Below are 288,358 nucleotides of genomic sequence, written 5' to 3'. Positions count from 1 at the left end.
AGGGGTGGGGGGAGCCCAGGCCCACCCTCTACTCTGGGCTGCAGCCCAGGGACCCTAAAATTAGCAGCTATGGTTGTTGACTTTTTGGAAATAGGACATGTACAATTCCCTGGGCCACTTCCCCACAGCAGTCCCCACTCAATATCTCCTTCACAATTACCTCAGGGCCTCCTTCCTTGCACCTGACATAGATTTGTACTACTTCATTCCTCCAACAGCACAGCTCCCCCCTATAGCTCCTGACACCCACACCTCACTGACTGACTGAGAGGCTTTTAACTAGTTCCAGCCAGCCTTTGATTGGCTTCAGCTGTCCCAATCAATCTGGCTATCTCCACTGCCATCTAGAAGGACCTTAATTGGCCTCAGGTGTCTTGATTAACCTGGAGAAACTACCATTTGATTACCATAGTACCAGGGATTTGTTTAGCCTGGGGCTAACATACCTGTTCCTCACTACTTTACTGTAGCCATCTGGCCTTGCCCCATCACAGTATATATCCCAACACATTAATAATTACATCACGTTCTCTAGGCATCTCTGTAAAAATCCCCACCAGTCCAGGGAATAATCTCCAAGTCACAGCCATGTAAGAACTTTAACAAAATGCTATGGGAAGTAATGTCATTGTTAATAGCTGCATGGATGCAGAACATACTTAACTGAATCTGCTCCCTGATACTACACATAATATCAAGCAAACTCAAGAGAAATTGCAGGGAAAAGTTTGGGGAGATATGGCAAAGTTCAGGTTTTATCATAGCATAGTGGGAAATAGCTCCAAAGGTGAGTCTAATGACCCTCCTACTCTGAGTAGGATCTGGATTTTTTTTATTGTGATCAGGGAGAATGATGTTCATAGAATATCAGGGTTGGAAGGGACCTCAGAAGGTCATCTAGTCCAACCGCTGCTCAAGGTGGGACCAATCCCCAGACAGATTTTTGCCCCAGATCCCTAAATGGCCCCCTCAAGGATTGAGCTTACAACCCTGGGTTTAGCAGGCCAATGCTCAAACCACTGAGCTATCCCTCCCTCTAGATGTAGACAATCTGTCTCAAAAGCAAATGTTTCATCCATCCACTCTACAATAGATTTTAGCAGTAGGAGAGAAAAGCACAGTCCTGCACTAAACATATTTCATTTATTTTCTGTGTGGAAAAACAATGGGCCTGATCCTGGACTCCACTACAGCCTTTCTGTACTGATTCAGTACCACCAAGGAGCCACACAGATGGCAGTAGCAAATCCTCAGGTGGTGTACCAGGCCATAGCTTGCTTGACATCTCCTCAGTCCCCAGCACAGATGGCATGATCAGGGAAAAGGAGAAGTTTTGTTGTGCTCCAGCCCATTGCTTCTTGTCCTGTCCTCAGAGATTAAGAAGAACAATTTTTCTCTCTCCTCCTTGTAACTACCTTTTTATGTATTTGAAAACTGTTATGTCCCCTCTCAATCTTCTCTTCTCCAGACTAAACAAACCCAATTTTTTCAATCTTCCCCCATAGGTCATGTTTTCTAGACCTTTAATCTTGTTTGTTACTCTTCTCTGGACTTTCTCCAAGTTGTCCACATCTTTCCTGAAATGTGGTGGCCAGAACTGGACACAATACCCTAGTTGAGGCCTAATCAATGTGGAGTAGAGCGGAAGAATTACACCGCTACCTCGATATAACGCCACCTGATATAACACAAATTTGTATATAACGTGGTAAAGCAGTGCTCTGGGGGGCGGGGTTGCGCACTTCAGTGGATCAAAGCAAGTTCAATATAACACAGTTTCACCTATAACGCGGTAAGATTTTTTGGCTCCCAAGGACAGCATTATATCGAGGTAGAGGTGTACTTCTAGTGTCTTGCTTCCAATACTCCTGCTTATACATCCCAGAATGATGTTTGCTTTTTTGCTACAGCATTTTACACTGTTGACTCATATTTAGCTTGTGATCCACTATGACCCCCAGATCCCATTCTGCAGTACTCCTTCCTAGGCAGTCATTTCCCATTTTGTATATGTGCAACTGATTGTTCTTTCCTAAGTAGAGTACTTTGCATTTGTGTTTATTGAATTTCATCCTCTTTATTTCAGACCATTTCTCCAGTTTGTCCAGATCATTTTGAATTTTAATCCTATCCTCCAAAGCACTTACAATCTCTCCCAGCTTGGTATCATCCGCAAACTTTGTAAGTGTACTCTCTATGCCATTATCTAAATCATTGATGAAGATACTGAACATAGTAATGTTAGAACCAATTTATTTGGTTATTTTTAGTTTAATTATATATTAAAATGAATGTCTGGGATGAAGGCTGGGGTGGGAGTGAACAGAAATTATCTCTTATTGCTTGTTATTCAGATTAAGGCCTCTGGGAGCACACTGAAGTTCCTCATTAATTACAAGCAAAGGGCTAGACAAAATACAATTCCTAAACCTTGAATTTCAGTCTCCCAAAATATATGGAAGTAAGAATAATTCGTTGCAGTTGCACTTGGCAGGAAAGCTTGGGCTGCCACTGCCACTGTTGGACCAGTTCTGTGCATAGATGAAAGCCATCTACACAGTTATTAATCAAGTGCCTACACATACAAGAAAAATAGAGAGCATGAATGAAAAATAACACAGAAAGTAAGAGTTTAAGATTTAAAGCAAATAATAATGTTTTCCTAATTAGATGATCCAATTGTCCCTTCTAAACTTAAAAATCTATTAATCTAGAACTGAAAGTGAAGTTTGAGCTCCATCTGCATCAGAAATAAAGTCTATTATTTACAGCTCAAGGGGGGTTAATTATTCCTATACAATATCTGTTACTTTTTAATCCCTTTACATTGGAAGGTATCTTAATATGCAACTGCAACCAATTATTCATACTTTCCAATATTTTGGGATCAAGGTTAAGGAATTGGACTCCTTGTCTAGCCATTTGCTTGTAATTAATGGGGTAATGTTGTGTGCTTCCAGAAGCTAAATCCTCCCACGCCTAGCAGGAATAGATTACTGCAATATGAAAAAAGGCAATGGGCAAAACCTATCATATTGTGTAGGGCATGAACTGCTATGGAATCATTAAGGCTTTTCTGTTGCGATTAAAATTTGAAACAGCTTGAGTCTATGGCCAACCCGAGTTCTGATTTATAGACAATGCAATCCGATGGAAGTTAGCAGAAACAGCAGAAATATACTGAAGAAAATTCCCATTGAAATTGCTTCATTTCTTATCTGAGAGTTCCTTAAGGAGACTTTATGCTGATTGCAAGACTTCACTGGAGGTACACGTGACACTTCCACCACCTATAAATCATTGGCAAGAAAATAGGCTGAATATAGTGATGTTTATAATAAATATAATTGTCCCTTTGGGATCCATTCAAGTCTATTCTATTATGGCATATTTAATCAACACTTAATCTGTAAATGACTGATCTGACAGGCTGTAATTGCTCATGCATTTATTTTAGGGAGTATGTAATGTGTGGGTAATCAATAGAATATAATGCATCATGTTAACATGTATTATAGAGTCCTGACATAATTGTCACAATACACCATTAAACAGCTAATCAGGTCTTTCATTTTAATGCATAGTCAAGGAGCCTTTGATACACAGACTACTGACACTATTTTATAATGGCTCCAAAGGAGAGGGAAAATCTGTCAAGCCAATGGCTTCTTTGGTTTTTTTATTAATTCATTCATATGGCCCTTGTATTCTTGACTTTTCCATTACATACAACTTCAGTGGAAATAAATATTCGCTTCTGCCCACTGAAATCTTATGGCATTTTAGAAATAGTTATTGTCAGTCCTAATGAGTTTCCTTAAAACATCTGCTGTACTGATAAGGGGATACGTTCAATAAAAGGAGCAATAGTTCAACAGCAGACCTGCATAATTCACAATGTAATATCTTTTGGCTAGTGTTTACAGCAGGAGAAATTGGGAATCAGGACTCTATCACTGAATCACCATACGACACTTTGGCCACACTTAGCTATACAGGAATTGCTACATTGCAGGAAGCCAGTGGTCCATCTACTGCAGTATCCTGTCTTTGTCCATGACTAACATCAGCTGCTTCAGAGAAAGGTGTGATTCTGGAATAACCTGCCTGGAGGGAGGTTTTCCTCTTAACTCTCCATCAGTTAGTGATTGGTTCATTCCATGAAGCATGTGGATTTATATTCCTTTATAACTTTTCAGCCTGACTAATTTTTCAGTGAATGTTTTCATTATCAAAATACATGACTAGAGCTTTTTTGAATCCTGGTAAGTTTTTTGTCCTCAATAATATCTTGTATCAATGAGTTCCACAGGTTTAAGTGAGCTGTTTGAGTACATATTTAGTAACTTTTCAGTGGTGCTGAACATACCCAACTTCCACTGGAGTCAATAAGAGCTGAAAGTGCTTGGCATCTTTGAGAATCATACCACTTTTATTTAGGCATCTAAGTACAAATTCAGGTCCCTAACTATCTGTGTCCAATATTGGTGTCAGCCCCACTGTGCCTCACCGTCTAGTTGCAGAATGATTGGTGTTCACCTATAGTACTTCATTAAGTGCTCAGATGGTATAAATGGGCATAACTCCACTGGCTTCTATGGATTTACACCAACTAAGGGTCTGATCAATAAAGTGCTTTGACATCCACGTAAGTCTATACACATGAAGGACCTGAATTTCCACTTCCCGGACCTTGGGTGGTCATTTACACCTAACCAAATTGAATACAAAGGGTTAGATCCTCATAGGGACTTAGGTGCCTAAGGCTATGTCTACACCAGAGACCTTACAGCTGCACCGCTGTAAGATCTCTCATGTAGATGCCCTATGTCAACAGGAGAAAGCTCTCCTGTCAACATAATTTAACTACCACCAATGAGTAGTGGTAATTATGTCAGTCAGTGGGAGAAGCAGTGTACGCACTGCCACTAATGCTGGCAAAACGATGTCGCTCCAAGGTGTGTTTTTTTTTCACACCCCTGCGTGACATACGTTTTGCCACCATAAGTGGTAGCGTAGACGTGGTCCAACATTTAGGTGCCACTAAGATCCTCAACACTCCCTTCAGCTGTTGTCTTATCCTGGAGGTGCCTAAATTCCCTAGGAACCTAAGTTTTAGCTGGTGGATGTGTGAAAAACTGCTTAAGTACTGATGCCACCCAGCTGCTCAGCCTACTAGTTCATGCCTCAACCCTAGCAGGATTCTCAAACTTGGCATTCCCCTGCCACCTATCTCATCCACAGGATCAGGCCCTGCCCAAAAGACAGCAGAGTCAATCAGAGAGGGGGAACTTGTTTTGGTGAGGGGGAAGGTGCGGATTACCCAATTGTTCTTTGCATTGTACAGTCGATCCCAATACCACCAGATGCTCAGCTATAGTTTGTTGACATGATTATTTCTTGTGCTCTTGTTGAAGTCTAACATCTTGCTTGCCTCACACCAAAGATTAACCAGAATCCAGACCGCTAGCAGCATGCTCGAGGCAAGACTTTGTTAGTGCCAGCCATAGCTAACATGTGGGCTAGCTGTTTTTCTAGTTGAGCAGTTTGTGTGTAAATGTAGGGTTAAATGCCAAGCAGCTGAATTTGAATGAGGAGGCTGCTTCCAGTTCCTTAGAGTGGGAAGTCTGGGGATGGAAGGGCTGGGAGAAACAGGCCTGTGGAATAGTGTTAGCAGACTCTCCAGATAGGAGTGAGCCTGGGCTTGAACCCATGTCATAGTAGGACTTGGGCTTGGACCTATATCCCTGGGTGGGTCCCTAGTTCCGAGTCCTGAGGGATTTGTGGCCCAAATCAAAAAGATTTATGTGTGGACTTGGGAGGCTGGGTGGTCTTAAATCTGAGAGTCTGACCACTAGGTCACTAATGCGGTGCCAATATACCCTAACTCTCCCCATATGATGCAGGGGGAGCCTGGGAGACTAACTCAGAGCTGTGAATTCCAATGGGCGGCAGGGTCTGGTGCTGTAACACGCAAGTCCCCTTTGTTGATCTGATGCAAAATGTAAAATGCTAACAATCAGAAGGGTAAGACTTTACAACAGCTTTGCACATTCCTAGACAAGGTGCAAGGCAGTTGAATCAGACCCGTAATATATTATTTAAAAATGATTTTAAAATAGCTGTGATACTATTTTAGCAAAAAATCCTTGAAAATGCCCCATTTTTTAGCTGGAACTTACCCTTTCTTGTCACCCACCATCAGCTTGCTACCCTTCCACACAGCTCAGCAGTGAGCTCAAGGGAACAAATACACTTCTTAAAGTATGAGAGATTTCTGCTCTTGATCTGGCCACATTTAGTTTTCACACTGAGCTTGCCTGAATTGATCAGGGTCACTATTAATAGCATTGAAAAAGGAAACACTGAGATCTGAGCCAGCATATTCCGTATATTTTTGCAAGTGCAAGAACCTTTGCGAGCAGTTAAATTGAAATTCTGTGCTTAGAAATGGCTCACTGCATCAAGCACTCATTGCAAATGTGTCTGTAGCAGAGGAAGGAGGCAGAATGAAAGGTGGGTAATGAGGCAAACACAAGGCCAGACTAGAGAGATGCAAAGAGAGGAGGGTCCATTGTGAACTGCAAAAAAGGGTGCACAGTGATGTTCCTTCTGCCTTCTAAAAATGCTGGAGAGGCAGAGAGTGGCAAAAAAGGAGAGACAGGCGGTATGGACGGGGCCCCACTACAACACTGGGAATGGCTGGACGAGGAGAGTGGGAATTGGTGGAGGGGGAGAGAGAGACAGACTGTGATGGGGAGTCTGGAGGGGTGAGACAAGGATCCTCTGGGCAAAGAGACTGGGCCTGGGATGAGAAGCCTGAGGAATGGAGACTGGGACTGGTTAGATGAGGAGAACAGGACTAGAAGAGACAGGACTAGGCCAGACACAGGTTGGAGGAGATGAGGCAGAAAGAGTCAAACTGGGGGTAAGCCAGCCCCTTACTTCCCTATGCCAGTTAACCATACCACAGGGAGCAGCCTCTGTGGGGCCATTATGTGTCTCTATATATGTGGGAGAGAAGTGGTGGGGAAAGGGCAGAGCTGTGACTCCAGTCCCCAACCCACCAGCCAGTACCAGGTATAGGGCTGTCACAGGGTACATCCCCCCTCCGCCCTTGGGGCACGAGAAACCAGAAGGCAGGTTGATGCTCTGTGTCTGCTCCTGGGACACACCTTATTATCTGCAGCAAAACCTTACTTGGCCCCTGTAGATGCATTGTGCTTTCTCACACAGAATCTCAGCTGGGTAAAGGGCTCATGCCCCAAAATAAACAAACTCCAGAAGGTGTTAATCTGAGCTGTTACCCTACAGTACAAAATTTGAACACTACCGTACAAATCAGATTTCTTATTACACATAGTTATGCCCCTAGAAGTTCTTTTAGTGCCAAGTCCCTCTCCCAGAGACGCTTAAGACACAGATTCTACCCCTGAATTCAGTGGAACTTCACACAGATTAAGGCACTACTCAAGGGTGAGTAAGAGTAACAAAATCTGGCCAAAACATGTAGCAAAGGCTTTGAAATAACAGTCTCACGCTCTCCTTGAAAGAACTTTGGTCAATTGATTAAAGAGGATTTTAACTTTTAAATGATCTGCCATTGGGGGATTAAATGACAGAGAGGCCACAGCTAGAACCTCCAATCCAAACCCCTTTGAATTTTGACAGGTGGAGTTCAGATTCAAGTCTCTGGATGGGAATCCACCACTTGTTTTGGTTCTGGGCTGGATACAGGATCAGAAGGGATCTGTTCTCCAGTTCTGGTTCAGAAGGAGCAAACATCTTTCAAGAATAGCTTGCAAGATTTTGGCAGCAAGGAACCCAAATCCTGGCCCTGATTTGGAACTGAACCCCAAACGCTTGCCTAAATCAAATCCGGATTTGACTGCTGCCTCCTCAGCCCATATGTAGATATATGGAGAGCTGAGGAAGATCTGTGGGGCTTGTCTGTAGCCAGATTGATTTTGGTGTTGGAGCAGAGTATTGCCAAAAGTAAACTGAAGAGTGACCTGGTCCCTGCCGGATTTAGTGCAACATGTATACTTTTTTTTTTGTTAACTTTTTCACATTTGCTTTCACTTTATAGCCACATGCACAGCGTTTATTGATATCAATGGGAGTTCTGGGAGTTCCATATTATGCAGTACAGATCAGTAATGCACAGAAGAGATCCACATTGTGATTCAGAGAGGAGAATCATGCCCATAATGGGCGATATATTCAGAAGTGCTGAGCACTTACAACTGAATACTCTGAAAAAGCACCTCTGAAAAACAGGCCCTACATCGCTGAATACAACTTCATTTTTCATAACAATATTACATGCACATTTTCTAATCAACAGTCTATTTGTAGTATTAACCTTGTATTGTAAATATTACTGTGCTAGCTGGATATGAGAAAGGGAAGTGTGCTGCATCTGGCAGTGGGCTGACACAGCATATTCTCTTCACCGCTCCTCACAGAGCGTAACACTGTCCCTGGAGGAACTGTGTCATGAGGCTGTCTCTGAGTCACAAACCTTCCCACAGATGCTGCTATTGGAGTGTAGCTATGTGCCACCCAATCCATTGGAATCAGAGTAAATTCTCAGTGTAGCTCTGAGTTGTGTGTTTTAAGTAATTTTATACCTGTAATTCTAACTTTGAAATATGCCATTTACTGAGAACTTGTGTTTCTTTTAACTTTCTGTAAAACCTCTGAGGGTGGTCAAATTTTTCTCTACTGATTCTTGAATCAAAAATTCTGTGGGCCACGTTTATAGACAGTGAAATCTCTAAATTTGCCTTAAACTGCAGCGTCAATTGTCAGTGCTTTTTAACAAATATTTATTATTTCATCTTAAAGTGGGTTGTTTGGTCTCTACATTAGTAACATTTCAGATCCTTTATTGTGTGGTGTGTTTTGACTATACTTGATTAAAAACAAGCATTTCAAGTTTTTGAAAACTGGCCAGATCAAATCCTGGAGCCCATACATAGGCAAAACTATTGACAGAAATGGAATGAATCCTCCTCTCTCTGACACTGATTTTACACTGAGTCAATTATATTGACTTCCATGGTGCTTCTACTGATTCACACCACTGGGTAAGGAGATTCAGATCCAATGGGAGTTTTGCCTCTGAATAAAAACCACAGAAGGACTTTGGGATTTGACCTACAATTTTGAAAAGTGCTGACAAAAGTAGGTAGAATTTAACTCAATCATCATCATTTTTACATATTCTAGGCTACTGAGATTAATTATTTATGGTCCAGATTCTGCTCTCATTTATACCACTGTAAATCTGGAGTAACTCCAAAATCTTCAACTAACTTACTCCAGACTAAATGAGAGCAAGATGTGACCCACAGTAACACCACAGGTGTATTGTGCAAACTCTTGCCTGTAGTAAAGCAGGAAAGTACATCAGCATTCTAAGTGCTATAATGATGATTGTTCAACCAATGCTAGGTCAGCTGGGTCATAGTCACTGAACTCATGATTGTTGCTTTTCTTGGTAGGGGCATGTGGCAAACACTAGTCTCAAATTATTTCACTAACCTGCCGGCTCAAATCCAGGCTGGCAAGAAAGGGAGGCTCTGCTGAAATTAACCAACCCCAGCCATGCTGGGCTGCAGTTTACAGAGCTGAGCTCAGCGCTGCAGGGAGCTAAGAAAGTAGATTTAAAAACAAAAACCCCTTTCCAATGTCCTCCCTCCCTGCCCCCCCACTTCCAGCATTTGATTTCTGAAATCAAACGGGCAGCTAACCCCAGGCCAAGCCAGGGGAAGGAGTAAAGGGGAGCTGAAATCAAGCTATCTCCACCTTTGATCCTGTAGTAAGGGCTTCATCCCTGGAGGCACGGTGCCTCCTGCTCCATTGGGGCACATGGCCCTGTCTCATCCCACCCCACCTTTCATCCATGCGGTTCTCCTCGCTGGCTAACCTGCCTTTCCTGCCCTGCTCACTTCATTAGCTATCTTTCCCTGCATCACAGGCTGTGCTAAGAAAGAACACATTTGGGTAGAAACAAGCCCTGGTTAATGTGCTGCTCTCACCAAAGTGCGCCTGGCTTTAGCAAAATATTTAATTAGCCTCCACAAACTTCTTTTCTTCACCTACAGATTATAATAATCTAAGCCCAAGAAGCCCTGGAATGTGATTCCTTCCAAGGATATGCTCAGTTGAGACGTAATGACATTGACTTGGTGTGCAAAAGAATAGTAAAAACAACATAATCAGGCCCCAGGTCTATATGATTAATCCAGCCCGATGGCAGATAAAACCTAGTGATAGATCTTCAGCCAGAACACCATCTTCATCTGTGGTCTTCTTGCCTCAGAGATACTACAGAAACAGAAGAGGTCCAGAGACAGACAAAAATTTGAAACTGATGAAAAGAAATGCTATTTGATTTACGTCATTCACCTGTGGTACTTGTTGCCACAATATAACCTTGAGGCCAAGAGTTTAGTAGGATTACAAAAGAGATTGGATGTTTATTTGAATAGTAAATATGAAAAGATGCATCACATAGCATTTAAAACAAAATGATAGGGATAGAAACCCTCATGCTTCAGGGCATACGCCAACCACTAACTGTCAGGTGTAGGAAGAGATGTCTTCCATGGGCAGGCTATTTCATAACTGACTACTACAGGGTTTCTTGCACCTTTCTCTGTAGCATCTGGAAGTGGTTACTGTTGGAGACAAACTTGTGGATTAGGTGGATTACTGGTCTGATCCAGTCTGGCATTTCCTGTATTGCATTGAAGAGACTGAGAACAGCTAATCTAATATAATAAGAATTGCCAGGTATGGATTGATGTCTGCCTTCTGTCTGGAGTAAGCATTGAGCAGGATGTAAATGGCTTGCCCAAGGGGGGGCAGTTTGGAGAGGATAGCTCCTTCCAGATAGGAAGGTTCCATTTCTCTGCATGAAATAGGAGTTATATTAGCTCCTCATTCCCTGTGGTTTGAACCATGTAACTGTAGCTAGAGACAGTCAGAGATGTGCTGGTGTCCTACAAAAATCAGCAGTTTGGGGTAAGTGCAATTTGATGAATTCTTCTAGTGCTGAACTCTAGTTGATGAACTCTTTCCCTGCTATCTGATAGCTTTTGTGCTTCAATCACAAATCTTCTTGTTCAAAGACTGAAAACTGACATGCCTTGCAGAGCCTGACCTGTAATAGCTGGGTGCAAGTGTAATCCCCCTTTCCTCCCTGGGTTACTCGGGAGCAGGCAACACTCAGCTGTGTGCCTGGGTGCCTGATGTTGACATTAAAAAAGATCCTGATTATCCCCGTGGTGCTGTTGGATAGGTGGGAATCCTCTATTCACCCCTCTGCTGCAGTCCCTTTACTCCTAAAGGACTTTAAAATTGCTGGCACCTCCACCTGGCTGGCCCCTGTACACACTCAATGGCGTGCCTTGGGAACCTCCAGGAATAATCTATGCTAATAATAAATAATAATATAATCTGTGGCATGGGTGTAACTCAAAAATATCAATTATAAATAATATACATCCAATATACTTAAATTAGAGTTAACACACCTTTGCTTAACTTAAAAAAAAGGGTATAACATTCTAAGGTATGTCACTACTAATTTAAATCCACAGGGGCCAGCTGAAAAAAATCAATTAACAATATAATATATAGTAATAAATGAATCTTATATAACTGGCATTTGCTCTGCCACCATTTACCCCACCCCGCAGTGGACATGCCTCTGGATTTCAGAGTCCTAGACATGCATGGGAGCGCTTGGAGATCTGCAGCTGGCAACAGCGCTCTGTTAGTTCTGTGTGTCAGTCCAGCCAAGGCAACAAGCTGCACAACCCCTCAGATGAGTGGAGCTGGCTCCACACATGTCTGCAGCTCTGGGTCCTGGTTCGATGGGAAGATCACTCTGCCTCTCCTCAGACTCAGACTCTCTGCTGAGCCCCTTCCCAAGCAAATACTTTCCCAAACCGGAGTGAGGGTTACTCACGCTGCCTTCACTGCAGGGCCACCTCAGTCAGCTCCAGGCACAGCAACAGTCTCTGCCTTGGCTCCAGTGAAGCCACCAACCTACCTCTGAGGCTCCCTGCTCAATCAAAGCCCCAGCAGGCTCTCAGCAGCAGCTTTTGGCTTCCTAGCAGCATCTCCTGGTATGGACAGAGCTCCACACCAGAAACCTCACTCCTTTTCCCAAAATGGAGCCCACTGCCTGCTCTCCCTGCAGGAGGAAGTCACTACCTCTTTCCCCGAGGCATCATGGGAATTGTAGTCTCTGAGGCTAGAGTGCAGCACACCGGCTTTTCCCCTGGAACACTCCCAATAAAGTTCAGAGGCCCCTCTAGTAAAGGCTGCCTACACAAGGTTGCCTAGTTTATTACCCTAGGCATTTCAGTTCACATGGAATTCTAAGAATCCCTCCCCCAGCACTTTTTAAATCATCCTGGGGGCAAAACCTGCATAGGAGTGTCACACCAATACTTCTGATGTTTCTGCCCACTCCTGCTCCTAGTAGTAGAGTGAAACTTGTGTGATAGTTGCCAGTTGCAGAAGTGCCAACTCTTACCTAAAGCATGAAGAAACAGTGGTGTAACAGCTCATCCAGTGACCTGTTGATGAAGAGGTAGCGAGATAGCAGGGGCGGCTCTAGGCACCAGCGCGCCAAGCGGGCGCTTGGGGCGGCCGTTTCCCGGGGGGGCGGCATTTGGCTCCGGTGGAGCTCCCGCCGGCATGCCTGCGGCAGGTCCACCGGAGCCCGGGACGAGCGGACCTGCCGCAGGCATGACTGCGGCGGGTCCCGTCTTCCCGCGGCTCCGGTTGAGCTCCCGCAGGCATGACTGCGGCAGGTCCGCTCGTCCCGGGCTCCGGTGGACCTGCCGCAGGCATGCCGGCAGGAGCTCAACCGGAGCCGCGGGAAGAGGGGACCCACCGCGGGACCGGGGAAGGGCGGCGCAGCGCTCCGCGCTGCTTGGGGCAGCCCAATTTCTAGAGCCGCCCCTTAGAGATAGCGCTCTGTTTTGGACCCTGCTGTGCTCTTTTCTCTCCTGGTACCAAGTGTCTCATGTAATTCATTAAAGCAAAGGAGAGAGAGGCTCAGTGCAGAAAGCAAGAAATGTGGGCTTCTTGTGGCTTCTGACACGATGACAGGGTCCAGCCTGGTGGTTTGTGTTTCTATATAATAGCCCCACCCCTGTCTCTGCAAATTCCGTGCCTTCCTATTCCTGCAGGGTGCTTAACAATGTCCTTTTAATTATTGGACCCAAAGCCTTTGGGAGCTGATTGATATCAGTCATTTCAAAACAGTCTAATGTCTTCAGTCCAGCCTGATGTATTTGTGTTGGGGCTCACTTGTGATAGTGGTGGGAGTCAAGAAACATTGGATTCCACTCTACAGAAATTCTCTCTCTGACTTGCTTTGTGACTTGGGGCAAATAATTCAATCTCTCCACTTCCTTCACTTTAATAAAACAATAATGATATTTAACCTCCTTAGCAAGGCGTGCTGAGATCCCCTGGTGACAGGCACCTTGCTTAAAAGACCTTCAGCTAGGGACTGAAACCATGGAAGTCTTTCCATTGGCTTTGTTTGGACTTTGGCTCAAGCCTGTTGAGAACTCTTCATCTCTACTTCCCTAAAGTAATATTTCCCAGTAGCTCCTTTTCCTGCACTCCCCACACCCACAGACCAGTCACTGAATTGTACAATGTTGATAAACATATTTTCGTGGGGCAGGCATGTTCAGCAGAGTATATGTTTTCAAATGATAGCTCACAAGACATACTTTGTCCAAAATAGATCATCACCTTATAAAAGTGGTGAACATGGGGGACAGGGTGTCACACGTCCCCACTTCCAGAACTACACATGTGTCAGCCAGTGGCAGATGCAAAGGCCAGTGTGTTTGAGGCCCTTTTGAGTTTTGACAGCATAACTCCCAAGTGTTGCTAAAGTGTATGCTTTTGCAAAGTTCTGTGGACCAGGTAACACTTTGTGAACCAGTCTCGTGGTCTCATGAGTTAGCAAGTGGATTGTCAGAAAACATCTGTGTGTGTCTTGGTAACCCTGATAACACTTTTGCCCTTTCAACTGATGTTAGTTCACTGTAGATATCAATGCTTTCTAGTGTGGAGTTATCTTGGCATTCAGTCATCAAATCAATGAGGTGGCATATCTCAGTTTCCCCTTCTACACAGAAGATCATTTTTACTATACCTTATCTGCTGTGATCCTTTCACGTCTGTCTACATGTATTAGCAGTGAAACAGCTTTTCCATGAGGCTTCTCTACATATGTGCCTTTGTTTACCACTTCTATCATTTCAAAGGGTCCTTCCAAAGAATTTGGCATTTTGTACCTTTCCACAGGGGTTAACATTAACATCAATTCACTCATTACAAAAGAGCATTCACAGATATTTATGTCATCCTACGCCTTTTGTTTAGATCCTCTATCTCTGAGGTTGGTTTGGACAATCCCCATTGTGACTTTTAACGCCTTCCTGAACCTTTATCTGTATTCAGTGATTGGCTTTTCCTTTCCCTCAGGGTTCCCTTCAGCACGGATCCTTCATCCAGTCAGAATCTTGGGGCTGCGGTGTCCCAGAGTCTGGTGAGGTGAGGATGCAGGGTGCTTTTACACATTGGAAGGCCCTGTCTGGAGCTGTCTCCCAACCCCAGGGCTGCGCATATGCAAGAAGCCCATCTTCCCTCTTGGGGTCAACCTGAGGTCCTCACCCCCAGGACTGAGTCCTTCCACAGCCCCCTTTCCTGGAGGGTTGGGACATGGGCTCTGTGGGTTAAGGGAATCCTCCCTCTGTCCAGGCGTCCCTTATACCAGCAGCATTCTTTCCTCTGCTTCCTTTGTGCTACCAGCCAAGGGGAAGACGCCCCCCCACCCCCAGCCATCCGGGTCATTTCCATGTTCACAGACACCTGCATGTTCAGCCTGAAGGCTTCTTGGATTCATCCTTGGCTGTTACAGAGGTAGGGGCTGAATTCTGTCTTAAAGAGATACTGTCATTTTCCACAAGTATGTCAAAACAGATGTCCTAGTGAATCCCAACTCCTGCTCCCACTGGGGATCAGATATGCCTGTGCCCAGCAGGGTACAACAGGACATATGCACTAGGGCCGGGACTGGGAGCCCGTCTGCCACCACTCCGTGTCCCCGAGGGGTTGGCTGTGGGATTGCTTTCCTCCGAAAGATCAGCTACACAGATCGCTTTCTGAGTCTGAGTTCCTGGCTGCTTGCCTGGGCGGGGGGCAGAGGCTGAGTCAGCCTCTCTGTGCAGGGCAGCCATCCCCAAGTGATCAGCATGAGGATGCTCCTGTGCTAAAAACATTACTTCCCCATGGTGCTGGCTGGGCACACCCAACTGCTGAGAGGGTTGGTCAGGGCTTTGGTTCTCTCCCACAGGAGCTCCCCTAGACAATTTTGCAGCTTCTTCAAAAGGCCTTTCCCTGTTTTCCTTTCCTGGGGCCCTCTCTAAGACACCATCTCTGGTGCTCTCTAGAGCAAGATCTCTCTTTGCTGATGGAGACACACTGCTTCTCTCTGCTGCAGGGGTGTCAAACAGACTTTCTCTGTGTCTCTTGGTAGCTCAGGGGTTTCCCCCCCCTTCCCTCTGGGATCTCAGCACAAAGATGCCTTTTGCTGCGGGTTACCACATCCACAGTCTAAGCCACATAAACAAATAATTCCCAATAAGCATGTCAGTGGGGATGTTGTCCAGCACCCCCACTTGTAAATCACTTTGTAAACCATCATCTTCTCTATGCACCACGGCTCAAGGTACAAAACTCCTAGATTGTCCTCTTAACACAAGCTCTGCCATTTGGCCAGGCAACAGGTCAGATTTTGGAATCACACTCGATTTAAATGGAGAATTTTGTGTCCCTGTATCTTTCCATCCTGTGCATACTCTGTCATTGATTTACCAGCTGTAATAGGCTTCATATTTAGCACTGCAGAGCCAATCCTCACAAACCTCTCAGGTAAACTTCAGTGGTTTCTGTGCTGAGGACAGCTGAGTTAAGGTGAACTGGCTGAGGCTTGTTTTCTCTCAGCTCAGGGCCCTGATTTCTCTGGTGCTCAGGGTAGTTCCACTGATAACATTTCCTCGGGCTCTTCCTTCACAGGAGGTTTGTAATGGGAATTAATAGGAGAGGAATGATTCATGGGAGGTCAGTCTCTTGTCTCCCAACCCTCTTCCTTTGTCCTGGGGGTAAACAGGATCTCCCCTTCCCACCAGGTTAAAACCCCTTTTTCTCTGGCTTACGCTCACTAGATGACTGGGCTTACTGAGACACATCTGCCAGAGCAGCCATTTCTGTCACAGACTTTCAGATCTATCCCACAGATATTGCTTTACATGACCTCCTGAGGTCCCTTCCAACCCTGAGATTCTATGATTCTATGATCCTTAAATATTCTCAAGAAATGTTCCTGACTAATGAGATCAAGCAGTTGTTCAAAATTTTCAGCACCTTTTCCCTTAACCCATTTCCTTACCCGGAAATATATTCACGCTTACTCATAGCAACACTCCTAATATTTCTGAATTTCACCATGTCCACCTCAGGAGTAATTTGGAACCTTTTCAGAACAGTTTATTTAAACTTAGAATATACCAGGGCTTCCTCAATTGGCATTTCATGAAATACATTTCAAGCCTGCTCAGACAATTTTGCGGTCAGGGTGGAGACTCTCTGGGCTTTGTGGCCCGAGGGCAAGAGTCAATATAGCTGCCTCTCTCTCTGGGGTGTGTGGCCTGATGGCTAGAGTTAATATGTGCCCCAGGGATCGGTCCCTCAGCAAGTTTGTGGATGACACTAAGCTGGTGGGAGAGGTAGATATGCTGGAGAGTAGGGATAGGGTCCAGAGTGACCTAAACAAATTGGAGGATTTGGCCAAAAGAAATCTGATGAGGTTCATCAAGGACAAGTGCAGAGTTCTGCACTGAGGAAGGTAGAATCCCATGCACTGCTACAGACTAGGGACCGACTGGTTAAGCAGCAGTTCTGCAGAAAAGGACCTGGGGATTACAGTGAATGAGAAGCTGGATATGAGTCAGCGGTGTGCCATTGTTGCCAAGAAGGCTAATGGCATATTGGGTTGCATTAGTAGGAGCATTGCCAGCAGATTGAGGGAAGTGATTATTCCCCTCTATTTGGCACTGGTAAGGCCACATCTGGAGTATTGTGTCCAGTTTTGGGCCCACTACAGAAAGCATGTGGACAAATTGGAGAGAGTCCAGCAGAAGGCAACAAAAATGATTAGGGGGCTGGGGCACATAACTTATGAGGAGAGGCTGAGGAAACTGGACTTGTTTAGTCAGCAGAAGAGAAGAGTGAGGGTGGATTTGATAGCAGCCTTCAACTACCTGAAGGGGGGTTCCAAAGAGGATGGAGCTAGGCTGTTCTCAGTGGTGGCAGATGACAGAACAAGAAGCAATGGTCTTAAGTTGCAGTGAGGGAGGTCTAGATTGGATATTAGGAAACACTGTTTCACTAGGAAGGTGGTGAAGCACTGGAATGGGTTACCTAGGGAGGTGGTGGAATCTCCATCCTAAGAGGTTTTTAAGGTCTGTCTTGACAAAGCCTTGGCTGGGATGATTTAGTTGATGTTGGGCCTGCTAAGAGCAGGGGGTTGGACTAGATGACCTCCTGAGGTCTCTCCCAAACCTAATCTTCTATGATTCTAATATGGCTGCCCTCTCCCTCTGGGGTGTATGGCCTGAGGGCTATAGTCAATATAGTTGCCCTCTGCCTCAGGGCTGTGTGGCCTGATGGCCAGAGTCAGGATGGGCTGGTGTCTCCCTCAGCACTGTGTGGTCAAATGGCCAGAGTCAATATAGCTCCCCTTCCTTGCAAAGCTGTTTAGCTCAGTGTTCAGAGTTAATATGGTTGCCCCTCCTCTTGGGGCTTTGCAGCCTAGTGGCACATTGGGGAGGTGGGCTGGCGCCCAGGGATGGATGGCGACCAGGGCAGGGGTCCCTGGCTCTTTCTACTGCACTGGGTCCTAGCCCAGGGTCTTTGGTGAGTGTGTTTGTCACTGAGTCAGGGGGCTCCAACCAAAACATGCTGATGTCACTCAGGACAATGGCTAATCACCCCCAGGCTACTTTTTACGAGATGTCTTGAGACCATGGGTGGGGGACTCTGGGCTCCCAGGCTTGGTAACTCCCAAAGACTCCAATCTCCCTTGCACATCTGCAGGCGCCTGGGGCTGCACCTGGGTCTCAGCACCTCAGGGCTCTGCAGTCAGGGGCTTCAGCAGCTTCTGGGCTGGATCCTGCAACATGCATCCTCCATTTTCGGTGGTCTGACTAGACTGAGCTGAGCTGCTCCTTTTTACACTGGTGCTCCAGTTGTAGCATGTCCAGCAGGGCTGGGGAGGGGCTTGGCTTCCTCTGTCTAGACTATGGGGTTAACTCCTCCTGGTCCAATGCACCGTCACATACTGCTCTGCCTCTTCTTTCTCCTCCTTCCCTATGCAACAGCTGCTTTGCCTTCTCACAAGAAATGTGATTAGTGATGAGCTCAATTGGCTCCTGTTAGCCTCTAGAAGTCTGTAAGAGGGAGAAAGGGCAGGAACACAAATTAGAAGAACAAAACCTTCAAGGCTGAAAATCTGGAGCAGGGTAGTTTTCCATGGCACACCACTCCACTTTGCTAATGCTCATCTGCAACTTCCCTGAGAGCTGGCATTTCTTAAAGAGAGCACCCAACCCCCAACCTCTGCTACCTGTGGGCTGGCAATGGTTAAAAGGAGTCTAGGAGAATTTCTCCTCGCGCCTCATGGCACTGATTGAGGGAATCACATGAGAGAAGCTATGTGAATGTAGGGCTCTATGCAGTGGGGGTGGGATGTCAAACATTGAGCCCAAAGGTGGGGTTGTCGTTAATCTGTGGTAACTTCATTATAGGGAGGGAGATTTCAGAGCTCAGCTCCAGTGTCCTGCACTGTAACAGCGTGTGGGAGTGGGGCAGAAGTAGGGAAAAGATGCACTCATGAAAGGAGCCACAGCTGGGAGTCCTCGTTCAATGAGCCAAGAGTGGGCACTTCTTGTGAGAGCTGGTTTGCATCGTGACTGAGCGACTGAGGGGGCTGCCTGAAGCTGGCTTGTGGGGGCAGACACTGTATGGGATGGACTAGGGAGTGTGTGCTCAGGTCGTTTTCGCTTGTAACCTGCTGCTAGTCAAGACCTGAGCTTATAGTCAGGTTCCAAGCAGATATGCTCCTGCTTCTGCATTTCACTGTGCCTCTGTCCCCCACTGTTTTTACAACCACATAGGACAGGGGTGTTTTGGAAATATGTGGCACTCAAAAACTTCCTTGGCCTAATGTAAAATTACAATGTTGCAAAACAAAAATGCCATCACTGACAGCCCTGAGCCAGGCCCCTCTCCACACGCAGCTCAGGGCCATGGCTGGTGGAGGGGTGTCTGGCAAAGTGTGGCTGGTCCCCAGCTGCTAGCGGTTGTTCCAACATAAAGCTCTTGGCCCCGGGGTGGTGGAGGCACTAAGTCACTTTTGCTCACCCCCCGCACTCATGCAGTGAGCGCAGCTTGTCCAGACACAATGGGCAGGGCCATTGTATGAACAGTTTTCCTCTGCTCCAGCTGCAGGGAGAGCGAGTGGCCCCAAGTGAATCATAGACGCTGCTTCACTCCTGTCACCTCTCACTGTCACTTTATCACCCACGTTAAACCTGGCTCCCTCTTGGGAAATGCCTGTGGAGTGTCTGTAACCAACCAGCACCTGCCCAAGTGCTCCCCTGCCGTGACTCTAGAGCCTGGCACAATATTGGCAGTCTTGTTCCCCAGTCCTTTCCCTGGCCCTTTTATCAACATGAGTCTTAGCTCCCCTCCAGCCCTCAGGCCCTTCTCCAGTTCCTGGGAGGTGCACAAACTCCTCATTTGACTTCATCTGCCATCTCTCCAATGATTCTGTGGTGCAGACTAGTTGAGCCTAGAGACTCCTCTGGAGTTAGCTGCTCAATTTGTACCATCTGCTTGAGTTGCACACCTAAGTGAGTAAGTCCATGGGTATCACAGCCCCTCCTCCTGTGCACTGTGGAATCCAAGCGGCCTCATGAAGAGAAAAGCACGACACTGTATTATGGCCATGTCAAGCTGGCCACAGTAGTGCTCTGTTTCCTCAGAAGTGATTGTGAATCTGTCATCCAGCGCTGAGGTGCTGAGTCATCCCTGAACTGCAGCCTGATGAAGCCACATGCTCAGAGGGGTTTTCTTGTGTTAGGCTCCAGCCAATGCATAAGCCAGGAGCTGGTCTGGTAGCTCCCAGAGCAGGTATAAGCGCCTCCAGGGGCGGATCTAGGAATCCCGCCGCCCCAAGCAGGGCGGTGCGCCACGGAGCGCGCTCTGGTGGTGCCGGTCCCGCGGCTCCGGGGGACCTCTGGCAGACGTGCCTGCGGAGGGGGCGCTGGTCCCGCGGCTCCAGTGGAGCTTCCGCAGGCATGTGTGCGGGAGGTCCACCGGAGCTGCGGGACCAGCGAACCCTCTGCAGTCATGCCTGCGGGAGGTCCCCCGAAGCCGCGGCTCCGGTGGACCTCCCGCAGGCATGACTGCGGAAGGTCCACCGGAGCCGGCTGCCGCCCTGCCGGCAAAATGCCGCCCCAAGCGTGCGCTTGGCGCGCTGGGGTCTGGAGCCGGCCCTGAGCGCCTCAGAGGAGAACCAGCAATTCAGTCTGCTCGGTGTTGTTTCATGGCTTGGAGCTCTCTGTCTGATAGTGGTGACAGCCTGCTCCAGCTCCTCTCTTGTCCTATTACAGCCCTGCTCTGGCTCCAGCCTAGCTCTCAGCCCTACTCCTAGCCTGTTCCAATCCTGATCCTGACTCCTGACTCCGGCTCCAACCCTTGGCTCTCCTAGGCTCAACTGCCACCACTCTGACCACTAAGCCCCACCACCACTGCTCCAGCCACTGGGCCCAACCATCCTTGCTTTGATTTCTGGCACCAGCGATGTGTAGGTGTAGTTCACATTACTGCTTTCCATGTGTATGACCCTGCATTTGTCAGTACTGGCTTCATCTGCCATTGTGCTGCCCAGTCACATGGCTTTATTAGGTCCCTTTCAACTGCTTCAAAGTCTTCTCTAGGTTCAACTAAGCTACATAATTTTGTGTCATCTGCAAATATCCACCTGGTATGTCTGTTGTACGTACCATAGCAGGACAAAGAGGTCTTTTGTGTTGGTCCCGGTTCCCTAGTCGAATGCATAACCCGACGCAAAATTTCCAAGCTTCTGTAAGCATTTGTAATGTATATTGAGGATGTACCACATGGTTCTGTCAGATTTCAAACGCACTGCCTGAAAAGCTGAAACAAAGAGGAAACAGGTTGAAAACCCCATGGTCCTGATGTAACTGGTGCCTAGGAAATCTCCACGCCAGATGGCCTTCGCCACATGCCATTATTTACCTAAGATGCTGGGGGGCATAACAACTCTGCTACTCCCAATATAGCCCTGGACAGAGAGGAGACCCCATTCTGTGCGTAACTTCCCCCTCCCCCAGCATACACATATACACACACACAGGCAATTGGAGCAATTATTCTTTGGATGTAACAAGAAAGTGACAACAGCAGAGGTGTTAAACCATCAAACATTTAGGCCCACATCTGCAAAGGGATTTAGGCTCCTAACTTCTGCTGAAATCCTTTGTGGATTAATTTCTTCAGAGATCACAGGGAAAGGTGTTTCCAATGTGCGCTCACTGGATTGCCTATGAGCTGATAACCAATCTCTGGGTGAAGTTCCCTGGCCTACAGTCACTCCATTACAGGGAAGGCAGGTGATGAATCTTTTCCTACGAAGGGTAATAATAGTAACAGCCCTTTTCATTTCTGTCAGGCCTTCCTTTAGAGACTTTCTGACCTTTATGAAGACAGTCACACACCTCTAAGGCTAGGAATACACTAGGAGCTAGGAATGGAAGTCCCCTGCCCCCATACACATATTGTGGTAGCTTGATGAAAGCTTGCATGGGTATAAGTAGTAGTGTAGCTGCGGTGGCATGGGTAGCGCTGAATATGTACCCTCCTGAAACTGGTGGGTGGGTGTGTATTTGGCATGGCTCAGCCATTCCTCCACTGCTGCTGCCCATGCAATTCTGACACATACACACACACCCCCCCCATTTTAGGATTCTGGTGCTGTCAACAGAAGAGCATCAGTTTACATCTCTGCAAGAGGTGAGACCAAGAGGGGTCTCATTGAGAGAGGGATAGTCTGGGGGACATCTAACCTTCACCTGTCCATTGTTCTCCTTCTTTTCCTGCTAGTGGAGATTCCTATAAGTTGTTCTACACAGGACTGTGCTCAGGAGATGAAACTAAGAATTGGCTGGAGAGAGCCATGAAGTATCTCCACAGCTCAGTCCTTCTGCACAAAGAGACTGCATGAGAGAGCTTTCAGATTCCAAAGCGTCTGAACAAAGGAGACCTCAGATCAGGCTTCCCTCCACCTCCTAGCTGGCCCAATGAAAGAAGGCAATGTCTGGTGAATGTTGGGAGGCTCAGGAGCTCCAGGGAAGAAGTCAGGGCAGCTGCACACTTTCCAGAAGGCTGTATGGAGAGACCAGCCTAGAAGTGGCTGCAGTTGCTGTGGGCAGATATCAGCTCCCTGAACCAAAGGGGAACTTGCAGATCTATGCACCCTTTTATTTTGCGGCCTCTTGTTGTGAAACTTTGGATGCAGCAGCCCAAAGGCCTGAGACCTGTCTTTGCAATAGAGAGTCAGGACTCTTTCCCAGAAGGCTTTTCTTCCGACTTGTGATGTGTGATGTGAGAATAAATGTGGCACTGGGCTCCAGAATGGAGGGAAGCAAGGAGAAGATGACTCTGGTTGGGGAAGGTGCTCTGGAGATTAATGGACTGGGGTCCCAGGGGATTCCAGCTCTTTGCTCTTAGGGAAATAATGACTATGGCACTTACCAGGATCACTCTGTCATCCCGGTCTCCAAGGTGGAGCAGCAGCGGGAGCAAGCAGTTGATGATTTCCTGCTGCATGATGGGTTTGTCTGGGTCCTTCACCCCCCTCAACACATTCCCAAGCAGTAAAATGGCAGCTGAGCAGACACTGCCCCTCTCCCACAGGGAGTGGGGAAGCCCAGCTAAAGCCAGGCAATATCACAGTGTAACACAACTGACAGTCATAATCCGCACACTGCTCCAGTTCCCCATGTGTTAATTGACTTGGCTAACAGGAGCAGTGGGGCCACCAGGCCGGCGCCATAGACATCTTGTGCAGAACAGGGCCTGAGATACTGTGCAAGACACTGCGGCCCCATGATGTCCTAGGCGCAATTTCTGTCTGGAGAGCATCCTGCATCCAATTTCACCCCAGCTGACTAGAGTCTAGAGAGGAGGCAAATCTCTCCATGTTCTTCTCCCACCCCCATCAGCACAGCCTTGGAGAGAAACCCAACCCAATCCTGTGTAGTGCCAGGGAGGGAGAGTCACTAACCGTGGGAGGGTCAGGAGTGAAGAGGGGTGTAACGGACAAGTTACAGGGAGCCTCCCTCCCAGGGGCAGCTCTAGAAAGTAGGCTGCCCCAAGCAGCGCGGAGCGCTGCGCCGCCCTTCCCCGGTCCCGCGGCGGGTCCCCTCTTCCCGCGGCTCCGGTTGAGCTCCTGCCGGCATGCCTGCGGCAGGTCCACCGGAGCCCGGGACCAGCGGACCTGCCGCAGTCATGCCTGCGGGAGCTCAACCGGAGCCAAATGCCGCCCCCCCGGGAAACGGCCGCCCCAAGCGCCTGCTTGGCGCGCTGGGGTCTAGAGCCGCCCCTGCTCCCTCCTTACCCAATTCCTGCTGCGTACCTCCTTTCTCAGTCTCTGTTTACCCATGTATCTCCACTCCTCCACTCCATTGCCCTTTTCCTTCTGCTTTCCCCACCATTCCTCTGGCTCTTCCTTCCCCAGCCAAGGCTTGGGGTGATGGCTGAGTGATGACCCAGGTCACTGGCTGCTGCAGATGCTTCTCCGGGCTCCCCTCCCATGGGCAGTGGGGCCTGGTGCTCACTTCTGCTCCCTCAGTGATCAGTAGCAGGAAATGGGGGAGGAGCTGCTGCCATGAGGCATGGTGGGAGGTGCTGGGGAAAGGAGAGGGGGGAAGGAGGGAAGACTGCTGGAAACTGGTCTGTAGAAGGGGAGAAGCAGCTGCTGAAGCCTTGCAGGGACTTGCTGCTACAAAACACAGCAGTTCTTTTGTTCTTCAGTGCCCCCGAGAGCCGGGCCATTCCCGACCCACCTCATTCCTGCTGGGAATCTCCACCTCTTTTGGGGACTCTGGTCTCCAGACAACTGGTCATCTGCCCAGTGCAGGCCCTCAGCCCAGGCTGCAGCAGGGGCTGGGAGCATGGCACTGAGGTTTGCTGAGAAGGGCTCTGTCAGGGAGGTGGCTGAGCAGAAGCTTCCTCACCCATGGCAGGGACACTCCTTTGAGGCTCTATTGAAGGCCTGAGGTGTGGGAGGTAAGGAGATGGGGAGAAAGATATGAGGGCATCAGAGATAGGCGGAAAGGGGGAATGTGCTTATCCTGCGGTTCCAAGCCTTACATCATCAATGAAGGGGCAAAGGCTGACTGATTTCTCATGTAATCAAATTTCTCATGTAATCTCCTGTAATTGGTTGAAAAAATTAAAAACAAAGAGAAAGATAGAATTCCTATGGGTAGAGCTCCCAGCCCAAGGGTTAGGGTTCTTGTGGGTGGGCCACCTGGAGGTAGAATTAGGGTTCCTATGGTTTTGCTTTGTTTCAAATTTTCACGAACCCATCTCTTCCAAAATATGAGGACAGAATCCTAACTGCTGTAATATGAAGATTCCATGAGAAATTGGTCCCCAGCTACAGTGAGTTAAGAGTTTTGCTTTGTTATTAATTTTCACAGACTGATGTCTTCCAAATGATCAGGATAGAATCCTAATGGCATTAAGATGAAAATTCCATGAAAATTTGGCACAGGCACTGGTCAGAAATGACTCTCTCTTTATAATTTATATAGTGTAAGTGTTTTTATAGGTAGAACACTTCGAGATAGGGTTAGGGTTCCTATGGATTGGCCACTTGGAGTTAGGGTTATGGTTTCTAAGAGTATGCAACTTGGAGATAGGGTTACGTTTCCTGTGGGTAGGGCTCCCCACCCTAGGGTAAGGGTTCGTATGGGTAGCACTCCTCGCCCTAGGTTTAGGGTTCCAAGGGCCTACCCATAGAAACCCTAATCCTAGGGTGGTGAGTCCTACCTATACGAACCCTAACCCTAGGTCTGAGAGCACTGCTCATAAGAACCCTGACACTAACTCCATGTGGCCTGCACATAATAATCCTAACCCCAAAACCATGTGGTTTACCTGAAGGAAGCCTAACCTAAGGCATAGTGCCCTCCCGATAGGAACCCAAACCCTAGAGTGGTGATTCCTACCCATAGGAACCCTAATACCTAACGCTTAGTGGCCCACCCATAGGAACCCTAACCCTAATGCTTAGTGGCCCAACTACCTAATCCTTCTGTGCCGAGCCCTACACACTGGAACTTTAACCATAGGGGGGGAGCCCTGCCCATAGGAACCCGTAACGCTAACTCCATGTGGCCTACCCATTGGAACCCTAAAGGAGGGAACCCACCCATACAAACCATAACCCTAGGTTCGGGAGCCATACCATAGGAACTCTACCCCTAACTCCAAGTGGCCTATCAGAGGAACCCTAACTCTAGGGGAGCCCTACACATAGGCACTCTAAACCTAACTGTAACTAGCATAACCAAAGGAACACTACCCTAATGCCAAGTGGCCTATGTATAGGAAACTTTACCCTGATTCCAAGTGGTCTACCCATAGGAACCCTAACCCTAGGGTGGAGAGCCCTGCCAGTGGAACCCTAACTCTAAGTGGCCTATCCATGGGAACCCTAACACACGAGTGGGGAGTCTTACCCATATGAATCCTAACTCTAGGTCTGGGAGCTCTACCCATAGGAAACTTAATGCCATGTGGCATAGTCACAGGAACCTTACCCCAAACTCTAAGTGGCCTACCCATAGGAACCCTAACCCCCAAACCATGTGGCTTACCCGAAGGAAGCCTAACCCTAGGGGGAGCCCTACAGTGCCCTCCCAATAGGAACCCAACCCCTAGGGCCGAGATTCACACCCAAAGCAATCCTAAGTCCAAGTGTCCCACCCATGGACCAGGACCCCAAATGACATTAAAAAAACCCTCAACTGGTTCTGCCAGTAGAATCCCTTCTACTTTTCTGTGATCAGTGTGCATGAGGGTTTTCTGCAGCTTATTTTGAGGAGTAAATATTAATATTGCCATTTCTGAAGGTTTTTTGAGATAGGTATTCAGTTTCTTTCCGGAATAGACATGTAGCAGAATATATCTACATAAACACTGCACCCTACAGTTGATTATCAGTACAGCATGGAGTATGCTTTCATGTTTTTACATCAGCATTAGTATTATAATCAAATATTATACTTGAAATAGAGGCCTGATGACATTATAAAATAAAGTAACTATTATTTTAATCCCATTAATTCATTCCGATCCTTTGCCCTTAAAGTATTTCTTCTGGGCTTTCCTCTGCCCTCCCATACATGAAGTGTAACTCAAATTTACACTTAATATAGATGATTGACATATTTATATAGTTCTATTGTAGAAAGAACCTGGAACTCAGTAAAAGAAAAGCAATAATGTCCAAAAGGAACAATCTGAATGCATTCAATGCTTTCAGAATGCTTTCAAAATTGCACAACTGAAAGAAAAATGTAGTTAATATTTTTATTATTTTATTTAGATATTTGTATGTATTTTATTGGAAAAAAGAATATTTTGCACTTCTAAAGCACCGTTCCTTAAAGGATTGTGGAGCAATTTTCAAATGCTATGTAAGCCCCACAACAGCCTATGTAGACTAAAGTCTGTAGCTATTAAGCATCACTGCAGTCTTCACTAAAATGAAGCCACCTCTGCCATGGAACTCCATGACATTAAAGACAAACTAATACACAGGTTTTATTAGTATATAAAAACTAGGCACAGGTGGAGAGAGGCCAAGAGATCCAGCTTCTCCTCCACTATAAAGTCTGTAAAATCCTTGTGACTGGGGTCCCAGAAGGGGGCCACACTGAGGTTGCTCAATTAGGGCAAACTTCAAATAATGGGGCAGACAATCCCCAAAGATGGCAGATATTCCAATACTTAGATTTATCAAGCCAGCACAAAACCTTGCTGGTTACACAAAACACAGTTCCCTTAAAAGCAACCCAGCCTTTGGTCTGCCTCCCAGACAACCAAGTCAAATATGAAAGTTCTACCAGTCCCAAAGGCTCGGACACTTTACCTCCCAGGTTAATGAACATTTCTTACTCAACTACATGCTTATAGCCAATTCTTATTAACTAAAATAAAATTTATTAAGAAAGAAAAGAAAGAGTGTATTGGTTAAAAGATCATTATACATACAGACATAAGTACAGATCTGAGATCAGTTTCACAGTAGAGATTGAGAGCTTTGGAGCTGCAAAGAGTTCTTAGAATTAGTCCATAGTTTCAGTCCAATCTTCCATACCAGGGTGATCCGAATTAAATTGGAGACCTCAATCTTGCAGCTCAATGCTTTCCCTGATAAAGCATAAGCAAATATGAGTTGAAAAGATTAGGTCCCAAAAGTCTTTTATACCATTCCTGAACAGGACAGAATTCTTAGATGAACAATAGGTAAGGCTACGTTTTAGTCACCGGTATTTTTAGTAAAAGTAATGGACAAGTCACGGTCAGTAAACAAAAATTCATGGCCTGTGACCTGTCCATGACTTTTACTATATACCCCTGACTAAATCTTGGGAAGGAAGGTGGCCCAGAGGCACCATAGGTGCTGGGCTGGCAGGCTCCCTACCTGGCTCCACTGCCTCCTCCCTGAGCACTGGATCCTCAGCTCCCATTGGCCAGCTTCAGCCTCAGGCAGGGGGCCCACAACCTGAGCTCTGCTGCACAGGGCTGAAGCCTTTGGGCTTTGGCTCCAACCGGTCGGGCTCAGGCTTTGGTTTTGGCCCCAGGCTCCAGCAAGTGTAAGTCAGCCCTGGTGACCCTGTTAAAATGGGGTCCTGACCCACTTTGGGGTCCTGACCCAAAGTTTGAGAACCCCTGATATCGAATCATAGAAATGTAGGTCTGGAAGAAACCTCAAAAGGTCATCATGTCCAGTCCAGCTCCCTTTTCTGAGGCAAGACCAAGTAAACCTAGCCTAGACCATCCCTGGGCCTACTTGCTTTGCTAGATGTATAAATACAATCCAAGTCTGACACTTGAGAGACTAGTAGGTCTGACCAGAGGTGGTGAGCCATTGGCCATTTCCTAGTCTGACCATCATCTCCTTTAGTCAGAAGCCAAAGACTGAAAGACATCATGATAGTTCCCCAAGACCCACTCAGCTGCCAGAACACCCTGATTCACATATTCCAAGGCCAGAAGGGACAGTTGTGATCATCTAGTCTAACCTCCTGTATAACACAGGCAATACAATTTACCACAAATAATTCCTAGAGCATGTCTTTTAGAAAAACAACCAGTCTTGATTTAAAAATGGTCAGAGATGGGGAATCCACTTTGACCGTTGAACAGTTAATTTCTCTCACCATTAAAAATTTGCACCTTATTTCCAGTGTGAATTTGTCTAGCTTCAAATTCCAGCCACTGGAATGTGTTATACCTTTCTCTGCTAGATTGATGAGCCTATTATTAAATTTTTGTTCTTCATGTAGATACTTATCAACTAATCAAGTAACCCCTTAATCTTCTCTTTGTTAAGCTAAATAGATTTAGCTACTTGAGTATATCACTATGAGACATGTTTTCTCATCCTTTAATCATTGTCATGGCTCTTCTCTGAACCCTCTCCCATTTATCTACATCCTTCTTGAAATTGTGGGCACCCAAACTGGACACAGAATTCCAGCAGCAGTTACACCAGTGCCACACATAGAGGTAAAATAACCCTTCTATTCCTACTCAAGATTCCTGTTTATGTATCCCAGTTTCACATTAGCTCTTTTGGTCAGTGTCACAGAGCATCCTGTTCAACTGATTATCCACCACAACCCCCAAATCTTTTTCAGAGTCACTGCATCCCAGGATAGAGTCCCCCATCATGTAAGTATGGCCTACATTCTTTGTTCCTAGATGTATTAAAATGCATTTTGTTTGCTTGCACCCAGCTTACCAAGTGATACAGATAACTGTATAGCAGTGACCTCTCCTCTTCATTATTTATCACGCCTCCAATTTTTGTGTCATCAGCAAACTTTATCAGGTCATTGATAAATATGTTAAATAGCATAGGGCCAAGAACTGATCTCTGTGGGATTCCACTGGAAACACATCTGCTCAGTGAGGAGTCTCCATTTACAATTACATTTTGAGACCTATCAGCTAGTATTTAATCCATTTCATGTGTGGCCATGTTAAATTTTATAGTCTTTTAGTTTTTTAATCAAAATGTCACGTGGTACCAAGGCAAATGCGTTACAGAAGTCTAACACTATAACCTTTATCAACCAAAATTGTGTTTAAAAAAAAAAATTAGTTTGACAGAATCCATTTTCCATAAATCCATGTTGGTTTACGTTACCCTCCCTAAATTTTTTATGAATTGAGTTCCACATCAGCAGCTCTATTATCTTGCCTGAGATTGATGTCAGGCTGACAAGACTATAATTATTGACGTAGACTGCTCTCCTGCTGTGGATTGTGCCCTGGTAAGACAATATAACTCATTGCTTACTATACTTTCAAATTCTCCAACTTTGGGCACAAGGTAACCCTCAGTAGAATAAAATAGGGACCATCAGTAGAAGAACAGCTTTTTCTCCCCAACAGTTCTTTGATTTGCAGATGACTTATTATGGTTAAACTTAGTAACTGACTGTGTTATCCAATCCCACATCCGAGACTATCTTTCGGTCATCATTTCATGGATGTCCAGACATCAATTTAAACTCCACCTGACCAAAACAGAGTTCCGATTCTGTCCCACAAAGCCTTTTCCTCCCTCATCATTTTCAGTCTCTGTGGACAACTTCACCATCGGCCCAGTCACTCAGGTCTGTAACATGGGCACCATCTTTGACTCAGCCTTCCCTCTATACTCACATTCAGGCTGTGTTTAAATATTGCCACATAATCCTACATAACATTGAAATGGCCATGCTAGATTTTAATAAAGCACCAGAACTATCACATCCAGTGTCTCACTAGCTTGTGTCTTGTTGACTACAAGCTTGACTATTCAAAACATTACTGCTGAGATAATCTTCTTGGCTTTTTTTTTTTTTTTTTAACTTTTTTTACACTATGAAGGGATGGAGGGAGTGGCTGGGTCTTTGAAGGGAAGAACCCTTCCATGGCATGTCCACAAAAAAGATACCAGTATTATATTTCCTTTGTAATCTCTGTGGGACCAGAGAGAAGATAATGTGCATTACCCTTGGCTTTCTTATCCAGTCCTCATTCAACCCTGCATAGATCCCCAGATCAGTGGAGGGCCCATGGTCTTGGGCCATAGGAGGTATTGTTGTAGAAGTGGCTGACTTCCATGCCGAAGGGAGAAAACGCGTATGTGAAGGAGGTGGAGCACAATTCTCCACATTTTCAATAATGAGCAAGAGCAGCACCTTTGTGTTCCCAGTTTTCTTGTCCTCTGACTCTCCTCATTAGGGTTACCATATATCCATATTTTCCTGGACATGTCCGACTTTTTAGTTCTTAAATCGCCATCTGGGAGGTACAGGTAAAATGTAAAATAAGAATTGATTTTGAACCATTTTTTGACATTTCATTCGCTTTTACTTTTTTAAAATGTAATTTCCTTCTATTACTCTTCTGTGTTAAATAGTTGCTTTAAAACAAAATATATTATTGACATGAATAATCATATTACATATTTCATCCATCCATCAATTTATGTATCCATAAATTGCAAGAGAACAAAATGTTATAAGACCTTGTTAGACAGTAAAAGTCTTTTTACATTTGAGACAAATAGGCAAGCCCACAAAAATGCCTGCATTTTCTTTTTGAGGTGATATTACTAAGGGTACATCTACACTACCCGCCAGACTGGTGGGTAGCGATCAATCTATCAGGGATCGATTTATTGCATGTAGTGTAGGCGCAATAAATTGATCCCTGATCGCTCTCCCATCGACTGCTGAACTCCAGCTCGGTGAGAGGCAGAAGCAAAGTCGACGGGGGAGCGGTGGCCATCGATCCTGCGCCATGAGGACGCGAAGTAAGTGATTCTAAGTCGATCTAAGATACGTTGACTTCAGCTACACTATTCTCGTAGCTGAAGTTGCATATCTTAGATCGATTTCCCCCGCCCTCCCCTTCCCCCTCCCCCCAGTGTAGACCAGGCCTATGTGTAGTGAATATGGCATAGTTGAGGACAGCACTGATAAGGGTGACCTCTGTTGGATAATGCTGGTATTCTGTGAACAAGATGAATTACTTTCTAAACTAAGCAACCAAATTATAATTGTAGTATTCATAAGACTGTACTTATGCAACTCAAATAAGCCACTGAGAATTTCTTCACCTGTAATATAAAAAGCATCAGATGATCTCAAAGAATTTTATTCTGTAAAATGTATGATTTTAATAGACATAAAATTATACTTTTCTAAGCTTAAAGAACAACCAGAGCTGTTGAAATTGTATCTTAGACTTGGTGCTCACTATAGAACCAGGCTAATTTGCATGCATAGATAGAAACCAAAGGAGGACTTACTATGAATTATAATTTGTACATAACATCTTGCATTTCCACCTTGCAGAATAAAACAGATATTTTACCACAAACACATTAGTACTAATCTTCTAACAGCTAAGATGAAGAATACACTTAAGATTCTCTGCCATTTAGGAGTGTGTAATATCCATTCCTCCTGTCTTAATCCTCTTCTTCTTGGATGCACACTGTATGCCTGCATTATGACACACTGCAGATGCGATCACATGATCCTACTGAAGCTGCACGCTTGGATGATTAGGATACTTAATGACTCAGATGTCAGGTGAACATACATGTAACTAATCAAAATTTGCTTCACTAGCACTAATTATAAGACGTCTCAAAATGCCTCCAAGCATGCACTGGGAGAACAGCTTTTGTCACAGCCTTGGACAGAGTGTGCAGTGTGTGCTCTCAGCTCCCTCCCCCTGGGAAAGCTCCTCTGCTGTTTTGAAGGGGGATAAACCTTTTCTTCGCCCATTTTGAAGAGTCAGACCTGCATTTCGCAATCGTTGGTCTTCCTGACCACAAGGACTGCGATTGGCTGCCTTGCACCTGCGTAGGGAGCAAAGTTTTCTTACTCCTTTGCCCCTCCTTTGTACAAGTGGGCAGGGATGGGCATGATCTGACCCACTCAGTAAATGCCAGACATTTATTAAAGATAAACAGTAATATACATCACACGTGCCTATTCCCATAGATTTCAAGGAGTTTTAACAATATTGACACCAGAAACAAGCCATTTGTTAACTAGAAGGACCCAAAAAATGAGACAAAAGACAAACAAACAACTTAAAAATTAATTTTAACATAAACTAATTATTGATTTACTTGAAAATCCTCCAAAAATCAGGGTCAGATTCACAGCTGCTTTATTTGGCATAGCTCCACTGAAATTATTAGAACTACAGAATGCCAAGTTGTACTACTGAGAATCTGGCCCTCACTCTTCACCCTCATGTTCTTTGTTGTCGTTTGGGGAAGATGCATTCAGGGCCGGCTCTGGCTTTTTTGCCGCCCCAAGCAAAAAAAAAAAAAAAAAAAAAACCTGCGCAGCAGCCGGAACAGCAAATTGGTGGTGGGGGGGACGACCAACCTGCTGCCTGGCTGGAGCAGCAAAGGGGGGCGGGAAACCAACCTGCCCCGGCTGGAGCAGCAAAGGGCGGGGGCGGGAAACCAACCTGCCGCCCGGCTGGAGCAGCAAAGGGGGGGTGGGGGCAGGAAACCAACCTGCCGCCCGGCCGGAGCAACAAAGGGGGGAGGGGGGGCGGGAAACCAACCTGCCGCCCAGCCGGAGCAGCAAAGGGGTGGGGGTGGGAATTCCGGGAAACCTGCCTGCTGGTCAAAGCGATGAAGGGGAGGGGGGCGTGAAACAAACCTGCCGGCCGGAGCAGTGAAGGGGGGCAGGGCACGAAACAAACCTGCCAGCCGGAACAGCAAAGGGAAGAAAAAACAAAAAGGAAAAAAAACCCTGCAGGGCTACGGGCGCGTGGGTGCAGGGGGACTCCCAGCCCTGCAGACCCCGGGCAGCGGAGTGCACACCCCAGCTAGCGGGCGAGGGGGGCTTCCTTAAGCAGGGCGCTCACCATGCGGCCCCTCCTGCCGCGCTGCCTTCTGGGAGGGCTCCACGCCGCTCCGGTGGGCAGGCAGGGAGGGATGGGGGCTGCCGTGCTGGGCTTGCTGGAGACCTGGCACCACTCCCAGCAGCTCCCCTCCTCCACCCCCTACAGGGTGGCAGGAGCAGCAAACCAAAAAGAAAAAAACCTGCAGGGGCGGCAGAAATGGCGAAGCGCAAAAAAAAAAAAAAAAATTGGACAGAAGCCGCCCCTTGGAATCTGCCGCCCCAAGCACCAGCTTGTTCGGCTGGTGCCTGGAGCCGGCCCTGGATGCATTGTATTCATACAAAATAAAAAGGCTCAATCCCTCATTTAAGTGAAAAAAACGAATCCACCTTTAACTATGGACTTGCTAATAACACCCTCATAAAACAAATGCTGACCCAAACATTAGCAGAGAAAACAGTTTGAAGGGCATATGGGGGTTTTCTTAGTAATTCAAGTGAGAGATATAAGCAATGAAAGCAAATGCAAATCAACATAAGGAATTAAAAAAATATTGCTTGCCCTGATCCAGACATCACAGAAGAAATGAAGTACAATATACGGATTCACCTATCTATGGCTTTGTGACTGCAAATTAGTTTCTAATTCTCAGGTATAGTGGCTGTAGAAGATAATTGCTTTTTGTACACAGGATTTAAAGATACAGCATTGCTGGTTAGTTTGGTTCAAAACATATTAAGTGGACAGTGAAAAGTAAGGCCCCAGTCCTGCAAAAATGCACATGCTTAACTATAAATATGTGATTAGTCTCACTGAAGTCAATGGGGACTAACCTTGTGTTTCAAGTGAAGCAGGTGCATAAGTATTTGCAGGAACAGGGTCTAATATAGGTTAAAAAAAGTGGACATTCTCGAACAGAATGTTTTCTGGACCATGGTGGCTACCTGTTTAAATGAAATAGAACACAATTTTAAAAGGACACCAACTTGAAATCTAGTCCATTAATTTAAACAATTCAATATTTATTACTCCCTCTTGTCTGCTTTGTGTTAATTGTGATGGCATCATGTAAAATTACCAACCTCCTGTGGTCGCTGTATTGGCTAGGTATTGCAGGTAGCTCACAAAGCTGCGTGTAGCATCAATCTCTCCCCTATCAACAAACTCTCTTACTCTTGGTGGGATAACTCACATGACTGGAGTACTGTCATGGATGGATATAAACTGTTCAGGAAGGACAGGCAGGGCAGAAAAGGTGGGGGAGTTGCGTTGTATGTAAGGGAGCAGTATGACTGCTCAGAGCTCCGGTATGAAACTGCAGAAAAACCTGAGAGTCTCTGGATTAAATTTAGAAGTATGAACAACAAGGGTGATGTCGTGGTGGGAGTCTGCTACAGACCACCAGACCAGGGGGATGAGGTGGACGAGGCTTTCTTCCAGCAACTAACGGAAGTTGCTAGATCACAAGCCCTGGTTCTCATGGGTGACTTTAATCACCCTGATATCTGCTGGGAGAGCAATACAGCAGTGCACAGACAATCCAGGAAGTTTCTGGAAAATGTAGGGGACAATTTCCTGGTGCAAGTGCTGGAGGAACCAACTAGGGGAAAAGCTCTTCTTGACCTGCTGCTCACAAACAGGGAAGAAATAGTAGAGGAAGCAATAGTGGATGGGAACCTGGGAGGCAGTGACCATGAGATGGTCGAGTTCAGGATCCTGACACAAGGAAAAAAGGAAAGCAGTAGAACAGAGACCCTGGACTTCAGAAAAGCAGACTTCGACTCCCTCAGGGAACTGTTGGGCAAGGTCTCCTGGGAGAATAACATGATGGGGAAAGGAGTCGAGGAAAGCTGGCTGTATTTTAAAGAAACCTTATTGAGGTTGCAGGAACAAACCATCCCGATGTGTAGGAAGAAAAGTAAATATGGCAGGCGACCAGCTTGGCTTAACAGTGAAATCCTTGCTCGTCTTAAACACAAAAAAACCGCTTACAAGAAGTGGAAGATTGGACAAATAACCAGGGAGGAATATAAAAGTATTGCTCAGGCATGCAGGTGTGAAATTAGGAAGGCCAAATCACACTTGGAGTTGCAGCTAGCAGGAGATGTTAGGAGTAACAAGAAGGGTTTCTTCAGGTATGTTAGCAACAAGAAGAAAGTCAAGGAAAGTGTGGGCCCCTTGCTGAATGAGGGAGGGAACCTAGTGACGGAGGATGTGGAGAAAGCTAATGTACTCAATGCTTTTTTTGCCTCCGTCTTCACAGACAAGGTCAGCTCCCAGACAGCTGCACTCTGCAGCATGGTATGGGGAGGAGGTGACCAGCTCTCTGTGGAGAAAGTAGTAGTTCGGGACTATTTAGGAAAGCTGGACGAGCACAAGTCCATGGGGCCGGATGCGCTGCATCCGAGGGTGCTAAAGGAGTTGGCCGATGAGATTGTAGAGCCATTGGCCATTATCTTTGAAAAATCATGGCGATCGGGGGAGGTCCCGGACGACTGGAAAAAAGCTAATGTAGTGCCCATCTTTAAAAAAGGGAAGAAGGAAGATCCAGGGAACTACAGGCCAGTCAGTCTCACCTCAGTCCCTGGAAAAATCATGGAACAGGTCCTCAAGGAATCAATCCTGAACCACTTAAAGGAGGGGAAAGTGATCAGGAACAGTCAGCATGGATTCACCAAGGGCAAGTCATGCCAGACTAACCTAATTGCCTTCTATGATGAGATAACCGGCTCTGTGGATGAGGGGAAAGCAGTGGATGTGCTATTTCTGGACTTTAGCAAAGCTTTTGATACAGTCTCCCACAGTATTCTTGCCAGCAAGTTAAAGAAGTATGGGCTGGATGAATGAACGGTAAGGTGGATAGAAAACTGGCTAGATGGTCGGGCTCAACGGGTAGTGATCAATGGTTCCATGTCTAGTTGGCAGCCGGTATCAAGTGGAGTGCCCCAAGGGTTGGTGCTGGGGCCGGTTTTATTCAATATCTTCATTAACGATCTGGAGGATGGTGTGGACTGCACCCTTAGCAAGTTTGCAGATGACACTAAACTGGGAGGAGTGGTTGATACGCTGGAGGGTAGGGATAGGATACAGAGGGACCTAGACAAATTAGAGGATTGGGCCAAAAGAAATATGATGAGGTTCAACAAGGACAAGTGCAGAGTCCTGCACTTAGGACGGAAGAATCCCATGCACTGCTACAGACTAGGGACCGAATGGCTGGGCAGCAGTTCTGCAGAAAAGGACCTAGGGGTTACGGTGGACGAAAAGCTGAATGAGTCAACAGTGTGCCCTTGTTGCCAAGAAGGCTAATGGCATTTTGGGTTGTATAAGTAGGGGCTTTTCCAGCAGATCGAGGGATGTGATCATTCCCCTCTACTCAGCACTGGTGAGGCCTCATTTGGAGTACTGTGTCCAGTTTTGGGCCCCACACTACAAGAAGGATGTGGATAAATTGGAGAAAGTCCAGCGGAGGGCAACAAAAATGATTAGGGGGCTGGAGCACATGACTTATGAGGAGAGGCTGAGGGGATTGTTTAGTCTGCAGAAGAGAAGAATGAGGGGGGATTTGATAGCTGCTTTCAACTACCTGAAAGGGGGTTCCAAAGAGGATGGATCTAGACTGTTCTCAGTGGTAGAAGATGACAGAACAAGGAGTAATGATCTCAAGTTGCAGAGGGGGAGGTTTAGGTTGGACATTAGGAAAAACTTTTTCACTAGTAGGGTGGTGAAGAACTGGAATGGGTTACCTAGGGAGGTGGTGGAATCTCCTTCCTTAGAGGTTTTTAAGGTCAGGCTTGACAAAGCCCTGGCTGGGATGATTTAGTTGGGTTTGGTCCTGCTTTGAACAGGGGGTTGGACTAGATGACTTCCTGAGGTCCCTTCCAACCCTGAGATTCTATGATTCTATGATATGCTTAATGCATAGATGGCTTACTGCATAGCTGTCTAATAATGAAGACTCCTTTTAATTCTAGTAGCTTTAGTGTATTGAAATAAGTGTGAAAATACACCAGAGAGCAAATGACCTTCAGTGTTGGCTGAATGTGCTGAGATGCTCCCTGTGGATGTCTCTCCTTTAATTTCAATTAGGCTCCATGTGGGGCTAGGCATCCACTAGCATTGAGCTGTATGCAGGAGTGGGGCCTGTAGGTCCAGGCATGCGACCATTGACGTAAATGGGGGGTGGGGCAGTGGCCAATGACACTGCAGTTCTGTCAATGGGAGCATCATCAGGCCCTAGCAATGAAATTGTTGAAGATTTTCAAAGATAGCGAAATGTCCTGTGGCAGCTTTGTAAGTGTCCATTTCTTAGGCCTATCAAAATGAATAATGAAATAAATGGCCAGGTTATACTATCAATAGTTATGTAAGAAAGGTTTGTTAGCACTGCCTGTCCCATAGTTCAAGTTACATGAAGGCAGAAAAACTACCAGAATTTGACATCTTTTGTTTACAGGTAGGAACACAGGTGTGGTACCTATAGATTTATATGGATATTTAAACGGGAGAACAGTTCATCTTACTTACAAGAATAACATTGTCCCAGAATCAATGGACTGATCCCATATCTCTTGTACCTACAGCCATTGACTTCCATTAAAAATAATTGGAAATCAACTTTTCTGTTTGTCTGCCTAAAAATTTTGTACCTGCTCTTGTTACAAACAACACCTAAGATTACTGTCACTGACAATCTAAAAAAGATATTTTCTGTTATTTTTCCAATTTACTTACTCACTGCATTAGCTTCTCTTCTGTATAGTCAATTAGGTCTTCAACTGCAAATACTTAAACACATGCATAATTTTATTCATGTGAGCTGTCTCAGTGAAGTGAATGAGACTACACACATGAATACAGCTACACATTTGATTGTTTGCAAGATCGGGAACTTCAAGATTGGAGCATTTCAGTGGCACTACTCATGCAAGTAAAGTTGTGAGTAAGTGCCTGAAGGATCGAGGTCTTTGTTTCTCCCTTGCTGAACAGACCCTTATGAATATTAACAGGGGATATATATATGTATACTTCAGGACATAATATTGAAGATTCACCAGAAACTGGCATTTTTAAATATTAGAAATTTTTAAAAAATGAAGTTGGCAGGGTCCCGGTAAAACATTTAAATTTAAATGAGCAACAGTGTCAACATTTCATTCAATCTAAGTCTCAATATTACAGTAAATATGCAAACACTCTTCGCAGTTTTAAACATGAACAAATTTCAAAACAAGTTTTAAGCCACCATATGGTTCAGATTTGCAACAGAAGTGATTATTTACATTGAAGAGCACAGAATATTTTTCTATTTTTTTACTATTACTTGGCAAATAAACATGAAAACCCAAAGTTTAGATAAATGTTAGAGTTTTCTGAAGAGCTTTTAATGATTTCAAATCACTTCTCAAATTGTTTTGAGAACTCTGCTCCTACTTTACCCATTGTCTCTGAAGAGCACTGGCAGGGAATTCCCGTGGGGGGGATGGGCAGCTGCAGCACACCTGGGGAGATGTGACTCACATTTGTTATTGCGAGGGTCACTAACAATTATGTTGTTTACCTTAGTTGTCTTATTAAAAAGGTAGTTTTCACCAGCCTTTTTTCTCTCCTTGGTGGAGGTTAAAATTGCTTTGTTAAAGGCAATGAGGGGACAGCACCAAAGATGATAAAAAAAGGACTAGTGCATATTAACTACTAAAAGAATGTAAAACAGTATAATTTGAGTACTATATTCTTTCACTTTCCTTTTGGGAAATCTCTGATAGAGACAATGGACCAGATTCTGTACAGTGCCTCACACCTTTATGCCACCTTTGTACTTCTCAAATTCTTGGGACCAATATGGCCCTATGGCAGCTTTAAAAGACAGTTATCTTTTCCATAACTGGTGTTCTTAGAGATGTGTTGCTCACGTCTATTCCACAATAGGTGTGCGTGCTCACCACGTGCACCAGTGCCGGAAGTTTTCCCCATAGCAGTACCCGTAGGGGGAGCGCCCCAGTGACCCCTGGAGTGGCGCCTGTCTGGCGCAGTATAAGGGGAGCTGCATGCTCCCCCCACCCTCAGTTCCTTCTTGCCAGACAACTCCGACAGAGGGGAAGGAGCGTGGGATGTGGAATACACCTGAGCAATACATCTCGAAGAACACCAGTTATGGAAAAGGTAACTGTGTCTTTTCTTCTTGGAGTGATTGCTCATGTGTATTCCACAATAGGTGATTCCAAGCTATATCTGTTGGAAGTGGGTAGTAGCTCACAAGTTCCCAGGATGGAGGACAGTCCTGCCGAACCCCTCATCATCCCTGCTTTGGGGGACGATTGCATAGTGTGAGGTGAATGTGTAAACCAAAGACCATGTGGCGGCCCTACAAATGTCCTGGATGGGGACGTGGGCCATGAAGGCAGCCAACAAGGCCTGCACCCGAGTCAAGCGTGCCCTCAGAATGGGCGGCAGGGGAACACCCACCAGTTCATAACAGGAATTGGAGGCACGAAGTGATCCAATTGGACAGCCTCTGAGTGGAAATCGGCTGGCCCCTTGCGTGCTCAGCCAAGGCAACAAACAGTTGCAAGGACTTTCTGAACGGCTTAGTCTGCTCGAGGTAGGAATCCAGAGCCCGCCGCACATTGAGCATGTGGAGACGGTGCTCCTCACTGGACACGTGAGGCTCGGGGCAGAGGACCAGTAGAAAAATGTCCTGACCCATGTGGTAGGTGGAGACCACCTTCGGGAGGAATGCAGGGTGTCGGAGGAGCTGGACCTTGTCCTTACGAAAGACCGTGTATGGTGGTTCAGAGATCAGAGCCCTGAGCTCCGAGACTCGCCTGGCTGATGTGATTGCAACCAGGAAGGTCACCTTCCACGAGAGGTGAGACCAGGAGAATGTGGCCAGTGGTTCAAACGGGGGCCCCGTGAGATGAGGCAACACCAGGTTTAGGTCCCACTGTGGGACCGGGGGTCTAGAATATGGAAAAAGACGGTCCAAACCCTTGAGGAATTGACCAGTCATAGCATGGGAGAATACCGTGTGCCCTTGCACCGGCAGATGGAAGGCCGATATGGCTGCCAGGTGCACCCTAACCGACGAGGGTGCCAGGCCCTGGGTCTTCAGATGGAGGAGGTAATCAAGGATAAGATGGATCGGGACGGTTACCGGGGAGACGCCCTGGTCTGCCACCCACCTAGAAAATTGAGACCACTTCGCCAAATAAACATGGCGAGGGGAGGGCCGTCTATTTTCGAGGAGGATGCGCTGAACCTGGTCCAAGCACATCCTTTCCTCTCCGTCTAACCATTGAGTATCCACGCCATGAGGTGAAGAGCTGCTAGGTTGGGGTGGAGGAGGCGGCCCGAGTCCTGAGAGAGCAGGTCCGGGCAGAGCGGCAATGGCCACGGGGGAGCCACCATCAGGCCCATGAAGGTCTCATACCAATGCTGCCTGTGCCATGCTGGGGCAATTAGGAGGACCCGGGCCTTGTCCAACTTTATCTTCTCCAGGACCCTGCTGACTAGGGAGAACAGGGGAAAGGCATAGAGAAGCCAGCCTGACCAGGACAGTAGAAAGGCATCGCAGATAGCGCCCCTCCCCAGACCCCCCTGGAGCAGAACTGGGGGCATCGCTGGTTCTGCTGAGTTGCAAATAGGCCCACCTGGGGAGTTCCCCACCTTCGGAAGAGCTGGTGGGCCACTTCCGGGTGGAGGGACCACTCGTGTTGTGAGGAAAAGTCCCTGCTCAAGCAATCTGCCCTCTCATTCCAGGTGCCCAGTAGGTGGAAGGCCTTCAGATGGATGTCGTGGGCTATACAGAAGTCCCACAGCCTGAGGGCTTTGCAGCAGAGGGCAAAGGATCAGGCCCCACCTTGCCTGTTGATATAGAACATCGAGGCTGTGTTGTCTGTGAGGACTCTGACTACCTTGCCCTCCAGGTGCGAGCGGAAGGCCATACATGCCAGTCACACCACCCTGAGCTCCTTGATATTTATATGTAGGGTCAGGTCTTGAGCCGACCACAGGCCTTGGGTCTGAAAGTTCCCCACATGGGGCCCCTAACCCAGGTCCGACACATCGGACACCAGCTCCAATGACAAGGTTCTGTCCTTGAATGGGACCTCTTGAAGCATGTTGTTTGGGGTGGACCACCACCACAGGGAGGTGATCACAGAGTCCGGCACAGTGAGAACCTTGTCCATCCTGTCCGTGGTCTGGGAGAAATTCAAGGCCAACCAGAGCTGGAGGGGCCTCATCCTGAGTCTGGCGTGACAGACCACGTATGAGCATGATGACATGTGACCCTAGAGTTGCAGGCAAACCCTGGCTGTTGTCACCGTGAACATTGTGACTGAGTCGATGAGACCTTTCAGGGTCTTGAACCTGTCTGGCGGGAGAGAGGCCCTGTCCGACTCTGCGTCCATGAGTGCCCTGATAAGCTCTATGCATTGGACCAGGACTAACGTGGACTTGGTGTTGTTTACCAACAGGCCCGAGGCAGTGCATGTGGACAGGAGTGCCACGTGATCCCTCACCTGCAATCAGGAGGTGCCCTTGACAAGCCAATTGTCCAGATAGGGGAATAGCTGGACCCCACGCCGTCTGAGGTAGGCTGCTACCACCAACATGCATTTTGTAAACACCCTGGGGGCAGTGGACAGACCAAACGGGAGGACAGTGAATGGTAATGATTCTGTCCCACCACAAAATGGAGGAAGTGTCTGTGACCCTCGAATATGCGGGGCAAAGAGGCCGGTGCGGTGCTCTGGGTGTCTGCCAGCACCAGAGAGTCCACCACTTGGTCAGACTCAGTGGGACGTCCGTCCTCGGCACCGTGCCCAGACTCCTTTGTAGGGGGTCTGGAGAGGGAGGCCAATGGTGCTTCTGAAGCTCCAGCCACCAAGCGAGTTCCCATGGGGGCTGCGCCAGAGGCCACAGTGCCTACTAGTACCATTCGGCTGGCCACGATGCTCGGTGCCACTGCACCTGCTGTAGCACCAATGGGGCCGGCTGTCCGAGTTGGCTGCCCTGGCCCATCGAAGGAGACCGGGCTGGCGTAAGATCCATTTCTGTCTCTGGACCGGGAGGAGTGGTGATGCCAGGATCTACAATGGCCATGGGACTGCAATCTTGACGTGGAGGACTGGTACCGACGGTAATAGCTGCTCCGCTAACAGCCTTGACAGGTGGACCCATGACAGTGAGATGCTGGCAATCGACACCCGGGGCTGTGGTGTCTTGGTGGAGACTTGGAGCAGGAGTCTGAGCGGGAACGGCATTAATGACCGTGACATGACCGACTGCGGTACCCTCTCTGAGACGAGGACCTACAGCGACACCCACCACAGTCCCATTGATATTCGCTCCTTGAGGTCGAGCAGTGCCGCGAGTCCCGGCCAGCAGGAACCAGTCTGGTCAATGTTGAGGGCAATCCACCTGGACTCTGCCCCGAGCAGTTGCTGGGTGGTGATCGGTGTCGGGAACGTTCCCTTGACCGAGACCGGTACCGAGCCAGAGGCGATTGCAAAGATCCCAGCGGCGACTTGCCTCTGGAGCACGGGGCTGACATCGGCGGTGCTCCGGGCACTGGCATGGACACGACCTCCCGGGCTGCCTGGAGGGCTTCAGGCGTGGAAGGCAGCCGAACATCCGGAAAGGCCTGTTCTGAAGGGGCCAGGATACTTCGCTCAACTTGAGTCAGAGGCCTTGGGCCCGGTGGGGATCAAGGACTGCCCAACATGGGCCTAGCCTCTGTCCCAGATTTCCCTTGGTGCTGCTGTGAAGAGGGAGTCTTCTTGGCCCTCTTGGCATGCCCCGTGGATGGGGAACGGTGCGACTGGTCAATGGTACCGGAGGGTTGCTGCGTACTGATGCCACGGTGCCAGGTACTGGTTCAGAGCAGCGTGCCGGGGTCGGGGTCAGTGCCAACTCCATCAGGATGGCTCGGAATCTAATGCCCCTTTCTCTTTTGGTTCGAGACTTAAATAACTGGAAAATCTTACACCTTTCACTGATATGGGTTTCTCCCAAGCAGCGCAGTCTGTGCGGGTCGCTCCTTGGCATAGAACGCCTGCAAGAGCTGCACGACTTAAATTCTGGGGTGCAGGGCATGCCCCAGCCCGGGCTCACTGACTGACTAAACAGCTAACTAACTACAGGTACTAACGCTGAACGAACACAGTTCTGGGGACAAGCTACAGTAAAGGTGGAGCAGAGCAGTTCTGAAGCACCTTCACTGGTGGCAAGAAAGAACTGAGGGTGGGGGGAGCACGCAGCTCCCCTTATAGTGTGCCAGGCAGGCGCCACTCCAGGGGTCACCGGGGGTGCTCCTCCCTACAGTACTGCTAGGGGAAAAACTTCTGGTGCCAGTGCAGGTGACGAGCACGCACACCTATTGTGGAATACACATGAGCAATCACTCAAAGAACTTATGGTAGCTTATCCACAGCTGCCAATAGGCTGCCCTGCAGCCCAGTTCTGTGCTCTGGTCACTTCCCCTTCTGCCAGAAGCTGGGAATGGGCGACAGGGGATGGATCACTTGATGATGACCTGTTCTGTTCATTCCCTCTGGGCCACTGTCAGAAGACAGGATACTGGGCTAGATGGATCTTTGGTCTGACCTAGTATGGCTGTTCTTATGCCCTTGGCATGTCCCTTTCCACTCCGCCAGCATCTCTCTATAGTGGGGCCGGCACGGGGATGGTGTAGAGATGCTGCCCCTGCTCTCTTGGGTTTTTCTTTGTAGCCCAATGGTCACCAATATGTGTTGTTAACAGTCACAGTTAATTTTGTAACAACACAACTTCCAAATAAAACAACTGGGGTGGAGTGGGGGGGGGGGGGAAGGAAGCATCCAACAAGCTGATAAAAGCACCATCAGAAGTAGGCTTCAAGTAACTGTTGGTGAGCAGTGGTTAAGAGGGACATTATCAGGACTCAACCAGATCCACTCATGTTACTAACGTTAATGAAAAATCACAGCCACAGTCAAAATCGGCAAGAGCTGACAAGGTCAGTGGAGTCTGAAAACCTCACATAAGTATGGAAAAAAAAAAGATCACTCTAAATAGGAATACAGATTTCAACATCGGCAATGAATGGCAACTTAGTGTGAAAACTACAATGACTCCGCTTCAGCTGTCAGATGTTAGGATCTTCAGCCTGGCTTCCATAAGTGCAAGTCAAACAAACACCAGCTTTAATCCTTAAATGAATTATTACACTGCAAAAGGCTGCACTTCCATTATTCATGTACATAAGTTGTCTCTCATGGATATCACAACCTTTCTGCACCTACATTTTTACTGCTGACTTTACCCTTGGAGCCTAAAATCCATTTGGGTTGCCCCTGGACCAATGCAGAGCACCAGTGAAGATGCCGGGACTGTGTGTGGAGACAGAGGTCTTCCCACATGGAGTTCATTGAAGGATCAGGGCATTAGACTGACTGAGCCAAATTCTGATTTCAGCAACACCTGTGCAGCCACACTGAAACCAAAGAAGTTATATGAGTCTAGCTGTGGTCAGAACTTGGCCCCAGATGTTAATGTTGTGCTGGATTAAGGATAATTTCTTACCTGACAATCAGGCTTTTCTTGGTCCTATAGATCACCCAGGACAGATTGTATTATATTATAAATGGAGACAGGATACCAAACTAAACCAAACCTGGTGATGCTACCCACCTCTGCTGAGTACACCACTTCATTCCAGTCTCCAGTAAGGACAGTTCAATTCAGTAGACAGGCCATCAGAATGGGAGTCAGGAGATCTGAGTTCATATTCTGCTTTCTCAGTGATTCAGTTTGACTTTGAGCAAGTCACTTACAGTGATTTTCAGAGGTGCTGAACACGCACAGCTCCCTTTGGAATTCATGCCAATTAAAATCTGTTCCAATCCCAAGTAATTTAAGTTTCTATTTATACCCAACCGCCACCTTGTTACCCAAGCTTGAAAACTAAAAGTTCCATAAACAAAAGACAGCTTGAAATGATGCATGCAAACAGTTTATTACAAAAAGTATATTAAAGGGCCTTCCACACTTCAAGAATATTATCAGCAAAGTCATCAAATGTAAATACATGCTTGAAAGGGAACACAAGAAAACTTACTAGAACAATGTGATGCAAGAATATTAGCCATAAGCATAATATATTTCTCTGAATGTATCATAAATCCTGCTTCTCCACATTGAGCAGAGATGCATTGGATTTGAAAGATTTTTTGTATCAGTCTGAAAGGTAGTCCCACCCATGGGATCATTAATCCCAATAGTTAAAGCACATTTTCTCACTGTTCTTAATCCAAAATTCATCAGAAAGTAGCAGATCCACTCAAGGCCCCATTTCCTTTATATTCTTGAACTAGGTTTGGGGCTCCCATCTGGAGGAAAGATTGATCCAAACTGTTCTTTGAATAGCAGAAAGAATCTCACTCTTCTTCCTAACAGCTACAATATTTTAGCTTAAAAGTTTTTGGTTTTTAAATCATTGTCTTTCCGAAGTTAAAGGAGGGAAGTGTTACTTTTAAAAGTGTCTTAGGAGACATAAATAGCATAAAGACAGGATATGTTACAGTCTACTAACACAGGAATACAGAATAAAATAAATACAGTGTTAAGAAACCACAAATAATACCCTAAATTCTTCAACATAGGTAGCCAGAAGTGACAAGGCACTGAGGGTTTGGACTGATTACATCAGTATAATTCCAAAGTTACCCCCACTAAAGTCAAACCACACACCCCATTACAAACCCACAAACCACACCAGCATCACACACAACATGCACCCCCACAACAGTGTTGAGTTCCTGGCAGTCATTGCTTGAATAAAGAAGTGACAAATGTGATAGTCATAAACATTCTGGTATGTTTTAATCAACCAAGAATAATATTTCATATTTTATTCTGACACAGTAAACCTTTGCTTTTTTGTATTCGGTTATACATATACACGGCTGCTGGTGTTAGCTCCTATCCACGTGTCACTAATTTCAAACTGAAACAGTGCAATATTATACCAGTACGAACTCGTGAGCATAAGTCTCAAAATTTAATGTAATGCAGAAATTAAAAAACTAAAGAAAAATAGATGAACATGATACACTAGTTTTCAATGAAAAGGATTAAGACATTGACATTATATTACCTGCATGTTAAGGAGATTTAGGTTTGAAAACACCTTGTGGATGTTTTACACTAAATCTGTTTACTGTCTAAAATTACATTCAAAATGCATTTTATTTAAAAATTGAGTCCTTGTTTTTCACTGAGCTCTTAAAAATTGTCCCCTCATATCTGCTGGGATTAGCTGGCTGCTCTGAATGGCCTCCAACTTCATGAATATCCTTAATTACTCAGGAGGTATCAGCCTCTCTCACCAGAAAAGAAGACTGAGAAAGCTAATGCCACATTGTATATATAAATGATAAATCCATAGAAATATCTAGCTTTGGATCCAGATGTCAATTGCATTAGAAGCATAACATCAATATTTTACACATTAAAATAGACCATTTTTTTGTTTTATGTACTGTGTTGAACACAGAGCCTTGAAAGAACTTGTAAATTTAATTATGACTTTATCTCAAGAGAATCTGTATTTAGAAAAAGGTTTGACATTAAGGAATATGAAATTAAATGGAATGGATCTAATAATAAATTATAGTAGCTAAATTACAGCCTGTTTTACTAAACATAGTCACATTGATTCTGAAGGATCTACTTTAATAAACGAAACAAATTGTCCAATATTTTGTAAGAGGGCTATTCCTTATGCTTCCCCTCCTCTGCACCTTTCCCCTTGATCTCCCTTGAGCTCTTTGTTGTTGTTGTTTGTTGTACTTCCATGAGAATTATTCTATATGGAATTTCACACACACAACAGAAATAAAATATTTATTTTAAAAAGCCCATTACTGTCACTACAAAGGAAAAGTGTCATTTTGAATTACTTTTACTTTTGCTCATATCTCAGAATTACTATTTGACAGGCTCTGAAACGAAATAAAAAACTACCAAGATGTTTAGTTTTAAAAGCATTTAATGACATAGCATATATTTAACAGATAGAGTAAAAGTCTTAGAGGTACAGTTCCATACAACTGAAAGCCAGTTCCAGTACTACTCTGACTACAGGCCCAGTCATTGAAAGTTCATTCCTATTTAATGTAATTTTTGATTGTGCAGTAAGATGAATTTTTTTCATTACAATAGTTACAGTGACAGAGAAATGCACACTATGTATCAAATAGCAAGGTAATGTAGCAAAATTATAACACTCAGTGCTGTAGCTGACAAGCAAGTAACCATTTGAGTAACATTACTTTTTTTTTTCCAGTAAATGCTTCAGTTTCACTTTTACACTTATCAATGATTTTAAAGGGTTTATTATACATCTAGTCTTATTATACTTTGTACTAGAATTATCTGAAGCATACAATATAATGTATTTCAGCAAAAAAAAATTGAAATTTCAGATTATTTAAAACTGTATCAGTATGCTAAATCCTTCTTGTATACCAACATCCTTAACTGTTGTACTTGATGCAGAAAAGCTTCACATTGTGTTAATAACTGATGCCAGGATACAAATGGTTTGTCCGTAAGTTAATGCGTATCTGCACTCTGTTACAGCAAAGATAATACACTATTTTAATAAAGTTAGACTTGTAATGGGAGGCTCTATTAGTCAAGACTCAGCATAACAATCTTAAATGGAAGTGAACATGGTTGAAAATTTGTACATTTGTCTTTGATGTGCACAGTAAATTTGTAAGCACCGCTGCCTTGCATACCAATAGCACAGGATGTGGGTTCTTTTCCAAGACAGCCTCACAAAATTGAGGAACAGTTTAAATATTAAGATCTAATCTACATTAATTCCATTAAAAAAACAAAAACAAAACCTGGTCCTCCCTCTCATACAGAAGCTGCCCAATGCACCTCATACATTTGTAATGGGTTTTTTTAATGCTCTATAAATAATAAAAATTAAATCATATTGAGGAACATTAGGCACAGAGAGTAATGTATTGGTTCTGAGCTTGCATGCTGGAATTCCACTGAAAAGATCAGAAGTGCAGTGTGTGGAGACGGAATTCACTTCTTTTTGCCAAAAAGGCTGAATCTCTTTTCCTTGTCTTTCTCTTTGTCTTTCTCCCGCTTGCCAGGACTGGATTCGCTGGTTATTGTAACGCTGGCTGGCAGGGTTTGGGCACGACTAGAAGCTGGAGTGCTTTGTGTGCTTGGAGTCACTTCGATTTTGTCAGAGGAGATAGCTGATGTGATGGCCTGAATCCATGTGTTCATTTCCTCCTTCAACAAACATCAAAGTTAAAATGCAGGAATCAACACCTCAGCTCATACTGTTTTCTATCATTCAAACAACATTTCAAAAAGGTAATTGAGACAGAAGTAGAAAATTAAAAAGCACATGATCCCAAGTCATAATTTAGCATCAATTTTTCAACCAGGCCTTTACTCAGCTGTCACTCATGTACCATGCACTTGCACTTTGCTGATGCAAAAAACTGCGTGTGCGCTTTAAAAACAAACAAACAAAAACCTAACCCCTGCATGGATACAAGTCTTAGAACTTGCACCTTGAAAGTCCCTCTGTCTTGATGGGTTTTGAAGGAGCAAATTCCAACATCATTGCGGACCTGCAAGTACATGGACATGCATGCAAGATGGAGGCTGAGAACGTACCCCTTAATATCTAAACCATTTCTCTTTTCTTAGTGTATGTCAGAATACCAGAATATGACAGCAATACCATTAAAACCAGCAAACAAACAAACTGAAAGAAACTTACATCATCTTTGGCTTGGAAGAGGTACTCATTGCCATCAGTTAATCTGCAATTAAAAACAACCACCACATATATTAGCCTAATAATACATGGGTCCAAATCCTGTTTCATTTTCTCAAGCAGGCAATCCCATTGAGGTAAATGGGACTACATGACAGACTGATAAATAACACAACCGTGGGATAAGCTATATTTTCCATGCACCTGTAATCACCTGGCCTGCACTCCGCCCACTAATCCATGTTCCTTGGGATCATTACCAACATTTTTAATTCTGGGAAGCTGTCATTTAAAAACAAAAACAACCTGCCCTGAAGTGCAGGATGGGCCATATTCAAACCTGGGCTAGTGACAGGTTTAAGGCTCAATCTCATGATCTCCTGGGGATATAAATGGGCACTCTATACCAAGAGATATTGAACTTTGTTTTATTTTACATATAAAAAACCTATCCTAAGTATAGTTTAGAGGTTTAAACATGTAATATTTTTATTTATCTGTACAGAAATGTTTCTACAGTTGGGACTAATGGGAACTAAAGGGATATCAAGAACAGTCCCAAAAGAATTTTATAAAACTCAAGAACATTTCTAAGGTATTTTTCTGTACAGAATATGTGAAACTGTCCTGTTATATAAAGGTTCTACACGCAGACATTTGTGATGACCTGCATGACTGTTTGCAGTTTTATAATGCGCAAGAATAAATAAAAATAAATACATAATGCGGCCATCTCAGACAGCTACACCTTGTGATGTAGTCTCTGCCTCTCAGCTGGTGTTAATTGGCTGCAGCTGTTTTCAAAGGGCTGAGACATTTTGCAGGCAATGAAGACTCAAATGCATAAACTGTTTATTATAGTTTTCTGCAACTTAGCATCTCCCACAATTCTGATATGTATAGGTTATTCCCTTCCTGGAGGCATTTCAAAGGTAACGCACAGCCTATGCTAGCCATGTCCCCTTCTGGTTTCATGGATAGGAACCACCCATGGACAAAGTCCCATATCAAGTGCCTCTAGGCCTCTCTCCTGAATAAATGGAGCCATTCACCACAACGCATCCAAGATCCAGTCCTGGTTCCAAACCAGGTGCTCAACAATCCCACAGAATGTCTGTAAGGGTCTTATTTGTCTAACAGATCCGCAGGTACTCACAACTGATGTCAACCTGGTGTGATGGGGAGTGCATCGGGGCACAGAACAGTGCAAGGTGCCAAGAACCTCAGGGAAAGGAACCAGAGCATCAACCTATTGGAGCTCAGAGCTGTCAAGCTAGTCCCACTGAGGTTCCAGAACTACCTAGAGGATGAACGTGTTCTGGTCTAGTCAGACAACATGACCACTGTGGTGTACATTAACAATCAAGAGTATAACCGTACATGCAGAAGCAATGGAGACAATGGAATGAGCAGAGAGAATTCTCCGTTCCATAAAAGCAATACATATAAAAAGAGAGATGAACCAAAAGACAGAATGACCCAGCAGATACACAGTCAACAACTCAGAATGGTGTCAAATCAGAATGCCTTCACTCTGATTTTGCACAAGTTTGGCCTTCTGGCAGTTGACCTGTTCGCCAGTCACAAAACCAAAATGAGACTGAAGTATTTCACCAGGGAAGCAGACCCAAATGGGGATGGATGCTCCTTCACAAGGCCTGATACATGCATTTGTGCCCTTTCCACTTCTAGGAAAGGTCATTTAGAAGATAAGGTCAGAAGAAGCAAAGGTGATAGTCCTCACTCTGCACTGGTTAAGCAGACCATGGTTCTCCAATCTGATAGAACTGAAATTGGCACCACCCAGCTACCAGTAGGCCCAGACATCCTTTACTAAAGCCGATCGCCTCGTTAATGAGAGGGAAACATTAACTGAGCTACGACTATCCTTCAAAATGACTGGAACTCTATAATTCTCCGGGTTAGCTTTAATATGGAAGGTCTACTCCTCCATCTGGATTAGGTTTAGCTTGTGGTGACAAGAGCACAACAAAAATCCCAAGGATCCTGCTATCCCAGTTATCCTGGATTTTCTTCAGGAAGGCACAGACAAGAGATTCATCCCAGCACTGTAGCACACCAGCTATAAGTAGTATCCTAGTCACAAGATTCTCTGGTTCCTTGACAAAAACAATGTATCCAGATTTGTCAGAACAGTTAGACTGGCTAAACTTGTGATCAGGCCAATCATTCCTAAGTAGGACTTACCACTGGTATTAAAAGCCCTAACCACCCACTCTTTTGAGCCACTGACATCAATATCTTCATTCTATTTGTCCATCAAAACCTGTTTTCTGGTTGCCATAATGTCTGCTAAATGAATTTCTGAACTGGCAGCTTTATCCATGCAGGAACCCCACTGTGTGTTCCTTGATGACAAGACAGTGCTAAGAATCCAAGAATCATTCTTGCTTAAAGTGATTTAATCTTTCCATGCCTCACAGAAAATCATCCTCCCTTCATTCTGTCCAAACCCACAGCACCCAACAGAAAAGTTGTCACACACTTTAGATGTTCGAAGAGCACTGAAGATCTATATCAAGCACACCGAATCAAAAGAAGATCGGGCTCCTTGTTTGTCTACCTTCAACTGAAGCGCCAAGGGCTCAGGGTACTCAAGCTATCACTAACTAGACGGATCAAGCTATGCATCGTAGAGGCATACATGGTATCAGGTTCTCCTGCTCCAGACGTCATCATGGAACCGCCATGAGATCTATGGTGACATCATGGACGGAAAGAGCTTGTGCTTCCACTACAGAGATCTGCAGGGCAGCAACGTGGTCATTAGTTAACACCTTTATTAAATGCTATAAAGTGGACACCTGCTTAAAGTTGGGCACATGCTAAAATACCTTGATGAGACTGTGCCTACGTAAGAAAGTGGCTTGCACTGTCATAGTTCCGTTTAACTTAAATAAAGAGGTGCCCAGTTATTCTACATTGGGTGACACTGACTCACGTGAGTAGAACTTTAGTGAATGCTCATATGAGTAAGGGTGGCAGAATCTCACCCAAAATAACGAACTAAACTATCAGTGAAGCTGAACTTAGCTTCTCTGCCTATTAATGAACTAAAAAAAATAAATCTTGTTCTACATGTTAAAGGGCCAGTTTCCAGACTGTGGGTTGGCGGCTGAGTGCCTTCAAATCCCTTCGTCTCTAACGGAAGATGAGGGCAGTCAGCACCTTGTAGGACTGGGAACTGTTTGTCAGGGAGAGAACGTGCTCTGCAATAAAACCTTTCCTTTCCCAGAATGGTGCTCCAACAATCATACCTTAGCTTGAACACGTGTTTCTTCTTTTTATAATCAACCGCTATTTCACAGACTGCTTCTTTCAAGCTGATGGGGATCTCACTGTGGTAGGGAATGCCAGAAGCAGCAGCCTTGGAATCTTTGTAGAAGCCCATCTCTTGGTTGTTTATAACACAGTACATGTTGTGCCAGGATCTTCAAGAAAGAGAAAGTAATCAAAGCATGTGTAAGTCTAATTCTCTTCAATGAGCCATGAATCTGACTGAATCAAGTACAATCATCTTTATACAATTGTAAAATGAACACCAACTCAGTCTGGGGAGGTAGCAAAACACATATCGCCCTCATAACTGCAGGCTGAGAATTTTCTCGTGCAAGTGCTGTTTCAAGACAAAAGTATTGATCTTGTGCCAAATGGAACAGAGATTTCTAGAGCTCTTGCATATACCACATTAGCATACCCTAAGAGTGGGAGTATTGTTTGGAAGATAGGCAGTTTACATACTTGAGAGAGAAACTGCTTGACTTTTTAATGAGTACTTGTTCTTGTAGAGGGATTTTTCACTGTGTTATAAGATTATGGATGAATTGTACATACAATTCTTGACTTTTGTATACACTCTGTAGCAGTAATTATTACCTCCTTCTGTAACATGGTTGTAAAAAGAAGCAGGTCTCCTTGAATATTAATACCCCTGACCTAACTATCTACATCAAGTTTTATAGTTTGACACATTCCTGTAGAATCTCAACTCTGTGGAAAAACTTTTTCCTCAAAAGTAGTCACAGCACAAATATCATTTTCCCATGTGACGTGGGACTCTAGGCAAGAGGACAAAGAGCCATTTTACTGTAATTCAAATCTTTGCTCCCTTGGCTACAACCCAACAGTTCACTCCATTAGTAGTAGGGAGTGATGAGCTAGAGCAGGATTCAGATAACACTTTATTTTCCAGGCAAATTATAGTTATGGCTTTCCCAGTGCTTCCCTTCAATGGACATATAGGACCAGACTCTGCTTCCTCACAAAGATAAAACTTTCAATGGGAGTGTTCCTTGTAGGGGACTGCAGAGTAAGGCCCTTAGAAATTAAATCAACCAGTACGTACAAATCTTACTTCAACCCATACTTTGAGCAGATTGTAATTAACACCTTCCATCTACACTGCAAACAACTAAAAATGTGGATGCTTCTAGTACCACACTTGAACATTTTTCTTTTCCTGTGGGCTTGTAATTGAGGTACTACACTGGGACTCAGGAGATCTGGATTCAATTCCCAGCTCTGCCACAGGCTTATTGTGTAACCTTGGGCACATCACTTAATTTCCCTGTACCTCAATTCCCCATCTGTAAGAGAACACAATAAAATTCCTTTCTCCATCCTTTGTCTTCTCTGTCTATTTAGCCGGTAAGCTCTTACAAGGAGGAACTATCTTTTACCATGTGTTTGTGCATCACCTAGCACAATGGGGCCTTAATGTTGACTGAGGTTTCTAGGGGCTATGTAGTACAAATAAAGATGTTTAGTAGTCTTAATGTATATTTGGATGTAAAACTTATTTGCATTAAATGCTGGCTACTTTACCGGTTTGAGGCTTTCTTGTTATGTGTCTCCCACTCATGTTTACGATGCAAAAAGCCCTCCATCTGAGCTGAAGGAGTCTCTTGTGTTTTGGCTGGTAGGGTAGCCGCAGTCTGAGCCTGAATGGCAGTCTTGGCTTTGCGGTCTGCAGTTGGGGAAGGAACAGGACTAGACTCTTTTGAACTTGTCCTCTGTTCTGCAGCTCCATTGACCATTTCATTTGTTTCCACAGTTTCCGCCATCTAGGAACAGTGAAAAAAACATTCAGCTAGAGGCTACACAAAGCTACAACATCTTAGAGTTAATTTTCTATCTTGCACAATGTGGCTGAGTGTACACTTTGTCTATAGAGTAAGACAGTCCAGTAAAATCACTTTCACACCCCCCATGGAGACACAGAAGGCCCAGGAAATTAGACTTATGAATGGATTAGTACCCATTTTACAGATGAAAAAAACAACCAGGAAAAATAAGAGGAGCTAAACATCAGTGTGAGTTTTACTGCACTTTGTTCTGTTAATCAATCCATATTATTTTATATATTGTCAATCCTAAAATGAGAGCATTTCATCCCATTGCTAAGTACTCAAAGACTTGCAACAGTAACAGTCACACTTCTGTAAACATTAGAGGAATAATTAAAGTTATAGACATCAGCCACCTTACATATATTTATAATTTTACTGTTTTAAGTTTAATATAAATTATAAACATCTATTAAATTACAAGTAAACAGAAAATACAGTCAGAACTGTCCAGGAGCATTCACAAAAACACAACTTTAATGTATGTTGCAAAATTGCTTGGTTTCTGTAAATGCTCTTTCTTCCCAGGTCCCAGATAGCACATAATCAAAACATGCAGAAATTAGGAAGATAACACCATGCATTTCATGTCCATCATCCCAGTTAGGATTTGGATCTTAAAGACAGGGAAAATGTGAGAGGTCAAATGTCAATTTATCAAAGTCTGTTACAGACTTCATTATTAGGTGGATTGGACTTATGTTAAAGGAACTGGAAATCACCACAGTCACTCAACATCACACAGCTATTTACCCCCAAACAAAGACAGAACCAAGGCCTTGCCCATCACTTGCTTTGTTGATCGCGTTGCCTGCTGCACTGTGTTCGAGATAGCCTAGAGAGCAGCCAAGTTTCCAGCAGCTCTGACTGGTCAAGCTGTCGACGTCTTCAGGAGCCATTCATCCAAAAATCAGTTAAATTGGAATCCTAATGGCTAGTGTGCTTTTGCAATGCAGCTTGGTTCCAGTTTTATTTTTTCCTGTACCATTACTTTGACGTGTAGAGCCTTTGGTAGCAGCCCACAGGTTACACAAGGAGTGTCTGGTATTGTTATTAGCAAGTTACTAAAGCTCATTGCTGCTAATGCTCTAGTAGATTACAAACATTCTGTACCATTTTTATGCAAGCATTTGCAAATGGCACAATAATTAAAGACATTCCCACTGTTGCACAGGGGCTGAACAAGTCAAAAGCAGCAGAATTATTAGGCAATGAACTACAAATTAGACCTCCCTTTGCTAGAACTTTTCATGCCTGTCAACTGTGAATTATTATATCTTAGATCATTGTACATCATATCCTGAACCCTAGAAAAATTCAAGTATAAACTTGTTAGGACTATGGGAAGGTTTGGTTAACTGCCTTTAAACAAACTACATTTTCAGAGTATATACATTATATCACTGAAACAGGGAAAGAATCACAACTCACATTACATTCCAGGCATATTCAATTAATAGGACTATGCCTCTAAAGATGTACAACCCTACAATCTAGTTCAGGGTTTCTCAAACTTTCTTGCACCGAGACCCCCTTCTGACAACTAAAATCATTACACAACCTCAGCAGAGGGGACCAAAGCCTGAGCCCAGCTGCCCTGGGTGGCTGGGCCAAAGCCAGAGCCCCACCGGCCTGGGGGTTGGAGGGGGAGAAGCTGAAGCCTCAGGGCTTCTGCCCAAGGCAGGGGGCCTGTAACCTGAGACCCACCACCCAGGGCCTTGGGCTTTGGCTTCAGCCCTGGGCGGTGGGACTCAGGCTTCAGCTTTGGTCCCAGGTGGTGGGGCTCGGGCTTTGGCCCCGGGCCCCAGCAAGTCTGAGCTAGCCCTGGCAACCCCACTAAAATGAGGTTGTGACCCACTTTGGGGTCCCGACCCACAGCTTGAGAGCCACTGATCTAGTTTATTGGAAAACAAGTGACACTTGAAAATGTCCATCCTGGATTATGGTTCTATCTATTTCCTGTCAGCATTTTACACCTTTAGGCTACGTCTACACTATGAGCTAAGGGTCCGGGTCCCAGCTCGCATACACATGCTAGCTCAATGAGAACTAGCACGAGGGTAAGTAGCAGTGCAGCCATAGTGCATGGGCAGCACGGCTAAGCTGTGCGGAACATGTACCCACCCATTTCAGACAGGTTTGTACTCAGCAGAGCTAAGCCATGTGGCTGCTGACTGTGCTACCATGGCTACATGACTGTTTCTACATTGAACTAGCACAAGTATGTGTCCACGAGCTGGGAATCACACCCCTAGTTTGTAGAGTAGACGTGGCCTTAGTAAAGCCGTGGCAGAGTTTATTCTGCAAATTGGGTGAAATTTGGGCCATTAACATCTGTCACTTTTAACTAAATATCAAAATAAAACAAAACGTGCTACAGGAAAAAAGACTGGTGGATGAGTATCCTGACGCTGCCAGCATGGTTACCAGGAAATGGATGTTATAACAAAGCAAGCTAATATCCTGGTTCATCATGTTAAAAAAAAGGGGGTGGGGGGGTGGGGGGGTAGGGGGCCCTAAGCAAAAAGCTACTTGGCTAGTGACAGCTTAATTACTGTTCTTGAAACAAATTCTTATTTCTAAATTGACAGATCTATACAGTGAGACTGTATGACGTTTAAATGAAGAACAAGAATTACTGGGCATGTGTGTAAACTGTACATTACAGTGGATGATGGCAACTTAAATACTTGCCAATAGCCTTATATAACTACGTAAAACTACCTATAATCTAACCTCAGTATTTGCCAGATTCAACTTATTTCCCATAGTAAGTATAGGAAGGATATGAGAATATCACAAATATGGAGGTACCCATATCTACTCATTGTAGGCAAAACAGAGAAGTTTTTCAGTACAGCCACTTCACATCTAGTTAGAATGTTTTTATGGAAGAGATAAGAAAATAACTCACTGCTGCAATTTGCAAACCTGTTGTTTTAAATGATAACTGCCCATTTTAATTACATAACCAGTCCCTGAACTTCTATTTCCACTTACAATTTAACTATTGATTTTAATTACTGGATTGAAATAAAAACCAAAATGCATATGCAAACTAAAACACTACAGTTATGCTAGGACTATGAAAAGCTCATTGGATGCTCTTTAATGGAAATTTTTGTAGCATAATTTTCTTTTTTATATGTTATCCACAATGAACAGAAGACAAGCAAAATAAATCTGCACGTGGACGACAAACATTTATACCAAGTATGTGCCATGAAAATAAGAGGAAAAAAAAGAGGAACTAAATAAACTTTAATGGAAACATGCTTTGAGCATGCAGAAACAACACAACAGAGGACAAACATTAATAGCAAACTGTACTGTTACAATAACAAAACAGTTAACACACACAAATACATTTTTCTTCATTGTGACTGTTTATGAGAGGTTAGTTGCAAGTACTTTAGTGGTGAGCTACTATTCATGAGGTATTTAAATCACAACTGTGACATGCAACATGACAGCTGGTGACATGATTAGAAACATCCCTTTGATTTTCAAAGTGCATGAAGCAATATTACATTCAGTTCATCAACTTGAGTCTCTGCATTACAATTCAAAGACAAATAAATTACAGCCAATAAACTGTTCTCTCAAAGATATAATTTTGAGATTTTAGTCATAATTAACAGGCAAAAATATTATACTCCCTTAGTGTCTGACATTATGATTTTAATCATTTTTCTTGACAGTAAAGCAAAATTTATCTATTTAACCCTAATGATATAAACTAAAAATTATTATCTACCTAAATAACTTATTTTTAGCCAGAATACATGTAAAGCCTTCCTGGTCTGGCAAGTCTAAAGACGCAGCTAAGCTTTATGAGTACTGTAATACTTTTAAAGGCACAGAGACCCAATACTGGTGCATGGAATCCACCAGAACATTTGTGTATATTCGTATACAGAAATTTAAAAGGGATTAAGAAGCTATATGTTGTTATCCTGACAAAAGAAAAGAAAAGACATGCATCATGAAGTGGAAAGATAAGTTATTATGAAAGTACAATTGTTGGAAAACAGTCCATCAGTCACCTTTGCTAAGATACTCTTCTGAAATCTAAATTTTGATCATCATCATCAGCTTATATCAACTCTGTTACAAATAGCAAAACTGGTGTGTGTCTGATGTATTGCAATATGTGGTTCATTAAATTATAGGCTAGAAAGCTCTCATTAAGAGATCAACATGCAGATGGTGAAGATTAATGTGTTATAAAAAGATTCCATAATAAAAAAACAAAAACAAATGAAAAGAAAAAGAAAAGAAAAGTTAAATAAGGTTATGGTAAGAACCAAGAAGATTTGCTGTATGCAAAAAATGTTGTGGTGCTACTGCAGGCTCGCTCTCAAATTCCTCATCACATTTACTTGTGGCATCACTTTTGCAAAGCCCTGGCATTTAAAACAATCTAGTTTTCATTATTCTAATATTAAAAGTGAACTGAAATGCTTTATTGGAGAAAGGAACATGGAAAAACTGACACCCCAGAATGTTTACAGAATGTTTGTGCAGAACCAAAAGCACTAGGGATAGGTATTTGGGAGGTGAACTTCTGAAATGCATTTCCTGCCAAAATCTGAGTTCAGGGTGTGACACTGCACCCCATATTCATCATAGTGATATGATTATGGCATAATGATGATGTATTTTGTACAAGATGGGTCATGTGAGGTCTCATTGGAAAAGTTATGATTTCCCAAATATGATTATCCTATTTGTGTGCATGTATCATCTTTGTATCTGAAGTTATGAATATTGACTATGTATCTGTATTTCAAATGTGCTTACTCTGGGTAACGCCCACACCTAGCCTTTCAGATACAACAATGAAGAAGCTAGACACTGCTAATGGTTCATCAACAAAGATAAAGGACAATGGAAGAGCTTAGTCTTGTTTCAGCCAGCCTATGAGTAATAGCTGTTATGGCTCAGCAAGACATGCCATGGCATGTGACCAGACCACATGACAATTGCATTTTGGTACCTGTATTTTACCAAAAACTGGGCTGGGAACTTAGCTTGGAACAAAGTGTTCCCACTTCCCACCCCATGGAAAAACTATATAAGGTGGAGAGTGACATCATCTGAGGGCCTCATTCCCCACACAAGAACACGTGGAAATACTTGAGGAACAAAGACTGAACTGGGGGAAGTGCTGGTCCCAGGCTAAAGGGATTTCTAACCTCTGTATGGAAACTTGTTGGACTGCTTGTATCATCAGCCAAGGTGAGAAATAGCTAATTCAAATCCTATCTATCTAGTATGTTAGGCTTACTTTGTGTTTTTTTGTTTATTTACTAGATAATCTGCTTTGATCTGATTCCTATCACTTATAATCACTTAAAATCTATCTTTCTGTAGTTAATAAACTTGTTTTATGTTTTATCTTAACCAAGGTGTTTTGAGTGAAGTGTCTGGGAAAATCTCAGCTCTGTAAACAAAGGCTGTTGCATATCTTTCCCACATCGAGGGGGAAGCAAATATACTAATGAGCTTGCATTGCACAGAACCCTGTGGAGCAAGATGGTATAATTCTGTGTTTATACTCCAGCAAGGGTGCAAGGCTGGGGAGCTGAGTGGCTTAGTTAAAGCACTCAGGTAGCTCAGATGGGTGTGAGGTGCCACCTGCTGTTGTGTTGGATGATAACAAGGCCTGGAGAGAGTGGCTGAATTACCAGCAGAGCAGTGTTGAGGAGGACCAGCTCAGCTGTATGGTTTGGGGGCAAAGAGGTTCCCACGGCTCCCAGACTGCATCCTGGGGGTGACAACCCGTGTCACAGGGCTTTGCATTTCCACTGCAAAAATGGTAACTCTAATAGCCCATGGACCCTCATTTAGGTTATTTAAGGTGACTGTAAGCACCACACAGGATCAGGTCCAAAGACATAACAAGGAGCAGCAGCATGCTTTACAGCACTCTTGAGTGTTAGAGCAATTCAAGTTGCAGGGGAAACAGACCCTGATTTCAGACCTTGGCAGGAATGGTATCAGAGACAAACCAATTTTCTACTATTCTGGTGTTATAAATAAATGTATTTATTGGTAATTTTTAAGTCTGCACAAATGAGGCTAACTCCTGCTTGCCTTATCCTTATGCACACTCCCACTGACTTCACTTGGACATCTCCTATTGGTAAGGATTACTCACATGAATAAAGCAAGAATGATTTAGCCTGTATTCAGTTAAAAATTCAGGGTCTGATACAATTATATGTTGTTGTTTTTTAAGAAAGCATTGCAGCTCCTTTTTCAGAGTTGGTATCTGCTCTCAGTTACAACACGATATCCAGGGTGTGTCTATTTTACTCAATGGAGTTTCTATGGTGTAAACTGAGCAGAAATCAGGGGAGAATCTGGCCCTAAATGGTTATGCGGTAAGACTAAAACTCCTTATAAGGATTGAATATCAAAAATTCCAGTTGCTAATTTTTAGCATTCTAGGTTCTCTGTTTATTTTTTATCTTCAGTTAAAAAGTTCATTCTGCATGGAATGTTACACACCTAACCTTTAGGCTTTTATTTTTGGTAGTTATAACTCTTTTCTCCCCCCACAGCCTGTATTGTCAAGCTCATTTGCATAGATTATCTTCAGCCTTGTAAATAACTCACTTGCTAATGCAGCTAATTTAATAATGTTGCCGCGCTGAAACCTGTTAGTATAACTGAATGTGTCATACCTGTCAGATTTTAGTTTTCTTCTTCATTATGATGTAATCTCATTACATCTCAATTACTCATCTAAAGGATGATTTAGCTGTAAAATCTTAATGCTATTAATGACATGAAAAACTCACAATAAGTAACAGGAAATAAAAGTGTCACTTTAACTTAACTGAGTGTCAGTGAAGAGATTCAAATAAACAAGGATTAAAGTGAATCAAATATATATCCAAGAGGGCTACTAATTAAATAAAAGTCAACTGGATGGGAGAAAAGAAAAGCAGCAGGGGATTTTAAGCCAAAAGATTAAAACCAATAAAATACTGAATAAAGATGGTTTTCGCTGCAATTGGTTTTGTATGTCACAGTCCAGACCATGGCCGGTCATTGGCTGTCCATCTGCTATTAAAGTTTTTGTAGTTTTGGTAGGTTTGGGAGCGGTAACTAACCCGTGGAGACTCCTGGTCTGATGGCAAACCATTTTGGGAAACCTGTTCTCCTTTTGTACCATCCCTGTTGGGAGACAGAAAACAAAATTGCATGAAAATTCTAGAAAGTCACAAAACCTTCCTCACAAAAAACAAACTTTTCTACTGAATTTTGTGCACTGTAGAAATAGAAGCAATTGTTATACAAATGCCTGAATCTCCTGCGATATACATCAGTTTTAAAAGTGTAAGTACATTGAGTTCTGTGGTTTACATCTGATATGGAATAATGTGAGGGCAGAATCAGGCCCTGAGTCTTTTATATCATAATAACCTAACTAGGATTCTGTCCTCCTCATACAGAAAATAATTGCAATTTGCGTGTGATTTAAATTGTAACTGTAGTTGGTGCACACTGAGCAACTTCCTCAAATGTGCAGACCTAGAAAGTTTTACCCACATGTCCTTACGCTGAGAATGAAATCAATCTGTCCATTGATTTCAATGCATAGGCAGCAGGTATCACAGGACGGGGGAGGCCAAGGCTTCCCAAACAGCCCTGTGTGGCCCTGCCCACGCTTAGCCTCCAGGACCCCTCCTGCTTCTCACTGGTACTTTTCCCCCATGGCTGGGACTCCGGGCTGGGATTAGGGGGGGCCAACCTGCGGCCAGGGACTCCCGGAGCTCCAGAGCTGGAGGCATTTGGTTGGCCCTGCCCTGGGGCAGGCCGCCAGCATCCTTAGGGGGATGGGGAGGGAAGGGAGGAGTGCTCTGGCAAGGGAAGGGGGCGGGCCAGGCTGGGGGCAAGCCTCCCTGAGCTGGCGGTTCACGCGCCGCCCATGCTTCAATGGGTTTGGCCCTCAGTGTGTTCACCTAAGGAGGGGAACTGGGAGCCAAGCTCCCTGCAGGCTCATGGAGATTTCCAGTGACTAATTAAATGAAACTGGGCTGTTGTCAGCATCAAATATCTTGTTTGTGGGCCTTCTTCTCTACACTCAGAATTCCCCCTCATTCTTTAGTTCTGAATCGATGATTGTTTGAGCAGGTAATTGAGGACAACTGTTTTCATTTAATCAGACAGATGGAGTTCCAACCCTCCTCTGTGCAAAATACAGACACACTGTACTAGTGCACACTTATCCCATGCCTTGCATTTGGCTTTACCGGCAACTCAAACTACAACAGAACATGAGCTCTCCCTAAACTTGGTTGTTCCTAAGCTTCTTTGCGCCTAACCCGCAGTTCCCTCTGCCTCAGAATGACAATCCTGCCCCTCTTGTATCCTGGTAACTGTTAACAAAATGCACTTTCCACTATGCCTCATTAGTAAATATCCTGTATCTTTATGCAGCGTTATAGCTCAACAGAGAAGCAGGGCTCCTTTGTGCAGGGTGCTAGCATCTACCATCCTGTCACTATGGCTTCTAATCTGGAACACAGCATTCAGTAGACACGCATGTACCACACACAGAAACATTAACCCTGGGTCCCTCACGTTAAACACATCAGCGCACCTGAGAGTTTTGTCTGAAGGTAAGTTTACTATTACTTGTGGGGCCAAGGGGGAGTAATTCATGTGCAGTTTGCCTTCTTTGGTCTGAGCTTACCATTGTTGTGAATCTGCATCTTCGGGAACCTTTGGGCTTGGCTCTGGGGAAGGAGGCTGCCTCTTTCTTTCCTCTTCCTCTTGCTGTCGACGTACTTCCAGTAATTCCAGCTAGGGAGGGAAAATATTGGAGAATGGTAACAACTCACACCTCAGTCGTTTTCAAGAAGCATTTCTAGAAGATGCCTATAACTCAGGGCTTTTGCTGATACAGCATTAAAATTAAAGTTTATTGAAACAAAACTTTTGGGCCCGATCACACTCTGTCACACTGCAATCCATGTAAGGAAGGACATGCAATATCAGGGCCCTAATTACTACCGCCTACACTAGCAACTAATGGAGCATTTCCTCAATAATTTACTGTTTGTGTTTGTATCTTCAAAACAAACACATTATATTAAATATACAGAAAACACCCTAAACTGTTAAAGCCCTGGCAAGTAATGCAATTTGTACTCCAGTGGGCAAGAGGCGCCTCTCCACTCTGGAACATGCTTTCTCTCCTCCTCTCTGGCCTCACACAGCTCCAGTTTGTTGCAAAGGCCATTCATTCACTTAGGCTCTCTCTGGAGACAGGTGGGGAAGGTATTAGCATTAGTGGGAGAGACATGTAGTGTCTGAGTGACAGGGTCAATTTGATTGAATAAACTGAAGGGAAAGTGTAAATATTACAGTGAACAAAACATGGTAAAGTAGCCAAGAAAGCAGCCCTTTGGAGACTTAAAAAGTACTCACTGTAGTCAGTCTTTCCAGTGCTGAAAATCTTTCATCCCAAGTAGCTGCAGATTTTTCAAACGCTTCATGCCGCTTAATTAACTTTTCCACTTCATCCACACTTTGACCTATCTCACGACTGGATAGGTATGGTTCCTGTCCCAGCAGCCAGGCCTCAGCCACACTAGCATCCCTTGAGAACTGGTGTACTTCCAGAACTGAGCAAAAATATAAGGCAGTCAGTGCTTAGTGACATCAAAAGTGGCACAATATAGTCAGATGCCTTTAGTTCTTGTTTTTAGAAGGGTTGGGGGGAGGGAGGGATTTAAGTGTCTTTGGCTGAATTTATCTCTGAACGAAGTCAATTGTATTGAATGGACTTATACTAGACAGTAATTCTGATGTTCTGGTTTTGCTGAGGTAGTTTGAGCAATGCTTCTATCGAGATGCAATAAGACACACAAATCAACACCTAAATCCTAACTATGGGCTTGACCCAGCTCCTGTAGAAGTAAATGAAGAGACATCTGCTGAGTTCAGTGGCAGTTGAATGGGGCTCTACTCCAGTAGCACTGTCAGGAGTGCAGCTCGTGTCTCAGGAACCAACATAGTGGTAGAACTATGCAAAGCATGTGTCTTTGGTACAAGTAATGTATTAACCATACATTAATAATAAGATCTTGGATGGCTGGCTGGGCCTTACACTGTCAATGGACGTATTTAAGATTTTATGAAATGTGACCTATGTCTGTCACTGTGTATTGGGATGTTATGATATTATTAGGGTTGTCAAGTGATTAAAAAGATTAATTGCACAATTAAAAAAATTAATCACGATTAATCTCACTGTTAAACAATAATAGAATACCTTTGATTTAAATATTTTGGATGTTTCCTACATTTTAAAATATATTGATTTCAATTACAACACAGAATACAAAGTGTACAGTTCTCACTTTATTTTTTATTACAAATATTTGCACTGTAAAAAACAAAAGAAACAGTATACTTCCATTCACCTAAAAGAAGTACTGTAGTGCAATCCTTTTATCAGGAAAGTTGAACTTACAAATGTAGAATTATGTACAAAAAATAACTGCATTCAAAAATAAAACACTGTGAAACTTTAGAACCTACAAGTCCACTCAGTCCGACTTCAGCCAATCGCTCAGACAAAGAACTTTGGTTACAATTTGCAGGAGGTAATGCTGCCCACATCTTGTTTACAATATCACCTGAAAGTGAGAACAGGCGTTCGCATGGCACTGCTGTAGCCGGCATCATAAAATATTTATGTGCCAGATGCGCTAAAGATTCATATGTCCCTTCATACTTCAACCACCATTACAGAGGGCATGCATCCATGCTGATGATGGGTTCTGCTCGACAACAATACAAAGTAGCGCAGACCAGCCCTTTTTCATTTTCATCATCTAAGTCAGATGCCACCAGCAGAAGGCTGATTTTCATTTTTAGTGGTTCGGGTTCTGTAGTTTCCGCATCAGATTGTTGCTCTTTTAAGACATCTGAAAGCATTCTCTACACCTCGTCCCTCTCAGATTTTGGAAGGCACTTCAGCTTCTTAAACCTTGGGTTGAGTGCTGTATCTATCCTTAGAAATCTCACACTGGTACCTTCTCTGCGTTTTGTCAAATCTGCTGTGAAAGTGTTCTTAAAACGAACATGCACTGGGTCATCATCCGAGACTGCTATAACATGAAATATATGGCAGAATGCAGGTAAAACAGAACAGGAGACATACAATTCTCCCCCAAGGAGTTCAGTCACAAATTTAATTAATGCATTATTTTTTGAACGAGCATTATCAGCATGGAAGCAAGTCTTTTGGAAAGGTGGACGAAGCATGAATGGACATATGATGTTTAGCATATCTGGCATGTAAATACCTTGTGATGTCAGCTACAAAAGCGAACACCTATTCTCACTTTCAGGTGACATTTTAAATAAGAAGCAGTCAGCAGTATCTCCTGTAAATGTAAACAAACTTCTTTGTCTTAGCGATTGGCTGAACAAGAAGTAGGACTGAGTAGACTTGTAGGCTCTAAAGTTTTACATTGTTTTGTTTTTGAGAGCAGTCATATAACAAAAAAAATTCCATATTTGTAAGTTACACTTTCATGGTAAAGAGATTGCACTACAGTACTTGTATGAGGTGAATTTTTACAGTGCAAATATTTGTAATAAAAAATAATAATCTAAAGTGAGTACAATACACTTTGTATTGTGTTGTAATAGAAATCAATATATTTGAAAATGTAGAAAAACATTCAAAAATATTTAATACATTTCAATAGGTACTCTATTGTTTAGCAGTTCGATTAATCATGATTTTTTTTATCGCAGTTAATTTTTTTAATTAATCACTTGAGTTAACTGTGATTAATTGACAGCCCTAGTTCTTTGTTGTACACCCAGACTGGGAGATATACTTTCTGTTAAACCAAGAGGTCTCCTTTAAACCTATTCTCACAACACTCAAAACTTAGGGCTTGTCTTCACTACTGGGGTAAGTTGACTTAAGTTACGCTACTCCAGCTATGTGAATAATGTAGCTGGAGTTGACATAGCTTAGGCTGATTTACCCCAGTCTCTTCACTGTGCTGCGTCGACAGGAGACGCTCTCCAGTCGATTTATCTTATTCTTTTCGAGGAACTGGAGTGGACCAGAGAGCACTCTGTCATCAATTTAGCGGGCCTTCACTAGACTCGCTAAATCGACACCCGCTGCATCGATTGTAGCTGTGGCAATCTCCTCGGTAGTGAAGACAAACCCTTACACTTTGTTTTTGAGGCTTATCATTCTAGAAACGTAATCGCAATTGCACATATTTCCTTAATAGTATAACACTGGGTGGTTTTTGCAGTGTTCCACATAGATAGCTTTGGAACTGAGGAAATGTGTTGATGTAAAATGAAATCAGAAACAGTGTCTAAGATGTGCCTTGCATTCAAAGCAGGAACACGTACAGCCCATGTCCTGCAGTTAAGGTCTGCTGGGCAGCCATCTTGGGTACCATAAAACGGTAAGGGGTAACAAGGAGGTTTCCACTGCAGCAAACAGTCACTTGACAACAAGACCCCTGAGTTTTGGGAGAACCTCTCTGAAGCATAGGAAATGGAAAGTGGTCTAGTCAGGTCTAGAATATCCCCACACTTCAGCATGGGCTTCAGGGAGACGCTGATCAGAAGATACTGTGTTCCTGGATCCACCCTTAATGACAGAGGTTGTAGGAAAAGGCTGGCTGACCAGAAGACAAGTTCCCTGCCTTAGAAAGTGGGAGGAAAAAGCTAAGGTGAAGGAGACAGAAAATCAGAGAAGATGGGGAGGGAAAGCTTGGGGTTACCTGCTTTGTTTACTTCGGATGAGAGGAAGAAAAGAACTTTTATCCCCATGCTAATATATTTAGTGCTGATCTTTCAAGCAGTATAATAAAAATGGTGTAAAGATCATGTTATAATTCTGCCTAAGAAACAAAATCTTACACTGCAAAAATCTACATTTATAAGTTACACTTTCACAATAGAGATATGCACTACAGTACTTGTATGAGGTGAACTGAAAAATACTATTTCTTTTGTTTATATTTTTACAGTGCAAATATTTGGAATAAAAAATAATAATGTAAAGTGAACACAGTACACTTTGTATTCTGTTTTGTAATAGAAATCAATATAATTGAAAATGTAGAAAAAAACATCCACAAATATTTAACTATTGTTTAACAGTGTGATTAGTCGCAATTAATTTTTGTAATTGCAGTTAATTTTTTTGAGTTAATCATGTGAGTTAACTCCGATTAATCGACAGCCCTAGATATTGTGGTTATCGACTATTTGTCTTTGGTATAAGAAACCTAATGGGTTTACAGGTTTAAAAATATACACTTTACGAACCAATGCACTTCCAAACATGTAGACTGTTATATCAGCTAACACAGGTATATACTACAAATACGTGTAGCATGCTTGGAATGCCCTTTCAAATGCCTTTTTGTTACTGCGGAAACCCACTAAAAGTAAACTGTAAAAAAGAAAATGAAAATAAATACATCCATAAGGTATTGTGAATCTAGCTAGTTAGAGGTCCAATTCTGCCCTCACTGAAGTCAATGGCAAAATGCCCAGTTGATCTTTGATGCTGGGGGATTGGGGCCTCATTGCAGCCTGTAGCAGGGTGGACCCCTGCTCCTGCCCTGAGGGGTTTAAAAGCGGCCTGGCAGGGCTTGAGAGCGGTGGCTCTAAAAGCTGGGCTGATTGGGGAAGTGGCTGCAGCTGGGCCACACCCCAATCAGGCCACAGCTGGCCCCTATAAAAGGCCAGGGAAGCCAGAAGCCAGACAGTCTCTCTCTGCCTTCAGAGAGAGAAGGGCCTGGCTGCAGGGAGCTTGAGACTGGATACCTGAGTGAAGCAGGGCTGGGGAAAGGCTGAGGAGCTGGGGAGCTCCAGCCTGGAAAGCCCCAGGCTGCGGCCTAGCGAAGGGATAACAGGTACTGGGGGTTGCAGAGGGCAGCCCAGGGGTAGGCCAAGGCAGCAGGTCCAAACCCTCCTTGCCAGTGATGAATAGGCTGATACTGCAGTCTGCCCCAGGACGTGGGGCTAGACAATGCCTGGCAGTAGCCATACACTGAGGCAAGGTAGGGATAGAGGGTGGGTATTCCCTTAGAGAGGAGACCCTGAGAGAAAGGAGTTACTGCCAGGGGGCAGCACCCCCATGTAAAAAGGGCACCGGGTCCAGGGAGGGACATGGAGGCCAGTAGCAGACAGGCGGATCACTGGCCTGCAGAGGGCGCTCTGTGCTGGAAACGAGCTAATTCCCCAGAGTCACCAGCAGGAGGCACCGCAGGGGTGAGTTGGCCCATCTACACAGCCATTACCCAGTTGCTGTACCACTAGCAGTAGCAAATGCTCCTGTTATTGTTCCAATGTGATCTCAACTCCAACCAGCAATAGTTAACAAGTAAGTACTTGTGTGTTCTTGCAGTAGCCAAAGATATCAATGCAGAAATAGTTACATCTCAGTCAGCTAATAAGCAATTTAAATGCATCCTTACTCAGTCTCAGCCATTCCCATCTGTCTTCCCATTTGTCAATCATTTCTTTTCTCTTCTCTGTCAACTGCAATAACTTTTCCTTGATCTGAGTTTAAGAGAATGGAGCAATGTTACATAAGCACCAAATAACTCAACACCACCAACCACACTGTATAAGCCAGGGGTGGCCAAACTTTTTGGCCTAAGGGCCACATATGGCTATGGAAATTGTATGGCGGGCCATGAATGCTCATGAAATTGGGGGTTGGGTTGCAGGAGGGCTCTGGCTGGGGGTGTGGGCTGAGGATTAGGGGTTGAGGGTTCAGGAGGGTGCTCTGGGCTGAGATGAGGGGTTTGGAGAGCAGGAGGGGGATCAGGGCTGGGGCAGGGGGTTGGGGCACGGGAAGAGGTCAGGGGAGCAGGCGCCGGGCGGCGCTTACCTCAAGCAGCTCACAAAAACAGCGGCATGTCCCCACTCCGGCTCGTACCCAGAGGTGCAGCCAGTCAGCTCTGCATGCTGCCCTGTCCGCAGGCTCCGCCCCTGCAGCTCCCATTGTCTGTGGTTCCCGGCCAATGGGAGCTGCGGGGGCAGTACCTGGGGAGGGGGCAGCGTGTGGAGCTCCCTGGCTGCCCCTATGCATAGGAGCTGTAGGGGGGACATGCTGCTGCTTCTGGGAGTCGTGCGGAGTGGAGCAAGATCCCTACCCCGCTCCCCAGCTGGAGCACCAGAGCGGGGCAAGTCTCGGACCCCACTTCCCGGCAGAAGCTCGAGGGCCGGATTAAAATGTCTGGAGGGCCGGATACAGCCCCTGGACCATAGTTTGCCCACCCCTGGTATAAGCTGTTACCACAAACAAAAGGCACTGACTTTCAGAAACAGGATACACTGTGCAAAACCATGAGTGGGGAATTTAAAATTAAACTTAATGGAAGTGGGTGCAGTTGCTTACTGTCAGCAGTAACCCTTGGTGAGGACACACTGATGTTCTGAATCCTGATTGTAAGTACAATATTGCAGTTAAAATACAGCATTTGCATGACTTGAGATAACATTTACTTTAAAACTGCAACATGTAAATTAATTAGTAAGAAATATAAACTGGACCTGGCTTATTTTTGCCAATCCAGTCTGCATTTTGTTAACTGTTACCAGGATACAAGAGGGGCAACCACTTTTTTCTAGCAGATAATCCACATTACTTAACCCATGGACATTACTACATGTTAGCAGCAGTCTATGTTGACAACAGTCAAATCCACTGACACACCTACATGAACCCACATTGTTCTCAACAAGAACATTGGTTGGAAAAGCCTCTCCAGTTGCCTACTAAATGCCTCCTTGAGGAGACTGCACTGTGTTTATCTGTAATGCTGACACAGAAATCATCGATTCCCTGGATAGACAGTAACTTTGCTATAAAATAAGCCCCCACCACCACCAAAGGTGGCAGGGAAGAAATGAGGGTTGTGCGTCTTTCCTTAGGTTTAGGGCCTCCCTAACTGGATCCCAAACTGACCAGGATAAATTAAGAATAAAATCCAGGGTTTAAGCACTAGGGAGTCAGAGATTTCTCCCTTATGACTTCAGGACAGGACACTTTTCCCCTTAACATTCCACCACCCACAAGCTAGAGATTGTTCTTGCGCAGCGAGGCACAAAACCACTCCTACTCCTTCTTCAAGTAGGCTCTGTAATACATCACTCCCCTTGGTTTTGACAACACTCAAGGCCCTTTTTGCTCATAGGTTTCATCATCCCAACAGTGCACATCCCTCCTCCACATCAGGACTGAGTGCCACTTCTGCATATTACCTGGACCAAAAGGTAAGTTTAGGTGCCAAACTGGGGACTCTAATACTGATCCCCCACATGGATATACAAAGTGGTACCGCTAAACTGACCACAGATTAGAAATACAGTAATCTCACCAATACAAGTGCAATGGACCCTAAAGTAATGCAGTCATTATAAAGGAACACCTCATTAATCAGCAGATTACACAATGAAAGCCTTCTCTAACCGAAACAAAATCCATAGTTCAGCTGCACTGCAGCTTTTGTATAGTCAGCAGGCAGAGTACCTCCTCTGATGCATAGTGTTTCCTTGCCAGAAGAGATTTGCCAAGCTCGATACACGTAGTAAAGCTGTCGTTACGGGCGTCAATTTCTGCTTTGATACCCTGGTGATTGTTCATTAGTAATTCAACTGATGAAACATCCCTAAAATGACAAATTGTGGTTTAGAAATGTACACTCCAAAATTAATGGTACCACATAGTTGTTCTTTTAAACAAATAAGCTACAACAGAAATGCACAATATAGAATTTATTAATTCCCAGTTTGTCATTATACACAACAGGCAAGATGGTACTCAGCCTCTGCGTGATGTGCATGACTGGGGACAGGATACACGGAGCGTCCCCCTTACACATCTATATCGTGGTCAGTACTAAGAGTAAGTGCTATGTGAAACTAGTGTTGCTACTAGTGCTTGCCTCTCCAAAATGGGAGAGAAGAGGCAGCCCCACTCCCTCTCTGCACTGGAACTAGACACTGCTTCCTCTCCACATGTGGCACATGGCTCCTGGAGCCTGCACTGCGGCTGTGCCTTATATGCAGGCACATAAGGGCTGTTAAATGCATCTAACAGCCCTTAAATCTAACAAGAAAGAGCCAAGAATGACCATTCAGTAGATATTCAATGAAAAGACCATACAAGAGAGTATAATTTGTCTTCTTGAAATCAACAGGCTGAAAGGCTCATTATAAAAGAGAAGGGGCATAAGGGATTGATGATGAATTGATATGGCTACACGGATTTTTTAAGCTATTCACCTATTTATTTTCTTTAAACAAAAAAGCAACAGCTGCATTAAGATGGAACAACTTTGAGCTGAAACAGACATGAAGTGAGTGAAGGGCTGTGACATTAACTCCTTAATCCTATGCTTTACTCTAGACTCTAGAGGCTGTATGAGAAAGAGCTGTAATTGTCCAGCTATGCCGGAAGGACAGGAGCTGTGTTCCCTGTAAGCTGTGCGCTTGGGCGGCTATTGGCTGCCCAGGAGAGATTCAAATGGCGCCCAGCTGATTAGTGGAGAACTCACAGGTGGTAGCATGTGTTCAGGTGCCCCTAACCCATGCTGCTCCATCCTGCAGCTGCTCCTCTCTCAGACCCTCCTGCTAGCTGTGCAGAGCGAGGATGGGGTGGGGTGGGGAAGGAGAGTGCTGATGTCAGGGTGTCCCCCTCTATCCCGCCCCTATAGCCGATCTCCGCAGAGCAGGGCAGAGGGGACACAGCCTGGCTAGGACTCTGCCATAAATGGTGAGTGACTGAGTACCTTTCTTAAAGAGACACTGCACTGTTTCTGAGATTTCCCCATCAGTCTGCTCACACAGACTCTCTCTCTCCAACCCCTTCCCCCCGCATGTACCCCATCTTCGCAGAGCAGGGGAGGGAAGACAACAGGGCTCAGGACAGAGCAGGAGAGCTTTCAGTTAGTGTCTTAAAGAGAGAGCACACAGTGTCTCTCAGAAATGTCCCCAGCAGCCAGCACACACACTGTATCTCTCTCTCTCTCACACACACACACACACAAGTCTCTGTGCCGCGCGCGCGCACACACACACACACAGACTCTCTTTCACACTCACCTCCCAACACATACTTGTATCATGGTTGTTGTTATTTCTTGGTACTTCCTGCAATGCACATATATTCTCTGTAATTTTATTCTTTCAAAGTGTTTTATTTTAGTGTTTTGACTCGTCTATGCATTTCATAATTTTTATTTCTCTTATACTTAAATTTAATTCTTTGAGCAGTGAGTTTTAAAATGACTAACCTGTCCTGGCTGGAGTAATTATCCCTATGATAACTTTTAAAAAATATATATTATATCTAAGTTTTTTGTTTCACTGGTGGCGCACATCTGCACATACCTTGGTGCACATAACAAAATTTATTCTGCACATGGATGGAAAAAATTAGAGGGAACATTGGACAGGAGACACTGAATGGGGTTTAAACAGGCCGCAACTTTATTCCTAAATGTCAGGGAGTACCTGGCAAATAAAAGTGTACAGTGCAGGTAATTCCATAAGCAGTTATTTATGGTGGGGAGTGGGAATTGCAGCTGTCAGCCCCCCGCCCCCACCTCTTTACCCACCCTGTTCTGCAGCTAACTCGCTGCTGTGACCCCACCTTCCCCCTCAAATGAGGATTAAGGGGGAGCTCGGCTCCCTTTTGTACCAGTCACAGGAGTCCTGAATCCCCCCATTTCCACTCCTTTAAAAAATACTGCCTTTGAATCCTTTGTCAATCCATTTTATCTGATCACAGTATTCCTTCCCTATGGAGTACTTGCGCTGGACATCCAGACTGTGATTACATAATAAGTTGTGACATCACAGCCTCCTCACCATTTCATGTCTGCCCAAACTAAGCCCCCAACCTACTGTGGGGAAGGCGAACCCCACTCCACTCACTTTGGCCAATCTAGCAGCGAGGAAAAAAATTCCTTTCCAGCCCCCCAAGAAAGGACTGATCAGTGTAATGCCCACAGCGGATCACGAGGAGACCAGGTATTGAACTACTCCCATGGAGGGTGGAAGTGGCTTTGCTGGGTTCGGGGAAAAGAGGGCTTTTCCTGCACCAGTGTGGACATGAGTAGCCCCCCACCTTCCAGTCATCTGGGGGATTGGCGGGGGAGAAATGGGTCTGAATCCCCATGCTGATCTGCTCTGAAGCTGCCATAGCAAGTTATTCTCTGTCCATCTAGCCCTTAACAGGGCCACTCTTCTTTTCCTACGAGCCAGACAATGGCCCATACCACTTAATATGCAGTGAGGTCACCCTTCCAGAGTTCTGAAATCTTTCTTTTTTACTAGTTCTCTCCAGCCAGCTCTGCAGCTCCTTCCATCTGTCAGTCACATAGCTGCCATTCCTAATTGTGGTATGGGTGGCCAGAATGCCACCCACTGCCTGCTTTTCCTCTGTCTATATGGACAGGTTGATTAGACAGCCATTTTATTTCACTTGGCTGGAGGGATCTAAATTATCTAGATAACCTTGGTCCCATTATCTTGGCTCAGTCCTTTAAACAGGCTGCTATATTCCTCAGCAAAAGTAGCAGCCTTACCATAATAATATTATAATATTCCATTGCAGATGTTCACATTACCTTGGCTTCTCTTGGGCTTCAATCTGCCGGATAACATCTTCCATCCAGAGCATGAGATCACGAACCATGCTGAAGAAACGAAATTTATCTCCTGTATCCACCAGTCTAACCCTGCGTCCCTCGCAGGCGTCCAGCAATGCTTTCCATGCTTCCAGGACCTCGTTCTCCCGCTTCTGGATGTCGTCAGCCTTGTCCCCAGCATAGGCAGCCTGAAGGCGTGCAGCGTCCTCTTGCAGCTGTCTCACCTAATGTGTTTGAAAAGCAAACAACAAAACTGCACCTTAGCTCGTGTATGCTTTTTAGTCAAAACAATCCACAGCGTCAGGAAATTTCAGATGCCAATTTATGTTTTGAGTTTCTCCTCAAAGTCTTTTGTAAGTTGCAAGTTTTCAGAGTTGGAACTTTGTATTGTGAAAGCCTCACTCCTGGTTTCCTGTCAGCCTTTCACTTTAGAACTTCTCAGACCTAGAGAAGTAGAGACCTCTGGTTAACAAGCCTCAGAAGAAAAACACATCAATTCACCGTTGCCCACATCTCGCGGGATCATTTACGCCAGTGCAAAATGATTCATAGACTTTAAGGCCAGAAGGGTTCATTATGATCATCAAGTCTGACCTCCTGCATAACACAGGTCATAGAATTTCATCCAATGATTCCTGCATCAAGCCCAGGGCGTCTGGCTGAAATAGAGCATATCTTCTAGAAAGACAGCCAGTCTTGATTAAAAGACTTCAAGTGATGGGGAACCCATCACATCCCTAGGTAAGTTGTTCCAATAGTTAGTTATCCTCACTTAAAAATTTGAACCTTATTTCCAGTCTGAACGTGTCTATTTTCATCTTTCAGTCACTGGATCTTGTCATGCCTTTGTATGCTGGACTAAAGAGCCTACTACTATCAAAAATCTCTTCCCCATATAGGACCTTGTAGATTGTTAAAAGGTGACTTGATCACATTCTCTTGGATAAACTAAACTGATTGACCTTCCCAAGTCTCTACTACAAAACATATTTTCCAGATGTCAAATCATTCTTGTGGCTCTGTTCTAAATCTTTTTCAATTTTTCCAACATCCTTTTGGAAGAACTACACACTGTATTCCAGTAATGGCCGCCCTAATGCAGCATATAGAGGTTACATATCTCCCTACTCCTAGTTGATACTCCCTCGCGTATGCTTCCAAGGACTATGTTAAACCTCTTAGCCACAGAATTACACTGGGCTCTCATGTTCAGTCATCCACCATGACTCAAATCATTTCAGAGACAATTCTTTCCAGGATATAATCTCCTATCCTGGATAAGTGACCTAATTTCTAGGTACAAAACATTTTCAGAACATGATGATAGTGTGTTACATCCACTTTGCACTCCCTTTGCACTAGTGTAAATGACTACTCAAGTTGCAGGGCCATTGTGAATTGGCCCAGACGCTCCAAACAATGAAGAAAAACACTACTTCATAGCAACTGAGTTCACTTGCATTTCTCCCATTTGAAATATTCATGTTAAAAACAGCTGTATGCCTTAGTGGGGATTATAATTCCTAGTATGATATATTAATAGCTATTTTCTCTTTAGCCTATTTAATATACCTGTCTTAAGAAAATACATGTTTTTAATTGTAGTTTTGACATTTCAGATTGTTTAAATGTTTAATGAATTAAACACTCTGACAGTTACTGCATTTTGAACTCTACTAATCTTGATATTGTGCACGCATAAGTACAGAACGTGGAATAAAATCAAATCGGAATGAGCTCATTGTGTCCATCATCTGGAACAGTTTCTGAATTTTAGGGGTGAAATGTTCAAAAGCACTTGGCCTTGGCCTAACTCTGCTCCCCATAGAAGTCAATGGGAGTTTTACCATTTTAAAATGTCCTAATTTACTATTTCCAGAAACTAACACAAGAAGCAATATTGGTGAAGTTATCATATCCAAATGCATAACAAAAATAGCTATTTGGTAGACTAACTGCATTTAAAGATATCTCTAAGGTCTTTATCAGCCACTACAAACAAGAATACCAAGCATGAGAAAATCTGGAGAGGATTAAGGAATTTCCTTTAATTTTTCCTTCTCCTTCTCCTGCCCGCATACAATTTGGAACATCTGTCCTTCCACTAGACAGCTTATTTTGTGCAATGTTCACAAATGGAGCAAATATGGGCACTGGGGCATAGAAAATTTCAGTGGTGACTTTTTAGTATAATTACTACTAACCTTCCCAAGACTGTGTTAAGAGCACAGAAAAAGCTAAAATCTGTGTTTATATATTAGCACTGATATACAAAAAAAAACTTGATAGATTTAATACCAGCTCAGTGCCTCACTGAAACTGCTTTAATAGGTGTTCTATTTAATGCAAATTAACCTTTTTTCTTCCTAATTTATCTTCCAACTGCATAAACCAGACAACGTAATGCTGGCACTACTATATATACACCTATCTGAAACAGGTCCTCTGGGAAGTCAGATTCAGCTACCTACCTATCCAACAATCCTCCCTTCCATCCATGTTTTTATATTGGTACGCAGCACCCCAGTATTAATGGGAAATGTATGGCTAACGCCTTTAGCTGGGGTTGAAAATCTTACCTTCATTACCTGTCATCATAAGCAATATACAAGCCCTTTGACTTTATGATTTCTTTTTTAATCAAGCGCATCAGATGACAAATTTTCAGTAAACAATTATCTGTATTTACAGAAGGCTGTGGACTTCCAGAGTGACTTCTAACACTCTAGACACTAACAGAGCTACACTATATAATTAGAGAAGCAAATTACAAATACAAGTAGTAAAATAAGCCCCGTGATGTTAGTCACATAGAAATGTTTTTGACTAGCAATCCACAATCTTGTCTCTCAGCACTTGGTGGCAGATATCTGATGTTATCCCAGATTCCTAAATCCAGACACACACTGAAAAGTTGCTTGCATAATACACACCTGGGTGCCTAAAGCCTGAATATCATGTTCAAACGTTGTGTGCATCCTCTGTAGTGCTTCCACTGTGTTTTGGTCTCTACCAAGTTCCTCGGGCAGTTTCTTGTGTTTATCTTGAATACGTCCAAAGATCTCCTTGGCATCATGGTAAAATTTGTGTAGTTCATAAGAGGCTGCTAGAATCTGTGTTCTTGTGTCAATGAGCTCCAAGAGGTCAGCCCATGCCTCATTGAGACCATCCTTCCACTCTGCAATGGTGGCTGCATCAGAGTGTCCAGAATTGATGAGCTCATCTGCCATGTGGTTAACAGTATCAACACGCTCCTGTCCAATGTTTCCAGTGTCTCGGGCAAATTCGCGGAATCGCTCTTGTAACATCTGAAATGTGAACAAAGAGCTGTAAATCAGCAGTGCCCAAGCTATATTTTTTTTACTTACATCTATCATTGGGGATTGCAAATGTGATGGGTATCACATGACTTTTTGAAATAAATTGTGTAAGATCACCAGGAATGCTATACTGGAGTGTCTTACATGCAATATAATTCACAAGCAGGAACCTGAAATAGTTTATGACAACTGTAGGAATCCCACAATATATCGCTTATGTTGTAGTGAAGAGCCAAAGAACATGCAAATGACCCAACAGCCTCAAAACTATAGTGCATATCAAATAAACAAAACCTACCATTGATTTATATTACCCAGCTAGTATGTACAATTCCCAGAAAAATCATATTTGTCTGCAGCTATAGCCAAATAACTTACTGTAACATGTTCATAATCCTGTCCCAGCTCGTGGGATCCTGCCACCACTTCCCTTTCAGCAATCCATTGCTCCAAGTCATCCACCTCACGATTGAGCTGGAATAGCCTGTGTCTCTCATCTAGTTTGCCCCTCCTCTCTTCAGCTAGATCCTTCAGGCCTGCATACAGCTTATCCACCTTGGACTGGCGCATACTGATACGCTCGCTGAAAAAAATCCCCAAGAACACTGAGTCACCACTGATTTTTTAAAAAACAAACAAAACATCAGGGGTCAAAAAATCTAAGACGAAAAATCACTGTTAGACTATTTAGCCCATAGAACACATGTCTCTGAAGTGACTAAAACTTTGCCTATAAACATTCAGACCAGATCCTTAGCTGGCCTAGCTCCATTAAAGTCATGGAGCGATGCCAGTTACACCAGACAAGGACCTGGCCCACCATGCAAATACAGACCACACCCATTGACTGTGGAAAATGTAAATGTGAACAAAGAACCCCATTTACTGAAGTTAAGATCACACAATGGACTTGTCCTAGGACTGAGAGAAAGGACCTGGACTATCTCTCCCTTGGTTCTAGCAGTCAGAATTTCCTTCAGCACTGAAAGTTAATGCTAAATTGATGGTCAACAGCACTAACAGGTTTCTTCAGTCTAAGGCTCAATAATCCAAAGGAAACTAATATCATTTCCATTTACCAGATCTCTTGGATTTATTTCCTGTGAGCTGCACAACCCCCTTTAACGTTGTCTTTCCTCTGCCAAATATACAGGTTTACTATGTTATTGCAGTACTCAATCAGCTGAGCCATAAAAACTCAAAACTGACCACTAGTGAGTGCTTTTAAATTATGCGGCACACACCCTTCCAATAGAGATGGAGACTGTCATCTCCAAGACTCTCCCAGCTCCAGCCAGACTAGGGTAGGTTAAATAAATTTGCCATAGAGCCAGCATATTGCCAATGGAGAATTCAGTCCTTGTGTCTATAACTACCATGGTAAAAGTTACCTTTTTAAGCTCTCTTAGTGATACATAGCCTGAAATCAATCTCTGGTAAAGGTTAAAACTGAATTGTTTTGTCCTATAGTATGTAACTCTGGATTTAGCTAATTTTTTTCTGATAGCGTCCCTTCCATTCTCATTCCATTGAACCATGTGATCTAATAAAGCAGACTTAGCCACTTGGAGCCGTCTTTGGAATAGCCTAAGAATCTCCTATTTCCTTCATTCCGAGGGCCATATTTCTTCATGTATTAACCTTCTGTCTTCATGAACAAGGCTTCCCTCCTTCTGAGAGGGACCAAATGTAGAGGAGTTGGAAGTCTCCTGTGCCACAGGGCCCATTACAATCACCAAGACACCAGAGTATCCCAATACTAGCTTCACGAGCATGGTGCTTTTCCATGTGTGTTAAGAGTGAAAAGCTGGATGTGTAAGCATAGATACATTGTATAGTGAGTCAACATAGGAGATGCTGGTGTGTATTTGTAGAAGGAAGCCACACCCATAAAGTGGGAGGGTCTAGCTACGGAGAGGGGATGTCTAGTACAGACAGGAGATGCACTGATTCTGTGCCACCCTCAGCGGTCTCCAAAGACAAGTCTCTGTCATCCTTAGAAAGTAAAGCTGCTCTTCCTCACTAGAAACCCCAAGGTAGGGCGGTAACACCTCCATCCAGGGGCACTTCCACTGACATTCAAAAGTGAATGGGCTTGGGTGATTCTGACTCACTGGCCCAGTGCTCCCTGCTGATGTGCAATAGGAGGGAAGAAAGAGTATCTGGATTACTCCTCTCCTATACAAGCAGCATGATTGGATTCCTTTTTTCTACAGGAATGCACATGGAGGTATTATGGTTAATGCACCAGCCCATGCAATGTCCCTAACATGCCCAGTACTAATCAGTAGTTGTGTACCCTGATCCTGACCAAAGCATCAGCAAATTGCACCTTGCAGCCTGGTGCACTGGTTCTCCCTGTGAAATTCCACCCTGACAAGGATGCACCAAGACATACCCCTGTTGTCTGGCTAGGACAGAACTTGGCCCCACTTTGGAAATGTTTTCCTGAGTTACTTACAATTTGTCTTAGTCTTTATCTTTCACGATGCATCAATTAAGTGATCTAATTGTCAAAAGCAGTTAAAAATCCAACCGTAAGGGAATACTAACCTTTCCGGATGATTGTCTGCAACCAAAGTTCTGCTAGTCTTGGAAAGCTGGTGCACTGTCTCAGCATAGTCTTCTACTGCCTGTTCCAAAATCTGGTGTTTCTTCAGCATGGACACTGCACTCTGTTCATCCTGTAACAGGGACAGAACAATACAGTCAGGTCCTCCCCTTTGGAGAAATACTCAGCAACCTCACCAGGTTGGGTGAAATACGAGCAATCAACTTGACAGCAGTGTAAAAGATTTACGAAGGATTACTCTCAAGTGCAACTTGAAGAAAAGTTGTTCTGACTATGGTATATAAATGTTAGTTAAATCTATGGTAAATGGTGTCCATACACAGTGACGAAACAAGTGAAAGGGTGAATACAATGACCACTCTGGGATCCAGAGCAAGATTAGATCAGCTGTGCATCAAACATGTTGAATTTCCTTGACTGTGAAGTGCTTTGTGCATTTATAGAACATTGGTGATGTGTAGGGCCCATGACAACAGAAAAGATTTTTAACATATCACTGGTCAGGCTTTGCAATTACACCCTTGGTCAAAGATAAGAAATTCTAAGGACCTGGAAAAGGCTCCCCAAAAATGCCTGCAGTAATTTTCATCAAAACAGTATGCAGCTAAAATTAAGTGAAATAAAGCAGGGCTGACTATGTAACTGGAAATCACCTATAAGTGTTTCTCCCTTAAACATTCTGGTGGACTGATTGTTTGTGGTTTCATTTTTAAAATTTCTTTTATTTGTTATGCTTGGGAAACAAAGTAAAGCAAAACACTTGTTAGCTGAGCACTGAATGCCCCTGGAATCTGTTACATGGGTGTGAAATGGTTATTTATTGCCCTGGATCATTAAAAAAAATAAAATAAAAAACCTATATAGCATACTCCCCTCCCTCCTCCCACCCCCAATACTGCAGAGAGGAAGGAATAGATTGTTTTCCCTTATGTGGTCTGATCCTGTTTGGATTTGACTACAATCGGAGCAGCAGCAGACCCTTAACAGAATGCCCTGGGTTCTGAAGAACTGGGCTAGATTCACCAGTACAGATTAGCTGTTTTACACTACTCCAGTGATGCAAAACACCTGGCAATTTTGGCTTATGAACATCCATTTGGCTCTGGTGACTCTGTCCCTATATCAGCAAACAGGAAAATACATCTATGGCACACACCAAATGCAAAAACAAGGTTTCTTGTAAAGCACTAGTGTTGTGTGCTAGAGGTACAGTTATTGTCTGGTAATGCTGCACTGTTAACATGACCTGGTACTGCAAGACCAGTGTTCCATAGGGAAACAGTAACTCGTGAGTAGCAGTACCCAAACAGAGATTTCTTGTGGGATCTCATGAGTGAATTCAGTTCATTTATGGCCCCACTGTATTTGTGACGTATTAAATTACAGAATCAGAGAAACGTAGGGCTGAAAGGGACCTTAAGAGGTCACCGAGTCCAGTCACCGGTGCTGTGGCAGGACCAAGTATACCTAGGCCGTCCCTGACAGGTGTTTGTCTAACCTGTTCTTAAAAACCTCTAATGACAGGACTCCACAACCTCCCTTGGAAGCCTATTCCAAGGCTTAGCTATTCTTAGAGTTAAAAAGTTTGTCTTAATATCTAAACTAAATCTCTTTTGCTGCAGATTAAGCCCATTATTTCTTGACTTACCAATTCTCCAATTTGTCAAGGCCATTTTGAATTCTAATCCTGTCGTCCAAAGTGCTTGCAAACCTGTTTCACCATAAAGCTACTCACCTTGGCTTTCTCTTCTGACATCATATAGAGTTCCTGCTCACTCATCCATGCCTCAGCCTCTGCAGCATCGAAGTAATACTGCTGTGCTTTGTGAGACTCCTCCAGGCGTTTGTGGCGTTTCTCTGTCTCCTCAATTAGGAGTTTCCACAGCTGTTGCAAGTCTGCAAGTCTCTGCTGAAGCGCTTCAGCATTAAGGCTGCTGTCTGTAATAACATTTTGGCTCCTCTCAAAAATGTCATCGATACGAGGCTGATGTCCCTGGATTTCCTTCTGAAGTGTCTACATGGGAAAGCAACATATTAATTAGAAATAGCATCTGAACAAACTCTTACAAAATGAGGATGCCAGGCAGGGCTGTCACCTAAGGCAGAAGGGTAGCAGGCACAGCAATACACACCATAACAGTTTGTGCGGACAAGCTATGACTGCCTCCTGCATGAGTACACTGCAGGAAAGGGCTCCCTGAATTCTCTCAGCCTTCAGCACATATGCACTGAAGCATCCATAATTCAGCCCTAAGCACTTACAGCAAATGGACTCATTCCAAGTAGAGCCTCCTCAAACATTTTTTCCTGGCAGATACTGGGTACCATTAATTAACAGGAACAGAAACAACTCTAACAGCAGCTACTTACCTGATTTTTCTTTATCAGTAGCTGCACAGTCTGGAGGTTATGTCCATGATCTGTAGATGTTGCTATAGGCATCCTCTCTCCAACCCACAGCTGAAAGAGAAATTTCAGAAAATCCCCATGAAACATCCGTGATATTGATGGGAGAGGAGCTGGAGGCTGCGAGAGATGCCTTGGGAAATGCAATAGTCTAATGTGCTAGTGAGAGATTAATTCAGACAAGTCCCCTTGATGGGGCTGAGCATTTTCTAGCATTTGGGGAATGTGATTTGTACTCACAATTTCATCCTCCACATCCCGGTTGAACTGGTGGACCTCTTTGGAGGCCAGCAGATTTGTCTTCCTTTCAGTCAAGGGTTCCAGAAGCTCCAAAAATTTCTTCTGTACAATAAGGCGTTTGCCATCTACTTCATCAGTACTCTTGCCCTCCTGACTCAAAGCCTGGGCCTGGCTTTGCAGCTCCTCTACCTCCTTCTTACGAACATCCATTTGGTTCTCAAGCATCTAAGTAAGGGGGAAAGTGCCAAGAGAGCTTGAAAAACTGGGCATTCGTATAGATGCAATTTGCAAGATTAAAAAAAGTATCATTAGCTTCATAATCCTGGGCAAGAACAAAGGAGGAATCACAACAACTAGGAATTCACCATATTAATAATGACTGTGACATGTTTTGCAGTGACAGCATATGAAGTAGACTGGATCCATTTCCTGAGAGGGAGCGCCAGTGCATGGAAGCAGGATTAAGACCAGATTAACGGCTGAATTGCTGGACTCAGCATCACTGAAGTCAAGGGAGTTGTGCCTGCTTCCAAAAGTAGTGCATTTGGTCCCCAGTTCTTACTCTTTTACTAGTTGCTCACAGCTTAACTCTACTCCAAAACTGTTCAGTGTAACAGCAGATGCAGAGTCACTTTGCTCACTGCTGTAATTACTGGGAATCAGGGAGCCACTCACACGTGGGGTGGGGAGGGCAGCCAATTACTGGAGGATTCCCCACAGGGAAAGAAATTATCAACAGGAGGGGAAGAACTGGGGAGGAAGAGGATAGATTGCACTGAGAGATGTGGGGATGGGGTATCTAATGGCTGCTGCTTTCCCTTAACAGAAGAAGGGACAAACAGGAAGAAAGAAGAACAAATTAAATCTTAATCTAAACTGAAAGGGTCCTTTATCTGTTTCTTGGTATGCTTACAACTAGGGTTGCCAACTGTCTAATTGCAGAAATCCAAACACCCTTGCCCCGCCCCCTTCCCCCAAACCCTGCCCTTACCTGAGGCCTGTCCCCACTCACTCCAGCCCCCCTCCCTCCGTTGCTCACTCTCCTCCACCCTCATTCACTTTCACCAGGCTGGGGCAGGGCGTTGAGGTGCGGGCCCTGGGATGGGGCCAAGGGGTTCAGCGTGTGGGAGGGGGCTCCAGGCTGAGCCTGGGGCAGGAGGTTGGAGTGTAGGAGGGGGATCGGGGTGTGGGCTCTGGGAGGGAGTTTGGGTGTGGGAGGGGGCCCAGGGCTGGGGTGAAGGAAGGGGTTTGTGGTGAGGACTCTGGGAAAGAGTTTGGGTGTGAGAGCGGGTTCCGATCTGTGGCAGGAGGTTTGGTGTGTGGGCTCCTGGAGGAAGTTTGGGTGCAGGAGTGGGCTGGGGCAGAGGTGGGGAGGGGCTTTAGGGTGCAGGCTCCAGTCGGGCAGCATTTACCTCAGGCGGCTCCCGTAAGCGGCGGCATGTCTGGCAGTGGCTCCTAGGCTCATGGGTGGCTCTGCCCCTTCCTGCAAGCACCACCCCCACAGCTCCCATTGGCTGCAGTTCCTGCTTCCCAGCAAATGGGAGCTGCAGAGTTGGTGATCGGGCAGTGCGCAGAGACTCCACTGGCCGCGCCTCCTAGGAGCCACTGGGACATGCCTGCTGCTTCTAGGAGCAGCATGGAGCCAGGGAGAGTAGGGAGCCTGCCTTAGCCCTGCTGGACTTTTAGTAGCTTAAAATCTCTCTGACTGGCTTCAGTAGCCTCCGGGAGATCGATCCCAATTCCGGGAGACTCCCGCCCAAACCAGGTGGGTTGGCAACCCTACTTACAATTGCCTTTCCTTCTATTCTATTCTAGACTCACTGCTCAGTTTGTTTACCTGTTGTTTTTTCAACAGGATGTTGACACTGGTGAGATCTTTTCCGTAGTCGTCAGACTGTATCTGACTCTCCAAGCTCTTCAGCCATTTATCCAAATCAGCACAACTCTGTGTGAAAAGCTCAGCCTTATTCGCATCAAAGAGTCGCTGAGCCTTGGTTTGGGTAGTAGATTCGAGCTCCTCCCACATTTGATGCAGGCCTGTCAGCTTTTCTTTCACTACGGTTTCAGTCTCTGGTTTCTCTGCAATGAGCTGCATCCCTTCCTGCAAAGCACATAGCAAACATAATGACATTAGGGAAGAGCATTAAAGGTCTGTCAAAATTACATCTCAGTTATTCTTTTCAAAACAAAGACTCCACAGTCCTGCCACTTCCACAAGGAGCAAGGTTCCTGTACCCAAGGTCTGGGAGGATCTGGAAGGGTGGAGAGTGCCGGCTGCATACCTTGCTCCCCTCCTTCATTTAGACCCTTTGAAAGTCCCTTCTCATTGCGGGTTCTGCGGGGATCCGGATCTGTTTTTGTGGGGCTGGGACATGCTCACCCACAAATATGTGGGACAAAGTGGAGCAAGTTATTGAAAAACAAACCTGCCGTAACTTGCGCAGGATCTTCACGATACTGTGGAACATTTGGGGAATAGGGAGACCAAGGGTAATGCTGGCAGAGGGAGTACAGTACAGTATGACTGTGCTATCAAGATACTGCGGTAGAGGATGGGTGTTGCCAGGCAACTATACCTTGCCCCCACTGGCTCCCTCCCAAAGTCACCAGCTTTACGGTGCTGAGCCCCTGGCTTCTTTTGTATGCTAGTTCTCCTTCCAATGGCAACAACAACATATAGGGAAGCAGGAGCCCTATATTTAAGGAAACCACCAACAGAGTGCTTGGACTTTAAAATATTTCTTCATTTGGAAAGATTTTCTCCAGTTTGAGAGACAGATCCTCTATTTAAAAGTATGCGTATACCCCTAGAACTGGTAATCTCTCTCAATACGGAACAAGCTTTGTAATGCTGACCTCTGTACACAACACTGCACATTTAATACAAAACAAATCCCGATAAGAATACAATGTTTTGCAATTGTGGTTCAACATACAACTTTGGTGCAGGTATTTTATCCTTTGTTGCAATCTGACTTTTCCGGGACAGAGGATAGGAACGCACTAGCATCGCTGAAAAGGTACTGCTGAGAGCAGTGTTTAAGGCTTTGGCTACACTTACACTTCAAAGCGCTGCCGCAGCAGCGCTTTGAAGCACTAAGTGTAGTCAAAGCGCCAGCGCTGGGAGAAAGCTCTCCCAGCGCTGTCCGTACTCCAACTCCCTGTGGGGAATAACGTACAGCGCTGGGAGCCACGCTCCCAGCGCTGGGGCTTTGACCACACTGGCGCTTTGCAGCGCCGCAATTTGCAGCGCTGGAGAGGGTGTGTTTTCACACCCTGCTGCAGCACTGCAAATTTGTAAGTGTAGCCAAGCCCTCAGTTACACTGATGAAAACTATTACTGTTGCAAAACACAGAAAAACCACTAATGGGATACAAAGAGTGCCAAACTGGGAAGGAAATGAGCAATTATGCTAACTTACAGTGAACAGAAACCCATTGTCAGAGCTAAAGATGAGAATTTCTTAATGTTCCAGTGTTCTTTCTTTCAAACAAGAAAGCAGAAAAAATAGTACAGCATATTAAAGCCATTAAAATCACCTGATCTAGAGCTCAATGGAGATGTTATTTGTTCACAAAACAAGCTGAGCTTTAACTTCTCACATGAGGTTTGTTTTCTGTTTAGTATTGTGATTATACTACAAAACAGTGACAGTCAGAATGGCACCACAGGTTTATATAGTTATTTTCTTTCCATGATCCATATAGTTACTGTGTACGGGTTATAAATCAAAATGATGATTTTTGTACTTTTCAACTCTGACATCTGAAAATCAACTTGTGTCTTCCTCCTTACATCATTACAAGTAAGGATGACTTGGCAATTGGACAGAATTGGCAAACTGGCTAGTGCATGCACTACAAAAACCTGGATATCTTAAACTGACAGAAAATATCAAAAAGATTAGATTGATGAGAAATAGAACAGAATGGACTGGATTACACAGAGGATGAAACAGACAGAGATAGCCACAAAGAAACTGGACAGACTTGCTTTTCATAACTGTATTTGGTCAGCAATGATAAAAACTTTTTTTGGTCTAAACTGAATAGATAATCAAAGACAATAGGGGTTTCATCTGTTGAGTAAAGAGAAGCCATTTTTACTGTCATTTCTCTGAAGACAACGATGATTTAAAAAAAGGGGAAGTTTATAAAATGTTCTTTATTTACCTTTTCAATTTTCTCCAGCCATTCTTTGTTGGATGCAAGTTCTGCCATAAATGCCTGGTGTTTTAGCCATTTACTGTGCAGATTCCTTGCTTCGTCATAAGACATATCCTGGGCTGTGAGCATCTTCTCATTGATCCAGAGTGACAGCTGAAAAAATGTGAAAAAGAATATGACTGTTTGAGATTTTTTGAACAGTCCGTAGTACGGAATCAGAGGTGGGTAGAAAGTTTGAGGGTATTCAGAAGCAGGGCTTAGGCTGGCCCATTCCAAAGATAGAGGCAAGAAGTTTGGATCAGATCTGGGAGCTGTTTGAAGCCAGGATTCTTGCCTGGGGCAATCTCTATTAAATGTAAACAACATCTACAATATACATATCACCAACATTTCTATTATATGGTATGGGCCTAATCCAAAGCCTAATGAAGAAACTGTAGAAACTCCCACTGATTCCAATGAGCTTTGGCTCTGGCCCTATGTGTTTAATACGTGCAGTAGATCAAAACACCTCTGTCTCTTTCAGACTGTACTTGATTGACACTTGGGAAAACCATCTTCCCTGCCTGTTTACATTCTCTCACCATGCCCCTATCATGAAAACTCAACATCTCTAACATTTTAACACAGGGTATTCAAAGTGACTACTCCATCCAGTGTGTTATTGGCACTACTACAGAGGCCATCCCTCGGTGCAGTGATAAAGGGCCCAACCCTATCTCCATTGAAGTCAACTACAAAGCTCCCACTGAATTCAATGGAAGCTGGGTCAGGCACAAGCATTCTAGTTATTGGTAACATCGACAGTATGTTTCCTCTATTTCTCTGTAGGCAGAAGTCTGACCCACATACCACCAACACAGTCTTAAAAGATTCTCTCAGAAATGTCCTACTTAGAACCCTGACCCTATATTAGGATACTGTAGTGTGGACCCCCGTCTGCGTGAAGTCCCACTGACATCAATGTGACTTTACACAAGTGCAGAGATCTACATTAGTAAATCTGCATTGAATCAGAAGTTCTATTCCTACATCTATATCAAAGCAGCGTTTTACAAAGAAATTTTTGTTGGAATTTCACATTATGTTTATGTCACTCTCATTATATGAATACACATGCGCACGCGCACACAATATTCATTTACACTATACTAAATTAGATCTATGTCTTTGTCTAATTTTCACTAGGTTCTTTAATACTCAAGGACTATTTTTTTCTTTTTTTTTTAAATGCTGTTTCCAAATATTGATTAAACATACTCCTGTAATTCAAACAAAACCAGAATTCCATTCCCCTTCATATAAATACAGTTCATTCCTTTTTGCTTTGATTGTCCTGAAATATATCAACAATGAAAATTTTCATATCAAAACTGAACAAACAAGTAAAATTTTAAAAATATCCTTTTGGCCAATAGCAGAGGTAGTGAGAAATAGCAAAAAGAATGCTTGCTACTAACACTAAAAAAAAAAAATCTTTCCTCTGTTGAAGCTCACATCTGAGTGGTCTCATTCATACCTGGCCGTTGTTTTTTTTTTTAAATTATGAAGAAATGCAGCACAGAACACTTACAAAAGCTTATGAGAAGATGCACATTCTGCATCTTTAAAGTCACCATCCAAGAGGAATATATGTAAGCAAAACCTAAGCTTTGCTACTAATGAGGCCAATTCTGCAATATGCACCATTCTACAAATAAAACACTGTGTGAGCTAGGGTAGTGGAACAGATCAGGAAAATTTGCCAGATCACTACTACTCATTCAGAGTTCTTGGACAACGAAGTCCATTTACAATTCATGAACATTTTTAAAAAGGTCATTAAAGAGCATGGTTAATGTTTGTAAAAATAGAAAACATAAACAGGTCAGAAAAATTACTCATCTGATCTTTTTACTGAATCTAACTAAACAACAATGCCCATCTTAACACAGCTATTATAGGTCTAAGGGGGTTACAGGGGAGGGAACATATGGACTCTGAAGGTTTAACAGTCAGAGTCCATATTAAGAAATACATTATTATATAGTTCTAAATCAGTAATTGTACACTTAACTTTCCAGAAAAGAGACAGGTGTTACACTCTAGTAATTACAGTGCTTGTCTCCTTGTCTTGTCTGTCTCTCTTTCTCTCAATATTAATATTATCCCCATCTAGGGATCTAGGGATGACAAAGGAATGGATCCTGATTTGCAGATGAGATGGGATGAAGACATCAACATCAAAGAGAAGTCAGATACAGTCAGTGTGTAGGCATAAAGTTAGATTAAACCCAGATTTTCCTTCCCCCTTCTTTCTTCTCTTCTCTGAGCCAAAAGAAAAGGGATTTTAGGCATCAGCATTAAAAGCTTGTCTTTGAAGAAAAAAACACAGACATTGGTTGCTTGCTGCAGCATTTTTTTTACTCTGTATAGACACAATGATCTTTAAGCAGCAGTTCATTCCCAGATATACTGCCTTGGAAAAAAAAGATGTATGTATTCTAGTAAGGTTAAATCTTTGTCCTACTGAGATCAATGGGAGTTTTGCCATTGGCTTCATTGGTCCTTAATGCCAAAGGGAGCTGGGTACTAGATATTCTCCCACTTATTGCAGCTCTGTCTCATAACACAGTTTCCACCATTGACTCTTGGGAAATGAAATCATTTTCCTTACTCTTCCCAGACACTGTAAATATGCAGATTGCCAAAGCTTATCTGGAAGTGCAAGGTTCATAAACGTCTAAAACTTATGACAAAACCTGCTGGCACTAAATGAACAGATGGAGCACGTCTGACATGTGGAATCCAGCCAAAACCTTCTTTAACTCTGACTTCTCAGGAGAAATCAGACCAGAAAGTGCTGGGACTTCTAAGCATTAACAGTGGAAATTCAGCTTTACAAAACTCTTCAGGGGTAGGCTACCTAGGAACAAGGATATAAAGGAAACGAAATGGCAAAATTAAGCTTTCAAGGCACAAAATTCAGGAATTCTACCATTATCTGCTAGGATTTCACTGGTGTCATACTTTAATTTCATTCATTCAGTAGATTTATTTGAGACATCCATGTTTATGAATGGTAGAGAGAGACATGAAGAATGATGCCCAGTTAGTAACAACGTAGCAGTATACCTGGCTGCTAAAAAAGAAACCCTGTTGCCCTGTCCGCTCCCTATAGGCTGAGCTGTCCCTATGAGCATTATCCTGTTTTCTTCCTGTGCTCCACTGAGTCATGGAAAGGAAGAACTGTGTGCCATGGGCTGGACTCAGCACAGTGCCACTGCTAGATTGGGTGACTAATCGTGAGACTGATAGTACTGTGAAAGGAACGGACTATTCAAAAAACTTTGTTAGGTTACTGTTGACAGTGATGAAATGGGATACATCTGTAACTGGCAGTATGCAGGGAAGATAAGGGATCAACTGGGGACATTGAAAGATAGAAGCAGATGACTGGGGATCAGATCAGGTCTCCTAACCCAGTCTTAGCCCCATGTTGGGAACAACATGGAGCAGCATCACTTCAGGGGAAGCTCCGGGAGTCAGTGTATTTCAGGAAGACATAAAGCCTCCAGGAGCACTAGAGAGCGTGGGGTGAGGGGTGTACATGCTGAACTATCCCTTCATTGTGTTCACCTCTCTGTCCCTGACAAACTCCATAGCTGCTGAAGGGAGTGCAGGGTCGGGGTGAGGAATAGCTCTGTCTCCTCTCCACCCTTCAGGACGGCTTCTGCACTAGGAGAGCTAAGACGGAATGATCATTGTGCTCCAGCACATTCTAACAGGTTGAGCTAGACCTCAGAGAGATTTTGTATGAACACTAATGTAAAATCCAAATTCCTGTTGGCCAGGTGTAGGTTTAGAATCTGGAGAGCACATCAACATTCACACAAAGGCCAAAGAACCAGATGGATCTTTGTTATTATTAATACTCTGTAGGAGGGAAGAACAAACTGCCAATACCAGCAGATTTTTTATTAATTTGTAATGTTTTTATTAATAGGGTAATACTATTTGGGCCAAAATTCATGGCTATACAAGAAAATGCCACTCAGTTGTGGGCTTGCATGAATGCAACTGCACTGCCTTCAGTAAACATCATTTGTTCAGGTTATGAATATTTTGTATGTTTCTCCTATGGAATGAGCAATTATTTCTAACTATTGTACAACACCATCTTTGTGGCTTGTGTTCTGCATTATGTGGTTGAGAAGTATGGCTGATAAACTGAAATTTAAAACAGCTATTTCCCAACCACCTCACTGAGGGTCTCAGGTTTGCACAGCTAATTTTAATGTGTGTTGTCAGCGATGCATGAAATAACCTGATAATCACTAGACTAATTCCACATGTTAAGAGAAAGATTATTTCCAATTTTAAATACTGCCTGCAGTGCAAAAGGCACATGTCCAACGATAGGAGATCTGGACAGGAATGTTTTAAGAAATGCTGTAATGCTTTCCAATAAAAAAAACAAACCATCAGATAAACACCACATTAGAAACTATCCAATTTGTTCCTACTCAGCCCATGTTTACTGCTTTGTGTTCCTTTTACTAATGCCGTGTAGAAGCCACGTGGATAAGCCATATTTCAGGACACACAACGCACAGATGAAACAATTCTTAATACAGAAACCCAGTGCTAATCCCTTCCAGATTCCATGACTAAATTTAACCATAGCTTCAAATTTGTGCTTCTTTAGGCAACCTTTTTTCCTCTTTTTAACTTAGTATAATGGAGAGGAAACTGAGACCATGATGGAGCCCCCAGTAATAACCGAGCAGAAAGCATTCGTTTCACTCTTAGGCCTGGTCTACACTGGGTGGGGGGGTCGAACTAAGGTACGCAACTTCAGCTACGTGAATAGCGTAGCTGAAGTCGAACCACCTTAGTTCGACTGACTTACCCGTCCTGACACCGCGGGATCGAACTCCGCGGCTCCCCCGTCGACTCCGCCACCACCGTTCGTGGTGGTGGAGTTCCGGAGTCGACGGGAGCGCGTCCGGAGTTCGAACTCCAAGAAGTCGAACTCTACGCATCGACCCGGCCGGTAAGTATGGACCTACCCTTAGATGTCGGGATCGTTTAATACATATCCAATGTGCATGTAAGGCCTGATCCTGTGAGCTTCTGAGAGCCCTCAGCTCCCACTGAATGCAAGTTGAGATGCTCATACTGCTGCAGGTTGAGGTTTTTAAAGCCAAGTGACACAAAACCTACCTCCTGGCAGTCCTGAAGAAACTTTTGAAGATCTCTGTTGTCTTTCAACCTCATCAGAAGCTCACTGGCTGCCTCACGATTCTTCCTATGTCTATTTAAAAAACAAAAACAACACTTACGTAGGCCCTTTTAAATAAAACTAAGATGTTATCATTTTTTGCAGCCTTTATGGAATATCTGTTATGAATGTGCGTGTGCTGGCAGCCTCACTTTATTGCCTTTCAAATGGAAGACATTATTAAGGCTGGTTACCAAATGTGCTTATTTAAGTTTCCTATGCACTTTGTGACCTACTCTGGATTAGTTTTGAGACACAAGGCCAAGTTCTGTAGTCAGTCAGATTTTATGGTTGTCACTGAGTACAGAATTTGGCCTACTAGTTTTAAGACCACAGGAAAGTTAAGACTTTGACAAAAAACCTTAAAAAGTCTTGATTAAATCACATATTACTTAACTAATTCAAAGCTTACACATGCTCTAAGGAGCTTTAATGTATTTTTCACTATGACGCAGCACCATTAGACCTGCTCCTACTGAACCATGCTGCAGTGGTTTCCACAATCCTCAAAATGCTGTGTTTAAGAACCAATTTATGTGTGGCCACACCTATATATTCTTGCAAACAGAAGCTTTATATTTCCAGAAACATTATTTATTTGAGAAAAAGGTTTAAGATCAAACTTGATTTAGAAGAAAAGAAAGTTTCTCAGGAAACTCCATTTTCCCCCTCAGAACTGCATTTGCTCACCGCAGGATTGGGTTGACTTCCTCTGGGTTGGGGTGGAGGTCTGAAAGACTTTGGTAGATGATCTGGCCATGAATACGGTTCTCAGAGAAAGACTCTATTCTCAGCCACTCACAACTGCTTGTCTGCAAATGGCCACATAAGCTTTTAAATTAATTCCCAAGGCATTTCAGACAAGATTTTGGGTCTCACAGCACTTAAGTTGGGTATGTTTTCTGAGACCTCTCTTACTTCCCCTCTCTTTTGAGAAGGAGATGGGTTAAATGGGAATATCTGTTAAATCTGACAGGCAGAAGTTGAGAGAATATGTTAGTTGTTATGTATTGCATAGCTGTTCATGTTTTACTGTATAAGCTCCTAGGGTGACAGGATAGGCACACATTTTTAAGAAGTCAAAACAAAAAGGAAGAAATCAGGAAATGAATTTGCAGGGTGATCCTGCTAGATAAAAGTGACCTGTTGCCAATAGTGAAATAAATTATAAAATTAAAAAGAGAATTTACAAAGTATTAACTTGAACCAAGTTAAATGTGCAGAGATCTTAGGGCAGGAGAATCTGGGGTTAAACAAAAGAGTGACAGAGCCACTAACGTCAGGGCCTTTGAGGGGAAAGCATATATGGATATCAAATAGATGATGGTGTAATTATTTTTCTCAGCATCATAATAAGCATAATCTTTGGAGCTCATGCTATTAGTTTAATTCCCAAAGTTCACTTGATAGTCTGAGATTATCTGGAGTGAGAAGAAAGGATTAGGGTCTTCTGAATTTTCACTTAAAAAAAAAGTACATCAGGAAGATCCAGTTTTATTCTAGGATTAAACGGTGAATGAAAGACTAATTCAGAGAAAGAAACATTAATTCTATAAATAATGGCTGTCCAATGGATAGGAGACATGGAACGCTTTGCAAGACCTTGGTGTAGTTAACAAAACCTCAAGGATGGAGTCATACCTATCGCAATAGCCGACCCCTTCCAAAACTGCAATCCTGACTCACTTCATGACAAAATGCAAAACTCTCCTCTGCCATGGCATAATGGAGTTGGAAGTGTTCCATAACAATTTATGAGTACTGTATATCGGCCTGATTACTGAGATAAATATTGCATGAAGATAGTGGGTTAACTCATTAGAAGTCGGCTCGAAAAAATAGGCAGGAGGGAGAAAGAGTGGCTCAAGACAAGCCTCCCCTAGCAAGCACTTGAGAGTTGTTAAGGGACAATGACAGAACCATTGGTTCTGAGAATTCTGGCTCAATCTCCTGCTGAGTCTTCAGGACTGGATTGGCCAGAGGACCAAAGCCTGGGAACCGAGAAGAACAAAAGAAAGACAAAGCAGGGTTTAAAAGGGACGTTCTCTCAAGAGAGGAAGGTAGCTGTTCAGGGGAACCAGAATGAGACAGGACTGCTGGGGGTGTCTGGAGAAGGTCCCCATGCTTAGATCACCATCCCAGGATGTTAGGGATTTAGGTAAGATAGATGTGTGTAAATTGTTTTTCAAATTCTTTTTTCTCTAAAAACTTTGTTCCTGCTACTTAAACAAACACTACTTTGTTTTAAGAAGTTTCTCTAATCACTATATACCAGTGGTCACAGACACACAAAGGGAAGAACCACAGGTTCCTGAACTCAGTCACCTGGAGGTAAGAATGGTTGATACATGGTACTGTGACCCCGGGTCCTAAGAGTGGGCAAACTCTGACACTGTGTGATAAGATAGGTAAATGCATGAACCCTGAGGGGGTGCACTCAGAGAGACCAGAAAGGGGACAGAGGTTCAACTAGTCCCGTAACCATAACACACAGCTTTCTAGTAACGTTAATGATGCTTGTAACAACAAGAACAACCAAAACTTTCTGCTCCACTAGGCTCAAGTCAATACATGTTTGCTACTCAGAATGGTAAAAGATCTTACTAATGAGCTAAAATCATTTTCTGAAAGGGATTCAACATTTACACATTTGAAAGAGTTTCCCCTACGGCCTTCAATTCTTTAAAACACTTGTGTATATGCCCAACAGATTTTTTCATAAATGTATTCCTATTTATGACTTGTATTGCAATAGTGCACAGAGGTCCCATCAAAAATGGGGCCCCATTGTATTAGGTATTGTACACTCATATAATGACCCCAAGAGCATAGTTTCTGTGGGAGAATTATGAAGGAGGTAATGCAACACCTCGTTCACACTGACGCTGGGAAATGTCAACTGAGGCGTAACAAGCGTTATGTGTCTCGTGAAGGTGGATTACCAGGAGCGCTCCAGCTGCAGAGTCCAGGCGCTCTAAGTGCCTTGCCAGTGTGGACGGGTCAGGAGTTAAGGTGCCTGGGACTGCTTTAATGCGCTCTAACTTGCAAGAGTAGCCAATCCCTGCGACATCATTAAAGCAAGACTGTCAAACACTTGGGGAGGCAACTGCCTGCTGAGAGATCTATTTGTTTGGCTCTACCATTCCTGTTTGTTTCAACAAAGTTTATGCTGTTCAATTTTTTTCTCATGGAGGTGCAACTCTTCCACTGAAGGAGTCAAGAAACTCTCTTCCCTGAATTGACAACAACAATCTTGGAAGAAGTTACTCACAGCGACTTTGCCTATAGGATTTTCATGAGTGTAAAACCTGGCAAAAACAGTTCCACTGTGACCTGGGTCAGTCATGCTGGTGTTTTAAAACTAGAACTTATTTTCAGAAATAAGTGGCTCATCATCCACATAACCAGATTAGATGAGGTCCTCTATCTCCTCCCAATAGAAAAAAGCCAAAGTCAAAAGTTTTGGTTTTTTTACTACAAAAACCTCAGCTTCTTATGGTTGCCAAGCACTGAGCAACGTCATGGATTTGGACTTGTTTGTTTAGGTTCTTCGTAGGGCTGTCAAGCCATTAAAAAAAAAATCACAATTAATCGTGCAAATAATCGTACTGTTAAACAATAACAGAATACCATTTATTTAAATATTTTTTGTTTAAATATTGTTTTCTACATTTTCAAATATATTGATTTCAATTACAAATACAGAATACAAAGTGTACAGTGCTCACTCGATATTTATTTTTATTACAAATATTTGCACTGTAAAAAAACCAAAAGAAATAGTGTATGTCAATTCACCTAAAACAAGTACTGTAGTGCAGTGGTCCCCAACCTTTTCCATGGGGCGGGCGCCGGACGACTAGCGGCCAAGGACCATGGCCGCAGGACAAGCAGCTGCCGAAATGCTGCCGTGAAACGGCAACATCAAGAGGTGTCACCGCTGAAACGCCACCAAAATTCGGCGGGATTTTGGCGGTAGCACTTCTTGACATCCCCACTTCTCAGCGGCATTTCAGCGGCTGCTTGTTTGGCAGCCAGTAGGCAGGCACACGTGGACCCCTGCTGTAGTGCAATCTCTATCATGAAAGTTGAACTTACAAATGTAGAATTATGTACAAAAAATAACTGCAATAAAAAATAAAACAATGTAAAACTTTAGAACCTACAAGTCCACTCAGTCCTATTTCAGCCAATTGCTCAGACCAACAAGTTTGGTTACAATTTGCATGAGATAATGCTTCCTGCTTCTTGTTTACAGTGTCACCTGAAAAAGAGAACAGATGTTCGCATTGCACTATCATAGCCGGCATTGCAAGATATTTATGTGCCAGATGTGCTAAAGATTCATATGTCCCTTCATGCTTCAACCACCATTCCAGAAGACATGCATCCATGCTGATGACGGGTTCTGCTCAATAATGATCCAAAGCAGAGTGGACTAGATGCATATTCATTTTCATCATCTAAGTCAGATGCCACCAGCAGAAGGTTGATTTTCTTTTTTGGTGGTTCTGGTTCTGTAGTTTCCACATAGGAGTGTTACTCTTTTAAGACATCTGAAAGCATTCTCCACACATTGTCCCTCCCAAATGTTGGAAAGCACTTCAGATTCTTAATCCTTGGGTTGAGTTCTGTAGCTATCCTTTGAAAGCTCACATCGGCACCTTCTTTGCGTTTTGTCAAATCTGCTGTGAAAGTGTTCTTAAAACGAACATGTAATGGGTCATCATCCGAGACTGTTATAACATGAAATATATGGCAGAATGCATGTTAAACTGAACAGGAGATATACAATTATCCCCCTAAGGAGTTCAATCACAAATTTAATTAATGCTTTTATTTTTGTTGAATGAGCATCATTACCATGGAAGCATGTCCTCTGGAATGGTGGACGAAGCATGAAGGGTCATATGAATGTTTATCATATCTGGCATGTAAATACCTTGTGATGCCGACTACAACAGTGCTATACGAAGGCCTGTTCTCACTTTCAGGTGACATTGTAAACAAGAAGCAATCAGCAGTATCTCCTGTAAAGGTAAACAAACTTGTTTGTCTTAGTGATTGGCTGAATAAGAAGTAGGACTGAGTGGACTTGTAGACTCTAAAGTTTTACATTGTTTTGTTTTTGAGTGCAGTTATGTAACCAAAAAAAATCTGCATTTGTAAGTTACACTTTCACGATAAAGAGACTGCACTACAGTATTTGTATGATGTGAATTTAAAAATACTATTTCTTTTGTTCATCATTTTTACAGTGTAAATATTTGTAATGAAAATAATATAAAGTGAGCACTGTAGAAGACTCTGTTTATAATTAGGAAAGGCAATAACAGTACTAAATATCACGCTGCTACATTTGGCACTTGGAGCATCTTTGTATTCTGTGTTGTAATAGAAATCAATATATTTGAAAATACAGAAAAACATCCATAAATATTTAATAAATTTCAATAAGTTTAACAGTGCAATTAATTTTTTTAATCGCAGTTAATTTTTTTGAGTTAATTGCGTGAGTTAACTGTGATTAATCGACAGCCCAATTTCTTCGCCGTACACCCAGATGGAGCCTGACTGGGAGATATACTTTCTGTTAAACCAAGAGGTGTCCTTTAAACACATTCTCACAACACTCAAAACTTAGGGCTTGTCTTCACTACCGGGGTAAGTTGACCTAAGTTACACTACTCCAGCTACGTGAATAATGTAGCTGGAGTCGACATAGCTTAGGCTGACTTACCCCAGTCTCTTCACTGTGCTGTGTCGACGGGAGACACTCTCCAGTTGACTTATCTTACTCTTGGGGAGCTGGAGTACCGGAGTCGACCAGAGAGCACTCTGTCATTGATTTAGTGGGTCTAGTAAATTGAAACCCGCTGCATCAATTGTAGCAGTGGCAATCTCCCCAGTTGTGAGGACAAGCCCTTACACTTTGTTTTTGAGGCTTATCGCTCCTAGAAACTTAAACCGCAATTGCACGTATTTCCTTAATAGTATAACACTGGGTGGTTTTTGTAGTGTTCCACATAAATAGCTTTGGAAATGAGGAAATGTGTTGATGTAAAATGGAATCAAAAACAGTGTCTAGGATTTGCCTTGCATTCAAAGCAGGAACACGTACAGCCCATGTCATGCAGTTAAGGTCTACAAGGCAGCCATCTAGGGTGACATAAAACAGTAAGGGGTAACAAGGAGGTTTCCACTGCAGGAAACAGTCACTTGACAACAAGACCCCTGAGTTTTGGGAGAACTTCTTTGAAGCATAGGAAATGGAAAGTGGTTTAGTCAGGCCTAGAATATCCCCACACTTCAGCTGCCTATTACCATAGCCTGGGCTTCAGGGAGAAGCTGACCAGAAGATTCTGTGTTCCTGAATCCACCCTTAATGATAGAGGTTGTAGGAAAAGGCTGGCTGATCAGAAGACAAGTTCCCTGCCTTAGCAAGTGGAATGAAAAAGCTAAGGTGAAGGAGAGAGCAAATCAGAGAAGATGGGGAGGGAAAGTTTGGGGTTACCTGCTTTGTTTACTATGGATGAGTGGGAGGAAAGAACTTCTATCCCCATGCTAATAATATATTTAGTGCTGGCCTTTCAAGCAGTATAGCAACTATGGTGTAAAGATCATGTTATATTTCTGCCTAAGAAACAAAATCTTAGCTCACAAAATCTAAGTCAGAATCAAGTCAGAAGATGCTGTCATAGGCAGGTTGGGAAGCTTGCGCAATTGCCTTATTATTAAGAGAAAAATCCCTTGTTCTTTGTTTCCAAATATTGGTTTTTATTTTCCACTTCTCTTATTGGAGGAGCCATGAATGAGAAGCAGGTATTCATGAAAACTAGTCATCACCTGAGGAGAGTTAGTGACGTTTGAGGGTTGTTGAAAGCCTGGAACTTCTAAAATTCTGTGGTAATGCCAGTGCCCAATGTTCCAGGCCATCAATACATCCTCTGCTTCTCCTCTAATATATACAGTGCCAGAAATAAACAGAGTATGGAAGCAAGATCCCTACATTGCTAGAGACTGTATAGTTGTAACTGTTCAGGCCTAGGCAGACAAAGTGAAATCAGTGCTGGTGCTGACTGGGTATACACTGTGTCCTGGTGCTGATTAAAAGATAATTTGGCAGCAGTGTGACATTTAGTACTGTTATTGCCTTTCCTAATTATAAACAGCGTCTTCTAGGAGAAGTTGAATAGTCCCTCATAGAGCAGAGACGTATATTTGTACGAGGACATGCGGGCAGGACCATTCTAGTGGCCACTGTGCTGTGTATCTCAGTTCAGGTTCTTTGCTGGAGGAGTGCGAAGCTCTGCAGAGTCAGCACACTTGGGCCCTGGAATGAAATTGAGCCTCAAGTCACTTTCAAGGGATCCCATCTTTCTGGCAATTGGAGCATCATTGCTGGGATCTAAAGGGAGCCATATCCACTCCATCCTGGTCAGACAGAGGATCACTGAAACGTGCAGGGCTAAAGGAATCCTTCTAAAGAGATCTCTGGTAATCACTGGTAACAGAAATACTCTGCCTTTCTCTGTGAGGGCATCTTGGTGGGCCATAACTGAGGCAGAATGCATACAGGCTAGAGGTATTTGTTTTACCCGGAAAGAGAAGAAAGGCAAATGACTAAATGGAATATCCTACAGTACTTCACTTAGGTTCGTCCTCGGAGAGAAGAGCAATTGGCTATTGCTGAGCTTCTCTGAAGGAGAAACTTATGTAATTAGAGTAAAATGCGTATCTGGTATAAGGATCAAAAGTATTATTTGGCATAAAGGTTCTACATAAGTTAATTATTATTATTATTATTATTATTATTATTGTGCTTTGTGATCTAAGGATAAAAGTGCATCAAAGGCATTAGGTTCATTCTCATCACAATTAAACATCCTGAATTTACAAAAGAAGAATGCTTACAACCTACAGCTGCCACGTCCCAGCAATAAGGACAAAAAAATAGCCTGTTTTAGGATTAGAGGGACATTTTTACCAATGTTTTCTAATCTGATTTCATAAAAAGGGGCAGGGAACCTCTGTTATACCTTGGGAATCGTGATCAAAGCCAAGTAGGTAGGACAGGTACAATTTCACTTGCACTCCAGAGGAGCCACCTTCCTTCTTTGGAGAAGGACAGGAATACATTAATCTAATTAAATTAGCCAGGTGATAGCAGGGAACTTTAGACTTGTGGAACCAGAGAAGGCTAGTTCTAAGGCTCCCTCAATTCATAATATAAACAGTCTATGAATGCTCTGATACAATGAAATAGCAACTGTTTCACAGCCAAATCCTACTTTTAGCTCACTATTTCAAATGTCTCCAGAAGGAGGCAAAGGTCATATTTGATTACGATTAACCCATCTCATTTTTGAAGCATTCTGGTTCCTAATGTTTTTATAAGACAAAGAAAACATACCATATTCGGATTTTCTGATACATCCCTTTGCCTTAACCATCTACAAGAAAACTGGATTAAAACATACAGCGGTTGAGTTTCAGGTCACTTAGGTCAGCTTCGCACTGGTGTAACTCTACTGAGTCCAGTAGATGTAAGAGAGAGAAGCAAACCCACTTTCCAGTATACTTCATCTTAATTCCTTGCTCCTAGGAGCTGGGGTTTTCTACATCTCAGTACTAATCCAACCGGTACCAGCGCTTCATGCTAGGAAATCTCCACAGTCCAAAGGATAAAGGCAAATTCAGAAACGAAATCAAGTTCTGGGTGAGCAGGCTGGGAAGTTTGATGCACAACAGTTACTAAAACTCTTAGCAAACTTTACCTGTCATCAATAGAGTCCACTTTCTCTTGGATCTTGTCAGAGTTAATGTTCCCATCACTAAAGAGCCTTCTGCCAGTTTCTACAACTGCATTGAGCTTTTCCTCATTGGCATCCATTGTGGTCATGAAATCCTCCTGTTTTCTAATAGCAGCTTCTGCTCCTTCCAAGGTAGTGGGCATTTCAGTATGGGCCAAAACATACTCCTTTTAAGAAAAATATATCAGACAAAAAAGCATAAGACATGTTAATTGCTATCTGCTTGACAGAGAGAGCTTCCCCATACCGTGAACGCGAGAGTGTTTTGACGCAAAAGATCATTTTTGTGAAAAGAGCTTGATCTCTTTAGCTAGGCGACTGCAATAAGTGGTGTGAATTTGCGTGAGATTAAGGAACTAAATTACTGTCCACTTACCTGGTTATTAAGAAATGCTTCAGCTTGCTTAGTGTCTCTGAGAAACAGCTGGTAGGCATGAGACTGTGAAAGGAGGTTTTGCCTATTCTCCCACATTTTGTGAAGCTCATTCCACCCAGTGTCCAAAGCCTGCAGGCGCTGGCGTAAGAACATATACTGTGCATCAGTTTGTCCTTGGGTTACCATCTCGCCCATGTCTCTCATTTTCTGGTAGTCTTCCTCATAATTGTTGATTTCGTTCTTAATATTCTCATGCTGAGTGAGCAGCTTTTCAGCCTCTGTCAGTGTGTTTGGCATATCCTCTGAGGCAATCGCAGTCTGGGTTCTGGATAGCCAGGACTGGAAGTCGTCCAGGTCACGCAAAAACTGCTGTAGTTTGCTTGCCTCTCCAAGGGACTCTTCTCGGTTCTTGAGGGTGGTTTTCATTTCTTCCCACACATCGCTGATTTCCGCAAGCCTCAACAGGATGGCCTGAGCCTGGTCAGGATGTTCAGATTCCAATTTTTCAGCCTCTTTTTGCAGGTCACTTAGCTTAGCCTCAATGGCTACCAAATCACGTTCCATACCCGTCAACTTCCTCTGAAGGGCCATTACTCCAGTCAGATCATTGCCCAGATCTTGTGTGGATTCAATTACTTTGGTCTTTTCCCTGATCCAGGATTTAGTTTCATTACACTCAAGATGGTAATTCTGGATACTTAGAGCAGAGATAAGAGCATCTTTCTTTCTGTCCACCAGTTCTCTGAACTGGCTCCATCTAAAAATGGGGAGGAGAGAAAAGCAGAGAAACTGAGGGTAATATACAATAATGGTAAAGTCTAATGTCAACATTTCTGAATGAGGAAAATGGCTGAAGTAAGCCTATTGAACTTTTAAATAACCTCTTTTTGTTTTTGTTTCCCCTCCCCCCCACAGTGAGCTACAGTGTATACTAGAAAACACCAGACAGCAACGGACTGGATCTCAACATTTTCACTTTTTGCAGGGTCAAATATTTTCTGCAGGTTACACTCTAACTCTCTGGATTTTCTGCATGGTGTGAATGCACATGAAGACTAGAACTAAGAATCTAAGACAGGTTTGTAAAATATGCTGTTCCAGTTTATTTTTACAACAAAATATTCAGTACAGTAAGTCTTCATATTATCACAGATTTATAGCTACAGTACTAAGGGCCTAATTCAGAGTCCATTGATGTCAATGGAACAAATCTGGCTTTGAATCAGGCCCTAAGAGAGAGGCAGAATTTAAAAAAAAAAAAACAGAACATCAGTTTTCACTAGGTGAAAATCAGACCCTGACAGTGTCAAAAACATACATATAAAATATACAGAAACACAAAAGAAACAATGCTACCCATCTCCTCTAATCTCAGGTTTCCACATGTCATCCGTCATTAACCCACCTTGTGTTGAGTTTGTCTTGCTGAGCCTTGATCTCCTTTTCACTTGGATGACCACTGTGCATCAGCTGTCTAGCAATTTGATTTACCACTGCAACACGGGATGCCTGATTGTTCATTTCTGGTTCTAAGCTTTCAAATCTGAAAAAAAAAATCACAAAGGCATTGGGAACCCTCAGTCACAGACAAGATAAGACTAGAGTGAGGCACACAGGTAGCTGATGTACAACAAGACCTCCTCGCAATTCTATTCTCACCTGTGTTGGATCACTTCCAGGTCTTCAAGCTTCTCTGGAATCTGCATATTGTTAAGCCACTGCTCCTTTTCATCAATCCAAAGTTCACAAGCATCTGCTTCACTGAACATCTTATACAGAGCAAGGGTATCTTGCAGAGCCTGTTTACGGAGCCGTGTCAGTTCAGCGACCTCTTTGTATCTTTCCTCTATTCCAGACAACCTGCCTTGAACATCTGGAGATTCGGCATGTTCCTGAGGCAGAGCTTTTGCTTGTTCATGCAGTGAGTCAATGGTTGGCCTATAGTTTGCAATCTCTTCAGCAACATCTTTGTGTTTCTTGACCAAGGACTGAGTAGAATACTCATCATGGCCAACATCACTACTGGAGACAATTTTGAGGATGTCCAACATCCATGCATCAATATCATCAGCGTCAGCTTGGAACTGATGAAGAAGAGAGGCTTCCTCCAGGCGTTTCTTCCTAATGGCAGACAGCTCCTCCAGGTTAGCCCATTGCTCTCGCATATCCTTTATTCTCTCTCTAATTTTTTCAGACCCAAAGTGCTCCTCAGCAATCATACCTTCACCTTCTTTTATTGCCTGCTGGAAGTTGCCACTACGGCCACTCATTTCATCTTCAAATGCCTTATGCTTGCTCAAGAGACGGACAATGCTAGTTAGGTCCTTCCCATAGTCATCAGATGACAAGATCTGCTCCTTTTCTCTGATCCAGCCCTCTTCTTCTGCCATTTCCCAGAAGAATTTCCACAGACGCCTGGATTCTTCCAAGCGAGCTTGGCGTTCAGCTGCTAACTGGCACAGCTCTTGGTAACAAAACTCCATATGAGCTACACGATCTCTGATCACTTGTGGATCACATGGTTTGTAACCTGTTCAGACAGAAATGTATTAGAGTTCAATCTCACTTATTTTTACCTGTAAAGACAGAGCACCTCGGACTCTTAATGCTTGCTTAGTAGGTCTCCATCACAGAGTAACAGAGTGCAGTAAAAGACCAGTGTTTAAGGGAATACTGGTCAAACCTCACTAAGTAATTTGTGTGTAAATCCTGAGTATTCTCTGTGAATTAAAAAAAAAATTACTTTGGATTTACTACCCTGATGAACTCAAGAGCAAAATTGCAGTATAAAAAACAGGCACATTTTACTCTAATGTAACTTAGTGAAATTCCTCTTGATTTACATTAATGTGCATGAGATCAGAGTCAGATCCAATAACTTGAATTGTAACCATTAGAAAGAGGTGTAATGGGAAATCGTAAGGCAAAAGGAACAGCTATTAGCTACTAGTGTGAAATGCCATGCAAAATGCATTGCCTTGATGAATTCTGAGAAGGAAACCGGCCAAATTCACCTCTGGCATAAGTAAATCCAACTTGAATCAATGGAGTTGGGCCCACTTATGCTGGTGAATTTAGCCCAATGCGTATTATATGGCTAATAAAGCTCAATAAATACGTAACCAAAATTATTGGCTCTTCAAACCTAATACATATGTAAAACTACAACTTACCATCTCCATCTGTGGCAAATTTCTGAGCAGATGCATTGACTCCCCGCACTCGTTCAGCCTGAATAGCAATGTCTGCCTCCACTAGTGCATGTTTCTGTAACAGGTCCTCTACCCCTAACAAATGCTTGCCATAGTCTTGAGATAGCAGAAGCACCTGCTCAAAGAAAGCAAGTTAAAAGTGTTGAGATAGTCACTGTTAAAACAATCTACTTCACGCACCTCACAGAAGCACAGAACTAGAGATTCTCACCACAGTGCAACTGGCTATATGGCAAAGGTCTCCTTTACAGTTACAAGACCCCAGGCATCAAGTAGCATTTTCATGACTGGGTTTTCATTTTTTCAAAATTCTTGATTTAGCCAATATAGCACTTTTACGCCACTTATAAGCATAGAGTGAGCAATAATTACATATGATGGGCCAAGTTCGGCTCTCAGTAGACTGGTTTAAAACTGGAGTGATACCAGTAATTTACATAGAGCCATTACAAATTTACACTGGTGACAATATATTTCAGCCAATATTTTCAAAACTCTATTACACAAAAAGGGCTTCATTGTGCCATTGAAACGGTCTTGTGTTGGGGAGGGTGCAGAGCTGTATTGCCTAGTGGAGCACTGGGAGACGGCACTGCACACAGCTACTGCAGCCCTTAGGGGGGTGCAGTGTCATTCCTCTGCACAGCCAGTCGGCTCTGCTGACTAACAGGCAAGGAAGAATGGATGGAGCCCTGGCCCTGCCCTCCTCCCCAGCCCAAAGACAGGTGGGAAGCAGTTTGCGTGTTCTCTTGAGCACAGCAGCTGCAAGTCTTCTTGGCCCTCATGGGAGCTGCACAGCTGAGGAAGAGAGGTCCTTATCCCCTTCCACCCACATGTGCACCGAGTAAAGGGTCTGGCCCAGAATGAGTACTGTAGTGAATGTAAATCTGCCTTCCCCAGACAGAGACAAACAAAAATAAAATATTACTTTGTTTAGAAGGTGAGAGACTTGGGTTTTTTTGTAGCTGTTTTAATTTTATATTTTAAAGAGTCCAGCATTGTAGATCAAGAAGTGAATTGATGTATGTAAATGGGGAGCTCCTGTTTTTGAACATTTGGTTATAGAGACATTATGTTTAAAACAAACATAATTCAAACAGATAAAGGACATGCACAATCTTTAATCAGCAGCAGTTTCCTGCCATCATCTTATCTTGGTGACATTTACCTTCATTTCATCCATCCAATCCATAATATAAAGCATTTCCTGGAATATCTTTTGCAGACCAAGGTTCATCTCCAGTCTTTGTCTACGTGCCCTGAGAAGCTCCAGCAAGTACTCCCACAGGCGTATAACATTGTCTTTTCTTGCGGTGATGCGTTTGATATCATGGTAATTCTCAGTCTCAAGTTCCTTTGCAACAGCAACTACCGCCTGGACTCGTTCTTCATATGCTGCAATGTCTGTTTCAATGGCCTCGTGCTTTTTAGTGGCAGCCTCCACGGCTGGAAGGTCAAAACCAAAGTTATCCTGTAAATGCACAGAATTCATTTTAGTAATGCCCGTGCATCAAAAATGCGATTGCTCAAACAAAGCTGTGTAATGTTACTGTTGATTATTCAAAACAAATTTGCTAACAACTGTGGCTTCAAAATACTGTGAAAATACATCCATTGATAAAAACAGTAGATATACTATTGGGAAAATCATGAATTGGCCTTGCGGCAAGGGGACCTTATAGGCATTTTCTGTCTCTAATGTCAATTAATCAAGTTCATCCCTGGTGTAATTCCACTGAATTCACTAGCCATTTACTTGGTTCTACCATTTCATGGAAATAGTGAATATTGGGGAGACATTCCTGCATGATTTTCTACTGAGTACAGACGTGCCAAATTAGTTCAGAGGGAGCCTAACACACACACAGCACAAACTGTAGGGCACCAAGCATGAAGGAGGGAACACGCATTGCGCGCAGAAACTGTATCCCATAATTACTCACGGTGATAAGTTTAGTCATACAAATAGTTCTGAAAGCACCACCTGAGAAACCAGTCGTTGATTTTCACTCAGCCAAGTTTCTCTCATAGCTGCCTTGCGATCAAATCTGCGTGCAAGTTGTTCCAGTTTCTCTTGTCTTATGAGCTCATTTCGCAGTGCCAGTTCTCTTTCATGTTCAGCTTTTTCCAGTCTTTCCCAGGCCTGAAGAGATGGAAAAAATGCATCATATTCTTTAGATTCACATTTTTAAATGACTTTGAGAAATCACATCAACTTTGCATGAAATCAATACTGTGGACCAAAATTAATCATAGAATCATAGAATCTCAGGGTTGGAAGGGACCTCAGGAGGTCATCTAGTCCAACCCCCTGCTCAAAGCAGGACCACAGTTTGAAGTAATTCCTGATGTAAATTCACTGTGGCCAAAGCAGTTACATAAGGGACAAATTTGGCCCATATTGTTTAGTGAAAGAGCACAGGACTGTCAGGCTTTATACCCAGCTCTGCCAAATGTGTGGCCAAGGCAGAACTACTTAAACTTTCAGTTCCTCAATTTACCTGTCTATGAAATGGGTATAAAACCTGCCTACCTCACAGGAGTGTTGTGAGGACCTTTATTTATTTGTTTTAAATCTGTTTTTCTTTTTTAAGCAAAACAATTGGTTTGAATTTTATGTGCAAGTATGTTTAATCTTTTCCCAAAAGAGCTAAAATGTTTCCCTTTTAGGGAGGGAAAATATGATTCACATGTTCTCTCTCCTAAATCATTCCTGGACATAGATCTTTAAGATATGACTTTTAGAAAAAGAGCAGAACACCGGGGTCTATTTCTTTTGTTGTATGACATCTTTTTTTAAAAGTAAAAAGCGGTTCAAGTACATTAAGCTATTGCCATAAAAATTACAAATTAAAATCAAGCTAATCAGCATTACAGATCCTTCTCATAAAAAAACAAAGATACCCCAGTTAATCAGACACTATCCTAGATTCCTCTAAATCCTAACAGATGTGACTTTGCCTGAAACCAAAGTATTTCAGGCCTTTACAGGCACAGGAGCATAACATAAACAGGGGAGTTGTGCAGTTTATTGCTCTCTCGGATGCAGAGCGAAACGCAGACACCAGCAACAGCTGCTCTGGGAATTCCAAGCATGATAAAAAGCAAATTAGGAAGGCTCACAGTTTGAAGTTATTTGTTATCCCCAAGAGATCTGGTCAGACCTGTTGCTGTTCAGCCAGCTGTAGCTGAGTAACAGCTAGTTGTATAAACCCTGTCTGGGAACCAACAAGATTGTTCCCAGTGGCTTCACACAAACCTTCTTCTTTCCTAACTCTCTCGCATAGTGGACATTAGGTCAGAGAAGCTTACGGGGCAAATTCAGCTCCCTGTTCTGTGGCCAAGGAAGACCCTTGATTCACTGTGGAACTCTGTTCTGCTTTAGCTGCCAGGGGGCTTTGATGGCTGGTAGAGTGCATTGGAAAATGGGGCTTAGGAGGCGCGAGGGGGGGGGGGGGAAGAAATCACTCAATGTTTTTTCTCTTTTCTGTCAGAGAGCATGCCTACACAGCAGCTGGGGGTGCTAGCCACCCAAGTACAATCCCCTGTACGCAGGTGGCTAGCCCCAAGTGCCAGGGCCACACTACTATTTTTAGCGTGCCAGCTTGAGCCAAGCTAGTGCGTATCTGTCTACCCGCACTGGGAAGCACAATCACAGCTGCTCTGTAGATATATCCAGTGAGTTCTAAGGGGCGGGACTAGCAAAAAGCAGGGCAAGGCCAGTGGATCCACAGGTACACAACACCAGTCACCATTTCCCCCAGCAGAGAGAGCGTATGCAAGTGCTGCAGATGCTGCTGCAGCCTTGAGGCTACATTATTAGTGGTTACCCAGTGTGGCCAGCAGGAAATGTCGTTCTACCCCCTCAATCCTTTAGGATCCCCTGAGTCAAGCCAAGGGTTGTGGGGTTGGTGCGGGGGACAGTTTTCTCCCTAGCAAGCTGGAAGTAAGATTAAAAGAAAAGAAACATTTGAGATGCACATAAGGAGCTGAAAAAACAGAGTTTATGCTTTCACCTTGTTAATGTCCGAGATGAGTTTGCCCTCCCGTGGCATGTACACTTTCTGATTGTTAGCCCTCATTTTGCTTTGGATGGTGAAAAGCAGTACTTCTAAGTTTCCTTTTTCTGTAAATCTAGACAGAAATTCCCAAAAGAAAATAGGGTTAAAATGAGTATTTCATCACTTCTAATGAACTGAAGTGTGCTTTCTTGAAGGACTGACGTTGTCCATAGCTCAGTAATACAATTATTATTGGTCCTTTTTTTCTGTTTCATTCTGTGTGAAAGCAGGAAGGACGGGAGTAGTGCCCACGAGAACCAACTGGTTCAAATGCCACAATGCTTGCACAAAGTCAGCCGATTTATTTTTCTATATTGAAATCCCTCGGGGAGGGGGGAGGCAGATTTTTTATTTCATGAACTGACCTAGTTAATCTACTGACACAGGAATTTAAGGCTAGATCCAAAGCTCATTGAAGTCAATGAGACTCTTTCTTTTGAATCAGACCTTTAGAACACTTCTTAGAAAATACACTTATTTTATAGGCACTATGAAACCAACCGCAACTGTTAATGCATCTGGATGGTGATTATTATTAATGAAAACTGCATTAACAGATGATACATATTTATAGGGTCTTAACATTGCATGGCAGTTTACAGAACTAGAGAGACTTAGTTTCTTGTTACATCAGCTTTTAGCATTCAAAGTTATGTTTTGTAAAACCACAGACACTTGCTCTTGATCTGGGATAAACAATGAAATCCTATTATTAGCTGTGTACTTGTATTATACAGTGCTGACATGCATAAATGCGGCATTATTGTCTGATAATGATATGCTATAGCTCCTTGTTGTACATTACTATGAGTAGTTATGAGTAGTTGTTGTGAGGCATTATCTCCTCACTTCTGAGATCTTGCAAATGGCATAGTATTTTCTTGTTCTACTGTGTGTGTGGGTGAGTGAAAGGGAATAAGCCACTCTTGAGTGATAAAGATCAGGACTAAGTAGAAGGTTTTTAAGCTATTTTCTTAAGATGAGATTAATAAAAAACAAAAGCAGAGTGATTGAGTTTACTTGGGTGGTTTCTCCACTGTGCGGTAAGTGTTGAATGCCTGTAGCTGCTGTTGCACACCAACCAGCGAGTTGGCAAATTTGCGATTGTTCAGGATGATAATAGTTTGTTCAATCCACTCAAGAAGGTCAGAAGCCAGCGATTCATATTTTTCAATCATTTTCTCTGTTTCAATAGCATTGTCAAGCACCTGTAACAAGCAGCACAAAACAACTGAGGAACAAGGCCAGACCAGTTCAGACGCATTTCAATCCTACATCTATGTAAAAGAGACTGTGCAGGGGGACAGGCTAATTCTGGAGTACAAGAGGGGATAGGATAACTGAGGAGTGGGGACCCTGGACTGCTCTGCAGTGAATTCCCATGACCCCAGGCAAATTGAGGGGCAGGATGTGGTGACTGATCGACTGAGAAAGGAGTCCCATTCAGTCTGTCTCAAGTGCAAGGATGGTGGCTGCTGTGCAAAGTGGGAGAGAAAGCACATGCGCTTTTTTAAACAAGGGACTCCTCAAGGCTGCAAAGAGGGGGAGAGAGAAACTCTTGGTGGTGGGGAGCAGTTAATGGGCAGGAGAAAGCCGCATCTACATAAAGGTAACAAGCAAAATCAAATATCAGCTAAATGGTTTTTGTTAAGATACAGATGGAAATATCAGGAAAGATTAACCACTTCCTATATTTTATAGGACTATATAGTGTTCACGTCCATGATTAAAAGCTAACATATACAATGGGCTGAAGCGCTCACTAGAAATGAGTGTTTAGTTTGCTGCATCACATATAAAATCTTAGCTTGCAAACCTTTCCAATACGTTTTCCTTCAACAGCTAATGCTTTCATCTTAGAAAAGTAGTGGTAATATGTCACCACATAGGTGATAATTGACTTTTCATCAGGATGGTCAACACTGATATCTGAAAACCAAATAAGAGTTAATTTAGTATGCTGTGGGATATGTGGTTTGAAACAATGCATACAGTGCTGACAATCCACTACATAAGACTCAGAGATGTGGGTTCAGTGGCCTTTCAGCTTTCATCTGAAGTCTAGCCTTATGTGCCTAAACTAAAATACATTTAGTGCTTCTGAGTTAGTCTCAAATTCTTTGGTAGTGGCAAGTATAGAACTCCATGGCTACTAAGTGCTGTATTTTGTGTTAGGCTTACAGAATGCAAACGGTCCTTGAAATAAAGGACAGGGAGTCATGACCTTTTGGTTCTATTCCAACCTCTGCCGTGAGAGGCTGATATTTACCTCTCTTCACAGGGATGTCGTGAGGCACAATGTTTGTCAAACGCTTAGAAGAATGATGTTATGATAGTATTACAGAGAGGAAATTCCAACATCCAGCACCACGGAGCTATAGACTGTTACCCACACTCATATTTAGAATTCACAAAGGCAAGCAAACCCAGCTGGATATTTGTTCAGGAGAATCCTTTAATGAGTGCAGAGGGAGAGTAAATTATTTCCTGTCCTTGCAGAAGTGCTGATGTATTGGAAAGTCAGCGAGAAGAAACTTGCCCAGTGACAACATGACGTTTATCTGTCCTGTGACACTAAAGCTCCCTATTCTAATGTTACCTTCACTTAAAACTATATGCTGCACATGAACACTAATACTCATTGGTTGGCTGAAAAAATGCTGCTAACAATTCTATGAAGAATGTGTCATCTATATTTTAGCTTAAAGAAAAAGTTTTACCGTACAGATGAGAGAGATGCTTCTTCACTGGGATGTTCGTATGTTTTATATACAAGGCCAGCATGGTGGTCTATTTACAGCAAAACACTGCCACATGAGAGAATGAGAGCTCAAGTCCTGGGATCCTTGACTGGGAATGAAGGGAACTGGGATTGAAGGTCCCTTGTGGAAGGGAACATCTCGAGCTTCTCTCTGATGTCCTACCTACTCCTCCTCAGGAAAATGCAGGGAGTGGTACTGATAGGAGAGAGAGCTGCATCCAGTTGCCCTTCAGCAGAAAAATCTGCCACAAAACATCACCTTGGGGCATGGAGGGTTGTAAAAAAGGAATGCCATTCCTCCACAAACAGCCAGTCAATGCTGTAAGGGTAGGAATTCTTACCCTCTGGGTCCAGAAGCTTAGTGAGACCAAGGTGTTGCTCTGCCAGGTTAAAAGCATTCTGCAGATTGTAGTGTGCATTTGATTTCTTCAGCTTGTCAAAATCAATCAGATCAGGCCTAAAAAATAAGAAAAGTCCTTGATTTCCGCAATATACATGCATGTTACTTTAAAATGAATGAATAAAAATAAATCCGAGACACCCAAAATAGCAGTGGTGACCTATGGAGCCAAATTCACCAGGGATGAATTTGGATCAGATTCTAATACCTTTACTCGTACTGTCCAATACTTTACTTCTCAAGTAGTCGTACCCCTTTCAGTGGGACACTGAAGGAGTAAGGTACCTCACAATATATGCCAGTGTGGCACAATCTGGCCCATGATAAAAATGGGGATAATTTACCAGGAATTAATGTGACTTAAGTGAATAAGAAAAAACAAATAATCTACAGCCAGGATTGTGCAGCCTTTACTCACATTCGTGAGCACCTACTTGTGCAAGTAGTCACCAATGTGAGTACAAGTGGTATAGTTTAGCTCCTAATGAACATTTAACCTAGGGCCAAATTCTGCCACTTACTAACACAGAGTATCACCATACTGCACAAGTAGCCCCCCATTGAATTCAATGGTGCTAGTCAGCATAAGTAAGGGTAGCACATGTGATACCTAAAGAGTAACTGTTTACTTAGGTACTGCATGGACATTGCAAGGAAGGTAGTCAATCACAAAAGTGATACAATCACATATGTATGATTTATACACCTGAATACAAATGTAGCCATTTTGATGTGCAACGCCAGCCACTAGCACTGGGGTGAACTGGCAGTGACATGAAGAGCTACAATAGTCTGATTATTTTGCTGCATCTTTCGCCCATGGGACTCTGCAATGTTCTTGCAACCCATCTTCAACTCCCACAGATTTAAAAATCAAACAGCAAACTACTACACTACAAAATTGTGAGTACACAGCAAAAGTTTCATCTTTCTAAATCTATAAAGAATATCCCAAGGACATACCTGTGTTTATGGATTAGTGCGTTGAAAGCCATCCCATCCCTCCAGCTAGTTGTAAAGTTGTGAATGTTGACATTGGGATAACTGACACAACAAAAACCAGAAAGAGCATAATCAATATAGCATTCCTGCTCTGGCCTTGCATATACGTCAATGGAAACTGGTTGCAGGAATGACAATTAGAACATAAGGGAGAGATGTTATCAACCAGCTACTAAAGTTTCACAATCATAATAACTATTTTCTAATCATGTCAATAGCAAGAGGCAAGAACATCTCAGTTTTCCTTGTAACACTAAAAGAAAAGATATACATTCTACGTGTGTGATAACCACCAATTTTTTTTAAAAAGCTAGAAAAGTAATTTTAATTTTTGGTGCCAAGTCTGCAGTCTGCATTGTTCCGATCTCTTCAAGTCTGAAGTCACTTCTTGACTCAACAGCTGAAAAATTATTATTTTGGAGTACTAGAAATATTAAATATCAGAGAGGGATAGGAACTGCTGGAGAAGCAGAACAGAAAGTTTAAGAGGAATGACCTTTCCCCACAAATGCTTTTAACCAAGAGCTCAAGATTATGAGTGTGATGGTCAAATTTGTGCCTAATGGATTGAGCAGATTCAAGATTCATTTTATCAGTGGTTCAGGGACTTTCAAAGTTTCTGGAAAATGTTCAAGTTGTTTGCAAACTTTGGTTCAGGTGAACTCTCTGAAAGGGAGGCCTACGTTTCACTAGAATTACTTAACTGCGCTCAATTTGCTATACATCCATTCAAGTTTCATGAAGGAAAGAAACATAGTGGATTTCTATAAATAATGGATAGCCAGTTAATAGCAAGAAGTCTACTATTTGTGAAAGGCATTTTGGAAGCACTTCTGTTTATGTAAGCCTTCTTTCTGAATGTGAAAGAAATCAAAACTTTAATTGCCTAACAAATTCAAACCTGCACTAAATAATGTGTGTGGCTACCTCAGAGGCAGCAGGACACCAAGAAGTCTGTTTCAGAGAAGCAGCAACAGTCTTCCCATTGATACTCTTTTTCCTTGCAGCCCTCAAAAGATATCATGGGGGCCAAATCCACCAAAATTTAGCATACGCTACAAGATTTAACCAAGACAAGCTACAGTCCTTTGACCTTTAAAACTCTTTCCATTACATAGGGTGAATTCCATTGCATGACACTGAATTCCTATAAAAAGCGACACACTATTTCTGCAGGTTAGATGGACTTTCAGAAGACTAGAATTGTAGTCCTCAGAACTATACCACTCTTGAGACTACAATGAACATCTTTGTTTCATTAAATCCTTTTGCCCAGCCTACGCCATCCACAAAAAAACAACCCCCAACTTCTCCGCCCCAAAATGCAACCCCACAACCACCTCACAACCAGAAAGAGGGCAAATTATATTATTCAGATGTTAGAGTCTTCTGAGAGTCTGCCTTGAAAGGAGAGCGAGATTCAAAGTTCTTTGTGTTCCAAAGATATTCTAGGAAAAGATACGGAACACCCTACTCAACAAACACACAAACTCAAAAAGACTGCATTGATTTTCAACTACCTACGCTTTGGCCTGCTCCCACTGAAATGAAAGGGAAACTGACACTGACTTTCATGGAAACAGCTCTTTGTTCTTAGTATATTTTCCAAAACAAAACATGAAGAACCAGCAGCCCAGGATTATATAACACAGAATCTTGTCAATCTCACAATAATAATCCAACGATCCATGAGCAGAACACCATTGTTTTGAATGACCCAAAATTCCACTGAAAACACAGAGAAGACTTGCAGCAAAGCTTCTGAAACAGTTAAAATGCTAGTTATTGTATACATTTATGACCTCATAAAAATTAAGGGAAAAAATCTGGTCACAAACATGCTTCAGTGTCATCACAATCTCACAACATGAAGGGGGGGATAGCTCAGTGGTTTGAGCATTGGCCTGCTAAACCCAGCATTGTGAGTTCAATCCTTGAGGGGGCCACTTAGGGATCTGGGGCAAAAATCAATACTTGGTCCTGCTAGTGAAGGCAGGGGGGTGGACTCAATGACCTTTCAAGGTCCCTTCCAGTTCTAGGAGATAAGATATCTCCAATTATTTTAAAAAAAAAAAAAAAAAAAAGGAAAGGGGGTGTTGAGCTAGTAACCTTTCCTGAATTCTCAGATTCTGATATTTAGCAAGTAGGAACACATGAAAGAAACATAAGTAAGCCAGAGTTCACTGACTTGTAAATATAAGCTTTTCATATTAATTCGTCCATTTCTGTTGATTACCTTGTCTTAGTTCAATCCACTTAAGGGAAGATATGTGTTTATACATTTAAAACAATTTCAGTGAAAACTCAGAATGCTGTAAGAAGAGTTTTTCAGATAATCTTTTAATCCACACTCACCCAGCTGTCTTCATCTGGCACCACAGGAGCAAAGCATCCTTAGCAGATTTCTTCTCTTTGTTGTCTTCAGTTTCGACACTGATATCTTGGATCTAAAAGTCACAAATCAGTTTTAATGAAATCAATTATGCACATTTCCAAATAAATAAAATAAATTTATTTTATTTTATTTTATTTTATTTTATTTTATTATTGGGGGGGGAGGGATAGCTCAGTGGTTTGAGCATTGGCCTGCTAAACCCAGGGTTGTGAGTTCAATCCTTGAGGGGGCCACCTAGGGATCTGGGGCAAAAATTGGCCCTGCTAGTGAAGGCAGGGGGCTGGACTAGATGACCTTTCAAGGTCCCTTCCAGTTCTAGGAGATTGGTATATCTCCAATTATAAATATAAAAAAAAAATTAATACCAGAGCAAAAGCAACACAGAAAACCAAGGAACAGCAACACAGAAGAGCAGCAGTGCACAAATCATTTATATTCATTCACTTTGAAGAAAAATAAGATGAACAGCTTCTTTTGCCTTTAACTTACCATAAGGTATTTTTAAAATTCCATGGACAAACAATTTAAAATTCACCAGAAACATCCGATTCAAATTGTCAAAACAAACCCTGTTTTATACAAAGCTATGGCCTAATCTTGCAAGGTTTTCTGTGCTTCCTGCAACATTCTGAGTACTCTCAACTCATTTCAGTGGGAGTTGAGGACGCTCAATGCCTACAGGCAGCACTCAGCATCTTGTGAGATGGAAACCTTAGGGACAGATCCCGGGTACTTAGAAGACAACGTAGTTTGTCAGAGTTCAGTGGAACTAGAATTTTGGCTTTAGAAGCAACACAACCGAGTATGCTGAAGTCTACAATTTTATTCACTTTTAAAGATGGTAACCTATGAGCAAGTTGACAATTTTAGCCTCATAAAGTCAAAGTAAACCAAAAATATTTTACTTCGAAAATGTCAGACTTTCTGGATATACTGCAATGTTATATTTTACACTGACTTCGTATCAGGATAGCTGTAGAACACAGAAATTTTACAATAAATCTTTTCCTTACATGTAAGGAACAAAAGGGAGTAGCACTGTGACTGCCATAAAAGTTAACTGTGTTAGCGGTTAGTTCAGACCAGTTTAAAAGTTAAAGAGACATTTACTTTTCAAAATTACATTCTACTCCACTGAGATGGGAACTTTTCTCCTGTATTTCATACATATTCAAAGAACCAAAAATACTCCCACTCATTGTTTGCATGGTTTTAAGTAAAGCCATAAATGGCAAAAATATTAAGATTTTGAACAACTTTGTGGCTGTCAAGAGTAGAAAGATAAGAGAAATAAGCTTTATACATTTACACTATGGGTTACAACTAAACTGTGGAACCTCTACAAATCACTTGCAGTGATTTTAATTGTTTACACATCATATATTGAAATACCCTGATAATGAAAATAAAATAGTTTAGTTTGTTCTCTGCGCCTTGTATTTACCTATGTTTTAGAAAATAGTATCTGAATTATAGACAGAAAACGTAGGCTGACAGTTCTCATTCGCTTTCTGCTATGGATCAGTAGCGCAACTTAGGCATCAATCATGCAAGCTGCTGTCCATTGCCGTAAGCTCCTGAGCATGTCCTGCTGAGTACTAACTACCCTCCGCTCCCCTTGAAGTCAGTCAGGGGCACTTAGCACTTCTCAGGAGGTCCCCAGTAAGGTGGAGGATCAGGCCCACTGAGAACAAACATGTAGAACTCAAAGTAATTTGTTTACCTGGAATCTCAGAATAATGGTCCAAATAAGGCCAAGAGTCAGCCTGTGATTCCCATCCACAATATCATGGGATCCCATGTTTTCTAGATGCACTCTTTGTTCTTTCAGAAACTGGAGGGCTTTATCAACATTCTCCAAACAATGGATGCGCATCCTTCCCTTGGTTGGTTTGGGCTACAAGGCAAAACACAGACAGGGAAAAAAGAGATTACTGAAACTGCAAAAATTGCTTCTCAACCACTCAGTCTAAACAGGTGCAGTCATCTACAATTTCCATTCTCTGTCTGGCAATATTATGTATTTGCTCTCCAGATGGGATTTAACGCTGATGACAAAATTAAAAACACAATTCATGATCTGTGGTCACACACCATTTTAGGGGCTAAGCCTCATCTCAGGCTTTGACCCACATGAATCCCTTTCAATCTGAGGTAAGCATTTCTTCCTTGAGAGAATAGGTTTATTTACTTCTTTCTTTAAATTGTTTTCCTTGTAAAACTCATTTTTAAAAGGATAATGTTGCTGTGTGGTCATCTCTGGCTGAAACATGTATCCAAACCAGTCAGAGGACCAGTGCATCCCCAACCAACTGATAATGTCTGCTTATGGAACCAGACAAAGTGCCACTGGTTACCACACCCAGAGATGATTGAGGATAATTTGGCCGATTTAAGGAGTGAAAGTGAACATCTTCACTGAGAACGTGATCAAGCCTCTGAAGCCGAAGTGAAGGAAATTTCATTCTACCTCCCAGTCAAAATACGCTGCCACCATCCTCCTTTCACCCTTTTCAATCCACTACCTTCATTTGCTATCTGAAAGACTAGTGATTTTGCTGGGTGTGTATAATGGTATGTTTTACTGACACACTCCTTTCTCTACCAGTCAGCCAGATTTGTTTTTAGAGTAATATTTGCTGCATTGGGAAATATATTAAATAAGCAAGCTCACCAATGCATGAACACAATAAAGAGAAATGATTAACTCCAGAGGACATCTCCTGCCAACATTTAACTCTTTTAAAGGCAGCTCAGATTTGGTCCCTAAACAAACCGATGAGGCACAATGAAAAGGAAATTTCAAAAGTTCTTTAACCCTTAAAGACAGGCAGATTTTCTCAAAATAGCAGAATACATTTATTCCAACTGATTTCTTTAAAAGAAAAAAAAAGGAAGACAGCAATGTGAAAGTAACATTTTTGATCAATGTAACCAGGCAAAACTATGAACGCAATAATATCGCTTGAAAGTCAGGTATAAAACAGAATAAAATTAAAGAAACTTTGTTCTGTAGACAAACATTGCAGGTGAATATGAAATTCGGTGCTCACTGACAAAACGCTAATCCACGCAGTTTTCTTTGTTTTATTCAGTGACTGTAATTAACTGGCCACTGAAATAGCTCAGGCAAAATCTTTTCTTCAGACTGTACTCAGGAGATAGAAGGTCTCAGCCAGATTTCTGTTATGTATCCTAGGAACAATGGCCTGAACAACCTCAGTAATAAACATGAAACGCTTTGCTAAAAAGATACGCTTAAGGACACTGAAGTGTCAGCAGTCACTGGTTTCACTTCAAATTTCTGTGACCACAAGTTCTCTTTTGGGGGCAGCGTGGCCTAAGTCAGCATTAATTCTGATCCAGGGCGTAAATTTCCAGGGACCTGATTCTCACTTACATGACGGCTACTTTACACCACCCTGGCTATGTAACAGGCCCTCAAAGTGGGCAGAAATTACATTTCCACTCTGAGGCTTCCACACACTGTCAGAGCAGGCCTTAGTGTACACAAGATCTCACATTTACAGTTTACACAAGGTGCATGCAGACCTTATTGTGAAGCTTCCACAAAAAGTATAGTGGTGCTATCTTGAAGATTTCTAACAGGTAATTAAGGACCAGATGCTATTCTCATTCAACTCAGTAGGAGTCATATCATTTACCTAAATGGGAACAGAACTGGACACTAATGTCTCAAGACAATTACAGGGAAAATGTGTCATTTGGCTAATAGTGACAGAAATTCCTAAATCAAAACAACATACTCACAGAGGTGTTTTATAGAACAAATTAGTTAATTAGTTTCTGGGACTTTGTTCTCAAACTACAGTTGAACACATATCCCAAAGATAAGAATACAGGAAATATAACCTTCAAAGAAGGCAAATTATAGGCAAGACTTTCTGACTCCTAAACACAGATTTCATGTGAAATACAAGAAGACGTAATAAATCTGAATGAGTTAGACCCAGAGGACCACTCAGATTAATAAAATGGACAAATTCCACAGTGTCTAACTGACCCCGACTGCACTTTGTGACTGGCAGGATTCAGCCCAGCATTTCACTGATGTCTGCCAGTTTAATCTCAGGCACAGAGAATCCATGGTGGAAAGTCCACCAGGAGGCAGGCTGCAGAAGAAGAAACTGTCCACTATCCCTCATTCATCAGAGGGTATTTAGCTCATTCAAACCATTCCTTATCTTGTTTCATTTTATTAAGAACTATGTCCTGATCATGAACAAAAATTAAATAAAAAAAAATAGTTCCATAGCCCATGTGAGGGGGGTTGGGTGGAGGTGTCATCTCTTCCGGAGACAAACGGAGACCCTAAGGGATTGGTCATTCCAAGGTTTTCAAAAGCTTTGGGCCAGATTCACATAGGGTAGCTCACTGTGGTGTAAAATGCATCTCCCAGAGCCAGCCTGGGCCTTTATATCAGAGAGGATGTTTTTCTCTATGTAGCAAAGGAGAGGATACCATTCTTTTCTACTGTCACAATCTGTGTGTGATGGACTTTCCAACACTGGCATAAACTGGTGTAATCACTTGATTGAAATCTGCTATGTTTCCGGTTGATAATGTATTCATATCTTACAGTGACCATAAAATCCTTTCTACTCCATCAGTAACTAGGGAGGATGTTAAAGAGCAACTATTAGAATTAAATGTTTTAAATCTGCAAGATTAGATAACTTGCACACAAAAGTATTACAAGGATCAGGTGAGGAGCTCACTGAATTATTAGTATTGATATTTTAACAACCTTGGAACAATGGGGAAGTTTCACATGACTGGAAAACAGCTATTGCCATATCAATAACTTAAAAGTGGTAAATGGGATGACTTAGGCCAGCTAGCCAGATACTGAGCACAGGCAAATTCATGGATAGGGTAATATGAAATGCAATCAGTAAAAAAGTTAAAGGATGATAGTATAATTAATGCTAATAGTAGACAATCAATTGAACATGAGCTCTCAGTGTGACACTGTAGTTAAGAAGGTGAACGCATGGCTGCATATGCAGGGGAATATCAAGTAGAAGTAGGGAGGTGATATTACCTCCATATACATCATTAGAGAGACCATCACAGGAGTACTGTGTTTTTTCTTGCACCCACAGTTCAAAAAAGATGTTGAAAATTTGAAAAGGGTTCTGAAAAAGAGTTACAAGGATGATTTGAGATTTGGTCTGTTTAAATGGCTTGACCTTTGAACTTTCAGAAATTCCAAAGTAATTATTGAGCAGTTATCTAATTAAAGAAGAAACTGAGCTAAATTCTGTTTTATGCAACATACAATACTTAGCTTTATTTCTCTATTTGGGAGAAGCTGGTTAACAGTATGTGAAACCAAAATTACCATTTTTTTTTCATCCTGACTGGATTCTTTCCCACTTTGCTCAGTGGTACTTTGGCATGCTGTCTTGTTGCTTCTAAAATCTTGGCATATTCAAGATTTTATGTAATAAGATCTAGACTGAAAACTGGACTGAAAATCACGTCTATTGAAGATTGGAGGGTAGTATACATTGTACCTATATTTTAAAAAGATACTAGGGTGATCCCAGGAATTATAGACCAGTGAGTCTGACCTTCAGGTAAACAGGATGCAATGATTATTAAAGAGTTGTCATAACTGAAGTTATTTTGGGTGCCTTAATTTTGTGGTTCCCAACCTGAGACACCTCAAAGGTTTTCAGAGATGTATAAATTTGGCACCTGAAGATTGGGGCATCCCAAATCACCACACCTTTTTTGAAAATTTAGGCCTCAGTGACTTGCTCACGGGCAAACAGGAAGTCTTTGACAAGGCAATAAACTCCGCTCTTCTGCATCCCAGGATAGTGTCCTAACCACTGGACAGTTCTTCCACTGGACTATTCTTCCATGTTGCATAATGAGGGCGAGAATTTGTAACAGGAGTGTAAGGTTGTTATATATTTTATTGAATGATTATTAATTGCATTTAAAATTTAAAAGTAACAGAGATAGATTCTGTCTCTAGTTATCCCAGTTGTCCTGACTTTCTAGGTTTGCTCTCTAGATGGTAAGCTTTTTTGAGCAGAGATTGTCTCGATATCTGGGTCTTATGGAGCACTAAACACACTGTGACAGTTAATAACAAATAAAAAATAAAGGTAATTACAAAGAGCAACAGAATTTCAGCAAGTAAGCCACTGTGCATAACTGTCTCAAAGTTTCATGAATTACCTTATCTATATCCATGTTTGCAGTGGAAGGCATGCTAGAATGTGCTGTTTAAACAAAGGTTGGTGTACTCACATTCTAAAGCTGAGATAACAGTGCTAAAATAAGAATTTGTAGTAGTGTTGCAAACCACTACTATGCTATTTTAATGGTGATGTAACCACAGATTTAACATTCTCACTAGGAAAATGCTGCTGGCTTGGCACTATTACTCCCAATATAACAGCATATGTTCTATTTCAGTGTTTCCCAAACTTGGGACGCCGCTTGTGTAAGGAAAGCCCCTGGTGGGCCAGGCCGGTTTGTTTACCTGCCGCGTCCACAGGTTCGGCCGATCGTGGCTCCCACTGGCCGCAATTCACTGCTCCAGGCCAATGGGAGATGCTGGAAGTGGTGGCCAGTATGTCCCTCGGCCCACACTGCTTCCAACAGCTCCCATTGGCCTGGAGCAGCGAACTGCGGCCAGTGGGAGCCGCAATCAGCCGGACCTGCGGATGCGGCAGGTAAACAAACCGGCCCAGCCCGCCAGTGGCTTTTCCTATACAAGCAGCATCCCAAGTTTGGGAAACACTGTTCTATTTGAATACAACATCCATTTTTCAAACCTTGGTGAGAAAAAAAAAACACCACACAGAGAAAGTTGCATGGCTGGTTTGAGTTTCCCCATAGATAAAGTAATATGTGACATCAAAATTCACTTCAGAGCAAATAATTAAACTGAAATTAAGGGATGAAACTGCGCTGAAGGGTTTGCAGACTTGATACCTGAAACAGTCTAAATTTTACAATAAAGACCAACTCTGATCTCAGCTACACCACCGCAATTGAACACAGTATCTGGAATAAGCACTGTCTGCAGTGAGTACATCCAACACCAATACCACACTAAAATAAATTATTCAGCATAAAGGAATTTATTTCGAGCAAAATATAATACACACACATACTAAGTATATTTAACTCCTATTATAGAATATTGGGACAGTGTACTTATATGCATCTCAGAGTTTATATAATAAAACAGTATTTGGAAATCCCTATATCAAGTTTTGCTGTACTAACACAGCACCGTGGGGCATATGTCCAATTTTCTATGCAGGGTCTTAACCCATATGGCTTCCATTAATAAGACCAGTTGATGACACCTGATTACACAGTTGCAACCTCATGTAGCCTTGGATCACAGCTGTAGACCTGAATTCCTTTGATAAGGTTGTTTTGAGAGCAGGTACATCATCAAATGATCTGTGTGGAAAAACTAGTACGTCACCATTCCCTAAAATAGACTTCCAATAGTCATACAGCACCACTTTTTACCACTGGAGTTTTATTACACCCAGTCCACAGGGTCAATCTTCCCTCAGATACTGACACTCATTTCCAGTTGGTGAGAATGAGAACTGCTCACATACATACCTGAGGAAAAAGTGTCACCCAGAGGATTCTAGTTCAAGTGGCATACACCCCTAATCAAAGACAGCCACAGCCTGCAAGGTGCTGAGCACCTTTCAGAGCCTTCATGGATTCCAATGGGAGTTGAGGCTGCTCAGTACCTTCCTGGTAGTGCTCAGCACCTCACATGATAGATGAGACTCTAAAGGTTCTAACTCCTACTGAAGATAATACAAAGACACTTCAATGAGAAGTGAATCAAGCCCTTACTTATGTTAAATACAATTTTTAAAAATTGATAGGAAGAGGTTTCTTAAAAATATGGGGTGAAATCCTGGCCCCATTGACATTAATGGGAATTTTGCCACTGACTTCAATGAAGCCAGGATTTCATCCATGGTTTTAATGATGTGATGACAAAAAGAATATAAAGATATAGACACTTACAAGTCTCTCTCCTGAAAGAACTTCCAGCAGTTTGATAAGCATCCGTCCATCACGAAGATCAGTGTATAAATCTGTAATTCTACATGATACACGTGCCAAATGTGAATTAACCCACTTTGTGAAAGTCTTCTTCTGAACTGCCTCTCGTTCATCTAGGCAAAGAAATAATACAGGATTATTCTAAACAAATCAAAGCTTATGCACAGATATAAGATAATGATATTCAAACCCGTGTTCCAATATATTCAAATAAAGAGGCTTGCTAGTGTCTCCAGAGGAGTTTTTTTTTAATCAGGACATTTCACAGAAAATCCAACTTTCTTATTTTATAGTATTTTCTGATGAAGTCAAGAGAACTGATTTCACTGGGAATTTTGCCTCAGCAATGTTTGAGGAGTAAATCTGGACTATGGACTTCAGGATTTGGCAGCAGAACCTGTTTCTTAAAACGCGAATAGGTGACTTGTAAAAGAATAACCTAAAGAGTGTCTGTGAATTATCCAACTGTCCTGTGCTTTGTTAATCTTGGTTATCTTGCACCTTTTAGACAACTTCTGCTCCTGATTACACTGGTGTAAATTCAGAGTAACTTCGTTGAAATCCATGGAGTTACTCAGGATTAACATTGATGTGAGAGCCGAATTTGGTCCAATGCCTCTCACTTATTTTATTCCTTCCCCCTCATAATAGCATTTATTTTAGGATTCAAAGATTTACACAAATATTTATGTAAGAGCAGGATGAATTGTTCCAAAACTACAAGAGTGAAGTTGGCCTGCATTTACATAAAACCATAGAAAACGGATTTTTTTTTAGCATACATATACCAGGCACTTTCATAACTGTTTGTACAGATAACCGTTGGCAAAAGTCATAGTTCATTTAATGTGTATGCTCACTATAGACTACGTTAATTCAGAAACTCTAAAGAAGTAGTCTGCTGAATATCAAATGACTTTTAGCCAGAAAACGCTGCATCATTTGGTCACTCAGGGTCTTAACTGACTTCAGTGGGCTTTGGATCAGGGCCTTATTTATCAGGACTTACACCATGAAAAGAACCCGAGTGATTTCACTGGATTCTGGAAGAGTGATGGGCCCAACTTTTCAAACGTAGGTGTTCGAAGTCAGGTTCCTAAATCCACATTTAGGCACCTAAATAAGAGGCCTGATTTCAAAGGCACTGGCCATCTGAAACTCTCATTGACTTCACTGGGATCTGTGGGTACTCAGTGCTTTTGGAAATCAGGCCACTATGATTTAGAAACCTAATTTTAGGCACACAAAAAAACTCTGGACACATTATTTTAGATATATGAAATGTTTTTGAAATGTAGGAGAGTTAAATTTTCATGCAGAACTGAATCTGTCTGATGTTTCCCATGCTCCCTGTCCTTTTGGAATTTCCCAGGAGAAGCAGTGTGCCTGTTTTCCTACAGACATTGAGCATTTTGTGGGGAAAAGTTACAACACAATCAGGAGTAGATAGCTCAATGGGGCAAAGATCTGCTGTCACTGAGCTGCTGCTAACGCTCTCTCTCCTTTTCAGTCCCAGCATGGGATAGGAGGAGAGAGGAGAAGAAAACTCAAGCCGAGGGGGTAAGAACACAGAAAGTAAAGAAATAAATAGCAATAGAGAGAAGGGGAGTGAGGGTGCTAAGGGAAGGAAACAGGAAGGAGGAATCTGAAAAGGAGAGAGTGTGCTATCAGCAGCTCAATGACAGTAGATATTTGTTTACTTATATATGACCCCTGTCACTACAATATCTCAGTGCCTCCCATGTATTTCTGGATTTATTCTTGCAGTATCTTGTGAGAGGGCTAATGCATTGGAACTGACCCTCAAAGGTGTTTATGTTATATTACACCAATATGTTTTCAACAGCCTGACAGCCCATGGTGCAGTTTGCAGTGGTTCTCTCTTTGTAAAGTACAGTGTTACAATGACATGGCAACACAACAGGAAGTTAGCAGTAACTGAGGCTTGCTTTCTGATACCCTGATAGTAACCAACCCTAGTTTATTACATGCTGCAGACCTTTGCCCCACTGAGCTATCTACTCCTGATTGTGTTGCAACTTTGCCCCCTCAAAAAATGCTCAATGCTTTGTGACCACATATTTCATTCCAATTATTACATCACATCAGCAATACAAAGCCAAGATATATATTGTTAATAAGCAGTGTGAACAGGATGTGGGCCACTTCATTAGAAAGCACAGACTCTGTTCTAGCAAAGCAATATTATAAAAACAAATATAGAGAGTCAAAAGACACAGCTTCCGATACCAAGCTGCTTCTCATTTCCAGCAGCATAGCAGCACAGTTTGCTCAAACTTGCACCAAAGGAAAAAAATCCCATCATATCTGGCTGGTGGAAATACTAGTCTATCCAAATAATAATTGAAATATATTCTCTAGTAACCTTAAACATATTGCCCTACGATGGACACCACAAGGAAGAAGGAGGAGAGGTAGACCATTGGGGACGTGGCGAAGGACCATTGAAGAGGAAATGAAAGGCATGGGAATGAAGTGGGATGAAATTTGCTGCCTCGCTCAAGAACGAAATGAATGGAGGAGAATGGTTGACGCCTTATGCTCCACTGGGAGTGAATAAGAGGAAGAACCACCTTAAACATGATGTTCAGAACTATTTATAGTGAATTCCTTAGAATGCTTTATCTACACAGTTGCATATCTGCTAATTCATGCTTCAAGTCAAGAGTGATTCCTTTTAACTAGCGAGTCACAGAAAACAGTTAAAGAACTAGTAACATTTTACATCTATTAAAAAATTTCCAACAATAATTACAACTTCTCCCTTCCCCATAAAGCTACATAAAAGCTCATGGTGATCCAGATGTGTCCAAAAACACTACATAATGTATATTTATCTAACTACTGTAATTTCTATATAGCAATGTAACATTAAGAGATGCCTGTTATATTTACTCTACAGATAGAGAGATTCTGGTACAGACTTATAGTTCAGATGTTCAAAGCATTATAGCTTCAAGAAAGCTGTACAATCTAGTTACTAAGTTATCTGTAATGGAACCTATTAAAATAAACACATGATTATCAGCCAGTCCTCCTTAGGGTGCAGGTAAAATGAGATGGATGGTGAAAGCAAACCAGCTGATACCATGTTGTTTTAGCAGGTGGAAATTGAGGAGTCAGACATATGGACTAATCAGAGAAAGGTAAAACAGACTAGGGATGTTACATGAAAAAATATGGTGATACATTGGGCGAGATACTCAGCTAGCATAAACCTGTGTTAACTTCAACCAAGCTATAGTAATTTACACCTGCTGATGATCTGGCCCATTGTCTGGGGAAGGAAAACAGCTGTGTGGGTCAAACAATGTATTTCAGTTAATCCATCCCCAGGAAGTCACCTCTGTTTCCTTAAGCAGTGACTCCTGTCCTTTTCACCTGGAGACACTACCACCCCTCTGACAGATCAGTGGCTGGCTACTCCCTTCCAGTCATGTCCCAATACAGTTGCTGCTCCTCTCCTTTTACCTATGCACTCTCTCTCTGTCTTGTCCTTTATGATTTCCATTATTTCCTTTGCATTGGTATGGGTTGTTTTCTGATTCTGTGTTTCTCCACCCTCCTCTGTCTTGTTTTCACCTCTCTTGCTCGGCTTCCACCCCTTTTCCTCCTACCCCTGGTGGTTCCTTCCTCCTCTCCCCACTGTGTACACTAACTTCAAGATAGAAATGGAGGCAATACAAATTCTAGTCACTGCACCTGTGATGTTTTCAGACATGAAGTCTCTTTCTCTCTAATTTCCATGCTCTAAGTCTTATGTCTCTCCAATCCCTGTACATTCCAGTTATTTGTTATAACCCATATCTGGGTTGGGGGGGGGGTTGGGGGAAGAGGGGTGGCGGGGGGATGTTTTGTCTTTCTTCCTGCCCACTGTGATTGAGTAGTATGGATGGAAAAATGAGCTTGCCATGGGGAAAGTCAAATTACTGACTGGCCAAATGCATCCACTTGCCTGCACTGAGAAAGCCCTGCTTGATAGTAAATAGCCAGGCTCCCACACAGTCTTGTGGCATGCCGCTGACTGTCAGCTTTTCAGGAGAGCCAGCAAATAGACAGTGAAAGATACCCAGGAATGCAGCTCTGAAGCCCTTTCTGGACTTCCACTTTCCTTACCCACCCGAGGGCACTCTGTCTCTCTCACTGGGTGCAGCTATGCTGGAAAAATTCAGCTCTGTAATTCTCCACTGATAGTAGCAACAGTGCAAACACCAGAGTAGACAGAGTGCAGGCGTTTTTACCACGTCATGTATACCCTCTGTAGTACAGCACCTAATATATACACTTTATACATGTTTTTATACATGTAAATGGAAAACAAGATTAAAACTGCTGATAAGTTTCTTTGAATGGGGTGTGGCATGTAGTTTTAAAACCTCTACTGACTATTTCTGCTTGGCATTTCACAATGATGGCAGATTTTTGCAACTGATTTCACCATCACCTTCAAACTGATAAACTGCAAGTACATTTTTTATTCAGGTCTTTCAAGTTAAAACATGTTATTTGCATATCTACTTTAAGCCAGGAATTGCACTGACAGTTTAGAAAATGCAACAACGCACAGAAAATAACGAATTGATGCTATATTCATGTATATACTATTACACAAAAGTAAAGTATACTAATGGTAATACACCTTAATAGCTAATGATGGGTATTTAATATCAATAGTGGGAAAGGAAACACCATTTATAGTCACTCATGACTTAAGTTTACATTAAAAATGTGACACTTCGGACAAATAGCCTTCATATCTTTAAAGAGATATTTTTAGATTTTGAAAAATCTAATTGAAACCAGAGGATATGGGTGGAGCTGCCAATGTCTTTTAGCTTGTGAAAACATTTGTTTCCCAGGGGTAAAGACAAACGAGCATCATGCAAAACATGCACAGCAGGAAAAGGGAAGTTGCTCTTAACAGCTGTATTGATAATACAGACTCCAACTTATCTTGAGGCAACATTAGGAAGGAAATTTCCTGTGGACGGAAACTCCACTGACAATATGATTAGCAGGTGGACTTGCAGCTCATGCTTAGTGCTTGTAATATACTGTGGCTGACTTGGTTTAGTTGCTTAGTAAGGAAACAGGAGTTAGGTTATAAACTTTCCTTGACAAACACTCTTCCTTTACAATTTTAGCAACATTCTGAAATATTATGGGTGGGATTTTCAAAGCTGCCAAAGGAATCTGAATGCCCAATTCTCATTAAAATTAAAGGCATTGTAGGATTCTGGATAAAAATCCAGGAACCATATTCTGCTGTCAATTACACCAGTGTCATCCTATTGAATTCAATGAACTCAGTGGGCTTGCACCAGTATAATGGAGAATTTGGCTCAGGAGATGAAGTGGGAAGTAAAAAAATCCAGCCAACAAGCACAAACATACACAGCCCTCCCCACAGTGTGCAGAATAGTGATGATAGCACTAGTGATGTAAAAGTTTAACTGGTTAACTGATTAAGGGATAAACAGTCTTATCGGTTTCGGTTAACAGTTAAACTCTGCTGCTGCACTGGGAGTGGCAGCCAGGAGGGACCCCGGGTGCGCACCTGGCAGCGGGGATCCCCAGGTGCGGGGGCCTGCAGCCGGGGCCCCACGTAAAACGTACTCCACCCCTAGCTCCCCAGCTAAATGTGTAACCAATACATTTTTAGTTGGTTACACTGTTACTTTTTTTAACCACTATTTACAGCCCTAATCAGCACCATTCCTTTAGCACAAAGGCAATCAAATGTTGTGGCTGCAAAAGCTACCTGAATTGGAAGATCGTTTCTAAACTCAGTTTAAAGATTGTTTGCCCTCTTCCACATTGACCAACGCTTGTTTTAAACAGATTGAGCCCAACCCCATTTAAAATTGGGGTTTAAATCTGTTCAGCAAGCACTGTACCCAGTCCAACACAAGCAGAAGAATTTTAGGCCCAGCTTTTTAAAGGTATTTAGATGCTGGTGCACTCAATATTGCAACACCTAACAGACTTAGGATCCTAAAGCTCATTTTCAAAAGAGATTTAGGCATTTAGAGTCAAAATCACATTGACAGTTGATGCCTAAAAGGTATAACCACCACTTAACTGGAAATAGATGCTATGCTCAATCTGATAAACTGCAAAGAGAGGGTTCTAAAATTAGCACAAATGATACAGAAAAAAAGACAAGGAAATTAAACCAGAAAAAAACCATGAAAGAAGCATTAAGTGTCTGACTAATACTAGCTGCAGGGTGTTTAACCTACAATCTGGACTAGCAGTATTATCAGAACAATGTTCAGACCCGGGGCTGAAGCTTCATTTCAAGTCTTCCCTGCTGTGCCCAGGTAATAAGCAGTGTATTTATTGTATGTTATACTCAACCAGTTATAGACCTGTGCAATACTTCAACCAGGGTGAACGCAGGACATCTTTTCCTTCCTAATTGCAAATGCAACAGCTTCTTTATATTTAAATATTTTTTACAAGCTGAATATAATTTCTGAAGCTTAAAAAAATTTTTTTTTACTGTACAGTAAAGAAATATAGATAGTATGCTCTTTCCAGCAAACTCTGCTAAATACACTGTCTTAAAGATCAAATTTAGGCTCCTGGCTTTTGCTTATAATATTCAACATCAACAGCTTCCCAGAACTCTTAGAATCGTAAGAATTCAGATCAACAGTGCAGAGAGGAAAACAGAACTTTCTTTCTCAGGCCAATGGTCACTCTATTCTCGGCTTTCCAGGATGCAGGATATTACTCTGGTCTAATGTTTTTACACAGATGCAAAGATATGGAATTCAGCTGCCAATAATAGATGATTTCACAAATTCCAACCATTCCTGAAGATCTTCCTATTAAGGAGGATGCCTGAGAAAACAATGAATGGTTATCTGGACAACTCTGTTATGATCTGTGCACATTTTATCGTGAAGAAACATGAATATATTCACTGTGACTATCTACAGCTTTCACTGCTTTTTAACTGTAAGAGCCAGTTAATAAATATAATGGGTGAAATTCTGTGCTGCATCCCAGAACCTGCAACCCAGGTGGAGGGCAGAAAATGCAGCTTTCAGCCATCTTTGCACCTCCCTATCCTGGGCTGCTCTGGGGCCCTCTGTACAACTTACACAGTTCTGGGCCTGCCTCACAACATACCATCTACAGCAGAACCTGTGAAGGGATCTTCATGGGCAGTCTTATGCCCGACTTCTAGAGTTCCTGTGTAATCCTCCTACAGCTTGACCTGGGTCTTTTATGGTGCCTTTATGAGGCAACAAGGGGGCTCGAGTGGGGGTGAGGCTCTCACCCAGTATCTAACAGTAGCAACAGGTACTGTACAATAATTCTAAGATGAAACAAAAGTGTGTCCTTTAGGGCGGGTTCTCAATCAGGGGTACATGTACCCCTGGGGTATACAGGTCTTCTAGGGGATACTCAACTCATCTAGATCACTGTTTCTCAACCTGGGGGTTGCAACTCCCAGGGTGGTGGCAAGAGCAAGGCCAGCGTTAGGGGGTGGCAAGCAGGGCAATTGCCCGTGGCCTCATGCCACAGGGGGCTCTGTGAAGCTAAGTTACATGCTTCAGCCCTGGGGGGCAGGACTTGGGTTCCAGCCCCACCACTCACAGCTCCAGCTTCAGACAAGGCTCACAAGTGAAAAACAGGCTCAAGTATCACACTGAAATGTAAGTACAATATTTCTATTCCAATCGATTTATTTTATAAGGATATGGTAAAAATGAGAAAGTAAGCAATTTTTCCATAATAGTGTGCTGTGACACTTCTGTATTTTAGTGTCTGATTTTGCAAGCCAATAGTTTTGAATTGAGGTGAAACTTGGGGTACACAAGACAAATCAGACTCCTGAAAGGGGTATTGTAGTCTGGAAAGACTGAAAGCCACGGCTTTAGGCAACCATGAGTACAGGCCTGTGCATAGCAGCCCGACAGCAGAGGGAGCTTATCTCAGGACACCCAATCCCTCATTTTGAACATGGCACAAGGGAAAGCCCACAATCCCCTAAGTGAATTTTGGCTAGATTCCAGGTGGTGGTGGCAGAGAGAACAAGGACATGGTTCAGTCTCCTTCTCTCCCCCTCTGGGGAGACAGGAGGAAGCAGATAGGTACTGCAGCAAAGAGTCCTATGGCACCTTATAGACTAACAGACGTATTGGAGCATGAGATTTCATGGGTGAATACCCACTTCGTCGGATGCATGTAGTGGAAATTTCCAGAGGCAGGTATATATATGAAAGCAAGAATCAGGCTGGAGATAACAAGGTTAGTTCAATCAGGGAGGATGAGGCCCAATGGCTAGCCAACTACAAAAGCAGTTCTCCTCCCTTGGTGTTCACACCTCAACGGCTAGAAGAGGGCCTCATCCTCCCTGATTGAACTAGCCTCGTTATCTCCAGCCTGAAACATAAAACTAACTCAAACTAAAATCAAGTCTGTTATGCTAATGAAGACTAATTTAAAATGTTTAGAATCCACCAAAAGGAAAAAAAAAAAGTCAAGTGGGAACTAAGATTACTAGACACTATTAGAAAAAGGTCACTATTATGAACGCAAAAAACAGCTTCTCCTAACGTTACTGCATTCTAAAACTGTATCCATATTTCCCTTTAAGAACAAGGCAAATAAAACTGGACAGCAAAGTTTCTTGTCTCCTAGCATTGTGCTGGTTTTCCATCTGCTGACAAGATGTTGGTACTGAAAATATGGACTGATAAAAGGATAAAGAAAGGTATTTAACCTGGAAGCCAAAATCCCCAATAAAGACACATGCGATCTACAAAATAAAAATGAAATGTGAAGAAAGTCAAAGTGAGCATTCCAAGGCTGAGAACATTATTTCATGTATGTGCCATATTTAATAATGCCATATTTAATAATGCTGGATGAACTTCTAAAATAATGGCCATCTGCTTTATTTTTACTTCAATCTCTCAGGTAGTTTAACACAGCAAAGCAGCGCCAACTGATGTTTTCAATGTAAAACTAGTGCACTCAAAAGGGTTATTTTATTACACAAAATAGACTACAGATAAATGTGTTGCATTCGATTAACACCACTGGAGAAAACGGTGTTATAACCAAGGTTTTACATACATGTGTTTGAACTTCACCCATTAAAGATTAAAAAGGTAAGAAACTATTCTGCTCACATTGTTTGGCCACTGACTTCCATTTGGAGCAGGATCATGCCTCTAGTGTCTCCTCTACTCTACCACAATGGCTTAATGTTCCAAAACTTCAAAACAATGCAGTGTATTTCACAATTCTTCCTCATTTACGGGGACGCACCAGAGGGAGTTTAAGTCCTATATCACAACACACATATTATAAACAATATATCATATATAGTTTGATTGCCTAAAATGTCTTAAAATGAGAAAAGGAAAACAGCTGCACAAGGCTATCAGCGTAAAAAACGTTCTGATATTTTCTCTTTGATGTTGCTAATCCTTGCCCAGAAGATAAAATGTTGCATAAAACCATGTTGAGTAGTCAGCCAAGTAGTACAGAGTTTGGGAGGTCAGGTATTTTCATAGTCATTATTTTTGCATAGGGTTGATAACTGTTTGGTGCTATAATATAAAAAGATGCCATCAGAAGATTGAGAAAGGCAGTGTACTACGTACTAGAATGACTATGTCCATATTGACAATCACTGGGAGGTCTCACATTCCAATAAATGTAACATAAAAGCCATCTGGGGTTAAAAGATTAAACAGAGAGAAAATCTCTGCCTATTTTTATTCTAAAGAGGACAAATCACATAGCAGATTTACAGAGAGGAATATGCTTTGACCTATTCTCACTAGACGGGTTTAAGCCAGGGGTCGGCAACCTTTCAGAAGCGGTGTGCCGAGTCTTCATTTATTCACTCTAATTTAAGGTTTTGCGTGCCGGTAATACATTTTAACGTTTTTATAAGGTCTCTTTCTATAAGTCTAAACTATTGTTGTATGTAAAGTAAACAAGTTTTTTAAAATGTTTAAGAAGCTTCATTTAAAATTAAATTAAAATGCAGATCTTATCAGTTTAGTGCAGTGATTCTTAACCTGGGGTGCACGCACCCCCTGGGGCAGGGCCGGTGCAAGGATATTTTGCGCCCTAGGCGAAACTTCCACCTTGCACATCAGTTCATTGAGGGGCAAATCCCCAACGAGCCTTTATAGACCCCAGGGGACAGCTTGCCCAGGAGCCAGCCGTGCCCAGGGGCTGCTCCCCAGACCAGGTTCCCCCCTCCCTGCCCCCTGAACTCCCCTGGAGGGTGCACAGCTCCCCCAGGAGCTCTTTCAACCCAACCCAGGTGGCCCCCGCCCCAAGTCCACTCACTGGCTTTGCTGGGCTTGGGCCGCTGCAGCAGCTCGGCAGGGAGGAGCCACCTTCCGGAGGCACCAGAGAGCCAGAGCGTCCCGCTTGTGGCAGCAGCGAGCCCCAGCCATGGAGGAGCCAGTGTGCTGCAGGGGGGCAGCAGCCCTGCAAAGGCAGCGGTGGCACTGCTAGCAGGGAGCAGCTGCCCACCCCCTCCTGCTCAGGCTGTAGCCCGGCGCCCCCCTGGGGGCTCCTGCAGGCTGCAGTGGATGTATGTAGGCGCCAGGCCCCATGCGCCACCCAGCTCCCCCCTCGCCTAGGGTTACCATATTTCAACCATCAAAAAGAGGGGAGAGCCCTGCCCTAGTCCCCATCCACTCCCTCCCACTTCCCACCCCGACTGCCCCAGTCAGAAGCGCCAATGCCCCCCGCTCCTTGTCCCCTGACTGCCCCCTCCTGGAACCCCTGCCCCTAACTGCCCCCCCAGAACCCTACCCCCTACCTAAGCCTCCCTGCTCCTTGTTCCTTGACTGCCCCCTCCTGAGACCCTCCCACCCTAACTGCCCCCCTAGGATCCTACCCCTACCTGTCCCCTGACTGCCCCAAGCCTTATGAACATCCTTGCCCCCAGACTCCCGGGGGGACTCTCACGCCCCATCCAACCACTCCCCGCCCCCTGACAGGACCCCCAGAACTCCCAACCCCCCCTGCTCCCTGACTGCCCCCCGGGATTCCCTTTACCATGCCCATGCCTGTCAGACGCTGGCTCCACGTGGAGTTTTGCCTCCACGTGGAGTGATGAGGCAGTGGGAGGGGGTGGAGCTGTGGGAGGGACAGCGGCGGTGGCTCACACTTCCGGGAGCTGCAGAGCCTGAGTGCGGTGAGGGTGGAGCCGGGGGGCGTTCCTGCCCGGGCTGTGGCCCGGTGGCCCCTCCCTGGGGGGGGGGGGCTCCTGAAGTGGATGCATGCTGGCGGTGGGCCTCATGTACCCTCCAGCTCCTCCCTCGCCGCACTCAGGCTCTGCAGCACCCGGAAGTGTGAGCTGCCGCCGCCCCTCCCGCAGCAGACTCAGGGCCCCGTGCCCCGGCGGCTCACACTCCCGGAGGCCACAGAACAAGTGTGGTGAGAGGGGAGCTGGGGGGGGAGGGGATGCCTGCCGCCGGTCTGGGGTCCTGGCCACTGGCCCCACTTCACTCAGCCGGCCGCGTGCGCTGAGTGGGGCCAGCAGCCGGGACCCCAGCTGGCAGCCGCGTGCCAGGCAAAATCGGCTCACGTGCCAAAGGTGGCACGTGTGCCGTGCTGTAGGTTGCTGACCCCTGGTTTAAACTATGCAAGTCAGATATTTAACCCTTTTTGTATAAACTGAAGAACATCCACTGAAATCCAACTGTCATAATGGAGAATTAAAACCATTTTACACCTTAGGTGACACGCCTGCAAAGCTGTACGCCTGTGTTTAGCTTTAAGCACATAAGCTGTTCCATTGACTTCAATGAGACTATGCACATGACTGAAGTTAAGCACAGGCACAAGCATTTGCAGGACTAAGGCCTAGTCACATTTTTTCCTAACTCCAGAAATGATATCCTGAAAAAAATACTACAGGGACATATCAGTGAACAGCATCGAGGCTGGAGCACCCACAGGAAAAAAAGATAGTGGGTGCTCAGCACCCACTAGCCAGCCCCTCCTCCCGCCCCCCCATCCCACACTTCCCATTGCCGATCAGCTCCTCCTCCTCTCCCCCGCCTCCCCCCCCACCCCCCGGCTATTCAGTGGCATGCAAAGGAGGCACTGGGGGAAAGGGAGAAGCAGGGGCAGGAAGAGGCAGGGGAGGGGCGGAATGGGGCTTGAAGAGGTGAGGCCGGGGTGAGGCCTTGGTGGAAGGGATGGAGTGGGGGCGGGGGCTGGGATGGAGCACAGGTCGAGCACCCCCCAGGAAATTGGCACCTATGGTGAACAGCCTAACAGAACAGACAAATAGCCTCAGCATAATAATAAAGGAGCTACTGTCCGGTGTATGGCTCAGTCAGGCTTTCATGTACTAACAGAGTAAAAATGTTAAAATACACAAATTCAGCATAACCAATTTGGTCCTGAGTGTTTAAGTCTCTTGGGGGAAAAAATGCAATCAAGTCAGAGACATCGCCTTTTTAAAAGGGAAGAACTGACTTGTCTCAAGATATTGTCTATGAAACTCCCACAAAAGAACAACGAAAATGACCAAGATCACAGCAGTGTTCTGAACTACACACAGTCTTGTGTGGCCTTTGTAGCTTCCTCCAAAAACATTCTTTACTGGCACAGTGAAGGTATGGGCCAAAAGATTTTCACAAAAATCTTTCCCCATACAACTAGATGGTTAACGGCTGATGTTAGGGGCCAGTGCTAGTTCTGTGAACAGCCTAGGCAGGCAGCTGATATGGCACGACCTTACCCGTACCTCTACTACCTGTTATTTCCCTCCTGTCTAGCAAACCAAATTCAGTGAATGTATTTTTAAAAATAAATCTACTTCTCTTTGTTGTTTGGAGAAGGGAAAATCAGAAGTTTGGGATTTTGGAGGGTATTTTTGGGGGTAGGAAGGATTATTTATGACCTCCTCTCTATGCCACTTCTTTTCCTTCAGTCTTCCCCAGTTCCCTCTCAGATGCAGTACTGTTGGTTCCGGTTCCCCACTCCCTCCTTACCTTAATGATGAACTCAGGGCTCAGACATGTTTGTGACTGGGCCTAGATGCAACTAACTGCCCATTTCTATGATTCAGCTGTGTGTACATACTGGTGCACAGGGAAACCTGGAGTGCTCCACATCCTGGAGCTCCAAGATCGTACATGTCAAGATGCTCTGGAATATGAAGTACACAACTGTCCACTGGGATTATAATTTTCAGTGCAGCCCCATGTTCAGCATTAAGGCAGGGAAGTGGGCACACACTGCCATGGTAGACAGAAGCTCACACTCAATCATGAATGCATTTAATCCTTTGGAAATATAAAATCTGGGAGTTAAGTGTATAATGATTTGTGGTTAAATTATATATTTGTACTATTAGATTAAATATTTTAAATTGACAAGCATATATTTAAATAAGCACAGTATCAACTGGGGATTAATAATATTTTCAGGGTAATAGGCTGATTTAATAACCCTGCTCATGATTTCTTCAGTTCAGTCTGCTTTCATGGTCACAGAATAATTTACCTCTGATGATTACAAGGTATACTGTACATATGGAGATATACTGTTCTGTACAGTGAGATTGCCAAATAAAAACAGTAACAAATCAGGTAATAATGCTGGATATCAGCATGTGCTATGGTTTAGAGCTAAAATGGCCCCTAAGCTCTCCCTTGATTAAAACAGAATGAATATTGGCAATAAAAATTGTCTAGGTCACAGCAAAAGTTACTTGTACTAACTGAAGAAATATATGGATAATTTATAACATAAGGCTATTTCTAAAAAGAAATTTAAAATTAATTATATTTAATGAGATTTGAAGCAGATTACTAATAAGTAGTATTAAAAGGAAAACCTGTCTTCTCCACAAGCCCAGATCTGCAAGCCTGCCATACAGAGAGCTCCCATTAGTCCCAATATTCACATAACTCAAGTCTTGCAGAACTGAGCCCTTTAATCTGTCAGTGTATTTAAGAAATGCTCCAGAAAAACCTGCATTAAAAAATTACACCCCACTGTATGTTACACCCTAATGTCAACGTTCTATCAGTCAGTCAAAATGCACACAAAAATTCAACCATAAAAAAGGATACAGCTAATCAAAACTTTATTTACAATTTCTTCATTTCGAAGACATCACCTCCTCGAATCTTCTCTAGAAACTGCTCTCTAGGGTATAATTAAGGCTGAGTTTCAACGTTCATTCTAATCTCTCACTTCAGAATTTTCCTTTTGGTGTGAAAATTTCTGTGCTTAGTTCCAGCCCAAAGACGATTTTATTTATTTATTTGGTTGGTTGGGGCCTTTAAGCAAATTCACTTCAAAATAGCCTTTTCCAGTAAGAAATGGCTTTGCTCAGATAATTACCTCCAAAATGGCTGAAGAGAGACTGAAATTTCTAGTATCCAAACTTGACTTGTTCTATAGAGCTCATTGAGATATAAAAGACAAGGCAAATTTGAAGGAAATTGGTTCAATAATTATAAAGTTCCAAAGATCTGAAATACCTGTCGGTAGGTTCATGCATCCATACTTAAACTTTTCTAATCTTTGTAAAATTAAGTGGTAAGAGGCTCTGATTAAGGATGCTGTAGTCTGGTGATGGGAGTTTATAAACTTCACAGGTTGAAAATCTCCACATCAGGGAACTCATTTATGGAAAGCAGAATTAGTGAGAATGATAGCTCCAGTTCAAATAGTCTACCAAGCTCACCAAGTCATATATACCTTCAGATTTCTTTTTTCATTCCCCTTTTCTTTAAAACAAGCAGGAAAATTAAATGCCAAAACCTAATATTAATACAATATGAAGACAATAAAGAAAACTCAAAACTCAGGAAATTCCCACAGGGAGGGTTGTTCCAACAATGCTGCCTTGGCCATATGGCATATATGTAGCATATTCCAGATCTGTTTCCAAATTCAAACCTTAGTGTATTATTTTGTTATGAATATATACCATAAGATATACAATGTAGCTTAATTAATGTTTTTGGTGCAATCATAAAAATTCAGGAAATTCCAAAAGTTGGGTGTTTGATTACTCATTATTAATGGTGCATTGGTGCTATATAACATATATAAATCATTTAATCCCCAGTTCAGCATGGTATTGTACTTAGGCACGCATCTAAATAAGTAAGTGAACAGTCCCACTGAACTCATGGGACTAAAGTCAGGAAGTACCTTGCTGAAGTGTGTGTGTGTGTGTGTGTGTGTGTGTGTGTGTGTGTGTGTGTGTGTGTGTGTGTGTGTGTGTGTGTACACACACACATATATACACACACACACAGAGTAAAAAGAAAATTCAGTCAATATAGTAGCTGAAAAATAGGCTGATAGACTTCCTAAGCTCTGAAGGAGTACTTATATGCACTTTTGAAAACATATGCTTGTGTGTGTTGTGTGTGTGCTCCATGTCTGATGCACACCCACAAAACGGGGATTTTCATGTGCACATACCTGTGAGCTCATGTAAGCCTGACTCAAGCACATATGCAGCTCAGGGGTGTGAAAAATGCTCTGTGTATACACTTTTCAAAAACTGGTCCATAGTGACTTGCAACAGCTGCTGGGAAAGTGTAGTTCAAACTTGGCAACAGCAGCTAAACCAGAAATGAGGGTTTATTTGTGTAAATCAGAGAACAAAAGCTATTTTGGTATTAAGTAATTCGTACAGAGACATACTAAAACTATGCTAACAAATGTTTAAAGTCAAGCACATCCGTGGAATTCAGAAGAGATAAGGATGAAAGGCAGCCCTTTACCCAACCCATAGTTCCTGCCATTGCAGGCATCATCCAATAGTGTTATTTTACTCACCTTGGCTCAAATTCTGCAGTGTGGAAATGGCATTTCACCACTGGTAGATTCTGGTCTTAAAGCCAGCATAGCTAGTTTGGGGAGAATCCCCAACATACTATACTCCCTCTCTGCTGGGGGACACAGCCTAGGAAAATAGGACATGGCCAAAACGTCCTTACACCCCAGTAATTGCCATGAGCCTTCTGGGGCCATTGGCTGCTGGAGTTATTTAGAGCGGAACTCAGGCAATGCAATGCACAACTGATCCTGGACAGCAGGAGTGCATAGGCCATGCTGGTGTACTGCTCTTCAGCTGGGTTTTGCACTTGTCAGCCGGAGTCAAGGATTTGCTGCCAGACGTCAGCATAAGGCAGATAAGGACAAAGTTCCACTTTTAACCAAAACTGGCCAAACCTTTTTGAATGAAAAGATTGGGGGAGGGGGGATGGCCTTTTTAAGAAAAATCTTTTTTTTAAAAAATCATGGTTTTATTCCCCCCCCCCTTTCCTCCCTAGCGTGCTCCCCCTATTTTAAAAAAAATCTGGCTCTTTTTATTGTTAAGGTATTTTCTACCTTAAAATTTGAAAGAGAAAGAGAAAAGAAAGTTATTCTTGGAAAGGCAAGAAAGGACATGTTAAGTCAAACACTTATTTAAAATGGACTTTTAAAGATTATTTTCAAAATTCATATGCTAAATCCTAGTGGCCTGATTTTCTGAAGAACTGAGAACTCGCATTTTTCATTGATAAAACAACAACTTTGCACAGGTGTAAATAACTACACAAACTACAAGACCACTGAGAATCAGGCCCCGTGAACCCAATTCTTCCCTCACACCCAGGGGCAAATCAAGTTTAATTCAACTGAAGTCAATACACTTACATCAATATAAAACATGCATAACTGAATTAGGTCCAACATGTTACTGCTGAGCCTACACGGCCAAATTCTAGCTTGATTTATACCCTGTGAATCACCACTAAAATAAAATTGCACAGATTTTGACTCAACACAATGCTGGGTTCCATATGTTATTTTTAATTACATGGCTCTTTTGAGAATATTTTCAAAAACTCTCCCAGACTGGAGCAACTTTTTATAGCCTAGTTACAAACCCCCACAGATAAGGATTTATGTAACAGAAATGCTATGAAAGTCCCATCAGGCACCACTATATATAAAAAGAGAGACTTTAGCAATACAGAAGTTACACCTGATTTAAGGGAGAAACATGCCACCATTTCCATTTCACAGTTCATGTCTCACAATGTGAACTCTTATAACAATAACCTAAGCAAAAGCTGTGGTCAACCACATCCAGATTCATCTAAAACATAATATGGTATTACTGGATTATCACCACACCTGTGAAAATGGCAAGATTCCAAAAAGATACTTGGGTAATAACTAGGGATCTGGTTGGAGGTGGTGCTACAGCTGCTCAAAGAACTTTTTTCCTTTTGTGTTAAAAGCAAAACAAACCTTTCTCTTTTGATTGAGGAAATGTGCACGGAAAGCAATTTACATCAGCCACACAAATCCTGAATAAATAAAGCACGGGATGGGAGGGGGGGCAGGTGATGGGATGAAATTCACCCCACAGCATGGAGCCCAGTCCTCATGACCACAGCTGGAATAGTAGCTACAGTCCATTCGAGTCACCTATGTGTGGTGTTAGAGTTACTGGATTCATTTCAACAATGATCCCATGGCCCTTCTCCTGGCTCATTGCCCCTCTCACCGCATTCTTCACAGGTGCTTGTGGGACTGGCATGGAGACCACCTCTTCATAGCCACTCTGCTGGTGGCTTACTCTAGTCTAGGCAGCCTCACCAGGGTACTCATGAGGGCTCATATAGAATCACAGAATCATAGAATATCAGGGTTGGAAGGGACCTCAGGAGGTCATCTAGTCCAACCCCCTGCTCAAAGCAGGACCAATTCCCAACTAAATCATCCCAGCCAGGGCTTTGTCAAGCCTGACCTTAAAAACCTCTAAGGATGGAGATTCCACCACCTCCCTAGGTAATACATTCCAGTGCTTCACCACCCTCCTAGTGAAAAAGTTTTTCCTAATATCCAACCTAAACCTCCCCCACTGCAACTTGAGACCATTGCTCCTTGTTCTGTCATCTGCTACCACTGAGAAAAAGTCTAGAATCGATGCTCAAGATGAATTTCCTTGGTTCAAAAGAACCTGAGATACTTAAAACCAGAAGTAGCCTAAGCCAACGTTATCTGTTTCTCTGATGAGTAGTTATAGTTTAAAGGTAAAAAGTTCAACATGAAACTAACATCTGGAATTCTTGAGACACCTCCCCTACTTACTCATAGACTGATTTAACTGCCATATCATAATGAGTACTACTCATGTTGAACTGCAGACAAAGGGCAGTTGCATGTAACAATGTAATCACTTTTGTTACAATGGCAGCCAATCTAAAAAGCAGAAAGATGTACAAACCCTGAAAAATAATGGCCTCCTCATTAACAGAATACTCCACCTTCCCTGGAAATTATCACTGAAAGATATTCACTTGGAGACAAAAAAACTCAGCTATTCTCCCAGCTATGAGCAGAGGTTACTGCAGGTAACAGGACTCCTATGTGTAGCCAAAAAATAAAAAAAAACTGTGGATATATGGGGGGAAGGATAGCTCAGTGGTTTGAGCATTGGCCTGCTAAACCCAGGGTTGTGAGTTCAATCCTTGAGGGGGCCATTTAGGGATCTGGGGCAAAAATCTGTCTGGGGATTGGTCCTGCTTTGAGCAGGGGGTTGGACTAGATGACCTCCTGAGGTCCCTTCCAATCCTGATATTCTATGATTCCCCTTTTTATTTTTTTCTGGAATTGAATCATGCTCAAATCATACTCAACAGCTGACAGCGTTACCAGCACAAAAGGGACACAAAGAAGCCTGCTGTACTTTAGGGGAAAAAGAATCCAACATGCAATATCAATGCCAAGAAGTTGCAACCAAAAAGAGGTAGTGGTGTGAGAAGAGTAGGCAGCTAGACCTGAATCACAGAAATAAACTGGGCCAGATCCTCAGCTCCATACATTGGTGTAGCTCCAGTAGTTTCAGAGGAGCTACCACAATTTACACAACCAGCTTCTGTATCATCTGACTCCTAACAATCTCCAAAAAGAATAGGAGTACTTGTGGCACCTTAGAGACTAACAATCTCCTTGCAATAATCTTAGGCTTTATTCTACTTAAATATCTTTCTATAACAAGGCACTTCCCTGCAAAAATCTGTGCAGCCAGGATTTCATTTTGTTAGGCCGATGATCTGCAGAGAAACTCAATGTCTGCATAACTCAGATATAATGAATTTTACATTGTGCTGTTAAACTTCTGTAGACCTAAGATTCTCCCTTGTTTATGATAAGGATGCAATTTTAAAGCAGATAACCTCTGTACCCTACTGCTACCTGCATACATTTGTACAGCATCTCATTCGTATATAATCCTCCTTGCCGCTGAACTTCTATCTATTCCTCTTCATAACTGAACCCTGAAGTGCTCATTTTCACTCTATTAAAAACCAAATTCATTAGAAACCTTTGCCCTGACATTTTTACAGGTGCATGTGACCCAGATATACCTTTCTGAGGAAGGTGTTTGGGATCTTTCTGGTTAAAGAATGATTTACACAATCCTTGTGGAATACCATAGCATTGTATTTCCAGTTAAAGGGCATATGCAGAACAGATAACTGACTGATCATGTTTAGGGACGGACACACACCCTACTACACAATCCTGCACCATTCTTTACTAAAAATATATTTTATTCAGCCAAATAACAATTACATAATAAAGTCTGTGAAATGTAAGTTAGCCTTATATTAACTGCTGTGTCTGGGTTCTATGTTGATTTCCTCCTCCTATTTTCTATTAATAGAACAAATTTCAGGGAACACTGAATTATCTGGATTTCGAGTCACATTATTTTAGGATTAAAAGGCAACTTCATTATGCCAGATCTTTCACAAGACCTTTTAAAAATAATTAATGCAGCCTCTAGAGTAGACTGTGCCATGATTACTATGTGCCTGTTTAACTGTTCTGTTCCCCTTAAAACTGAAGGGCCTTTTAGTTTTGTTTTTTTCTAAGAGAAACACAGTGGGGCATTCAGCATATCTATGGAGACTGGTTAATATTAGGTTGGCTACAGTGGTTTTCTTTTACAAAGGACGCTCTCAGCTGGGATACCCTAGTTCCAGCAGCAACTGTACAAGGTCCTTTGTGTTAATGAGAATTCTCACTGCCATCATGACCTTAGATTCTACATCAAAAGTCACAAGCATGAGTGATCATTATCCATCTTGTATTCTCTCATCAGAGAGAAACAGAAGAGTTCTGGTATGCAAGTCTTCAGCAGCCCTGAACATTGCCCTGGAATGTCATTTTTAATGACACTTAGTATGGGTTTGGGGGATTGAGGATGTAAGAAGGGGAAATAATACTCAGCACTAATGCTAACTACATTCACTATATGATCTCACATGTATTGTTAACAATACAGTCAAATTGGAGAAAATATAAGATTCCCCAAATACCTGCACTCTCATGCAAGTGGACAGAAGACAGAGGGCTCTCTATGTTTTTACATGCTATTTCACAGTTTCTTTCTTGCTGTAATGAATTTAGAACTTGTTAACAATATGGGATTAGTAGTAATGTAGAGTAATACACAGGTTTTTAATTTGGTCCATTAATGGCCTTTAACCCTGAACTTGAATAGAACTAACCAACTTCAGAGCTTTTCACCTCAGACCCATTTAATAACCTTGTCCCTTTAGAGTCAACAAGGCAGTTGGCTGGAACAAGGGATGCTCTGGAATGGATTGTTACCTGCCAGCCCCTTAGGTTAAATCCCAAACAGCATTCCTGCTCCACCTTGCTTGAAGTACAAAGCAGATTCTGAGCCACCCTCTTCAATTCTTTTCTTCCCTTGATCATCTCCCTTACAAACGCTTCTAACCTTAGAGAAGCTGATCCTACTCTTTTGTTGCATAACTTCCTTAAAGCTGCTTATTTAATACACAGGCTCCGTTCATTTTCATATGGGAAAATGTGTCAATACCGTGCACTACTGAATAACAGATATTCAGTACTTTTCAATTCAACTTAAAAAGGAACAAAACAGTTCAGAGGTGCTAGTAATTGAATAATCATGCACTGCTTTGGCTTGGACCAGCAGCAGGAAGACGGTACTGCATTTTCGCATGTTAAATTCAGTTTTGAACATCTGTAGTACATCTTATTAAACGTAATACTATGTTCTGTACTAAAATATAAGAGAAGAGCAGTTCAGTACAGGAAACATGGCTCCTGTGAATCATGCTGCAAATCTGTAATTTCTTCTTCCCCCAACACTCTCCAGATCCTTAATTTGGACAGATTTTCATTGTTTAGGGTACACGTTTAATAGTCAAGTAAGGGCTGAAGGAAAAAGGAAAGAAAGAAAGAGCATAAAATAGATTTAAGAAAGAAATCAGAAGAGAAAACGCATTATGGTTTTGCCTCTCTCTACCAATACCATCATCTGTATGTGGTTTACTTAGAGTTCACTCCTGCTTCCACTGAAGTCAGTGGCAAAAGTGTAAATTGTCTTGAGTGGGAACAGGATACAGCCCTAAGATAAAAACCTGTTTGGAACAGAAACCACCTTCCTAAATACCTTTAAAGTGGCTAGCTGACTTTTGGATTCTCCATCAAATTTAGTTACCGTAATATAAATTATCCATATAATATACAAAGGGCCAGATCCTCAGCTGCTGTAACTCAGTATAGTTCCATTGAGCTATGCAGATTGATACCAGCTAAAGATGTTGCACACACATTTTTCTCCCCTCTTCTAACCTACAGAACAGGAGGGCCTTGCCCAAACCCCTCTAAAGCAATGGAAATTCAGTTCAATGCTACTGGCTCAAACCCCCAGTGCTCAAAGGCTGGCTTATGGTTATATATGAAACAGTATGGTTTTTCAGAGCCCCATTTACTCCACAATTGCAGGACCACCAAATCTGAACCAGAATGGCCTTTCAGCAACATAATACTCCACAGCCTAAGCAACTATTTTTTTTAAAAAAAAATCGGTTTCTAGCCCTGACAGTTAATGTTGCGAATATCTGCTTTTAAGTAAATACAAACTGAAGAGAACAATCTGTCAAAACCCTGAAACGACAGCTCCAAGTGCTGTGAATTTTCCCAGTTACTTCAATCTTGTGTTGACTTTTGAATGTAAAGACAATATAATATCAGCATTTTAAACTATTCCACAGTCAAACATTTGAGCAGAAATATCCCACTTATGTGCATATTAGGGCTGTCAAGTGATTAAAAAAATTAATCGTGATTAATCGCACTGTTAAACAATACTAGAATATGATTTATTTAAATATTAGTGGATGTTTTCTACATTTTTAAATACATTGATTTCAATTACAACACAGAATACAAAGTGTACAGTGCTCACTTTATATTTATTTTTTATTACAAGTATTTGCAATGTATAAAAACAAAAGAAATAGTATTCTTCAATTCACCTAACATAAGTACTGTAATGCAATCTCTTTATCATGAAAGTTGAACTTACAGATGTAGAATTATGTGCCAAAAAACCTGCATTCAAAAATAAAACAATGTAAAATTTTAAAGCCTGAAAGTCCACTCAGTCCTAGTTCTTGTTCAGCCAATTGCTCAAACAAGTTTGTTTACATTAGCAGGAGATAACGCTGCCCGCTTCTTGTTTACAATGTCACCTGAAAGTAAGAACAGGCATTCTCGTGGCAGTGTTGTAGCTGGCATCACAAAATATTTACATGCCAGATGTGCTAAAGATTCACATGTCCCTTCATGCTCCAACCACCATTCCAGAAGACATGCATCCATGCTGACGACGGATCCTGCTTGATAACAATCTAAACCTGTGTGGACCGATTTCATTATCTGAGTCAGATGCCATCAGCAGAAGGCTGATTTTCTTTTTTGGTGGTTTGGGTTCTGTAGTTTCTGCATCTGAGTGTTGCTCTTTTAAGACATCTGAAAGCAAGCTCCACACCTCATCCCTCTCAGATTTTGGAAAGCACTTCAGATTCTTAAACCTTGGGTTAAGTGCTGTAGCTATCTTTAGAAACCTCACATTGGTACCTTCTTTGCGTTTTGTCAAATCTGCTGTGAAAGTGTTCTTAAAACAAACATGTGCTGGGTCATCATCCGAGACTGCTATAACATGAAATATATAGCAGAATGCGTGTAAAACTGAACAGGAGACATACAATTCTCCCCCCAATGCGTTCAATCACAAATTTAATTAATGCTTTTTTTTTTTTAAATGAGCATCATTAGCATGGAAGTATGTCCTCTGGAATGGTGGACGAAGCATGAAGGGGCATATGAATGTTTATCATATCTAGCATGTAAATACCTTGTGATGCAGGCTATAACAGTGCAATGAGAAGGCCTGTTCTCGCTTTCAGGAGACATTGTAAATAACATGCAATCAGCAGTATCTCCTGTAAATGTAAACACACTTGTTTGTCTTAGCAACTGGCTGAACAAGAAGTAGGCCTGAGTGGATTTGTATGCTCTAAAGTTTTACATTGTTTTGTTTTTAAGTGCAGTTATGTAACAAAAAAAAAATCTACATTTGTAAGTTACAATTTCACCATAAAGAGATTGCACTACAGTACCTGTATGATGTGAATTGAAAAATACTATTTCTTTTATCATTTTTACAGTGCAAATATTTGTAAACAAAAATAATAATATGAAGTGAGCACTGTACACTTTGTATTCTGTGTTGTAATAGAAATCAATATATTTGAAAATATAGAAAAACATCCATAAATATTTAATAAATTTCAATACATTTAACAGTGCAATTAATCGTGCTGTAGCTACCTTTAGAAATCTCACATTGGTACCTTCTTTCTGTTTTGTCAAATCTGCAGTGAAAGTGTTCTTAAAATGAACAACGTGTGCTGGGTCATCATCCAATACTGCTATAACAGGAAATAAATGGCAGAATGAGGTTAAAACAGAGCAAGGGACATATAGTTCTGCCCCAAGGAGTTCTAAGAAGAGGGCAGCATTATCTTCCTTAAATGTAAACAAACTTGTTTGTCTTAGTGATTGGCTGAACAAGAAGTAGGACTGAATGGACTTGTAGGCTCTGAAGTTTTACATTTTTTTGTTTTTGAGAGCAGTCATGTAACAACAAAAAAATCTACATTTCTAAGTTGCACTTTCACGACAAAGAGATTGCACTACAGTATTTGTATGAGGTGAATTGAAGAATACTATTTCTTTTATTTATCATTTTTACAGTGCAAATATTTGTAAGCAAAAATAATATACATTTGATTTCAATTATAACATAGAATACAATATATATGAAAATGTAGAAAAACAGCCAAAATATTTAATACACTTCAATTGGTATTCTATTATTTAGCAGTGCAATTAAAACTGCATTGAATCATGATTAATTTTTTTAATTGTGATTATTATTATTTTTTAGTTAATCGCATGAGTTAACTGTGATTAATCGACAGCCCTAGTGTATATATTACAGTCTTACTGCTTCCCACATCTTCTCAGATGCCTAAAACCACAATTATTCACCACCCAGCTCCCAAAGCCTCCAGACTTTCCTTGATGACTTCTCTAATGGAGATGCACATATCCTCTAAAAACCCCTGTGGTACATTGAAAATTAAAAATATGGGGTCAGAGTTAATTCAATTTAATATAAAATTAAATACCACAAGGAATACTGCATTGATAGTGTTCACTTTCATACTGAATTCATTAAAAACTTCCAATTCTTATTTTATATGAAGCTGCCACATTAGTTCCAGCCTGCAGCACTGGAGTGCCTCAGAATCCAGATCTCTTGCTGTAGAATTTAAGAAAGCAAATAAATACAGCCTTGTGTATGAGCTACTCTACAACTTCCATAATGTAACTGCAACTGAAGGCTTTCATTTCTGGAAACAGCCAATAATTATGAGCCACTTTGCATCATTTTAAGCTTCTCTGCGTCAGTGTTACATCACACCGTGGTACAAAACTGACAAAAGGTGGCATAAGAATGCAAGAATGGTTTAAATTTCGCCAGCTAATTTTAAGAACGGACAAGAATCCAGCACAAATCCCAGCAGGTGTTTTCCTGGGAAGTCAGCTTTAATGAAGAACTTGGATGCTCTAATTACAACCCATAGCACGTCGTTTCCTCTACATTAAATCCCCAAGTTAGATGCTCAGCTAAGTAACAGGTTTGTTTTTTAAAGCCTCTTCTTTCAACAATTGCACATACATAAATATTTCCAATGAATTTCTAAACATAGGAGACGTTCAACAATATTCTATTACCAGCTTCTGAGCCTTCTGAAACAATCACACCAGAACAAGTCTAGTGTTCACATGTTTGCAGAATTATTTTTTAATGGGAAGAATAGAATCAAGATTCTCATAGAAATAAATACTTAAACGACATCATTAGAGCAGATTAAATAAGCATTTAGGAATCAGCAAACCATCTCCATCCATCTAGCTCTACAACTTGTGTTAGCATGTCGACTGAAGACCAAGGACCAAATTGTGCCCTCACATAGACATCAGTGGGTTGCAGAGGATGGAGATATGGGCCACATTTTGCCCCCAGAGCATGAATATACTTGCAACTCAAATTGGGCCTAAATAGCTACATTAAAATTGAGTGACATTTTATTTGAAATTAAATACACCCGCCAACCCTTTTGCCTCACCTCTAGTAATAATTAGCATGACAATAATGGCTGGCAGCTAGGTTAGTCTACATGCGGTAGAGGGGTCCATTAGTAATCACTGGCTCTACCTATGCAGACCATTGCTACTGAGTTACTGTATAATGATTTAAAACTGAATACATGCAGCAGAAATGTCTCTCAATTATGGGTTGTCTAAGGTTATGTCCATACTGCAATAAAAGACCTACGACACAGCCGTGGCTGCCCTGGATCAGCTGTCTTCGGCTTGGGCTGTGGGACTATATAACTGCAGAATAAACATTCATGCTTGGGCTGGAGTCCAGGCTCAGGGTCCTGCGGGATCTCAGAACCCGGGCTCCAGCCCAAGCCTGAACATCTACACTTCAATTATATAGCCCACAGCCTGAGCCTGGCAAGACTGAGTCAGCTGACCTGGGCCAGGCATGGATCTTTTATTACAGTGCAGGCATAGGGCAGGGTTAGGTAGCCCCTTAGAGTTTCTCCCACATCTTCAGAGGGTCCTGGTTGTAGCAGATGCTATTATTGCATTGCCCAGGGGTGAGGCAGAATTTTAATAACTCATACAAGTCTTGCCTAAACATCGAGCAGTTTGCTCAGCTCCATGAGGCTTCCTGGTGTGGACATGGAGAGCGATTTGGGGATGAGGCCAGCGTATCAACCAGTACACTGATCCGTCAGCCATCTGCTCTCATATAGAGGGGCCAAGGGAGAAAGTGTATAGACCATGGAGCAGCTTTGTTGCTGTTCCATGGCCTCAATGGAATCAAATTTATTTATCTATATAATGGCCCCATCATTATATTATCTGACTGCCCTCAATTTTTTTAAATTAGAAACAATATTTCTCTCTTCCTTCCTACCAACTGTGAACCCCCCACACCATACCTGGCTATTCTGGCTTCCTACAGGTGTAAGATTCACATCAAAAGTAGTTATTATGTTGAAGGTACTGCTATCAGGATAAGGGTTGTTGCACAGAACACACATCCCAGTCAAATGATCGTCATTCACTTTTATAGTGCAATGTAGTCAAGTTTACTTTTCCAATGCAGTATATAGTAAAGAGGACTAAGCTAACCCTACCATGTTTGCTTGTACCCCTGCTCACAAAAGTATATTTTCTCACTTGGACTTTTTCCTCAGTAAAAACGATTTTTTTAAAAAGTTATAAATTTAGTCCAAGATTAAATTTCACTATATTTCTCCAAGAATGATTCTTGATCATCTTCACTATAGGAAATCACTATAGGAAATCTACTGAAAGGCTCACTATCATGTTCCATCATGACCATGATCATCTTCACTACAGGAAAACTACTGACAGGCTAACTATCATGTTCCATATTGCTATTCTGAAGGCTCCTCTGAACCTCACTTCATGACGGGCTAGTGCAGCGGTGGGCAACCTGTGGCCCGTCAGGGTAATCCGTTGGCAGGCTGCGAGACAGCTTGTTTACACTGACTGTCTGCAGGCACAGCCGCCCGTGGTTCCCAGTAGCCGTGGTTCACCATTCCCAGCCAATGGGAGCTACAGGAAGCGGCGGCCAGCACGCTGCAGGTGTACCACTGAGCTAGTGAGTGTGTCCTGCTGTGTGTCCCAGACCATGGGTGCCCACATGTGAGAATAGATTCATCAACTCCAATGCAAGAAGGAATCATTGTGATCATCTAGTCTGACCTCCTGTATAACACAGACAATAGCCTTTCTCTCCCCTCCTCCCCCACCCGCCAAATAATTTGAAGAGCATATTTTTACTTATACACTGGAATCAAGTCACCCTTTAACCTTCTCTTTGTTAAGCTAAATAGATGGAGCTCCCTGAGTCTAACACTATAAGGCAGGTTTTCTAATCCTTTACTCATTCTCTGAACCCTCTCCAGTTTATCAACATCCTTCTTGAATTTTGGGCACCAGAAATCAACACAGCATTCCAGCAGCAGTCACACCAATAACTTCACTGTGCCAACTTGAGATTCCCATTTATGCATCCAAGGATTGCATTAGCCCTTTTGGCCGCAGCGTCACACTAGGAGCTCATGTTCAGCTGATTACCCACTGTGATCCCCAATTTTTTTTTTCAGAGTCACTGCTTTCTAGGATAGAGTTTCCCACCTTGTAAGCATGGACCACATTCTTTTTCCGAGATGTATACCTTTACATCTAGTGATACTAAAATGCATGTTGTTTGCTTGCACCCAGCTTGCAGAGTGATCCAGATTGGACTGTACGGTCACCTGTCCTCATTATTTACCTCTCTCCCAATTTGTGTGTCATATGCAAACTTTATCAGTGATGATATTATGTTTTCTTCCGTTCAGAATAATGTTAAATCGCATAGGGCCAAGAACCAATCCCTATGGTATTTCACTAGAAACACATCCACTTGATGATGATTCCTCTCTTACAAGTTACATTTTGAGACCTATCAGCCAGCTTTTAATAAGAAGGGGTCTTATAACACACATCTCCTAGCAGTCTCAACATTTCATTGAAGGAAAACTTTAGAGAGTCAAGTCACTACAACTAGCTACCAAGCAGAGTTAAGGACTGACCTTAAAGTCTGAGAAAGTTGACTGGGGGGAAGGTGTCTTTCCATTTACTTCAGTGAGTGTTAGATCAGGCCTTAAATCTCTAAAAGCAAGATATTTTTTAAAGAACATGAGAAAATAATTAACAACCATAAAGAAACCTCCGTAATAATCTGATGGCGAGTGAGACAGAGAGAATTTGGCTCTCATTAAAAAGGCACAGACTTAAGTTGTTAAAAACAAAAATAACATCTACCACCAAGCATGGGACTTCATACAGATCCTTTCAAGGGTAAGCTTTCTTCTGGGGATTCATCCTCAGTACAAATCAAGCTGATTTCCTCTCCAGGGATTCTAAAACTATAATGACTGTAGGCAATTTCACACCTATGGTGCAATCTTATAGCTTGGAATGAACCTGTAATTACATTGCAGAAATTGATAAAGGCACAGTGCTATAAATTGCAGAAACTTTAATAAACGCTACTCTGTTTTGTTGATTAAATGGGAATGAATTTAAGGATGCAGTCTGGCAGTGGTTTTCAAACTGTGGGTTGCAAACCAATACTGGGTCATGGAATGTCAGGCGCTGGGTCGTGGCAGCTCTGGTCAGCACCGCCGACTGGGTCATTAAAAGTCCCATTGGCAGTGCTGCCTGGCTAAGGCAGGCTAGTCCCTACCTGTTCCAACACTGCGCTGCGCCCAGAAAGCAGCCAGCAGCAGGTCCAGCTCCTACGCACTGCCCCCGCCCTGAGCACCGGCCAATGAGAGCTGGGGGTGGGGGGGGAGGGCTGCTTCCGAGGTGCAGTGTGGTCAGCGGTGCCAGGACAGGGAGCCTGCCTTAGCATCCCACTGCGCTGCTGACCAGGAGCTGCCTGAGGTAAGCCTGTTCCCCAACCCGCACCCCAATCCCCTGCCCCAGCCCTGAGCCCCTTACCAAACGCAAAGCTCCTTCCTGCCAAACCTCTCATCCCTGCTCCCACCCCAGAGCCCGCACCCCCACCCCAGAGCCCTGACCCCCTCCCTCACCCAACCCCCCTGTCCCAGCTCTGAGGCCCCCCAAACCCAGATTCCCCTCCTGCATCCCAAACCCCTCATCCCCGGCTCCACCCCAGAGCCCCTGCTCCAGCTCCCTCACACCCTGAACCCCTCATTCTGGCCCTGCCCTGCAGCCCTCACCCCCGCACCCCAACCTGTGCCCCAGCCCTGAGCCCCTCCCACAACCGAAACCCCTCATCCCCAACTCCGATGGGTCGCGAGCATCAACAATTTTCTTCAATTGGGTCACCAGAAAAGAAGTTTGAAAACCACTACATTGTGGTGATGATGGCTGCCTCCTCTCTCATCAAGGACTGCCTTCCCACAGCACTGAAATTACTAGGGGTATGGCTACACTTGCAGCTGTACAGCACTGCCGCGGGAGCGCTCCCACGCCAGCGCTGGGGCACTGTTTACACTGGCGCTTTACAGCGCTGTAACTTGCTGCATTCAGGGGGGTGTTTTTTCACACCCCTGAGCGAGAAAGTTGCAGCACTGTAAAGCACCAGTGTAGCCACGGCCTAGGTGTTCATTGTGGATCTCAGTAGAGATGCAAGAATCTACTTTAAAATACCTCTCAGTGCCACATTAACATCTTGATGTCAGCTCTTATGTGGCCATCAAGTTTACCAGTGGGATCCAGCAGTGTTAGTGCAGTGAAGATGATACCTTAAGTTAATAATTACAGCTTATTTGTGTTTTGCTTTTCATTTAATTTCTCAACTAGATTGGATGAGCTCTCTCCAGCATTGGGCAGGTTTATGTGAAACAGGTTTTCTGTAGGCCACTTTTTGAGGACTGTCTTCATTCGCAGCCAGCTGCTCTAACCCTAAAAGAAGACCTCTACTTACTGAACAAATGGCCATAAAGAATGGACCACCTATACCTATTGGGTTTCTGGGAACTGGGCAGGTGGAAGCCCGCCCACTGCTAACGGATCCCCCCCCAGCCTAAGGGGAGGATCTACAGGACCTCAAAAACCCAACTGATTTCAGGGGACAACTAATAAAAGAACAGGGACAGGAGTGCGGTCAAAGGGTCAAAAGGAGGGAGCCTGACTGGGATACCGAGCAGAGAACCCCAGACAGCGCCCACTGCTCCTCGAAGGCGTCAAGGGAGCCAGTGGACGCCACCCAGAGGAACTCCGCCCGGATACATGAACAGACAGAGGATCGGAAACAAGCCCCACAGTCACAGGAGTCTCCATTTGCCAACCTCCTCTCCCTGGTTGCGTAGATGGCCATTTTAACCAGGGCGAGGAGGATGTTGGCCAGGAGGTCCAGCGACTTATATGTAGATTTATGACTATGGCAGTCAGTAATGCTATCCCTTACTTATCACTTAAGGACTGCGTGACCTGACCATAAAAAAATCGACTCATGTGAGGTTTATTAAAGTGAACAGAACTTGCAAAAGAATCCCCTCAGCCTCTTAACCTGCATTGACATTCTCACCCGCACAGAGACCATGACGACTACGTAACTCTAAATCTACAGCAGATGACCTAGCCGTCCTTAGGCACCAGCAGAGAGAGTTGAAGAAGAGCTCTGTGTGGCTCGAAAGCTTGTCTCTGGCCATCAGAAGTTGTCCAATAAAAGATATTATCTCACCAACCTTATGTCTCTAATGTCTTGGGACGGACCTGCATACAACTACACTGCATATGTTATGCACCTTCTTTTAATGTGTAATGCCATCTGCACCGTTAGCACCAGTTTAATACAGTTTCTCTTCTGGTTTGCCATCCTTTCACAAACAAGGGATAGGGTTGGTTGCCCTCAGCTCACTGTGGCATCACCCACTAGCCCCTGCTTGATTTTGCCTACTGGTGGAAATGGCTTGCAGGGGTGTGGTGACTAGTGTGTGAAAGTAAGAACTGAGAAACATTTGGAGGATGGGTGTTGCCACACAGACAATACCGCTGCTTTCTATATAAAAGATACTATCCCAAAGAATATAAGATTTCAAAAGACCAATGAGACATGTGGGGGGCATGTTTTAAAACTCTTCAGCCTCATCACCAAGTTTATCAGCTACATCTCTTACTACTCCTCAGAGCCACTTCTTTGCATTTGAAAGATGCAGATTATAGAGGAATGCAGTTGTCATTTGGGTTCTTAGGATGCTGTGTAGGTTCAACCTGCCTCCTGGCTCCTTTTCACTTCTCCTGTGATGTGACATTTCCAGCTCCAAGCACACTTGCCTCCTTTTTGTGAGGCAAGGTCAAAGAAAGAGCCATCCTCATCTCTAAATGTATATGCAGCTTTGTGCTGGGCCTAGATACTCCTCTATTTAATCTACACTTGAGTGTTTCCTACAGGGGAAACCTAGAATGCACTAAATTTGAACAGAGACTTGCCAGGGCCTACTGCAGAGATGCAGATCCAGGGCCAAAAACAAAAACCTTTAGGATTATGAAAAAATAGGGGGACAGGTTCAGGGTGGTAGAGAGGTCAATGAATGTTATTCCACTCTGTAATTATTATGGGATCTCTAGAGTACTATCACTTCTGTCACCAGGCCAGTGAGTCACAACTCAGAGAACAGCTATAAATGTGGGAAACCCAGAATAAAACCCAAAATAAACCAAAAGAGTAAAACTTTAATGGTGCTGTTCCATAGAGCCTGCAAGGTCATCATTATTTGCTTATGCACCCGCTGTGATGGGAAAGAATAAATGTCATGAAAGTGCAATTTACAAATACTGTACTACTTCAGCTCATCATCATTGCTGGCTGGATTAGCCCAGAAGCATGAGCATTGCCACACTAAGCAATTTCCAGTGCACAGAACCCACAATATTTTGAACTGAGTATATTATAGCCAGCTTAGAGGACAAAAGTCACTTTAGAATTTTATACAACTGCAAAATGAAGACTTTTAAACATGTTCCAAACAAAGAACCTTTAAGTCTGAGGAAAGATTGCCAGGGTCAGCAATATTAAACTGCCCCCACCCCCTTTGCAAGACACAGTATTTGGTGTTATTGTTTGGTATTTCATGGAGTATTTAAGTGCGTGATTTAAGACATTTCCTGTAGTTAAGTTCCACCCTGAACAAGATCACTGTCAGCACTGTTTTTTCAAACAAGCCCCCCCTCCCTCTGCATTGCAAATAAACAACCTTTTGTTATGGGCAGTCTGCTATGAAGCCCCTCCCTACACCTTGTGAAAAACTCCCTGGTTTTTAATTGTCCAGTCTTCAGAGAAAAATGCAGTAAAGAGATTGTTACAGTGACTTGATTTCTGAAATCAGCACAGAAATGCTCACACCATAAGCTGTCTGCTTGACTGTTTCAACGGGATGTAAACTGACATGAATTCCTGAAGTGCTGTAACTTAAAATGACAAAACCTGTTTTGTTAAGACATTTAACTTAACCAGCAAAGAGACACAAGTCCCTATATTTTTCTATCACAAATTCAGCTGGCTCTTTTTTAAAGTAACTATTGCAGTGTGTGATCTGACAGATGTGTAAGCTAAGGATTTTAATATAAGCACTCGTGTAAATTTGGCGCCTTCATTTTTTCATGCTGTGCCTAAGAAATGTCTAGTTTACCAACGTTTAAAATGTCATTTTATCTCTTTGGATCCAGTGTGCAGTCATTACTGTGAGCTAACTTACAAAATAAACAAACTACTATGAATGAACTTTTTTTCCTCTTTAAGTCAACAAATAAAAACATTCTTTGTGCTAACCTCGGTTCTTCCTCCTTCTCTGACAGGAACCACAGGCCACATTTGTGGCACAGATGAGAGTAAAATAAGAAACATGTACAGTGGAGTTAAACTTCACTGCACTTGGATTGCTCTGGGAATGTTTACTGAGTCACATGGATTTGCAAAGTGAAGAGAATTTTGGTTTCGATTATGAATTCTTTTTGATTTTCAAACTAAACTATGTGAGTTTCATTGACCCCTGAGACATGCCAGACCCAGAGGAACATCAGAACTTGTACTGCCATATTAAAAGAAGAGATGTTGGGCCTGTTTCTATTTCTTTACCCTGATGATACTCTGGATTTCCACCAAAGATCAGACCCTGCAATACTTTCTGTAGGACACAAGAATATTTCTAGAAACAAATGTCACTTTCCCATTCTCACACAGAGCAGAAATTAAAATGACATTAAAAATACCACTCCTCTCCCTCCAAAAGGACATAAGAACGGCAATACTGGGTCAGACCAAAGGTCCATCTAGCCCAGGATCCTGTCTTCAGACACAATGTCAGGTATCCCAGAGGGAATGAACAGAACAGGCAATCATCAAGTGATCCATCCCCTGTAGCCCATTCCCAGCTTCTGGCAAACAGAGGCTAGGGACACCATCCCTAGCCATCCTGGCTAATAGCCATTGATGGACCTATCCTCCCATGAACTTATCTAGGTGTTTTTTTAACTAAATTAATTACAGAGAGAATGGAATTGTTAAAATATGTGACTGTTTCCCTGTACTACAGATTCTGAAGATTCACCATTTGAGCAAACTTATGTCTGGAAGAAAAGTGACCATTCTTGATTTGAAAATGCCAGGTTACATTTTACAAAGAGGTGCTGTAAGGAATCAGAAGTAGCTCCTTCACTGCTAACTAAATTAAGATTCCATGATTAAATACCATATTCACAACTGTAACTGTAATTTGCAGAGGGGTTTTGAACAAAAAGACCACTCCCTCGCTGTTCCCCCACTTTCCTATTGTTCTAAATGACTGGATCCGAGGTAGTCCTCTTGTCACCTATAACGCTGAACATATCCCCATACTGTGTGAGACCAAGACATTCCCAGAGGAACAGAGGATTTACAGTATTTTTTAAAAGAATGCAAAGCTTTTTATTACAGCAGCACTCTTGGCCTCTGCATGTTACAGCAACATCAGAACCAGCTCATGCTAATATGTTTACAGGCATCATATCATAGCAACACTTAAGAAAAAGGCATAGGCACAGGCTTACCTTGTAACTGCTTGAATCTTCCTTCTAACTGATTATAGTTATATGGCACCTGAGCTGCATAACCCGGGGACAATGGCCCTGGCATACTGGTTGATTTTTGTAATTCCATTTACAACTCAATGATATGGCGAACTGCAGCATAAAACCCCCACAGGTTTCTCCACCATACATCCAAGCAAATCCCAGCTTCCTCCGAAGGTTGGCCCCCCTCACCAGTGAAAATGCTCAGGCTGAACTTCAAGCAAATAACAGCTTCGGTTCAAAATCCAGTAGTGCAGCTTGATGGTAAGTTGCCAGTAGCACATTCAAACTTCAACCACCATGGTTTATTTTTCTCCCTACTACATGGAACCCTCAGTGCTTCAAGATGGTTTCAGTTACAACCCTAACCCTAATGCAATTAAATTATAAAATAAAAGCAAGTTTCAGATTCAACCCAAAGTAAAAGAAGCATAGAGCTATCCACTGCCCTCCTTTCCAAAGCTTCTAGGAGCAGCAGCACACACCTCAGTCAGATCTTTCTGCTGGTTTGTAACATAATCAGTAGCCACTCACTGTGTACTTAGTGGTGATGTCACTTGATTAGCATAAAGCATTGTAGAAGGCAAGGAAGGCTGTACCAAGGGCAAGGGGGTGGGGGTGCAGAGGAAGGGCTAAAAGGATCTTGAAACATTCAGCCAGCTTTTACAATCCACAGCACTCAGTGGAATGTATACATTCCAAGCCCTTAAGTGAAAAGCTGAAAGCATGACTCTCCTCCTGGACTTCTTTAAAGCATCTAGGCATACTCTAGAGACAATGGAACCTTCCTAAACAAAGCTGATGGAATTACAATCTTTTGTTAAGAGCCTCATGTAACGGAAAAGTCTCAGATTACTATCACTTGAAAAGGAGAGCACTTTTCTTCATTTATCTTCAAGATTGTTCACTTAAAAAAGTAACGCTGACGTACAAGCACTCATTCAGTATTTAGCACAAAGGCTGCATTTAAAAATATGGACTATGCTAGGGACAAATGCCTTTGTAAAAATGCTGTTTAAATATCAATTCCTTTCAATGTAATTTAATTTTAATTGCAGATGCTAAATATTTTGATCTCTCCTGTGTGTTTTTCTGCCTGCCTGCCTGCTTTTCTACATGTATGGTGGGTATTACTGTGAGACTAATGATTTTCCATGGTTGCACTCGGAGGAGAATACAGGGTGGGTGTGTGGGTGTGTGTGGGGGGGGTAATGTAAATTAAGATGTCTTGTCCCTCTATGAGCCTGACCCTGACTGGAGCCTTTTAACACTTCTGTAATATAAAGAGCAGCAGCATGAGAATTATCAAAACTCAAATGACCTTCAATTATATTAGACACTGTGCTTCAGTTTTTCTTCAGAAGCATCCTTCTCCCCAGCCCTCACCTTTCAATAACATAAATTCACAGAGCTCAATTCCAGTTTCTTGTGCCCACTACAGATTCTTCTTTGCCTGTTTTTTTTAAATGCTGATAATGTTCGCACAAGCATTTTTCCCTTATTTCTCACATTTCCAAATTCCTTTCCATCTGAGTCAATGCTCCATTCCTCTCCCACTCCAATCCCTCAGTTACTATTTGAAAATGTTGCCTTTGTTTGTCACTGCAGTTTAATCATACTAGTCATACAGTACTTGTAAAGACAATTTCTGTAGGAGAACCAGTCTACCCCACAGACTGCCGCAGCTCTACTACTCCTAGTTATGTGCAAATTCAAGCAGTCCTATCAGAGGTACCTGTGAACAAATGCACAAAGGGTCTGATTCTGGAGGTGTTGTACAGTCATTGATATCAAGAAGCGTGAGGGGGTTCAGCACCTCCCAGGAGAAACTCAAGCTGGGATTTCCAAAAGCCACACAGGACCAAAATCCCATTGATAGTTAAAAGCACTTGTGCTCCTAAACCCTTGACTACACTTCAGAGTTTTGCTGCTTTTTAAGTATTCTGGCACAGATAAAACAGCAAAACATCCTTAATATAGCTGCTGTTATACTGATATAAAAACGTTCATACCTATGTGGCTATCTGGGTTTGGCAAAGCAAAACAGAGCTAACCCTGGTTAAAGTGTCTCATACCAGTAGAGCTGTGTCTGTACTAGGGCTTTTACTAGGCAGTTAAACCTGTAAGAAAAAACACACCCACCCTTGCCGACATAGTCATGCTTGTAAAACTTTTTAAGTAAGGGCTAGTCTACATTGACAATGCTAAAGTGCCTCCACGAGGGGCATTGCTCCCAGCACTGGTGCACTGTCTACACTGGCGCTTTACAGCTCTGAAAGTTGCTGTGCTTAGGGGGGTGTTTTTTCACACTCCCGAGCGAGAAAGTTGCAGCGCTGTAAACTGCCAGTGTAGACACGCCCTTAATCACTTAGGTGCCTCTGAAAGTCCCACCCGCAGTCTTCAGAACACCATATGTGCTTGTGGCCCTAACACTAGATTTTAAAGGGACTACACAACATCTTTAACTAAGGGCTAGTCTACACTGGCAATGCTAAAGTGGTGCCGCGGCCTTGTGTGGTCACGGCACAGCCTCCCAGCGCTCCTAAAAGCCCACCTCCACGAAAGGCGCGGCTCCCAGCACTGGGACACTGTTTACATTGATGCTTTACAGCGCTGCAACTTGCTGCACTCAAGGGGGTGATTTTTCACACCCCTGAGTGAGAAAGTTGCAGCGCTGTTAATTGCCAGTGTAGACAAGCCCTTACTAAATAATAGCTACATAAACTAATCTACATGCAATCAAATCTCATGCTTTAGGGAATTATCAGCAGGGGTTGGGTAAGATTCTTCACCTCATTTGCAGTATTGCACAATGGCTGGGTGTAACTGTGTACACACGTGGGTATATGTATAAATTCAGGGGGGACAGAAAGGGCTCAGGAAAGTCTGCATCATCTTCTAAAGCAACAGGTATTGATCACTGCTGGAGGCAGGATACTCTACTTGGTAGAACACGGCTCTAATCCCAGTAGGGCAAATCCATGTGCCTACTAAAACCTTTCCCTGATAATCTTTGTACAACCAGCTGTCTCCGAAATGCACAGAAAGCATCATGAAATCCACATAGTACATTTGCAGCCCTCTGATCTCCAGTAGGGGGAGGGGAGGTACACAAACCATACAAATTCTACAGCAGGGCCAATATTAACGAGAATAATGTTTGGAATCACATTGGGCCGGGCTATGATGCTCAGATATGGATTTAAGCTTTCCCAAATGTCAAGGGGGTTTGGATCTGGTGTGCCAGTACAGGTCCATCTTGCAGAATTCTTTTTTGTAATTTTCCTCCTACAATGGTTAATCTTCTGGCTCTAAAGCCTGACCTATGTTATACTGATATGAAAGCTTTTTCCTGCAACAATAGGTAAGAAGTGCACATACCTGTGGTCATATCAACTCACTTAGAGCGGCCACACCTTTAGCAAAGTGTTGCTATGCAAGTCTTGACTGTAGCACTACAGTAGACATGATTGATAATAGAGCAGAGATATGCTTTAAAATGAAAAAAAAAATCTGAATATTATCACAAACAATAAACCACTAAAAACAAAATGTGAACTTTTAAACTTTGGATAGTCCCCTATGTGTCTGAATATTGAATCTGATAAATTTGAGTTGATGAATATCTTAAGTCCTTGGAATACACCTCAAATTGCATTGAAAGAGAGATTCTCTCTCAACTGTACTGTTTAGTGTTTAAAATAGGAAAATATCTGCAATACACCAAATGGAATGCTAAATCATTTTCTGTGAAGAGCCCTCATGGCTTGTATTTATTCTGATGTTGGTAATAATAACTGTTATGGTAATGTAAATGTCTCACACGCTGCATTGTTTCTATTTCTTGGAGATGGTGTTTGCTTTTGTATTTTTTTAATGAAATAAATAAAATTATTAAATAAAAGGCTCAAATTAACTACTTGTTTTCCAGACCAAATATTAGCATGAATTCGGTTTTATATAATGCCCTTCACCACTATTCCAAGGTATCTCAAAACCTGGCACAAAATACCAAGCAGTAGTATAGAATGGCAGTAGCCACTCCAATAGTTAAGGTTGAAGCAAGCTTCCCATTATGAACTTGGGGCCAGATTCTGGCCTATCCCCCACAATGTGGGGCAACACTGCCCTGAACAGGGAGCAACTACAGTAGATACAGAGCAGTGCAGGCTCTATGCCACTCCACCACCTCACATAGGGGCATGCTGGAGCAGTGCAGGCTCTATGCTACTCCACCACCCCATGGAGGGGCATGCTGAGGATGGGAAGAACCTTTGTATTTGGACAGTGTATCTGGTTGGGCTTTCTGTGTATTGTGAAAAAAACGCATCGCTACACTAGGATTTCTTGTACTTGTTTTCTGTGAATTTTGCCCCCGCTAGTTGCCATCCAGTTTGCTTGCCATGTGGCCAGCCTAACTGATCTTTTAGTGATCGATATGACAGTTTTCCATCATGATCACATCAGCTATTTTGGATGGCACTGATCACCAGGTGATGCTGACTCAGCTGCTGAATTATAATTTATGCTTTGCTGGGCACACTGCATCTATTTTTAAAGGCTGCACTTTACACTTTGGTGATAATGCAATGGAAAGAGCAAAGCAAATAGGTTCTGTCTGTACTTCTGAAGCTCTATACCAGATGTATCAAGATTTCTCACAAATGGGAATCCTGACTGTTCCTATTTTTCCTCTAGTAACATAAAATCCTAATAATGTTTTTTTTTGCTATTGACTCCAAAACTATCAACCTAGTATTTGGTTTACTGCTCTGTGGCGATGCACTGAATTTATCACAAGGTTCTCATGTGCACCAAGCCCTTGGGATATTTTTCATTTTTAGACTTCTCTTCAGTTATTCATTTTAATTGACCAAGAAACCTTAACAAATATTAATTATGTGATATATTATGGAGGGGCACTAATGCCACCATAATTAAGGTTAAAGGTAACTTCTGATAAAGGCCTAACTTTCTCGAAATCAAATCAAATTGACATGAAATGTCACATCATATCTCATCACTGGTTAGAAATTTTTGGAAAGTGTGGGGCAAATCCCATCCTTAGTTTCAGGTATGTCAAGTTTTTTAAACGATGGCCCTTTCCCCCCCCCCGCCCCCCCAAGATTTTCCTAGCACTCTTGTGGCTCAGCATCTCTCTGAAACAGATTTACCTACACATTTCCAATTACTCTTCCCCCATTGTATTTAACACGTAGCTTTGGAGTTTCATGCAACTTCATTTAAATAATAGCTCTCACAAACAACCCACAGAGATGATTACTGTATCCATTAACAATATACGTACACATTACAAAATTAGATGCATGCATCAGCTGGATTCATGCTTTGTAAATTGTAAATGGCCTGACTGGAGCTTTATGACTAAAGTCTTATGGGAGACAAAAGGGTCTGGTATGGTAGTAATGAGGGGGGGGAACAACGTCTGGAGGCAAGAGACTATCTGGGACAGAATAGGATATACCCCTGCATGGATTTCAAGATCTGCCAGTCTTTCCAAGCAGCTTGTAAGGTCTTCACAGACTGCTGTCACAGGTTAAAAACACCTCAGGACATTACTATTCAAAAAATGAGTTACATTTGAACAAATATATCACTTTCTTCAGCCAAAAAACCCTTGAGAAAATTCTGTCATTTTCTCAAAAAACATAAAATTAGCAAATCTGGAAATTCCAAGTTAAGGTTCCATTTTATAACTTTCTTCCAAAAAGCATTCAAAAGGCTGCATGCACGATTCATATTACAAAAAAAAAAAAAAAATCTTAACTTGCCTCTTTAGTGCCAGCTTGCGAACAAGAAACTCTAAACCCTAAAACAATCATAACCAATCATATACAGTCATTAGGATTCAAATACAATATACATTTTTTCTGTGGACACTTATGAAGTTAACTGTGTGACAGATGGTTAAGGGGCAAAGGGCTTAGGAAAAAATGTTCTAATTTTGACCTACTCAAAGATATTTATTTATTGTCTGTCACCCTATGTTTAAAGCCAGAGAGGCAATACACAAGGTATCCTTAGCTATTTTAAAATTATAAAATAAATATTCTTTGCACTGTTGTGTTCTGGAATAAAGCAGTGAAACTATAACTCTGTGAAAGGCAATAATCTCTGTAGAGGGAAGCAGTATGCAAGCTAAAGCTTACAATAATTACAGACCTAGTTAATCATCATCACTGTCTTTCCTTCTTACTCATGTTTGCTCTTGTAAATTCTCTTGTAGGTAACTAACTAGAGAAAATCTGAAAGGTAAGAAAGGATGATTTATTAATCTAAAATGCCATGCAAGTCACATAACAGTTGCTACTCCCCAAAAAAGGGTAAAGGTTGAACACACCTATTTAGTGACACTGCAAGAACTAAAGATTATAGGACAGATTTTGCTCTCAATTAAAACCGATGTAAACCCAGGGTAACTCCACTGACTTTACTCAAGTTACTCCAGGTTTAAACCAGTGTACATGAGAGCAGAATCTGGCCCTGCGCACACAATAGTTACTCAGACAACAAGGAAGCAGCTGCTTTTGCCACAGATAATGAAACTTAGAGTGCAATATCTCAAAAATAACCATGTGTGTTACATTTAACTCTATATGTAACATTAAAACTAACTCTCCAGAGTTACCTGTTTCCCCTCCAATTTTTACCTAATACACTGGAGCAGGGAAGGAAGAATCAAACACACAATATCATAAAAACTATGCACTAACCTCAATTATCTCTTGCCTTCTGCAGTTATTAGTGGTAATATATTGGAACGAATAAGTTCAATATATAAACAAGCATGTCATTTTCACACATTTTTCCACAATTCCTTAGCTCCTAGTCAGACGTATCAGAAGAAAACAAAATAAATATACTGACACATTTGATCGTGCAATTTCCATTCATTTCAGTTGAATTTAAGTGCTAATTAATACAGGCCCATTCTCCAGCCAACTACCCTTAACCAAGGTTTATTTTCTATGGAGCTTTGAAGATTTGGGGGGGGGGGTTGGCTTTTTTTTTTTTTTTTAAACTCTGTGTCTGATCCCGTACCACTGAAGTGGATATAAATTTTGCCTTGGCAAGACCAAGCTCTCTACCCTTCATGTAAAACTTAAGCTAATTTTCTTCTGTATTATCCGGGAGGGATCTGAAAATGTACAGCATCAAATGTGACTTGAATACTGCTATGTTTGAAAAGTCCTGCTGCACATATATTACTGATACTTTTTTAGAATTTAAGAAAAATACATCTCCTAAAATCGAAAGTTGTTTTTGAAGAGACACAAGGCTTTGATTTTTGTGAACATGTGCTATTTTTTACCTCTCAGATTTATCAATGATGTAAAACAGGTTTTAGCAGATTACCAGTTGCCCAGGGATCTGCCATCTACATCTGGAGTGGTCTGAGGCATAGACTTTCGTACTGCACCATGCAGATACATACCACCATGTATCCCAATAGTTTGAGGCAGACCCGAGCACTCATCATTCGGTGGATCATGACCTTGAAAATCAGGTCTGACATAGCTCGGAATTGGGCTTCCAGTAGGGATGCTTTGGCCTAGATCAAATCAAGCAGTGTCCTGATGAACTCTATTCTCTGAACCAGGACCAGGGTTGACTTCTGCTCGTTTATCAACAGATCCAGTGCCTGGAAGGTGGCCCATACTATACTGATGCTGTGCTGCACCTGAGCTTGAAACTGACCTTTGATCAGCCAGTCACTGAGGTATGGGTAGACTTGCATGCCTTGATGCCTGAGGAAGGCTGCTCCCACCGCCATACACTTTGTGAAGACCTGTAGGCCTGCCAATAAGCCGCAGGGAAGACTGGTGAACTGTTAGTGGCATTTACCCAATATAAACCTGAGTAATATTCTGTGACTGTGGAAGATAAAGGACACTTATTTCCACATCTCTAAGTCGAGGACGACATACCAGTCTCCTAGATCCAAGGAAGGAATGATGGAGGCCAGGGAGAACATGCAGACCCTCAGTTTCTTGAGATATTTGTTGAGGCGACGCAGGTCCAGAATGGACCGCAGAGCCATCTTGGCCTTCGGGATTAGGAAATATCAGAATAAAACCTCTTCCCTCTCAAGTCTCAGGAAACCACATCTATGGCCCCCACACGTAGAAGGGCTTGCACCTCCTGGACGAGAAGCTGCTCGTGAGAAGGGTCCCTGAAGAGGGATGGGGTGGAAGGTGGGAAGGAAGGGGGGGATGAAAACTACTCAACAATCCAATGTTATATATGACCACGCTGGACTGAAGGCTGATCGGTTGTCCAAAAATGAAAGGGAGATGGCTCTGGAGTTGAGACTGGTATATCATCCTCGGGCATACCTTCAAAAGGCCTGCCTGGCCCCGCCAGGATATCTGTGAGAGCCTGACTGAGAGGCTGAGGTAGGAAGGACGGGTTGGCATTCCTTATAACCCTTCCCTTTTTCTTTTATAGGGCTCCTGTCTGGGAGGTGCCACAAACCTAGGAGGCTGCTGAAGCATAAAGTGTAAAAGGCCCCAAGGAGCAAAGGTTGGCCCTCAAGTCCTTGAGGCTGTGAAGCTTCGAGTCCGTCTGTTCCAAGAACAGGGAGGTGTCCTCAAAGGGGAGGTCCTGAATGGACTTCTGCACTTCATGAGGGAGGCCAGATGATTGGAGCCACAAACAGCACCTCATGGTGACTGTCATTGCCACAGGCCTAGCTTCTGAGTCAGCCGCATCCAGAGCCACCTGGAGGGAGATCCTGGCCACAGTCTTGCCCTCCTCTAGGATGGCCATGAACTCCAGCCTTGACTCTTGTGGCAGGGAGTTCTTAAATTGGGACAAGTCTCTCAAAATAAAATCATACCTCCCCACCGGGGCCTGCTGGTTGTATATATAACTGCCCGTCGAATAAACCCTACCTCCAAACAGGTGCAGTCTGTTGGGCTCTTTATTGTTGGGGGTAGCACGCAACTGCTCCGGTCGGTCCTGCTCATTCGCCACTGACACCAGCCGGGACCCCGGGCACTGGGAGGTGGGAGTAAGGGTACTCAAACCCACTGGCTGGGACATGGTCTCTCTTCTCTGCCCTTTTTTGAGTTGGGGGCTGAGAGGAAGAAGTTTGTCACAGTGTTCTGACGGGGCCCATCACTGCTTCGTTAATTGGCAAGGCTACTCTGGAGGTAGCAGCTGCAGCCAGGATGTCTATTAGGCTATGGGCTGACTCCTTAAGCTCCTCAACTTCTAGGCCCCTCAACTTCCTAGTGGGCCCTGCCCCGGAAATCATCTTGTGGGAACAGGTTACTAGGGCCTGCAACTGCCTTATCTGGGGATGATGAGGAGGAGGCCTGTGCCGGAGGAGGGGCTCCCTCCTCCTCCTCCACCATGTTCATTGGGGCCATGTCTTGGATGTTGGCATCAGGGTCAGTACCAGAGTCCGGGTCCGGTGATGGACAGGAAGAGATGGCAGCTCACCTTTCTGACACTACCGAGTATGACCGGTGGGAAGGGGGGCCCAGTATTTTGGGAAACCCCCAAGGATTCCAGCACTGCCACTGCATTGGCCAAATGCCAGCAGGAGGGTGGTATCAAAGTCTGGTTTGTAGGTTAGGTACCAGTAGGTCTTGGGTGGAGCAAGGATTCCACTTCAGACTCCAAAGAGGATTCCTCTCCTGGAGACCATGGCGGAGAAGTACCCGCTTGCTCTTCCACGCAGTGCTGGCGAACTGGGGACTAGCAGTGGGCTGGTGACTGCTGCATTGGGACCATGGAGGGCTTGCCCCCGTCAGTGCTGTGGTGGAGCTTGCTGCATCCCACCTCTTTCTGGTTTTGGTTGCCTTGGGTGATGAGGAGCCTTGAGGAGTCAGCAGGATCAGGAAGGACAGCCGGTGGCTGCTCCTGGGAGTCGGTGGCAGGCCCCATACTGGACTCAGGGCACTAGGCAGAGTCGGCAGTGTTGTTTCTTATGCTGCTTCCTCAGCACCAGGAATGGGGAGCGGTGCGGGAAGAGCCCAGTGCCAGGGGAGCACTCTGCATGGATGCTGAGGTGCTCGGTGCCAATTTGGACCAGCTCAGCTCCGAGGCCGGAGTGAGGGCTGCCTCCATAAGAATGGCTTTCAGCCAAATGTCTCTATCCTTTCTCCTGCATGGTTTGAAGTCCCTGCAGATCTGGCACTTCTCTTTAATATGAGACTCCCCCAGACACTTTAGACAGCCAGAGTGCAAGTCACTCACTGGCATCAGCTTGCTGCACAAGGCACACGGCTTGAAGCCTGGGGACTCGGAGCATGCCCAGCCCCTGGGCCGAAAAGTCCCTCGATGACATGGACAACTACTAACACTACTTTATACACTAACTAAGAGTTATATATACTAACTACAATAACTATACAAAATATGAACAGGGAAAGTCTGAATCACTGGGAAAGAAGCCTTGCTACAGCAAGAGGGGTCATTCCAGCAACCATCATGGGCAGTAAGAAGGAACCGAGAGGGCGTAAAATATTAGGGCTCAATCTCAATTTGAGCAGGAGCATATACAAATTCTGCCTGCACTCTGAAGATGTAATCACTTGTGTGCCCTTTACATCACTTGTGTGCTTCTAACACAAGCCTACATGCACAAGTGTTAGCATTTGCACCTGGGATGACCATCAGCACTAAAAAGGAGGAAAAAAGAGCTGACTAAAAAGCAGCAGTTTTGCTTTCCCAGGGTTCCTGCAGGAATTTGCTTTGGTATAAGTCTGCCCAGTCTGGCACTCTCAAAGCTTTGCTCTGAGTTTTAGATACAAATCACACTGCCACCTTCAAGAGAACCTGCAAGTTTCACATGGTTTTAAAATGCAGTAGGGGCCAGAGCTACAGAAAACATTTGATAAACTTTTAACAAATCTGGTCTGAGTATCAACTTTCCAATGAAAGTTCACCCACCTGGTCTCTGTAATGAAATCAGGTCAGTTGCACCTGGTTTCAGGTTTCCCTAAGAACAATTTGCGTAGCTCCAGTGTCAGTGGAAGAGTTGATGTTACCATTGTAGCAGGACATCCTTGTTGTCTGTAGCAACAGAACTCTTGCTAGGGTCACTGGGAAAGGGCAGCTATATGAGTCACTGATATTAAAAATATTGATGTTTTATAAAACTACTGAAATCCAGTTGTGGTATTTTATTTTATCACCTTTACTCTCTGTCAGCTCAGGAAGAAAGAAAACCTCTCTTGAGTGTTAAGTGTCAATTGTGCTCAGCTTGTGACCAAAGAAGAGTTTAGTAGTGCTGGTTTGCGTGCCTCCTTTACATGAACAATCTTGGGCAAATATATACCCCACCATCAAACCAAGGCAGTTACACCAGGTGATTAATGTAGCTTACTATTTATTAGAGCTGGTTAAAAAAAAAAAATTCCCGTGACATTCTGAATGAAAAATTTTCATTCACTTCTTTGAGGAGACTTTTTTTAAATGAATTTAATTTTTTAGATATGATTTTTGAAAACTGAAAAAAATGAAATTTTTAATTTTTGTTTTTTTCCCTTTTGTCCCTATTTTCCTTATTTGCTACTGAATTCAATAGTGTGAATGATGTCTAGCTTTGGATGAGGGCTTTTTTTCTTCCCCTTGCTTTCTCCCCCCCACTCAATAATTTTTCAAAATTTCCTCAACTTGTGAAATGTGATTAGTGAGTGGCTATATGACAGTGTTTTATTTTTTCTGTTTACTGCTCAGTAACTTATAAAAGTTGGAGAAGTTTTGAAACTGGCCTTTGACCCATTCCTAATATTGTTGGAGATTTTTTTAATCCCAAATGTGGAGTCTTCACCCTGGAAAACTAACTTGTAATACCAAAATAAATGAACTATCCTTTTCCTTATTTTCTAAAAGCTCCTTCACACACAGGGAAAATGTGGGGGTGGACTTGGGGGATCTGGGAATTGTCTATCACTCCAATAATGCCTCATACCTGACAAGAAGTGCTATGTGTATAAATTGGTGGAGTTACCACTCTGCTGCAAAGAGTGCACCCGCCTATTACATATAGTCCAAACTTACCCACTTGTAAGACTTTACTGGTAATTAAATATACAAACAAAACATAAACCACAACCTAAGCTTCACCTCAAGTTTGACTATTCCTAGGGTTTTCTTACATGGCCTTGCCCAGCCCTTAGTTCCCACCAGGGCTGGCTCCAGGCACCAGCCCAGCAAGCAGCTGCTTGGGGTGGCCAACGGTGAGGGGCGGCACATCCGGGTCTTCGGCGGCAGGTCTCTCACTCCCTCTCAAAGCGAAGGACCAGCCGCTGAATTGCCACCGAGACTGAAACGGCGGCGGTAGAGCTGCAGATTGTGATCGTGGCTTTTTTTTTTTTCCTTCTCCTTTTTGCTGCTTGGGGCAGCAAAAACCCTGGAGCCGGCCCTGGTTCTCACTGCCCTTAAGAAACACTCCAATCCTTCTTACCTTCTGACTGGAACTAACATCCCCTGCCAATATGAACCAGCTGTGATTACCCTGCATTTTTATGGTTCTAGCACCTGCACTTAGGGTTGCCAAACAGAGGAGCCCTGCATTGCTATAAAGAGTCTTAGGTACTGTCACCTTGTTGCAAATGGATTGTCATCATCTTCTGTATTTCTCCTGTTCTTATCTCTTCTCATTTCCCTATTCATCTTTCTACCTCCTCACCATCAATTTCCTCTCCTCAAACTCTCAGATAGGGCACCTTAGACTTACACTTTCCCAAGCTCCTCTCTCACAGAAAATCCTCCATGCCCCTTCTACGCATCTTGGCTGTGGTCAGTGAGCTAAATGAGCAATTCTTTCACATTTCCAGATTCACTGTTGCCTCACTTGTCCTTCTAACTGGTAGACAGAAAATGCATGAATGCTGCAGAAGCAAATATAGACAGGAAAAGACAAGCAGTCTTCCATCCTGGCAGAAGGTGTTCAACAGCATTGGCAGGTGTGTCAGCCCTACAGCATTCATGGCGTTTGGTGTGAAGCAAAGGGTGAAAACAAACTCATTCAGCACTCAACTAGCTCAGTAATAGCACAGTAAATACCTTGACTTGTCCTGAAATTTCATATTTATATAGTGCCTCCCATCCTGAAGGATTCCAAACACTTCAAACAAACTGAATAGTATAGATGTACAGTGTTGTTTCCCACCCAACAATGTGGGAAAGAGGACATTTCTGCTAAGGACAAAGGCAAACTGGAAGTGCCATGAGGTCTCTGAAGTCCATGCAGAGCTGACAGTAACATAGGTCATAAATTTTAACACCAGAAGGGACCACATTGTGATCATCATTGTAATCTGACCTTCTGCATAACATGGGGGTAAAGAATTTCACCCAGTCCTCCAGTTGAGAGAATTATTCATCCCTACTGTGAAGTGAACATGATCTTGATTTCAAGACTCCAAGTGATGATGAATTTATTACTTCCTTTGGTAAGCTGTCCCCATGGTCAACTACCCTCACTATTAAAAATGTATTCATTTGATTTTTTTTTTTAACTTCAGTTTCCAGCCATTGGATCTTGTTATGCTTTTGTGCACTAAATTGAGGGCCAGATATCTCATCTATCATTTACCGTCTCGCATCAAGATTAGATCTCTTTGGCTTGTGTTAGAGTGAGGTGTTAGGTCATGATCAAGCTGCCTCTTAATAGTCTCTTGTGTCTGACTGTGAGGTGTTTTTTCTAAACCATTGTTGTAGCTCTTCTCTGAACCCTCATCAGAAAGGCCAACAGAGTGAGTTTCCTGCTGAAGAGGGAAGGCCGGGTCAAACCTGTGGTCTCAGGGGATGCTTTGGTCACTAATCTTTCCCCTACGGAATATCTCTGAAGTTATTAGAAATTAAGGAACATTTTAAAAAATCCTGTATTGAATTTTACTTTGAAATAAGCTCTGCTAGACATTATTTTTACTACAGAGGTATCCAAGCAACAAAAAGGAGAAACTCAAAGAACATTGAGTTTTGGCTCCATAAATACAGAAGCCTGGCTAGGTTGAAGCTTAAAGACAGACATGAGAACATTTTCTTCTACATACTAAGAGTTTGCATACAGTTCTATCAAATTATTGGCTCATGGCTAGATTTTGAAATGTGCTTAACACTATGGGCCAAATTCATCGCTGGTGGAAGTCATACATCTTTTTTAAAAAATCTGCCATTACTGGCATGTGGACAACTATCAACAAGAAACTTATTTTTTAAAGTCATGATTCAGCAAAACATTTAAGTACATGCTTAAAATGAAGCACATGCTTAAGTATTTTACCAAATTAATGCTATAAGCACTACCTAGCACAGAAAAGAGCCTGGGCTAATTGTTAAATATATGTAAAATGTTGATGATAAAAGGCTAAAATCTACATGTTAAATCTTCTGGATTCTCATTCTGGGACAGCTCCTCAGCTGGTATAAATCAGCACAGTTTCTCTGAAGTCATTGGAGCTATGGCAATTTACACCAGCTGAGGTTCTGGTCTTTTTCCATTCTAGACTGATAGCTCTCCTCCAGAAACATGTACTTTAGCGTGATTTCACCTGATGCAACCAATGTTCAGTTGGGCATCTCACTAGCGCAGGGACTCTGGAACAATTTTTAGAGTGGGGTGCTGAGAGCCAGTGAACCAAACTGTAAACCCTATATATAATGGAATCCACCTCAAGACAGGGCGTTTGGCAGCACCCCTAGTTCCAGCACCTATGCATTAGCATTCAGGTTGTTCTCCATGAAAGATTTCTTACTTATCATGAGCACTTTTCCTTTCTTCTCTGTGCAACTTGGCTCCCAGAAGTATTTTAGTTCTCTTCATAAATAATATCCTGCCTTCTCTTTACTGCTTTTAAGAGCCTGTCCTGCTCCAGTTGATGCAGAAAGCTACAGCCCACTTAACTCAGCAACACAGTGCTCCACTCTCTTCAGATACCATAGTGATGAGCAGGTGATGAAAACAAAGATGGAGAGGATAGAACTGTACTGCACCAATCAGGGAGTCCTATGACATTATTCTCTTCTCAATTACAGCAATGTAAATCAAGAATCATTTGCACTGAAGTCAATGCAGTTAACATGAGAACAATTGTGAAAGAGAACAGAATCAGGTCCATAGGCTTACTGACCTCTCTGTTACCTCCTGGGAATTACACATGTAAAAAATAAAAATAATAATCAATCATCTACATTTATATAGAGTTTCCAGCAGCTTCCAGCCTCCTTTCCACTGTGCAAAGATGGCTCTCTGTTATACAACTAATGAGCTTTTGTCACTTCCTTTACTTTCTTAGATGCTCTACACTTACTTTTGAAAAGTTTCCATTTGGCTAAACCACCAAATTTTACAGATCACTCTGTCCTCAGCTGAATCACAGAAGCATGAAGTTCATCCCTCTTTGTGCATGAAGACTGATGCATACCTGGAGCTCTTTCTGTGAGATTAAGTGGGGGAGATATGGTGTCAGCACTCCAGTCCTGGAGCTCAATATACAGGAATTAACAGTCTCAGTCTCTGGCAAGATGCTGGGCTCATAGAATCATAGAATATCAGGGTTGGAAGGGACCTCAGGTGGTCATCTGGTCCAACCCCCTGCTCAAAGCAAGACCACTTCTTACAAGCTATTGCGGCCCCAATAGAGCTTAACTGGAGACATAAAACAACCATGGTTTTCAGAGTTTTCAGCACTTGCTGCCAGCAACTGCTTACATTCTATATCATTCCCAAGACACTTAACTAAGGGAATGTCTACACTTACCACTGAAGCAATCAATCCAGTGGGGGTCGATTTATCGCGTCTAGTGAAGACGCGATAAATTGACTGCTGAGCGCTCTCCCGTTGACTCTAGTACTCCACCGGAGCGAGAACTGTAGGCAGAGTCAATGGGGGAGCATCAGCAGTCGATTTATTGCGGTGAAGACACCGCGGTAAGTAGCTCAAAGTACGTCAACTTCAGCTATGTTATTTTCGTAGCTGAAGTTGCATAACTTAGACCGACTTAGCTTGCCTCTCCTGCCCCCAGTGCAGATCAGGTCTCAGATCAAAGTCTATTCTGACAGTTACACTTGTCATACCTGGGCTTTTTGTGTGCTGTTTCACACACCTATTAACTTGCCATCAAGCAATCAGTTTCTTTAACCAACTCATCATATCATTTGATAATTTTAATTACTACCCTTAAAACAAACCATGGTGTATCATTTAAACAAACTGGATGGATGGATGGAGAGACAGACAGACAGCATTTGTCCTTTTTGCAGTCTGGTTTGAACTGGTTTTATAATCAAGGAATTATATAGGAACATGAATCTGATATTTAATCACAGCAGGAAAGCAATTGATTTATGTATCTGGGCTGTTTGCATTCTAGCCATATTTAAAATATGTATTCCTACAATATCTACTCCTGCACCTACTGAGCGATAACAGGGCCATAATGAACAACTGTGTTTATGCCATACCAAAACCATGCTTTTCTTCTGAGTTGTAACAATGCTGTACCAATTGCCTATGCCCCAAACTATGTATAATGATATTGTTCCAAAAATAGTCTTATTTGTACCATTTACTAGTATATCTACCACTGTATGTACGATAGCTAGATAGACAGATCCACGGGTGGCACTCTGTACCTCAAAGCAGCACCCTGGAACCCCAATATTCACTTGTGTCATATAATTATGAGATATTTCATACAAAGCATGCCATGTAAGATATCATATGAAAGGTCATGATTTGCTGAAACCTATTGTTCTGTCCAAATATGTATATCATTAGTGCATATGAAATTATGAGATTTTGCTGTATGGTTGTTACGAAATATGTTGTAAGTTTGAGAGTCTCTACTGCAAGTTCCACAGTGACTTTCCACAGCAAAGGTAGTGATTCCCACCCAGGAGGGTGATAAATGACCATTAATGATAAATTACCATTAATCAGCAGGGGAGTTATAAACAAGGGATTTACAATACTGTAGGAAAGTTGCACAAGCATCACACAATGGGAGATTGCTCAACTCCATGACTCAGCAAAGCCCAGCAGGACATGTCTGGGCTAGTGTTTTCCAGGCACATGGACTGAGGGTATAAAATAAGGGACAGTGGCACTGTGCCTTGGCCTCTCTCCTCCCCCACCTATGTTGGAAGCAACAAGAATGCTGGGAAGGCCAGCTAAGGCCATTGTTCCCAGGATTAAAAGTGGAAGCCTGTGTATTAAGAACTATAACATCCAGTGGGGTGAGAAAACTGCTTGATCCAAATACTGCCTAGTGTAATAAGGTTTAAGATGTAGACCAGCAGTAGACAACCTAGGGCACGCGTGCCGAAGGTGGCACTCGAGCTGATTTTCAGTGGCACTCACACTTCCTGGGTCCTGGCCACCAGTCCTGGGGACTCTGCATTTAATTTAATTTTAAATGAAGCTTCTTAAACATTTGAAAAACCTTATTTACTTTACATACAACAATAGTTTAGTTATATATTATAGACTTATAGAAAGAGACCTTCTAAAAATGTTAAAATGTATGACTGGCACGCAAAACCTTAAATTACAGTGAATAAATGAAGACTCGGCACGCCACTTCTGAAAGATTGCCGACCCCTGATGTAGACTGTATGCTTATCTTTTATTTTCTTTGGTAACTATCTCTGACTTTCTGTGCCTACCATTTATAATCACTTAAAATCTATCCTTCTGTAAGTGATAAACCCGTTTTATATTTTACCTAACACAGTGTGTTTGGTTGATGTGTTTGGGAAATCTCAGCTCAGTTTACAAAGGCTTGTGTTTGTCCTCTCCACATTGAGAGAGGGGCACACTGGGTAATAAATGTACATTGGTCAGGCTTCTGACCAGGGCAAGACGGAATAGTTCTGGGGTGCAAGGCTGGGGAGCCGGGGGGAACTGGCTGGTGCCTTTCTCTGTGTGATCTGTGAGTGGCTCAGGGAGCATTCATACAACGTAGCTGGGCATGGGGCTCCACTTGCTGTTGTGCTGAGTGATAACATCCCCTGGAGGGGTTCGCTGCTTGTCACTAGCAGAGCACTGTGAGAGACAGCCCAGGCTGGAGAGTTAAGTGGGCACTGTGGTACACCAGTTTCAGATTGTATCCCGGGGATCCCATCACACCATGTACATAATTTTCCTCTGCACCAGCCTGTCAAGACTTTTTTAAATGTGGGGGGAAGAGGAAGGAATGAAATAAGCCAAAATTAAACAATTTTGCTACTTGCTTGCTAATCTGTTTTTTAATTTTTTTTTAATTCTCTCAACCACCTTAAAATCAAATAAATCATTTACTAGTGACAGATGGGGTTAAGCTTTAAATATTGTGATGGAGCAAGGCCGGATGGCTACAGGAAAGTATTGAGGAGCAGGTATGTTAGCTCCAGGCTAAGCAAATCCCTAGTACCATGGGAACCAAAATGGCAGTTGCTCCAGGATAATCAAGGCACCTGCGGCCAATTAAGAACTTTCTAGAAGGCACAGGAGAGAGCTACATTGATTGGAGCACCTGCAGCCAATCAGGACAGGCTAATCAAGGCACCTGGTATAAAAAGGGGAGCTCACTCCAGTCTAGGGAGGAGGAGCCAGAGGAAAGAAGTGTGCATGAGGAGCTGGGAGCAAGAGACATAAGGAACTAAGAACTGAGAGGGGGTACTACTGGAGGATTGAGGAAAACACCATACAATCAAGCAGCATCAGACACCAGGAGGATCCTGTGGTGAGGATAAAGAAGGTGTTTGAAGGAGGCTATGGGGAAGTAGCCCAGGGAGCTGTAGCAGTCAAGCAGTGGTTACAAGTAGCACTATAGAGACTGCTGCAATTCACAGGGCCCTGGGCTGGAACCCGGAGTAGAGAGCGGGCCTGGGTTCCCCCCTAGCCCCGCTACTCCTAATCAGACATAGGAGTAGTTGATCCAGGCTATGGGTTTCATCCAAGGGGAAAACCACTGAGGGGAAGAAATCCGCCAATAAGCGCAGGACCTACTAGAGGAGAGGAGGAACTTTGCCACAACATTATCATGACACCATAGTGCTCACCACTGGTCTATATGAATATGGCAGGTAATGTACAAAAATGTAACAGTAGCTCTTCTGCCACACTCCCTCCCTCAATGCCACATTAGATGCTAAAATTATATCCATGATTTTTGGGACTAGAACGTATCACTCATTTTCCCTCCAGCTCACTTGGTTCTATGCTGGTTCCAGTAGGCACTAGTTCCAAGACTATAGCTTAAAAAGCCATTCCAGAAGCAGAGCCCTAACTGTGTCATGCCAGGTTTACACTAGAAAAGATCTCCCAGTATATCTGTACTGAGACAGCTATATCAACAAACCCTCCTAGTGTAGACAGAGTTTATAAATGGCAAAAAAAGGGCTTTTGCTCTGGTTCCCTAAGCAAAATAAGCTATAAGTATATGCTGGTATAGCTGAATCTACACTAGAGCTTTTGCCAATACAGAAATGTGGGGTGGGGGGCGAAATCATACCCGTAACTGACACTACTAGACCAGAAAAACTTTTTAGTGTAGACTTGGCCTTAGTAACTGGCCATGAAGCTGTTAACCTAAATCGAGCAACTACTACAATTTTCTCCCCTCTCTCTCTCCCCTTCCCTTGAAGTGCACATAAAATAATCATTTCCTCAACCTGGTGTAATAACATTTAGAAATTCCTAAATTAGTTTTAATTGCACTTTGTTGCCAGAATATAGGACTACTGGGCAAAATATCAGATTAGCAAAGAACTGTAAATTGCTAGACTGCTGATACAGCATGGTGCTAACAGACACCTGATGAGAGATCACTGTGATCCCTTCTCTTCAAATCAGGTGTAACCCAGCAAATGGCAGTGATATGCTTGGTCTCCAAGAGGAGGGAAATTAACTGCTCTGCTGTAAGGGTGCTACCCACGAGATGGTTGTGGATGGATGGAAATGCTTGTGTGTGGCAATAAAATGTATCTTCTCTTAGTCTTAGGGGCCTACATTTTCAAAGGATCCATTCACTTTAAGTGTCCTGTTTGAGACACCTATACCTCTAACTTTCAGAGGGGCTGAAAACCTACACCACTAAATGAATCAATGGGTACAATGAGTGATCAATACCTCTGAAAAAATCAAACCTCAGGCATCAAAAATTAATGCACACTTTTGAAAATTTAGGCTAGATTTAGCGCTGTTATAGTGCTGTCATCTAGGAAAGAAAAGGGGTCAGGAAAAAAATGGAGGAAAAAGAAACAGAATAGGACTTTATGGAGGCTTGTGGGGATCTCAGCAATCAGAAATTGATCATATGCATTTCCTTTCTTTTCCATTTTCCTGGCTGGGTTATGCATTGCTACAGTAAATAAATCGGAAGACTTACATTTGTCACTTTAAGAGTGATCAGGCTGTTCTGAAGGACCAAGAGGAGTGTCCTCTAGATTCCAATTTTGCAACCCTTATTGCCGCAAGTCATCCTCTCTCACGTGATTAGTCCCTTTGTTTTAACTGGGTTATAACACTGCAGTAATTTTAGGTACTACTGAAATAATGGAACTATATGTGAGTGATGATAGCAAGATCTAGTCCTTAAAAAATGTAGGTTGGTTTAAGCATTTAAAATAGGTAACATTTGCATATTCCCATACAAATATACTTTTTATTTAAGTTATCTTCAGTACTTGAGCAGCCCTTAGAATTCCAGCTGACTAAATACACAGTGAAAGAGGTGCATCTGCTAACTCAGCACTGTGGGTTTTATGTTTCTCTTTTGTATCAAGTGAATCCTTCAGGTGTCCTTTATACCTGATCTCCATTTGTCTGTGAGGCCTTGAACACGTCTATATTATTTAGAAGTATCCATCCAGACTACACTCCACTTAAATGCTTATTTTTTAAATCAATGTACTTATTTTTATTAAGATCCCAGACACCTTATCTGACAAAGGTTCCTGAAAGAGATTTTGGAAAAGATTAATCTCAGTAGTATCTTTTAAATGTATGGATGAGCCTTTTTAGCTTTGATAAGGGTGCAAAATTTACATCATTGCTTTATATTCCTTTGTTACTGATTTTAGACTCAATTCTTTATTTTGACTGTATATTTTTACTGGATACTTCATAAGCTGAAGGGGCAGAAACTTTGGCACTAGGGATACGTTAGACAGATAGCAAGGGCAAACAAGTGTGTACCTAAAAAGTAATGTAAGCAGTAACTTGATACATCTTTCCCTTTTTTGATCTGGAGCTGTTTGTGTTTTATCCAAATGACTAAATACTCTTGGGTAAAAAATAAAAATGTCTACCACAATGCACTCAATGTATGCGGTTCTCTGGGGGCCTAGAGAACAAATGTGGGTAGTCCAAATTCAGGCTGAAGTATTGTGGCCAAGAGCTACAGTGTATCTACCCACATAGGACAGACTCACTTTGTAGCTGCCCAGCACATCTCTAGTATGAATTTTTCTGTCCTCAGCCTAAAAAAACCTTATATTACCCTTATTAACAAAGAAAAACACATAAACAGGATAAACTCTTTGACAACTTCATTTCCTACAGTTTGCTTATGGAAGCAACTCAAGTTGTTGACAATGAACGATGAGCCATGCATGGCTTGGGTTTTGTCTGTCTAAAAGACCATTCCTGTCCCCATGCACAACCGTGACATTTAAGGTCAGATGAGGCTGTTAACACTCCCTAGACATGAATGCTTTGTGGGCTGAGGACAGAGTATCCTAACTCCTACTTTCTCAGGTAAACCTGAGGGACAAAGATTAATATTTAAAATGTGGAGTTGGGTGAATAGCTTTAGGAAAGCATATTAGAAAAATTTGAGCTAATTCTTTATTATCATCTAATATTAACATGGAATATTTTGGAGATGGCATACTTTTCCTAATACTGCTTCCCAAGAACGTGCTATGTGGCAGATGGCCTTTGAACCAGTAGGATTATTCACACTGACTACAGAAGCATGGGTTGTGCAGTCTCTAATGCCTGCAGCAGTGCCACTCGTTACTACCATTACTTATGAGGGTGCATAAAGAATCACAATCTGTTCTGTAAGACTAATCCTGGATTTGTGATACATAGCAGACTGTTTTGTGATAGGGTAGGATAACAGGGACATGGAGATATGCATTTTATAAAGAGCAGTATATTGACAAGAGAAAATTCCACAGACTTAATGATGAATCTCACTGTATCCGTATTCAAATGGTTGTAGCAACCAGAGCTGTTTAATCATTTTAGAAGAAAAGCCATTCTTAACAGCAAAACTGAGCAAAGCACTCCATTCCTCTAGAAGGGAAATTAAAGACATTGTCCATTTATGGAACACTGAATAAAACTACCCTTTTCATGGATACTTGTGTTATGGGTCGTAACACAATATATAACCTAAGGCTGATATATGGTGCTTGTGATTTTTAAGTTTTTACCTGACTGACACTTCTATATGTAGGGTAGGTTCAGAGACTATAGATTCTCACTAATCTGATGTTTAATTTGACCTGAAATTTTGAAGTGAGAAATCTCTTCCAAAATTTAATCTAATACATTTCTAAAAAGCCTACTGTCCTTAAATCATAGCGCTATGAGCATGTTTGAAAAACAATTTCTTTCCTAAGATTTAATAATGGGAAATATCATTGGTTACAAGGCCCTACATTCATTTTGTTGGAATCTAGCGCTATACCACCATCCAAAGAGGGAATGGGGTGCCAGCATCTTATCATAAGGATCAGAAGAACTAAAGTTAATAAACATTTGACTGGCAATGACAGCCTACTGGGGCATGCCTTGTGTATGAAGGTGTCAAGGTACAAATCTTAGTCAAATATGTCTTCTGATTATCCTGTCACTTTCAGAGAAAGGGAGATGTCTTGTTCCTGGGTGATCTTTAGCTATAGTTATCTAGGGCTCCTGTCATTCATGTATCACTTCAGGAAAGAAAAATGTGGCCATCAGGAGATGGGCATATTGGAAAAGGAGCCTGCTCTATAATCTGGTGACCTGCTCTGATCCGGAACATCCAGAAAGAGCCAGTGTCCATCTAAATTCAATTTGCTAGCAGAGGGTGAGGAGCTAGCAGGTGGGTGAAATATTTTCGGAGATAGAAAAGATTATTTGATTAAAAAACACAAAAAGGAAGAGAAGAACTCTCTTTCTCTGGTGAAGTTGTGTACCAAAGCCCAGTGAAATCAGTGGAAACACTTGCACTGACTTCAATGGGCACTGGTTTGGGTCCTAGAATACCCCTGCTCTTGTGTTCTAGGAACACCTCTGAACCTTGTAGAATATCATTTAAAGGTTCTGAACTGATGTGGGGAGAGAATGGATGATTTGAATATATGTTATCTATCCTTAACTTTTATCATAACAAAGGCCTAGAATTTTCCCCACCATCCCCTCCATATACCCATCACTGGAGATAGCTAAGATTGGGTGGATAATTAGCAGTTCAAAGTTTAGGCTCAATGGAAGAGGAACAGGTCAACAAAACCATCCCATATACTACCCAGATTAGTAAGAGAACAGTGAGGATATACAGTCCTAGACTGATGGAGGATTAATTTTTGACCGAAGTGTTGTCTGTTGGTAACAGTGAATTCTGCTGCATCAAAAGAAGCAAAATTATGTATAAGTATTTTCTTTCAAGAGTGCAGGGTCTTGTTGTCAACAACAATAATGGTTCCCATTACTATATGCTTGGTCATAAAGATGAGCTGTTATGGTAGCAGCTGAGGTCCTTCCCTTTTCTCTATCACATCCTGCATGACAGAGATGACTGGCTCAGCCAAATAAGTAAATATGTACACTGCCAATGATACAAAAACACATCTGCCAACAAAGACTAGAGATTAAAAGGAGTTAAATATTTCTGGGATGGTAGTGTCAATACTAATAGTTTTATAGATTCATGGATTGCAAGGCCAGAAGAAACCACAATGATGATCTAGTCTGATCAGCTGCACAACACAGCAATAGGATTTTACCCAGTGATTCCTGCATCTAGCCCAATAACTTATGACTGAACTAGTGCATATCTTTCAGAAAAAGAACTAGTCTTGGTTTAAAGACCTCAAGAATCCACCACATTCCTTATTTGTCTGCTCCAATGGTTAACTACCCTGACCCCGTTAAAAATCTGAAACTGCCTGTCTGCCTGGTGAGATTGGAAGAAAGGTCATCCATCAGGCAGAGTGCCTGCAGTATTGGTTCAGACTATAACTAGTACCTTTGATCTGAAACAAAGCTCTGTGATGCCAGTATTTCAAGCAGTGCTGCACCAGTGGAAGGAACAAGCCAAGTCCCTGGCTATGGCTACACTACAGCTTAAATCGACATAAATTATGTTGCTCAGGGGTGTGAATTAGCCACCCACCTAAGGAACAGAACTTATGCTGACTTAAGCGCTGGTGTGGACAGTGCTATGTTGGTGGGAGAGCTGCCGCCACTCATTAGGGGTAGATTAAGTCAACAGAAGAGCTCTCCCCCCCCCATCGGCTTAAAGCGGCTACACAGAGAGCATCAGTGCAGCTGCGCTGCTGTAAACTCTCTAGTGTAGCCATAGCATCTTGCCACAAGGTGATCACAATGCCAACAATAAAATGCAAAGTCAAAGAGGTAAAAGTGTATAAAAATTATAATTAATGGTGAGTAATGCACATAAAAACCCAATCAATTCCCTTACTAGAGAAATGAGTATGTTTAAATATAGCTGCATATCAAATATGCTCTGCTTTGAAACTGGTGTTTCTTTTAGATTATCTGCATTATTTAAGCACCTACTTATATATCCTTTAAGTGATTGTTTCATGTTTATTATTTATTACTCAGATAGGGTGTGATTTAGCTGCCATGGAAGTCAATGAAGCAACTGATTTCAATAGGAGCTATATCAGGTGCCTAATTCCTGCTAGTAAAATTTGTAAGAAAAATACCATCAAATCTACTGGATAAAAATAAAATGCAGAGTGTATTGTATCTTGGTAGTAGTAAAATGCAATTTGCTTCTCATGTAATGTCAAACTTTGAAGGTCACAGGGCCTGATTCTGATCTCACACTGGAGTCACTGCTGATCAGAATCAGGCCCTAATTTTTGAAAAAAATTAGTTAAAAAAAAATCTCACCATTTCAGGGCAGACATTTACCTTATAACTTCAAATTCAAATTCACTGATGTAATCTGTGAGTGCCAAAAAAAAAAAAAAACAGGTCTTCTGACAGTAACAAAGTTTAGAATTAAGACCCAGTCCTTCATCCCTTTCATGAGTAGTTCCTCTGAAGTCAACAGGTTAATCACATGAGTATGAGCTGCAAGATCTGGCCTTTATTTAGCTGCATGAACTATTTCATATTCCTGTTACCCAGCTCTAAGCCTGTTACTGCATGATACTTAGAAACATCAAGGTGATGTGAGCCCTCAACTCCCATTGACTTCAATAGGTGGAGTGAGAGCGCTCAGCACCTTTCAGGATTCATCCTGGAGTTTGGTCCTAATGAATGTAAGCAGAGAGTACCTATACCTTGCCAAAGTAAATTTTATAAATAAAATATTTTAAGACATTAACAATTGTTGTATTTGTAATTATTCTTCTAATCAAACTTCCAATGACCAGGAACCTCAGCACATTTTGAGCCATTTTCCCTGCTCACAATATGTCCCACACTGCTGAGGCATTTTGTTCAGAGGTCAGGAATGTGGGCATGCTACCATGGGATTCAGGAAATCATTTACAGAAAGCATAAAATTACTTTGCAGTATAGTGCCTCAGAGCTAAGAGAGCATGACATAATATCTTTGCTACTCAAACATACTTGGTTAATGTGCAACCTTTAATATGCAATAATCACATACCTTTAAACAAAACATAAAATAAAGTCAAATACAATTTGCATGATGATCAGAATGTAGTTAGAAAGGAAACTGCATGGATTTTAGAAACTTTATTAATTTAGATAATTTTATATCTTTGTCAGAACTTACTATTGATAGTGAAAGCCCCAAAATATAGCATTTCTCCATTTAAGGACAGCTTGAGTGTTTTAAACCTTGCTAAGAGAAGAGATTGTGAAACTGTGAAAGTTATAATGTCCTTCAGATTCCTTTAGGGTCTAGAAATTAACGTTGCTGGCTGTGTTGTACATTATAGGACCATGAATCAAAATAATTTGAATATGCAGTCAAAAATTTAAAAACGGTGAATATTCCCATCTAACGTATGTAACTGAAGTAGTTTTGATTACTAGACTTACATTCTGTAGCAGACTAGTCAAAACATTGCTTTAAATTTAGTCAGAAGTTATATTCTAGATGAGAAGGGCATGTGCATGATCCACCAGAGACCACCTACCTTGTAAAAAATGTAAATCACAATGGCTAAGAGTGACATTTCATAACAGTTTATTCAGAAAGGCAATAAGAAAGTTAATATAAGAATGAAACAGGTACTACTGCACTCTGGACGCTGATTGTGTGCATTTGGATAAACAAACTGAATAAAAACTGTTAGCAATTACTCCAATATAAATCTGGAATAACTCCACTGATTTCACTGGAATTACTCTTGTTTAATACTGGTGTAACTGACAAAAGAAGTTAACCTTCTGTTGTCTTGTTTTTTAAGCAGTAAGTCCATATTTCTCAAAAATATAATGTGTGTGTCTTCTGTACACTGGAGATAGGAACTTATTTTGAGTTGCAGGACAAGTTTATTCACTCATTGAAGTATTCTGTGAAGAATGGGTAAAAACATTCTGTTTCAACAATGCTATGTGTGAAAAATTGTTTAAAAATATCAAGCATCTACATGTATTTCCAAGACAATGATTAGAAATGTTACATTTTAAAGTGTACATATAACGTTCGGCAGACAGCATAATCTAGCCAAATAATCACACAGGTTAAGTCCCTCCTTTTCAAAGAATTCAAATCATTTAGGGGAACTGACTCAGGCTGCCTGAGAATTTTCACTTTCAGACTCTGGGAAAGGAAAGTTCAATCATAGCAAGGTATTCGGGCACACCCATTGACAACAGTGGGCAATGAATGAGGCAGTTGGTATTGTTAAGGTGCATTAAGAAGCCTTTTCCTTTACACTCTTTGTATGACTATGATAAGGTAGCAAATAGGCCAGAATGGACCAAAATAGAAGCTACTCACTGCCTGCCATACAGATTCAGATTTAGAGCAGACCAACTTCTCTAGCTTGTTCCAAGGACAGTATAGTATATGAGCTCTTCAAATTTAGTACAGTACTAAATTTATCCCTATTAGGCCGTCAATATTGAGGAAATGGGGAAACTATAAAAATATGACTATATTTTCTTTTATCATCAGTGACCAAAAGTACATAATATAAAGCCAAGTTTGGTATCAAGGTGGATAGAAAGCTGGCTAGATCTTCAGGCTCAACAGGTAGAGATCAATGGCTCGATGTCTAGATGGCAGTTGGTATCAAGCAGAGTGCCCCAGGGGTCGGACCTGGGGCCGTTTTGTACAACATCTTCATTAATTATCTGGATGATGGGATGGTTTGCACCCTCAGCAAGTTCACGGATAACACTAAGCTGGTGGAAGAGATAGATACACTGGAGGGTAGGGATAGGTCCAGAGTGACCTTGGCAAACTGGAGGATTGGGCCAAAAGAAATCTGATGAGGTTCAACAAGGACAAGTGCAAGTCCTGCACTTAGGATGGAAGAATCCCATCATGCACTACTACAGGCTGGGGACCAACTGGCTAAGCGGCAGTTCTGCAGAGAAGGACCTGGGGATTACAGTGGATGAGAAGCTGGATATGAGTCAGTGTGCCCTTGTTGCCAAGAAAGCTAACAGCATATTGGGCTGCATTAGTAGCAGCACTGCCAGCAGATCAAGGGAAATGATTATTTCTCTCTATTCGGCACTGGTGAGGCCACATCTGGAGCATTGTGTCCAGTTTTTGGCCTCCCACTACAGAAAGGATGTGCACAAATTGGAGAGAGTCCAGCGGAGGGCAACAAAAATGATTAGGTGGCTGGGGCACATGACTTATGAGGAGAGATTGAGGGAACTGGAGTCATTTAGTCTGCAGAAGAGAAGAGTGAGGGGGGATTTGATAGCAGCCCTCAGCTACCTGAAAGGGAGTTCTAAAGAGGATGGAACTCAGCTGTTCTCACTGGTTGCAGGTGACAGAACAAGGAGCAATGGTCTCAAGTTGCTGTGGGGGATGTCTAGGCTGGATATTAGGAAAAACTATTTCATTAGGAGGGTGGTGAAGCACTGGAATGGGTTACCTAGGGAGGTGGTGGAATCTCCATCCTTAGAGGTTTTTAAGGCCTGGCATGACAAAGCCCTGGCTGGGATGATTTAGTTGGTGTCAGTCCTGCTTTGAGCAGGGGGTTAGACTAGACGACCTCCTGAGGTCTCTTCCCACCCTAATCTTCTATGATTTATCATCTAGCACTTTAAAGTCTAAGCTGGTACATAGAGGGCCAAAACCTGTCTACAACTACTTCCATGCAACACCACTCAAATCAAGCAGGTTAAATGGGTGTAAAATGAGTAGAGAATCTGGCCCTCAGTATGTCAGTTATTCAGTCTGAATCTCAATCTCCTACTCCTCAGGCTAGCAGGAGGTTGAAGAGGGGTATTGTTTCCATGGCAGCTTTTATGGGCTGATTTGGAGAGGAAACTGTTCTGAAATGGGTCTGGTCAGTGCTTAATTTGTCCCAGAGCTTGCCAGGACTGAGCCCCAGCACCTCCAGGCTTGGCAGTTCATAGCCCCGGCACATCTGGGCTTGCTGCATCAGTTATGAATGTAAAAAAATGGCTTGAGCCCATGCACCTCTTTCATTACAAATTAAGTTCATACATGGCAAGGAAGGACTGTAGTTCCAAGTGGGATCCACTGCTGAGGGCATGTCACAAAGGCCCTACAATGGTAGTATTCTCCTCCCAAAACACTACATATTAAATAAATACGGTCTTTTACTCAATTATATTAGAGTTTTGAGTCTTGGGCTTTGGTGCTTTCAGGCAGACAATATAATGTTTTAAACAGGGGCAAATACATGCAAAATTCAAGGAGGAATATTTTAAAAACCTTGGGGTGTCACATCAAGCAATAATTCATTTATATCACATCAGATTTCTACTGAATGGAAATCTTTTTTTGTTACCTACTTGCACTGAGTTCTCATTACTTGAATGCTTACCAGCTAGAGCCTTAATACGGGATCGCTCAAACAGTCGTGCAGAACTATTTTCATTGTCCCAGTCATCGACATCCCAGCGGTTATTCACATCACTGTATTGCTGTTGGATTTCAATATTGTCATAGTCTGTCGCTACTGTTGTTGTCATCTTGAACCTTCTTAACCTATCCTTGGCATCAGCTTCTCCTTAAACAGCTCTGTAGAAAGGAAAAAATAAGGGGGACGCTTAGAACTATACACATACATTGAAAAGATGCAATAAGATTCAAACTCAGGACTTTCGGCTTCAAAGTCACTGGCTTCCACTTGGTAAACTGAAGAAACGGCTCCAATATAATTCAGAAGTCTTAACGGCCTACCACTCCTGCTAAAATCCACTGAATAACATTTACTTTCAGTAAAAAATATATAAGGTCATCATGACTCACAACAAAGGAAATGGAACATGCTAAATGGCACAATAAGATATTTCCATAGTTTTTATTTCCAAAGGGAATTTGTTTGCATTTTACACCTGTGAAACATGACTGTAAAACATGAACTCTAGACGATTTATGTGCAAAAAAAGACCTAGACACATTTCCAAAAAAGGTGCAGACTCATGTCAAAAATTAAAAACACACTCATGTAAACTCATTAGATGAGTATTTTGACAAGCAGGAACATTTAATATGAAGATGAAGAAACATTTCTTTCTGCATATGTAAAGTATGATCAAATGACTATCACAGGGAATTTACGTGGAATCTTGTCCAGTGACATACAGCACTAACCACCATTTCCTTGTACTTATTTCAGCAACAAAATGGTAGCATACCAGTCATTACGTACTATAAATAATACATTAGGCTGTTATCCTGCAATCAGCAGGATGGTATCTAGCACATCTCTACTGTCTTCCATCCAAGGATCTTAAAGCATTTTACAAGCATGACTAAGGTCTGCAGTATACTTCTAACACAAGCTCACAGATCACAGGAACAGTGTAAGGAAGCAATCAGTCCTCCAGAGGCACGAGGGGGTGTGGAGATCATAATTTTCTACTGGTGCTATAGCAACAGCTTATTTATTACCCACCTTGTGTCAGTGGCCAGTGTTGGGTGATCGAGCCCAGGCTCTGCTCGCTCCCCTGCCCACCTACTTGGGCTGGAGTCCTGAGTTTGCAGTAACCGTTTACCCCTGCACACCCAAACCTAAGGCCCAGGGAGACTGTGCAGGGATATAAACAGGTTCTTACTTCTCATTTATGCCTCTCTGTGGATGTGCTGCCTTGCACCTCTGGGGAGATGCGGGTGTAACATCTGCTCTTGATTAGAAAAGAAAAGTACCGTACTTTGCTAGGGAAAAGTACATCAGTTACAAACAAACTGTGCATATGTGGGCTGAATATTTCTAATGAGCTGGGCCCAAAATATTTGCTGTAAGCCTTTAAATAATTATGTAAAGGATGAAAAATAAATATAAAATCAAGTGCACCATTTCCCTTCATAAAGAAACAACACTGATAAAAACTATACTCATAAAAATATGAAAAAGAGGGTCAGGGCATGAGGAAATTCAATACAAACAATATGTACTACACACGAACAGACACTGTCAACAAATTTAAATAATCTGATTTAATTGATATATATGATTCCCCTCTCCTCCACAAATTCTATAATACATGACAGGTCTTTACAACAATACAGAATTACACAGCAAACTGATTTTGGACTGAGGCCTGCAGTCCTGTCTCAGGCATTGCGTATTAACTCTAGTAAAGATTGCAGGATCAGGCCCAATATTTTAACACACAAGACCTGACTATGACATAGTTACATATCTTACATCTTTTAAAGCTTATCATGCCATAACAAAAGCAACATTAGGCATCTGGATGTTTATATGATGATTTAGCTCTACAGAGAAATATGACAAAGTAGAGTTTGACTCTCATTATTGCTAAATCATTATCACACAATAAAGGGTCCCAAACAGCATAGTGGTCATTAATAAAGTACTTAACACCTACAGCCAATGGCCAGTAGAGCAAACAAAAACTCCTTGAACAATCTAATGGAGAAGCAAAAGCAACTCAAGACAAGGTCTCTGGATTTGGCCTAGCTATCTGGTGCCACCTACTGACACATGAAAATGGAATACGATAGCATAACAATCACAGCAAAGCACTGTTACTACTCTACCTTGAGTTCAGGTTACAAAATAGATAGATAGATAGATTTTTTTTAAAGGATATATGAATGGTTTTACTGAGTCCAGGTTCATTCCATCAGCATTTTACATTTTGCAGCTGACAAAAAAACCCCATGTCAATGGAACACAAACTGAACTTTACTGTTCTCTGAATGAGATGTGCTTGCTTTCCAGCCAAACATCCTAGAATAAAAAGTGTGGTTAATTTCCCCACACCAATCCCAGGAGATTTCCAGCACAATCTCCTTATTTTACACAGAGATAGCTAGTGGTTATATAAGATACTGTTATTGGAGCATGTTTGTGAGCTATGTGACCTTTACAAAAGGTGGGAAGGAATCAGTTCTGTTATTTTAAGCTGCCAACAGATGAAAGAATATGAAACAAGCTGTTCTGGGAAGGCCTTTTAAAAATCATACTACCTCATTTATGGCATTTTACCTTTTGGGACCAACATTTTCCAGCAGAAAACTCTGAAAATAGATATTTTTCAGCCTGAGTAATTTAAAGCATGTCAATAAACAGACAAAGAAAAGGATGAAAAAAGCCTGATTAGTCCTCACACTCCATGGTAGGAACATTTCTGCAGTAGCACTAGGGGACTGATTCTGATCTCACTTAGATAGGCTCTGGATCAGGCCTGAAGTTTACAGAAAGACTCCCATTGACTTCCATATGCTTTTGATCAGGCTTGTACACTGGCATAAATCAGGAAAAACTCTACTGAAGTCAATGGAGTTACACTGGTGTAAAACAAGCATAACTGTGACCAGAATCAGGCCCCATATCTTTTACACAGCATCAAATTAGACCAGTCTTAACTGCAAACTCACAGCTGTCTTTGATATGAAATGTGTAGTGTAACTTACAACATTCCTTCTGATCCACTAAGAATCATGACTCTTTCCCCTGAAGTTTCAAATGTACTTTTTGAAAAACAGCCATTCAGAATGGAAAAATAAAATTAATGAACCTTAAGGACTGAACTCTGTTAATTTCCCATTGGTTCCCACAGGCCACTGAGTTCATCTATTTCTATATCATCTATATCTACAGATATGTATACCAAACAGCTGTGACCCTCCTATTCCCTTCTTCTCCTTTCTAATTCCATGGGCCCAATCCATCTCTGGTAAAGATGCATTCCTGGTAAAGATGCACTTGGTCCATTTCAAACCTGCTTGACTGGACAACCTGCATTTTCCTGTTGTTCCAAGAAGATTGTTGTAGAAAATAGGTATTTCTATAAGAAGTGCTTATGTCTGGAATGCAGACTGAGTATCATGGGGACAGGCAGACCAGCAGGTAGAGGAGAGAGACTGCAGAGAAAAAATAAGTGCTTTGCCAGAGAGCACTCTGGTACTATGGTGAAGACAATTTTAAAGGAAATTTTCAGTGCAATATGAAATCGTTTCCCTCACTTGCTCTGACATAAACCATGACTAAATTGTTAGTAATTATTTCTTTTAAAATTGCACTAAAATTTTTAAATATGAAATAATGAAGCAGAAGGAGGCCGTACTGTCAGCCTAATCATATGTATCAAGACAGGAAGTTTCAGAGCTGCAGCCAGAGACTCAGGGAACAGACATTGTCGAGATCAAAGCCGCAGCTAGAGGTTTCCACAGTTTTCTAGAAAATTTCAGTTTATTTTTCAAGATATCCACTCTAAACAAATCCACAAAAAAAACTTCAGAAAAAAATACAGAACTTACCTAAACAGTATTGCCAACTTCAAGAGATCAAAAATTATGAGTCAGACTCCAAAAAATCATGAAATTGGCCCCAAAATCATGACATTTAAAAAAAAAAAAGAGTACATCATGTTTTTTAGATCTATTTCTTGATTTCTGAGCTCCCCCTGTCCATCCCCAGGGTCTGTGCATGTGACAATTAGTATCACACAACTACTGGATATAGGGTTGCCAACTTTCTGATTGCTGAAAACCAAACAGCCTTGCCCCGCCCAACCCCCCCTCAATTCAGTCCCCCCTCCCCCAGTTCAGTCCCCATCATCACCACCCCATCAGTTCAGCCGCCTTACCCCATCAACCCCCACTGCCCTCAGTTCACTCTCCCAGCACTCACCCCATCTGCTCAGAACCCACCATCAATACAGCCCCCTACCCCATCAGCCCTCATCCTTCTAACCCCCCGCCCTGCAGTCCCCAGCCTCACCTCTGCTCCCACATCCCAGGCTGGCAGGGGAGTAGCCGCCTGGAGCTGACAGTTGGAGCCCCGGCCGTGTCCGGAGAGGCTGACAGGATTTCTTAGTAAAATTAAGCCTCACTTTTAGAACTCTCATGTGTCAGGATTTTTTTCCCAGTTGATTCAAGAGCTTATTTGAGGTTTGGCCAGAGCCATTAAAATCCATGGATATTCACAGACCATTCTTGCAGATAGCAGATTGGACACAGATACACCCACACAGGGCTCTACTCACCAGCGGCGCCTGCCCCGCGGCATCCAACTCAGGCAGCCTGGGGGGCCGGGCCGGCTTTAGGAAGTGCGGGGCCCAATTTGAATAGTTTCGACGGGGCCCCGGCAGGGATGACTTAAAAAAAACCAAAAAAAACCCCACACACATGTAAAAAAAAAAAACATGGGGCTTGTACTCACTGGGCGGTGCTCCGAGTCTTCGGCGGCACTTCGGCGGTGGGTCCTTCACTCGCTCGAGGTCTTCGGTGGCACTGAAGGACCCACCGCCGAAGTGCCGCCAAAGACCCAGAGCAAGCAAAGGACCCGCCGCCGAAGACCCGAAGTGCTGCCAGGTGAGTAAAAATTAAAAAGGCGCCTCTAGCCAGGGAAGGGATTCTCACTGGGTGCGGGGCCCTCTTAGGCGCGGGGCCTGATTCGGGGGAATTGGTGGAATAGGCCTAAAGCCGGCCCTGCTGGGGGGCGCAGCGCGCTCAGGGCCAGTGGCTGGGGCTGGGTGGCACATCGGAGTCAGAGCTGTCCAGCACCCACTCACCACACCGCTTCCTGTCCAGCAGCTTGGGACCCTCAGGTAGCGCCAGCATCCCCACCATGGCCTGGCAGCACTGGCCACACTCAGTCCTGGCCCCAGCTCACCGGTTTCTGGGCAGGGATTGGAGCAGGCAGGGCCCCAGTGCCCCATCCCTCCGCCCCACTGTGATGCAGCATGCACTGCTGCAGCCATGTGCTGTCGCTCACGAGCCCCTGGGAGCAGCACGCGATGTGCCGCCCCTTCTCCTCGAGACTCCGCCCCAGCACTGCCCCTTACCCCCAGTATCCACCCTCGCGCTGCCTCCTCCCTGCAAGACCCCACTCGCTCCCTTCCCCCAGCCCTAGTGAGATGGCTTCCTCCTGCAGGTGCGGATACAGGTAAAAGACGGCTAGAGGATCAAGGGTCAGATCGCAGGTTGATACTGCCAGATGCAGATCAGATGCAGATCCACATTTTTGTGTCCTTGAAGGGCTCAACCCTTCCCCTCTTCTTTATATCTCAGATGAAGTTTCTCTTCCCTGCTGGGGTGTAGCTACATTGTCTCTTCTCTGGACTTGTTGGATTGATAGCTTTGTTTATATGATATGTAAATGATGGTCTCTCAAAGTACTTTGGAAGTAACTGCCCAGTGGAGAAATCACATTGCTTTGTTCAGGGTGGGGTATCTCCTTTCTGATTGGAAACACATTTTAAGAATGTGCTGCAGCTGAAAAAAAAAATCCTGACATTTGAGAGTTCTATCAGGAGCACATGAGGGAGTCTTAATTTTACTCAGACATCACAATTCTCAAAATCAATTTGTGAGAGTTAGCATGTCTGCCTAAAAAGGGCCAGGGAAGTCTCCTGTTTTAACTTGTATATTTGTCTGCAGCTTCCTGTGTTTCCAGCTGCAGCCCTGGTCCAATACTGCTCCACTAGGGCAGTGGTTTTCAAATTCATTTTCTGGGGACCCAGTTGAAGAAAATTGTTTATGTATGCGACCCAACAGTGCTGGGGATGAGGGGTTTGGGATGTGGGAGGGGCTCAGGGCTGGGGAAGAAGACTGGGATGAGGGCTGCGGGGTGGGGCCGGGAATAAGGGGTTCAGGGTGTGGAGGGGGCTCTGGGCTGAAACAGAGGGTTCGGGTGTGGGAGGGGGGTCAGGGCTCTGGGTGGGGGGTGCAGGCTCTGGGGTGGGGCCAGGCATGTGGGGTTTGGGGTGCAGGAAGGGATTCCAGCTTGGGGGGGGGGGCTCAGGGCTGGGACAGGGGACTGGGGTGTGGACTTACCTCCAGCGGCTCCCAGTCAGCAGTGCAGCCAGGGTGCACTGTGGACTGCGCTGCGCCCTGGAAGCAGCCAGCAGTAGGTCTGGCTCCTAGGCGGAGGCGCGCAAGCAGCTCCGCGTGACTCTCGCCCGTGGGCACCCCCCTGCCCCAGTTCCCATTGGAACCGGTTCTCGGGGCGGGGGCAGTGCACGGAGCACCGTGGCCCCCCTGCCTAGAAGCCGGACCTGCTGCTGGCCACTTCCGGGACACAGGATGGTGTCGGAAAAGGTAGGCACTAGCATGCCTTAGCTGGACAGCACCACCAATGGGACTTTTAACGTCCCGGTCGGCAGTGCTGACCAGAGCAAGGTGACCCAGCGCCTTACATGCCGCGACCTAGTAGTGGGTTGCGATCCACGGTTTGAAAAATACTGCACTAGGGGCTCTGGGGGAGCCAGAGGAAGGTCAATATGAGAATCAGGTGAAGTTTTCAGGTTTTTTATTCTAGAACGGGAATCCCTGTAGCTCTCCTTAGCTAAAATCTTAAGTCGCGTTCCTAAATTACGCCTGTCCCTGTTCAAAAACTGGACACAGTATCTGTAAGACAAATAAATATAACATGGGGAAAAAATGTTTGACAATACTTTTACAGCTGCGAAAGTATCCGTTATGTATCAGACGGGTAGTCTGTAGCCACAAAAACAATGAAGAATCCGGTGACGCCTTAAAGACTAACAGATTTATTTGGGCATAAGCTTTCGTGGGTAAAAAAACCATTCTTCAGATGCACAGAGAAGTGGGTTTTTCACCCACAAAAGCTTATGCCCAAATAAAAGTAGGTGTGATCACCATTAATTACTTAAAGCATGATCTATTGTCTATAATATTCTCCAAACACATCACAGATGCATGCTGAAAAGACTTAAATATGTCTTTCAGTGACAACATGTTACCTTCACTGAAGTTCTGCTCAATAATTGTATTTGTTCAGTTATCCGCTGCTTGATGATTTCAGCAAGATCTTTGTGAGTGCAGAGTTGCTCTACTGAACTATATAGTCAGCACAAAGCAGGAGACACTTGTTTTGTTTATCATTAGCTTACTGAAGCATTCTCCAGTCATGCGTAAATTGCCTGGTAAAACACTTGCAAGAAATACACTATATAATATATGGCACATATTAAAAAGTATTTTTGACAGAGAAAAGATTTAGCTCAAAAATGCAACTTACTTGACTTAAAATATCCTGGCTTCAAGCTGAAATAGCAATTTAACAATGCAACAGAAAATCAAGTTTAGCTGTCATACGCTGTGAGTAGCCAAATACACAGAATTCTAAGGGTACAGTGCTTCCACACTAACAGAACATGACAGAAGTACGTACTTTGAAAACAAGACTTAACAAAAATCCTAGATCTATGTTTCTTTGCTGTGGAATTTCAGAATTTCTTTTCACACTTATGCTCCTTGCTGTGTGTACATTGGAAAGTAAATAACTCAGAGGCAGACTGTACCTGGCTCAAGCAAAGGTTTAGGAAATGGAAGGCTTTTTTTCCTCCTTGGGCCCTCCATATTCCCATCTTGCACATCAAAGCTTTAGAGACAAAGTAGGAAAAACCAAGGATGAAATCCTAGCCCCACTAAAACCAGTGGAGTATTGCCATTGCCTTCAGTGGGGTAAGGATTTCACTGCAAGTATTCAATCTCACGCCTTTTAGCAGTTACATTAGCAACTTATTGATCCACACTGGCCAAACTGGAATCATAACTGTATATGCAGTATTCATAAAGGATTTTCAATTCAGCCTTCTGCAGGAATTTTGGGGCCGAGTTTTAAACGAGCAGTCCTTCTCATTCTTCAGTAATGAAAACTTACGGGGCAGGTATCTGCTAGTATCTTAGCTGGTGATCAAATGTATCAATTAAGAAGAATTAACAAAACACAGACATTTTCATTTGCCCCATACTGTATTAAAATTACAAGAAAAAACATTTACACTTGAGAGTTTGGAGAACGAAATCAAGTTTTATTTAAATTATAAACTAATTTCATTTACAAAATGTATACTCTACTGTGCATTTAAAAATACTCTGACATTCACACACATGTATACTGTATTCCTTACACCAAAGCAAGACCTGACTGTACCACAGATACAAAGGAAAATGGTGACTCCATAACTAAAATCAATGTGATGATTAACGAAGTAAATGTCATAGACCTGGCAACAGTACCCTGAATACACAGTGGAGGCCTTAAATATGGAGCCCGCTCCTGATTTGCAACCAACAGTTTTGTATATTTATCAGCTAAAGCCTTAGTTGATGATCCAATGTAACACTATGGTGTCTACTCCAGCATTCACATAATTACCAGCCCTTTAATTTCAAAGCAGTCTTTAAAATATATTGTATAAAAAGAGTTTGTTTTCTTGCCATTATCTGCAAAAAGATTAAGTGGTTTATAAAAGAGAATCAACTACCAGGCAACATTTCTCTCACACAGCTTTCAAAGACTATTTCCAAGGGGAAGAACCTTTTTATTTACTCCCATAAATATGCTGGATTCTGATGCATTTATTTATCAGATAACAGGAAATAAACAATTTTATTCAGATGATCTGAGGAAAGAATTAATTTTATAAGAAACTCATTGATTACCCACTGAATTACACTATTGTGTTTAATAGGATATGATTACAGTGACAATAATTCTGTCATAATCACATCTGGATTTACTTCCTAATACCGTACTTGAATTTATTACGACTAAATACATTTTACTTTATTTTAACTTTACTTTAAAGAGTTATTATTCCTATGTAAAATGTCCTAAACTATACAGTCAGTTTCAAGTTACTCTTATTCCCCAAGGATTATCAACTTTTTCACTAGGAGAATGGTGAAGCACTGGAATGGGTTACCTAGGGAGGTAGTGGAATCTCCTTCCTTAGAGGTTTTTAAGGTCAGGCTTGACAAAGCCCTGGTTGGGATGATTTAGTTGGGAATTGGTCCTGCTTTGACCTGAGGTCCCTTCCAACCCTGGTATTCTATGATTTGGGGCCACGTTCTCAAGTTGCATTGGCATAGCTCCAGTGAGATGGGTATCTGGCCCATTATATTCCAAAGAATGCATGAAGATTTTTCCAATAACAGAAGCTTATCAGTTTTCAAACTCATATCTACAAGACAACTTTTCCAAGTAACCTCACTTTTTAAAAAACCCTCTCAAGCTAGGAAATTCAGTAGGGAGAAATTTCAGGTGGAAAGGAGCCTTTTTTTTTTCCTTCTTTTTTTTGCGGGGGGAGGAAGTTAATCAGGGTTGAGGACAAAATCTGGCTCAGAATGGAAAGTTATCATAGTTACAACCTAAGCATGGTTCTACACAGACCCAAAACAGACTAACCACATTTTTTAAAAATAAAGTAAGTAAAATACTGTTTGCCTAACTGCTTGCTGCAGAAAGGTATAGAAAGCTGTGGAAGTCAGCCATTTAATGCATTTCTAGTGAGCCATATTGTTCCATCTCTGCACAGAAAGTGAACATCTACAGGGATCCCAGCAAAAGCTTCATTTCTCAGCTGTATAGTTTGCACCAAATGCTGACATATGCATGAATGCACATAGACCGCACAAGCAATATGTAATTAAGGCCATTTCATAATACTCTCACTTGAGTAGGGCTGGAATAATATTAAGTCCTTATTATGGGTTTTAAGCAAAATTCAGAATATGCAACATCTTTTCCAATATTTATCTGTTATGTTTTGTTTTTTTTAAGTAGTCACTGTCAGTTTGGGGGCATCCAAAGCTATCAAGCCCAACCACCAAGTGTAGGATGGGGGAGCATCCACATGTGGACAGCTCCAAATAATTAATATGGAGCCACAGACCTAACGTTGTGTATGGGGCTGGTAACCCCATTGTCACATTCTGGGTGCAATCCAGACTGGTGAGGGGTTGTGCTACTGCCTGTCTTGTAACCCTGAGTGCCTCAAAATGCTCTATTGCTGTGGTTTTCTTGTCCGGATGGGGCTGGAGGGTGAAAACTGGAAAGGCACAATATATGGCTATCAAGGTCCCCAAAGCAACAATCAGAGTAGATGGAGAAACACTATAAGAAGTGCATCATTTTACCGAGCTATGGACTGAGATGAGCAATGATGGTGATAACATGCTTGATGTCACACAATGAATATCAAAAGCAGCAAATAATTTTCATAAACTTGAAAAGATCTGGAAAAGTGGCATGATTGGCACTAACACAAAAATATTAATTTTTACCACCAGCATAACGTCTGTCCTCCTTTATGGAGCAACTATGGAAATCTACAACAGAAATTGATAAGAAGATGAGCTCATTCCAAAGTAAATGCCTGTAGGTCTTCAGAGTTCACTGGGAAGCGTTTCTTGCAAAAACAGAAATTCTAAGTACACCAAATCAACCTAAAGCATCAAACATGGTAAGATGATGATGGTGGACATACTTAGGACATGCTTTAAGGATGCTACCAACACAAATTTCACATCAAGTGATAATATGACCACCACCTGGAAAGCGAAAAGAGGGTGATCTAGAGCATTGGTTCTCAACCAGGGGGCTGGGGCCCACTGGGGGGCCCCAAGCAGGTTTCAAGGGGTCCGCCAAGCAGGACCAGCATTAGACTTGCTGTGGCCCAGGGCAGAAAGCTGAAGCTCCACTGCATGGGGCTGACGCCTGCGGTTCCAAGCCCCGCCATCCAGGTCTGAAGCCGAAGCCTGAGTACATTGGTTTTCCACTTGTAAGGTAACTCCCTTCTCTTCATGTCCCAATATAGATTTTGTGAGTAGATGGAGAAGAATGGAAGAGCCAGAAAATCCTGATCACATTTGTGAACTTTTCTCAGCAGCAGTCCATGGAGGGCATCAATAGGCGACATCTAGTCTCACTAAGGACCATGTTTCTACCCAACATTTAGACTGCAACACAGATTACAGTGTCAGGCATAAAACCTAACAAGAGTCATTCCTTAGAAGAAATGAAAGACAAAGAGCTTCACTCCAATGACAAACTATTCCAGCCATTCAATAGTGTGACCATTGTCATCGTATTCATGAAAAATACTGCTATGATTAGCAGGTATGTGTTTAAAGCACTATTTTATTCTCTTGTTAAAGAAAAAATACTGAGAGAAGAACTGGGGGGAGGGGGGGAGAAGAGGGTGAGTGGAGAGGAGGTTGAAGTATGCTTCATGAAATGAAATGCAGGGATGAGAGTGTTCCTGAGAGATCTTTGTCCCACCTCTTGTAGCTAACAAGAAAATCTAGCAAAGTGGGAGAGCTGTTCTGCAGCAGTTGCTATTATAACTTTTCCCAAAGGAGGATACACAGACTTGCCTTTCCAATGTCCTCTGGTAGAAGCCTAATGAAAAACTGGCTCTGGTAAGAGGGAGTTTTAAACATGGGATCAGCTGTATTAAAGCTAGAGTGTGTAATTCCCTGTAGTCTGGTCAAATTCCTTGGAATCTGAAATTTGATAACTCTTACCTCCTTGCAATATGAACACTGCCAAATAAACAAGCCTGAGGATTCTGCTAGCTCAGGAATTGTTGTAGTTTTAGCATTTATACTCCCACTCTTGAATTCTCACCCTTCCCCAACCTAATCACGTTACAAGTTTTTCTTCCATCTTTCTTTGATTATTAAGAAAATCGATAACCTGTTGTGTGACTGAGTGAGTTAGGGACAATACCATGGACTGATTAATGGACCATTAGGCAAATAACCTTCAGAGTGCAGGATCTGGGATAGAAAAGAATATTTTTTGTAAAGAATTAGTATTTGACTCATATAATCAGAAGTTTTAATTTCAGTTTTTAAACACCGAGACACATTTTTGATAAACAGCCACAATTCGTTAGAATTGAAGGCAAAAGCCCAGCCTAATGGCAGATAAACTAATGCTCCCTTGATTCCCCGAGTCTGCCTGTGTCTCACTCCCAGACTCAAAAGGGGATTGTAGCACTGTAGATGGCTCTTTACTGAAGGACATAACTCACTTTCAACTGTTGCTTTAAAAAAAAATAAATTAAAAAAAAAATCAACTTTCCCATCCAGGCCACAATCCTACAAATTGCCACTACCCCGCCACACATTGTGAGTGCCAATCCATCTGTTTCTCCTGACACTAGCTCTTCTGTAGTGTTACAATCATCCATCAAGTGGATTGCTGCCATATTTAGGAGACAGGCCTCGTCTGATAAGTATGTAGAATTGATCATTAATTGTCCGTTCCTGGTGCCCCCTTGGTCTGTGACATTCTGGTTATGGGTGTGAAAAAGAGGACTGTAAGAATATACTGGCCATTTAAGGCCAGAAAGAGAAGTCTTGGGGGCCAGGCCAGGAGCTCTGGGGCAGAGACCCAGAGAATGACGGGTGCAGACACTCAGAGAAAGGAAATGGGCCCAGAGTAACATTTAGTGTCAGGAAAAACCCAGCCTTGTTCATTTAAGAATCCAGAAGTTTTACAGTGTAGGACAGGGCAGCCAATATGAACAAGTACTGAAAAGGAGGGTAGCATAAAATCTGCCTCTTTCCTCATAAGAGACAAAGTCCCTGCTTAACATCTCCCAGGCCAGGGAGAATGAACCTGAATTGTTTTGATTCTGCCTTCGAATTGCGGGGGAGCAGTGGGAAATCCCACCCAGCAGAGGCATGTGGGGAGAAATGGATAATTTGTGAAGGTTTTTGTTTCAAGTTCAGTGTATTTGAGAGACTTTGCAACCACTCCAGGCAGAGCTGGTGGAAGTAATTTAAAGGGCCAGTTGAGAGATGTCAGCTCAGGGTCACAGCCAGCTATATCCATAGGTGGCAAGATTTTGGTTCGCGAATTCCCTTTTAAAAAAAGGGTAAATGGAGGAGACATTAAAATATCTAATTGGCCTGGAGTCTCTGGGAACTGAAGATTAATCATTAATTAAAGATTAGGTCATGTGATGAAACCTCCAGGAATCCATCCCACCAAAACTGGCAACCCTTCCACAACAGCAAGCATAGGTAGCTGAGCAACAGCAGGCCCAGGCTGGAGCCCAAGAGGTCGAGCAGCAATTTATGAAGGAGTAACTACGAGCCCAGTAGCAATTTCAAGAGCACCTCATCAAGCATCTGACTAGATATGTCCCTACTGTTGAGCGGAGTGCACCTGATGCTCCTACTGCAAGCCCCAGTCCTGAGCTCATTAGACTTGAAGGTCATTTTCAGGTCCTAATTTATCTGGTCTCATATGAACAACTGCCCAGGATATGACCTAGTAAAGCAAGCTGTCCTAGACACAACTCAGAGAAAGCTCACCAGAGACAGTTCCAGATTTAAAATTTCCCTCTAGGTGTTTGACCCCAAGCGGTAGCCCCAAAACAGAGGAGCCTCGCTGCCCATTGGCTGAAACTGGCTCAGGGTCACTGCATGCTTCAAGGACTGTACAATTTTTAGTTACTAACTTATCAAAGAAATAAGAGTTACTGACAGACGTGTAATTTTTGACTCATCAAGTTTACTTCAAAGAGGCTGATTACACAATTATTTTCTAGAAAACACCAGTGGGAAGTAGAGTTTCTCTCTATATCCAAGCACTTTGCAAAGTACGATGAAGAAAAGGACAAGACAGTCTGAATAAAAATGGTTCCTTTGCACAGATACATGTTAAAAAAAACACTATTCTTATAATTTCTGCATTTATCAGAAAATCTTAATAATTTTCATGTTATTATTAAGGCTGTAGATTAATCGCAGTTAACTCATGCAATTAACTCAAAAAATTAATCGCAATAAAAAAATTAATCGCGATTACTGTATATACTTGTTCATAAGCCAAATATTTTTGGTAAAAAAGTGACTCATCAAAAAGTGGGGGTCGGCATATAAACGGGTCTACACCAATATGTGATGATTTTAAACTCTATGGAATCACTGAATTGAATATCTAATACATTGTTGTTTTGTTTACCTGGAGCGTCTGCAGGCATGGAGCCCCTCAGCTCCCTGTGGCTGCGGTTCACCGTTCCTAGCCAATGGGAGCTGAGGGGCTCCATACCTGCAGACGCTCCAAGTAAACAAAACATCCCAACCCACCAGTGACTTACCCTGACGGGCCAGGAGCCAAAGTTTTCCAACCCCTGAAATACAGAGTTGGCTTATGAAAGGGTCATACAGTTTTAGCTATTTTCACCTATCCTTTTTGGGGAGTTGGCTTGTAAACGAATGGGCTAATGAACAAGTATTTCAGCTTTAATCGCACTGTTAAAACAATAGAATACCAATCAAAATTTATTAAATATTTTTGGATGTTTTTCTACATTTTCAAATATATTGATGTCAATTACAACACAGAATACAAAGTGTATACTGCTTAGTTTATTATTTTTATTACAAATATTTGCTCCGTAAAAATGACAAAAGAAACAGAATTTTTCAATTCACCTCATACAAGTACTGTAGTGCAATCTCTTTATCGTGAAAGTGCAACTTACAAATGTAGACTTTTTGGTTACATAACTGCACTCAAAAGCAAAACAATGCAAAATTTTAGAGCCTACAAGTCCACTCGGTCCTACTTCTCATTCAGCCAATCGTTAAGACAAACAAGTTTGTTTACATGTACAGGAGATAATGTTGCCCACTTCTTATTTACAATGTCACCAGAAACTGAGAACCTGCATTCACATGGGACTTTTGTAGCCGGCACTGCGAGGTACCTACATGCTAGATATGCTAAACATTCGTATGCCCCTTCATGCTTCAGCCACCATTCCAGAGGACATGCTTCCATGCTGATGATGCTCATTAAAAAAATAATTTGTTAATTAAATTTGTGACTGAACTCTTTGGGGGAGAACTGTATGTCTCCGGCTCTGTCTTACCCACATTCTGCCATATATTTTTTGTTATAGTAGTCTTGGATGATGACTCAGAATATTATTCATTTTAAGAACACTTTCGCTGCAGATTTGACAAAACGCACAGAAGGTACCAATGTGAGATTTCTAAGGATAGCTATAGCACTTGACCCAAGGTTTATGAATCTGAAGTGCCTTCCAAAATCTGAGAGGGATGACGTGTGGAGCATGCTTTCAGAAGTCTTAAAAGAGCAACACTTCAATATGGAGACTACAGAACCCGAACCACCAAAAAAGAAAACCAACTTTCTGCTGGTGGCATTTGACTTAGATGATGAAAATGAACATGGGTCGGTCTGCGCTGCTTTGGATTATTATCGAGCAGAACCCATCATCAGCATGGATGCATGTCCTCTGGAATGGTGGTTGAAGCATGAAGGGACATATGAATCTCTAGCACATCTGGCATGTAAATATCTTGCGACACCAGCTAAAGCAGTGCCATGCGAACACTTGTTGCTTTCAGGTGACATTGTGAACAAGAAGCGGGCAGCATTATCTCCTGCAAATGTAAACAAACTTGTTTCTATGGCCGATTGGCTGAACAAGAAATAGGACTGAGTGGACTTCTAGGCCCTAAAGTTTTACATTGTTTTATTTTTGAATGTAGTTATTTTTTGTACGTAATTCTACATTTGTAAGTTCAACTTTTATTATAAAGAAATTACACTATGGTACTTGTATTAAGTGAATTGAAAAATACTGTTTCTTTTGTTTTTTACAGTGCAAATATTTGTAATAAAAAATAAATATAAAGTAAGCATTGTACACTTTGTAGTCGGTGTTATAATTGAAATCAATATATTTGAAAATGTGGAAAACATCCAAAAATATTTAAAATAAATTTTATTCTATTATTTAACAGTGCGATTAATCGTAATTAAGTTTTTTAACGGCTTGCATGCCCTAGTTACTATGGACCCGCCACTGAAAAATTAAACAAAAATGAAAACTGCAAGTGCTCAGCATCTTGGAGAATTAGGCCAAGAATGTCTGTTTCAAGTATGACCCCCATTACATCCATATCTGAGGGCTGCACAATCTTTAGTGTATTCATCTTCAGTGTCCACATCACATTTATGTGCAATAACTTGAAATAACCTCTGTTTTGTAGCATTTAGTTTAGTGTTTAACATCTGCCTTTTACACTAGCAATTTCTCTTTAGTTTTTCAGGAACACAAATTTCCATCTCTCTCTTTACCCAGAGCCTACAGGATACTGCTGGCACCTACATACTGAGATCATGAGGGCCCAAAAAATACCTTTCACAAGGAAGTAAAATTTCAGATTCTAGCCTCTGCATGTGTCTCCGCACTTTGCGGGTGCAACATTTTCACTGGAGCATCACTTACATACACAAGTGTCAATTTGTACTCACTAAGCTCATGGATGTGAACTGAAACTTGTGTGTGCAACCGCTGCACTAGAGAAAATGCATGCCCAGTTGTTAGAATTTTTAAATTCTTAAATATGTGCCACCTGCAAAGCATGGGGTTATGTTTGTGTGTATGCAAAAATGGAAGCAAGATAGAGAACCTTATGAAAAATGAACCCTCAGATAAGAAAGAGAAGCATCCAGGAATAACAATAATAAAACCCCAAGTCAAACCCTGCTTGAGTAGCCTCACTGAAGTCAACAGGCAAGCAGGGTTTGGCCCAATGTTTCCTCAAAAAGAATATTAATTCTGTTTCATTGTCCCAAAAGGAAAGCAGCACATATCATCCTGCTCTTCTTGGCCTCTCTAAACTAATCCTTCACAGAGAAAGATGTCAGGTAAAACTAAACTTACTGGCTATATTCGGCCATACTGAAGCTTTTAATGGACCCCAGCTGCTGATTCCTTTCTACATTCCTCACATTCTTTTAGTCAACGTCTGACAAGACTAACAGAAATCTTTCCCCCCTAAACTTCCATCTGATGTACAGATAAAATAGTTAGGCCTCTTCAGTCAAGAAAAAGAAATATATATCATTACTGCCTTAATTTTAGATACATGCCTATAGGTCTCCAATGACCTTTGGGATGGGTTAGGGGATTTAATGTCATCTAGATGAAGTCAAATTGTTTTTCAGTGCATTATAAGTGAACAGTTTGAGGGGCAGCCTGAAAAGAAAAAAACACACACACTGTGCTTCAACACCCTGGGAGACAGAGTGAAGGAGATGGAGGAATAGTTCAGAAAAGCTACATCTTACATAATTTGGTTAAATCATGTAGTTTTCTGGTGATTTAGTTGGTATTTTTGCACCTATTCTCCTCTGCAGTTTAATCTGAACTGGGGGCATTTATCTCTTTTTATATGATACCGCATGGTTCTTAGAAATGTGCCTGTCTTACCAAAAATAAACAGATATGGTTCTCAGTATCTGTAACATTCCCTTGTACTCCCCAACACTTACTATTAGAAGTACCTTGAACACTTATAATGTATTTAGGTATCTAAGACAAATGGCCAGTCTTTAAAGGCCACCACAACACGTTTCCACAAATGCTTCGTGTTGTCCTGTGAAGTACACAATACAAGGCTAATAAATGCATTTTTAAAAGTGACTGGGCCATAAGTAATCTAAACCACAACGTTTTATCTGACATGAAAGACGGTGCCTTGGACATTTTCCCCCTAGCTTTTCCCAAGTCATCCAAGTCCCATTCTCCATTTTTAATTTGACTCCCTCCCTCTTCGCTGTCATGGTGTTGCAAGAGCCATCCATTCATCTGAGGAGTGCAGTACTAAGTCTTCTGAAAAGTCACTCCCTGCCCCCCCGTGAGCTAATGCAGTGCTTCAAGCCCATGCTGACCTGGGAGTTGCCTTGCTAGTTTGTTGTGCATGAAAGCATCTCTTCCAGGTCACCACCTCCATTGGTAGAACACCAGACAGCACAGTGACAGACTTCTTCCTTGCTTCTGTTAGGAACTCAGGTTCTCTCAAAAACTCATGGCTAGTTACCATAACCTAGCTTATATTTCAAAGTAAACCTCTATGGTTGACTAGTTATCTTCTTTCACTATCTAAACAACTGAACAAAACAGGCAAATAAACAAAATGAGTTAAGCTCTATCTAAATATCTAGCTACTGTTATCATTGGGAATGTCATGGTGCTTTACTATAAACAGCTACAAGCCACAAGTGAATATTGCTACAAGGACTACACAGATTAAGTGGAACTCAGTTTGAGACTAGGAAAAAAAAGATTAATGCATTATTTCATCTAACATACTCCATATTTATTATTTTTTATTGTATGGCTCTTTGCAGCGAACACACAAAGAAAAACACTGGTGATATATTTAGAACCTAGGCTATTTTACACAGATACCAAGGCTTAAGCTATAAACTTCAAAAGACAAAAGGAGATGTCAAAATACATTTAGTTTGTCCCCCAAAAAATACTCATGGAAAAAAATAAACAAATCACTTATAGTTTCTCTCTGGTTTCCTCAGCTGTAAGGAGCACAGCAAAATACCTTGGTTACAAACCCTACAGAGCCATAACATTTAATGCAGGACAAACTGAAAAGAAAAGAAACAGAAAGCCAAGATCCACAAGATATCTGAGTATTACTCCATTCTGATTTAAGTTTTTTTGTCGGGAAAATGTATCCTCAGCTGGAACGTACCCAACCCAACAGCTGCATTGCTTTTCTACTTCCACAAACACTCTAGAAGTTAGCCAAAAATCTATTTGTGCTGGCAGATGGCCAAGATTTTATTATTATGTACTATTAGTTCATAGTGAGAAATGTGGACTAAGGAAAAAATACATCCATAGAGGCTTCATAATTGAGTACAGATGTTAAGATTTATGAAGCTTTACTCACGGGACAGTATCTCACATATTGTTTCTATCACCTGTTTGCTTTCTGACTTTTTAATAAGTTAACTATGCATGCTATGCTTGAAGAATATTCTAGAATTTCTCATTCAAAAATAAATAAATAACTTTTCAACTCCACTTGTTTTTTCTCAGTAACAACCTTTGTTTATGGATTTGTATATGTCATTTACTATTAATGCCATATTTTAAATAAGAACTCGACTTTGGTTTTCAATATCTGGCAGGTTCTGAAAGCAATCAGTGCCTCACTACTTCATTTTATTTAATTTCCCAAACACTAAACCTATCACATTTTCAAAAGGAAATCTATTTAGAATTCCTGATGAAACAGCTAATCAAAATCACCAAAGGCAGTGAATTGAAAACAAAAATCATGGACTTTAAACGGACTTTATTGGTATGTGCTCTGTGAGAGAGCAGCTGGCCCCTTACAGGTTGCAGGGCTAGTGCTAGCCATTCTTGATTACAGAATGAGCCACAAGGGGAGAGATGAGGGTGGGTGCCCTATAAAGAGCAGGAGGAGACTGCAATGAAGTGGGGAAGCATAGAGAAAGTGTAGAGAGACTGCAGGGAAGACCCTGAGACCAAGTGAGCTGTGACAGAGAGGAACCTGGGGAGAAGAAGGCACCAGTGGCGAAACCCTGGCAGAGTTCAGGCCTAGAGGCCAGCACCAGAAGGCCAAGCTCCAGCTGGAACAGTGGGCTGTGAGAACAGACGACAACAAAAGAAGAGCGCCAGCTGTGGGAGAAGACACCAGAATTTAGTATCGACTTGTTATGTGGTGCTGGACTTCATGGACTTAGTGTGGACTTTATTTTGCAACCCTGAGGATTGTTAAGAATAGTTTCTGTTCTTAAGGGGCTTGAAGGAGGGGCTAAAAGAGGCAGCCTGCCTGCAAAGCGACCCTGGCCAGGAGAGGGTGCTTAGTAAACGTCCACCCTACTATGTGCTGACATACTATGCTCATATAGTTGCATAATTATGGGGTTTCCCCACCACCACCAGACACACTTAACAGACCCTGCATGGTATGCAGAACAACATATTGCATAAAACAAAGTTTATTTCAATTTCTCTATTAAAATATGAACTGTATTTGTTCAGTGTATTTTGTGAACTTCACTTCTCCAGCAGTCATAAATTACATATCTGAACTTCAGCCTTCCTGATGAAATCCAGGTTAATCTGCCTACTTTAGTAATCCAGTTCTTAAAAGATTAGGTTTTAGAAATCTGATATTTAGCTTATGAAACTTATTTTCCAAAAGGAATTTTGAAAACTTCAGTGTATCATAATTCACAGTAAATAATAGTAAGCTGAAAATATAAAGAGAGTCTGCTGGCATTTTGTATAACTAGTGGCAAGGACCTCGTACATTTCAAATTACATTTTCAATTCTTTACACAAACATACAATGGCAAGGAAGTGTAATAAAATAGGATGATGATATTTCACAAAAAAATCCAAACACCCACATCAGGCATTTACCAAAGAAAATCAAACACCGTAACATACAATGCAGGATAACGTCTCTGCGAACTACTTGTGTGAACACAGTCATTTGCTCTAGCACAGTCAGTCACACAGTACCCAATCTAACCCCTCCCACATCACCGCAGGAACAGTTTGTGACTCTGCTGGAGCACCTGACATTTTATTTAATCTTTCCCACAGTCCACAGTTTGCCGATAAGCTCTTCCTGAAAAATGATTTCATCCTTTCCTATGAAGTACTCACACAGCTCAAACTCTCTAAAGGCTGGGACTTTCAAAGGGGCCTATGGGAGTTATGAATCTGGAGGTCCAGCAAAGAGAATTAGTAGAGACCTGGAATATCCCACTCTGCCCACAGCTGTGCTACAGATTTCATCAGTCAAGGATGCCCCAGTCCTTTTGATTCACATAATTATTTATTATTTATATTTATTACTTGCATTGTGATAGCACCCAAGGAACCCTAGTCATGGAACAGGACTCCATTGTGCTAGGCACTGTACAAACACAGGCCAGAAAGACAGTCCTGGAAGTTACCCTACTTGTCTGAAGTTACCCTACCCTAAATGGCTTCTACTACTATGCTAAAGGTTTGGGAGGAGACACTGAGGAGACAGGAAAACACTAAAGATTTAAAGAAGGTGAAAAATGAAAAGGACCAGTGAAAACTTCCATTTTACATTGTGAAGAGCTGATGAAAATGTTCTTTGCTTCTGAAAAAATGACTGCACACCCTCTCCAGTTTCTTCATGTATCATGCTCACTACTTGCTGGCTCTATTCCTTGAATAGTTCCTGGTATGCTTCCTCTACTGCTTCCAACACATAGGCTAATGACCTGTCCTCCTCATTAAGTTCAATTTGATTTTTCATTCTTTTCATGTGTACAACTTTAATTATTTGTGAGTTTACCCCCTGACTCAGAAACTAAGGACCATAGGTGCTACTTAGTTATTCCCAAATGCTTGTTAAGATGCACTGAACCAAAGTTCAGACCTGATATATATGCAGATGCAAGTGCACTGACCTTAACAGAGTTAAATTTATTTACACTAGGTCTGAATTTGGCCACTATCTCCAATACAGCTGTGCATGGAAGCCAATATTCATAAAAGGTTTTGTTGTGGAGAGGCAAATTTTGATGCTGTTATGAAATGTCCAGATATTAACCTCAGCTCTTCCCTTCCAACTTCCATCCAATTAAAAAAAAAAGAAAAGTGAAGCAGACAAGACTGGTTGTCTACTAAGTCATTCACACTTGTCTTCCTCCGAAAAGAGATATTTATTGGAGCAAAGCCAAGAACTTTGTCCCTGGGTCCAGATAACACTGCCCTTCCAAAACTCCAGAGTTTCCAGGTGGCCCAGTGGCTATGGAATGATAACATTTATAAATGATACTTGCTATGTTAGAACACAAGTCAAGTTTCTCTGTATGGTATCTGTAGCTGGATCTCTCTCTTTCATCCAGTCAAAATATGAATGTAACATATGTATGAACTCCATACTCTGTTGTGGCTTTTATTTTACACACATACTATACTAAGGATATCTTTGAGAGTGACCACAACTAGGGAAGTGGAGGTATATTCAGTTTATGCTGACACTGCTGAATTAACAATTTTCACTGGCCTACAACATGAATCTTTTATCCTAGTAAAAGTTATGAAGACCAGGGAATAACATAGGAAGGCAAAAAATAGCATTAGGGGCACCCCACTTCAGATGCCAAGTATGTTGGTAAAACTTTCTTCCTTTTGTATTTTGATTGTTACAAGGATTTTGTTGAAGGTATTGATTGAAAAGATAAATCAGAGAAATTTCTATTTCTTAATTTAGCTGGAAATCACACTAAAATGCCCAGGACAGCTTACTTAACTTTTCCCATCGACTCTGAAGAAGACAAATCATCCCCTTCCAAGCCTAAAACGATGCAGAATGGTAAGAGAACTAGCATGGCATTCATGGGTTAGTAATAAAATCACAGGATATTAGGGTTGGAAGAATCCTAAGAACAGAAGTAGGCAAACTTTTTGGCCCGAGGTCCACATCTGGGTGGGGAAATTGCATGCAGGGCCATGAATGTAGGGCTGGGGCAGGGGGTTGAGGTGCAGGTGGGAGTGTGGGGTGGGGGGGTGTGCAACGTGCAGGAAGGGGCTCATGGAAGGGGGTTGGGGCACAGGAGGGGTGCGGGGTGTACAAGGGGGCTCAGGGCAGGGTGCTGGGGTGCGGGAAGGGTGCTGGCTCCAGCCTGGCACCACTTACCTGGAGCAGCTCCAGGGTGGCAGCGGCACACTGCAGGGCTAAGACAGGCTCCCTGCATGCCCTGGCCCTGTGCCACTCTCAGAAGCGGCCGGCACCATGTCCCTGCGGCCCCTGGGGGAGGGGGAGCAGAGGGCTCCGCACGCTGCCCTCCCCAGCGGATATCTCCCCCAAAGCTCCCATTGGCCGCAGTTCTCCATTCCTGGCCAATGGGAGCTGCAGGAGGCGGTGCCCGGAGGCGAGGGCAGCACATGGAGCTCTCTCCCCTCTCTTCCCCAGAGGCCACAGAGACGTGGTGCCAGCCACTTCCAGTAATGACGCAGAGCCCGCGGTGCCATGGGGGTCACAATCCCACGGGCCGGATCTGGCCCATGGGCCGTAGTTTGCCCACCCCTGTCTCAGGAGGTCAGCAAGTCCAACCCCCTGCTCAAAGCAGGACCAACACCAACTAAATCATCCCAGCCAGGGCTTTGTGAAGCTGGGCCTCAAAAACCTCTAAGGATGGAGATTCCACCACCTCCCTAGGTAACCCATTCCAGTGCTTCACCACCCTCCTAATGAAATAGTGTTTCCTATTATCCAACCTAGACCTCCACTGCAACTTGAGACCATTGCTCCTTGCTCCGTCATCTGCCACCACTGAGAACAGCAGAGCTCCATCTTCTCTGGAGCCCCCCTTCATATAGTTGAAGGCTGCTATCAAATCCCCCCTCACTCTTCTCTTCTGCAGACTAAATGAGCCCAGTTTCCTCAGCCTCCCCTCGTAAGTCATGTGCCCCAGCCCCCTGATAGGCTTGCCGATACCCTGGTACCAACTTTCTCATTTGTGAAAACTGGACATGGAGCGCCTGAACCTCTCCCACCCCGCCACTCTGCCTCTTCCCCCAAGGCCCCGCCCCTTGCTTCATCTCTTTCCCTCAAGGTCCTGCCCCCTGCTCCTCTTCCCCACCCCACCCCATCACTTGCTCGCTCCACCACCCTCCCCCTGCCAGTTGAGCAGGGCTCTAGAGGTGACAGGCAGGACACTGGAGAAAGAGCCGGGCTCTGGGGGTGAGTAACTGGGACAAGACAGGGGGTGGGGGGATGGGTGAGTGGGGCAGGGAGAGCCGTGCTCGGGGCAGGACATGGGAGACGCCTGTACCTCCCTCCACCGAAGCCATCCCTGAGTGCTCCTCCAGGCTCCAGCAACAACTGCTGCTCTTCCCACCCCCCGGTGGCAGAGGCCAGTTACTGCAGGCAACCAGACTTTTAGTATCTGGTCAGCAGTGCTCACAGGACCCTGCCAGGTTCCCTTTTCGACCAGACATTCCGGTCGAAAACCGGACATCTGGAAACCTTTTCTTAAAAATCTCCACAGTCTTCTTTATAACAAACATTTACATACTTGAAGACTGTTGTGTGTCTCCTCCCTTCCCCGGTCTTATCTTCTCCAGACTAAAGAAACCCATTTTTTTGTATCTTTAATCATTGTTGTTGCTGTCCTCTAAAAACTTTCTCCAATTTGTCCACATCCTTCCCAAAGTGTGGAATCCAAAAGTGGACATAAGTATTCCCACTGAAGCCTTATCAGTGCTGACTACAGTGGAAGAATTACTTCTTGTGTCTTGATTACAACACTCTTGCTAATACATGCCAGAATGATGTTCACTTTTTTCAACAGCATTACACTGTTGACTCATATTTAGTTTGTGATCCACTATAACCCCCAGGTTTTTTTTTTTGCAGGACTCCTTCCTAGACAATCATTTCCCATTTTGTATTTGTGCAATTGATTATTCCTTCCTAAGTGCAGTACTTTGCATTTGTCCTTACTGACTTTCATCCTTTTTATTTCAGACAATTTCTCCAGTTTGTGAAGATCATTTTGAATTCTGATCCAGTCCCCCATAGCGCTTGCAAATATCCCTGCCTGGTATTGTCCACAAAATTGTTTGGGTTTGTTCATCTAGACTCCTTAATTACTTGAATTGATTCCCAGTGTCACTGTCTGTTTTAACTTTGTCTTTGTACACAATGTTTGTCAGTTGTACCCTTATATAATGTAAGGCACTACAAGGTAAGAATAAAAGCACCTTTTATGCAAAGCAATTAAGATGTACTTTAAAAATCCAAAGTACAAGTAAACATGAATCAGAACAGGACTGAAAAAAGAAAGATATTAGGTTGGATTGAATCTATTAACCAGAATTATAAATCCCAACTAGGACTAATTTCCATGTTTCAAGTGCACAAAAATAGTGCACAATCCACATTTTAGCTTTTATTCAGAAATAGTAGCTGGTTCCAGACAGCTCATAAGGAAGTAGATCAGAACCAGTGATAGAGCATCTGGCTTGTGCCTTAGTCTCCACTTTTGTGGCTCCAGTTAGAGTATAAGAATAAGGCTCATGAAAAGCCTTACCTTCCACACTGGGCAAAAGAACCATCTAGTGCTGTGACTCAAGGCCCTCTCTGGATTTCAGAAGAACTGGGTGGCCTTCAGTTGTTTTGGGTTTCTGGAATACCTGGAAGGAATTATATCATGATGGAAAGCAACAGAAAGAGATACCCTCCATTTGTTACTGGTCATCTCTATTAGTCAGGAGGGAACCTGAAATCTCTCTAGACCATATGTATAACAAGTAGAAGGTGAAATATCATGAGAATATGCCTGGATAGCTAGGAGGTGAACAGTAGTATTAATTTGTTATCCAAAGTCACCCATTCTTAGAGCTTTTCTGCTTTCTTGTAGATGTCCCAGCTTTATCTGCTTGGTCAAGATAAACGAAGTGTAATTCTGGCTTGAAATTTCGGTGCAAGACTGAGGAATGAGGAAGGAATGTCAAAACACTTGCTGGCAATTGCTTTTGTCCTGCCTGATTGTAGGCAACAAAGCAGGATAACCAGCAGCCAGATTTCAGGATTAACGTGAACAGAAGAAAAAAAAATATATATCATAAGTTGTATTCAGAGCTAATGCTGAAAAGGATCGCAACAACATCAGCAGCTGACTAGTCACTTTACTAAAATGCTATCATGTAAAAGTTTTACCCTAATGGATACTGTAGCTGAAATGTTTTCAGAGTACTGACCACTGTGCTCTAGTAACCATGTAGGATTTTACTAGGGCACAAGCAGGTATCCATATCTGAGAAAAATCTATCTGGCTGGGATGATCCACGCAATACCTCACTGCTTTGCCGTACAAGATACATCTGAATATAGACTCTGCTACAGGCAAGTGCACTTTTCAGAATCACTCTATAATTATTACTATTGCCAATTTCATGTGTTCAAAACTCAAGAGTCAGGACCCAAAATACCAAGAGATTAACTTTAAAATTATGAGATTTTTAAAATTTTGGGTGCTTTCTATTTGTTTTGGAGCTTTTAGGATACGCTGGAGTACAAGCTTACAAGTTTTACTTCGCAACCTTGAGGATGAGAAATGTGTTTATGTTTTAAAATGAAAGCAGCGCTTTAAGATAAAATATCATGACACTTGCAAAACAAAAAAAAGGCACAAATTGGCAACACTAAAAACTCTGTAAGTGTAAAAACTGATCATTTTCCAGCTAATGACCATTTAACTGCACTGTCCTTTCAAACATCTGGCTGCTCTCATGAGCTACCCTATTTCTCTTCCTCCTACACATCTCTCCAGATGGTCACCTTAGATGAGGACACAGCTCAAAAAGAGAAAATTTTATTCATGGCCTTTTTAAGCTATAAAAGCTTCATTTCTCTGAGCAAATTTTGAACATTTATTTTTCTTGCAAAAATTAAATGTTTAAAGCTCTAAAATGTCAGTGCAACTAAGGGGCAAGGAAGGGACAAGACACAATATTTCCTTTGTGAGGGCATCCAAGATGGCCATCAATTTATAGCTTTAAAAGCTGCAGAACTCGTGCTCAAATCTCTAAGGCCTCTAGTGGAAGTAAGTTTTAATGTCTCATATAGAGCAACAATTTGTGAACAAATGTTCCCATTGTGACAGGTTGGATTACAGAACCCCCCTTGGGAGCTGCCACCCGATATGCCAAGAATACTTCTACCCCTGCCTTCCCTGCCAGTTTAGGCCCCAACACCCTGTCCTATTGAGCCAGACACTCCCATCTGCTCCAACAAAGACCCAGGGTCTGAATTACTTGCCCCAAAGCTGCAGGTTTACCTGAAAGCAGCTCACAGAAGTGTTCTTGTCTTTAACACTCAGATGCCAAACTCCCAATGGGTTTAAACTCAAATAAATCCATTTTACCCTGTATAAAACTTATGCAGGCTAAACTCATAAATTGTTCGCCCTCTATAACACTGATAGAGAGATATGCACAGCTGTTTGCTCCCCCAGGTATTAATACATACTCTGAGTTAATTAATAAGTAAAAAGTGATTTTATTAAATACAGAAAGTAGGATTTAAGTGGTTCCAAGTAGTAACAGACAGAACAAAGTAAGTCACCAAGCAAAATAAAATAAAACGCGCAAATCTATGTCTAATCAAACTGAATACAGATAATCTCATCCTCAGAGATGCTTCAGTAAGTTTTTTCCTAAGACTGGACACCTTCCAGGCCTGGGCACAATTTTTTCCCCTGGTACAGCTCTTGTTCCAGCTCAGGTTGTAACTAGGGGATTCTTCATGATGGCTCCTCCTGCTTTGTTCTGTTCCACACCTTTATATATCTTTTGCATAAGTCGGAAATCCTTTGTCCCTCTCTGGGTTCCCATCCCCTCCTTCTCAATGAAAAGACACCAGGTTAAAGATGGATTCCAGTTCAGGGGATGTATTAACAGGTGTCTTGTGAGCAAGACACGAGAAGTCATTCTTCCGTTCTACTCTGCGCTGGTTAGGCCTCAGCTGGAGTAGTGTGTCAGGTTCTGGGCACCGCATTTCAAGAAAGATATGGAGAAATTGGGGAAGGTCCAGAGAAGAGCAACAAGAATGATTAAAGGTCTTGAGAACGCGACCTAGGAAGGAAGGCTGAAAGAACTGGGTTTGTTTAGTTTGGAAAAGAGAAGACTGGGAATACATTATAGCAGTTTTCAGGTATCTAAAAGGGTGTCATAAGGAGGAGGGAGAAAACTTGTTCACCTTAGCCTCTAAGGATAGAACAAGAAGCAATGGGCTTAAACTGCAGCAAGGGAGGTTTAGGTTGGACATTAGGAAAAAGTTCCTAACGGTCAGGGTGGTTAAACACTGAAATAAATTGCCCAGGGAGGTTGTGGAATCTCCATCTCTGGAGATATTTAAGAGTAGGTTAGATAAATGTCTATCAGGGATGGTCTAGACAGTATTTGGTCCTGCCATGAGGGCAGGGGACTGGACTCGATGACTTCTCGAGGTCCCTTCCAGTCCTAGAATCTATGAATCTAGGTGACATGATCACATGTCACTGCAAGACTTCATTGCCCACTTGCCAGCACACTCGTATAGAGAAAGACTTACAGGTAAAAACATAGCCATCTGCAGTCAATTGTCCTGGTTAATGGAAGTCATCAAGATTCTAAACCACCATTAATGGCCCACACTTTGCATAATTACAATAGGCCCTCAGAGTTATATTTCATATTTCTAGTTCCAGATACAAGAATGGTACATTTATACAAATAGGATGATCACACTCAGATTATAAGCTTTGTAATGATACCTTACAAGAGACCTTTTGCATGAAGCATATTCCAGTTACATTACATTCACTTATTAGCATATTTTTATAAAACCATATAGACTGCAACATAACACCCATTATTTCTGTTACTCAACCAGCTCTATTCTTACATTGAAAATGTTACTTGCATACATTCAAAAAAGAAAAACAACAAACAAAAAATGCCGTGTCACAGTTCGAGTTTGTGCAATGAGTATGAAAGGCGATGGACCTCCAAGAACCACAGAAGTTGATCTGGCTTTGCTAACTGCAGTATTATCAAGGCCCATTGGTGTCTACTAGATCATAGCTAACACTTCCTTATGTGGTATGCCACCCATCTGGAGCAGTGTGCTGACTTGAAAGTAATTCCCTGCCAGCCCAGGGAGCAAGACCAGTGACTGTGTCCCAGGCAACAGCAGAATGCACCATCAACAAAACAATACTGGAAACAGCGTGAAAAACTGAATAAAGGTATTTTAACTGTTAAGATACAAGACCACGATTCTGTACTTCTTTTGCAATTGTTGATGGCTTCATGAACATCTAACCATGCTCATGCATGATGATGATGACGATGATAAGTAGTAGATAGACACAGACAACAAATAGAGCCTTAAGTACTATTGAATCCATATATTGCCAGTCCATATACACCTCTACCCCGATATAACGCTGTCCTCTGGAGCCAAAAAAATCTTACTGTGTTATAGGTGAAACCGCGTTATATCGAACCTGCTTTGATCCGCCAGAGTGCGCAGCCCCCCGCGAGCGCTGCTTTACCACGTTATATCCAAATTCATGTTATATTGGGGTGGAGGTATATTGCTGCAGGAGAAACGGAACCCCAAACTCACGATTGACAGATAAACCAGGGGCTAATTTTAACATGGTTGGATTGCAAATGTATCCATTTGTAAATTTTACATCATCCCATATATTCTATTATTGATTTGGAACTTTAAAACATTTTGAAAAGACAGCTCATTTAAATTTCCAGCAACTCAGACACTCCACTATAATATTGTTATTTAGTAAGCACAGAGATATACAATAACTCAACGATGTATTCAGTTAGTAATGACAAAGAGCTTGGTGCTATACAATGCCAAAAAATGACGACAGCCCCTTTCACAAAGAGTGAATAACCTAAAAGACTGGCTGACACTGAGAAAACAGGACACATTTTGAAACCTTGCAGAGGGGATAATCTAGAGTCATTTCCCTCCCAATAAATACATTAAAACTCCCTTCCTCTGGGCATCAGAAAAAAAGAAGTAAGCTTTGAGGATAGATTGCAATGAGGGTAACAGTTAAATAAATGAAACAGAAACATTATCAGTGTGTGGCAATCAATACTTTAAATGGAATCATATTTAATCAGGTCAACAGCAATTAAAGCAACCTTGTTTGGGGTACTAAGTTGTACCAGCATATACTAGGAACATCTGGATCTGTGCATCTTCTTCCAAAGTAAATAAATTAATTGAGTACTTTGAAATGCACGAAACGCACATAAGAAGCTTTAGTATAAACCCTCGGATTATGTTATGTTGGCTTTTTCATAATTGCACCTCTCCATTAAAAATTCATGCACTGTGAGAATACCAACGGGTTAAAATTAAAGAGATACAAGATCACGGCTTGATCCCTCCTTTTCCTAAGCCTGCTGCTATTACAATCTTTATTTGGGCAAATACTGTTGGTATTTTGGCAAGCCAGAGTAGCACGGAGTGTGCAGTTTTGAAGGGAAAAGGGTCTTATGTTAAATATTTGCTAGTGGTGCAGACATCAGGCAAGTGGAATAAATAAATAGATGTCCTGAAAATTTAGCAATGCTAGTAAAATTGCCCAGACTGATTGCCAGAATGACCAATTTGGCTGACTCCATCTTGAAGTAACATCAAGCCACAAAAGGATTCAGCCATTTTAAGTCCAGAATTAGCTAGTCTCCTTGGTCTCTTGAGTATGATAACATACATCAGATTCAGCAGTACCTCTCTGATCTAGGAACTGGAATGGTTCCGCCTAAAGCATATAGCTGCAAAAGTAGGAAGACCTTAAAAAAAGGTTAGGGGGCAACGGCAGACTATAAAGTGTGTTGACTTTATAGACTATAGACTATCACTGGGATGGATGCTACTGTTCTTGCGCACCTATGACTTATGATACTATTCCAGAAAATTTGAAAAAATAAATAAAAAGAGAAGACATCACAGTAGCGACAAGCGCCGACTTTCCAAAGTGCCAGGGAGGATGCCCCAGACCCTGCCCCCACTTCACCCTTCCCCCCCAAGACACCACCCCCGTCCCTTCCCACCCAGTTCCACCCCCTTCCCCAAGCGCACCGTGTCCTCGCTCCTCCCCCCCCGAGCCTCCTGAACACAGCGAAACAGCTGATCCTCAGCAGGCAGGAGGCGTGGGGAGAGGTGGAGGCACTGATCCGCAAGGCCCCCCAGCGGGCGAGAGGCACCGGGGGACTGGGGGGAGCTGACGGGGGGTTGCCGGTGGGTGCTTAGCACCCACCATTTTTTCCCCATGGGTGCTCCAGCCTACGGCCGCAGCAGAGCTATATTTGCAGATAAATATCTCTCATGCCATGGTGTGCTCAGGGACACTAGAGGGAGCACAAGCTGCCATGTTGCAGACAAAGTCCCCCAGAGCAATTCTGATGGACTCACACCAGAATTCCTCCTGTAGACTGCCAGACAATACACACAGGCACGGCAGCTACACCACTCTTGGGGAAGGCACAACATGCTCCTATCTTGCCTGGTCAGCTGTGCTATCTGTGCAAGGAGAAAAGGCATGATCCCATCCCCATCCCACCACCTTTCAGGTAGCTAATGCTCACAGGTGTGTGAGAAGGAGCAGGATTTCTCAGATCAATAATTCTCATTGGGGAATTCTCATCTGTATGATGAGATAGCCAAAACGAAATGGAGACAGATATAGACTGACACAGTGCTATGGTAAAACAAATACGTGAACTAGATTAATAGATTCCAAGACCAGAAGGGACCACTGTGATCATCTTGTCTAACTTTCTATATATATCTCTCAGGCCATAGAACTTCCCCAGAATAATTCCTACAGCATACCTTTGAGAAAAATATCCACTCTTATTTAAAAATCGTCAATGATGGCGAATCCACCACAGCCCTTGGTAAATTGCTTCAATGGTTAATTATTCTCGTTGTGAAAAAGTTGCATCTTATTTCCAGTCTGAATTTGTCTAGCTTCAACTTCCCGCCATTCAATTATGTTTTATCTTTCTCTGCTAGACTGAAGTGCCCATTATTAAATATTTGTTCACTATGTAGATATTTATAGACCGGGTAGGCAACCTATGGCACGCGTGCCAAAGGCAGCACGTGAGCTGATTTTCAGTGGCACTCACACTGCCCGTGTCCTGGCCACCGGGTCCAGGGGGCTCTGAATTTTAATTTAATTTTAAATGAACCTTCTTAAACATTTAAAAAACTTTATTTACTTTACATACAACAATAGTTTAGTTATATATTATAGACATAGAAAGAGACCTTCTAAAAACATTAAAATGTATTACTGGCACGCAAAACCTTAAATTAGAGTGAATAAATGAAGACTCGGCACCCAACTTCTGAAAGGTTGCCGACCCCTGTTATAGATTCTGAATAGTAAGTCCCCCTTTAACCTTCTCTTTGTTATGCTACATATATGGAGCTCTTTGAGACTATCACTATCAGGCATGTTTTCTAATCCTTTTACTCATTCTCGTGGCTCTTCTCTGAACATTCTGCCATTTACCAACATCCTTCTTGAACGGTGGGCCCCAGAACTAGAGACAGTGTTCCAGCAGCGGTCACCCAACTATCAAATACTGAAGTAAAATAACTTCTCTACTATTCGAGATTCCCTTGCTCATGCATCCCAGGATCACATTAGCTCTTTTGGCCACCAGCATCACACTGGAAACTCATGTTCAGCTGACTGTCCGCCAGGAACCACATTTTTTTTTTCAGAGTCCCCTGTTGTGTAAATATGGCTACATTTGTTGTTTGTAGATGTATATATTTACATTTAGCTGTATTAAAATGCATATTGTTTGCTTGCATCCAGTTTATCAAGTAATCCAGATGTGAATCAGTGATCCATCTAACTAGAAGTGATGCCAACCATACAGAGTTAATGACACGAGATTTTGGGCTCCGTTGAAACAGAAGCTGCAAGTAAGGCTACAATCATATTTGTTTCCTTTGTACCTGCGAAAATGTGTTTTACTGTATCATTTTGGTTTTGGAAAGATGCCAACAGAAAAGATTACCAACAAAATCTGCAAGTAGTTTATTTTTATGCTACTGCAATGCACTTACAGTCCTCAAACAGTTAAGGGAATGTTTACTATTTACACAAACTGATAGGGACAAAATATAAATCAGTCAGTAAATTCTTTTAAATATTCATTTCCAAGGATCCCCAAAACTGATGTATGTGCCAGGCAAAGAGAACTGAGTCTTTCCAGGTTAACGGTACTGCAACAGAAAATAAGCACAAGGCAATAGAAAGACTATATCATTTATTTTGGTGCTTGTTACTTTGAAATTGCCAGCAGTACTGTCCCTCCATTGAGATGTTTCGCATTGCATTAAACTCACTAACTGTTAAAAAAGTGCTGTGGCTGTGAAGAGAGTCTGGTTAACCATGGCAAAAGATATTGTGCTGACTACCATATTCATCTCTACCAAATACATATTACAAAGCTAACAAGGATGTGCTTGGTATGCAAGATATAAACATCAACAGAAGAATTACGAGTGACCAAAAATTTTAACGCAATCCACCCAAAACAGACTGAGAAAGAACAGAACCAAAATAAACCATATTCAATATGGATACATTAGGTGAATTGTATGATGTAGTATAAAGATTGTTTTATTACCATAAGTTTGCCATGGCTGAATTACTTGAGCTGCACAGGCTCAAATGAACTATGATGATTAAATCTTTATAGCATACCACATGAACATCTTTTCTGTATATCAAAATGGAAACTGCTTTCCAAAATTAATTCTGCTGGGAGCCACTAGGGACCCACCACAATAAATTTCTATGCACCGCACCCCAAACACAAAAGAAGTTAAGAATATTAATCCTGGTGCTAGATTCTTCCAATGTAAATTATCAGCTACTATCTGACTTTATCCAGGAAGGACAAAGTAATCATTTAAAGACAAACAGAAATGCTAATTTAAAATAAAGGCTCCATATTTTTGAAAGCTGCTGAATGTCCCAAAACACAAGACACGTAGCACAAAAGTTCTTTGTGCCTTTCTTGTTCACCTCATTGGTAGCTGCTATCAGATTATTTCATAACCCTGTGAAGCTCAAGATTAAAAGAAATCATTGCAGTGCATAAGGGTGGGGAAAGAACTAGACAATTACTATCACATTTTTGGGGAATATCCAATCCTGACACAATTCTGGGAACAGATACACATGAAAGTAACAAAAACACTGAATGTGGCCTTTGATTTAAACCAGGCCTGTGATCCTGAAGTGTTTCTGTAATTTACTACAAACAAAATGGGCCAATTAAACTTTGGTGTAACTCCACTGACTTCAACAGATTTACCTCTAGGATGAATTTGAGATATTAAGGAAAGCTGTATAATGCTAGATGCAGCATAATGATGAATTACTCTGAACTAACTGAAACCAGAACAAACAAATGTGAGGGTGTGGGTTACAGAAAGGAAAGGGAATCCAGGAGTGGGAGGAAATTACAGAGAGGCTCTGACATTCATAAGAATTCTTTATAAATTAATAGTTGCCCGCTATAGCCTTACCTCCCAAACAAATCAAAACAGATAACAGGGTTTAACATTTCATAAGACAACAATCAGTCTTTATTAATAGATTATCTTATTCCCAAAAATGCACAATGACATTACCTCCTATTTAAATTACTTTATATCAAGGGTCCAATCTTGTTTCAACAGATGTTAATCATCAGTAACTCCACTGCAGAACATAAAGTTACACTGGTGTAAAAAGCCAGAATGACTTGCGTCAGAATCAGACTCTCAGTAGGTTGTTGGAGAAAAGAAACAAACATAGCCATGAACATTTTTCCTTACCTCTGTATTTTCTCTAAATGAAATAATTAAATAATAATAATAATAATGAAAACCTGTTCAAAAATGCATAATCAAAGTCAGCAGGAGTATATGGTACAGTGTCTGGGAATACTCTCTTAACTAAACTGCAGAGCTACTGTGTGGTTGCACAAGAGCAGAAAGCACAACAAAACCAGCAACCACTTCATTTAATTGGTTACAAATCATGACAATTATTATATTTTCCATACTGGAGTGGCAGCTAAAAACACCAGAAACAATTTTTTTTTATCCATCCAGGTTTAAACAAAGCCACAATTTTTGAATTTTGTCTCACCAAAAACTGGAAATAGATTAGAAGACACCGGCATTTGAATAGAGTAGCTTTTTTTGCCAACAGCCAGATGCTAGGGACTTGGGTTTCAGAAGGTGCCAGTAACCTGCAGTTAACATTTTCTTGATCTGTATTTGTGGATGCTCAGTACCTCTGAGGATCAAGCCTGGGAGGCAAAACTTGCTCTCTATATACTTCCTCTCACTAACTTGAGTGGGTCAGCCTAACATGGCAGAAACTACCTTGGAGGTAGGGATGGTTGGGAAAGGGGAAACATTGTCTCTGTAGCATGCGCTTCCCTTCCCCTCTGATCCCACAGAAGCCTTCTGTGCTCCAAGCCCTCAGGATCAAGGCTCTTCTGTGAGGGGTTAAGAGGCCAGGAAATGGCTGTTCTCTGCAGTATTATTCCATCTAACACTCACAGAGATTTCTCACAGAAGATAAGGCTGAACCTACCAACCTTCTATTCCTCACTGTCCCCCTATACACAGTACCCCCCATTCCACCAGGGGAGAGCTTCTTGAACAGCAGCGAGGCCATTGTGCAATAGCTCATGAGGGAGAGGTGCCCAAGGAGTAACTGACTGCCACTGAGTCTACAAGTACATATCCAGCTTCTATGGCTGGCTCGGTAGATTTTCTCTACGGCTGACCCCCTCACACTCTATGGTCCACAGGATCCATGTGTGTGGCAGGTCTTGCCCCTCCTCACTGTGGGCCAGACTAGTATGAGCCACAGCCCTGGGTAAGGGACAGTGCAGAGCCGCACTGCTCCAGGGGGAGCTCAGGAAGGATTGTTCCTCAGCTCCCTAGTGCAAACGGGAGGACCACAGGATAATGCAGCCTGCTCCCCATGGCGTACATGGCCAGCTCCACCAGATACGGGGGGGGGGATGGTCATGGACTACCTCCTCCCCATCCCTCACAGAGCTACTTATGCATCCCCACCCCTCAGACACTAGCAGGGAACAAGTCTCTGTGGCTCCTAAGCATCAGGACTGTGACTGTCCCTCCTCTTCCGTGAAGTGTGCAAAAGGCAGGAGAAGGCTGCTTACACTCTCCTACCTCCTAGAACTCAAGCCAGGCCAGGAACCATCTGGCCCTCTGAATGGCCAAATCTAGTCTGATGCCTCTATTATGGACCAGAAACTATATGAGCTAAAATGTGGGGTCTCCAGGCCCTTGTGCAGGTTTCCTCACATAAGGTCCAATCTGGCTCTCAGTCCTACCTCAAGCAAAACTCTCACTGACTTCAGCCAGGGAGCTGTCTGAGGAAGCACTGAGTAGGGAACCAACGAGTTGGCCTTGGAAAAAGGCACAAATCTGGATCTTAAACTACCTCCCACTTCTTTCAAAAGAAAATCTGTTCTATTTTATTTATCATATTTTCCATTTTTCGTTCACCTTCATGAAGCTGGTTTTGATTTTATACTAGTTGAAAAAGTCAGGTATGTGAAAAGGAGATTTTTTTTCACCCCTCACAACACCTGTTTCAGTTTCTCTGTCAAGTATCAATCCAGCTCAGTGTTTGAGCTACATTGAGATAAACTGATATTTTTACTTCTGTACTTGTACCTTTAGACAACTAATAAGGCTATTTTAAAACCACTGAATGCGCTAGCAACATGCCCTTCACAAGCAGGTTTCAAGGTAATCACAGACATTGCTTCCATCAAAGAAAAATTAGTTTTTTTTTTTTAAAGAAATGCAGGAAAAATAAATCAGAACCCAGGATTCAGTCAATCACAAATAAAGCTCCGATCCTACAAGAACCTACAGACATGCTAAGCTTTAAGCATGTGAATAGTCCTGTTGAGTTGAAAGTTTAAAGTTAAGCAAGTGCATAAGTCTTTGCAGGCTGTGGCTTAAACTTGTGGGGAGAATGAAACTACTGTTTAAAATTTAGGTAATATACGTAATATTTAGGTAATACTTATCTGATTATTTCTTTCCACTGTTTTTCTGTTATTGAATTATTGTTGAGGAGAAACAGACTCGTTCTCAGAAAAAAAAGATCTTATTAATGTTTCTAACAGAATTACAGTGGTTGCCAATGAAAACCAAGCAGTTAAGATCAAATTCCACCCTGTGGGATCTGAGATAATGCATTTTTTTCCTGTTCTTAAAATTGGAAAAACTGCAATATTCAGATACCACTGTGGTTACATGAGTAAATGATGACATTTTAATGATGACCACTGTGTTTGTATAAAACCTGATAGTTTTCAAAGTAACATTCAGCTATGAAAGTAAAACTGAATAAAACTATTAAAATCTTTTCTTTTAACATGTTCCTGTTAATATTTTCCTCTATACAACCTCCTTAGACATACTTATTTGGGGTTGCCAACTGTTCAGTTATCCCAGGATCATCCATTTTTTGAGGTAGCTGTCCCAGCAAACCTGTAAAGGTATTCCATACACACTGCTAGCTGTCCAGCTTTATGGGCTTCAGGATCATCTCGGATGTCCCAGGTTTTTTCACCTCATTCCCTCCCCCATCCCTCCAAAACACAATCAATGTTCAGATGAGTCAGACAAAAGAAAATGCTGTAGATGTCAAACAGAGAAAGTGGTGCAGCTGTTACACACATGGGATATGTTATCTGAAGACATATCACGATGAAACTTGACAGTTTCATCAAATATTCATGAAAATGAATAAGCCACAATTCTGTATTATCCAAAGCCAAGCCTGTTCAACCATCTTCTTCTTCATGGTAAATAAAACATCAACCATACAAGAAAAATAAAAATACTGAAAAAAAACTCTTTGGGAATCCAATCCTGTAGTCATAATCCAATGGGAATTTTGCCTGGGTAAGTACTACAGTGGCAGGAACATTCATGTTTTCAAAGTACCGGTATTATTGAAATACAATGAGGCACTTCATTAATTAAAATAAAAACTAAGAACTGTTTTTAAAGTTGCTACTTTTGCATTTAATAGCTCAAACAATCACAAAACATAGTCCATATAACTAAATGTGGGAGGGAATAAAGATGTCTGTAGTGCTACTAACAGTTTGCAGGACTGGTTCTTTGTTTAGCATGATGTATTGGTGATGAAATATTGATTTTTATTCCATCTACACAATCAACTTTATTTAAAAATCAACCAGCTATTGTTTTGAGTACTCCCTTCCAAAGGCAGGCTACTACACAAGTAAATTCCACACTGTTCATTGGTAATATGAAAGGCGGGATACCTAGCAGACCAAATCTATCCCTGGTGTTACTCCATGGAAGCACAGGGGGCTACCCTTGGGATGAATTTTGCCAAAAGTATTTGGACATGAGGAGAGGAGGGGGACAGATCCACAGGTGGTGTAATTAATTGAAGCTGTACCTGTTTACACCAAGTGGAAATCTTGCCCGGAAAATAAATGATATTGGCATTACTTAGATAAATTGATTTTTAAAGTGCAGCAGAACATATTATTTATGCTATGGTAGCAGAGTTGGGGCCCACTATCTGGGTTAGGGCCCCATTATCTAGGTTCTGTACTAACACACAGAATGACACCATCCCTGCTCGTTTTTCCTCTACTGTCAGGACCCTGCTCTACTGTTGCTGCCGCCTTTTGTTGTTGTTGGTTTTTGTTTTAATAGATAAACAGTTGTAAACTAAGAGGTCTGAAATGTTGCTACTCCTCAGCTGATATGAAATGTGAAGGCTTGTCTTCAGGTACAGTGCTTCAGCAGTGCTGCAGCTGAGTCACTGTAGCGCTTTAGTGAAGATGCTACTACACCGACACGGGAGCATCGGCACAGTTAATCCACCTCTCCTAGAGGCAGTAGCTATGTCAACAGGAGAAGCAATCCCATCAACAGCACTGTCCACATCGGGGGTTAGATAGGTATAACTAAATCGCTCGGGGGGGGGGGGGGATATTTCACACCTCTCCCCCCGCCCCCCCCCCCCCGCCTCCCGAGCAATGTCGTTATACCAATGTAAGTTTGTAGTGTCGACCTGGCCTGAGTTTGGGGACACAGAGATAGGGTGACCAGATGTCTCGATTTTATATGGACTGTCCCGATTTTGGGGTCTTTCTTATATAGGCTCCTATTACCCCCCACCCCCGTCCCGATTTTTCACACTTGCTGTCTGGTCACCCTACACAGAGAGGACTTCCCTTTCTTCCCTGTGCACCTTATACACAAAGCAACCCAAATGCCAGTGCTTGTGCTCTCTTATGGTAAAGGGGAGGGTAGAGACCAGAGCAGCACTGCCACAGATGCTCCATTTCCCAACAGACTGTGGTTGGGCTGGCTGGAGATATAGCAATAGCCCCATCATGCGCCTTTGCAAGCAGTTGGAGGCCAGTATAAAGGTGCACATAATCCCATCTAAAAAGGTGTATGAGTTTCCATTGGTGCAAATCTGGAGTGACTCCACTGACATGAGAGGAGTCTCTGGATTTACACTAGTGTAACAAACAGGATCACATTTTGTTCTCATTGGTACTAAGCTTAAATAATTCCTCTCCCTCCCTGATATTTATCCCTCTGATATATTTATAAAGAGCAATCAGATCTCCCCTCAGCCTTCTTTTGGTTAGGCTAAACAAGCCGAGCTCTTTGAGTCTCCTTTCATATGACAGGTTTTCCATTCCTCGGATCATCCTAGTAGCCCTTCTCTGTACCTGTTCCAGTTTGAATTCATCCTTCTTAAATGTGGAAGACCAGAACTGCACACAATATTCCAGGTGAGGTCTCACCAGTGCCTTGTATAACGGTACTAACACCTCCTTATCTTTGCTGGAAATACCTCGCCTGATGCATCCCAAGACTGCCTTAGCTTTTTTTAATGGCCATATCACATTGGCGACTCAAAGTCATCCTGTGATCAACCAATACTCCAAGGTCCTTCTCCTCCTCTGTTACTTCCAACTGATGTGTCCCCAATTTATAACCAAAATTCTTGTTATTAATCCCTAAACGCATGACCTTGCACTTTTCACTATTAAATTTCATCCTATTACTATTACTCCAGTTTACAAGGTCATCCAGATTTTCCTGTATGATATCCTGGTCCCTCTCTGTGTTAGCAATACCTCCCAGCTTCGTGTCATCTGCAAACTTTATTAGCACATTCCCACTTTTTGTGCCAAGGTCAGTAATAAAAAGATTAAATAAGATTGGTCCCAAAACCGATCCCTGAGGAACTCCACTAGTAACCTCCTTCCAGCCTGACAGTTCACCTTTCAGTATGACCCATTGTAGTCTCCCCTTTAACCAGTTCCTTTCAATTTTCATATTGATCCCCATCTTTTCCAATTTAACTAATAATTCCCCATGTGGAACCGTATGAAATGCCTTACTGAAATCGAGGTAAATTAGATCCACTGCATTTCCTTTGTCTAAAAATCTGTTACCTTCTCAAAGAAGGAGATCAGGTTGGTTTGGCACGATCTACCTTTTGTAAAACCATGTTGTATTTTGTTCCAATTACCATTGACCTCAATGTCCTTAACTACTTTCTCCTTCAAAATTTTTTCCAAGACTTTGCATACTACAGATGTCAAACTAACAGGCCTATAGTTACTCAGATCACTTTTTTTTCCTTTCTTAAAAATAGGAAGTATGTTAGCAATTCTCCAGTCGTACAGTACAACCCCTGAGTTTACTGATTCACTAAAAATTCTTGCTAATGGGTTTGCAATTTCATGTGCCAGTTCCTTTAATATTCTTGGATGAAGATTATCTGGGCCCCCCGATTTAGTCTCATTAAGCTGTTCAAGTTTGGCTTCTACCTCAGATGTAGTAATTTGTCATCCTACCATTATCCCTAAGCCCCTCATTAAAGACTGAGGCAAAGTATTTGTTAAGATATTGGGCCATGCCTAGGTTATCCTTAACCTCCATTCCATCCTCAGTGTTTACCGGTCCCACTTCTTCTTTCTTTGTTTTCTTCTTATTTATATGGCTATAGAACCTTTTACTATTGGTTTTAATTCCCTTTGCAAGGTCCAACTCTACATGGCTTTTGGCCTTTCTCACTTTATCCCTTTTCTGACCTCAATAAGGTAGCTTTCCTTGCTAATCCCTCCCATCTTCCACTCCTTGTAGGCTTTCTGCTTTTTCTTAATCACCTTTCTGAGATGCTTGCTCATCCAGCTTGGTCTACAACTCCTGCCTATGAATTTTTTTTTTCCCCATTCTTGGGATGCAGGCTTCTGATAGTTTCTGCAACTTTGACATGAAGTAATTCCAGGCCTCCTCCGCCTTTAGCTCCACAAGTTCTTCAGTCCAATCCACTGCCCTAACTAATTTCCCTAATTCTTTAAAGTTAGCCCTTTTGAAATAAAAAACCCTAGTCCCAGATCTATTTTTGTTTATCCTTCCATCTAGTTTGAACTGAATTAGCTTATGATCACTCGAACAAAGGTTGTCCCCTACAACCATTTCTTCTATGAGGTCCTTACTACTCACCAAAACCAAATCTAAAATGGCATCCCCTCTTGTTGGTTCTTCAACTACTTGGTGAAGGAATCCATCAGCTATCACATCTAGGAAAACCTAAGCCCTATTATTATTACTAGCACTTGTCCTCCACTTCCTCCTCATGTCCCTTCTCCTACCCACGGCTGCATCCTTTCTTACTTTGTTTTCTTCCCTCTCAATGTTAAATTCCAGCATGGAGATTACCTGGACATCTCCCAACCATCTCCCCCAAATTCCTAGTTTAAAGCTCTCAATCAGTTGTGCCAACCTCCATCCTAGAAGTCTATTTCCCTCCTTACTCAGGTGAAGTCTATCCTGAGAGAACAGTCCTCTGTCTATGAATGCTTCCCAGTGGCCATACATCCCAAAGCCCTCCTTATAGCACCACTGCCTGAGCTATCTGTTGATAGCCATAATCTTGTCACATCTTTGTTGCCCTTCTCTAGGAACAGGCAGAATCTCACTGAAGATCACCTGAGCCTCGATTTCCTTAAGCGTCTTTCCCAGTCTGGTATAGTCTCCCTTGATACATTCCAGGAAGAATCTAGCCGTATCATTCATTCCCACATGAAGGACAATCAGCTGATTCTTTCCCACTCCCATTAGGATCCTTTTCAGCCTCAGGTCCACATCCTGTATCTTAGCACTCAGCAGACAGCACACCCTTCTGCTCTCTGGATCAGCTCTAGTTACAGGCCTGTCTATTCTTCTCAGTAAGGAATCCCCAGTCACGTAGACCTGCCTTTTCCTGGTGCCGGTGCGATTCTTCGGTCTATTCCCTGTTCCCTCTGGCTGCAAGTCCATTCGATTTCTATTCTCCCTTGCAATCCTCCGCAACCCATCCTGTATCCTCCCAGGGCTCATATTTGGTGTTGTCTCCATTGAATCTTCCCCTCTTCCTACAGGACTAGCTGCTCTTCTCTTCTTCCTTGCCCGCTCACCTTCAGCGACCACCTGCTGTGCCCCTTCTTCATTTTCCAACTCTGCAAGCCTGTTCCTGAGCACTATTTCTCCTTCACTGGCCCGTCTTTTCCTCTGCCTGGTTCTCTTAGTCACATGCTTCCACCGTCCACTTTCCTCACCCAGTAGTCTCCCCTCAGAATTCTTTGATCCTGCTTCCATCTGCAAGTTTGAGCTTTTCCCTTCAGCCTCCTCATGTCTCTGCTCCATCATCTGCTCAAACCCCCTTCTAAACTCAACCAGAGTTTCCACCTGCATCTCCGATCCTCGGACCTTTTCTTCTATCAGCTCTATCAGGCGGAATTTCACGCAGACGAAACTCTTTTCAGGTACCCCCTCCAGGATCATGTACATGCCACAGCTTCCACATCCAGTCATCTTCATTATGTCTTCCACTGCTGCCTCTGTATCTGTCATAGCCTTCCCACCTAAAACCTGTTAGTCCAGGAAACACAAACCAAAGCAAACCACCACCACCACCACCTACAGCAAAACAAACCCCCAACGGGCACCAGAACACTGGCAGACCACCACCCACTCCCTTCATTGGTCTGTCTATTCCTCTGCCTGCCTCTCTTAGTCTCCCCCGCAAACTCCCCTCGCAAACTCCCACTGAAACTCCCCTGTTTACAGCTCTGTTTGCTGGCTCCTGAGCCACTGCAGCTGTCTATGCTGCTGCCTGACTGGCTGGCTACCACCAACTCACTGTGTAGCCCTGGCAGGTCACTTTGCCGCTCTGTGCCTCAACATCCCCATATTCAAAATGGGGCCAATAAGGCTTCCCCACCTTGGTAAAGTGATCTGAGAGACACGGATGAAAAGTGCTATGTAAGGGCTGGGTATTATTATTACTATTGTTTCCTGCAATGTTGATGTGCTCTTGGCAGCTAAACATCTAAGAAACTGCTAAGAAATTCTCTCCTCTGTTTTTTTTTACCCTTTTAAGTGGACTACAGCTAATATGCCAGTCAACTAAGCTGAACATTGATCTGATTTCAAATGGAATCCTATTGTTTTGTTTTTAAAACTAAGCGAATAAACAAAATATTGCTAGTCTCATCCTTACCCACAAAAGTCAAACTAGAAAACGGGATAGGAAAAAGGACCCGTTTTCACTTTGAAATTCAAGGAGAATTAAAACACAAGAGCACTACCATCATTCACTTGGTCCAACATAATCAGAAGGAAAATTAGATTTCCCTGAGCAGCAGATGACAAATCATTTTGGCTGCACAGCATTTGTTGGAAGCCTTTCTGAACTCCACTGCACTAATAAAAGTTGTGCATTGGGTGGTTTCCTCCCTCCTCTCACTGATGACACTTAGGTGTACTTGACTCCTTTGAATCACAGGGAAAGCAAATTGTTTTTTCTTTCATTAAATACAAATTGGTCGTTTTTGTTTGTATGACTTCCTTTTCTCTATTTCATCTCAGACGAAATTCTCATTTCCAGCACATTTTTATCTACAGCAAGTTGAGAGAAACCTTTTCCAGAAACTGCATTTTTATTATTAACTTTTCCTTTAGTATCAGAGGGGTAGCTGTGTTAGTCTGGATCTGTAAAAGCAGCAAAGAGTCCTGTGGCACCTTATAGACTAACAGAGGTATAGGAGCATGAGCTTTCGTGCATGCATCCGACAAAGTGGGTATTCACGCACGAAAGCTCATGCTCCAATACGTCTGTTAGTCTATAAGGTGCCACAGGACTCTTTGCTGCTTTTCCTTTAGCTAATCTACAAGAACATTTTTTTTAAATAATCCACATTTTGATTGGATTGTTCAATCCCATAACACATAGGCAGAGCTCCTCATTTACATTCACATTTTACAAGTTCTTGACCTTCTTCCCAAGTGCAGCTGCCCAGCCAGTTCACACCCACCCCAATAGATAGCAATTAGTGGAGTGCTCCTCTGCCTGCTACTCTGATTCTCATTGCTCTGCCTGAGCTCCAACTGCACAAAGCACCAAAATACAAACCAGGACCCTGCCTTTATCCAACCCTGGTTTTGGGAAGGATGGATTTTTTTTATGTATTTCTTTTTCTCTCTCTCTGATCTCCCTATGTTCCTCATTTTATTTTAATCTCCTCCAGCCTGCATTCACCTCCTCTCTCCTTCTCCCCCCTCTTTCTCTTCTTGACACTTCAGATGATGGCAGTGCTGTCTAATGGTTACAGCTGGAAAACAGTTAAACTTCTAGCTCTGCCACCGACCTGCTGTTTGATGATGGGTGAGTCACTCCATGTACCTCAGTTTCAATCCGAAAAACAGGGATAGCGCTGACCATTGTAAAGTGCTTTGAGATCCTCAGATGGAAGACAATATGTAAATGTACGGTATTTGTCGGGTGCTACTCATCTGCGTATGCGCTGGGTCAAAGCAGCTCAACAGGTTGTAGCATCTCCTGCACTGTACATGGAACTTTCAATCACTGCAGGAGGTGACTTTCCCAGAAGAGCCACATCAGCGCAGCACATGACAAATATCATCTGAACAATGTTTCAGAAGGTGCCCATCCCAACTTGTCTGTATCAGTTCCGCTATTTCCATGGGTCCCTTTACTCACCCTCTCTCTCCAGTGTGACTAACACCCTGCCCCAGTAACTACTTTCCCTAACCACTTACCCAAAACTACAACCATCTCTCAATCCCACCCACTCAGACTCCACAAGTCACCTGTATCCAAACTGAAGGGACTCAAGTAACAAGCTGTGACTCAGGTCACAATGTACAGATGTTGAGATGTGGCAAGGAATCCTTTACACTAGCTGCTGTGACACTGCACACTCTTGCCACTGCCATTTGGCACTTCCCATGACCCAGAATTTCATTTCACATTCAAGATCTAAACGGTATCAGGATACCTGTCGCAGAGCTAGGAAAAAAGCAGACCCCCCTTCAGCTAAGGGACTGACACATGTCAGTCTATCTTTAAAATCAACGTGTCTATCTTTAAAATCAACGTACTAGACTTCCAATGCAAATAAATCTATGGGTGACTGCCATCTGCTGTATTGCAATAAAGTGAGACAGCCAGGAGAAGGCAATGTGGTACAGTGGGTTAGATGCACCATCTTTTCACCTTTAATGACTAGACTTTACATCCCATTTTGGATTACACATGGAAATGGAGTTTGGGAGAAATAGTCTAGTCTCACTAAGAGGCCATAACACAGCAAAAGTATTAGTCAATCACTACTGGCAGTCTCTCTGCTTCCAAGGTTCTCACAACAATTTTTTTGGTGGCCCTGGCCGCTCTGACAATTCTTCCTAAAATACTTAATTAACTTAGAAAAAACAAATAAAGATTCACATATATACGTACAAATCATAGTAATTTATTTATGTACGGGTTTGGGGTTTTTTGCAGACTAAATATTAAATATAATGTACATTTGTCTCTCTTCTTTACTGGACCTAAACAGAATGAAAACACAAATAAGGTGCTTTGATGTTCTTGACTTTTTTGTTGTTTATTTTGCCTTTTGGTTGCTTTGTTTGTTTGACTTGCTAACTAGTAAGTCTGCTTCTATGAAAAGTGATATTTGTTACTATCACTTTTCACAGCAAATAGTGCTAGCTAGTTGGGAGGCAGTGAAAAGTGATATTAACAAACAAACATACAAATACCACTTTTCACAGCAGACTGAAAAGCTGGGAGACAAATTAAGCCCTGGATGGGGAGGCAGTAGGGAACAGGGGGAGATGGTAGGGGAAATTGGAGGGTGCGGGGGAAGGTGGTGGGGGCCCAAAGCCCTGCAGCCAGGGACTGGAGATGGAGGATGCAGTAGGGGCCAGGAGCAATGGAGGGAAGGGGAGCCCAGGGCCAGAGCCCGAAGCCCCGCCACAGGTGGGGGACGGAGCCCGATGCCACGCAGCTGGAGCCTGCAGCTCACCTCCCAGGGCTGAAGCTGGAAGCCTGAGTCCTGCCATCCCTGCGAAGGTGGGGAACTTACCCAGCTGCCTGCTCCTCTGGCATTTGCAGCTCCAGAGGGGCAGGGCCAAACGACTGCTGGCAACACCGCGGGAGGGGCTGCTGCTTTCCCCCTCTCCCATCACCACCCAGGAGGCTGTGGCCACAAGAAAATCTCCTGGTGGCCACATTTGAGAAACCTTGAACTAGAGTAGCAGAGGTATTATAGATCAACATTGAGGTACAATGGTAGAACTGGATGGTGGGAACTTGCAACATGCCTGTCTCTAGCCAAGCCTATTGGTTTCTCACTTATGAGCACTACACATTCATTCATTCATAAATTAAAAAAAATATATAGAAAGAAAAACAGCTAATGCTAACTACTAGCAGGCACAAAAATTCCACCCATCTGCCTCTCCCTTGCATTTTTATTGTGGGGGGTTGGGGGGAGGGTTCTCAAGTTACAAGCCCATCTCCTCTTTTCAGTTGACATCTTACAGATGGCCTGTAGCCTCCATTCTGAAACAAGACACTCAGGAATACGCCATCAAAGTTTACTTTTCTTCTAATAGGAAGCTACAGCTTTAAACAATATGCTGCTAAGCACAATGCTAATACTAATTAAGCCAATTATACTATTGACCATGCAAATCAAGCCTATTCCATTTCCTACAGTCTCTCACAAGGAAAAGTTGCATCTCCACTAGACTATCATGAACAGAAACTCTTGTTCGAACGGTGAGGTAGAATCTCTTGCTTGCTAAGAGCTAATGATAACACTTTGTTATCAAAGGGGCCAGGAACCTCTTTCAACAATCAACACTCAAAGCAGTTCAGTGCTAATCTCCAAAACAGGTACACTACATCATTTCCACGAACATGTCATTTTTCTGGAAGCTGCTGCATCCACCTATACCAAATCCCTGTTTCTTGGCAAACAGCATTGCAATCAGTTTTCTCAGTTATTCCACTAATATAATATCAGCACTTAAGAGCAATAAACAGATTGTCAACGTTTATATGTTTTATTATTCAAAAGATTAGACCACCTGGTTTTGACTTCTAAGATGAAATCTTTGAAAACTATCACTAAATCAGCATTTTCACTACTAAAAAAATACAAGCACTATTAGTTATACTTAACAGAGTATTGTCTAGGCATTACAGCACAGGACTAGGAGTCAGACATTCTGGGCTGTAACCTCAGCTCTACCTGATACACACTGACACCTTGGACGAGTCGTTTCATCTATCTGTGATTCCATTTGTAACATGGGGATACTACTACTTACATATCTGAGAGGGGAGCGATAAGGAGCTTTCTAAATAATTTTGAGAACATCAGTTGTTAGTTGCTGTACTATAAAAGGATAGGGTGACCAGATGTCCTGATTTTATAGGGACAGTCCCGATGTTTGGGGCTTTTTTTTATATGGGCTCCTATTACCCCCTTCCCTGTCCCAATTTTTCACACTTGCTATCTGGTCAAACTATAAAAGGACCACGTATCATCAGATGGTACTAGTTCTAGTTGCTCATTTTTATGCACACATGAAATCTGTTGACTTGAAAAATCAGTATTTTATCCAGTGTCTTAATAAAATGATGCAGTTTTTTCCTGGCTCTTATTTTCGGAGACATCAGATCTGGACAGTGCTAAAGCTGTGGACATTCCAGTTTCAGCATGCTCTAAGCTTCCAATCAGCATTTCCCAAAGGTATACTGTGCCCTTCAGGTTGAATGCTTACAGAGTTCCAGTGCAGCTGAAAAGAAATACCAGTATTTTCCAGGCACCAGCTAATGAAAGTCAAAAACAGGAAGGACAGCTTTGCAAAAGAGAACAAGAATTCATCACTCCCAATGACAATAAAAAAAATGGGAAGCTACTTGTAATTCTATGAACCAATGTAGAAACTGCTGTCATACGCTGCCATACATTAAGATCAATTTGGAGAAAAAAATTGTTACATGCATTATGAGTAATCTGTACAAGATATATCATCATTCAGCAATCCACAATTTTGATTAGCCAAGTGTAAAATCTGTTAATAAAGCAGCGATTGTTTTTTTGTTTGTTTTTTATTTAAAGCCCACTTGAAAATTCTGCTTTTTAGTGTATTTTTCAAGAACTTCCACCAATGAAACCTACAGGTCATAATTACACTATTAAAAGAGGAAGAGAACTATTCCAAAAAGTCTTACTGGGCATAAACAGTGTATACAGTTATCTATGTAAAAGCTTCCACATTTAAATATGCTACCTATGTATGAGACCACCACCCATAAAATCCCCTGGTGAGCCGACCCTTTATTTAAATCAAATACTTGGGGGGGTGGAGGGGAAATAATATTTGTAACAAAGTGCCTTTATCTGATGCTTGTCAAACAATATGTCAGTTTCACTGCTTGTTAGTTTTACCATAACTTACAGAAATTTTCCTTTTATGGAAACTGAATGGGGCAAAAGGAAGTATTAAAATATACACAAGATAGAACTTCTCTGGTCAGATTCGTGTAACAATTTCCCTATCCCAGCCACTTCAAAGGAGTGGGTGATTTTAATAGTAAGATTTAAGTTGTAAAAAATTAAACTAAACAAACATTTGAAAATCTCCAAAGAGTGAATACAAGAGAGAACAACTATGCTCTCTCTCTTCCTCTCATTCATATATAAATATACATAATATACGATAGAGTGATGTTACATAAAGGTGTTCTCAGTATGAATTTGGGAAGCCTGATTTACATGCAGCATGCCACCCCAAATACATTCAAATAAAACCTTAATACATCCCCGTACTACCTGTATGTGTCACATATGTTGCCAAATAAATAAATTCAGGAATGTTTTAAAGAATTCTAATCTTTTTTCCTGGAACTAGCTATCATATCCCTTTGCCTCAAATGTCAGGTACCTTGGTTGCTATAAACCAGCTCCCCCTGGAATTGACTTCAGTGGTGCAAGATCAGGCTCTATAAGTCCAATCATACCAATTTCAGAAGGAATCATAAAAAAAGACACAATATAGCTCTTCTATACATAAAAAGTCATGACTTCAAAGTAGAATATTTCAGATCTGTCCACTCTTCCAAATGATATCAAACTCCTGTTTCTTCTCCTGCAGAGTCATGAGATAAAACTTCAAAATTGTCATAATTTTGAGGTCTACAAAGGCTGCTCCTGGTCCAGAACTAAATCTTGTCCAATTGGGGCCTCACTCCTGGGTAATTTTTGGAGTAATTCCACATTTTGGGGGGAGAACAAGAAAAGAATATTTCTGGGGCAGCCTGTTTTTTCTTTTTTGGGGACAACTCTGATTTTCTTTTTTGGGGGGAATTCAGGGGGTGCGAGTGCTGGAGTAAATCCTGGAGGAGATGGATTGGCAGCAGAGAGCATAATAATAGAGTGATAAAGATTAAAATAATAAATTTTATGACTCTGTAATTTCACACATATATCTCACCTCCATGATTTGGAAGGGCAGAATAGTAACATGATTTTTTTTTTAAAAATCTCTAAAAATGAGCAAGTGTCCCTCCTATATGTATCGCCTTGAATGTTCGAGTGTCCAACCTATAATATGTTCAGCTATGAAAACAAAACTTGGTTTTGATATTTAATTCTGAGGTGTTTTCTATTTGGTGAAGCAATGCCGTAAATGGTAATACTGGGGCAGATACTACAAACCCATACATGAGTAATCCCACTGAAGTCATCAATGACTACTAACGTGAGCAACTGTTTATAGATTTACTTTTGTTTCAGTGCAATGAGGACAGAGTTATTTATGTCGGTAAGAGACAGAAAAATAAGGACCAACTTCCACCACTCCTGTTACGTTAATATGGGTAGACAGGAGAACCTGACTGCAGATGAAGATTATTAGTTAATCCTGCAGAATTACCAGGGCTGGAATTTGGCCACTTGTTACAATAATGTAACTAATTATTTTAAGCAGTTAGCTTTCTGTATTGTGAAGTCACACTGTCTCCAGATACGTTCTGAGCTCTTGGGGCCCAAGCCTGCAAGATAATGAGTATCATCTGACTGGTGTTGATTGCTCCCAGCTCTCATCACGAGGTGCTCAGTACTTTGCAGAATCAGACCCTTGGACATCAGCATAATGTGTGAACACAAGGGACGGGGCACAAGAATTTAGTACAAATATATACCTTGCTATGAGAGCTCTTAATTTGATGTTACAAATGCTTCAGAACAGCATGTGACACTGTGGGCTGTTTTATAGGCACTACAATCCTGAAGCACAGAGCAGTAGAAGAGAGTTTCACTTTTAAGTCTTCAATCCTGCAAGTTGTATCCCGTGGCTATTTAGAATAATATGCCAGATCAGGGCTTGATTCTGTTATTTTTCCTTTTACCTGATTCTCAAAATTGTTTTGTTACTGGGATAAGAAATTCTTTCTGTAAATGTACAGAACTGATGATCTGCAACAATCATAAACACGATTCCACAGGTGAATCCCTGATCACTTTAATTCTGCAAAAAAATATGTTTGTAATACAATTTGTAAACATCCATCTAATAAAGTGGTAATGCTGCCTGCCTAATAGCCACTTTCCAAAATTAATATCTTGGTCATTTGATACATTAATCTTTTACAGACTGATCATGTGCTAATAATATTTTAAACCCAAAAAATTTAAGTTATATTTTAAAAACTCTTTTTGAGATGCATTTTCCTACTTATTGTAAACAATCAAAACTATTTGTTTCATGTTTGTATTCCAAATTACAGCACAGAGTAATTTAATAGGCAAATTACCAAGATCTAAAAAGGACTGGTGTTTTACAAAGAAATATGCACAAAATTTTTAACTATAGAAGAGTGCTAGTAGATGCCACTATAATCCAGTTTGGCTAAAACTAATTTCAGTCCCAAATCCCTTCAATGGCTCCTTGGCCTTCTGCCATTGCTTATGACACCCAGAAGTTAAAAATGAAAACAGCTGTACTATATCAACTACTGTTAAAGATGCTCTTAAACAACGTGAACATGTGACTTTGCAAACTGCCCTTAAAGTGACATGTAAATTCACAGAACCATGTCAGGAATCTGAGGAACTCTGTGACTCTTTGAACTCTCTCAGCAAACCCAGCTACAGCAAGCCCAAATGATTCACATTATTTTCCGCTAGTTGACAACAGCTGCAGAAACATCTCTAAAATGGCTGGCGTATCATGCACCAATTCACTGCTCCACCTACTGTTGGTATGTCCATGTGGTCCTCACCTGTCAGTTCCATTTTAGTGAGCAGCTCTCTAGATTTCCATAATGTCTCATCTGCTTGTTTAAAAGAAAATGGTGGTCAAAGCAATTTAAAGTCCTAGTTTTACATTGCCCTGTCACCATAAAGTATTACCTAAGCAAGCATCTTGAGAATCTATTTCTTCTCTAAGATATATCAGTGCTGATCTTTGTTTCACATGTTTCGGTAGCATACCGATACAGGATTTACTACACATTAGGATTATTTGGCTTAGACTCAAAACACAGATAAGATAAGAGGTCTGTGTCACTCAAACCTCTCCATACAGAGGGTATCATCATCTACAAGAGTGATTTATGGATACTTGTTAACAAATCTTTCCTCTCCTGATTCAGATTATTTACACTGGTTAAAAATTTAACTGATCAATGTGCATCCCAAATAAAGTCATTTGCATTTTTTATACTAAGAGAATTTAAAATCTCAGGCCAGATGCTTAGCTGGTGAAATCAGCATTGCTTCACTGACTTCAGTTGAGCAGTGTAGATTAATAACAGCTGAAGATCTGGCCAATTCATTTTTTTAAGCCCAGCAGAAAAAGAAAAATCACTCCACTGCAACTAGGCTACCTATTAACATTAAGTTTAACATTGTTCTTTTCTTCTGTGACTGAATAAATTTAAGAATCCAGTTGAGACTTTCATTAATAACTAGCAGATATTCTTTATTGTATTGGTGTTATTTAAATATCTGCCAGGGTCAAATATGTTTAATTCTCTTTAGTGTATGCTTCATTTACCCAGAACTTATGTTATCCTTGTTTGGCTAAACATATCTTTGAAGTCTCTCTCTGAAAATAATCCACTATCATCATTTACTTGCTCTTTAACTCAGTGTCACCTAATATTTTATTAGTCATGACTCAAATAGCTTTTTAAATAATGTAGTTTCTGAAAGACCACAAGACTGGGAAAATGGAAAGTTCAGTGAAACTCAGACTGAAATTTTTTAATTTGATTCTCCATTTCACTATGCTAGTTTTATACAAACGTTAACAATGATGCTTAGCAACACTCCAACGATACAAATCCTTAAAGCTATTGTAGCTAGCCAGCTGGGATTGGGGAATCCCCAGGTAGTGCAGAACTGGTGTAGCTGGTAGACTACACCTCCTCTAAGAACAAGCACTGGAAGTGAGATGGCACGGTCATAGTGCCACTGTTGCTCCAACCTATGCCTGGCTGCTGCAATGACCCTCAGGGGGTTGTTACCAGCTAGCATTACTTAAAGCAGCCCTGAGGGTTCTGTAAATTACGCTAAAACCTGAATGAAACCCCCACCCTAAAAAAAGCACCACCACTGGTGGAGCACAAGGGTAGCGTAAAGCCATTTTTGCCTCTTCCCAACACTTGAGTCCTGCCCTGAGCCCAGCTCAAAAGGACGGTTGTCCTGGGACCAGGATTTCAATGTGGGTGAACAAAATGAAGGAGCAGGCCTTTCCTTTTCAGCCAGAGCTAAATTACTGCTGTTGCCTTGATTCCAAATATGAAACAAGATCAAAAGTGCTGTATATTTTCCCCAAATGAAGTAAGCCATGTCATTTCAAAAAAATGCAACTCAGATTTTTAGTCCTGAGACCTGCGCGAATCCAAAGGTCACGATTTACATATGTAATTTTCATTCTGTATCCGCTGTTCCATTTTATTTCCACTCTCCTCTTCCTACTACAGTGTTTCTTGTTTTGGTCCCCACAGCAACACAAATGTGTGTTAAGAGAATGGTTGGTTCATTCCGTGCTTTTCTACAGCTGATTCTCACCAATGCTAACCAGAACCACAGACTGGCTCAATAACACAAGCTGTTCCAAAAGAGCAGCCACCCCCCCCCCGCCCCCGCCCTTTGTTTTCTCCCTAGTGCCCATTTAGAAGCAAACTCATCCTCTTTCCATAACAAACTACTTTAGGTATCACAGGTTTTACGTTTTTAAAACATTTATGCCAAGGAATAAAATGCAGGATCAAACTGTTCTGTTGACAAATTTGACATGGACCTGAAAATTCTATAAACTTATTTTTACTGTTGAACAAAGCTTGGTGGCAAACCAATATTAATTTTAAATATTCAAATATTGCTCGCTCACATCCGGAATCTTAAGTCCAAATCCTGCCTCCATGTGACTCTGTGCCAATGTGACTGACTTATCTCTGCCTCAATATTTGCTTACAGATGAAGACAAATTTGAGAAGACTACACTAATTCCTAGCAAAGGTGTAGATCCTTATTCAGTCCTTACTCAGGTATCAGTATAGGTAATGGATAGTTTTGCCTAATCAAGGACTTGTGCCCCAGCGTTAGAGTTATTTTCCTTCTTTCCTGCAATGCAATTCTGCTCTCCGTTAAAGGTTTTTGAGGACCTGTAAATTATAAAAAGCAAACAGAGCATAAATTAGAAAAAATATATACTCATTCTCTAATCTATTTTAAGGAATGAATGTGTGCTAAAATGAGGTAAAGTGACAACTTTCCCGATCTTTTGTTATCCAGGGTACTATTTTAAGGTATAGTGTGACTGCATTAGTACTCGTCACACAGTCCTGCTTCCAAAGTGCTGGCAGGTCTCCAACACATTCCAGTATTTAATGCACAGCTCTAGTTGGAATTCAGTGCCACTTATCTCTAAGACACATTGACTAAGATTTTTCCACATTAGAACTGACCCACCCTTACTAGGATGAGGTCACTTTGCACAATCTTAGCCTACAAATGAGAAAAACATTTGGAACAAGCTCCTCCAAAAGTCCAAGTTATAAAGACCATAATTAAAATAGATTCCAACAAATGTTTTAACAGTAAGTTATAGGCTCTGGGCCAGATCTTCAACTTGTATAAATAAGCTTAGCTCCATTGAAATCAGATACTGATTTATACCACCTGAGAATATGGTTTTGTAAATGTGCTTACTATGACAATCAGAATATTTTACTCTAAAAGGAGGATACTGTGAGATGGTCAAAACTGTTTGTTGTAAATGGGAATCTTACCGTCAGCTTTATTATACCCAGCAAATTACAGTATTTTAAATTATAAAATAAACCCAATATGAGTTAATTTAATTATTTCAGCATAGAAACAAAAAAATGGTAATAAGCATCAGTATCATCATCCTTGTGAAAATGACAATAGGACTTACCATACATAGATCTCAAAGCAATTTACAAACAAGGGAAAGGATCATTATCTTCAAGTGAAACTGAAGCACAGCAGGTTAAGCCCAGGATTTTGAAGAGTGAATAGTGATTCTAATAGCCCAACTTGACGTCTAATTTTCAGAGGGTGGGTACTCGGCATTTTGGGAAAAATCAGGCCCCTTTAAGACATCTAATGTTGGGCACCCAAAAACAGAAACATTCAAAATCAATAGTTACTTGTGAAAACTTTTCCCTGATTTGTGCAGGGTCACACAGAAAGTCAGTGGGAGAGCTGCAAACCAAACCCAGATCTCCTGGCTTCCACTCCAGCGCCCTGTCTATTGGATGATACTGGCTTTTGATAAAGGGCTCAGCACCTGCTAATGATCCTCTTGAATTCAGTATTAAAACACCCACTTGATTTCCATTAGAGCCCCTCAGAGCCAATGTGCCCTTCCAAAACCACTGCAATCAATAACTTACTAGTCAAGGCAAAAACTGCTTTCTTCAAGAACAAACTAGAATGGTTAACCTCATGCTGTATTCCACTGTTGCTATAAATGCATACTTAAGCAGAAAACCTGCTCCACAACTACACACTGTGGCACAGAATTCCCTCTGCAGACACCGGCAATAGATTTTTAAATAAGTTTATTAGATATTTGTTTATTGAAAGAAAAATCGGAGACAGTCCTTGTGAAACAAGTCTCCTAATTACTTCAGGCTACATATAACATTTTCAGACATGGATGCCTGAAGTCAGGCACCTAAATCTAAATTAAAGCACCCAAATAAGCGTCTTGATATTCAAGGTGAGGTGTTGAGCCTCCATAGCTCTCTTTGACTTCTAATGTAAAAATAAAGGAATCACTTGCCATAATTAAATGGAATGTTTGCAGTGTGCATCGTTGCACTAACAAAATTACACTTCACAGCTAGAAAAAATAAAAATTCAATCAAGTTTTATAAAAACTATATTTCCTATTCTACATGAATGGCCGCAATGATCATAAATTAGCCCCATTCTAACTAAGCTTTTAGACTTACTTAGTCAATCTAGGGGTTTTTTGTTCAGTGTTGTACGAAGCTGGCATATTTAGGTCTATCGTCATCTTATAAACAAGGTTCCACTTTACCAACACAGCACTAAGGAACAAGTGGCATAAAGTAGGTGATTTATAACATACTACAGTAGAACCCACGTAACTGGCTCACCCCAGTGGTGATTAAGCCAATTAAGCTCCCTTCTCAAAGAAATACAAAATAGTTAATATGATGGTAACTAACTCACTAGTGAATGCCAGCATCTTTGCTGTAATAGGAAATACAGATGGGTCTAAATTTACCATATGACACTAGTTCATTGTTTGTTGAAGAACCTGAAATGTACTTCAGAGTGCATTGTACAGGTAAATATCTCTAACATTGACAAGGGATAGTAATATTGTTTGGGGTATCAATCTTGCCAAGTGCTGAACACATCCTGTGAGGTGCTGAGGTACTCTCAATCCCCTGTGAAAACAATGGGAAGTTGTCTCACCCGTTTCGTCAATGGGAAGTTGGGACGGAAGTCAATGAGAATTGAGGATGTTCAATACTTCATAAGATCAGGTCTTAAATTGTGACTTATTCCTATGTAGGAGCTGCACATCACTCCTACTCCAACTGCTTTCTACAAGATTTACCTAACAGATGGTGCACATACACTTAATAGTGCCATACAGAAAGCCCTGTTATTGATGGACTTCATGTATCAACATTAAACAAATATATTAACCTGTCTGTTATTTAATTTGTCTGGAATATGAAGAGAGAGGGAGACTTTTTTTTTTTAATTCCAATAAATGTTTCCACTTTTGATCATCCCTTCCACTGATTCATCAGTCAAAAACTGTTCTTCCAGAACTGCATATTCAACTTTAAAATATGAATATGCTGCATAAAACCTGAAATAAACTAGTTTAGTTACCCAGTAGATCTCTGACTGGCAATCCCTGAGTGGGACTCTGTTTTACCCTCTTATTTCCGCATTTAGCATTTTCTCTTTCAGGTTACAACTGAAAAAAACCCCCACTATATAAACAAAGATGAGAGCTGAGAACATTCTTGCCCAGAGCTTTGGCTGTGTGGGGCAGAACAGGAAGCAAATCCCACATTACCAGAGCTTAATATCTTCAACAGAACAAATGGTGATAATGCTTTGTGGATGGAAAGCTAGATCCTCAGCTCGTATCAACAGGTGTAGCTCCAGGATCTGACCAGATAAACCTTGCAGGCAGTTTTTTCAGACAAACGAGCTGAATGTAGTAAAGTCTACTAGGGCCCTAGTAAATGGAAAATCCACTTAATTTGGAAAATTTACCTGTGAACAGAATGATTGCAGTGCAGTTGGTGTCTCTGAACAGCAGATTAATGGCACACCTCTTCTGGTTCAATGGCATAATTGGTATTAGCCACTAATCTATTTGTGGTAGCTGACAGGTGTGAATTAGCATTTGTTGGCCTAAATTTTTCACACAGAGTGGCCCTTTTGTTCAGTTCATGCTGTTTTCTTGATGTGCCAAGATTGCTGAACAAGTCAAACTAATATATGTTTTAAATAAATGTTCCAGTCTTCACATGTTTCCAAAGGAGTTAATGAAAAAAGTGACTATAAACTAGCATAAGGCATTCCAGTCTAGTGACAATTGTTACAAGTCAAAAGAAGTCCCGTATACAATGAAAAAATATAGAAAGCTTGAGGAAATTCTAAATTTGTGCAGAAGATAAGAAAATTATGGAAGGAAAACAAAAGGTACATAAAAGCAGAAACATCTGAAATGACATCAGTGCAACAAAAGATTACTAATAAGGGGGAATGGTCAGAGAAAAACAGTCAATGACGCTAAAAGAACACAGCTCAAGTTACTCTTCAGCCTTAATTTGTCATTGGGCACAGTAAGAAAGACACCAACGCACTGCAAGGGGAGGGAGGGGGGGCAAAGTATTGCCACCCTTACTCCCATGCTGCTGCTGGCAGTGGTGCTGCCTTCAGAGCTGGGCACTCAGCTCTCTCATGCAATACTGTGACTCCCTCTACAATCGCCTTGCGACCCCCTTTTGGGCCTGGACCCCCAGTTTGAGAAACAGTCTTAAGGGGTTTACATGTTTATATTTTGCCTTTTTAAAATACATATTCATGTTTTGTTACAACACCATGACATTTAAGATATTAATATCTGAAAGCGTGAAATTCAAGATTTTTTTAAATGCTACCACCGTGAAATTTACAAAAATTGACTGTGAATTTGGTAGGGCCCTACTCATGTCACACTGACCCATATAAAATACTTCCCCAGGCCTATGTAATGTCAATGAGCATTGTGGAGGCCCCTGATAACGGAGACTTACCGGTAGTTCACTAAGTCTTTATATGAAAAAAAGGGCTTTCACCAAATTTCTTTTGAGGGTATGTGTCCAACTTAAAGGCAGGTAGGCCTTAAATTAGATCATGCAGTAGTGCTTTGGTTTGTGTACAACATGACCAGTGTGAGCACGAATGTTTCATCGTCAGTCTGTTCCATCCTTGGGAGCACGCACATAGTAATCGCAACGTTTTCTGGATTCATCCCACACTATAGCTGAAATAAGGTTCTACAATACTTTCTCACACATAAATTAGTAGTTATGTTCCATCAAAAGCTTTACTTTTTACCATATACAAGTTACTTCACTGAACTTGTTCTACAGCAAGATGCAAAAATGCTACTATTCTACTACCAGATTTAGTACCAATTTTGTTACATTATGAAAAGAATAAACTTTAGTTTAATATCACAAAAATACTATGGTATGTTCATTTTATTTAGTGTCTTCCTAGTATCAGTTGAGACACATTAAACAGCCAGCACTAATCACCAAGAATTGCTGTCACACTGGAATCACAACTACCATTTTTGCAAATTTTCTCCTGAAAAGTCAACCATCTTGACAACTAAACTGTTGAACAGCAGAAGTGAATTTAGTAAAAGCAACTAATTCTTTGGCCACCTATTGATCTTTATCACCATTACCATCATAAACTTACATCTTTCACTCTAGAGCAGTGATTCTCAGCCCACGGGCCACTTTCGGCCCAATCGGCACACAGCTGCAGCCCATGTGACATCCTTAGGCCCATACAGGTAGTATATATATTGTGTGGATGCAGCCCACAATGGTAAATACGACTGCTCTAGAGACTTCACGGTACATTCAAGTCCTTTTTCTGTCTGGGAGTTTTGCACACTGGCTGACAAATCAAAATGGCTAAGTTTCCTATGATGCTTCCACACTGCTGATATTTCTTTAATAAAGTAATAATCATCAACTGACTAGATAATCTTCAAGACTATTGGGAATAATGTTTCCAATATGTCTTTATGCAACACAATTTCACTCACAGGCCAGAAATAATCAAAAATCAGTCACCTAGCTCAATGAACAGGCTTCATAATAGCCACAATTCTATCAACAAACCTTTGTACATAATGTTTCAAAAAATCCCAAACCTTGGTAGTTTTATTTTCCATTTACAGGAATTTTACTTTTGATATTGATAATTCAAAATCTATGTCTATGGACAATCTCATGATGAAAGCATAGTATCCTGTGTAGACATTATCTAGAAAGAAATATCTCTTCTCTTCCCTCCCGCCACACTCTTCTTACTATAAGGATACAAATTTCCACAGAACTAGAGGACTGGAATGAAATTTATGTTATATTCAATTGCTCACTCCATTTTTGCGTAAAAGTTGTCTTGTAATAGATTAATGTTTCATGTACTTCAAAAATCAAAGGATCTATGTTTAAAATCAAGATGACTTAAAATAATCATTTAAAATGCCACTTTCAACTGCTATGAAAGATGGATTTTTCAGAGATACTGCAGTCATGCAATATTTGTCAGAATTCTGCCTTTTTCTGTTTGTTTGTTTTTGGTTACAACAGGCCTGTAGACATCAAACTACTCTGTTGATCTTGAAGACACAATTAATTTAAGTCCATGCATTATGCCTTTTTAGTTATGTGTTCACTTCAGTAATACAGGCATTTCAGGTCCATAAAACTTTCAGTTTATTAAAAAAATTAAGCCAAAGTCTCATAACCAATAAGTTGGAACTTTATATGGCTAATTATTTAGAAGTCAAGAATTTAAACACTCCAAATAAAACAAATGTTTCTCTGTAAATATAAACAACAGAACTGTATAACAATCTGAAAGGAGACTAATGAAATTGCAAAAAACAGACCAATGACTGTAGATTTCATTTAAATAGAGACTGGAGTGCAAATCATTTCAAAGAGCAGAAAATATTTTTAGCTCACTAAATGTTAGTGTTTTCAATGTACAGTATGAGAATTTAAAGATTTAATGGTGATGACAGCATAAATACCTTTCAGGTATAAGGTAAAGAAATATCAGGTGATCTAACGTGCTCTCCTGAATAATGTGAAAGGGCACTTAATATCAACAATCAGTTTGACTATATCCATCTGATTTACATACAGTCTGCGTTTAAATGGTGCATGAACATTAGATGCCTATCTGGTACAATATAAATGTACACCGTTCCCTCTCATTTACAATAACACTCTTCCTCTAACCCCTCCCTAATGCTGCTACTTTTGTAGTATCAGATTAATGTTCCACAGCTGCAGGCTGGACTCCATCAGACCGCATTAGAGCTGCATAACTGCAATCGCATAACTCCCCCTTCATTACAGAGACCAAGAGCAAGCAAACACACACACCCTAAACGCACAATTGCCATCTGCACCTCCACGACACACTGATCGGAGTCACAAACAACCAACATAAATGGCATGAGGGTAGAATGAAAGGGCCGTGATTGCGTTTATCCCGGGGAAAAAACAATCTCGATTTCCTGTTGGGTGGGGTTTTGACAGTGCATAAGGGAATCATGCAAAATGTAGCCCGAAAGACCCGAATAAAGGTTGTCAGATCACTGCATTGTGCTGCATCATTTCTCCTCAGGCATAAAGGAAAGGGAAAACCACAACAATAACGCAGGCATGATTTACACACACATGCTTCCCAAATATAAATACTGCAACAGAGCAAACATCGTTTCACACAGATAATTTCAAATCTGATTAGGTTTTATGGTCTGGAAAGGCACTTTCACCGCAATCTAACCCATACGTAACAAAGATGCCAATTATACCAACAGAGGGAACCTGGCAGATCCACATCTAACGCTAAAAGACAAACCTGTTGAAGTGCTGGGGGGAAGGAAGGAGCGAGGGGAAATTGACCGGTCTCCTCCAGAGCTGATGTACGCCCAGTCCAGAAAGGCAGAAGGGCGGCGGGGGAGGGGGAGAGGCGGCAGCAGCAGCACGGCTAGCTCCCGACCACGCCTGTTTGCATCCCAAGTACCGTTGCAGGCAGCCACCTATGTCAGCTCCCACGGTCGGGGATTTGGGGGGGGCGGGGGGGGTTAAGCCTCCTGCTGTCACTCGCTCCCCCCGTCGTTGCCCAGTTTTGCTGCTGGACCATTCATCCCCTTGTCCACGCACAAACCAGACAGCGTTAGTGCCCGAGGAGGAGGCACAATAATCCTACTGCAATATACTGATGGAGCCTGTTACAGCGCTGGGTGCGCGCAGCCTGCACCCACACCGACCATCTCCAGCCGGGCTGGCACGCCCACGGCCTCCCCTTTCACTCCCCTCTCTCTGCAGAGGGACACTCCACCGGGTGCATCAGAGGCCGCCGCCGCCGCCTCCTTTCTCTGCAGTCCCCCACCCCATCAGAGAGACACACACTTCCCCCTTCCCAGCCTTCCTGTCCCCTCCTGGTGCTCTTCCCCATGGGGAGCTGACATTCCCCCGACCCCCTGCCTTTGCCATGCCCCCTGCTGCCTGTGGGGAGGGGGCCGGGGGAGACGATCATGGCTGTGCCGTGTTGTCCGCATGCACCGAGCGCCCCTACCTCGCCTGGCTCGGGAGCCGCTCCCGTCCCGGGAAGCTGAGGGCTCCGCTCCGCAGCGGGGAGTGGGGCGAGATGCAGCAGCCGTGGCCGGAGCGAAAGGGAGTGACTGGAGGAATCCGCAGCCTGCTGCCGGCCCCCTCCGCCTGCACAGCGACAGCTGCGCTCAGCCGGGAGCCAGGGGGCGGGCAGAGCGCGCGCACACCACGGCCCCGCGCTCCCGCGGGCGGCCGGGCGGGGAACGGGAATGGGGCGGCCACGCCCGCCTCTCTCGCTGCCCCTCCCCAGCAAATCCAGCGCCCTGCACCGGGCCAAACGGATCCGCAAGCCGCGCTGCTGCAGCGCTGGCTGAGTGACACGCACCGCGCCCGCGTGTCCGGGCCTCGCTCTCCTCCCTCGTGAGCCGCGATGTGATGCAAGCAGAGCAGGGCACACGAACGTATTTCACAACCTGCCTGCCATGGAGGCAGAGCGGGAAGGCGGGCAAGGCGTGGGGCTGTTGCGCCGAGGCACAGGCTCTGCACCGGCCTCCCTCGCAATGGCTGAGGTCACCGTGACTGGAAAGGTAATTAATTAGCGCCATTGCAACAGGGGACACTGCTTTTCAGTGACAGTTTCAGAGGGGTAGTCGTGTTAGTCTCTATCCGCAAAAACAACGAGGAGTCCTTGTAGCCCAAATAAATTTGTTAGTCTCTAAGGTGCCCCAAGGACTCCTGGTTTTTTGTTTTGTTTTTTGATTTTCAGTGAGATGCTTTGGCATGTAGGGCTTACACTCTGTGGACCCAGGCAAGGAGAGCTGCAATTTTGCAAACCTCCCTGCGGGGTGGTAGGTACGCACCTTACCCAGGTTTGTGATGGTGAATTCCCTTACCTGCCGCCAGAGCACCATCCTGTGGGCATTTGGTTTTGTATTGACCAAGTGGTTAGTGGAGGGACTGGAGGCACAGCAACTTTGTGCAAGAGCTTGTCTCTCAGGAGATGTATGTTCAGATCTTACCAATTCTGCCACAATTGGAAGGTGTTTAATTGTCTGAACCAAACAGAAATTACGTTATCTTAAACCACTAGGCCCCCTGGCATGGGACAAGCTGGCCATCATTTTCCTTGAACGGTGTGTGAGGAGACATGCAAACCCCATTCTGGGCAACACAGGGTTAACAAGCCACTGGGGGGCTCAGCTGGCCCTGCCCCATCACACCTGTAAGAGAGGTCAAAAATGGAGAGAGGAGCGTAAAAGGGTTCTGGGTTCAAGCAGACATGAAGGGAGAGCTGAATTCAGTCCTCGGTGCCTGGAAAGGGAGCCAGCTGAAGGCAGGAGTGCCTGGGATGGCTACTGAGAATGGTCTCTTCCAGAAGGAAGAGAAGAGCTGAGACTGACTCTCCGGGGGGAGGACTAACCCCCTCTATTTACTTGTGAACTTAGCTCTGGACTGCAGCCTGCTGAACACCCGCTGAAGGAAGAGAGCTTCTTTTACCCACTTTGGGGATGATTCACTTGTATTAATTACTCTTTTGTTCTGTTCATTTCCAACCGCAGAAGAGTGGACTATCCAGGCCCAGCTGGAGGGCTGGGCCCCTTAGGAGTGGAAGTGGAGTGGGAAAAATACCTGGCCATCCCCGCAGACCAGGGAGGGCACTGAGCCCTGCCCCACAGACAACGTGGGGAAGGAACTCTGGTGAGATGGAATATTTTAAAACAGCTAGAGTACTGTATAAGAACTAAGTATTTTTATTTACAGCACAGTAGCACGTCAGGGGTGAGAGCCTTGTAGGGTTGCCAGGCATCTGGTTTTTGACCAGAATGCTCTGTCAAAAAGGGACCGTGGTGGCTCTGGTTAGTGCCGTTGACTGGGCCGCTAAAAGTCTGGTTGGCTACAGCAGCAGTCTCCACGCAGCTCCTGGAAGAGGCCATCATGTTCCTCCATCTCCTAAGTGCAGGTGGAGCCAGGAGGGCTCCATGTGCTGCCCCTGCCCCTGCCTCCAGCACAGGCACCACGCCAAGCACCACCCCCGCAGCTCCCATTGGCCGGGAAACACAGCCAATGGGAGCTGCAGGGGTGGCACCTGCGGACCTCTCCGCCTAGGAGCCAGAGGGACATGGCAGCCACTTCTGGGAGCTGCCTGAGGTAAGTGTAGGCCCAGAGCCTGCACCTCAAACCACACCCAAATACCTGCCCCAGCCAGGTGAAAATGAGCAAGGGTGGGGGAGAATGAGCAATGGAGAGAGGGGGGATGGAGTGAGCAGGGATGGGGCCTCGGAGAAGGGGCGAGGTAGTGGCAGGGACTCAGAGAAGGCATGGGGCAGAGGTGTTTGGTTTTCTGCAATCAGAAAGTTGGCAACCCTAGAGCCTTGGTGTGATATGAAGTGTACAAACACGTAGTGAGAAGATCATCCCTGTCCCAGAGATTTGGCAAGCCGGCTTTGCAACAAGACACAACAGATGTATAAAATAGGCAAAGGGGAAGAGGAGGTAACAATAAAATGATCCATTGTGCGTAAAAAGCAGTAATCTTAGCTCACAACGTGCTGACCATTATGAAAAAGAATAGGTCACTTTGACTGCAATTTTTTTATTACAAATATTTGCACTGTAAAAATGATTAAAAAATAGTATTTTTCAATTCACCTCATACAAGTACTGTAGTGCAATCTCTTTATCATGAAAGTGCAGCTTATAAATGTACATTTTGTATTGTTACACAACTGCACTCAAAACCAGAACAATGTAAAACTTCAGGGCTTACAAGTCCACTCAGTCCTACTACTTGTTCAGCCAGTCACTAAGACAAACAAGTTTGTTTACATTTACAGGAGATAATGCTGCTCTCTTCTTGTTTACAGTGTCACCAGAAAGTGAGAACAGGTATTTGCATGTCACTTTTGTAGCTGGCATTGCAAGGTATTTATTTATATGCCAGATACGCTAAACGTTCATATGCCCCTTCGTGCTTCAGCTACCATTCCAGAGGACATGCTTCCATGCTGATGATGCTCATTTAAAAAAAAAATTAATTACATTTGTGACTGAACTCCTTGGGGGAGAATGATATGCCTCCTCCTCTGTTTTACCTTCATTTTGCCATATATTTCATGTTATAGCAGTCTCAGATGATGTCCCAGCACATGTTGTTCATTTTAAGAACACTTTCATTGCAGATTTCACAAAATGCAATGAAAGTACATAACTACAGTATTCAACCCAAGGTTTAAGGTTTAAGTGCCTTCCAAAATCTGAGAGGGACAAGGTGCTTTCAGAAGTCTTAAAAGAGCAACTCTCCCATGTGGAAACTACAGAACCCAAACCACCAAAAAAGAAAATCAGCCTTCTGCTGGTGGCATCTGACTCAGATAATGAAAATGAACATGCATCGATCTACACTGCTTTGGATTGTTATGAAGCAGAACCCATCATCAGCATGGACGCATGCCCTCTGGAATGATGGTTGAAGCATGAAGGGATATATGAATCTTTAGTGCATCTGGCACTTAAATATCTTGTGACGCCGACTACAACAGTGCCATGAGAATGCCTGTTCTCATTTTCAGGTGACATTGTAAACAAGAAGTGGGCAGCATTATCTCCTGCAAATGTAAACAAAGTTGTTTGTCTGAGAGATTGGCTGAACAAGAAAGAGTACTGAGTGGACTTGTGGGCTCTAAAAGTTTACCTTGTTTTATTTTTGAATGCAGTTTTTTTTGTACATAATTCTACATTTGTAAGTTCAACTTCCATGATAAAGAGTTTGCACTACAGTATTTGTACACCGCTACCTCAATATAACGCCACCCAATATAACACAAATTTGGCTATAACGCAGGTAAAGCAGTGCTCCAGGGGGGCGGGGCTGCGCACTCTGGTAGATCAAAGCAAGTTCAATATAACACGGTTTCACCTATAACGCAGTAAGGTTTTTTGGCTCCCAAGGACAGCGTTATATCGAGGTAGAGGTGTATTAGGTGAATTGAAAAATACTGTTTGTTTTGTTTTTTTACAGTGCAAATACTTTTAATTAAAAATAAATATAAAGAGAGCACTTTACACTTTGTATTCTGTGTTGTAATTGAAATCAGTATATTTGCATAGGTAGAAAACATCCAGAATATTTAAATAAATGGTATTCTGTTATTGTTTAATAGTGCAAATAATCACACAATTAATTGAGATTAATTTTTTTAATTGTGTGATTAATCGAGATTAAATTTTTTTTAACTGCTTGACAGCCCTACTAAAGTTTACAATGTTTGACAAAGCAAAATTCCCCGTCAGCTTAATGGGAGTTTTGTACCACTAAGATCTGAAGAATCTGACCCTAAATAATGATGGCTAACCACATGTTTAAGTACTTGTTGCAAACATCCCATTTTAGGCTGTTGATTTGTTTTACATGGTTAAAGCTTCCCAAATTTTGGTCCAGACTCTGAAGCGTTGCTTTTACTGCAGTCATCAGGAATAATAATTCAAAGAACTAATGACCAAAAAGATATTATAAAGTATTTTGCCCACTAGCTGTGTTAAAATGGGAGATTTCTCAAGATTAGTTTATAATTCAATTGCATTGCCTTTCTACAACAAGCCAAAATCTTTTAACTTTTGGGCAGTTCCACCATCTATGTATCATATTACCAGCCTGACCACAGTTCCTCCACCACACAGGCCCAGATCCTCAAACTTCCATTGATTTAAATTAATGTTAGAAGCCTAAATAACTTTGAGGATCAGGGACACAGTCCATTAGGTCAGTGGTTCTCAACCAGGGGTCCGAGGCCCCCCAGGGGGCCATGAGCAGGTTTCAGGGGGGCCACCAAGCAGGGCCAGCATTAGACTCACTGGGGCCGAGGGCAGAAAGCCGAAGCCCCACTGCATGGGATTAAAGCCGGGCCCCTAAATCCCGGGCTGAAGCTTGAGCAATGTAGCTTTGCGGTGGCTCTTGTGGTGTGAGGCCCCAGGCAGTTGCCCTGCTTGCTATCCCCTAACGCCAGCCCTGGCTTTTATATGCAGAAAACGCATTATTGTGACACAGGTGAGCTGTGGAGTTTTTATAGCATGTTGCAGGGGGAGGGGAAGGGGGTTAGAAAAATATTGAGCACCCCTGCATTAGCTTAATGCCCATTTTATATACAATGTATGGGTTATAATGATAAACATCATATATAATCTGGGAGCAAGAGCCTGTGATTTTCACTTTTAGTGTATTTATACAAGTTACTGGGCTTATTAATATCCCTTTGTCAGGCATCAGTGTGAACTCAATTAGTTGGATTTTGTTCCGTAATTCATAGAGCATAGATTTTAGCCAGGAAGTTGTTAGTGTTATTTGTGTGATAAAACATCACAAGCCGAATAGAGGGATGTAATAATGCTTGTTACTGTTTAAAAGATAAGAGATTAAAATGTTAATAACCAACTATTGGGAGCTCCCAAGCAAGTAGGCAGTGCAAAAAAAAATGAATATGTAATCTATGAAAGAGAGTGGGCAAGAGCATCCAGCATATTTCAAGATTCTGTTTCTCTCAACTTACATAGCTCAACTATGGGTGGAGCAAATAAATATTCAATCTGCATGCACTATGTGAGAAAGTGCTGGAGAATGATGAGAAGGTGGTGCATGTCTTTGTGGATTTTGTTAAGGCATCTGACAGCATATGGCACAAATCTGTCTAGGCAATCTTATGGCTGGTCAGAGTAGGTAAAAATGTAATAAGGCTGAGCCAAAATCTCTACAGAAGCATGACAGCTTCATTGTTTGTGAACAGAATAATTGGTTTGATCTGAGGATCGGAGTCAGACGGAGATGCATGCTATCACTGACTCTTGAAGAAATGTTAAGAGCCTACAGGAGAGTGTTCCCCTTGGTGAATGAAACACTAGTCATCTGTGTTTTTGATATTGACCTGATTGGACTGTTGCAAGAAGAGGTACAAAAATTGCGACAAAGAGTAGCAGTGGAAGCAGAGAAGTTAGGTCTAAAGATATCACACAGAAACACAAATTTACAATGGTGACATCTAAGTCTGTTGAAATGGCAAAGGTATACCTACCCAAGTCTGAAGAGGCACTGAAGTGCATTGAGCACTTCAAATATGTGGGTAGCAGGACTACAAGTGACACTAAAGATCACTTAGAGATCTGACATAAATTGGACTCATGACTGCTATTCCAGCAACAGTCAGCCAAATTTGCAGAAGCAAAGGTATTACTATGAAGTGTAAAATGAAATTGATGCACTCTCTTGTCTTCAGCATTTTGCTATAGGCAAGCAAGACATGGACACTAAGGAAACAGGACATTAGGAGGCTTTCTGATTTCACTTGGCTGGAGGACTGAGCCACTGAAGATTTGCCTAATGAGGCTGACAACCTAGAGGGGGTGTCAGGAGAAAAAAAGACTGCAGCACCAGACCCACCCAGCAGGAGGCACTCACAAAGAGCTGAATGTCACGTCTAGGGCCTTACCAAGTCGAAATGCTACAGGCACTTGCTGAGCATTAGCCATACCTTTTACATGACTAGCAAATAGGTAATCACCTGAATTTACAGCATAACTGGAGTGATAGCCAATATCACCAAAAGAAAGAAAACTTGAGTTTGTGGGATATGTGGGCTGGATGAGCAGAGGAAGGTTGCTGAAGCTAGTTTTGTAGGGACTGGGGCCAGGAGCCAGCAGCAGGGTGTTCCCACAACAAGTGTGGTTTGATAATGTGGCTGACTGGATGGGATGTGGCATGGCACACAACTCAAGGCTGTGCAAAGATTGCAAGACATGGAGGAAGATTGCTGGGCAATGACTCCCATGTGTTGTGGTTACTGTTCATGGTGCTGTGACCTTATGGTGCTTTGCACTAAGAGAATAACAACAGCCAAAAATGACCAGTCATAGACTTTATTTGACCAAGAGTGCCTGATGACTGTCGGGAAAGTTGTTGACTGGGTTTTCAGTATGCCCCTGGGTAGACCGTCTGTGTCACCATTGCAAATGAGTGGCTCATACTTCCCACAAGATTCCTCTCTCTACCACAGACTCTAGTTTTGTATGTAGACTCATCACCCCAGATTTTAAAGTCAGAAAGATAGAAATCAGACCTGTGATCCGTCTAGGCTGGTACCCTGTCTCCAACAGTGGCTTGTACCTAGTGCTTCGGAGTAAAATCCATTTTAGACAATTATGGAATAGTCTGCCCAAAGAAGAAATTTCTTCCTAAACCTCATCAGTTAGTGGTTGACTTATGCCTTCAAGCATAAGGGTTTATATCTCTCAAATATTTTATCCCGTCTAATGTAGTTGATGTTCTTATAATATAGATGTCTAATCTTTTTTTGAAACCTAGTAAGCTTATGCCTGCTATAGTATCTTGTGGCAATGAGTTCCGCACTCATTGTTTACAAATTGTTTTTTAAACCTTTGAATTAAATTACACCCAGAAGTGAATAAGAACCAGTGCAGTCTTTGATGTAACAATCTGCCTAAAGCAAGGCCATTAAGCTGACACGCCACTGCATTCAGCATCACCTAATAAGTGGTGTTCCAGCATAGCTCCATGTAGAGTACATATCAGTAATTTAATCTAGTTGGCCTGAATGACACAGGCAAGGTCCATATAAAAGAGAATTAGTTAGCCTTTGAGCAGGAATCAAATGAAAAAGGATACTTCTAGCCACTGTTGCCACCCGGGACTGCAGGATCAATCAGGGATCCAGGAATAGCCCTACAATATGAATCTCCCTCTGTGTACTTACACAACACCCACACCATAGCATTTGATAATCCAGTGTAAATTAATTAATATTCCATCCAGTACCCCATCAGGTAGGGGAGCATTTTAGGCACAGAGGGTGCTATTCAATAAACTCAGACCAGGGGAAGCCATGCCTGTGGTGGCTTTGTACCACTCTTGCCCCCTCCTGGGCTGCTTTGGGGGCTGGAGCATCCCCCAGCATAATTTAGTGTGATTGCAGTTCGGGTAGGCATACCTGCACTAGCTTCACCCGAGCTAGCATAGCTACAGATAGCACTGAAAATACAGCAGCACGGGTTTCAGCAACATGAGTAGATATCCTGAGACAGCCCTGGTTATGTCTATATTGGCTATGCCCCTGCCTATCCAAGAGCACATCCTGGGATTGTGCCTCAGTTTCTGTTTCACCCTGTATAAACTAGCCCAAACAAACTTTTACCTTTACCATTAAGAAACCCCTCGACCCAGGGGCTCCCGTTAATGGAAATTAATACAAGTAAAATCTTATTTTTAGAGCTATTCTTAGTGTGTAGTCCATTCTTTCTTAATGCTTGTTCTTCCCTCCTCAAAAGCAGCCCCAAGTCTTTTGCCTCCTAAGCAGCTTTTGGTAAACTAGGGTTATCAGTCTCTTTTTCAGAGTTGTCTCTCAGTTGGCTACTCCACCCTGGGAGCCACCTTTTTCCATTACAGGCCTATTCTTACTCTAAAGGCACTTCCTCCCTGGAGAACTCCCCTGCCCCCAGACTGTTCAGATATCTTTCTTAGAGGGATCAGGCACTCCACTCCTAACTGGCCAATAAACAACCACCTGGACGCAGTGTTCCCTCTTAATTTTTTACATCCATGTGCAGAATGAATTTTGGTATGTGCACCAATATGGAGGTGATGGTGCACATACTAAAATTCATGGGGTCGGGGTGGGGCCAGAGGGTTCGGGGAGTGAGAGGTGGCAGAGGGTTGGGGTGCAAGGGGGTGTGGGCTCTGGGGTGGGGACAAGGATGTGGGGTTTGGGGTACAGGCTGCCCTGGGGCTTCAGTGGGAGAGAGGACCCCCCCCCCAGCCCTCTCTCGCCACAGCAGCTCGAGGCCAGGGAAGAGGTGCCTCTCCTCGGCTGCGGCAGCTCTGGCTGGGCCAGGCAGAGGGAGGGGCTCCTCTCCCCCGGCCGTGGCAAGTCCAGGGCAGGTCTGTGCTGGGGCTGGCAGGGAGGGGTGCCTCTTCCTGCTGTGGCAGGTCCGTGCTGAGGGACAGGCATCTCTCCCTACCGCAGCCCTGAGCCCCTGTGTGGGGCTTAATAGACAGCTGCGCAGCCGTGTAGTTTAGAGGGAACTTAGACCTGGAGTACCCAGTTGCTCAAAGGTGAACTTCAGATGGTTGTCATGAGCAACCAGGCCCTTGTTCCCATCAAAGGGCCATTTGTCCCATGGCACTGCCCCAGTCTAAGTTACAGTAGCCTCATGGCCTTCCAGGCTGCAGGTCCAGTTCTCACTCCTGTCACACCCCCTACACTAGGGTTTGCCAGAGGGTTCCTGGGAGGCAGCCTTACAGCTGTCTTCCACAGTTCCTGATCAACAGAAATCCTCCCTTAGTGGATACTGGACTTTTCAGGCCCCTTGATACCACTCTGGCTCTTTTACATGGTACAAAGAATATGGAGCAGGGATGAGGATCTCACCCAGATAGTTTAGGTAAATTACCCAAAGTCACACGGGTACTGATTGGCAGAAAGGGAATTTAATCCAAACTGCTGAGTCCCAGTGCAGTGCCTTAGCTACAGGGCCACCCTTCCTTTGTTAACCAGAAAAGTGCAATCCTATCCACACCTTTCAGGGTCGACTCACCAAAATTTTGCTGGCAGATGTAAAAATCAACAAAACCATCAGTCTGTGTCTATTGCTAGGAGATAAACAACCACACAAAATAACACCGTCTCCATATTATCTCCAAGCAAGAAACCCAAAGATTTCAGATCATGCTGGAGCTGCCTTGCTGCCATTGTCTATTATCTTGTCTGAAATAGATGGATTAGAGGGAAAGTGACAGACAACGTCAGGAGAGCATTTCTTGACCACAGACTGTGACATTACCCTGGGTACAATCTGGATTGATTGACAGCTGTGTCCCCTCAGTTCTCCAACTTGGGGTGCCTTTTACACTGCTTTTCTGTGAGAGCTACCATGGCTGGCCTGCTCACACACCCTCTAGCATGTAAATTACTCCCAGTTGAGTTATAGGAGTGCTCAAGGTCAGCCACTCCTGAATTATATTGCAGAGTAACACCAGCAGATTTGTAGTCCCAGACTTGTCTCCAGAAATGTGCATCTTGCACTGCCCAGCACCCTCCTGGACAACACAAGCTGATAGAAAGTCCATTATTTCATTAATAGAAAATTATATGCACCAACCTTGTTATCTCAAATGGAGCTTCCTAAAACACTTCAGTCCAAACACACACTGGTTTAGATAAAACAATACAAAGTTTATTAACTATAGAAAATAAATTTTAAATTATTACAAGTAATGAGGCATAAAAGTCAGAATTGGTTACAAAGAAATAAAAGGCAAAATGCAAACTAAAACCTAACTTATCAAGCTAAGTGAATTCAAAGCAAAAAGATTTCTCTCTCCATATGCTTACAGTTCAACCAGGATCCCTCCCCCAGTTCAATGATGCGTTCTTTGTATTTCAGATGTCATTGATGCCATGAGGGGGGAGAGGTGAATTGTGAAACTCATTTTTATATCTTTTCCTCCTCTTTGAGGAATCTCCAGCTCAAGTGACAGCCAATCTGTTTAAACGGGAACCCCTAGATGTTCCATTTCCAAGACATAAATCTCTTGCTCTCACCCTTCTTCCTGCCAAAGAATGGCCACTTAATCCAGTGATAGTCCATCTGAAGCCTGGTCTACACTACGCGTTTAAACTGGTTTTAGGAGCATTAAACCGATTTAACGCCACACCCGTCCACACTAAGAGGCCCCTTACATTGATTTTAATGGCTCTTTGAATCAGTTTCTGTACTCCTCCCCGACGAGAGGAGTAGCGCTAATATCGGGATTAACATATTGGAATAGGGTTAGTGTGGCCGCAAATCGACGGTATTGGCCTCCGGGCGGTATCCCACAGTGCACCACTGTGACTGCTCTGGACAGCATTCTGAACTCTGATGCACTGGCCAGATAAACAGGAAAAGCCCTGCTAACTTTTGAAATTCATTTCCTGCTTCCCCAGCGTGGAGAGCTCATCAGCACAGGTGACCACGCACAGCTCATCTGCACTGACACCTGGCTGAGGTGTCAGTTTGCCTTTTGTCTCTGAGGAACTGGTCTGTACCTGCTTTTCTAAACTTGGAATATGTCTCTGTAAAGTAATACACTAGAATCTTATAACTTTACATACAGTGTTGCCACGCATTTTACCAGGAGAAGAATGTTCAGCAGATTATGAGTTTTCAAGTGATACCTCACCAGGCATACTTTGTGCAGAATTTATCGTAATCTTGTAAAACTAGTGAACATAAGGTCACAAACTGTCACACACCGACCTAACAGCAGCTTGTTTGACGGAAATGGACACCTTGCCCTCCCTTAGGGAAGGATTGTCAATCTCATTCTTTTCCCTAAGCTAGCCCTTACCCAGGACTTTATCACCAGCTTTGTGCCTCATGTAGGTTGGTCTAATGAACACAGTGGAATCAGCCTCTTAGTGCAGTGGTTTTCAGACTTACTACAGTAAGGCCCCACTGAGCTAAGGGCCCACCAGCCTATGTGCTAGAGATAGTGTTCAAGTACATCAACTACTGATAAATGATTAGACTACTAAAGTATACCCATGTGACTACACACATGATTAGACTACTAAAAGCAGCAAAGAGTCCTGTGGCACCTTATAGACTAACAGACATTTTGGAGCATGATGCATCCGACGAAGTGGGTATTCACCCACGAAAGCTCATGCTCCAAAACGTCTGTTAGTCTATAAGGTGCCTCAGGACTCTTTGCTGATTTTATAGATCCAGACTAACACGGCTACCCCTCTGATACTAGACTGCTAAAGTATCCACCGTTATACTTTATATACAAAGAGTGCCTTGGACTGGCATTTGTGAGAGGCCTGTGAGTCCAGACAAGGGAACAGGGACTCTGGGGAACAAGCTTGTGGTACAAGGGCTCAAGGGAGCCTGTTCTCTCCATCTCATCCTGTTCTCAGGGAAATGCCCATCTCCTTTCAGCAAGGAGACACAGAGGCACTCTGTCATCTTCTTCCTGCTCTCTCCCTCCAGCACCACACAGGTTTGCAGTCATTGGGGGAGCACTGAGAGTGCAGGAGTTTTTGTGTTCTCTGTGCCAGAAGATGTTCCTGCAGCCCTGCTGAGTGGATGAGAGACCCTTTAGTTGGAGCTGGAACAAACATATGGAGAATCTAACTGAAAATCCCATGCAGTCATTGCATTAACTTGTTTTCAAGGTTGTAAATAAAAAGGTAATGCAAGTGTTCTGGGTCCCACCTGGGTGTTATACAGGCCCTAAGCGGTAAGGAAGCCTGGCTTAGACTTCCATGAATGGGTCTAACATTTTATGTATTTCATGAGAAATGCTTCTGGCCAGATATCTTATAATGTTTATCCTTCGAAACATCCTTTCTTGTGCAACTGTGGTTGGCTTAGACCCCACATAATGGAAATACAATATATGGAAATATACCTATTTCTTAGAACTGGAAGGAACCCTGAAAGGTCATCAAGTCCTGCCCCCCCTGCCTTCGCTAGACCAAGTACTGATTTTTGCAGCAGATCCTTAAGTGACCCCCCTCAAGGATTGAACTCACAACCCTGGGTTTAGCAGGCCAATGCTCAAACCACTGAGCTATCCCTCCCTTTCTGTTGTTAAGATAGAAGATGAAGTGCCACTGTAGCAGGGTTTTCTCTCATATGCTCCAAGTAGAAAAGAGTGAGGTGAGTTAACAAAACACTAGCACTTGGCTGACTCCATGTGAAGTCCCTGTGATTCTTTTTGTGCAGCTCTCCTTTGCTGTCTAGCAACTTCTCTCTCTTCTTGTGTTTGGCCATACTAAACTTCTATCAGCTAAACGTGATGGGACTAACACCTAAAAAAGCTGTTGGCCCCAAATTTAGGCTTTGTTTAAAAAAAATGAACATATGCATACAAGCAAATAGGGGAGCAGAAGCAAGTGGAGATATGAAAATAATGTGAAAAGTTTTGGGGTTTTTTTAAGTTTTCTACTACAGTGTTGGAAAAAACAAAGTTACGGCACCGGGCTGGTACAGGAGAGCTAAAAAATGAAGCTTTAACCAACCTGATTCAATCATCCTCATTAAGTGAAAAACAAGAAGTAAAGTATGAATGAAAACATCAGCACCTTAGTCAGCTTTTATTCTGTCCTTACCCAGGCAAAACTCCTGCTTGTTTCATGGAAGTTGTGGATGAGTATGAGCCAAGTAACAATGTCAGGATTTGGCACAAAGAGCATAAGCAGTTTAGAAAAGCAAATTCATGTTTTTAAATGCCATCAGTTTTTATCATCATAGGCCCTGATCTTGCATTCAGGTCCAGACAGCTGGATCCTTTTGCCTGTACAGGGCCCCACTTGACTTCAGTGGAGCTCTGTGTATGGACCCTTGAGCCCAGGCATGGAACCAATTGCCGAGTCAGGGCCCAATGAGTGTTATTTATTAGTAACACAGGTAAGGATTATTTAAGTGATTTTTAAAGACACATAAAAAAGAGCTGCTCTGCTTTTCAGAGCTTTCACTTGAGATGTAACATGCAAGCTCCTCATTATCGCTAATGTCAGCACATTAAGGCCCTTCTCCTGCAGACACTGACACACTTCAGTGGGACTTCTCATATGAGTAAAGTTACTCACATACTTAGGTGTTTGCAAGATCAAAGCCTTAAAGTCTGAGGGAGGCTTTCTGAAGATTCCCATCTCCTCAATTAGCAGAGATCCCTCACAGGCTTTTATGAAATAGTTGAACCTGTTATGTTCATGGCAGACACACAGAGTTACAAACAAAACAAAACATGCTTCCTGAAAGGTTGTAAGGTAAATTACTTTATTTCTAAGAATCCAGAACTAACACACAATCGCCAAATAGAGAGAGAGAGAAAAAAAGAGAGAGTAGTCTTCTATCTAAGGCACAACTCACTCCATCTTGCTCCAGAGTTTACAGACTGATGGCTGAAGATGCAAATCACATGCTTCCCTACAGCATGCCGTCATGACCAGGAAAGCCCTTAAACTGGTAGCTTTAATAGTTTTCAGTACACCACAGAGGCATATTTTAATACAAAGATTGTCTAGTGATCAAATTCTCCTCCCATTTGCAATCTCATAACAAGTACAATTTTCAAAAAGGTGCTTATGTGGCTTAGGAATCCATTTTCAAAAGTGACTTAAGCACTTAGGTCAAATACAAGTGAATGGGACTTTGATCCCTATGTCATTTTTGAAAATGGGACTTGGGTTCATAAGTCACTGACACTTTTGAAAGTTTTACCCAATATCACTGTTGTACATACAGCATTTGCTAACATGAAAAAATAATGTTACCAGTGTACACAATTTGTTTTTAGCTTCCTTTGAAAACAGTTTAGCAACCAGGAATAAGAGGGAGAGCCAGCACCCTGTGTCCAGCTAGTTTTGCAAACCACCAGCAAGTGCACCACACATCATCACATGGACCACAGTTTCAGAAACTCTGGCATAAAGGAGAGAAGCTAGTCCTTCCATAAATGACACTTGAAACTAAGAGTTACATACCCGAGGCCATCCAGGAAAATTAATCCAAATTAACTAAATATGTGAATTTGCACCAGATTAGTTAAACCACATTAAATCCCAGTGTATACACCCTCATTCAGAATTAACACAGCCTTGAATTTAAAATAAACCCGATTAAGGCCATGTTAATTCCAAATGAGGGTGTTCACACAGGAATTTAATGTGGTTTAACTAATCTGGTTCAAATTCACACCCTTAGTTAATTCAGATTAATTTTCCTGGATGTCCCCATCTAGACAAGCCCTAAAATCCCATTATACATTTTAAAATGCCAGCCCTGACACATATGCTAGTGGATCTGAAAATTCATACATCCCAGCTCATCATAGGGTAGAATTTTTCTGCAAAGCTTAAGGCAACTCAGACAAGGTGTAAGGGGGACAAAGGCTCTTTTGCCTCACTTCAAGGTGCATTTCTCTTATGGTACTTAAAAGAGACACTGTCAAATACAGTAACTCCTCATTTAACGTTGTCCAACTTAATGTTGTTTCAATGTTACGTCCCTGCTCAATTAGGGAACATGCTCATTTAAAGTTGTGCAATGCTCCCTTATAATGTCTTTTGGCTGCCTACTTGTAAGATTCTGCGGAAGAGCAGCGACTTTACAAGGGAGCGTTGCACAAGTTCCGCTTCTCCGCCTCCTCCCCCTCCCTCCCAGCGCTTCCCCAGGGCCGGTGCAAGGACGTTTTGCGCCCTAGGCGAAACTTCCACCTTGCACCCCCCCCGTGCCCCCGCCCTGAGGTGCCCCCCCACGGCAGCTCCCCCTATCCGCCCTGAGGCACCCACCCTGTCCCAGCTCACCCCTGCTCCGTGCACGAGCACCCTGAGCATACCCTCGCTGCTTCACTTCTCCCGCCTCCCAGGCTTGCGGCGCCAATCAGCTTAGGCACCGCAAGCCTGGGAGGCGGGAGAAGTGAAGCAGCCATGGCATGCTGGGGAGGAGGCGGGGCAGGGGTGAGCTGGGGCAGGGAGTTCCCCTGGTGCCGCCTCCCCCCCTTACTTGCTGCAGGCAGCCCTCCCCATGCGACCACCTAGGTCGCCTAAATGGTTGCACCGGCCCTGCGCTTCTCCCACCACCAAACAGCTGTTTGGCGGCACTTAGGACTTTCTGGGAGGGAGTGGGAGGAGCAGAGATGCAGGGCTTCCCCGATCCTGCCCCTCCCTCCCAGAAAGTCCTAACTGCGAAGTGCTGGGAGGGAGGGGGAGGAGCAGGGAAGCCCTGCATCTCCACTCCTCCCCCTCCCTCCCAGAAAATCCTAAGTGCCGTTAAACAGCTGTTTGACAGTGCTTAGGACTTGGGGGGAGGGATGTGGCGTGCTCCGGAGAGGAGGTGGAGTGGGGGTGGGAAGAGGTGGGCCTGGAATGGAGCGGGGACAGGAAAAGGCAGGCCTGGAGCATTCCCAGCAAAATCCAAGCCTGTTCTCCGGGGAAGCTGCTGCCGTGCTGCTGCAAAGGTGCTTCTTAGCGTCCTTGCCTGCAGCAGGCTGTGCCTGTGTGGGGTAAGCCAGGGGCACTTCCCAACCACAGTATAGTACAGTACTATACAGTATACAGTATAATGCCTTTTGTCTGCCCCCCAAAAATTTCCTTGGAACCTAACCCCCCGCATTTACATTAAATCTTATGGGACAATTGGATTTGTTTAACATTGTTTCACTTAAAGTTGCATTTTTCAGGAACATAACTACAAGGTTAAGTGAGGAGTTACTATATACATTTGCTCATTTGCTGATCCTCTCCATCCACCTGTTCCAGGGAAAGGCATAAGTGGGCAATAGCCAATTTACTCCTGTGTGCCTGGATCCCAGGTCTGGGTATCCCAAACAGGGGTAAACAGTTCTTACTCCCTGGCGTGGGGGTAAAAGTCCAAGTCACACTTTAGCTGTTTGTGCATTTGGCAGCACTTTGTGCATAGGTGTGTTTGCATGGGAATACACAAATTGATTTGTCACAAATCCTGCCTGCCATAGCAGATTGCTACTGCTTGATCGGACTTGCCAAGGTAGGGAGACGTTCGCTTTTAAATTCTGGAAGCCGTCTGAAATTAACAATGCATCAGAGCTTGGACAATTGAAGCCATCTGTTAGGAACTCTTTCATCATAACATATCATCATTACAAGGCTAAGTGAGATGTTGTATTGCATAATTAAGTCTTAATTGTGGGGTTCATTTCTGCAGATACTACTCCAAACTCTTACTTTTCAAAATAACAGTAACAGGCCACAATGCTCTAATCCTACCTTTGGGAACACATGGCTTTACAAAAACCTCCTGTAATATACCTTTCTAGCACCCTGTTGAGGAGAGGGTAGGCACTGTTCGTGACTTGGGGTTGAGGGCATCAATATGCTGCCTGGAAGCCACACAAGAAAGAAATTAAAAAACCCAGCCCTCCTCCTTTCTGAGAGGGCATGGGCAGACAAGGTTCTCAAGCTATATCACCAGTCAGCAACACCTTCTTCCAGGAGCTGGGAACTAGAGAGCTCTCAGTTACAGTCTGCTTCTTCAGATTGCTACCCTGCACTGAGCAGGGATCCTCCTTCCTAAGAACCTGCCCATGAGCTGGGCTGGAGCTGATTGTTCTCCTTTAACACCTTCTTGATGTGGCTGTGGATCTGCCCCACCACAGTGTAGCTCAATTCAGAACTCTAGCCCAATACACTTGTCCTCTGAAAAAGAAAAAGCATCAACAACCAAGCAAGACACACACAGTGGACGATCATATTGACCTTCCAGGAATCCACTTGCTGGAAGGCTGCTTTATTCAGAATGACTGGAGGATTCATCCCAGTTTTGAAGGCTATAGGCCTGGTTTACCATTCCGTTATACCGGGGGGGGGGGGACTTTTTTGCCCAAGGGCCACATATGGGTATGGAATTTGTATGGTAGGCCATGAATGCTCATGAAATTGGGGGTTGGGTTGCAGGAGGTGCGGGCTCTAGGGTGGGGTTAGGGATGAGGGGTTGGGGGGTCAAGAGGGTGCTTTGGGCTGGGACTGAGGGGTTTGGAGGGCAGCAGGGGGATCAGGGGGCAGGTTCCAGGCAGCGCTTATCTGAAGCAGCTCCCAGAAACAGCGGCATGTCCCCCCTCCGGCTCCTACCCGGAGGTGCGGCCAGGCGGCTCTGCATGCTGCCCTGTCTGCAGGCGCTGCCCCTGCCGCTCCCATTGGCTGTGGTTCCCAGCCAATGGGAGCTGCGGGGGTGGCACTTGGGGCGGGGGCAGCGTGCGGAGCCCCCTGGCTGCCCATGCGTAGGAGCTGCAGGGGGACCTGCCACTGCTTCTGGGAGCCATGCAGAGTGGGGCAAGACCCCGACCCCACTCCCTGGCTGGAGTGCCAGAGCGGGGCAAGCCCCGGACCCCACTTCCCAGCAGGAGCTCGAGGGCCAGATTAAAATGTATGGAGGGCCAGATGTGGCCCCTGGGCTGTAGTTTGCCCACTCCTGCGTTATACCTATTAAAATCAGTGGTGTCTTACTTGTGTAAAACTTGTGTAATGAAGCAGTGAATCAGTCCATAACCTTGCGTCTCAGGGTCCATAATAACAATGGCCAATAGAAAATCCTCCAGCAAGCCAGATTCTGACATCTCACCTGCATGACATATGTTACATGTTTTCTTTTGAAATTTCTCTAACCAGTAACTGCTGATCAGGGGCGGCTCTACATATTCCGCCGCCCCAAGCAGTCATGCGTGGGAGGCGCCCCGGAGCCCTGGGAGCAGCGGACCTCCCGCGAGCTTGACTGGTGAGGGTCCGCTAGTCGCGCGGCTCGGCTGGACCTCCCGCAGCTGCGGGCGGTTCGCTGGTCCGGCGGCTGAGCTGCCGCAGTCATGCCTGCGGAAGGTCCAGCCGACCCGCGCGACCAGCGAACCGTCCGCAGTGACGCCTGCGGGAGGTCCACTGGAGCTGCGGGAGGAGCGCCCCCTCCGCAGTCATGCCTGCGGCAGGTCCGGTCGTCCCGGGGCTCCGGTGGACCTCCCACAGGCATGACTGCGGCAGGTCCGCCGGCCCAATCTGCCGCCCCTGCCGGCAAGTGCCGCCCTACGCGCGTGCTTGTCGCGCTGGGGTCTGGAGCCAGCCCTGCTGCTACTGGGAGAGCTAGCAGCATCTGTGCCCTTATTTGTCTGGCTAATACCATGCTGTATGCTAGGCCTCTGCAAGGATCAGTTCCAAATCCATCAGGAAACCTCTGTGGTAAAAGCAATGCACAAGAGTTTGGGTTTTATAATAAACCACAGAAGCCGTCCTCACTTTGCAGGCAATATCATCCATTTTTTTAAAGGCATCTGCTCTCAGGAATGGATCAAGATGTTTATCAGGAAATATTTAAAAGGAGCTATGATTGGTGGGAAAGGATATCTTGTCAATTGGGAGTTCTCAGCCAGCTTAGTCTCTGATGTTTTTTCCAGTTCCAAAAATCCTTCCAGCCTCCATGTGTTACCATGTGGAAGACACGGGCAAGAAAACTGAGATTAGAGAATGATTCTCTCGCCAAAGAGATGAACTTTTTTAGTAGTTTATAGACCAGAATTTGGTTTTGCCTCCTTTCATACTGAAGATACCGCAAAGCACTTTACAGATCAATGCATTAGAGTGGTTCAATTATCTCCAGTAAATGGAAGCCTAGAATAGAAAAGTGGCATTTGTACGTGATGAAAGAATCTGACGCCAGTATTTCAAGATGGGAAATCAGGTGTGCAGGATGGTGAGGGAGCATTTGTGGATTTCACTTGTACATCAAGTGTCTGAAACTCACTTTGAGATTTCACATGGTTATTTAAAATATATATTGCTTTTGTGATGGGCTCTGTTCACAAACATTTCCTATAGATTGGGGGTGATTAAATCTAGGGGTTTGATCCAATATTAAGTAAAACCAAAAGACTGGGTTAAGTAAAAGATGTTTCCCAATGTGGGGAAATGTAAAATATGCAGTTAGAATTAAAGGAATGACTAAAATATATAGCGCAATATGTAAGAAATTATTTATATGTATGCAAACACACCTTATAACAATCTAATACAAGATCATGTAGACATTCCAACCTTGTCCTCTCCATGGAGACTAGTGACTTTAGGGGCCAGGTTCTTAACTCAGTTACACCCATGCAAATCTGAAGTAAATCTATCAACTTCACTTCAGCGGTGTTACTGCAGAAGTATCTGAGATCAGAATCTGGCCAAAAATTGCTGAAGAGAGTAAAAGAAAGAGTTCATAGGAACATATTATGGCTCTGCCCCCAGCATTATAAACATTGTTAAAAGAATATTGAAACAAACACCCGCTATGTGTATAGCAGAGGAAATTGTACTTAGGATATACTTTGTAAAAACAATTTAAAAAAGGAACTTGGTACAGACCGTATCCCCTTTTAAAAGAGGAAAATAATGGAATAGAATTTTCTATGTTCCCACCACACGCAAATCAGTTCTCATATGTATGGCACATAGGGCCTGATCTAAAACCTATTAAAAGATTCCCACTGACTTCACTTGGCTTTGGATCAGGCTCACAGTGATAATAGGGAAAATGATCTATGCATTTCTGGTTAAATCTCAGCAATCTTATTCAGCGTGGTCTTCTTTTTTGGAATATACAGCTGCACAGTCAAGGGGAAAACATACATACAGGCAATATAGTATAAAATGGAACAGTACAAGACCCTAAATGTCAAAAAAGGTGACAAAGGGAAGTCCCTTGAGAACGTTGTTTAGTGGGATTTGTCCTCAGGATTTGTTGTTCTTCTTTGTTCTGTATATTTCTGTATTTATTCATTATCACTTGAAAATGTACTAGCCTTACCTTATTCCAGATGTGTGACCCAAAAGGAAAAAGTAAATTAGTGAATAATAGGAATGGTGACTACCTGATGCATAGCTGTACATTGTGCTTTTGGGCAGGCAGATGCCTTATATTTGTTACTCTTCTGAGTGCAGTGTAAGCCAACAATAAAAATATACTTTAATAAGCTCATGATAAGTACTAGTGTGTATTCTGTATTTCTTTTGCTTGCAAGGGCCTTACTCTGAGATAACTGTTATGTTTCAGCAATTAGAAGGCTCAGGAGATTGGTAATGGGCTCCAAAGCCTTTCACCTTTAGGAAAAAGATTCTAACCTGGCTTAAATGAGAAGTAGATGGAAGCTGTTACTAGTTGGTGGTTTGTGTAAAATAGCTGATGCCCACAAACCAATTCCTAGCACCCAGGTGTACATGTCACAATGTGCACCATCACTATTGGCATTAATTAGTAGCATTATAGGCAGTCTGAGCAGGGAGGACAGTGACTGAGCTAGTCTCTTGCTCCTAGAGTCAGAGGTGAAAGTAAGCCAGTACGGTCCGGTACAGCGTACCAGCAAGAGCTGGTACGCCATGCCAGACTGGACCGGCTTCCCTGGCAGAGATTTAAAGGGCCCAGGGCTTCAGCCGCTGCAGGGAGCCCTGGCCCTTTAAATCACCGCTGGAGCTCCGGCAGCGAGACTTGGGCAGCGCTTTAAAGGGCCCGGGCTCCCCACAGCAGCCACAGACTCTGGCCCTTTAAATCCCCACCAGAGCCCAGCAGCCGGGCTCGGGTGGGGATTTTAAACCCCTGGGGCTCCTGCCACTGCGGGAAGCGCCAGGCCCTTTAAAGCGCCGCCACCAGAGCTCCAGCAGCCGGACTCGGGCAGCGCTTTCAAGGGCCCAGGGCTCCCCACACCAGCCAGAGCCTCTGGCCCTTTAAATCACTGCCGGAGCCCGGCTCGAGCAGGAATGTAAAGGGTCCGGCGCGCTGGCCACTGCAGGGAGCCCTGGGCCCTTTAAATCCCCGCCGGAGCTCCGGCAGCAGGGCTCAGGTGGCGCTTTAAAGGGCCCAGAACTCCACGGGGGCCAGAGCCCCGGGCCCTTTATTTCATCCCACAGCCCCGGGGCTCCCAGCCGGCTCTGCAGCTGGTAGCTCCAGGGTGATTTAAAGGCCCTGGGGCTCACAGCCAGAGCCAGAGCCCCAGGGTCTTTAAATCTTTAAAGGCTCTGCCTCTTCCGGTTGAGGCCACGCCCCGCTCAGGACTCCAACGTACCAGTAAGTTCAAGTTATTTTCACCCCTGCCTAGAGTGCTCCCTTCAGAGTAGGACTGAGGCATGTTGGCAAAGGAGAGGGGAAGTTTGGACTGCCACAGCATATTCTGAACTTCAGCCTCCAAAGCTGTCAGGCCAGCATCTTTAACCAGCATTAAATTCACTCATTTCCATTTCTTAAAAAGGAGGGGAAAACCAGCATGGAGCACATGAGGGTTTATAATCAAAACTCAGGGAAAAGAGGTTTCAGCCTCATGTGTTTGCACTTCACCGTTACAATTTTTCAGGGCTCTTGGTGCTTCTGCTAATGAAGTAACTCTACCTGCAACACACTGTCCAGTTAGAAAAGGTATATGTGCGGCACCTAACCAATGCCAGTCAGTGGTTAGCTCCTCAAAATGGATAGTTTTCAACAGCAACCTGGATATCTGGAAATAGATCCATTTGCACTCACTATGGGCTCAGTCATGGTTTTGCCATGAGCCCTGAGCAAGTGCCAGCACATTGTTGTAGTGCCCGGGAGCAGATCAGAAGGCAGACTGTGATTCTGTTTTCTTCAAGGTCCCCCTTGCTTCTAGGGGGAAGAAGTCTGCACCAGGTTTATACCTGGTCTGTACTGGTGCAGCATACTTCCCCCAGAGCACCAGTGTAGCTACATTAGCTAACACTTTTTGGGGGGGGGGGACGAGAGGGGAAAAGAGGGCTTTGCCCACTCACCCCATCCTGTCCTCTCCCTTCTGATTGAACATTGGGGGAGTGCAGCAGCCCCACAGAAGCTGCTTTACTCCCTACCCTGCTACCTGCAATCTGGATAGCTAGCACAACGGAGTAAGGGGTTGTTTTATAGCTCCTTAACTCCTTCCTGTGGTCACACACGCCAAGCCACAATCTAGCCCAGTGATTGCCAGGAAAAGCAATTCCATAGTGAGGACCAGATCCAGCTGGGATAATAAAAGTTTCCTTTGTGTAGCTAGAAGTGCCTCACTTCTGCCATTTTCCATGGCTCATGATTCACATCATCACTAGGCTATACTGTTGGGAAGATAGGACAACAGTGCTAGTGATGTCAATAACTCAAACCCTTCAAGTCCCTCAGTTACCCACAGGGAAGATGATGGTTTGTGATTTGGTCAGACTGTGTGCGCGCTGTTTACAGTGAGCTTGCCTGTTCTTCCCAAAGATGAGCAATGCGTATGTCTCATATTATTTACTCACTACCTTGAACAAATTGGCTTATGAAGCCACATTAGATGCTTCCGTGATTGGAATAAACTTTTATGAGAGCCAGTGCTAGCAAAGCAATTGAAATAAACTTCAGAATCTGTGATATTCTTAAAGTGATAGCAGATTTCTCTAATTATGGTGCATCCAATTAATGTCCTGATGTGCAAACGATGGCTAACATGAATCCATGCATGTAAATCAGACAGCTGTGAGAGTGCAAAATGTGATGGGTATTAATTGGTATAAAATCAACAAGGGGAAAAACTGTTGTGTCTATTGGCACGAGGCCTGACTTGCAGAACATTAGCACATAACAAAGGCCGCCTATGAACCATTCCTTAGCATGACAGTGCCCCTCCCCCAGCCCTGACCCAGCCCAGCCAGGACCTGCTGTGACCGGGGCAGAGGTGCCTCTCCTCCCCAAGCCCAGGTGCTGCTGCGGGGAGAGAGAGCTGGGGGGAGTCCTCTGTCCCCACTGTAGCCCTGGGGAGCCCCACTGCATCCCAACTCTCTTACCCACAGCCCCACCCCAGAGGCTGCACCCCCAGCCAGAGCCCTCACTCCCCCCCACACCCAAACCCTCTGCCCCACCTGTGAGCCATTCATCCCCAGCACCACCCCAGAGCGCGACCTCCAGCTGGAGCCCTCACCCCCCTGCACCCCAATCCTCTTTCCCAGTCCTGAGCCCCCTCCTACACTATGAACCCCTCGGCCCCACCCCGCCATATGAATTTTGTTATGTCCACCAATATGGAGGTGATGTGTCACATATCACCTCCATATTGGTACATATAACAAAATTAATTCTGCACATGGGTGGGAAAAATTAGAGGGAACGCTGCCCCTAGGCCTAAATAATCACTGCCATAAGCAGTAGAATCAATGGAGCAATGCTGCCCTAATATAGCAGTGAATTTGTCCCCATTATTTTAGGTAGGAAAATCACAGTATTTTCACAAACCTTATCAGCACTTGCAACTTAACAAAGGAAAGAATCCGAGTCAGTTCCATCCCTCCCTCTCCGCATTTTTTTCAGTATAAGAAGATGGTATTATCTCTGTATATGACACGAATGAGACTATTACTGGAATACTGTGTCCAGTTCTGGTGTCCACATTTCAAAAAGGATGTTGCAAAATCGGAAAGGGTTCTGAAAAGACTTACAAAAATGACTTACAAAAAAGGTCTGGAAAGCATGTCTTACTTTGAGAGACTTAAGAAGCTCAATCTATTTCATTTATCTAAGGGAAGGTAAAGAGGTGACTTGCTCCAGTCTACAAGTATCTATAGAGGGAAGACATTTCTGATAGTAGAAGACGCTTTAATCTATCACAAAAAGGCCTAATGCAATCCAGTGTTGGGAAGCTGAAGCTAAATAAATTCAGACTAGAAATAAGGTGCAAATTTTTAATAGTGAGGTAATTAACCATTAGAACAACCTAGTTAGGGATGTGGTAGATGCTCCATCACCTGAAGTCTTTAAATCAAAACAGTGTATCTTTTAGAAAGACATCCAATAGCTCAAACAGAAGTTACAGAGTTGATGCAGAAATTACTGGATGAGGTTGTATGGCCTATGTTATGCAGGAGTCCAGACTAGATGATCATAATGGTTTCTTCTTGCCTTAAAATCTATGAAACACCTTCATGGTCATTCAGTCTAGAGTCCCAGGAACCATAGATTCACATCCTTACCGGGTTGACTCAGCCCTTTATATTCTCCAAGTACAGCAATGGAATTCCAAGGTGTTCACTGTACATGGATCGTTGTATGATGCTTTCAAAGCTGAGGTCCTCTTTGCTTTGTGTGAATATTGACATATTCTGATGCATGATTCTAATGGTGCACCAGATTCTTAGTCACAGGACTGCAGTGCTTCTTTAACTTCTGCAGCTGTGGCATTGTCCTCCGTAATAATCTCATGGAATTTTTTGGGATACATTAATAATTTATCACCTCATTGCTATCAACTAACCTCATATGAAGAGAGGTCAACAGCACAGCCTGTGTAGGACTTATGCTGATGGATGGTCAGAAGAGGCTGCAAATGTTTGGCAGCCAGTTTGGAGAGACAGAATTCTGTGGGGATGGCCCTCGCAGTAGCTTACGGATGATCAAACAGGTGTCCTGTATCACGAACAGGATCTATGCACAGAAATGAGTTAACAAAACTTACTACTCCTCTGTTTAGCTGCAGCCTGCAACTGTCCTGTCCTGAGCTTCTTTGTTTCTGGCTCAGCAGGAAGTGTGTCACCTGAAACCAGAATTTGCACCTGGAGTGTTCAGGAAATTTGGCATCTCTATACTTCCTGGAGGACTTACTCTATGTTACAACTTCCCTTTTCTAGATCCCTTTCTAAATTTCCTGACTAACTAAAAAAAAACTATTACATTAAACTATTACAAATACAATAACTGACTTAACAACCCTTCACATTGATTGAGATGTATTATGGTTGTATTTGAGCAGTCTCTTAGGGCATTTCAGCAATTTTCCTGATCTGCTATATTGCAAACCCTCCGGGTTGTCTGTAACAGACTTTAATTTCATGGTCAATAACAGGGTCAATTTGTGAATTATTTTCAACTTGTATGTCTGCTTACAGTTTGCTTGTGTTGGCCAAGTTGTCAGGTATCTTGAGCGAATGCTTACCATTTAGTCTGGAAAAGAGAAGACTGAGAGGGGACATAACAGTTTAAGTACATAAAAGGTTGTTACAAGGAGGAGGGAGAGAAATTGTTCTTCTTAACCTCTGAGGATAGTACAAGAAGCAATGGGCATAAATTGCAGCAAGGGAAGTTTAGGTTGGACATTAGGAAAAACTTCCTAACTGTCAGGGTGGTTAAGCACTGGAATAAATTACATAGGGAGGTTTTGGAATCTCCATCATTGGAGATTTAAGAGCAGGTTAGACAAACACCTGTCAGGGATGGTCTAGATAATATTTAGTCCTGCCATGAGTGCAGGAGACTAGACTAGATGACCTCTCAAGGTCCCTTCCAGTCCTATGGTTCTATGATTCCTTCAAACGATTCCAGCTTCATCTGTGATCACTGAGTCTGAACGAGGTTACTCTTCAAAAATGAAGGGTTGGAAGATCCCATTATGGCATTTTCAGTAAGTCTAATGGTTGACCCCAGCGTCTTCAGTCCAAGTTTCCTCTCCTGCACTGTTGGGCGTAGGTTGATTGCCAGCCTCCCCCCTAGAGGTGGTTGTGTTTCCATTGTGCTGTATTGTAAGCAGATTCCTGTGCACTAGATAAATACAAACTTGACCCTTTACTGGGGTTTGCTTTTATTAATCAAGAATTCAACACTGAGCTAAACTTTGTTATCTTTAATCTTCTCTTCCAGACTTGGCTGCTCATAGAGTACCTTGCTCAGAATTGCTCTGCCCACACCCTAGATCCTCTCTGCCCCCACAAATCACACACACACTTACCATAAATCCAAGTGGAGTAATCAGGCCACTGCTTCAGTGAGGAAGCAGAACCCATTTATCTTTTTGAACACCTGCTACCAAAGTACAATGTATCAGGCAAACACTGTCAGCCTGTTACACAGCCCACATCGGGGAGTGGGCACTCACTGAGTTGTAGACTGCAAAGTCTCCTGACAGGTGCAGGAGTTTGATCCCACTCACAGAAGCTGAAGGTTCCAACCTTCAAACATACAGAGCCCTGAGAACCATACATATGCCAGGAGACTAGCTGCAAGACAGGTTTCCCAGTGGAAGCTCTTTTGCCAACCAGCCGCTCACTTGTACTTCCCTGCACAGCACAGATTCTGCAGGAGCCAGACAGATTATGGCTCCCCAAGAGCTGGTTAGCCTCAGAATCCCCCTCAACCCATTTATTAGCTTGGTGGATGTAGGAGAGTTACAAACCCCAGAGGGCACAAACTGTAGACTTCAATAATGGACTCTTCTTAGGCCCATATGCTTGGCTGTGAGATCTGGCAGAGCTTGGCCAAGCTCCCAGCTTGCACCCTCCTGCCCCTGGCCTTTGCCCTCCCTGCTACCTCCAAATCTGTAGATCTTAGACCCCCTGGATTCACCAAAAAGAGGATGTCTATGGGGTTAGGGGAAAGGAAGCAATCCTGACACCTACCTACCATCCCAGCCACAAACCATGAGTACAGAATCATCTCTGCTCAAGGTGAGCGTGGGGGTGGTTGTCATTTGTACATCACTTTCACGTCCAAAGCATGAAGGGTGCTATAGCAATGCAAAATAATTTTTATATATACACTGTAAACTGGGCCTACTTCATCCTTGGTCTAATTCCACTGTCTTCAATGGAGTTACACCAAGATTAAACTATCCCACAAAACCACAGAAATCTTTTGCCCCCCCATTATCCAACAATTAATCTAATGAAACCTGCTTCAAAGCTCTGCGTGAAGAACTCCTCACATTACTTAGTCAAGAGCCCTGTAACTGCGTCATAGCTTGGGTCTTTATTTTAATTTACAGCTGAAAGATTCTGATAAGAAAAAAGGAAACAAGCTTACAAATAAACAATGATACATACAGGGTGGGGCCACATCCAGCTAAAAATGGAGACTTTCCTCTTTGGAAACTGTCTAGTAATATTTCAATTCTGTTTTTTCAAGGTAGGGATGTATTAGTACATTGTGTTTTTAAATTCCACTTCAACAACGACTGTAGTCAGATCTTCAGCCCAATTCAGAGAAGTGTATAACAAGAATGGTTCTCTCCATTTCAACTCCGCTAGCTGCTGTCAGAGAATAAGCTGTTCTTCAGAAAAATTAAAAAAAAGTTAAGATCAGAAAAAATCTCCCCTTTGTCTTACATACACTTTAGTGACAACTGGCAATGCCACTAAGGGTCTGTCTGGTCCACCATAAACCCCTATTTTAAGAGGTTTATAACAGCTATTAAAAAATCCCACTCTTGTCTGAATCTTGGCATATTTTCAGTGGGTTTTTTTTCCCTCCAGAAATTAAAAAAGAATCATATTCTTCTCTTACAGATATGAGAGATTAGTTCACAATGGCATTCTTTGCTAGATGGGAAGGGGAGGACTATAAAAAGCTGAGACAGTTCACTTTGAAAAGTAGTCACATAGCAACCAGTCAAAAAATATAAATTTTCTAAGGCTATTTACATGCTATTCCTACTCAGTCCTGTCTCATGCCAAATTCTCCTTGGAAGTTCTCTGCATGGCATGATTGTTGATCAGCGTCAGTAGCGCCTGTGCACATTAAGAGCTAGCATGCCTTTTAAGGCACAGCCTATATTGGGGGACACTTAGAGGCACAGAGAGCTGTGGGAGGCACAATGACATCTGGAGCGCCCCAAAGGGCAGAGAAAGTGCACTGCCCTGTTGGATGCTAGCAGTGTAGAACAGGGACACAGTCATGGTCCTCTTTCTTCCCCCATGCTCCCTACCCACTTTAGGATGGCTAATGCCCAGAGGACACTATTATAATACACTAGACAAAGGTGTGTCACATTTTCCTCTTGTAGCTAGTCCACATAGAGAACAACAGACCCCTGCTAATAGCTGTCACTCCCTTCGCTCTTTTGGTTGAGGCCTGTGCTTTTGGTGCAGAAGGTCCCACGTTCAAAGCCCTGCTTGTGACCCGGGGGGGGGGGGTGTCATTACACTAGTAGGGAGCTCTCTTTGTGAAGGGGAGGAACAATAGGAAGGCAATCTTCTTGAGCCCTCCCACACTTGTCTGCTCTCACAGGGGTGAGATGTAACTGTGCACAGGGCACCCATTCCAAAATGAGTATTTATGTGTGCGTAAAGACTGCAGTGTTTGAAAGAATGCCTAGATACCTATTGGCACAATAAACCTCAGGGCTCCTCTCCAAACAAATACAGGACTAGTTTGTGTGCATGTTTGTGTTATTTTCCATGATCTAAATATGTATTTTTATGAATTTCATACTTTGTATGAAAGCCCCACTGCAGCGGGATACAAAAGATCCCTGGGGAACATTAGGTGATGAAATGCTGTCTTTTTCCCCTGATATGAGCAATGTTTTGAAAACTCTAAATCTCTGAACTTCTTGGAAGAAGGTGTTTTCTGAAATAATTGCATTCCTGAATAAGGTTCACATCTTCCTCAAGCCACAGCATCTGCAACTGGGTCTGCACTGCTCGCTTTCATGCAGACTGTTTCCCGAAGCCTGCCACAGAGTATTTATACTAGAATGAATGGGACCCTATCAATATCAAAGAATCATAGGATATTAGGGTTGGAAGAGACTTCAGGAGGTCATCTAGTCCAACCCCCTGCTAAAAGCAGGGCGAACACCAACTGAATCATCCCAGTCAGGGCTTTGTCCACCATCTCCCTACGTAACCCATTCCAGTGCTTCACCACCCTCCTAGTGAAGTAGTGTTTCCTAATATCCAATCTAGACCTCCCCCACTGCAACTTGATACCATTACTCCTTGTTCTGTCATCTGCCACCACTGAGAACAGCCGAGCTCCATCTTCTTTGGAACCCCCACTTCAGGTAGTTGAAGGCTGCTATCAAATCCCCCCTCACTCTTCTCTTCTGCAGACTAAATAACTCCAGTTCCCTCAGCCTCTGCTCATAAATCATGTGTCCCAGCCCCTATCATTTTCATTTTCTCTGCTGGACTCTCTCCAATTTGTCCACATCCTTTCTGTAGTGAGGGGACCAAAACTGGACACAATACTCCAGATGTGGCCTCACCAGTGCCAAATAGACGGGAATAATCACTTCCCTCGATCTGCTGGCAGTGCTCCTATTAATGCAGCCCAATATGCTGTTGGCCTTGCACTGTAGTTTTCCAACAAAATAATTTCCTGAGCTTGTTATCATAATTAAAGTTTCCATGTGTCTAATTTTTAAAAATTCACACTAACACTTTGGGGGATTATATTAGTAATCCCCCCCGCCAAAAAAACATCCCCAACCAACAAAAAAAGGACAAACCAACCCCAACTGCCATTCCTGGTTGGTGTTGACTGCCTCCACTCCAGCAGGGAACATGCTGCCATGCATAAAGCATGAGCCTCCAGTCATTTTCCAGGAACATAACATAAGAATGGCCACACTGGGTCAGATCAAAGGTCCATCCAGCCCAGTATCCTGTCTATTGCCAGTGGCCAATGCCAGGTTCACTCTCTCTGGGGCACCTAACAGGTAATGAGGCAGTTAAGGCCATCTACCCATCCTTTTGGGACAGCACTACCTGTGTTTTGAGATTAACATTTTTCTTAAAACTCCAGCTACTGGAGAAGTGTGATTATGCAAGAATCTCAGCTTTGTTTGTTTGTTTTTAGGTTCTATCCTTCATGGTTGCAGAGCAATGCTTGAAAATGTGTCCTAAGTGCTCTCTGGAGACTCAAAAACTATAAGGCAATTAAAGAGAGCCCCTTCCCCCAATTTTATTTTAAAAAATCCCATAATTTTTGGGTCAGTCATTTTTTAACATTTGGGGTTGGCAACATTGCGCTGGTGCTGTTAGTGTAGTTCTGAGTAGTCACATGGCCATGTCACAACAAGTCCCCACCTGAGTGAGGTTACTAAAATAAATGGAATTTTGGTTTGAGTTGATCAAGGGAATAGAAGTGGGGAGTGTTCTAGTTTAAGATATAAAGTTTTGTGCTAATTAATTGTTTAATGCTTTTGAAAACCACATTTTTAACCAAGCATCTAATATGGAGAAAAAAATCCAAAGAAATCCACCACCACAAATGCTTGACACATTTGTTAGCAAAGTAGACATAAAAATCCAATTAGCCATTCAACTTCCAGCTGAGCCCTCCAGGTCAGGGTTGAAGCACAGTATCACATTAGGGTGGGGAAGCTTGTCTTGCACACCCTGTACTGCTCTGTACAAATTCTACAGATAAACAGAGGTATTCAGTTTCCAGTGCTGTCATTAGCGTTTTCCATAAGCACTAAATTCACTGAAAAAATTTACCGTTATGTAACTAGTGCACTTCGTGCAAAACTGGTTAATTCTACAACCTCAAAATATTGTGAGTTTCCCAGCATATAAATCCTAGAGCTTGACATACGAAGAATGCTTGGCAAATCCAACAAGAAACTCAGCCAATGTAGATATCAAAGGTATTTGCTGGGTTTCCACTCAGCCAAGAATATTAACACCTTATCCATAACTGAAAAGGAATGTGATTTTTGTAGTGGAAGGTATGATCCATGGGGAGTTGATATTACAGGTTTTTTTTTTTTGTTTTGTTTTTAAGAACTGTGTACTTGGTTAGCTTTGCACTTATGTCAGAGAAATTATCCTCAAAGAACTACAACTTCAAATTGAAAACACAGTCCACACAGCTTGAATCTGGTAAATTCACCGAGTTTACTGGGGTGAAAGAGAAAAAATACATACATAGAAATAACAGATAGATGTGGGTTCAAAAGTAGCTTAAAAAGGAGAGGAATTCTCTCAGGTGAGAGCCCTCCATCTTTCAGTGACTTTTCATTAGCTGACCTCTTGTAAGCCTGTCCAGAAAATTATTGTTATTTATTTATATAAACATAGTGGATCTGATTCTCCGCTGCCCTGCTTCTTGTAAAGTTACTTACATCCATGCACAATGCAAAGTGGGTATAGTACACCACCAAATCAGAACAATGGCATTTACAACCAATGTGCAAATATATAAGGGCTAGATCCTCAGCTGGTATAAACTGGCAGAGCTCCATTGAAGTCAGTGAGGTTATGCTGATTTACATGAGTGAAGACTCAGGCTGTAGACAAGCAGACTCACCCCTGTAGCGCCTTCTGCTGTTGACTTCCAGGAATTAGCTCATTCCAGTTCTGGAGCACCCTCTGCAGACGGGGGGGGCCAGAGGACTGGCAGATCACATGTCCCTCTCAGACCCAGTGCCCTTGTACCTGGGGTGCTACTCCCTAGCAGTAATCCCCTCAGTCTTAGGGTCTCCCCTCCTTGGGGAACCTCCACCCACTAGTCCCACCTCACCTCAGTATAAGGCTACTGTCAGTCATTGTCTAGCCCCCGTGCCCTGGGGCAGACTGCAGTATCAGCCTACTCATCACTGGCAAGGTTGGGTTTGGACCTGCTGCCTTTGCCTACCCCTGGGCTGCCCTCTGCAACCCCCAGTACCTCTTGGCCTTACACTAGGCCACAGCTTGGGGCTTTCCAGGCTGAAACTCCCCAGCTCCTCTGCCTTTCCTTAGTCCTGCTCTACTCAGGTACCCTGTCTCCAACTCCCTGCAACCAAGCCCATCTCCCTCTACAGGCAGGGGGAGACTGTTTAGCTCCCAGCCTCTTTATACAGGCCAGCTGTGGCCTGATTTGGGCAGCTGCAGCCACTTCCCAATCAGCCCAGCTTAGCAGATCCCAGCCACAACCTTCCCCCAGGGCTGTTTCAAGCCCTTCAGGGCAGGAGCAGGGTAACCACTCTGATACACAGGCCCATATGTGACTACCCCATTTGAAAGTTAGTGGAGATTCAGGCCTATTAAGAATATCCATCCAGTTTTTGTATAAATAGTGATATTGTCTAGTCCTTTTAGACTGGTAGAGTTTTACTTTAAAAACAAAACAAAATTGTATTGGATCTTTATTCTAATCTATGCAAACCAACCCCTCCTAGGTTATATTTCTTGGGTGTCAAAACATTTGTTCAGGAGGTGGCTAATATGCCCTTTTTATTTTAATGCTGCTCATAAAATTCACCACTTCCTGAGCCTAACTTGTACTCGTAAAGCCTCTGTTCTAGTCAATGTATTTTTATGAGGAGAATCCTGTTGAAATTTTGCTTTAGGGGCCAGAAAAATACTCCAGTTTATGTTGGCAAAGGCTCAAAAAGAGATCCTGGTTTTTACAGGGATTCTTATGGGATAGATCTGAAAGTGTTACAAGGCCTGTTTTCAAAATAGGAGAGTGCAGGTCCCTGTGTGCACAGGGAGGAAGCAGAGCATGATAGCTGCATGTGACTGCAGGCGCACAGCTTTTTCACAGGACTCTCTGACACTAGAATACAGTAGGCTTGATTGTAACGAGGGGACACCAAATCTGCCTCCAGATCACTGTCTGTCTGCATGTCTGCAGTTCCTGTGAGGCTTTGGGCCTCCACCCCAAATGGAACATGAGCTGTAAATAGCTGACGTCTTTCCAAAACAAATACATCATCTGGTTTTATGAACTAAAGTCCCAGAAGAGGATGTGAACTGGAAGAAATGTACCTTCCCTCATCTCCTGCCCGCTCTTCCCTGCCCCTCCACAAGCCATAACCAAAAGGAGGACGACGGAGACAGGGAGGGACTTGGTTTTCAGGCGCCAGGCGCCTCTGTGCACTGGCCTGGGCCCCTGGCTTCTTGCAGCTTTCAGAACAGACGGTGCATGTCATTCAGGGGGCAGCAGCTGTAAACAGAGGGGAGGATTCTTTCTTTTCTCAGGAGCAGTTTCTCTGCTTCATTGAGAGGAGGACTTGGTGTAGCACTGACTGAGAAAGAGATGAAAAGAGAAAAGGTGGGGCTCCTTTTGGAAAAATGCATTTACAGTTTTTATAAATGGAACAGTTCTTCCTCTGCACAACATATCAAGAGCCAGGTTAGAGATCACCATCTGGATTAGAATCCCAGGACGATCCCCCTGTTGCCTGACTGCAGTGGGAGGCGGCTCATTTTGTGGGGATGAAAGCAGAAGTTGGTTACTGTTCAGGACAGAGTCTGATCTCATTTTATATTGCTGTCAACCTGGCATAACAACATTTAACTACACCAGTGTAACTGAGAGCAGAACTGGGACATATGTGTCTCTGAATGATATAAACCTTTTATAGAAAGCATCTGATGAGGATTATAGAATAACATCAGCAGTCCACAGATGCTGGAGAAGCACTGGACAAGAACGGAACAGGAAATTTTTAGTAAGGGTCAGCAAATATGTCTGCAAAATTATTTTTGCCACAAAATTACAGTTGCCACAATCTGCACATCCAAAAACCTACATTTGCAAGCACAAAGCATAGGCAAATGGAAGCACCTACACATTTTGCCACTGCATTTGGAGATGCCTGCTGAAATGTTTGTCTAATACAGGAGTAGGCAACCTATGGCATGCGAGCCAAAGGCGGCACACGAGCTGATTTTCAGTGGCACTCACACTGCCTGGGTCCTGGCCACCAGTCCAGGGGGCTCTGCATTTTAATTTAATTTTAAATGAAGCTTCTTAAACATTTTAAAAATCTTATTTACTTTACATTCAACAATAGTTTAGTTATATATTATAGACTTATAGAAAGAGACCTTCTACAAACATTAAAATGTATTGCCGGCACGTGAAACCTTAAATTAGAGTGAATAAATGAAGCCTTGGCACAGCACTTCTGAAAGGTTGCCGACCCCTGGTCTAATATGTCCAGTTGTGCAGCTCCTCTCCCTGCCAATGTATCGTCTCTTACAGCATATTTTCCAGGGCTTTCCCAATCTCATTTTAAATTATTTCATCTACATTTTCTCCTATTTCATGGCTCCACTTTAGAAGCTTTTCTCCCACTCTCTCAGACACACACTTGCCTTGCTAAGAGCTTCTCCTTTTGTTATCTTGCTATTTACATTCAGGAGCCTGCTTTTATTTACTTTCTCCTGTGCTCTCTGTGATCCCCTATTGGGCACAGGCAGTGTGGAGATTTGAATGCAGAGGGGACAAGAGAGAGAGCTAGGTAGCAGCGGGGGCAGGGGGACTAGTTTTTTCCCCAGCCTCATTCAGGATCCCAGCCTCATTCAGTGAATTGGTAGTTATTCAATATTTCTTTTTATTGTCCTCATTCAGTGTGTAGCCCTAGGCCTATTTATTGCATACCATACAAACCCTGCACTGAATAAAGCAATATTAATTTCCTCCTGGGTGTTTATGGTGTTCTTATCGTATCTGAGTGCATCACAGACATTAGCTACTTTCTCTTCACGATAACCCTGTGAGATTAGGTGATGGTATTATCACCATTTTACAGATGAGAACTGAGGTCCAGAGCCATTAAGGCCAAAATTGTCAAAGATGTCCATTAATCTCAAGTGCCCAACCTGAGATTCCCAAGGCCTGATTTTTCAGAGTACTTAGCACTTTGATAGCATGTTTTATGTTCAAAGCACAGCTCCAATTGATTTCAGTTGCAGTTGTGAGTGCTCAGGACTTATGGAAATATACAAGTAGTGGCCACCTGTGGTAACAGAGTAATTGATAGCAGGAGTGGTCTGTTATCCTCTGTGTGGATCAGCCACTAGACAGGGGAGCTGGGGGGCATGGGGAGGAAGGGAATGAGGCACACATTTTCCAGTGGATTTCACAGTAGTTTGATGCAGGCAGATCAATGTTGAAACTCAGGAATCCTGGATTCTATTTCGGGTTCTGAGGGCCGTGTATCTAGTGCTTACAGACCCTTTTGTTCCTGCCACAGCCAAACCTGACCCTTCTGCCCAGCCTTGTCCCCTCACCCTTACTTGGGTCCTCATCCCAGTCACAGGCTCTCCCACCCACACCCCTTCAGCTCCCTGGCCCAGCATCCCCTTGGATCCACATCCCAATTCCCCACCTTCATCCCCAGCTTGGTCCCACATCACTATCCCCAGTCCTACCCAGGTCCTGGACACAGTCTTCCCCTCCAGGGCTGAGTTAGGGGCAAGCGACTACCTGTGGTGCCAGGCTTGGGGAGCTGTTTTTGTTGTTAGCGTCAAAAGGGGAAATAAAATGTTTCAGGTATTATGTACGTGGATTCTTTTTTCACTAACCTCCTAGGATGTTCTGGACTTTTGTAGAATCTTGTGGAACTTTCCAGATTTTTTCTGAACACTACATTTTCCTTGAACCTCCTAGATTATTGTCAGCCATACCCTCATAGGTATATAAGGGGCAGTGCATTGCCAGTCAGTCAATGAGCTATAAGAACAAAGTGAAATGAAGTGAGAGCCCAGCTGTGATATCCTGAACCTTGTTTTATTGTGTAATTGTGAAAGTGTACTTGTGTTTTAAGACCTGAAGAGCGTAAGTAGCGACTAACAAAGGACATCTTTAATGAGACACCAGAGATATCTATTGAACCCCTATCTACACAACATAAAATAAATACTGTTAATTCTTTTGCCATGCTTAACATGTAATGTTTGACGACTTTCTAAAACTGCAGAACATAGACTTTTTCTCACCCTAATACTGTCTGTTTTCCCCCGTAGAAAATAAAAGATGCCCCCAAAGAAGCTTTCAGTAGCTCAGGATAGGAAGCAAAAAGCTCAATAGCAATCTAGTTTTCAGTAAGGGGAAAATTTGATGGGAAAATATCTGAAACAGCATAACACAGACTGGGCTTTTGGCAATAGCGATCGTCCCAGTGCAGAAGAAATTGAGGATCAGTGTGTAAATGATGGAAATCCTACTACTAAGGAATTAGCAGATTTACCTGAAGACAAGAAATGGAAATGTGAGGAAAGTGATGGAGAATCGTCCAGTTTTCCTAGTGGTCTAAAGGAGAGTGATGATAAAGAAGAATGTGAGTCACATGAAAAGGAGAGTATAGACAAAGAAAAATCTGGTTTACGTGAAAAGGAGAGAAATGATAAAGAAAAATCAGCCTCACATGATGACAGAAATAACAGTGAGAAAAGTTGCACACCACAAATCAATACATCAGATCTTGCTTTATGGCCGGTGATCCTAAACTCTGCCAATATTGATCATACAATTTTGAATTCACTGGACAAAATTGAGGATATGACGTTTCCTGTAAATGAGCAGAAACAACACTTCTCAAAGTCACACTGTGAAAGAGTGTTTGAGGATGGCGAGAAACTGAATTGGCTTTGGCTAGTTTACTTGAAATCAACCAATAAAGTGTTCTGGTTTTGTTGCAAAATATTTTACAAGAATGCCAAATCGTTGCTTGCGCTTTCTGGGTACAGTTACTGGCATAACTTAGCTGATGCTCTGCAACATAAAAAAAATCACCTGGCCATTTTACTGCCTACCCAAATAGATGGAGGGCGAGTCCAGGCTCAAGCTGAATAAATGCATAGCTGCAGAAAACCAGCTCATTATTAATGTAGAAACCAGCATTGGAGGAACATGCTTGAGCGTCTGATCTCAATTACCCTCTTCCTTGCAAAGAATAATTTGGCTTTCTGGGGCTCATCGGATAAATTGGTGCACAGTTCAATTTCTTTATGTTAGTACATTTCAGTTATTCTTAACATTTAAAAGTTTGTATAAGCTTAGCGGAAACAATTTTTTTTATTTGTTTATATATAGCATGAATAAATACAGATTTTACAGATCCTAGCATGAACATTTATTGTCTTATATGACAGGGATAAATCATGCATGCAAATCGTGCATGAAATTAGTGAAATGGGCTCCAAATGCAATAATAAATAAGGTATTCAAAAGTTTAACAAATAGATGGGGCACCGAAGATGCTTCTCGCCTGGGTGCAATTTGATCTCGGGTTGGCCCTATTCCCTTCATTATCTCCATCCTCAGGCCCAGTTTATCACCCCTGTGCTTTCAAATCAGGCTGCTTTCACCTTTTCCTCCTCACTGCTTGGGTGCCAGCAGAGGGAGCATTAAGAGTATAGGAGAGATGGTCTTCCTGCTCTGAGTTCCTGTGCTTGGCTCCATAGCAGCTCTGGCAGCAATTGCAGGGAAGGTTCTGCTTAGCCCCTGCAGCCTAGACTGAAGCACATTCAGGGCACAAAGAATCTCTGGAGAATTTAGTTGCCAAACTCTAACAAGTCTCTATTGAGCAAATTTGAACTGCAATTTTCGGAGGCTTATCAGGGCCAAATTTGGGTGGATTTACCAAGAGATGGCAAAAATCACATCTGTGACATCAGGTCAGCTCCCCTGGAAAATTCCAGATCCCTGTTCCAAAGAATAGAGATGCTGGAGCTTCTGAATGAAATGTTTGTAAGGATTTTTTAACATTAACTTATTTTTTCACTGTGTTTGTTCTGAAAATTGGCTGAACTGGTTTAGCTGAACGTATTTAAGAATAAATAAAAAATAATTCAGCCTCAGGCAGCAAGCCAGCATGGGAAATTTCAGCGTGAACAGTTAAAACTTTGGGAATGTTATAAGCAATTAAAAAGAGGGCTTTATAATGGAAAACATTGGGCAACCTTAACTACAGGTGTAGTTATCTGCACTGCCTAGAATATAATTTTTTAGCAACTGAAACTGTTTGTGGGTCTCATTCATTAACATGCCCTCCCTGTAGATTAAACGTTTTCCAGCTGCTTTAGTTTACTGCATCCTTTGTATCATGAATTTTTATGTACAAAAAACAAAACAAGCCCCTGATTTCTGTTGATCTTCATTTCCCTTGCATGGCATTTAGAGACAGCACTGGCACCCTTGAATTGAATAACTTAGAAATATAAAGAACAACTTCAGCTTCCCTTTTAAAAAGCAAGTGCCTAGCCCTTCTTGTGAAAACAACCTTGAAAGTGTTAAAATGATACAAACCAAAGCAAACTGATCACTAGGGCTAAAAGGGTGTCACTGACTTTACCTAGGAAGAGTATTTATTTTTCTTCTCTTAAGATATATAGCTCAGCTGTGCAAACAATGAACAATTCTGAGCAATTTAATAAACCAGCAGTTTACATTTAAGAGTTATCTAATGGGAAAGGGTGAATTATTCTTTGTTATAAGAGAAACAAAAGACTATAAAATGACATAATCCAGGATCACCAGCTGAGATAATTATAGTCTCTCTAGGAACTGACATATATATGGTTTCATGGTTAATGTAGAAATTACCCAAAGACTTAGAGTAGGGCAGTCCATTCACAAGTTAGAAGTAATGTCTTGTGTGCAAAGGCAATGTTGAACATCCTTTAAGAGTGAGCCTCTCCATATGGATGTAGAGTTGTATGTGGTTCTTCAGGGCCCGTATGCTGCTGTTGTGGAATCCATAGGTCTGGTCCAGGCTCTTTACATTCTACCTAGCCTTAGGCAGACTAGATGGTGCAGGAGCACACACCCCATAGCCATGAGCATGTAGAAAGTGCTAAGGAATCTGAATGGAGGTACTGAGGGGGATTATAGTGGCTCCAAGCAGCCAGGAAGGAGACAGAAGTTATAGTGCAGCCAATAAAGTGGTAGAGCGCTCCAAAATAATCCCAATGAACTGTCCTGCTATTGCATTGTGATACTGCATCAATATACGAAGACCGTGAGTCGTGCTTACGCAATGTCACATCACTGACCTACTAAATAGTTTCAGGATATTGCAGAATGATTATTTTGGGGCTCTCTGCAACTCTGTTCAATAGTGAAGTGAAGTGCCTGTCTAGCTTTTAAAGGCTGAATAACACTATCCTATATAATCTGAGGGCTCCGAATGTTAGTATGATCGGTCAGACAGGAGGGCCTCCTAAACCATTAGGAATTGAAGGTCATGCCAAATGTCATTTTGAAGTTAATTTCCTTAGATCTGCAATGTTTTGCAATTGACCCATGATACTAATTTCATAATATTTTCCCATTCTTAACATTCTCATTACTTACATGGGTGTCTCTGCTAGCTACTAATATAGTTTGATATGCAGCATGCTCCTGAATTTTAAGCACACAGACTAATTGTACTCAGATCAAGTGAGACAGAAAAGCTTTGTGTGGAGACAGAAGCCATACCGCTGAGAGAACTTTGTACCATTGTTGATCATATTTATGTTTTTACTTTTCTCGCTTTAAAGAAGAAAAGAGGCACATTGTATGTAAAGGCTGGGAAGAAAGTGATGAGGCAGCAAGGTCTTCAGAGGGTTCAGTGCATCTGAAGCTTCTACAGCTGTGGCGATGTGGCTTCCAAGTGCTATGGGTAATTCAAAGGGCTATGATTTTTTTTAATTGGCTCAAAAAAAAAAGCTCAGTGCATAGACATACATGTTTAGATCTTTCCCTTTGTTGATCAGCACTGCCTATGAAAGAACTGTGAACTGAAGGGCATCCAGGATATTGATATGTAAATAATCATCTCACTTTGCTACAGGATCCATGACTGCCACCACTGACTTTTGAACTGGCACAGAGCTTAACAAGGCTAGGCATAACCATGCAATTCCTATGGGCATATGGCTACCCTGTGAACTCATCTGGATGATTTAGCAACTTGTATTGTAGAGTAAGGATGCAGAAAAATTTACAGCAACCTAGCTTAGTATGCATTTTCCTCTGAACTCCGTTTACTTGCCTCATGTCCTTATCTCCTACATTGGTGTGTTATGGCTGCTGCTGAAATGCCTCTAACTGAATTAGCATTTTTGGGGAATCCCAAACATTGGAATATGAGACTTCTAGATGTGGCATGTAAGCTCGGGGGAGACCAGCTCTCACCATGCCTTGCAAAGTATCTCACTCTAAATTTTGAATCCCAGGTGCAGATAGGTGACTCCCTCTGGGCTGGATTTAGACATCTAACTCTTTGGTGGGGAGAGCTTAGGTCACACCCC

At 42.7% G+C, this 288,358-nt stretch overlaps 1 protein-coding gene and 1 long non-coding RNA gene across 6 annotated transcripts; one reads left to right on the top strand and one right to left on the bottom strand.

The window, feature by feature from the left end:
• Positions 1 to 47,383: 47,383 nt before the first annotated feature.
• SPTBN1 (spectrin beta, non-erythrocytic 1) lies at positions 47,384 to 248,249 on the bottom strand. Of its 5 annotated transcripts, none has more exons than XM_039532700.1 (36): positions 248,101 to 248,249; positions 186,399 to 186,595; positions 123,044 to 123,195; positions 116,715 to 116,888; positions 114,952 to 115,043; positions 112,558 to 112,638; positions 111,536 to 111,651; positions 110,250 to 110,362; positions 109,454 to 109,641; positions 108,389 to 108,506; positions 106,357 to 106,515; positions 105,541 to 105,843; positions 104,334 to 104,487; positions 102,820 to 103,690; positions 102,566 to 102,703; positions 101,161 to 101,917; positions 100,749 to 100,951; positions 91,914 to 92,004; positions 86,715 to 86,861; positions 84,379 to 84,642; positions 82,542 to 82,766; positions 82,266 to 82,355; positions 81,631 to 81,909; positions 79,877 to 80,007; positions 77,702 to 77,906; positions 76,937 to 77,311; positions 73,983 to 74,227; positions 70,880 to 71,018; positions 68,817 to 68,901; positions 63,766 to 63,962; positions 63,029 to 63,138; positions 61,443 to 61,506; positions 54,017 to 54,255; positions 52,450 to 52,623; positions 49,175 to 49,217; positions 48,460 to 48,675 (listed from the first exon to the last, which is right to left on the bottom strand). In XM_039532700.1, exons 2-36 carry the CDS (start codon positions 186,544 to 186,546, stop codon positions 48,460 to 48,462), a joined length of 7,086 nt encoding a protein of 2,361 aa, XP_039388634.1. In that variant the 5' UTR covers positions 186,547 to 186,595; positions 248,101 to 248,249. The 5 variants fall into 5 exon arrangements, with proteins under 5 accessions (XP_039388636.1, XP_039388634.1, XP_039388635.1 ...); XM_039532701.1 differs by lacking the exon at positions 248,101 to 248,249 and adding an exon at positions 247,381 to 247,541; XM_039532702.1 differs by lacking the exon at positions 248,101 to 248,249 and having other exon boundaries at positions 47,384 to 48,675; positions 186,399 to 186,546.
• A 94-nt stretch (positions 248,250 to 248,343) lies between these two features.
• Positions 248,344 to 256,432, top strand: LOC120402235. Its single transcript, XR_005597074.1, has 3 exons — positions 248,344 to 248,662; positions 249,635 to 249,773; positions 254,339 to 256,432. It is a non-coding gene; the product is annotated as an uncharacterized LOC120402235 (long non-coding RNA).
• Positions 256,433 to 288,358: the final 31,926 nt, after the last annotated feature.

Source organism: Mauremys reevesii, linkage group 3 (assembly GCF_016161935.1).
Source record: "Mauremys reevesii isolate NIE-2019 linkage group 3, ASM1616193v1, whole genome shotgun sequence".
In the NCBI taxonomy this organism is placed as follows: Eukaryota; Metazoa; Chordata; order Testudines; family Geoemydidae; genus Mauremys; species Mauremys reevesii.
Note: the sequence above shows the minus strand (reverse complement) of the source record. Positions and strands in the feature narration are given on the sequence as shown.

Coding starts and splice junctions, on each gene's coding strand:
- SPTBN1 (XM_039532700.1), bottom strand. CDS start 186,546: ATGACAACAACAGTAGCGACAGACTATGACAATATTGAAATCCAACAG. Junction 82,767..84,378: donor TCCTGTTGAAAAAACAACAG/GTAAACAAACTG, acceptor CCCCTTACTTAG/ATGCTTGAGAACCAAATGGA. Junction 80,008..81,630: donor TGTCAGAAGAGAAAGCCAAG/GTGAGTAGCTTT, acceptor TCCCTGTTACAG/GATGAACAGAGTGCAGTGTC.